Source organism: Vipera ursinii (assembly GCF_947247035.1).
Source record: "Vipera ursinii genome assembly, chromosome: 1".
Taxonomy (NCBI): Eukaryota; Metazoa; Chordata; class Lepidosauria; order Squamata; family Viperidae; genus Vipera; species Vipera ursinii.
Genome location: NC_139512.1, coordinates 339777176 through 340027770, shown reverse-complemented (window position 1 = coordinate 340027770; position 250595 = coordinate 339777176). Strand labels below are relative to the sequence as shown.

The following is a 250595-nucleotide window of genomic DNA, read 5'->3' as shown; positions in this document are numbered from 1 at the left end:
GCGCTACCTGCAGGAAGATTGCCCATTCAGTTAACAATGGAATCTCATTGGGTTGAATCTTGCTGGGTTTGCCTCAGTCTGTTCGTCTGCATCCAAATCTGGAAAGCCTCCAAGCACCTTGACAATACTTTGACAGCATCACTTCTTTCCCAGGGATTAAGATGTACAGTTAAGTATCACCAGTATACTGAAGAAACCTCACCCCATGCTGCTGACAATGCTACACCCAGCAGTTTTGTGTAGTTATTGAATATGAATGGGGAGAACATCAAGCCCTGCACTGCCTCCTTCCCATTAATAGGCCTAGGGTTCAGTGTTCTCCTCCAAAATTTTTCTATCAGGAAGGAGAACCAGTATACAACTGACCTCACTCTAACCCTTGAAGACAGCTCAGAAAGGTACCATGATCAAAGGTATTGAAAATGGCTGAAAGACCAAGGAACAACAAGATTGTCACACTATTCCTATCCTGGTCCCACTAGAGACCACCAATAAGCATCATAATGCTTGAAATGAAAGTCTGAAATGACTCCAGATTGTCTGTTTTCTCCAGGGCCTTCTGCAACTGCAGCCCAACCACTTTCTCCACAACCTTCCCCCAAATATTACTCAGTCAAGTGATGGTTTCACTTCCTCTGCCAAGGACACTTTTACCACCCCACGAACCAGCTCATCCTTCGCTTCCCTGCAGGATTTCACCAACCAGAAGGGGCAGAGGTCCCAACTGCAAGTGACTGAGGTGATATTGCAGAAGATCCTATCCACTTCCTCAGGATTCATGGTATCAAACTCATGAAGCAAGACAGACCACAGCCATCTCCTCTGCATCCTTCCAACTGGCTTCAGGCTTTGAGATCACTCCAAGAAGTCTTGGAATTCTTCCAGAGACCAACTTGGAAGCTACATTTGATGATAATTGATATTTCCAGACCAGGAACATGAAGAGCTTTGTGTGAGTTATTGTCACATACTGCACTCTGTTTTTAAAGCTATTTTCTTCAAGGAAGGGGCATGGTCAACACAACAGATATAGTTGATAAAAGGTGCTTAATTTCAGAACTGAAAGCATCCTCAAACTATGTATTTTATGGGAGAGCATAAAATTTAATTAATCACTCATCATTCAACATATCTATTGCAAGAGACATTCCACAGGCTACATGTAGCCCCCCCACCCCAACCTACAGAGCTAATTGTGGGAACCTGGCAAAATGGCAAAAAGAATGCTCATTGCATGCAACATCGAATCTCATCCATAATTTTCCTGACTCTTTTGTTCTGGCTTGCTAGCATTCATTGCTAAAACCATTTGGGTACAAAACTTTTCCCATTCCTTTCCTACAAATGGGATGTATGTTTGAAACCAAGCAGGTTTTAGATGTTTGCCACCCTTCCAAGTATACCATTGCTTGGAAAATGTCAAGAAAAAAACACTAGATGTCACTTTTAATATTTTTTGCAAACACAATAATGCTGGGTCAGTTGAGGTGTAAATGTGTGCCTGTCCCTTATGAATCAGTCAGAAAGCAAAAATACCTATCAACTGATAAGTCCTTTTACTCATGTTTCCAAGAGTCAGGTTCCCCCTCCTCCCCACATTCATAGAGAATGTTTGTTCCAGCTGAAGCAAAGCGACATTTGATCTATCAGGGTTAACAGGGAGTGTTTTGTAGAGAGCTGCTGTCACCAAGGAGAAGAGAAGAGAACTTCAGAGTGGAAACACAGCAAAACACTCATCAGGGCATGCTAGGAGATTCTTCTTTTTCTGGATCCTGCTTCCAAAATTCTGAAAAGCCCCTCAGGTTTTTAAAATAGAAGAATAGCTGAGACTTCTGGTTTAAGAGGAAAGCAAGGGTTCAGGCATGTATCCTACTTCTAAAGTAGCTGATAGCATGAAGACACCAAAATGCTGAGATAGAGATCATTTTGAGAAGAATCCACCTACTTGGGTCTTTCCTGATTCTGTGAAATCCTGTGGGAGTGGGAGATGGGTATGTAAACCTTGTCTTTAAAAAGATCAATGAGGTGGGTTCTTAATGCTATAAGTGGTTGGACGTATTTCTAATGATGGGTTGAACAAGAAGAAAACAGCTAAAACTCTAAAAACGGCTCAGTGGATTGCAGGCAAAGCTCCATCAGGGATTCTGCCAGGAAAATGTCTGGGATTCAGGATGCCAGTGTGCGAAGCATCCGCCCCTACAAAACAAGCGAACAATACTTGTATGCCATGAAGGAGGATCTGGCAGAATGGCTTAAGGAACTCTATGATGTCGACATTGATGTGAGATCTTTTCTGGATGTCCTGGATACAGGTGTCCTTCTTTGTCATCACGCTAACAACATCACCCAGGTGGCCAGAGACCTCAACCAGGAATATCCAAGTTTGGGCAAAAAACTCCAACTTCCCATATATGGTGTAACCTGTAATGATTTTGCTCAGCCAAGCACCTTCCAAGCTCGAGACAATGTGTCCAACTTTATTCAGTGGTGCCGAAAAGAGATGGATATTAAAGGTACACAGATTTGAATTGATATACTGTGCAATGCTGTAAGAAAAAATTGCTAAAAGCGAATTGTTTGAATGATTAAAATGTGAATACACATTGCTTTCCTTTCTTTCCTTTTTCTTTTGTCTTTTCTATCGATTCATGGGTCATCTGTTCAATTGTTAACCATATCTTTCTAAAGTCCAAACTAAACTTATTTAGAACAGGGCTTTGCATGATACTTTAAAAGACTATATATACAGTATACACTCATGAACGTATCTCACTCTGCTAGAAAAGCAAAGCAGAAGATGACTGAATGCTTCTGTCCTAGTGTTCCTCTGTTCTCAGATTTGTTCTGGAAATTTGGTTACACTCATACTCAAGTTAATGAAAAGAGAAATAATATCCTTACAGTCTAATTCCCTTCCTTGGCCTTTCACCCCCATAATCCACTTCCATTGTCGCTTTCCTATTAAATTGTTTGTTGCCATCAGAAAGAGCAGTGTTTGCAATTCAGGATGACAGTTGTAGATGCTTTTAACCAGAAATTAACTCTCCTTAAATTGGGGGTGTAATGTAAATCTTCAAGAATGGAGATTTAGAAAATCAGTTAACACGTAGTTTAAGTGCAGGTAGAAACTAGAAGACCCGAACAACTAAATTTTAAAGTGAGCAATATTTAAATTGTGTGGAATGTTTATTTGTATTGTGTTTCACCTGTCTCTGCTTCCTCTATTGCATTTCCCCCTGGCAAAACAGAGGGGGTGAAATGTTTGGTATCTTGTTCCTGCATTTTAATAAGATGATATTTTTAAGGTGTATTGTTTTGGTGTGAAACTGCTGATTTTGTTTGTTTCTTAGCTACTTTATACTGTGGTTTTGGTTTGGGTTTTTTTCTAAAGTCATTTTTTTAATGTTTTTCATGCCAAGCAGGTGGACAATTGAGTGAGTTTCAGTCCCAATGGGGAAACATGGGGGTCAAAAAGATCAAGATGTTGGCCACCAGTGACTGAAGCCCTGTTCTTTCTTATTTCTGTCTCATACATTTCCCATTAGGAAGAATAATGAGAAAAAAGGAGCACTCTAAGATTTAAACTTAAAGGCTGAATCCTAAGATATTCACTTTCCATTATATATATCTGAATAGGAAGGCAACTTACCTTTTTTGCAACATTTCTCTCATTTTCTCATTGTTTCGCATGCATTTGGAGTTGCTTTGACTCTTCCACCATTTCCATTGGCTTTCTCTCACTCTTCTGCTGGACTGCTTTGTCCAGCACTTAGAACAATTCATGGAGGACAATACAGGAGCCAAAGCTATAGCAATCATGGTTATGTGGAGCCCCCAAATTCAGAATCTGTGAATAATACTAAATGGTTGAAAACTACCATGAGAAAAGCTTGTTGAGTTGTCAAAAACCTCTTGGCCATCAAAGGAGGCAAATAAATCTCAACTAGAATCATAAGCATTTATCTATCTATCTATCTATCTATCTATCTATCTATCTATCTATCTATCTATCTATCTATCTATCTAGCAATCATCTATCTATCTATCTATCATCTATCTAGCAATCATCTATCTATCTATCTATCTATCTATCTATCTATCTATCTATCTATCTATCTATCTATCTATCTATCATCTATCTAGCAATCATCTATATATCTATGTATCTATATATCATCTATCTAGCAATCATCTATCTGTCTGTCTGTCTGTCTATCTATCTATCTATCTATCTATCTATCTATCTATCTATCTATCTATCTATCTATCTAAATTTATTTATTTATTCAATTTCTATAGCTGCCTATCTCAACCAGACTCTGATCAGCTTATAACCCAAAAAACTATAAAGCAGTTAAATCAATTTAAAAAAAGCAAAACAATTAAAAACATCAAATAATAAATAAATAAATTCATACATAATCTTCGTTGGATTTTGTATCCATCAGATGATCTGGGCAGCAACATCTATGATTCACAAAAGTGGGGAAAACATGCTGGCTGCAAACGATAATGGTAGCTATTATCCAATCAATATAGATAAATAGCTGAAGGGGAAAAGCTACATTAGCACCCAGAACACAACATTTCAAGTGGGCAGGCCATGTATGACCTTCTCTTTGGTTCAGCTCCAGAAGTGCCTGCTTTATCTGCTTGCCATTAGAGTCAGATTTTGTTTTGTTTTAAAAAAGGGGGCTCCATATGCAGAGAAACACCTGCATTCCCCAGCCTGTTAGATGGCAGCCATGATGTGGATTTTGTTAATATTTAATTCGGAAGAATGGCAAAGAGCCACATTCTTCTTCAGTAGAAGAATGGCTTGAAGGCGGACCATTTAAGTTATTAAGTCATTATTTTTTACTTCTGGGCATGCCTCCCTGAGCATTCTTTTGGGTACATCCCATGCATTTTTTTTTTACAATACACTTAGACAATTAATATTTTGCTCCAATTCAGTGAAACCAAATAATTTTAATATGATAAAATAAATAAATAAATAAATACAGAATGCTAAGAATCAGTACATTGGGATTGGATTGTAGAAGTGGTGTTTGGAATGGTAACGTACAGGCAGCCCTTGGCTTATGACCACCAACAGGACCAGATTTCCACTGCTAAGCAAGGCTGTGTTAAGTGAGTTGTGTTTGATTTTACAATCTTATTTTGCCATGATTGTTAAGCAAATCACTGCCATGGTTAAGCAAATTGTAAGATTGTAGTCATTAAGCAAATGCAGCTTTCCCAATTGACTTTGGTTGCTGTAAGTTGGCTGGGAAGGTCACAGATGTTGACCACGTGACCCCGAAGCACTGCAACCAAAGCAAATCCAATTAGTCTTTTGTTTCTTACTCAACTCTTACTGGGTTTTCATCTTTTCTCTGAGAGAATCTTGTAGCGATTCTCCATCTTTCTTCGCCTCACTGCATTCAGCCTCTCTGTTCTCTTTTAGATGTCCTGATGTTTGAGACGGAGGACCTGGTCTTGCGCAAGAACGAGAAGAACTTTGTCTTGTGTCTTCTGGAGGTAGCCCGGCGGGCTTCTCGTTTTGGCATGAGCGCTCCTGTCCTCATCCAAATGGAGGAAGACATTGAGGATGAGATCCGTGAGGACATGAACCTGCCACCGGATGAAACGCTTCTTCCCCGGCCCAAGAGAGAACCTCCTAACTTCAAGAATCTGGACCAGATGGTACAAGTGTCTTTAAGAATGGCTAGACACGAGTTACATGTGAGAGGATCAGGAACAGAAGGTTTATTAGTGCCACTAAAGACTTTCCCCATACTGGCTCCAGTGTCAGTATCCTTTTGGTTCATAGTTTTTTAATCTCTCATCCTCAATCTACGAAACTGGAATTTGTGGAGATGTCTAGCAATAACTCTTAGTTATTCTGATTCTTTTGTTGTTGTTGTTAGCTGCAAAGTCATGTCCAACCCATTGCGACCCCATGGACAATGTTCCTCCAGGCCTTCCTGTCCTCTAGCATCTTTTGGAGTCCATTTAAGCTCACGCCTACTGCTTCAGTGACTCCATCCAGCCACCTCATTCTCTGTTGTCCCTTTCTTCTCTTGCCCTCAATCTTTCCCAGCATTAGGCTCTTCTCCAGTGAGTCCTTCCTTCTCATTAGGTGGCCAAAGTATTTGAGTTTCAACTTCAGGATCTGGCCTTCTAAAGAGCAGTCAGGGTTGATCTCCTCTAGGACTGACCGGTATGAATGCCTTGCAGTCCAAGGGACTCGCAGGAGTCTTCTCCAGCACCATAGTATTGATTCTTTTACTGCCTCCCGTAGAAGGCATGGATCCATCTGACATTTTCAAATGAGGGCTAGTGACAAGCTCCCTATTAAAAAGGCCATGCAACAGGGGAGAACATCTAGATGGCCTTGGCTATTCCTTATGCAGAGTCAGACCTGGTTGGCTGGTGAATGAGAGACCACAGGGAATTACTGGGAGTCAGTTGGCATATAATTGTAATAAATAATTATTAATCAGTTAAAACATTTGGATCAACTGTGAAAGTTTCCATGCAAACCCATTATATTATTTGCTCTATTATTTTAAATATTCTGCAACACATCTGACTTATTTTGGTTTCAATAATATAGACCTAATTGCCCTTTCCTAGTTACACTCTGGCAATCTAACGACACCAAGGCTGTATTTTGTATAGGTAGATGTCAATTTATGACCATAATAAAGCCTGGAATTTCGACTGTATGTCACAACAGTCATAAGTTGAGGATTGTCCATCTCCAGAAGTAACTTCCCATCCAGAAAACTCCCACATGGTTACATGCTTAGGTGATGTTGTCTGATAGGATTTGGATTCAGATTCATTAAATTCATTCATTCATTCGTTCATTCATTCCATTTCTATAATAGCCATTTCAAATAAGTGACTCTTGACTCTGCTTGTCTCCCACTCTGCTTTTGAGATGCATTAAAGACCCATTTTTTCCTTCTGGCATTACATCTGAATGAGCACAAGCTGCTGGATGAGGTTTTTAATCCCGGCACTTAGGCATTTGCAGATGCTTTTTATATTTAGTTTTATAACATAGTTTTATTGATCCTTACTGTTATTTGTCATGTGTACTGCCCTGAGCTGTGTGCTAAGTAAGAAGACTATATACAGGTAGTCTTCATTTAGTCCCTGACTCATTTAGCAATCATTCACCATTACAGCAATGATGAAAAAATAAATGTTGCAACCAGTCCTTGGATGATCCTTGCAGAATTTAAAGCAAAGGAAAGATCCTAAACTCATAATGTTCCACTTAACAATTGAGTTACTGGTCCCAATTATGGTTGCTAAACGAGGACTACCTGTACATTCATAAATTGATTTAACTGAGTAACAGAGTTCAGTGGATAATTATCTAAACAACACAAAAAGTCCTTTTTTTTTCTTTAAAATTAAACTTCTGGTAGGGTTTTTCAACTTCAGGGCAAGTTTACTTGATGCCTTTCATTACTAAGATCTTTATGATTTTTCCTTTGGTTTTCCCTGAAGGTCCAATGCCTTGTTAGCCGATGCACTTGTCCAGTTCAGTTCTCCATGGTCAAAGTCTCAGAGGGAAAGTATCGCATTGGTGATTCCAACACTCTCATTTTTGTTAGGGTGAGTCAAGCTTAAACCTTACCTTTCAGGAAGCAAGAATTCTACGGAACTTCACATGTTGAGCTCCTTGGAGTAAAGATCTGCCAATAGCAACCTCCTTTAATGAACAAACAATTCCTGAGAGTCCGGTCTGTCCATTGTGCTGAGAAAAAACAACTTGCATATACAAAATGAAAGCAACCTAAACGTATCCTTCAATATAGGGGTGTTTGCAGGGTTAGGGTCAAAAAAAGTCAAGATGGCGACCAAGATGATTTTTCAAAAGGCAACTGGACTTTGTATTTCCTTGAAGGTGTTTCGTTTCTCATCCAAGCAGTTTCTTCAGTTCTGACTGAATGGAACTTTCATCTATTCCAGGAACATTCCACACCCATTTGCATTCTGATTCAGGTGACCCTGAAGGCACCAATAAACTCCCAAGTGGCCTCAATGATCTCAGAGAGAGTGCTAATGATCAGATGACTGCAAGGAAAAATAAATCCTTCCACTCCCTCATCCTTCAATCAGAATTAAAGAAGCTTCTTGGATGAGAAGCGAAATGTCCTCAAGGAAAACCCCCAAAGAAAATCCAATTGCCTTTTGGAAAAAGCACCTTGGTGACAATCATGACCTGGATAACTGAGAATCTCTATAGACATTCAAGATGGTGACGTTGATGGTCAAAGCTTTGCCTTCCATCTACGAGATACATTTTAAAAGGTGCAGCTTCAATCATTCTGTCACAATTGCCCTCTTGACTTTTTTGACCAAGGTCTGAGGACAGCCCTGACTCACTTGCTCTCATAGACATCCACATTGAACATATGATTTCTTTTCAAAGCATGCAGCGATTATGTAGATCACTGAAAGAGAATAAAAATTAGTAAGCCAAAGAAAGGAAAGGCACAAAATAAGAAAATGACAAATAGCTAAATCTACTGTATCTCTCCATTCATGCTTTTATTCTCATGAATGTTTTCCTTTTCCCATACACCATCTTAATGCACTCAGGAGTCTTCTTCTGCTGCAAAGCAAATATGTGGGCTGCACAACCTCACTGCAGCATAAAACTCCACTTCCCTTCCTAAATTTTCCTTACTGTCACCTCTCATTACCTGTCCAGCAGAATTATACCAATCGCTTTCCCAACATGCTTAACAAACCATTATTCTGTTGTTTTTACATTCACCCTTTCTACCTTTTTCCAAAGGGGCCCTCTGCTTTCACTCATTCAGCTGGAATCTCCTTATTTAGCCCTCTTCACCCACTTCTAAAGCAGATTTTTTTTAAAATTTCTATAACAATAGTTCTGCATTTCCTCTATCTCTTAACTGTTGGCTTCATTACAACTATCTTTCCCCCCTCTACTTCTATTATATAGTTTGTTCCTCTCATCCTTATTCTTTGCAGCATCACTGAACAAAAAATAGTCTTGAAAGGTAATTATGTTTTAGAAGGGTCTGCCCTTGAAGACCACTCGGAGGCTTCAACTGGTGCAGAATGCGGCCGCGCGGGTTGTAATGGGGGTTTCCCGATACTCCCATGTAACACCTCTACTCCGCGAGCTACATTGGCTTCCGGTTGCCCTCCGGGTGAAATTCAAGGTGCTGGTTATCACCTATAAAGCCCTACATGGCCTGGGTCCGGGATATTTGAGGGAACACCTGCTGCCGGCATCAAACGCCCTTCGCCCAGTGCGCTCCCACAGGGAGGGTCTGCTCAGGGTTCCGCCGGTGAGAGATTGCCGGCGGGTGACACCCAGGGATAGGGCCTTCTCAGTGGGAGCGCCTGCCCTCTGGAACCAGCTGCCGGTGGAGCTGAGGACTGCCCCCGACCTCCGATCATTCCGCCGGGGCCTGAAGACCTGGCTCTTCGAGCTCTCGGGCCCAGGCTGAGGAGAAAATTTTAACTGGGGTTTTTAAGTGTACAGGGTGAATTTAATATTTTTTAACTGGTTTTAACTTTTGTATGTTTTGATTTTTAATTCCCTGTAAACCGCCCTGAGTCCTCAGGGAAAGGGCGGTATATAAATATAATAAAATAAAATAAAATAAAATAAATAAGTTAAACTGTACTACTCTTAATGAGTTAGTAAATATATTAATTCATGTGTCACGCTTCCGACTAACGAACCCAAGCAAGCAAGCAAGCACCATCGAGGCAATCCGATCTCTTAATGCAAAACTTTATTGAGTACCTCATTTCGGCACGAATGAAGCAAAACCAGCTTTGGTTAATTCCCATGCAAACCACTATAATTAAAATATAGAATTCTCCCTCCCCCTATTAGTGCAGATCACATGGTCCAATCAAGTCTCAAATTATTGTTATGAGAAAGTGTCTTTGTGGGTTTGCAAACACCTGCTGAAACGTCCTTGGTTCACACGGGCTGACTTCTTGTTGTCCGGAACTTGCTTTTCATTCCCTTCTCTCCTCCCCCACTAGTGTATTGGCAAACTGAGAAGCAATAATGATGGCAACCTCACGTGCACGCGTCAAGCTTGACATCATGTATAAATCACATTTCCACATAAAAGAGTTCCAGTCATATTAGTAGAGTTCAAAGGATCAACTAGCTCAGCATCCGGTTTTCATAGCACTCAATTAAACATCTTTAGGAAGCAGGGCAGGATCAAGAAAACTTTCCTCTGTTTTCTGGTATTCAGAGATAAATTTACTTCTGAGCCTGAGAGTTTTATTACAAATGTAGCAAGTAGATGAATTTATCCCACTTTTAAAGCCACACTAGACAACCAGTGATTTCTTTACCAGATTTCTCAGTGCCTTCAAAAGTCAAAGAGCTTCTAATGTACTTGAAAAATTATTTAAAATGAGGGTGATATGCAGAGATGTATCAGCCTTGAAAGTAGCAATTTTGAACTGTACAGGCTGTCCTTGTCTTATGACCAAAATTGGAGGTGGAATTTCTAGTCCTATGTTGTTGCAGTCATAAGTTGAGTTGCATTCAATTTTTGAAGTGGTTGTTAAAGAAATCATCATGGTCATTAAATCACCCAATGTGATCTTTAAGCAAATCTAGTTTCCCCAACAATTTTTTTTGCCAGAAATTAGCAAAAAAAGATGCAAATTACAAACATGTGACTGTAGTCAATCATAAATGCAAGCCAGTTGCCAAGTCTCAGAATTGTGATCATGTGACCACCATCACATAAGTATAAATACAGCTTATAAATCATTTTTTCTGAGGCTGTTGTAACTTCAAACAGTTGCTAAATGAACTGTTGTAAGTTGAGGACTACCAGTATAGCACAGTCAAACATCAGGAGATGATCACAGGAAATGTTTTAAGACATTTTTCCAATATGTCATAAAATGCTTTATGATAATTTTTATGTCATAAAATGTTTTATAAAATTTGCCAAATTTCAATTCAACAGGAGTCATGGGTCCCAGATTTTGGATGCATTCTATAAGTTAGCCCATTTGAGATATATTGGTTGAAAAACCTTTGCCCTAGAGTGCACCGTTTCACCATGTTAAAACCTACAGACAGAAGATAGTATGTGGTGCAGCTGACATATATAGAATAGTTCCCACATTTGAACTTCTTTGGAAATTATCCTGCTGTGGATTCAAAGAATGTGACTGGATAGGATATCCACTTGCACACAAGTCTCTGAGCATGCTACTTTGGGTCTGCTCAATGCTACATTCTACCATGGATCAGTATGTGCAGTTAAATGGCAGCAAAGATTATTTGAATTTTCTAACCCACTATGCCATCTAATGATCACCTGGATGTTTGCAGCTCAAATATGGAAGCTCCTTTCCCAATCATGGTGGCCAAACTTCTACCAAGGGATTGTGATGTCAACCTATCCTTTCAATTAATTCATTGGGGGGGGTGGAGTTCAAATCTATTCCCACTCCCTCTAGGAATCCTGTTAAATCAATTATTTCTTGTTATTAATGAAATAATTCAGCTGTTTGCTTAGTTGATTAGCTGGGTAATGGAAAGCAGAAAATCAGGGCTTCCAGGAAGAATGTGCAAAGGCAAGTCCCAATCCAAGGCTGTGAATCTTTGTTTTAAAGAACAATAGTTGGATGCGCACTCTTCAAAAAAGCCAAGGATGGCTAACATGGCGTCTGATATCATGGAAGGGTGATTTTTGCTCACATGTGTTTTTGGTTGGTCTAGATCCTGCGGAATCATGTAATGGTCCGAGTAGGTGGTGGCTGGGACACCCTGGAACACTACCTGGATAAGCACGATCCATGCCGGTGTACTTCACTCTGTGAGTCCATTTCTATTCCTCAAGTGTAAAGTATGACTTTGCCTGCAATTCTAAGTTTAGACTCCAAGAATGACATCTATCAATCATATCTGAGGCATTTTTTGAGCCAAAAATGCACAAGTATCTCTGCTCTGCTAACAAGATAGGATGCCTCCTCTTACAACAATTCTCTATTTTAAAGGTGCATCCATGTACTGCATATATCTCCTAGTTGGAGTGGGGCAAGACAATATCTAGATTTAGAGTTCCTACTTGCATAGAATAATGTGAGCCTGCTTGGTTGCAGTTGTGGCACATAGATAGTCCTTGAGTTACTGCTGTAATGGAGCCCCTCCATTATGGTTGTAACTCCTGACAGTTATAAAACTTGACTGATCCAATTTTATGAATTTATTGAGGCAAATCTGTGGTCATTAAGTGAACTCCACAGTTGTTAAAGGAACCAATGGTTTGCTATGGGCACCGTTTTGCCAAAAACTGGAGTGTTGGCTTTCAGCAGAACTTCATTAAATACAATCACATAAACACAGGATGCTACGAATGGCCATACATGCACCTCAGAATTTTGGAAGTTGAAGTCCACGAGTCATAAAAGAGCCAAGGTTGCCTATCCCTGGCCTAGTTGCTGGGTGCCTGAAGTACACTCATGTGACTGCAGGGGGGCCTAACAGTTGGAACTTAGAATCTGGGTCATAAGAACCCCCCCAAGTAAGATTGTTGGAAATTGAAATGGTCACTAAGCTACCAGTTGTAAGTTGAGGCTGTTAAATATGGCCAAACTGACCAGTGATTTCCTTAACATGAAAAGGGAGTGCTGCATGTGACACAGACGTAGCTAAGGCTGGTGACCTGGTTCATGCCTTTTCAATTATACTGAAAGCATAATGAGGAAGCTTCAATTGACCAACATCATGGTGGGCTTTGGAGGTCGATATTTATGGGCCCATCTGATTTTTGACATACAACGCAACTTGGAATGTAAAAGGAATAAACAGTAAAGAGCCTGAATGAAATGAAAGAATGGCAAAAAGATGTGTTGTGGGTCTATGAAATTAGAAGCCGTTCTGGTCAATGTATGATCTCATGGAGTTGAATATAGGCAGTGACTGAAAATGAGATTTATTGAGAAAGAAAAGGCTAAGTTATATGTCAGAAAGCATACGACCACGATCATTTTGATTGTTGTGCAATTGCATGAAAATAGGAATTTTTAAATTAATATTGTGATGAGTTTGAAGAAAAGCTGTCCAACTTTCTGAATGAATGTAATGTAATTCCAAGGGGGAAAACAATACATTAGTTAACATGAGAGAAAATAATATAGAAAAATTGATTGGGCCTTTGGAAGACCCAAGAATGAATGAGAATCATGACTGGTGAATGCCTGCTTAGAAACAGGGGCTTTCAAATTGGGGATTGAAGCAAAGTCTCTTAGTAAAGGTTGAGGATATGAAGTCATGAGAAATTTTGAATTAGAGTGTCCATTATTTGATTGGTGTCAAAATTGGATCTCAAGAAAAAAAATGATCATGGAAGAAGAGAAAAACAGTTAAAAGACACTTGAATTAAATTAGAAGGTCTGCTGGAAGTATGAAACTATGAGAATGTATTAGAAGGTAGATTAACTTCCCAGGAGAATGAATGGAAAGGGAATGTACAGAAAAAGAAAGCGGAAGCTGTTTTGAACCGAGGGAAAATAACTGAAACAGGAGGAGTTAATTGTATGGAAAAAAGATGCTTGGTGGAATTGGAATGATGAAGTGAAAAAAGGTGCAGATGAGAAAAAAAATACATACAGATAATCCTCAACTTACAGCCATTTATTTAGCAGCTATTCAAAGTTACAATGGCACTGAAAAAATAACTTATGACTGGTCCTTACACTTACAACCATTACAACATCCCCAACAGTCATGTGATCAAAACTTGGGCACTTGGCAATTAGCATCTACAACGGCACCATCCCAGGGTCACACGATCACAATTTGCGACCCTTCCAGACAGCTTCTGACAAGTGAAGACAATGGGGGAAGTTGGATTTGCTTAATGACCTCACGATGCACTTAACAGAAACAATTGCAGTGATTCACTTAATAACTGTGGCAAAAAAAAATTGGATGCCACTCACTTAACCATTTTACTTTGCAATGGAAATTCTGGTTGCAGATGTGGTTGTAAACCGAGGGCTTATAAGGGAATGGATTCTGCAGACAGTGAAGATGAGAGAAAGATATAATGTATTTAGACAAAAATATAATTCTAAAGAATGTATTCAAAAAGAGAAAGAAGTGGATTAAATAACATTAAAACGCAGAGTACTTTTTATGATTTTTTTAAAAAAAACATGTTTTGGAAAGGAGTAAAAATGGAAATTAACATTAGAATTATGTAACAAAATAATATCTTACCAGAAATTGTAGTGCCAAAAGTTCTAGAGGGCTCCAGGCTTATATGCTACAACACTTTGTTGTTACTGCTTTTTCCACAGCTCACAAGCAGATCTTGAAGATGGCCAGTCCTCAGAAGATGCAGGCTACCCAGGTTCAACATGAGATCACAGCCCGTTTAACACCCAGGAAAGACAGCTGTAATAAGCCCCAGCCTGCCTTAATTGTGAGCAGATGCCAAAGTCCACTGCCCCCAGTGGAGTGGAGGTCTTATCTGCCCCACAGTTCAGGCTCTGGGTGGAAGAAGGCTCAAGCACCCTCAGATAATGGTGGCAGCAGTCGCAGCAAGAAAAACGAAGGACCAAAGATGTCCCAGGATCATTCAGAGCCCAGGAAAGCCCCTTCAATAAGGTAAATAGATTTCCACAGAATGTTTTTTTTAAAATTTGGAATGTGTTCTTTCATTGGTTAGCATCATTTGACTCACCTACGATCTAGCAAGCATGCTCAGTATCTTTATATATATCATGTAACATTTCATAGCATCCCATGATATTCTTAGCATGCTTTTCTTAATGCTCATTGTCATATTCAGGAGGTATGTTTCCCACATTTTAATGAGTCATAATGAGTTTGTAAAATTATGGGTCCTAAAATTCAAATCTTTGTGAAGACTTTGTCTCTGGCCGGTTTGAACTGTGTCAAGTGCATGTAACCAGGAGTTCAATTCAAAGCACTGAAAGTTTATTACATGCAACCTATAGACCAGAATCTGATCTACTAGCGGCCAAGCCAAATTGGCGCTAGATAAGGGTCAACAGAATTCACAGGGGAATGGACTTGGATCTCTTGTAGGAGGATAGCGTTTATAAACTGATGATGCCTTTGACCCTGACCTTGGGTTCAGCCTGCTCATCTCCTACAAATCAGTTTTTATCAGAATCCACATTCCACATGGAGAAAGTTCTGTTACTTTAAAGAGCTACAAACATTAATCAAAGACATTCCTACCTACTGAAAACCTTACTCAAAGAGGCCTCCCTCTCCTGCTCCCATCAACATGGTGTATGTAATGTCAGTACACACATGCAATGCTTATTCCCAGTTTCATAGCTGTTGACCTTTTTCTTTTTCCAGGGTGAGGGAGCGACCCGCAACTCCATCCCAGAGATTTCCAGGTCCAGGAGAGAGGCTTGGATCCAAGCAGTCGGTTTCTACTCTGAGTGGGAGAGAGACATTTTATGTCTCATTGTCTTCTCAGCAAAATGGGAGCATGGAGAACAACTCACATGATTTGAGATATTTTTCTGGTCCAAGGTCTAGAAGACAACCTGGTAGTATTGAGACAGTGGCGGAGAATCTGAAAACAGAAATTAAGAAACCAGTACCACTGGGAACAATGAAACAAAGGAATGAGGCATTTCAGTCAGCAGGGAATGTCCAGCGAACAGTGAACAGTTGTTCACAGATATGTTCTACCAGCCCAGATAAGCACTTTAAAACCTCCCACCAACAGACTGTTAAGGTCCCAATGGAAAATTTACAGGGACAACACAAAGGGACTCCTGTGCATAATTGGAAGAAAGATTCAATAGGTCAGCGATCTTCATCCCCAGTGAAGCACACAGGCCAGGTTCAAAGAGAGGATAGTTGCTTAAGGACCTCGGGAAAAGTTGGCACACTTTTCTGCAGGCCTCCAACTCCTAGAAGGAATGAGGTTTATCAAGGATTGTTCAGGAATAGCGATCCTGATCCTGCCTTGGCCAAAGAACAACACCAGTTGAACAGCAAAAAAATACCCAGGAACGAGATGGGTCCTAAAAAAGAACAAAATAAGATGGCCAGCATGGAAGTTTATGATTCATTGTCTTCTAACTTAAGGATTGGAGTCCATCACTTGGACTCAGAAGAGAAAATGAAAGATAGTCAGGCATTGCAGGGCCAAAAGGATACCCTGAGAATTTCTTGTCATTTGAGCCCTGGAGGTACAAAAGAGCCCTCTGTGGAAAAGGAACGTGTCTACACGCCACTACCTATTAACTTGGCTGAAGAACAATCTTTGTATAGAAGTTTGGAGGAGGAGATTTTGTCCAATATCAAGGAGTTGGAAGCAGAGTCAGATGACAACCATCTTCCTGGAGAGAACCAGTTGGAAGAGTTTAAAAAGGACAATGACCCAGAGAGAAACTCCACAATGGTAGGTTGTATACTCCCCAAAGTATCCATTCCTTCTTTGTCCTCTTTGCAGAGAACCAAGAAGATCTTGACTTATGGTGAAGGCATTCCACGGAGTGGCGTATATGTGCCAGACAGAGACACAACGTTGCATCCAGCAGGCCTCCATTATGACAGTGTAATCCAAGAACTTTCCATGGCCCTCCATCTGGAGCACATGGGGACTGACCTTTCTTCTTCCTTTCCAACGAATTCATATATGCTGAATGGAAGCCAGGCCAAAGTAAGGTTTGGGGAAAGAGAAATTCCACATGAAACCCCTTCAGTGCCTGAAGCAAAGGAGGACAAGCCACCCCATGCAAATAATGGAGGACAGATAGAAGTTAGTGAGAATGGTGATACTCCTCAAACATTACTGAATGAAGAAACTCCCAAATCTTCAGAAAGTTCCATCGTTGCAGAGAATGTGCAAAGTAAACCAAGGAGATTTCTGAAAAAACCAGAGCGTGTGCCGTCCTTTTACAAGCTCAAGCTACGCCCCAAGATCCGTCCACGCAAAGACCACAGGCCTGAGAAGAAGCCTTCAAAGATCCCCACACCAGTGGCATACAGATATGCCCGAAAGGCATCTAGCATCCAAGGCCAGGGCAAAACCCACAGGGCCAAATGTAAGACTAAGAATAGCCCAGCTACGGTGAAACAAGACAGCACTGGAAACCCAAAATTGGAGTGCAGCTTGTCCTCCACACAATGTATGGAACTGACTCTGACGGAACAGATAATGGGAGCTTTGGATGACAAGGAAACTTGGCTGTGATTATTCCTGAATATACAGTTGTAATCTTTTGATATGCTCAAATCCATCCCTCTCCAAAGTTTGCAACCAGCAACCTCCATCTCTGTGAGAAGGGTACACTTCAAAGATATATAGGTAGCCCTTGACCTAGGATTGTAATGGAGCCTGCTCATTATAGTCTAAGTCCTAAAGGTTGTAAAATGACTCAGATTTTATGACCCTTTTTGCAGCAAAATGCTGCTGTCATTAAATGAATCTATGGTTCACAATGAGCACGGTTTTGCTGAAAGTTGGAAGTAAGTGCCAGTTGTCAGCAAAACCATAATAAAACATAGTCATGGGATCATGGGATGCTGCAGATGACCATCAATGTGGCCATGTTGCCCAAGCACCTGAGGTTTAGTATGTGGCTGCGGAGGGAGCCTCATCATCAGAACTTTGAATCTGTGTTCTAAGTAGCCCAAAGGTGGTAGGTCCATTGTAACTTCGAGTGGTCACTAAACAACTGGTCATAAGTCAAGGACTACATGTATACCTAGTTGTTAGTCAAGGACTACCTGCAGATCCATATGCTATCTATATATCAGGGGTCCCCAGCCCCCGGTCTGTGGACCAGTACTGGGCCACGACATGCCAGCAAACAGTCTGAACAAACAAGGAAAGCCCCATCGGCAGGATGTAGGCAGCACACAAAACCACGCCCCTTCCGGTACTCAAAAAAACCTACCTCCATGTGACTGGTCCCTGGTGCCCAAAAGGTTGGGGACCTCTGATCTATATGATAGGTTGAATCGCAGGGAAGGATACCTTCGTTTCTTCTTCTTTTGCTTCCTGAACATTTTCTGAAACTTGATTACAGATGTTTCACCTATACTAGTGAGGACTAGAACCCTTTCATATTCTTAGGGTTACACATAGGTGGATATTTGAGCACAAAAAAAAGACTGCTGGAGAAATCTATGTCTGTTGATCATTGCCTTTTCTGCCAGCTGAGTAACTACTATTGCTCTGGTTTGATCTGATCAGATTCATGATGACTCGCAGCACTTGAGGCCATTTTGTCCTTCTTTCCACAACATATTATCAAATCTATTCCTGGTTGTCCCGCTGGATCACCCCTATATTCCTAGTTATCAGCCCTTTGAGGCAGATCAGGTTTGAACACCAACATTATAAACACTAAGACTACTTTTATTATAGGGTTATAGTAATAGAATCTTGCCATTCTGAATGTGCTCTCCTTCCTTTTTTTCAAATTACATTTTTGCTTTGGATTCAGATTTCTCTTATCTGATCACTGATTTGACTGTGGGTCTTCTTCCCCCTTCCTCAAGGTTATTCTCAGAGCACATCACACTGTCCCACTTAAAATAACTTTTGCACGCGTGGATCTTCCAGATAAGTTGGAAAAGGATATATATGTTGGTTTGGAATTCTGGAAGTTGCATTTCTTGCACATCTGGAAGATATCTAGTTAAAATAGGTGACTTGAAGCATAAACTTTTGCTGGACCAAATGCCTTACTTGACCTTTTAATCATGGTATAAAGGGAGTTGCGTTCCAAAGAACAGGGCAAGGCCAGGAAAATATATATTTGATTGTAATTAAAATGATATTAAATATAATCAAGACATTTAATAGAATGCATATATTTCATGATTTCTTCTTTCTGGATTCTCAGCATCCCAAGCACCCCAAAATATCCCAGTCCTTAAAACATCCTTACATTATTTATTTCCAGGTGCTTATCAAGCATACAGATGATCAGCACTAACACATCCTAAAACCACCTAATTGAGAAGTTAGTATAAAGCTTTTGAAAATGGTCATGATATCAGGACTAGAAAATCTTAATGTTTGAAGAACCAGTGGAATACAGCATCGAAAGCATGCTTGAAGATGGAGCTGGAAGATGAGGATGCCATTGTATTTAAAAAGCTGAGGCTCTTGGATATTTTAGAGGTAGCATGTCCCAAAGAACCCCAAGCCAAGATAGCTTGCATGAGAAAGAAGAAATTATTTAAATCTGAAATAATTCTGAGACTGAATTTGACAAAGTTGGTTCTGAAAAATTCCCTACCTTTTGATACATGCATATAGAAAATGCAGATTTTGAATTTAAAATTTTTTTTTTGTCTTGCCTCTTTTTGCATATACAGTTGAAGGCAGCGAATGTATAAATATTCCTTCTTCCTCCAATGTTCCCCATAATAGCAATCCTCTGAGATGAGTTGGGCGGAGAAAGAGTGACTCCCCATTGCCAGTGAAAGAGCTGGGTAACTCCTTGCCCAGAAGGACTTTCATTGTGGTGCTGCCAACTGAGGATTGCATACCAGTTTGTAGCCAATTCAAGAGATCTGTGCTTCCATGATGTTGGCATCAGTGAATGGCTTGCTCAGCGATGGCGAACCTTTTAGAGACCGAGTGCCCAAACTGCAACCCAAAACCCACTTAGGTATCATTGGGTATTGGGTGGGTTTGGCCCACTGGGTGGGTGTGGCCCATTGGGTGGGTGTGGCCCATTGGGTGGGCGTGGCTGCAGTGGTAATGGCAGACTGGGTGGGACTAAACAGTTCAATCAATCAATTCCAACTTTGTGAGATCCTTTTTCCCCCACGAGGTTGAAATTGATTGATTGATTGATTGAACCTTTTTTTTTTGCACACGGCAGTGGAGGCCTAAAGCGAAAAGGTTTTATAAAACCCAGCTGAAAGCCTAGGACTGGGGCGACATTGCACATGCCCACAGAGAGGGCTCTGTGTGCCACCTGTGGCATGTGTGCCATAGGTTCACCACCATGGGGCTAGATGGTTTATTTCTGGCTCATCTGCAAGGAGCTGGGACCTCTCTGAAGCTGGTGGTTGGGTGTTTTGGTACTTAAAAGATTGTGACTTCGGTTCCCCATTGGAAGGAACTGCGGCCTGTAGGTAAATGCTTGCTTAATTAGCACCCTTTCCTGTCCTACAGCAAGTGGGCAAAGCAGCTGAGAGAAATCTGATGACACTTTTGACTCTTTTTCTCTTCAGCACAGGATGGCTGGGTGAACAAAGCTGCAGGCTATTCATTCATGTTTCTTCCCCTTCTTACCTTTCTTGTGTGGAGTGAGCGGGGGGGGGGGGAGCTCTTTTTGACTGATTTATTTAACCGGGTTCTCTTTATCTAGCTTTGACTGCTTGTGTGGAGAATTCAAAACAGTTCACAAATTTTTAAGCCTGACAGTATGATGGCATAAGTAGTGGGAAAGATAACATTTGTATAATCCACTCATTTCATTGATAAGCTTGACAATTGTCTGAAAGCATCTTACATCTCACGGAAATTGAGGGGTAGTTTATGCTAAAGCCAAAATGTATTGAAAAAAAGACATTTGGTTGGGTTCACAGGTAACCCGGGCTTTGCCATGGATTTTCTGTAAGCCTGGGGTGCCCAATCTTGGCAACATTAAGACTTGTGGACTCCCAGATTTTCTCAGCCAGCAGAGTTGAAATCCACAGTTGCCAAGATTGGACACTTGTGCTGTGAGCAAACGATGGTATTTCACTTCTTGTTTGGGCACACAGTGGATAGCATCAAGACAAAAGATACATTTGAATTGATTTGATTTACATTATGTTAACATTAAGCCTAATTATTGTTTACTTACTTTCCAGTCATGTCATCAAAGACTGAGTTCATACAACATGTGTAAGCTAATTATTGAATTAACCATTGTCTGGGTTTGTATCATACCATGAAGCATTAACTAACCCAATTGGCTGGATTTCCCACATCTGATTAGCAAAACAACAACGATGTATAAATAAAGATTGCAACTGTTTTGCACCGACTTTGACTGACTTAGTGCAATAGGTTATTGTGTGAAATCTATCAGCCTCAATCAGGTGGCAAATAATGCTGAAAACCTATGCTTTCAATGGAACCACACATTCAGTTTAACACTTGATTTGTATCAGAATGAAACCAGAAAATCAAATCTACGTATGCAAAATGTTTTCTTAGTTTGCTTCCGGTAGGTCTTCTTTTAGCTACCCTGTTTAAGAGGAGGAGACAAAAATCTTTTTTTTAAATGATTATTAGTATTAAAAGAATGGAGAGCTCAAAGCACTTCCTGTCTACTACAAATTAGTAATGATGATGATGATGATGATGATGATGATGGAAGGGACCTTGGAGATCATCTAGTCCAACCCCCTGCAGAGATCTATCAGGAATCTAACTTTCTACCTCCTCTAACTTTGATGTGGCATCTGTAGAGTTTCAAAAACGTGAAGCAACAAAAGAGAAATGGCACTGTTTTTTTTTACATCCAAGACTAAAGATTTTTGCTCCAGGCAATGACCAGTTTGTCATTTCCACAGTCTGATCTGATTTCTCTGCCGTTTTCTCTATGCTCTGCCAAAATGCATCTCCAAAGGGGTAACCTTAAAACCAGTAATTCTCCTTGATGAGTCATCATTGATCCTCCTCCTGCCCAGCCTCCTTTCCTCTGCTCTTCCTCCTCCCTAAAGCGTAGTTCAACTTCTCTCTGTGGGGTGTGCACAGAAGCAATAATTTAGCGATTGCTCCCAGTAGAAAGGGACGCAGCAGCAAAGTTTAATAGTGGGGATAAGAAGGGAATCACTGGAGGCAGCAAAGGATGAACCCTTGCACTGGGGATCTGCCATTCTAAGCAAGAAGCGAGAATTGAAGTCAGGAAGTAGGATTTTGAGGCTAGTCCTACCGTATGCTAAAATCATAGAACACAAGAATCGTAAGGGTGGATGGTACCTTGGAGGTCTTCTAGTCCAACCCCCTGCCCAAGGCAGGAGAGCTTAGATCCATGGTGGCGAACCTATGGCACGCGTGGCACAGGTGGCACACAGAGCCCTCTCTGTGGGCACGTGCGACGTCGCCCCAGTCCTAGGCTTTCAGCTGGGTTTTATAAACCCTTTTTGCTTTAGGCCTCTGCCACCGTGTGCAAAAAAAAAAAGTTCAATCAATCAATTTCAACTTCCCGCGGGGAAAAAAAAGATCTCGCAACGTTGGAATTGATTGATTGAACTGTTTAATCCCACCCAGTCTGCTATTACCACTGCAGCCATGCCCACTTAAAGGGCCACGCCCACCCCATGGGCCACACCCACCCAATGGGCCACACCCACCCAATGGGCCATACCCACCTGGTACCCAATGATACCTAAGTGGGTTTTGGGTTGCAGTTTGGGCACTCGGTCTCTAAAAGGTTCGCCATCACTGGCTTAGATCATCCCGGACAAATGGTAGTCCAATCTTTTCCTGAAAACATCCAGTGGTGGAACACTCACAACTTTGGGAGACAAGATGTTCCATTGATTAATTGCTCTCACCGTCAGGAAATTTCTCCTTATTTCCAGGTAGGATCTCCCTTTAACAAGCTTCCACCCATTGCTTCTTGTTCTGTGCTCAGGTGCTTTGGAGAATAAGTTGACCTCCTCTCTGTGACAGCCCCTCAAGTGCTGTCATGGTGCCATCAGAAGCACCCCAGTGCTTCTCTTTGTTAGGGCCTAGACCAGGGGTAGGCAACCTTGGCTCTTTTATGACTCATCGTTGAAGTCCATGAGTCATAAAAGAGCTGAGGTTGCCTACCCCTGGCCTAGACATATCTAGTTCTCAAAATGAGCTCATTGCTTCAAGCAATAGACGCATCAGAGGGGCAACTCCCTCAGAGTACAGGTAGTTCTTGATTTATAACTGGTTGCTTAGAGACCAAAGTTAGGACCTACCTGAAAAAAGAGACTTATGACCCAGATCCAACATTCTGATGCTCACTCCCATTCCAGCCCCATGACTGTGCTTCAGGTGCTCAGTAATACAGCCACATTTACAGCCATTTGCAGCATCCTCAGGTCACATGACCACATTTTACTATGGTGTTCATTTAACGACTGCTCCAAAAAAGTCATAAAATCCAAGTCAGTCATTCCTATCATAGGTAGAGTTTGGGACTGTTTCATTACCACCTTGGCCATTCATTTCTCCATTTCTGCATTATTGATAGGCACATCTGTTCTGTTTATCCAGGAGTTAGCTCAATCAATATACCAGAATATAGGGCACAAGGCATCTCAGTAAAAGAAACTTGGTGCAGACTTACACATCTGCCTTGCACACTTAGGCATGGACAATCTAAAGACAAAGAGAGAGTTGTAGGGAAAAGCTCATGTTTCAATTGTGGAATGTTTTAGTCACTTATACCTGAATTGAGGAAGAATTGAACACAAGGCTTGCTGGCTGGAGACTTCTGGGAGTTGAAGTCCACACATCTTCAACTGTTAAGGTTGAGAAACACTGTAATACTTGCAAGTGTGAGAATTTTTTGAGCGGCTGATGCTTACAGGGACAGCTGTGTGCCCAAATGTTGCTCAGTTTTGTATCAACTACCCCAAACTAGCCGTCTCTAGACTACAAATCCAAGAGTTGCAATCTCAATGTATTTGGAAGACTTCTGGATGGGTGGGAGCCTGTAGTGTATCTGAGCCAATATATTGGCTGTGTTCACACAATGACCTTACCTAGATCAGCTACACACCAAGCAGGCCCAGTCATACAACAGGCTCGACTTGGTTAGTCTCAACCTCATTTAGCTACGTATTTTGCAACTCAATTATTGTGCAAACTCAGCCCTTTTCATTATTGGACAGTTCAATGTACTACGTGAATCCAGCAGATGTATTAGTTCAGGAACCATGTCTCACAACAAGCGCATATTTTCATTCTTGGAATTATATGGAGAAATCAAACCTTAACAGCTTTTGTTTGCAAGCTTCCCCTCTTTTCTTATTGCTCTCCAGGCTCCCCCCCCGCCCCTTTATTTTCAAACAGGAAACTCTTTGTTAGAGTGTAAGAAGTCTTTGGAAAGTCAAAGTCAGACACCTGAAAGTACGTTTTGTTTCTCTTTCCAGAGCAGACATGTCAAACACAAAGCCCGGGGCCCAGATCCGGCCCACGAAGCGGTTTCATGCGGCCCGCGAAGCCATCCTGGAAGCAGTGAGGGAACAGCCCCCACTGCCTTGGCCCTGGCCCAGAGACCCTCCTTCTGCCAGAGACCCTCAGATCTGTCCCACTCCTGCCCAGGCCCCCATAGGCACCCTTGATGCGAACGATGTAGAGCTGGCCACGCCCACCCAGTAGGCCATATGCACTTTAGCCACGCCCACCTATTAGGCCACGCCCACCCTGGCCATACCCACCCGGCCCCTTGAGGGGAACCGCAATGCTGATGCGGCCCTCAATGAAATTGAGTTTGACACCCCTGTTCCAGAGCATTGCAACTTTGAGGTAAAACTCAGTTACTTTAAAAAAGTAAGCTGATGCTAAAATTTAACAGGGGAAGTTGTCGCTGCCTGGAGATTAAAAATACCTTTTCCTTGGCCACTTCAGGCCCGAGGTCTCCAAATTTAACGTATTATAAAAAATGCAGTACAGGTAGTCCTCAACTTCTGACCACTACTGAGCCCAACATTTCCATTGCTAAGTGAGGCAGTTGTTAAATGTGTTTTGCCTCATTTTACAACCTTTCCTGACACTGTTGTTAAGCGAACCCCTGCAGTTGTTAAGATAGTAACGGTTGTTAAATGAATCTGGCTTCCCCCATTGACTTCGCTTGTCAGAAGGTCGCAAAAGGGGATCACATGATCCTGGGAAACCGCAACCATCATAAATATGAACCAGTTGCCCAGCATCCAAATTTTGATCATGTGACCACAGGGATGCTGCAATGGTTGTAAGCGTGAAAAACAATCATACATCAATGCCGTTGTAAGTTTGAGCAGTCACTAAACAAATGGTTATATGGCGAGGACTACCTGGATTTTAAGTTACTGTTGAAAGCTATTGTATTCCAGAGACTGAAGCAGGACCCCAGAATGGTTTACATTTTGTTTTGCTCAAGGGAGATTGTAGAAAATAACTTTGAAGACAGGTGCCCTTAGATCAGAATGCAAGCAATAGGGAGCCAATGGCAAAATCAGTCAGCCTCTTTATTTGTAATTATCAGAAAACAAACCATCTATAAATTAGCATGAAGACCAAACAGATCATTCTAAAGTTGATTTCTTTAAAGAGGTATCTGCCGGGAAAGACTGTATTGGTCAAAGCCTATATTGGCAAGCCTGTCAGCCAGGACTGTGCCACATATGACAGAATGATTTGCTGTTGTGGGTGTGTGTTTTAATGCACGTAGAAAGTAGCATCTTGAGGAGGCCTGCCTAGGACTTTTTGTCAACTTGCTTGTTTTCCATGCATGTACAAGAAATCTTCTCTTAGGAGAATATGTCCCGGTGAAGTCTGAAGGAGTCAAGACAGCCAGCCTGAAGATGACACTTCCATACTGGTGGTTCTATAAGGAATTTTCTCCTAAGTCTGCCTCAACTAAGAGTGTGTGTTTGCAGAGAGATCCTTCTTGGCTGTGCTTCAATGTCTGGGATTTTTTTCCACTTCCCTGATGTTTTTCTACTATTTGGAAGATATGTGGGTAATCTCCTTAGCTCTGGGTGCTCATGGACAGGGGAAATGTATAACACGTTGGCATTTAAAAAGAACGAGTTGGAGGATTCTACAGTTAATGGTCATCAAGCAAAATAAATCAATAAGCTAAGAGTAGGGAGAGAGGTTCTTCCTCTCCCCCAAATGAGCAGCCCTTTCCTCAAGTGTTAATTTCTAGCTAAGTCCTTGTATACCATGTCTGTGGAGATTCTCAGCCATCCAGGTCATGGTTGTCCCAAAAATGCTTTTTTCCAAAGGCAACTGGACTTTATTTTTCCTTGAAGATGTTTTGCTTCTCATCCAAGAAGCTTCTTCAGCTTCTTCTTGGATGAGAAGTGAAACATCTTCAAGGAAAAACAAAGCCCAGTTTGCCTTTTGAAAAAGCACCTTTGGGACGTGCACCACAGTTGTATCAAGTGTAACCAAAGTAACAAGGTTGCATCATTTATTATGACAAAGGTTGAAACCTCTGACCATGTGGCTGAATCTTATTGCCCATTAGCCTCTGCCACCACGGCCAATCATAGAGGTCTAAAAAGGGCAGGGAGTTGAACTACATCCTCCAGTCAGCATGGACAATAGTGAGGCATCTGGGAGTTGTAGTTTAGCAACACTAGGGGATCCAGAAGTGTATATTCTGAATTTTAAGTGTACAAAGATGGTTTGTGTGTGCCTGAAAAAAATGTGTAAATATAAGCAAATTATATCTCATGGATTCATGTTCTCACATCATCAGAACTTCTGAAGTTTACTGGCAAACCCAGTTTACTTTATGTCCAGACTGAAATGCTTCCCCTATGTCTATAAACATGTATTGTGAAATACATTAAGTGTATCTACAATCTCAGCATACCTATGACTTGAGAGATCCCATCCTTTCATTTCAGTTGCCCTTACTAATCCCTACCAGTCTCACCTAAACTGGGTTTTCTTGGTTCACTTGTTCAACTCGTTTATTCACTCATAGTGTACTCCACTTTCCTCCTGAAATATCCCACATGGTTCTGAGCCAGGATGCAAGTAATCTTGCATTACAGGAATGCTGACCTGGTATAAGAATGGATACTTTGTGGGCCTCTAGATGTTGCTGAATTAGAACATTCAACATTATGCTCTTGTCACCTTACCAGTTAAGATTGCTAGGTTGCAGTTTAGCAACATCTGGAGGGCCAAAGATTGCCCATCCCTATTGGGCTGGCTATATCATGAGGCCATTTTGTTCCTCTTAATTTGCACTGCATTATTCACAAAATATTAACTAATCCCACATTTGGTAGATTAATAACCTAGCTGCAAGAGAATGAACCAGATGCACCCCCTTCTTCAGGTTGACTTTCTGGATTTTTGCTCCATCCGTAGATTTCAGCACCTCCTGGTCTATGATCCAAACCAGAAGGATTCCTATATATAAAGATGCAAACCTCCTCAACACAGCCATTGCTTCAAGGATCAGCAAGAAAGAAATCAAAAACTAGCTGGCCTCAATGAGGCTAAGGGCTGAGGCTTCCTTTGAGGACAGAGCTGCTTGTTAAGAACTTCTACCCCAGCTGAATCCGGATTAAAAAAAAAGGCTCCCATGCACATGGCAGGTGAGTGGGGAGAAGCTGCCCTCAAGAGATTTTGTGGGGGGTGGGACAGCAGGTCCTTAAGGTCTCACATAATGGTGCATCGGTTCCTCCGCAGGGCCCCCTGGAAGCGGATGGCAGTGTGAACGTGCTTACATCGTGCGCAGCCCACACTCTTCAGAAGTTCACTGAAGAGCAAGAGGATATGCCAGTTGTATTTGGCTGAGCACTCAATGTAACCACACTTCCATGTCTTCTTCACCAGGTTGGAGACATTCCAGCGGGGGATGACCCGGCCTTTCTGGAGGTCCCGCTTGTTTCCAACAATGATGATGGGAGTATCTGAGGTTCCAATGACTCTGGCAACAAAGAAAGGAGAAAGTCTTGTGAAGACTCTGAAAACCCAAGCCCAGGTGGTAGAATAAGGGGAACAATAGGAGGGCTAGGTATCCTTTTTTTAAAAAAAAAATCCCATTTATATCCCGTCCTTCTCCGAAGACTCAGGGCGGCTTACAATCTAAGCACAATCAATGTGCTTAGCAATAGCTTTTGGCCACAAAGTGTGGGAATTATGAAAACTGTAATCCCAACCAATTCCTTCCTGAATCTCTGAAAGACCCAGCTGCAAAACATCACCACCCAACCACCCAACCTTTGTTTTCATGACATTGGCCAAGGTTATTTTTTCCTCAACTACTTTATCCATGAAAGTCAATAACTGGGAATGTGCTGGGAAAAGTAAGATGAAGTCTCTTTTGAGATTATCATTGCAGGGAGGAAACCCTAAAGGATGGCCATCCCTGGAACTATAGGTTACGTGGGCTGAATGAAATGTGGTTCAGTCAGTCATATACCTCGGGCACAGGAAAATAGCTGCAGTTGGGGAGGGTAGAAAGTATTGACTCGACCCAATTTACATTCCCATCAATTAGGTCTTGTTATAAGCAAGGCAAGGGCTCTGCTATTGGAAAAAAGTTAATAAGAGAATAATAACAATAACAGAGTTGAAAGGGACCTTGGAGGTCTTCTAGTCCAACCCCTTGCTCAGGCAGGAAACCCTATACCATTTCAGAAAAATGGTTGTCCGATCTCTTCTTAAAAATGTCCAGTGCTGGACCATTCAAACTACTGGGGGCACGTTGTTGCACTGATTAATTGTTCTAACAGTCAGAAAATTATCCTTAGTTTTAGGTTGCTTCTCTGCTTGATTAGTTTCCATCCATTGCTTCTTGTCCTGCCTTCAGGTGCTTTGGAGAATATGTTGACCTCTGTCTTCTTTGTGGCAGCCCCTTAGATATTGGAAAACTGCTATCATGTCAGCCCTAGTCCTTCTTATTAAACTAGACAAACCCAATTCCTGCAACAGTTCTTTATATGTTTTAGCCTCCAGTCCCCTAATCATCTTTATTGCTCTTCATTGCATGCTTTCTAGAGTCTCAACATCTTGTTTACATCGTGGTGACTAAAACTGGATGCAGAATTCCAGGTGTGATCTTACCAAGGCATTGTAAAGTGGTATTAACACTTCACGTGATCTTGATTCTACCCCTCTGTTAATGCAGCCTAGAACTGTGTTGGCTTTTTTGGCAGCTGAAGCACACTGCTTGACTCATATTTAAGTGATTGTCCAGTAGGACTCCATGATCCCTCTCACAGTTACTACTATTGAGCCAAGTACTACCCTATACTACTATACCTGTACATTTGGTTTTTCTTTCCTAAATATAGAAACTTACTTTTTTAACCATTGAATTTCATTTTGTTAGATAGGGCCCAGTATTCAAGTTCTACAATCCTTTTCCCTCCCCTTGCCCAACCAACAACCAAAGCTGAACCTAAAGAGCTCTTTGAAAGCAGTGGAGAACCATTGACAGCAGCTGGAGGGATTTCAGTGACTTTTTAAAGAGCCCTTGTGTCATACTCCACTTGCTTTCCTTCAATTTGTTAAATGAGGATTCCTGACTTTTGCAGGATGCATATCCTAATACTGTTAACTACCAACCCTGAAGTTACTCCAAGCAGAAAGAGGTTGACCAGGACTGCACATTCTCTATCTGGGGATTTGTGCTGCTTTCTAAAATTCTTGACATTAGCATCTGGGTACCTTCCCTTTTCTGATCTCAAGTCCAGGGTGGGATGAAGCAAAGGCATATTTTTACCTTGTTTCTAGGATCTGCTGCCTAATAGTTTTGACATACTCAAAGCTGTCAAAACAACAGATGTCATAGACCAAGATGTAGGCATGAACACTCCGGAGGCCTCGGCAGCACACGTCCGCCCACTCCTGCAACACAGACACAGAGAGGGACAGATCAGGGAACACACAGCACACAGCTCCACAATGGTACCACCCAGCCCACCCACATACCCACAGCTTGCATCAAGGGGTGGGGAAAGTTTGCTCCCGTTGAGTATCCAAATGCTCTGATCAATTCTTAACTAGCAAGAAATACTGGGGGCGGGACAGTGAGAAAGAATCAGAAAAGGAAGACCTCCAAGTTCAATTCAAAAATGGAACTAAATTTAAATAGAAAGAAGACCAAACTAGTCACAAAAAATAGAGCAACTAGCCTTAGAACTGTCAATGGTGATACTGAAGTGATAGGTAGTGTCTGATTTTTAGAACTGACAGTCAAGAATAAAGGAGTCAATAATCCAGAAATATATCACTGACTAGCACTTGGTAGGATACTTGTGAAGGGCATGGAAAAAGATATTCAGATGCTGGGATGTCTGTATCACTACAAAGATCTGAATTATCTCAGCAATGGTCTTTCTGGTGACACTTCATAAAAGCAAAAAATGAACTTTGAAGTTCATTTTTGGACAGAAAGAGTTTTCATGTATTTTGAAATTCGATAGAATGTTGAAGGTGATTAAGAATACCACAGTCACGAAAAACAAAAACAAAAATGTATTGTAGAACAAATCAGTTCAAAGTTCTAACTTGAGGCAAAATGACCAAGTTTAAATTATCATGAATGAAGGCAAATATATGTGTCCCAGGATAATGTTGCAAGATCCAATCTGGGTCAGTCACCAGGACCAGGGGTTTTAGTTCTCCGAGCTTTTGGACTTGTGCTGGAGCCCTTCCTTAGGGAACTTCTCTTTAGCAGAGCTTTAAATTATCATATTTTGGGCACATCATATGAATTCATATCAGTATAGAGAAGTTCATAATGCTGGGAAAAGTAGAAACAAAGGACAACCAGCAGCAAGGTGGCTGGATTTAATCACAGTAGTGAAGGGTGCACCATTGGAAGAACTGAAAGGCCATGTTGGGAACAGATCTTCTTAACATTCTAGACAAAGAGAAATTGGCACAACAATTGAGAAACACGAAACAAAATTTTTTTGAAAATGCAAATAAACCGGGCCGGTGGCTCGCATACAAATTGGGAAAACAAAAGGGGAAAAACTGGATTCACGAACTACGAGATGAGGAAGGGAGAATATTCCACCAGGAGGAAAAAAAAAAAATTATAGCCCAGGAATTTTATGAACGTTTATATAAAGAAGATAGCCAGGCAAGTGTGGAGAAAATGGAGGAATATTTTCAAAGAGCCAAACTACCTAAGGTCACAGAAGATACCAGAAATATGTTAAACGAGGAAATTCGACTATCTGAGGTGATAAAAGCTATTAATGCACAAAAGAATAATAAAGCATCGGGACCCGACGGTCTTCCATCAGAGATTTATAAAGAATTACAAAATATCCTAGCTCAACCCCTAGTGGAGGTATTTAACGCAGTATTAGAAGGCGCAAGGACGCCTAAATCTTGGCTAGAGGCAAACATAACCCTTATTCCGAAAGATAACACAGACCATACATTAATCCAAAATTACAGACCCATATCACTTCTTAACTCGGACTACAAGATATTTACATCAATTATAGCGGAACGATTGAAACGATTTCTGAATGATTTCATACACGCAGATCAAAATGGTTTTCTCGCTAAGAGACACACTAAGCACAACATTAGAATAATATTAGATACATTGGAGTACTATGAATTACATAGCGAACAACAGATGGCATTACTTTTCTTAGACGCCCAAAAGGCATTTGACAATGTTAAATGGTCTTTTTTGTGCCAACAGCTTAGCTTTATGAATATGGGTGAAAAATTTATAAATATAATTAGGGCAATTTATGACAATCAGGAAGCAAAAATAATTATTAATGGGGAAGCATCTAGCAAGTTTCAAATTCAAAAGGGAACACGGCAAGGCTGCCCCTTATCACCGTTGCTGTTTATATTGACTCTTGAAGTATTAACGAGAACTATAAGAAATGACCCAAAGATAAAAGGATTAACCATTAAAAAGGAAACCTTTAAATTGCAAGCTTTCGCGGACGATCTAGTTTTTATTATGGAGGATCCATGTCAGACGGGACCAAAGCTATTGGAAGAATTATCTAAATATGGTGAGGTTGCCGGACTGCGAATAAATAGAAATAAGACCAAGATGATTGTTAAAAATATGACCAATAAACAAAAAGGTAATCTGGCCGAAATCACGGATATAGAAATAGTCAAAAAAATAAAATATTTAGGGATTAACATTACGGCTAGATGCACTTCACTCAAAAAGGATAATTATGATAGTGTAGTGAATCAAATAAAAGGTGACCTGGAAAGATGGGGAAACCTAAAACTCTCATTATTGGGAAGAATCGCTGTCATTAAGATGAATATTCTGCCTAAAATCCTGTTTCTGTTTCAGAATATCCCAATTCAACTCGACTCTAAATTTTTTCGAAATTTGGATAAATTATCACTAAATTTTATTTGGCAGGGGAAAAAACCAAGAATTAAATTGAAATATTTACAAGACACGAAGGAAAATGGGGGTTTTGGATTGCCAGACTGGGAATTATATTACCACGCCGCGGCCCTGAGCTGGATTAGAGAATGGGTAATCTTGAGAAATAGAAGACTATTAACTTTAGAGGGTCACGATTTGCAATATGGCTGGCATGCTTTCCTATGGACGGAGAAACAAGGTCTTTTCTCGCATTTTCAAAGACACCGGATCAGGCAAGCGCTACTCAATACTTGGAAAAAAATTAGATCTCACAATTACACCAAAATACCGGTCTGGCTATCCACCCTTGAAGCGATAGTTTACCCAAATCTGTTTGATTTGGGTAACATAATCTCATACAAGGATATTCTGAATGAGGAGGGGGAATTGAAACTTAGGAATGAACTAGAATTACAAGGTATAAAACTCGATTGGTGGGCCTACTTACAAATCCAATCGAGATTTAGGAAGGATAAAAATGAATGGGGGATATATACCTCTGAAACAGCATTGGACAAAATATTATTGGGACCGGACTCAAAACAAATAAGGAATTTTTATAAATTACTTTTGGGATATAAGCTGTTTGAAGAGCAAGTGAAAGACCCCATGTTGATCTGGGCTAACAATTTAGGACATAACATCGACCTAGATACTTGGCAAACAATTTGGGATAGGAATAAAAGGATAACACTGGCCTCATCGTATAAAGAAAATTTATTTAAAATGTTTTACCGATGGCATCTTCCCCCAGCCCGCTTAGCAAAAATGTACACAACAGTATCTCCCAAATGTTGGAAGTGTTCTGAAGAGATAGGCACATACTTCCACACGTGGTGGTCTTGCAGTAAAACACAAAAATTTTGGAGAATGATTTGGATTTGGCTGAAAGAAATATTGAAACAAGATCTGGAGTTTAGTCCAGAACTTTTCTTGTTGGGAATCACGAAAGAGAAATATCCTAAAGATGTGCTATACTTAACGATCCATATTATCACAGCAGCTAGAATATCATTTGCGCAAAAATGGAAAAAGAATGAGATCCCAGGACAAAAAGAGGTTATTAGGAAAATTTGGGATTGCGCTGAAATGGACAGATTAACTTTGGAATTAAAGAATAAAGATCAATCAGACTATTATAGAATTTGGAACAAATTGTATCTTTGGATGGATAAAAAGAAAGGTCTCTATTAGGTTTTACAGACTAGCTCACTGTTTTAAATATTGTGGTATTTCACCAATTTGTAATCTAAGTGTATTTAAGTGTATTTTTGATGTACATATATACATGTATATATATATATATTTAAACATTGTAGACAAAAAGGTTTGTCAGCTCGCTGGTACTGTGTCCAATGTTTTTAAATAATAAATTTAATTAAAAAAAAAAAAAGAATACCACAGTCACGAAAAACAAAAACAAAAATGTATTGTAGAACAAATCAGTTCAAAGTTCTAACTTGAGGCAAAATGACCAAGTTTAAATTATCATGAATGAAGGCAAATATATGTGTCCCAGGATAATGTTGCAAGATCCAATCTGGGTCAGTCACCAGGACCAGGGGTTTTAGTTCTCCGAGCTTTTGGACTTGTGCTGGAGCCCTTCCTTAGGGAACTTCTCTTTAGCAGAGCTTTAAATTATCATATTTTGGGCACATCATATGAATTCATATCAGTATAGAGAAGTTCATAATGCTGGGAAAAGTAGAAACAAAGGACAACCAGCAGCAAGGTGGCTGGATTTAATCACAGTAGTGAAGGGTGCACCATTGGAAGAACTGAAAGGCCATGTTGGGAACAGATCTTCTTGGAGAGATCTGTCAACCTATAGCTTGAATATCCAAATAAAAATCCAGGATTATTTTCATGTCTGAAAAGCTTACTGTTTATTGAATACATGGCCTGGAAAAGGCGAGGTAAAACTAACTCTAAAATCCCAAAGCATCAGACCATAGCATATAACAATGACTTTCCCAGCCAAACCCCCCAAGATGTCCACGTAGCTCATGTAAACAAGTTCCCTTTGTTATGGGACCCGTCTGCTATCTTCTTCTCACCTGCTAGAATGTCCTTGAAAGGTTTCCATACTACCCACGCTCAGCAAGCTTCCGTAGAATTGGAGAGGTTTCATTTCTCTAACCATTCAAAAGCAACACCTCCCCCAATCCCTTACTCTAATGGCAAGATGAAAACAGAGAGGCATGTAGCTGCTAAATTTTTACTCTTGACACTACCTATGTGACGACTAAGAATCAAAACTGACCTGATGGCAGATAATTAATCACTTAACAGTACAACTGGCATTGCCTACAAAGATACAATGTCTTCTCTCAAAAATGCTCTGTCCCAGATAATAAAAACAACAGTACAATGGAGATCTCAGTATTAAGTTTAAGACTATAACTAATACTTTGATATTAATTGTAGTATTTCTTTTTAATGCTATACTTAACTTTAGATGAAAAGTCAAGTAATCTCATGTTTGTAATACTGACATCCTGAATTACAATTATTACTGATAGTATTTTTACTCTTTTTATTTTCACTACTTTAAGCATTCTAAATAATGGAATGTTCATAATTTTAATCATAGTACATAAATAGTACTGCATTGAAATCTGCATTGGAATGATACAATGTATCAAGATTTATTACATTACAATAAAAAACAAAAAACAAAAAGAAGGTCATAGAATATAGGACTGACATTGACATTATATTTTTATCACACCCTAGCAAATGTCAGTATATTAATATTCAGGTTAAGAGTTTAATTCTTGTATTGCAATTCACAAATGTGAACCATGTTGCTTCTGTGTTTTATGGTACAGAATATGTTACCTGCTGTTCAAAAATCCAATACACAGACCACTACTTAGATTATTCAGTTTAATGAATCTAAGGTTAAAAAAATACTCTTCCATTTTTTTTATAATTAGTTTGCATTTATTTTATGGGTAAAATTTCTATTCATGTACTGCAGAGCTCATTTGTACTACTAACTGGTGAAAATCTTTTCAACTCTCATTTTTAATGAGGGCCTCTCCTTTTTTCTCCATTATTTCCAATGGTTAAAAACACCAGGATTATTATACTGGGTAGGATGAGATGGATACTTTTAGAGGAGTTTTTTTTCTCCTCCATGCAGGAAATAAGTACATTATATATCCATTAAGATCCATATTTTACAGCTTACTAGACAACCAAAAATGACCAAGGATGGGGTGAAAAAGTAATGGGAATAGGAGCAAATTTCAACTTCCTGACTCTTCCCTATTGAGTTTCCTTATGGAAATCTGGCAAGGAACATGAGAAATCCCTCCCTCCCTCCCTCCCTCCCTCCCTCCCTCCCTCCTTCCTTCCTTCCTTCCTTCCTTCCTTCCTTCCTTCCTTCCTTCCTTCCTTCCTTCCTTCCTTCCTTCCTTCCTTCCCCTCTCCCCTCCCCTTCCATATTGAAAATAAAGTTGACATAACCACAACAGCACTCCAGCAGCATTCAGGAGCTTCTAAGCAGCTACAACTTCCTGAAATATCATTCCCTTGGGAGTCATAGGAAAAACCATAAATGAAAATAAAGATAATAAAGAAAAAACAGTAAATAGTGAAAAGAGAATAGAAAATAAAAATAAAAAGAAGCAGCTTTCAATCTTCTTGAGATTGAGTATAAATGCATTTATGTTTTGTCCTTTCTCTCTCTCTCAAGTTATATCATAATTTCCTTCTTTCCATAAGCTACCCTTTCTAATCACCAAACCCATAACTCATAAGTTCATTTTTTTCTGCTATTCTGTCATCTTCACCAATCATTCCTTCACTCTGCGTATTTTTGAACATGTAATAGTATTGCAGCAATAATCATATATAAAAATAATCTTCAATGGCTCTTTTCTAATTGACTGTCCCTTAATCCCAGCAAGAAAAGTTCTGGTTCTTGATGTTCAAAGTTTTTTTGTACCATTATAGGTATTTGAACCCAGAAATTACAAGTCCACAGACATGATATAATGGCCATTTATGTTGCCCACATTTCCATCATAAATCTGAAGCATCTTTATACATTCTAGAACAGTATTTCTCAACCCTAGACATTTTAATATGTGTGTACTTCAACTCCCAGAATTCCATAGATAGCCATGCTTGCCAAGGAATTCTGAGTGTTGAAGTCAACAAATCTTAAAACTGCTGAGAAACACTCTTCTAGACAATTTTTCTGGAACCTGTGCCAATGGTACAGCATTTTATAAAAATTCTCTTTTAGGTTGCAGGCAGTTCCTCAGTTTATGAACAGTCACTTAACTTTTTGAAGTTATGACGGACTTCCCAAGAGCTACTTATGACCTCTTTTTGAAGTTGTGATAACTGCACGCCACTTCTACCATCACATGATCACATTTTGGGTGCTTGGCGATTGGCTCATCTTTATGGCTGTTTTCTGCATCCCGCAGTCACATGACCAAAATCTATTATGGGTTTTTGCTGATTTCCAGTGCTTATTCCGGTTTCCAGCAAAAACAACACTCATTGGGGAAAATGGATTTGCTTAATGACTATGGCATTCACTTAACAACTCCTCTAAAATTGACAAAAGAATTGGGTCCATTCGTGTGATGCCTCAACTTATGACTGCAATGACTTATAACCGTAATTTTGGACTCGGTTTTCTGTTTTTTAGGCAGCACCTCTTCCCCTCGTCCCTCAAGGTCATCTACCCATTGAATTACAGTTCCATCATTATATTGTGTCCAAAGTTCTTAGACCATTTTATCATACAATATTTCACCTATTCTTCTTCCTACTGAAAAGATACTGTTTTTGTTCCTCAAGAATTATACAATACAGCCACTTGCCTAGTAGCACTCAGCAGCTTGTTCACAAACCCTTCAAGTTCTTAATTATCATTTTATCATTGTTACTGTTGCTATTACAGTATGATTCATCAACCTCTCATACATTTTATCACTGGGTCGTCTGCATTACAGGAGGCAGCTAATAATGATTTGTATTGGCCTATACTTTTACAATGTATTTCTCCTAACAATGTTCCCAATACATTGTAAAGCTGTACATTGTCCTATACCTAATATTACCTTTTTGTGGGCTTCTCTCTTATTAACTCCATTTCATTTTTTTTATTTGCTGAAACATCTGTCAAACAGCTGGGCGTTCCTAATCCAGCTCTCTCTCCATTCCATATATGACAAACAAACGGCTTTTCTTTCTTCCCCAATAGTTTGGCTCATCGGTTTCATAGGCTGCTTATTGTTAGGATTCCTTACATTCAGCCTTATTGGTTGTTAAAGTTATCTATAATCTCCCTTGCTTGCCCCCTCGCCCATCTTTAACATCAGAGAAACAAACTTTTCCTGCAAACTTAAGACTTTGCAAGAAAACAGAAGACCCCTGTGGAATGAAGAAGGATTTTAGGATTGTATTGGCAGCAATTGCTACAGAAGGATGGCGGCCATATAGAATAACACATAACACAGTCACCAAACTGATTCACTGAAACATTTGTAAAAATCATCATGTGCCAGTAGTAAAAAATTGGTGGAAAACACAGAATTGAAAAAAATAGTTGAATGGGATTTTACTCAGATAGTCTTAGCTCATAACACATTAGATTAACTGTGGTTGAAAAGAAGAAAGTGGGTATAATTTATGTAGCAATACCGGGGGATAGTGGAATAGAAGACAAAGAAGTGGAGAAGATCATATGATATCGAGATTTGAAAGTCAAAATTGAAAGATTATGCATAAATAGGCTTTGGTGTTCCAATTTGATTATTGACTCACTGGGTGTCACATCAAAAAACCTGGAGTAGTACTTGGAACATCTGTGTATTGACAAATTTCCATCTGGCAATTATAAAAGGCTACACTATCCATGCAGTATATTATGCCAAAATATTATGATATCCTAGGTTCTTGGGAAAGGGACGCGGTGGCTCAGTGGGTTAGGATGCTGAGCTTGTCGATCAGAAGGTCGGCAGTTTGGCGGGTCGAATCCCGAGTGCTGCGTAACAGAGTGAGTGCCTGTTACTCGTCCCAACTTCTGCCAACCTAGCAGTTTGAAAGCATGTAAAAATGCAAGTAGAAAAATAGGGACCACTACGGTGGGAAGGTAACAGCGTTCCGTGTGCCTTTGGCGTCTAGTCATGCCGGCCACATGACCACGGAGACGTTCTCAGACAAGCGCTGGCTCTTCGGCTTTGAAACGGAGATGAGCACCGGCCCCTAGAGTTGGAAACGACTAGCACGCATGTGCGGGGGGAACCTTTACCTTTACCTTTACCTAGGTTCTTGGGAAGAACTTGATGTGAGTGAAGGCCAACATCAGCTAAAAAAACTGACAGCTGGGATTTCGCTGGAATTTTTGTGCATATCATCATCATCACCATCATCATCATCATCATCATCATCACCACCACCACCACCACCACAACAACAACAACAACATATAGCCAAGGAGAAAAATGCACACATGATTTTTGTAACCCAGGTTCTGAAATTAAATGTAATTTCTCCTTATTTCTAGGTTAAATCTCTCCTTGATCAGTTTCCATCCATTGTTCCTTGTCTGGCCTTCAGGTACTTTGGAAAATAGTTTGACCCCTCCTCTTTATGGCAGCCTCTCAAATATTGGAACACTGCTATCATGTCACCCCTGGTCCTTCTCTTCACTAGATTAGCATGCCCAGTTTTAGTAACCATTCTTCATATTTTTAGCCTCCAGACCCCTAATCAGCTTTGTTGCTCTTCTCTGCACTCTTTCTAAACAGACATGTCAAACACAAGGCCCGGGAGCCAGATCCGGCCCGCGAAGTGGTTTCATGGGGCCTGTGAAGCCATCCTGGAAACAGTGAGGGAAAGGCCCCCGCTGCCTTGGCCCCAGCCCAGGCTGGCGAGAGCCAATGTACAATTTCGTGGTGGCCATCTATGCTGAAACGCATTCAGTCTTAACTCCACAAGGCTGTCTGGAAACAGCAAGGGACCAGCCCCTGCCGTGTCGGCCCCGTCCCCTGAGCACGTGTTGGGGCGGTATCACCTTTGTGAGGAATGAAGAAATGCACCATTGCCTGGAAGTGGCCAGCACATGGCCCTGCCTACTTTGGGCAGGCTAGGGGCTGGGCAGTGTTGCGCTTCTCTTCAGATTCATGCCACCCGACACAGCCTCTCGGCACTGTGAGGAGAGCGCCCCATTGCCTGCCAAAACCAGGCAGGCTGGGGGCTCGGCAGCATTGCTCAGGTAACATCGACTCTCATGCTGCTCATGGCATCCCCTCCCCCAGAGCCCACCAAGCCGGATATGTGAAGTAGGTGAGGGCCATGTGCTGGCCACTTCCAGGCAATGGTGCATTTCTTCATTCCTCACGAAGGATGACACTTCCCCAGCTGTGTTTCGTGCCTGTTTTTCTCCCTCCCTCATCTCAAATATTTTCCCACCACTTGAAGGAAGGAAGGAAGGAAGGAAGGAAGGAAGGAAGGAAGGAAGGAAGGAAGGAAGGAAGGGAAGAAGGGTCTGAGGAAAGTCCTGCCTTAGTCCTTCCCTGCTGCCCTTTCACCATCCTCTTGCCCCCTCCTCCTGGCATATCCTGGGGGGTCTCCCATCCTATTGCTAAAGAAGCTTTGGATACAAAGCCAGGTCTCCTCACATGGAGAGGGAATGGGCCTCCCTCTTAACTTTGCTCTTGTACCCATCATGAGCAACTTGGCTAAGGAGAACAAGCACAGCAGCAGCCTTGAGGGCTGGGCTGGGAATTTGACCTCCATGCCACCGTCCAGCCCCCTCTCCCTGCATGGCCTGAGAGGAACAGTGAGGCTCCTCCAGTGGACCATGCCTTGACACTTGCCCCGGTCCCATCTCCTTCTGCCAGAAACCCTCAGATCTGTCCCACTCCTACCCAGGCCCCTATAGGCACCCTTGATGTAAACGATGTAGAGCTGGCCATGCCCACCCAGTAGGCCATATGCACTCCAGTCATGCCCACCCAGTAGGCCGCACCCACCCTGGCCACACCCACCCTCCCCCCCGAGGGCAACCGCAATGCTGATGTGGCCCTCAATGAAATTGAGTTTGACACCCCTGTTCTAGAGTCTCAACATCTTTTTTATAGTGTGGTGACCAAAACTGGATGCAGTGTTTTAGGTGTGGCCTTACTAAGGCTTTATAGGGCAGTACTAGTACCTCACGTGATCGTGATTCAATCCCTCTGTTAATGCAAATTAAGATTACATTGCTTTTTTGGCTGTTGCCACAGACTGCTGGCTCATATTCAATTGATTGTCCACTAGGACCCCAAGTTCCCTCTCACAGTTACTGCTAGTAAGCCAGGTTTTACCTAGTCTGTACATGTATAGATTTTACTTTTCTCTACACTGAATTTCATTTTGTTAGATAGGGCCCAATGTTCAAGTCTGCCAAGATCCATCTGGATCCTGAGCCTATCATCTAGGGCATTGCTGACTCAGGAGTTCTGGGAGTTGAAGTCCATGAGTCATAAAAGAGCCGAGGTTGCCTACCCCTGATCTAGGGTGTTGGCTATTCCTGCCAGCTTAGTGTCATCTGCAAATTTGATGAGTTTCCCTTCTATTCCCTCACCTAAGTCATTTATGAAGATATTGAAGAGTACTGGGCCTAAGACGGAACCCTTAAAGCCTGTAACCATTATTACTTTCAATAGAAGAAGACACTATAGTCAATTATTCTCCTTCTTGCATATGCACTCACTTCTGGGAGTTGAAGTCCACACCTGTTAAGGTTTCCAAGGTTATACAGCATGTCATTCAAAGGCCAAGGTAACTGAGGCATTTTGGTTTTATCAGCTTGTGAGATTCTAAGCAGAGCTCTCCTCTGAGTTCATTTTCTTGCCCCCCCCCACCAGAGCAGGTGGGTGTCCTTTCTATCTGCTAAAGGCATGGCCAGCTTTTGATGAAATGCAAAGACTTTAAGCTACATCATCCAAAAGAATGCCAGTCAATGCAGTGAATATGAACTGTATCATTTTTATCCATTCATATGACAACTTCACTGTTCCAATTTCAGACACAGAAGCTTACAGTGATCCACCTCCCTTCAGCTCAGATGAGCCCTTGGCTTAAAAGAGGAGCAGGGAGAGACAGAGGTGGCCTTTTGAGAGGAAAAGAAGATGGAAAGACATGGCATCATGGTGACCAGGGGAGATGGAAGAAGGATGAAGGTGGTTACAATGACAAAGCAGATGAACGTTTAACCTAAATGACTTTACAAAAAAAGATGTTGAGACTTTGGAAAAGGTGCAGAGAAGAGCAACTAAGATGATTGAAGGCCTGGAGACTAAAACATATAGGGAACGGTTGCTGGAATTGGGTATGTGTAGTTTAATGAAGAGAAGGGTGAGAGGCGACATGATAGCAGTGTTCCAATATCTGAGGGGCTGCCACAAAGAAGAGGGAGTCAAGCTACTCTCCAAAGCACCTGAGAGCAGGACAAGAAGCAACGGATGGAAACTAGTCAAGGAGAGAAGCAACCTAGAACTAAGGAGAAACTTCCTGACAGTCAGAACAATTAACCAGTGGAACAACCTGCCTCTAGAAGCTGTGAATGCTCCAACACCGGAAGTTTTTAAGAAGAGACTGGACAGCCATTTGCCTGAAATGGTATAAGGTTTCCTGCCTGAGCAGGGGGTTGGACTAGATGACCTCCAAGGTCCCTTCCAACTTTATTCTTATTCTTATTCTTATTCTTATTTGAAGAATGGTTGCAGGAATTGGGTATGGCTAGTCTAGAGAAAAGAAGGACCAAAGTCATGGAACAGGTGACTGATACTATTGTGGTATGCAAGTATGTGCTTATACCCAAAGAACACCCAAACTATACCTGCATTAGATGTAAACTATGTAAACTGGAGGAAAAAGTAAGGGACTTGGAGGCAACTCTAGCCAAACCCCAATGTACAAAAGAAAGCTCTACTCAGACCGAACCAAATAACAAACAAATAACACCCAGAGGATTAGACCCTACTGATAAACCCTTGGAGGAAGACAAATGGAGGTATGTCACACATAGAAAGAAATACAATGCTCAAAGAAAGAAGCAGCATACAACTAACAAACCCCTTCTGCCCAATCCAACCCAACAAGAAGCAGCTCCATTAAAACTGAGCAATCAATTCCTCCCCTTAGATGGAAACAAGCAGACCCACAACCTGCCCCCCCTCAAAGAAAACATGCAGACACCTAGCAAAGAAACAACTTCAAACATCCCTTAAAAAGCCACTTCAAATATCCCTTAAAAAGTCACATCAACAAACACACCTGAGACAAACAGAAAAACACCCCAGACTGCAGCCCCCCCCCCAAAAGGAAGGACAGTATTGGTAATAGGAGATTCTATCCTCAAAGGAATAGAATCATCCATCTACAGACCGGACATACAATCCAGGGAGGTATGTTGTCTCCCTGGAGCAAAAATCAAAGATGTGGCTGAGAACCTAACCAAAATAATTAGGCCTACAGATTACTACCCTTTCCTCCTCCACCACATTGGGACGAATGACACAACAAAGAACCTGAGTACAACAGTGAGAGATTACAAACAACTAGGCAAAAAAGTTAAGAAACTAGGAGCACAAGTAGTGTTCTCATCAGTATTCCCAAAGAAAGGCCAACACCCATTGAGGGGAAAAAGAATTCTAGAAATAAACCATTGGCGAAAGGGTTGGTTTCCTGGATCATGGACTGAATTTCCTATACGAAGGACTCTTGGCAAGGGATGGGCTGCACCTCACAAAAACAGGGAAAAATGTACTCTGGCCCAATGCATCAGGAGGGCTTTAAACTAAAATTGAGGGGAAGGGTGACCAATGTTTAGAATCTCTAGAACCCAAAACCAATCGTAAATACCAAGAAAACAAATCAAACAATGAGGTAGGCAGTGATGAGAAAAAAAGGAAAACTCAAACAACAATCAGGAGATGCAGGAAACATACCCACGGACAGACATAAAAGTCTTAAATGCTTATATACAAATGCTCAAAGCTTGGGGAACAAACAGGGCAAACTAGAAGCAATAGTACATGAGGGTGGATATGATATAGCTGGCATTACAGAAATCTGGTGGGACAAAACCCATGAATGGAATAGACTGATGGATGGATACAAATTGTTCAAAAGAAACAGGTCTACAAAAAGAGGAGGGGGAGTTGTACTATGTGTAAGAGAACACTATATATCTACAGAAATGCACACGATCAAAGATAAAATCTTTCCAGAATGCATATGGGTCAATATAAAAGAGGAAAAAAAGTGACATTGCCATAGATGTATATTCCAGGACACCCAACCAATCAGAAGAAATAGATGAACTCTTTGCCAACCCATTAACAAATATAAGCAGGAAGCATACCACAGTAGGAATGGGAGACTTCAACTAGTCAAATATCAACTGGGAGACAAACTCTGCAGCGAGGAGATCAAACAGATTCCTAACCAACCTAGCCAACAACTTTGTCATCCAAAAGGTGGATGAGGGTACTAGACATAAAGCTATACTGGACTTAATTCTTATTAATAGAGAAGTGATAGAGGGAATTGAAGTTGCTGGAACCTTGGGTGAAAGTGACCACATCGTACTGGAATTTAATATAATGCAAACACTAGCAATAGTAAACAATCCAACCAGTGTCTTAAACTTCAAAAGAGCCGATTTTAACAAACTCAGAGAGAACCTAGGAAAGATTCCATGGATTAAAATCCAAAAGGGAAAAACAACCCAAGAAGCATGGGAAACTCTGAAAAATGCAATCATAAAAGCCCAGACCAGCACAATACCACTGAAAAAGAGAAACAACAAATTCAAGAGGGAACCAGCATGGCTGCACAAAGATCTCTCTGACAAACTGAAAGACAAAAAGAACAAATACAACAAATGGAAAGAAGGGCACATAACTAAGGCTGATTATCAGCAGACAGCCAGAACATGCAAAGATGAAGTCAGGAAAGCAAAGGCTCAGAACGAACAAAGACTTGCAACAGAAATCAAGGACACTAAAAAAAGTTTCTCCCAACATATTAACAACAAGAAAAAAGCTAAGGAAACTGTAGGTCCACTAAAGAGAGAGGATGGCAAGGAAATAACAAACAACAGGAAGAAAGCAGAGCTGCTTAACTCATTCTTTGCATCAGTCTTCACAAAAAAAGAAACTACAGCCCAACATTCCAAAAAAGGTTCCGTCTTAGGCCCAGTACTCTTCAATATCTTCATAAATGACTTAAATGAGGGAACTGAAGGGGAACTCATCAAATTTACAGATGACACTAAACTGACAGGAGTATCCAACACCCCAGAAGACAAACACAGAATCCAAAAAGATCTTGACAAAATTGAACAATGGGCTCTATTCAACAAAATGAGTTTTAATGTGGAAAAAAGCAAAGTTTTATATTTAGGCAGGAAAAATCAAGGGTACAAGTACAGATTAGGTGAGACCTGGCTTAAAAACAGCAACTGTGAGAGGGACCTTGGAGTCCTAGTGGACAATCACTTGACTATGAGCCAGCAGTGTGCAGCAGCATCCAAAAAAGCTAATACAATCCTGGGTTGTATAAACAGAGGCATAGAATCAAGATCATGCCAAGTATTATTACTGCTTTATAAAACTCTAGTAAGACCACACCTGGAATACTGTAGCCAATTTTGGTCATCAAATAAAAAAAAGATGGAAAAAATTCAGAGGAGAGCAACTAAGATGATCAAAGTCCTGGAGACTAAAACGTACGAAGAACGGCTATGGGACTTGGGTTTGGCTAGTCTAAAGAAAAGAAGAAATAGGGGAGACATGATAGCAGTATTCCAGTATTTGAGGGGCTGCCAGAAAGAAGAGGGGATCAAATTATTCTCCAAAGGAAGAGAAGCAACCTGGAATTAAGGAGAAACTTCCTGACAGTGAGGACAATTAACCAGTGAAACACCTTGCCTCCAGAAATTGTGGGCGCTCCATCACTGGAGATTTTTAAGAAAAGACTGGACAGCCATTTGCCTGAAATAGTATAGAAGTTGGACTAGAAGACCTCCAAGGTCCCTTTCAGCTCTGTTCTGAGTGACTAACTTCAGGTGTTGCACCTAAATGTTGGACTAGAATGCAAAGAACATAAGTTGTGCCCTGTTGGATCAGACCCAGGGCCCGTCTAATCCAGCAGTCTGTTCTCAGAATGCCAATCAACTGCAAAGGAAGCTGACTAGTCTCCCAGATGACAAGGCTAATAACCAAGGTTAACCAATGCTAATAGCCATTGATATCCAGAAACACAAGTTGGGTCTATACAATTTTCTAGACTTTGTCACAATAGGATTTGTAGTCCAGCCAACCACTGCCTCTTGTTAAACCACATTGTGGTTTTGGGAGGCCATATCAATGTTATCTGAACACAACCATTGTATTTCCTTGAGCCAGAATTAGGTTTGATCGTGCTATGGAAACCCACCAGGAATTGACATTTATGCCTTTGAGCTGGAAATTGGATTTGCTGCATTCCACTGTTCTCAAGCCCCTGTTGGTTTTCTGTACTTTCCCATGTCTAATTAAAGCACGTTTGGGTTGGAGCCCCTGAAACTCTGTGATTCAATATTCTTGCTTCATATCTGATCTGCTGTCATTTTTCTATTTCTAATTCAGTTCTGAAACTGTGGGATTAAAATACTTTTTTAAAAAAAAATACTGGGTAGGTGTTCAATATTGTGAAGCTACAACTTTATGTTTTAGCATGTGAGGGGGTTGATGTTGAAATGTCAACTGCATTGGATTATATTTTTAAAAATGGGGTCCATGTTTTTAAATTATAGACAAACATAGAGATGGTACAATTTCTGCACTACATCGTTTCCCAGCCTCTCTCCGAAAGCAGAGTATTTGAGTCTGGTATTGAACCCATGATATTGGAAAACCACATGGGTTTTCTGTGCCTAAATTCCTAAAAAGCAGTACAAGAAAAGTTGTACTGATTCTTGCTAAACAGCGTGGTCCTTATCTATTCTGATCATCAGTGACAAGTAGTGGTGGATTGCACCTATGTAAGCACACTGACAAGCTCTCCTTAGATTGATTTTGGCCTCAATGAGTCAGGCAGAGTTGTGCTATAATATTTGCCAAAGAGCTGTAAATTATCATTGACAAAAATGATTGAGAAAGGCAATTTTCAAACAGAACTCAAGAATGTTAAATTTTTATTCATATAAACTCTTGCTGACTGCAGCAACAATCTTGTTAACTCAAGAAGTCCTGGATCAAAATCTTTAAACATCAGCTCAGGTACTGAGTAGATTTAATTATTAATTCTTGAAATATGGTAACATTATATTGGGAATATAATTGCATAAACTAGTATTTCATAAATATTTTGTTCTTAGTATCCCTTCCCATTTTCAAAAATTATAGAAGATTCCCAAAGAGCATTTGTTTGCATGGGTTATATTTGTCAACAGTTACTAAATTAAAAATTGAACTAATGCATTCATTTTCATTTTTGAATCATGTAAAAGGAACAATATTAAGCTGAAAAGATATTAACATAAATAAATAGCACGGGCAGTACCAGGAAGAGATGGGATATATTGTCCATTTTTCTCACTATGTAAGATCTTCACTCTTTCCTGAATAAAATTATTTTTTTCATATTAAAATGTAACACGGTAATATTTGGTGTATGGCACTGCAGAGAATTTACAGACAGATGAACTAGACAGATGGTTTTGCAAAAATTTCCAGGAAAAGCCTAAATTCTTAAATAGTTTCTCAAGGACAGATCTCTTCCTTAATATTGAAAGTAGACCCTTGATTAGAAAGCACATGTGAACACACATTCACACACTAGAAATTCCCTTGACGTGTCTTCCTTTGAGATTTAGCCATGAAACCATGAAGAATGCAGACAGCTGATGAAATCAGTGTCAAAAAATGCACATATAGACATAGGAGATGGGTTCCTTTCAGTTCTTTCAACAAAACCATAAAATTCTGGGGCCAACTAATTGGAACATGAGATAAAAAGTAAGAAATCCTGTAGCCTGTGAAATAGAGCAGTTGGTGTGAGAATGCTTATGCCTTCACACCGTCTAATTTTGCATCATTTCTTCCTGTTCTGGTGAGGCTCACTGCAGATAAGTGGGAGAGCATTTGCACATTAAAGTTTAAAACAAGAGTGGGTGGGATTTTTCCTCCTCCATGGCCAGTGACCATAAATATTTTAAAATTATTATTATTAATCAGCAAGGGCTGCAGTAGATGGAAAGTAACATCTGGGATTCACCAAAGGGATTCGAGACCTGTGCTTTTGGAGTGTGTGTGGATTTTTACAGTTTATTATAAAACTTTTTAGAGAGTCAACTCAGTGTAGTAGTTAAGGCAATGGATAGGAGCAGGGAGACTTGAGTTCTAGTCCTGCTTTAGGTACAAAACTATCTGGGATGGCTTTGGGCTAGTCCCTCTCTTTAAGTCCTAGGAAGAAAAAATAAACCACTCCCAAAAATGTTGCAAGGATTTGGCTGGGTGGAGTTACCAGGAGTGAAGACTGACTTGAAGGCAAAGGAAAAAAGTAGCGGGTTCAGATTTAGATTTTGTTTCATTTCCTAAAAAATGGCATTGCTGTTCAGTGGATTCAAACTGGATGTTGTTGACTTCATATTTGAGAAATCAGGACAATAACGGTCTAGCTGCACAAGCTATGGGTCATTCACCTATCAAAGAAGATTACATAGGCTTCCGGTTCACATGCATGGCGCTTCCGGATGCGCAGGGACAGTCTGCTTCCTGCCATCCGTTTCTTTCTCATTTGAAGGACCCTGAAAAGGGTCAAAAATTGCCCTGGGGGGGCGATTACCGAGAGGAGGACTTCCCTGAAATCATGGAAGGGCGGCAGCCCTCTGCTGGAATCCAAGATCATCTCCTTTGGCCCGAAGAAGAAGAGACCGGCTATTAAGATGGCCGATCATTAAGCCACTCCCTGCTGAAAGCCAAAAGTACTACCTAGCATTAAGAAGCAATCTGGAGGACCTGGGTGAGCTTTTACCTTTCCTTTTTCCTTAATCATCTTCCTGTGGGACTTTCCTGAAAATCTCCTTCCCCTTGTTTTGAGAAAACGGCGAATATCTACTTTGGGAACAAATCTTAAAGCCTCAAAGTTACAAAAGAAATTCAATTAATTCAGCAAAGAATTTAAGCAATTTCATCTGTATCTACTAAAAAGCTTATATTTGTTACTGGGGATTCACTATCCCATTTTCTCTCTAAACTGTGAATTAAAGAAAAAAATTGGACTAATTTTACAAAAGTTCTATATTAATTTGGAAAAAGAAAAAGAAGAAAAATACCTCTTACATTGCATGTTATATCTTATTGATGACATCTTGTGGCGTAACCTGGTACAGCAAGTAAATTTCCTTTTTCTGTTGTGAGAGTTGACTGAATAACAAAGCTGTCCTTGAAGATAAGTGTGGGAACACCTGGCACTGATTACAACTCTTCAGGAGGTGAAAAATCTTTGACTATTATTAAAACAGCCTCCATGGAAGATTTAACTGCAAACAACAATGAAATGGATGAATACATCCCACCACTTGATTATAAACTGATACTGGACACGATCTTGGCAATGACAGAGCAAATTAAAGCCAAACTGCAAGAAAAATCTGACAACTTAAAGCCACCAAATCAAACTCTGAATTTAAATGAGGAAAAGATAACCCAAAACCAAATAGAAGAAGTGGAAACTAACATCAAAATAAGAGATTTTAAAGAACAACAAAAGCAACCTACAGAAAACCTTAAAGTCCAAACTTTAATGGTAACTACAAAACTTACAAGCCAAAAAACAACAGCACCTGAGCAAAGCAACATCAAGAGTAAAGACACTAAAGGCCTCCAAATATACTATATTGAGAATTCAATTAATCAAATGACAACCATAATACCAGCTACTCTACCTAACCCAGATAGAATTGGAAGTTCAAAAAGACTTGACTGATTTAATGACAATTATATTATATCAACCACCAAAAACCGAACTATTAAAGCAAAAATACAATGGTGGTTACAAAGGGGACATCTTCCTTGAAAAACTGACATTTGGATACGCTCCCTGGATTCAAATAAGGGGTATAGGAAGAAAGGAAGATACATTTGAGAATTTAAAGATGCCAAGAGCGAAGCATGATTGGCACAAAAGGAAGCCAAGAGTTAGATTTAAAAAACTGAACTTGTTTCTCTTTTGGGACTCCTAAAGATAGACTATAAAAATATCTTTCTATGGATCAAGGGGAATCTCAAAAAAAAATATCACTGAAGGATAATAAAGGAAATATAACTTTGAATCATATTATAGAATTTGGAATGACATATCAAAAGATAGTATGTTAATAATTGATGTATGGTTAAGATGATTTATAGAATATTCAGTGGCTATTTTTGAACTATAGTATAGAATCTAGAATTTTAAGATGAAAACTAGATTTTAATGGTAAAACATAAGAATGTTTTGTAATGACCAATATAAGTTTTGTAGACAAAAGAACTATTCTTTATTGAAATAGGGAATTGTGGGTTACCCAAAATTAAGCTTTCTTCTATATACTATAGGCTATTCTAGAATATTTTATTGCAATTAGATAAAATTTAAAAACAGGATATTGATATGTATTAGTGAAAATATATCTTGAATTTTATTGATTGACTGGGCTATAACTAGAAATATACTAACTTGTTTATTTTGACTATGTAATCACTAAGGGAATTAGAGAGGGCATCTCTGTTGATGTAACCTGAACTATTTACAACTGGTTATTTTTTATTTTAACTACCCAACCACCATTTTGTTTCACAAATACATCTATATGTAAATATTTTAAAAATCAATAAAACTTGTATATATAGGTAAAGGTAAAGGTTCCCCCACACACGCGTGCTAGTCGTTTCTGACTCTAGGGGCCGGTGCTCATCTCCGTTTCAAAGCCAAAGAGCCAGCGCTTGTCCGAGGACGTCTCCGTGGTCATGTGGCCGGCATGACTAGACGCCAAAGGCGCACAGAACGCTGTTACCTTCCCACCGGAGTGGTCCCTATTTTTCTATTTGCATTTTTACGTGCTTTCGAACTGCTAGGTTGGCAGAAGCTGGGACGAGTAACAGGCGCTCACTCTGTTACGCGGCACTCGGGATTTAATACTATATCTTTGCATAAAGCTGCAAATTAGTCAGATGAGGATAGGCTAAATCAATAGATTGATCAGATGAAGGCAGTTCTGATATCACTTCTCAGCCCCACTCCATATCAACAAAGACATAGGCTGAACAACACAAAATGTGGTTACTGAATTAATCTTGTTTGCAGGGGTTCATAATATACCGAAATGTAAGCTAAGGCAGGGGTCCCCAACCTCCGGTCCATGGACAGGTACCAGGCCATGGCATGCCAGCAACTGGTCCGCACAAGCAAGCAAAGCCCCATCCGTGAGATGCAAGCAGCACACAAAACCACACACTCTCCGGTCCGCAGAAAAACCTCTCTCCACAGAACCAGTCCCTGGTGTCCAAAAGGTTGGGGACCTCCGAGTTAAGGGATCTGGTTGTCTATGAAGATTCTCAGTCATCCAGGTCACAGTTGTCCCAAAGGTGCTTTAAATAAGAAAGTCCAGTTGCCTCCTGAAAAAACCACCTTTGGGACTAGTCTGGGTTTGCCCAACATCAAGCTACAAATATGCTGCAAGTTTCAATCTGGGTCAATCACGGCGACCAGGGGACTTCTACCAGAATGTGTGCACTGGGTTGTTCTATGTGTTTATATGGTGCCTGATTGTGTGTGGCTTTTTAGTTGTTGATTGGGGTATTGATGGCCAGCTATTAAGTTGTTGACTGCTGTTTCCTTGTGCTGCCAAGTCCTGGCTCTTGAGTACCTGATAAGCTGGCGGTAAATCAGCCCTCCCGTTGACTGACAAGGGGCCCATTTCCCAGGCTTCAATCACTGATTCATTCATCCAATCATTGATTGACTGCTGATGTACCAGGCACCACATAAATACTACACATAGAATAGCCCAAAGCAAACATTCTGGTGAGAGAGAAGTTGCCTGAGGATGGGCTCCAGTACGAGTCTGAAAACTCAGAAGACTAAAACTTCTGGTCCTGGTGACTGACCCAGACTGGATCCTGTAACGCTATCCTGGGACATGTATATTTGCCTTCATTTGTACAAAAATGCTAACCAAGATTAATGCTTACTAAGCTTAGTATACTGTGCAAATGAAGTCACTAGACCTTTCATTAATTCAACGAAGTATGTTGTGCAAGTAGCCTTTTCCTACCTGAAATAGCTGCTTATATTGAGGAATACATCTAAAAACAGTTCCCTCTCCTATTAGGTACACATATGAAATACAATAGCAGTATTGGTAGTTTTTTTTTTAATACTATTCCCTATGGACATGAAAGTAAAGAGATTCAATTCTTCTGGTCCTCTTCAGGGCATCTGGGTTCACCACTGTGCAAGCAAAATAGAAATTAAATACAGTTTGAGCTAATTCAGCACAGGTATACTCATAAAAAATTACAAAGAGGCTAAGTAATGTCAAGATATAAACATATTATTTAATTATTGTGTTTGGTTAGCTGATCTTCAGGATGTCCTGGAAGACACTAGAGCCATCTCTTCTTTTCATAGTACTGGAGATGAGAAGAGTTTCCCCAACTTTCAGGCCTGCATTAATCAGGGATAAGCAGGTCATGAGAAAACAGTCTGAGTTTCAAAGGAAGGATAAAAGAAGCATAGATTATTTTGCTCATCTCAATGTCTCTGCTTATGAAGATATTTCCCAATGATCTCAGCATCTCTAGGGAAACTTCTGCCTTTCTCAAGAGCTTTCCATCTGCTCTGCCCTACTTGCATTTTAAAGCAGAGGATCAACTAAAGGTGTCATTCAAGTCTGTCCTTGTTGATCAGTTATCCTCTTATACTTCCATCTACGTCATTCAGTGATCTTCCTTCTGCACATGCAAAGCTTCCCTCTTATCCTCTTCCAAAGTGAGAGACTATACAGCAATCTTTTTTTCCCAGAGCTCTAGGTCAGGGCTTTTCAACCTTTTCACCCATTGTACCACTTTTAGAATATGGCAACATCCGAGTATCACCAGTCGCCTAGCAAGCTGTCAAAAACCTGATGACCAAAAAAAAAAAAAAAAAAGGAAAAAAGTAATGAAGTACAGGTAGTCCTCGACTTACAACAGTTTGCTTAGTGACTGTTCGAAGTTACAATGGCACTGAAAAAAGTGCCTCCCAAGCCACAGCCAAGCAAGACACCTGCCTTCCCGCCTGGCGGCGCTCTTCCTCCTGTCTGAGATTTTCATTGTTGTGAGCATTTCTGTTACGGATTGGCAGTGGGGGTGGGGTGGGGGGGAGTTTGGTTTTTATTTCTCCCCCCCATCTGCTGGGTGGTTGCAGAAGGTTTTCGTCACTTCACATGACCCTGGGACACTGTGACCATCATAACTATGAATCAGTTGCCAAGCATCTGAATGTAAATCACAAGACCCTGGAGATGCTGCAACATTCCAGTTGATCGGCACCTCTTCTGGGCTCAGAAGCACCAGGATCAGCGCTGAGCTCTAGCTGAAGCCTGGCACTGATCCTGGCACTTCCACAGAGCCCTGACAGCCCTGCAGCTACAGCCGTCTCTCGCTCAGGCTTGTGCGGTGCTGCCAGTGGTTCAGCCATTCCCCTCCCCCGTTACCACTTTTGTAGGATGGTCGTGTACCACCTGCCAGGTGCCAATGTACCACAGGTGGTACCCGTACCACTGGTTGAAAAGCCCTGCTCTAGGTGAGCAGGACAAAAAATCCTCTCCTCCTCTTTTTATTCCTTGAACCTCAAAGGGCTAAATTGCAAAGATATCTGATACCCTACCTCTTGACTTTAATCATCATAACAGGACAGTCATTGTTACTCACTTTGTTAATGCTGAATATTTCACTAACAATAAATAATACCAGTAATAATAGGTGCCTAGGATGTAATCCTAAAACAGTTGGAGCACCACTTGAACATCATTGGCACTGACAAAATCACCATCAGTCAATTGCAAAAGGCAGCTTTACTTGGAACAGCTTACATCTTGCAATGACACCCTGAAAGAATCATATCTAACTATCCTAGGTCCTTGGGAAAGACTGGATAGATGGATAAAAATGCTAAATCCAGTCTAAATATCCTGAAGACTATGCAACCAATAATAACAACCAACCATAATAACTGTGGTGATCTCAGTGGTTATTGGCATACTGAGTGCCATACCAAATGACCTTGAACAGCATTTAGAACATCTATGCATTGACAAAATTTCTATCTCTTAATTATAAAAGACCACACATATATACTACGCTGATACATTAGGACTTCCCAGGTTCTTGTAAATCACAATGCAAATGAAGGCTAACACCAGCTAAAAAATTGGCAGTGGCGATTTCACATTTTCGTGATTTCACATTATGATAATATCATATAGCCAAGGAGAAAAATACACAAATGTGATTTTTGTATCCCAGGTTCTGAAATAAACATAACAGATCTTAACAATTATGATTACTTTATATAGGTTGGCTTGATAAGGGGCTATTTTACCTCAAGTGATAATGTACCTTAGGATTTGCTCCCTCACTTAGGCAGGTTATTGGTTAAGCTATGATGTTTTAGTTTATTTTTTAACAAATTAGTTGTAATGCTTATTACCCTTGCCAATTCATACAGTTCAATGTTTTCTTATAGGTCATCCTGACTGCATGAAAACCTCCTAAGGGCAACTCTAGAGAGAGTATAGAGAAGAGCAACAAAGATGATTAGGGGACTGGAAGCTAAAACATATAAGTAACGGTTGCTGGAATTGGGTATGTCTAGTTTAATGAAGAGAAGGATGAGGGGGGACGTGATAGCAGCAGGGCTTTTTTCTCATAGAACGCTCAGAACGGAGTTCCGGCACCTTTTTTGGATGGAACCTTGTAGGGTAGGCAAGGCGGGTTGTATGACGTGTGAGTTCCGGCACCTTTTTCTTTTACAAAAAAAGCACTGGATAGCAGTGTTCCAATATCTCAGGGGCTGCCACAAAGAAGAGGGAGTCAAGCTATTCTCCAAACAGCCTGAAGTCAGGACTAGAAGCAACGGGTGGAAACTAACCAAAGAGAGAAGCAACCTAGAACTAAGGAGAACAGTTAGAACAGTTAACCAGTGGAACAACCTGCCTGCAGAAGCGGTGAATTCTCCAACACTGGAAGTTTTTAAGAAGAGAGTGGACAGCCATTTGTCTGAAATGGTATAGGGTTTCCTGCCTGAGCAGGGGGTTGGACTAGATGACCTCCAAGGTCCCTTCCAACTACCTCCTCCTCCTCCTCCTCCTCCTCCTCCTCCTCCTCTTCTTCTTCTTCTTCTTCTTCTTCTTCTTCTTCTTCTTCTTCTTCTCCTCCTCCTCCTCCTCCTCCTCCTCCTCCTCCTCCTCCTCCTCTTCAAATATAAGAAGGGATGCCATCCAGAAGAAGGACAAGATTGATTTCTCTTTCTCTCAGAGGGCAGGACCAGAAAGATATTCAAAAAGGACATCAGAAGGAACTTTCTGACTGAATAAGCTAAATGCTAGTAGCTGGTGAGTTCTTCTTCACTAGAGGTCTTCAAACAAGGGCTATTAGAGATGCTCCAACGGATCCTGCACTGAGCAAGAGTTTGGATTAGATTACCTTTGCGGTGTCTTCCAGCTCTTATTCAGTGTTCAATTCATATGAATTATGATTCAGCAAAGTGAAAGAAAGGAAGAAAAGCAGTATTCTTTGCCCAATGTGCACTTCCACATGCAGCATTAGTACCAGAGTATATTGGCACCACCCCCCAATTATTTCATGCAGTGCTTGCTAATATGCACCTGCACCAATTCACTTCTGTGGATCAGAACATATGGGAAAATGTCTCTTTTGAAGGTGATGAATTTGAATGATGTGAAAAAATGTATATTTTTCTATTGGTAGCAATTCTTGCCTTCCAGCTCCTTCCATGCCCTAGTGGCACAGAGTCATTAGGAGTCAGATAAGATTCAAATTCAATTAAATAATAATCTCATAATTGGCTTCATAATGACCAGGTTTGTGTTGCTAAAACAAATGCAGTGAGACAAGGATAATGCTATCCCATGGGATAGTTATGGGAAGAAAGTTCTGCTTGGCTCATCCAATTCTCTACCACTGAGTGGGAACACTTACAGGCACTAGAAAAATGATTAATAACAATATTGGTGCAATAGCCAAATATGACTGAGCCCATATATCTGATTGAGCGTTATGATGGTGCCCTTCTGTTGCTTATTCAGTTATTTGTTTGATTTATAGGCTCCCCTAATGTGTTCCACATCTGTGAGAGGGAAGATGTGCAAATCCAACAAATACAAATGTATTTAAATCAGCCACAGAAGGCATTCTACTCATCCCAGATAAAGTCCAGCTTACTGGAGAAAACAACAGTTAGGATGTTTGTGATTCCTTTTTGGTGGGATGAGACTCAAACTTCATGGAATACTTGGAGGTTGAGGAAATGTGCAAGAGACCCAAGGAAAGCTTAAGGAAAGCGGAAAAAAAATCTAAGGCTCTTCCACATAATTGGGATGCTTTCCTCCAGGAAATGGGGCTGAAAAGTATGTCCCCCCCCCTACTTTGCATGGCCTCTACTCAGCCCACTCATAAGACCATGGAACGGCACTGTCCTTACCATGTTAAAATAAAATAATTTAAGGAAGGAACATGACAAACTTAGCAGGCAACTTTGTCTCCCAAAACATAGGGAAGAGAACTAGGGGATTAGCCATATTGGATCTAATTCTCACTAACAGAGATGAAATGATAGAAGGTGTTGAAGCCACAGGAACCTTGGAGGGAAGTGATCACGCAATATTTGAATTCAACATTCTGGAGGCACAAGCAATAGAACACAGTCAAACTAGAGTCCTGGACTTTAAGAGAGCTAATTTCAATAAACTTAGAGAGACCATGGGAAGAATTCCATGGATGAGAATCCTCAAGGGGAAAACAACTCAAGAAGCTTGGGAAATTTTGAAAAGTGAGATAATAAAAGCCCAGTCTAGCACAATACCAACAAAGAAGAAAAATAACAGCTCTCAAAAGAAACCAGCATGGCTGCATAAAGAACTCTCTGATAAATTGAAAGATAAAAAGGACAAGTATAAAAAGTGGAAAGAGGGGAACATAACTAAGGAAGAATATCAGCAAATAAACCAAGCCTGCAAAGATGAATTGAGGAAAGCTAAGGCTCAAAATGAACTAAGGCTTGTGACCAAAGTCAGAAATAACAAAAAAGCTTCTTTCAACATGTAAAAAAAAAGTTAAGGAAATGATTGGTCCATTAGTGGGGGGAAATGGCAAAAAGGTGACAAAGAACAGGGAGAAAGTAGAACTATTTAACTCGGTTTTTGCATTTGTCTTTACACAAAGGGAAAAAAACAGTCTAACCTATCAAAAACAGTGCCATAAAAAACAGAATAGAAACACAAGTTAAGATAGGCAAGAAAATGGTAAGTGAGCACCTGTGCAGCCTAGACAAGTTCAAATCACCAGGACCAGATGGATTACACCCCAAGGTTCTAAAGAAACTGGCAGATGTGATCTCAGAACCACTGAGCTATAGTTTTCAAAGATCCTGGAGTATTGAGGAACTACCAGAGGACTGGACTACAGCTGATGTAGTCCATCTTCAAAAACGGAAAAAATGTATCCAGGAAATTATAGACCTATCAGCCTGACCTCAATACCTGGGAAGATTCTGGAAAAGTTAATCAAACAACGAATCAGTGAACACCTAGAGGCAAACAAAGTCATCACTAAAAGCCAACATGGGTTTGTCAAAAACAGATCATGCCAGACAAATCTTATTGCATTCTTTGACCAAGTGACAAAATTAGTGGACCAGAGAAATGCTGTGGATATAATTTACTTGGATTTCAGTAAGGCATTTGATAAAGTAGATCACAACCTACTACTTGATAAGATAGAAAAATGTGGGTTAGATAGCATCACCACCAGATGGATTTGTAGCTGGCTGACTGGCCGTACTCAGCGTATGGTCCTCAATGGAACTGCATCTACATGGAGGGAAGTGTGCAGTGGGGTGCCCCAGGGCTCTGTTCTAGGCCCAGTGTTCTTCAACATCATCAACTATTTGGACAAGGGGATAGATGGGGAACTCATCAAATTTGCAGACGACACCAAGCGGGCAGAAATAGCCAACACTCCAGAAGATAGGCTTAAGATACAGGAGGATCTGGACAGACTCAAACACTGGATGCTATCTAACAAAATCAAATTCAATGGTGAAAAAAGTAAGGTTCTACATTTAGGCAAAAAAAAACCCAAATGCACAGGTATAGTAGTATCTTGCTCAATAGTAGTAACTGTGAGAGGGATCTCGAAGTCTTAGTTGACAATCACTTAAATATGAGCCAGCAGTGTGCTGCAGCTGTCAAAAAAGCCAACACTACTAGGCTGCATTAACAGAGGGATAGAATCAAGATCATGTGAAGTATTAATGCCACTTTACAATGCCTTGGTAAGGCCACACTTGGAATACTGCATCCAGTTTTGGTCATTACAATGTAAAAAAGATGTTGAGACTCTAGAAAAAGTACAGAAAAGAGCAACAAAGATGATTAGGGGACTGGAGGCTAAAACATATAAGAACGGTTGCTGGAATTAGGTATGTCTAGTTTAATGAAGAAAAGGACGAGGGGGGACGTGATAGCAGTGTTCCAATATCTCGGGGGCTGCCACAAAGAAGAGGGAGCCAAGCTATTCTCCAAAGGGCCCGAAGGCAGGACAAGAAGCAACAGATGGAAACTAATCAAGGAGAGAAGCAACCTAGAACTAAGGAGAAACTTCCTGACAGTTAGAACAATTAACCAGTGGAACAACCTGCCTCCAGAAGTGGTGAATGCTCCAACACTGGAGGTTTTTAAGAAGAGACTGGACAGCCATTTGTCTGAAATGTATAGGGCTTCCTGCCTGAGCAGGGGGTTGGACTAGATGACCTCCAAGGTCCCTTCCAACTTTATGATGATGGCTCACATGGTTAGAATGCTGGATTGGAGGTTAGCAAGCCTGTGTTCAGGACCCGTGTGCAGTCATGGAGCAGGCTGTGTGTGTATTTTTTTCCATACCATGGAAGTAAAAAGCATTTTCCAACGTCATAAATTTTGGTCACGTGATTGTGGGATACCATAAATGACCATAAATGCAGGACAAATACCAAGTCCCCCAAATGCCACATGACTGGGAAGGGCTGCAGATTTTGGAACTTTGAATCCAGGTTGAAAGTCCCTTTTATGGACTTATTAAATCTGCTGTAACTTCATCAGTCAAGGACCACCTGTATTTATAAAGCAGCAGTTGATGGATGTAATTGGGAGTGCAGGTATAATTTTGAAAGAAAGGAAGCATTTATTCAAGATTATTTTTTGTGTAAGTGAATTTAGATTTAATTTAATTAAGTTCCATTAAGTATCTGTTAAGTGACAGACCTCATGATTGCTGATTGCACTAATAAAGGATGACAAAGATTTTGAGACAGAGAGCAATGAGAGTTAAAAAGCCAGGGGTGTAGAGGAGAGTTTCTAAAATTTACATTTTAAACTGAATCAAGCAGTTAACAATTTTATGCAATTTGGCAAACATTTGGGCTGGTCAGAGATGCAAGGAGCTATATATAAAAATCTTCTCGACCAAAAAAAATAAATAAATCCAGTCATTCTTCCTCTTTGCATGTCATAGCACAAGGTTCTGAGATTTTTGAAACATGCCTACAAACTTCCCTCTGAAAATGTGTTTTTATATATATATAGTAAGAACTATACATTTGTTTTCCATTTTAATAAGGAAGACAAAATAAACTAATGTCAATGTAAACTGTGTCCCTGTTTCTTCCGAGACTGCTTTTCCACATTGTAAACTTGCTTCTCACATCTGCATTTTCGCATATTGCTGTATATCCATGTTGAGATATCTCCATCTGTTGCATTTCTAATTATTGTAGCTTGATAAATGCCAGGCACAAAGGGACAAGTTCTCATAAAAAAATTGGGACAACATTTAATGAGGGGTGATGGCAGTGCTAGAAAACAGGTGCATCTCCTTAAAATTATAAAGGCAGGCAACTGCTAGACTGTGAGACTAAAACTTTAAACACTGGCCATTAAGTAATAACCACCAACACAATAATAATAATTTGTATTGTACTGTGGACCCTTCAAGAGCATTCCACCTCTCTGAGCAGGTAGAATAAATGTTAAAATGCAATGGGAAATCTATATTGTTCCTTGTGGCTTCATGAGCTTGGCTTCATGTAATGTGGTCAGTTTGTTTAATGTGCACAATACAATGAAATATCCACTTCCCTCATCATGCAAAGCCACAATAAAACAATAAAAAGTTAGGTAAATCAAACTTAGAATTTTATAATAATGAAGCTGCTACTGGACTTAGTTAAGCCTGTTGCACACAACACTATAAATTATACCAAGAATGTACGAAAAGAGCTTTAGTATAATAGATAGTGCTGCATGCACTTTTTCAAAGAGCTAGAATCACTGAAACTATTAAATAAGCATGCATGAGATTTTGCTAAGAAGACTCAACTGTAACTCACAAAGATGCTAAAATGGTTCATATCCTGCAAAGGATTTAATGAAAATGATCAATATTGATTTTATTGGTTAAATTATGTGATTATGTACCATCAAATCACTTTTGACTCCAAGCAACCACATAGATTTTCGCCATGATGATCTGCCCCTAACCTGGTCTTGCAGATTTTCCAACTGTGCATTCAGAGACATTGTGACTTAGTCCATCCACCTTGCTACTGCTTGTCCTATTCCACCTGCCATATAAAAATCAGTTTTTCTTGAGAGATGATTAACCTAATATTTCCTATCAAATCCATTCAAAGTCCATCAGATTTGTCTATAATCTATAGAAGACCAAGTAGACATACGTAAAAAAGAGACGATTTATCAAAATTTATAGCTCGGGTTGAACTGTGCGGTCCTTGGTGCTCTATGACCTTGGTGGGTTTTTTTTACAGACATTTCATTACCCAACTAGGTAACATGATTAGTGCAATGTAATTAGGCTAACTGATGATGTTACCTAGTGTGGTAATGAAACATCTCCAAGAAAATTACTAAGAGCAGCAAAGTCCCCACAAAGTATGGCTGATTGAAAGAATGTTCCTCAGATACAGTTCCCAGCACCTTTAGCAAAGTTGATCAGTGGTAAATACTGTGAATATAAATCAGGATCATGTGGAGAGCCACAGATGCTCTATCTTTGATGTAAAGCAAAATATGTCAGCTAGAACTGGATACTCCATTACCAATCCCAGATAAATGGACCATGCTGGACAGAGGTAGCTAAGAATATTGGTTTTTGGATCTGGATGAGCCTCACTGAAATCCAGGCTTAATTGTGAACTCACTGCTTCTCTCCACTCTTTCCTACCTCTTCTGATTGCAGAGAATGACCATAATGGTCTTTATTATACAGCTATCAACTGATGGATTATATGCTATCAAGTTGATGTCAATTTTTAGCAAGAAACCTAGACAGATCCTCTTATAGATGAGTACATTTTTATAAGGATTTACTTAATGGCTATGTTCAAATAGCACACTTAACCACAACATTCACACAATTTGCTAAACTTGGATAGTTTTAATATTGGATCAAGCAAGATTGCTATTGAAATTGCAGGTATGATAACATCTGGAGGGCACTAGGCAGACAGAGGACAGCTGAGTGGTCAAATACCTGTTTACTGTATAGAATATCCTGAGTTATTCCCCAGTTTTCAAGTGAAAAGAATTGGGGATTTTTTCGCTGCAGTTTTTCCTGCTATAGAGATTTTCTTCTCGTGAAAAGAAGCAATGGAATTATTGGCACCAATGGGTCTTACTCGGTGGCCTGGTCTTCACAAAATACTAAACTGAACCATTAGTGGGATTAGTGCATTGTAAAAAAATTATAAAAGAGTCTATGATCCAGTTGTTAGATTTAGATGTTAGAATTAACTCAGAACAGGCACAGCACAGATGATATGCAGGGTTAAAGTAACTGCACTCAAGTCAGTTGTGAAAACCTGACTATCCACTTCAGCTTGAGTGTATCGGCCTTAATTTTCCAATTAAAAAAACCCAAAGAAACCCAAAGAATTAATGCAAATATAGAAATCTAATATGTTCCACACATGAATGTTGCCACTGGACAAAGAGAAGATGTGTTCTCTTGAAACCAAGGATTCCAAATTGACTGAACTGTTTTAGAACTCAATCTGCTAAACAGGATTTTGTGCAGCCCTATTTATTTTCTTAGCATGCATGAAGGATATGTTCTAAGAGGAAGTGTAAGAGCGGATGGAGAATTTTCCTCCCTTGGCAGCATATATACCCCATGAACTACTCACTCTAATATTTTCTCCATGGAAATGCAGGGTATCGCCAGAGATATTTCAATCTACTTCTGGAAGACTGGGCATAGTCTTCTTCTGGACTCTCCACTTACAGGAGCAGCCACCTGGAAGACCTCGGATGCTGGCACTGCCACATCAGTCACAGCAACCTCTAGCTGGCAGTGAGAGTATCCTTTTTGAAGTCTGACAGGTGGGATGTACACCTACCTGCAGGGTATTTACAGGGAAAGAGGCGATGGGCGGGAAGTCCATGATCTGTAGGTCGTGAACATGGCCATTCATGACCACGGCAGGTAGGTAGACACGGCGGGCCTTGGTGGGGACACAGACCTCGCTGAACTCGTTGTACAGGAACTGGCGGACAATGGCACTCTTCCCGACCCCTTGAGCACCCAGCACGGCAATCTTGAAAGTTGTCACCATGCCTCCCGGCCACAACCCCCGTGCACAACGTGGTGATCAGCTCCTTGGCGCAGTCCGCTGCCTTTGCACTGCCAGGAAGGCCCCTGGGCTGCATATTCTGGCAGCTGTGGATTCAGCCACAGTCAGCAACCATTTCCTCACTGGCTCGGCCTGTCACTGGAAGAGCAAAAGAAATCTCGTCAACCTAGAGAAACTAAGAGAAGTCCTGCTAGAGCAGAGCAAGGGTCCCTCCAGCCCAGTTTCAGAGCAGCCAATCAGATACCTACACACCATATATGAAGGCAGCATCTCTTCCCTATCATTTCCCCCAGCAATTGTACTCTAGTGGTGGATTGTCCCTAGTTTCAAATTTCTTTGGAACTATTAGCTCATAATGGATATCTTTTTCTCCCTGAGTTGTTAAACCCTTTAATACTAATACTTCAGTGTCAGAAGCAGCGAAGTGCTTCTGTGATGAAAAGATTTGCTGATGACAACAGCATACCCTGGGGGATACCCAGTTGGGGGCTCCTTTCATGTCTCCATGAAGTTGCCCACTGAAGTGGTACCCATTTATCTACTCATGGTCACTGCTTTTGAACCTCTGGGTTGACAGGAGCTGGAGCATGTGATGGGAGCTCACCCCACCCTCCAACAGAAATGGGTCTCAAACATGAGCCTGCTGATTGCCCGTCCAGTGCAGTGAACCAACGAACCCCTTCGTTAAACTTTAAAGCTGAAAATTCACACCGCACGGTGCCATAGACTTGATGTTTCTCCTACATGAATATTTTCAAGCTGCCCACAAATAGCAGCATATCAAGTGTTAAAAGAAAGAAACAGAACATGATTCTGTATTCCTCCTTCCCGATAAACTCAAAAGTCCTTAGCCATTTCAGATGTCTACATGGTTTTTCTAGGTTCTGACCAGCTTCGCATATTGCATGACACTATGGATACCTAACCATGGTTTATGGAATAAAATTCCATTTGGTTAGATTTGCGCAACATATCAATACTTATCCATGCCTAACAGATCCTTGTGGCTGCATTCACACATGTTAATTCATATGCTGTACAGATAGATCATGTGGTTTAGCACAATGGTGGGCAACTGGAGCCTCTGTCCAAAACAGCCCTTGATTTCTGCTTTTGTAATGTCAGAAACTTGATTATAATTAATGAAAAGTGGCAGCAGATTTCCTGGCGAGTTTGAATTGGGACACAGAAGGAAACTGTAGTGTATGCCCTGCAATAGCTGTAATATAGTTAAGAAACAACCCCCTTAAGATTGCAATGCCCATCTGCAAGATTCAAACCTTTTTTTTTCTAGCCTTCACCCCCCCCCCCCACAAAGTTACGGGCAGCCTTTGGTTACTACTAAAATATTGACTATTTCTGTTTCCTTCATAATATGTGAACATTGTGTTGATTCTGATTTGCTATTTTACTTGATGTTTTAATCCAGTTGTGTAAGCCAATTACACTTAGTTTCCAAGTTATGACCATAATGGAGCCTGTCCATCATGGTCATAACTTGTGATGATTGTAAATCAGGTTGCCCATATGATGATGACCTGAATTTATGACTTTTTTGCGGCAGTCATTAAGCAAACGCCATTGACATTAAGCAGACCCATGGTTTGCTATGCGGCAGTTTAGCAAAAAAAAAACCCACAGAAAGGCCAGTTTTCAGCAAAATCGTCATAAAACTCAGTCACATGAGGGCAGGACATTGTAAATGGCTATAAATGTGGCCCAGCAGTCACATGACTACAAGGGAAGGTGACCATCAGAACTTCAAATCTGGGTCATAAGTACCCCGAGGGAGGTTTGTTGTAACTATGAACAGTCACTAAGTGACCCATCGTAAGTCAAGGACTACCTGTAAAGTCATTTTGTCATAGAAATGGCATATAATTTGATAAATAAGCAAATATGTTCAAGAAAGGAAACATGCTGTATTGCAGGGGTGTCAAACTCAATTTCATTGAGGGCTGCATCAGCATTGCGGTTGCCCTCAAGGGGCCGGGTGGGTGTGGCCAGGGTGGGCGTGGCCTACTGGGTGGGTGTGGCTAGAGTGCGTATGGCCTGCTGGGTGGGCATGGCCAGCTCTACATCGTACGCATCAAGGGTGCCTATGGGGGCCTGGGCAGGAATGGGACAGATCTGAGGGTCTCTGGCAGAAGGAGGGTCTCTGGGCCAGGGCCAAGGCAGTGGGGGCCGTTCCCTCACTGTTTCCAGGATGGCTTTGCGGGCCACATGAAACCACTTCGCGGGCCGCATTCGGCCCTCGGGCCTTGTGTTTGACATGTCTGCTCTATTGCATGCAGCCTGAGCAATAGTTGGGGTGTTTACCTTAGGGAAAAAAAGACTGGAGTCAGTCTCTCCCCATTTTTCCCTTAGAAAAATTCTATACCTTTGAAAATCAAAAATCAGGTACAAATCGCACCATTGATACTTCCTTTTCCTGTATTTTGAAGATAAATTTTAGCAGGGGAAGAAACTTTCCCCTTGCTCTTCCTCCTTTATATTTAGCACTGGTGGACATTTCTTCAATAAATACAAGTCAAGATGAAGTTAATTAAACTGTTATGTCATTTCTGTGTCTGTCTAATGTAATCTACTAAAGTAATGTACTAATCATTCCAATATAATTAAGCCACGCTGTGTGTTATTTGAGGAAGCCTCTCTAGAACAGGACCTCTCAACCTTGGTAGCTTAAAGATGTGTGGACTTTGACTCCCAGAATTCCCCAAGACACCATGTAGAATAATTTCTCCCTTCTCCCCATCATTCCAGCATAAATTCAGCATTCTTAATTCCTCAGCAGTCAGACAGAACATAAAGGTAGTCCTCGATTTACAACAGTTTGTTTAGTGACTGTTTGGCGTTACAATGGCAATGAAAAAGTGACTTATGACCATTTTTCACATTTATGACCGTTGCAGCATCCTCAGTCACATGATCAAAATTTGGATGCTTGGCAACTGACTTATATTCATGACGGTTGCAGTGTCATTTGATCCTCTTTTTGTGACCTCCTGACAAGCAATAATAATGGGGAAGCTGGATTCACTTAACAACCGTGTTACTAACTTAACAACTGCAGTGATTCACTTAACAAATGGGGCAAGAAAGGTCATAAAATGGGGCAAAATTCACTGAACAATCATCTCACTTAGCAACAGAAATTTTGGGCTCAATTGTAGTCATAAGTTGATGGACTACCTATATATATATATATTATTTGTGACCCTCCCTCCCTTTAACCAACTCATGGCCATGCAGTGAATTGTTAAAAAATAAATAAATAGTTGAAGTTCCCCTATACTGCCTGTTTGTTGTACATTAGCTTTTCCCTACATCAGACATGTCAAACTCGCGACGTCACATGACGTCGCGTGACATATTGGAGCTTTTCCCCCATTGACGGCAATGGGGTGGGCGCGGTTTCCTGGTGAAAGCGTCCGGCCCATGGGCCGGCAGTTTGACACCCCTGCCCTACATGATGCACACCTGACAAGGTGGAAAGGAATTCCCAGAATTTCCTAGCAGCCTAGTTCTTGGCTATGAACTCTGGGAGCTACAGTCTCAGTGTATCTGTTTGGAAAATTGTCCATCTGCATAGAGAAAAGACAAAGGTCAGCTGAGATGGTAGAGAACATCCTCACCCTAACTGTCTTCTGGTAAATGGCACATGGTGACTTGTTGTGGCTATCATGAAAGCCATTTTGTCAGCATGCTATAGTCAATCTTCAATATTTCTCACTGACTCCAAAAGTAGGGGAAATTCAGCTATCCCCAGCTTCTGGTGACTTCCAGGTATGTAGCCTTTACTGAAAGAAAAATCAGAAATGGCCTACTACAGGGTGAAAAACCTGGGAATTCCTGAATCCTCGCTCTCTGTGTCATCAAACCTACTTTGTGGTAGCGCCTTGCTAGAGGAATGCTCTTTCACATGAGATTTAATAAAAAAACTTGATCATTTCCACAAGTTCCATATTCCATACATATCCCTTGCTGCATTCACACAAAGTACTTGAAGCTGGTTACTAAATTAACCATTTTTCTGGACTCATAAAATACAACAAATCATAAACCAAGCAGATAGACTGAATTCATACATACTAAGCAAGGAGAAAAACCATGATTAACACTAACCAACCTGCCTAGTTAGCTTGTTGTGTAAATGCATCAATTTCATCATTGTACACCACCTTATGCTCTCAAAAAATAATAATCACTCATATATTTTCTTCTTTCCCTTTATCAATGAATCTGAAAATCAAAGGTTTGCAAGTAAAAACTTTAGTTTTTCTCAACACAGAACTATTATTCTTCCTCCTTTCCCACAACTATTAGACGAGTGAGCAGTGTTTCAAAATGTTTGACATTCTGCTCTTCTTTGGTAGCACCCAAGCAAAAATCAGTTGCACAGATTAAATATCTCCTTTTGTGTCCTGAATGACTAGTGCCTTATTTCATTTTTCTTTTTCTGTACTCAACAACCCCAATATTGTCTCCCAAAGGTTTGCTTTTTAATTTTTAATCCCACTTCTTATCCTTTTCTTTTGTTTTTACAGAAAAAGGAATGGTAATAAATAGCACTTTTTAGTATTATTTAGTCTAATTTTAATAGAAAAACTGCATCATAGAACAGAATTTTATGTATTTCCATGTATCCCCATGTATTTTAGCCTATAAATCCCATAATTCCCTGTGGTTGAGTTGTGCTGGTTACAAGTGACCATGTAGACTGCTGAGTCCTATTACCTGGTCAGTGCAGGAATTCGTATTAAAGCATCCTCAACAAATGCCTTTCCATGGAAATTGGGCTCCTCTGATTACTGGGCTATTAGTTCCATTACTGCAGTGCTCTTACAATTGGGAAGTTTTTCCTAACATCCACCCAGGATTTCCTATGGCTTGTGGTAATAATTCATAAGGATGATGTTAAAAAAAAAGTCCTGACTTTTTTCTGCAAATGCCTCTTTATATTTCCTCTCAGTCTACAAGAAGGTTTTTTTTTTAAAAAAAAATCAAGATGGAAAATTCCAGGCCCCATTCTATACAAGCACAGCATGTATCACACACATAAAGAGGGACAGGATTTCAATTACACTGTCATGGCTGCCATCTTGATATTTTAAACAGCCACCCCACCATGCACCAGTTTGGTCCAGTCTAGTTAAGGTACCAGTTCTAGTCTTGCCTTAGGCATCCAACTGGATGACTTTGGGCCAGTCACTCTCTCTTAGGCCAACCCACCTCACAGGGTTGTTGTTGTGGGGAAAATAGGAGAAGGAAGGTATCTTCACTGCCTTGAGTTATGTACAAAAATAGTAAAGGTGGGATAAAAATAATTCAATAAATAATTCAATAAATAATTCAATAATAAAGCCTTTGATTTCAACCATCTTTTCTCAAGGCCAAAAAACTCTGTTCTTCCCATTTCTCCTCTCAGGATGGTTTTCAGTTGCCCCACCAGCTACTCTATCTGTGTCCTAGTTTGATTCAGTCCTTTGTAAACAGTGGCACAAAGAATTGGACCGACACTTAAAATAGGGTTTGATGAAAAAAAAATCACATTTCCAACTGTTATCATTCTTAATTTTCTGAAAGAGATCATACATAATGGCATAACAGACAAGCAAATGGAGTCATTTTATGGAACTTTGCTTTTATACAGAGCATTCCCTCTCCCCCACCTGGGTACATCCGACCATCTTTCACTCCTGTTGTGCCCAAAGTATGTCCCTCTCAGGAAAAGAACTCAGGCAGTCACGAAAAGGGTCAGAACCTGGCCAGTGGGTGCTCTCACTCAGTTGCAGGACTGCTTTGAAACCACTGACTGGAGTGTATTCGAAGATCAAGACCTGAATGCATACACAGATGCCATACTCTCTTATATTAGAACATGCACTGATAGTGTAACAGCAGAAAAGTGCATTAGAGTTTACGGGAACTGCAAACCCTGGATGACTGCAGAGATACGAACACTCCTGAGAGCCCGGGATTCTGCCTTTAAGGCAGGGGACAGGGACAGATACAGAGGCGCCAGGGCAAATCTCAGAAGAGGCATTAGGATGGCGAAACAGCAATACAAACACAAGGTGGAGAACCACTTAGCAGACAATGATTCGAGGCAAGTGTGGCAGGGACTACAGCACTTAACCAACCACAAGGGCAGTACGAGGAGCATGGTTAACACCGATGCCTCGTTGGCTGAGGAGCTGAATATCTTCTTCGCCCGCTACAAGGTAAAAAGACCATACCCCGTAGCCTTTGCAGGCCGGCCTTCTGATTTTCAACAACTCACCCTATTTGAAGACCAAGTGAGAGCTGTATTGAAGGCTGTGAATCCCAGCAAAGCCGCAGGCCCAGATGGGGTGCTGGGGATAGTGGTCAGGAATTGTGCCGATCAATTAGCAGGGGTCCTGACAAGGATTTTTAACATCTCCTTGCAAACGGCATGTGTACCATCGTGCTTGAAAGCTGCTACCATTGTCCCAGTCCCCAAGAAAAGTGCAGTTGAGTGCCTGAATGACTACAGACCTATTGCATTAACGTCTGTAGTCATGAAATGCTCCAAAAGATTGGTTCTCCAACATCTCAGGACATGCCTCCCACTGGATTTCGATAAACATCAATTTGCCTACAGGGGGAACAGGTCGACAGACGATGCCATAGCTACTGCTTTACACTCTGTAGCAAGCCATCTTGAGAAACCTGGAAGCTATGTCAGGATGCTTTTTGTTATAGCTCGGCTTTCAACACCATTTTGCCGAGCACTCTCATCAAGAAGCTGACTGACTTGAAATTTTCCCCCTCCATCTGCAATTGGATTCAAGACTTTCTCAAGGACTGGTTACAAACAGTGAGGGTCGGGTCTGCTTTGTCCACCCCCCTGAATCTTTGCACCAGCTCGCCACAGGGCTGTGTGCTTAGCCCCTATCTGTACTCTTTGTACACATATGACTGTGTATCATTCGACCCATCTACTGCGATAATTAAGTTCGCAGATGATACTACTGTGGTGGCTCTTATGGAGATGAGACAGCATACAGGGCGGAGGTACAAAAACTATCCATATGGTGTTGTAACAACAACTTGCACCTGAACAACGGCCAAGACGAAAGAGATGGTGCTAGACTTCCGGAGGAAAAAGGAGGAACCTGCCCTGTGTGGAGAGAGTTTCCTCCTTTAAATTTCTGGGAGTCTACCTCTGCGAAGATCTTACCTGGAAAGTTAATACAACCCAGATGATAATGATAATGATAACTTTATTGTCACTTTGAATGTACACCAATCGGCATACATCAAAATGAAATTTCGTTGCGTACAGCTCTCAAAGGGTCACCACCTCCGATATATACTCCTTGTTCGGGGCCCGCTCAAATTTCACATTGTCCATTTTAGTCTCTAGGGAGTGAACAGGACAGATGGAAATGAGGCTCCATGTGGATTAGCCCTCAAGTTAGCTTGTATTCTGACAACCTCATCTTCTTTCCTTTTTCTGATCCTGACTCTTCCACCTTTTCCTTAAAGAGGCCTTGCTTCTTTTCGCCCCTGGAGCACGCTGCTGCCGCAGCCACCAACTCCTGGCCAGAAAGGCCCAACAGAGACTTCACTTTCTCAGGGTCTTGCGGAAACACAGGGTAGAACAATGGCTAATGACCCTCTTTTACCGGTCTACTATAGAGAGTGTCCTCTCATACTGTATTGTGGTTTGGTATGCTGGTCTAACAGCCGCGGATAGGAAAGCATTACAGAGGGTGGTGAGGACAGCACAAGACATTGTGGGCTGTCCCCTGACACCACTGGATGACATTGCCAGGGCTCGCTGCCTTGGAAGAGTGAGGAAAATTGTCAGGGATGACTCACACCCTGGACGGTATCTCTTTACTCTCCTACCATCAGGTAGGAGATATAGGAGTATAGCCAGCTGTACCAACAGGCTGAAGAACAGCTTTTATCCATGGGCTGTTAGGTTTTTGAACAGGATATAATTTTATAAACTTTATGCATGATTGACTTGCGAGGCCAGTGTGTTGTGCAATTAGCTCACATGGTGTAATAAGATGGAGGGTTTGTGTCACTGTAAGTTGTGGCTGGTGGCACGAAGGGAGGCTCAGCCAATCTCAATGTACACATGGTTGTACTTTGACAATAAAGGTTCATTCATTCATTTCATTATATACGATAACTGCAGCAAATGTTTTATATGCTCAAAGGTGTTAGGATTTACAAATATCTACAATGGGAAGAATGGAGAGTGAAGTCTGTGGAACTGACAGCCTTGATGAAAGAAAATACTTTGACAAATTTTATTTCTACTTGGAAAACAATTTTGGGTTTTTTGCAAGAAACTGAAAGAAATGAAAAGTTGTTTGGGGGATTTGATGATTAGAATTATGTGGCATTATGGAAACAATGTAGGGAAATGTTAACCTCAGACACATTTTTTTACTTATATCTGTACCAAAAAAAAGTTGTAAGATAAGATAAGATAATCTTTATTGTCATTTTTTACTGTGGGCACGACGACACACATCAAAAATGAAATTTAGTTGCCCACTCTCAAAGTGAAACACATACATGACACACACCTAAAACATACTATATACAACATATGTATAGACCCACATCCCTACATATACATAACAATAAAATATTAAATACTGTCCATCTTGAATATATAACGGGAGGAGGAAGACTGAGAGTTCACAAGGTTAATGCTGTATGGAATGAAATTATGTTTTTTCTATTTTTCTTCTTTTTTGCACTTTCACTTTTTTCTGAGCTTTTTTTGTACCAAATCTTTTTTATGTTTATCTTTAAAACATTGTTTTTTGAAAATCAATAAAGTTATATAAGAAGAAAATAATTTTTAACTAAGGATTGTTTTGTTCAAATTTGATCTCAATTTTTAACTAAACCAGTAAAGTAGTTTCTAATAGATTGTGTCATCTTTCTGAGCAGAAATGCCGAACACAAATATTTACAACTTCACGCCTCATCCAAAGATTTCAAACACATTTCCTTATGCTAAATTGTATTTTTCCCCCACACCTTTTATATGTCATTATTATACTGTTTTGAACACTGTCGCTGGTTGATATGCTGTGAGACTTTTTAAAAATAAAAACAACAGACAAAGCAGAAGAGCCTTCAAATAGGAGATTAATATCGCTTCTAGTAAAGGAACATGAGAGGTCCTATGGATTTGAAGGTAGAAGCTGCCTTCTCTCTTCCCAGGTAGAGTGACCAAGTATGGAAGGACAGTCCTTTACTAGAAGGGATATTAATCAACTCAGCAAAATGCTGAGAATAAGAACAAAACCTTGTTAAAGAAATAAAATGAGGTTCATGGGGGTATGTGATAGAGTGGTCAGAGGGAAGGCCTGTTCCACCAGCAGCCAACCTGCTGCCTTTAGGAAGCCTACAGGTAGGGTCAGAATTCAGGGATTACCTACCCCTGTAAATGCATCAACCTTAGATCCCCTCGGTCCCTATTAGAACACAGAATCATAGGGCTGGAAGGGACCATGGAGGTCTTCTAGTCCAACCCCCTGTTCAAGGCAGGAGAGCTTATATCATCACAAGGGTGCAATGATTTTTCTGATGTGGAGAAGAGATTTACAGTTGAGCCACTTCTATTAAAGCCACTTTTCTACTTAATGTAGCTCAATATTTCTCTCATGTTTTTTTTTCTTTTCCATCCTGCCCTTCCTAAATAGTTCAGGTTAGTTTACATTAATTTTTAAACCATTTAAAAACAAAGTCAGATAGAATAAAACTTGTGTAAACACCATATTAAAAGGACTATAGATGACAAAATTCAGACAAAAGTGCCTGTGGGTCTCTTGAAGGCATCTAAAGAAGACAGACATTTGCTATCTATCAGGCGTGTCTTTTACAAACCAGGGACCGAGAAGTCCTCATCCCAGGTTGATGGGATGACCTGGTCACACCTGAAGAATTTCTTTCGGCAATGTTCCCGCCCATGGGGATCATGTAAACTAGAGCATTTTCTTAGGTAAGCTACGCCTAAGCTCCTAGGGTTTTAAAAGTAATAACTAGCACTTTATTTTTTTTGTCTTCAAATCTCTGGAAAGCCAAGGTAATAGCTGAAGAACAGGAAGTATAATGTAGCTTCCCCAAGTTGCACTAAAAATCTGCAGTGTGTATGGCAAGTTTAAGATGAGTGGACTTCTATTTCCAGAATTCCCCAGCCAGGGGGAATTCTAGGAGTCAAAATCTACACATTTTAAAGTCACCAAGATTGAGAAATGCTCTCTAGATAATTCCTCTTGAAGTTGATTAGCCATTATCTTTCCTAGCACCTTTCCATATATATATAAAACGGTTGTTTCCTTTAAACAAGGAAATATCCAGCTCTCTCTCTCAGGGATGCATTACTGTTCTCTTCTAAGTTAATTCTCACTACTCCTTACAAAACGATGTCACCTTCATTAGGCATGGATCTAAAGAATGGATGGCAAGCTAGTCCACCCCAAGCAATACCATATGCTCAGGAATCATATGTTGAAAATAATCCAATGTATGAGAATCATTGGACCCACTCTTAGCTGACTCTGCAAAAATACCTGTCAACCCACGTGCAAAATATTTTATCAGAAAACAGCTAATTTGAAAATCACAGTAAGACATTGTTTCTGGAGCTTGAATGAAACTGCTAATTTCCTAGCAAGACTCTGCTAGAAACAAATTTGCTGATCAATACGTACATAATAAACTTGGAAGTTCCAGGGCTGCAGGTAGCCTCCTCCTACAGTTGATGTTTGTCCCTCAAGTCTCCTCTAATCATAACTGCTGACAATTGGAGCAGCTCCCACCCCCTCCAAATTGTTAAACAAAGGGTCACCTATCCTTGCAACATGGCTTCCAAATTAATAGAAAGAGTGTGGAGACATTATAGAATCTAGAGAGAGAAAAAATAAAGAATTTTTTTTCTTTCCATCAGGCCAGCCAGGGATGTATTGTTGAAACTGTGCTTTGTTTAAGCACTACTGTTCATTCTTTCCCCCCCTTTTTTTGTGGTGAGTTCCTGAAGTTGCAGTCTGCACATCATGAGAAATCTTTATTGCAGGAACGCAGAGTTTTTCCCAATTCCTCCAAAAATCATGGTTCAGAAGAACATAAATATTTTTGTTTCGTTCACCTTTAGGCTTAATTTTAATTTTGCAGAATTAATATAATCACCTCAAAGGTAAAGGTAAAGGTTCCCCCGCACACGCGTGCTAGTCGTTTCCGACTCTAGGGGCCGGTGCTTATCTCCATTTCAAAGCCGAAGAGCCAGCGCTTGTCCGAGGACGTCTCCGTGGTCATGTGGCCAGCATGACTAGACGCCAAAGGCGCACGGAACGCTGTTACCTTCCCACCGTAGTGGTCCCTATTTTTCTACTTGCATTTTTACATGCTTTCGAACTGCTAGGTTGGCAGAAGCTGGGACGAGTAACAGGTGCTCACTCTGTTATGCGGCACTTGGGATTCGACCCGCCAAACGGCCAACCTTCTGATTGACAAGCTCAGCGTCCTAACCCACTGAGCCACCGCGTCCCTTTATAATCACCTTACAGTTATGTTTTACATGCTCCTACATATTAAAGGTATCTTGGGGGCCAAGGAATTTGGAGGCTGCATATGGCTCTAAGACTTCAATCATACAAATCTGTTTTATGCTACAAATAAGATATAAATGCTCTTGCTTTATCGTCTATACCGTTGTTTCTCAACCTTGGCAACTTTAAGATGTATAGACTTCAACTCCCTGAATGCCCTAGCCAGGATTGTCGAACCAGAATGCCCCACCTAGGCTGGCTGAGGATTTCTGGGAGTTGAAGTCCAAACTTCTTAAAGTTGCCAAGGTTGAGAAACACTAAGCTATATCTTTGGAGATTTTTTTTCTTACATGGCGAAAATGCTCTAATAAAAAAATTCTGTCCCTTTCCATGTTCTGGGATATCTTATCTGGTTAATGGGTTGTTTGTTTGTTTTTAAAAAAAGAGTTAGACCTCATTAGCAATGGACAGGACACCACTAGGAAATACAATGCTGTAGGCCAGACCCAGAACTTGACAAAAATATCCTGAGGGAAGTCAGAGGCAACCACTTTTAAACAGCTGCCAGGAAAACTTCATGAACCTATCCACTAAATTATCAAGAGTTGAGTTTGACTATAAGGATTTGTAACTCTTTTTTACTATGTTAAAATTGTAACTGGGTAACCAATAAAGGTACCTAAAGGTTATCCCCCCAAACTTTTTTGGGCGGAGGGGAGCTGCACATGGCTTCCAAAACTTTAGGTTGTACATATCTGCTCTAAAGCATACTCTTTCCTCCCACCAGACACAGCTTGAGTATTTTTTCCATAGGAAAACAGTACTGTATTCCAGTCCCCTTTCTCTGCCCTGCAAAAGGCCACATGTCTCAAATGCCAGAAACATGTTTAATATTGGGAGAAAGTGTATCCCCCATTTATGTCCTGTCTTTGGAGTGTAGAGGCACTCTGCTTTGCAGCACAGTTCTAGCTAAAACAGATTGGACTCCTGACCTTACTGTGGGACGTGTGAAATAGCCAAAAGTTTTTCACAGTTTGTCTTAGCATGGCAAGAACGTGACATCTGTGGGAAGCGTATGCCAGGATCACAAGGCAAGCACATGCTGAGCAGCCGAGAGCAATGACACATCCATGCACCCAAGAAGCAGATGTGCTCCCACAAATGGAGATAGCAACAGCCATCAGCTGAGCTGAGGCAGCTGTATTATATGCCAGTAGCATGCACAAGCTGCAAATCTGGATGTTAAACTGGAGCACATGGTCATTATGGATGCATGAAGTTGGGCTGTTGCACAGTAGAATTTTGCTTCTAAATGTGCATTTCCATTTTGTCTTAGAAGTATTTTTTCTCTCCCCAAAGGACTGGGGAACTGGAATCGAAAGGTCTGGAAATGGATTTATATAGAAGACTAATTCATCTATCTGACCCAGGCCATAAACCAGAGAGCAAGCACCTCCTAATAACTCCAATAACTGAGTTAAGCTACATGCAGTTGGAAATCTTCCCAATGTTCGTATCCCAAGCATACCTAATGGGATGTTACAATGGTGCCAAATTGACACTCCCACTGCCTGATCTTTGCCCCACAGCTAAATGTTTAACCATTCTCAAAAACGCTCATGAGAAAATGAGGAGGGGTGTAACTGAAAGTGCCCACTACTATTTCTGGAAGGAACTTAGCCACAGCACCTGTGGTGTGAAAAACCAGGGGAAGCAAGTGGGCCTAGTTCAGTATTTCTGAACCTCAAAAACTTTAAGATGTGTGGACTTCAACTTGTCTGGCTGGGGAAATTTGGAGGCTGACATCCACCCATCTTAAAGTTCCTGAGATTGAAAAACATTGGCCTAGTAGTGCAAGAACCTACTCCATTCCCACCAGCAGTCCTGAGTCTGCAGCCAAGCATTTTTTCTAAAGATCCTTAAGGTATGTTTCTCCCCTTGCTTGATTTAATGTACCCTCTTTCTATAGTGACCTGCCGAAGGCTGAATTCCTCCTCGGTTGGCCCAAGTCCGCCGCCGCCGCCGCCCCCCCCCCCGCACCCTCTCTGGCTTCAGCATCTCCTTGATGGCAAAGTATGGTTTTTTTTAACACTACAGCAGAAGCCACAATTTTGCCCTCCCTCCCCCCTCCCCCCCAAAACACACCATTTTGGGAGATGTGGAAGCAGTAGCAGAAGAAAATGACAGCGAGAGTTTCCTTCTGGTGGCATTTCGAGTCACTGTCACGGGATCGTCCACTGCCTTCCTTCCCCCCTCCCGCCTCAATCAGCAATTGCTGAGCCTCGTCCCCTGCCTTTTCTAGGGGGGGGGGGGAAATCAGCTCTTCCCCACGAACCCCCGTGGATGCTGGTGCTGTTAGGAAGAGCTCACGGGACCCCTGCCACCCAGCCCACACCTCATTCTTCCAGGGGTGCAATTGTAACTTGGCCTTTCACTGGCAAGCCAACATCCCCCTTGACCTACAAGCAGGTACCTGGGACACCTGAGCTGCTCCCGCTCTCCTTGCACATCCATCACCCTCACTGTTGCAAGGGGGGGGGAGAGAAAGTCCCCTTCTTTCTCAACATCATTTCTCTCTCTCCTCTCCTCCCGCCACCCGGGACATCCCTTACCTTGCAGTGATGAGCACGCCAAGGACACTCTTCCCCCACGGTGCAATGTCTCTGGTGACGGATCCTAAATCCTTGAAATCCGTGGGGGGGCCGGCTGGCTGTAGAGAAGGGGAAATATTCCATTCAGTAGTCCCACCCTGATCTTGGAAGAAGGGGGAGGCTGGGGGAGACAACTGCGATCGCGGGCGGGGTGGGGGGGGAAAGAGAGAGAGAAGCCTACGGCTACTTGTAGGCAAGAGAGCAGAAGGGACTTGAGGTGGAGGCAGATCGGCTGCTTCTGCAATTCAAGGGGCGGCTTTCTCCCGTCGTTTCGGGATATAAAAATATAAATGGAATGCGCTCTTCTCGCTTCCTTGGGTAATGCAGAGAAGTGTGCTCGGGAAGAGCGCCGTGTGTGTGTGTGTGTGTGTGTATGCGTGTGCATGTAAGGAAGGAAAAGGGGGGGGGAGTAGGAAATCTCCTGCTACTGACTGCTGGAGATCCACTGGGTCACAAAGCCTGACGTTTTTCTAGCCAACTTTGCAAGAGACGAAGCAACGGAACCTCGTCGGGAATTTTGCGAAATCCTTAGGAGGCAGAAACGTGTCACGCGGATTCGGATGGGCAGGGCCTCTCTCGACCCAATTGCCAGAGACTTCATCGTTTCCTCGTTAGATTTAAATCCTGCCTTCTCTCAAGGGGTTCTAGGTAACTTCCCTAACGACTTTTACCTTATTTCCACAACAACCTTGAGAGGTAGGTTGGACCAAGAGAAGAGTTTGTCTTCGTGGTACTTGTGCAATCCCTTAACTGCTACTCCACATTGGCTCTCCATAGCCTCATGTAGTCTCACTGCTAGCTCGTGAGAAAGGGTAGGGTAGGTGGTGAGAAAGGATATGGGCTACACTGGGGAATTGAAAATAGTGCTGAGTTTAGGGGGGTAAAAACATGGTCTCTCTTTTTAAAAGGCACCTGGCTGTATAGGAATGAGAATGCCATAGCAGACTGGCAGCATCTATGCAAATAATAAAACATGGTTTGCTTACTTACCTGTGGTTGGCTAATTAAATCACAACTGATGTAGAGAATCATGGAAATAAAAGGGACGTGTCTGTTACACCCCTCTGTTATGTCCAAGAAAATCAATTAAATAATCTATGAGAGATGACTGACAAGCCTGTACTTAAAAATCTCCAGAGATGAAGAACCCTTCCTTTCAGTTGGTAAGGTACTCTACTGTTGTGTAGATCTTACAGTAAGGAAGTTTTCCCTTATATTAAGTGAACTACAGGTAACTGAAGCTTGTACACATTATTTCTGATCCTATTTCTTTTCCTGTTTCTGACCACCTGTCCCAAGCATTTTATTTACTTGAACAGCTCATCCTAAGTTCCTTCAGTCACGAATGAAGGCGAATATATGTGTCCCAGGATAATGTTGCAGGATCCAATCTGGGTTTGTCACAGAGACCAGAGGCTTAGTCTTCGAAGCTTTCGGATTTGTGCTGGAGCCCATCCTCAGGGAACTTCTCTCTAGCAGTTTGTGCTTTGGGCTATCCTCTGGGTGGTGTTTATATGGTCCCTGTTGTGTGTGGGTTTTTTAGTTGTTTAGCATGAGTCCGAAAGCTGGGAAGACTAAACCTCTGGTCCTGGTGACTGACCCAGATTGGATCCTTCAGCCAATCCTTACAGGAAATACCTGTAAATGAGGATCCCAGAATTATACATATAGGTAGACCTTTACTTACAACCATAATTGGGACCAGAATTTATGTTGCTAAGCAAGGCAGATGTTAGGTGAGTTAAACACAATTCTATGGCCTTTTTTGCCCCGGTCATTAAGTGAGTCACTGCAGTTAAGTAGTTCCAGCTTCCCGCATTGACTTTGCTTGTGATGAGAAGCCAGATGGGAAGGTTGCAAAGGTAGACATATGACCCTGGGATGCTGGAACCATCGTAAATTCATGCTGGCTGCCAAGTAGCCAAATTTTGATCATGTGACTGTAGGGATTCTCCAATGGTGGTAAGATATAAGCCACTTTTTTCAGAGTCAAACTGTGAATGAATGTAAGTTGAGGATTACCTGTAGTACTCTTGTTGTAGTGTCATCAAACTGCAACATAGACAGGAATAAGGACTTTGTGCATCTTTGATCAAGTACTTCTGATGCAGTGTTTCTTAACCTTGGCAACTTTGAGATGTGTGGTCTTCAATATCATGCTGGCTGGGAAATTCTGGAAGTTGAAGTCCATCTTCAACTTGCCATGTTTGAGAAACAGTGTAATAAAGCTAGCATGGACATCCAAAATGGTGCCTCTGGTTCTGCAGGAAGATCTCTTCTGGCTTCCTAAAGATCTTCAATGATGAGGCAGAAGCAAGAAGCTAAGTCCAACGCCTCCTTAAGTAACACCAGCTGCCTGCAATTAGTGCAGGTTCGAGTCCCACCAGGCTCAAGGTTGACTCAGCCTTCCATCCTCCCGAGGTAGGTAAAATGAGGACCCAGATTGTTGGGGGCAATTAAGCTGACTTTGTAATAATGCCGCTTGGGGGTGTGTGTGAAAGCCCTAATAAGATATAGCTTCCCAGTGTGGTCCGAAGTATGTCCCTCAAGAGAAAGTTTCAGACAAATTTTCATCTAGGGTTGAGTGCTCATGGATCTTAGCACTTTTTGTAGATCCATTCATATCCACCCAAACTGCACTATTAACATTCAACATAAAAATGCCAAAAATTGGTGTTTTGTGCTGTCCTCTGCAAAACGCTCTGATACTCTTAAAAAGGCCAGGATGCGTTTAAGTCAGGTTCAACTCCTATGACATGAACATGCAGTTTTCCAGGCTACATTATAGCAGCTCCGGTGGACTGCCAATTATTAATTCTTCATCTGCCTCTCTATTCCCCTTTGGACTGGGACGGACCTGGGTGCAAGCCGCAGTGGGAGAGCGGCTTGCTTTTACATCGGTATACCCATAGAGGTGGGAGCTCTATGGGTTATGCCCCCCCAGGGTGTACATTCTGGACCATCCCCCTGGCTCAGACTCTCGACCTGTTGTGGGAGGACGGGTTGGGGTCTGTCCCCGGGAGCATCCAACCGGGTGGCAGTAGGTTGGTCGATGGCCCGAATGTTTCACTCCCTTCCTGTAGAACCTCCTACTGGACTCTTCCATTATGGGACTGCCTTATCTGGACTTGTTGGACTTATGTACAGATACTCCAGCACGGACTTGCTCGCCCTCAGGGGTTCCCCCCTCTCCTGGGTGCGTCCCGCCTTTTTTGCCGCTCCCAGTCTCAATGAAGGGCCCAATTACTGGGACCCTGAGAGATGGCCGGGTAGGGTCAGGGGCTCTCGATTCAAATTTAATAGGAGGCCCCTGGTTACTTTTTTAGTTAAATTTTTTAGGGGGCTAGGGAGGGGGGTGGGGGGTAATAGTTGTTTGACTATGGGGGGTGGCCATACAACCATGGTGCAGGCCAGGCCTGGGTCCGACTGCGTTCGGGGGGAGCGGGGTGTGGTTACATCTGGGGCTCAGGAGCGGGTCGTGGGATTACCGATTCCCACGACACTGGGGTATGGCAGCAGGCGTATGGACAGAGGGCCGTATCGTTACCGGGAGGGCCGTCCCCGCTGTTTACAAGCGGTGAGGCGCTCCGACCCTCTGGTTCTTCCCCGAGGTGCCGGGAGCGAGGATGTGCAGCCTCCTGAGCTCCGGCTGGTGTACCTGAATGCCAGGTCCGTGGTTAATAAGGCTCCCCTTGTGCGGGATTTGGTGGAGGGTGAGCATGCGGACCTGGCTTGTATTACCGAAACCTGGTTGGGCCCAGAGGGTGGGGTCCCTTTGGTTGATCTTTGCCCACCAGGTTTCCGAGCGTTACACCAGCCTCGGGCTCAAGGTAGGGGCGGGGGAGTGGCGGTAGTTATCAGGGAGACCTTATGTCCGCGGGAGACCACCGTTCCTCAGATAGTCGGGTGTGAGTCTCTCTTTTTGAGGTTTGGTTCGGGGGCGCAGTTGGGCTTGCTGCTGGTGTACATTTCGCCTAGTCACACAGCGGCAGCCCTGCCTGAGCTACTCGATGTCCTCTCCGGTTTGGTGATTGAGTTCCCCAAACTGTTAGTTTTGGGTGACTTCAATCTACCATCCCTGGGAGGGTCATCTGAGTTGGCTCGGGAGTTCATGGCTTCCATGACGGCCATGGACCTGACGCAGGTAATTTCTGAACCGACTCATGAGGGAGGCCACACCCTGGACCTAGTTTTTTTATCTGGACGATGGTTGGATGATCTTGGTGGGGGCTCTCCATTTATCATGCCCCTGTCATGGACCGATCATCACCTCCTGCGGCTGGTCTTCCGTTTTACCACCCCCCGCCGTGGGGATACGGAACCAATTAGATGGTACCGTCCCAGGCGCTTAATGGACCCTGATGGGTTCCAGGCGGCGCTGGGATCCCCACCTGCCTCCGTCGCTCACAACTCGGCGGATGCCTTAGTGGAAGCCTGGGAAAGGGCAGCCACTGGGGCACTGGACCGAGTTGTACCCTTGCGGCCCCTGACCCGGTGCAGATCCCAACGAGCTCCATGGTTCTCCGCGGAGCTCCGGGAGATGAAGCGTCGGAAACGGGGCCTAGAGAGCTGCTGGAGGTCCAGCCGATCCGAATCCGACCGGTTGCGGTTAAGAACCTATATTAGGTCTTATCTCGCTGCGATGAGGGTGGCGAGGTGTAATTACTTCTCCACCCTCATCGCGTCCGCAGATAATCGCCCGGCCGCCCTGTTTAGGGTGACTCGCTCGCTCCTTAATCAGGAGGTGAGGGAGGATCCCTTGCAGGGTCGTGCCGAGGAGTTTGGTCAGCATCTGTTGGATAAAATCGCTCGGATTCGGACCGGTTTGGACTCCAGCTGGGCAGAGTCTGGCGATCAGGACACGGGCGGTCTTGTCAATGTTACCTGGGAGGAGTTTGATTCTGTGACCCCTGATGAAGTGGACAGGATTATGGGGAGGCTGAGCTCCACCACATGTTTATTGGACCCGTGCCCTTCCTGGCTGGTTTATGCAGCTAGGGAGAGGACACGAGGCTGGTTCCAGGCGGTGATATCTGCTTCCTTGAGTGAGGGTAACTTCCCCTCCGTCTTGAAGGAGGCGGTGGTGAGACCCCTCCTCAAGAAGCCTGCCTTGGACCCAGCTGTGTTGAACAACTTTCGTCCAGTCTCCAACCTTCGCTTTCTTGCGAAGGTTGTTGAGAGTGTGGTGGCGCATCAGCTCCCTTTGGCCCTGGATGAAGCGGATTATCTGGATCCGTACCAATCGGGTTTCAGGCCCGGGTACAGCACAGAGACGGCATTGGTCGCGCTGGTGAATGATCTCTGGAGGGCTCGGGATAGGGGATGTTCCTCTGTCCTAGTCCTATTAGACCTCTCAGCGGCTTTCGATACCATCGACCATGGTATCTTGCTGCGGCGTCTCAGGGGATTGGGAGTGGGAGGCACGGTCCTTCGGTGGTTCTCCTCCTATCTCCTGGGACGCTCGCAGTCGGTGTTGGCAGGGGGGCAGAGATCGGCCCCTAGGTCTCTCGTTTGTGGAGTTCCTCAGGGGTCGGTTCTCTCGCCTCTCCTGTTCAACATCTATATGAAACCGCTGGGTGAGATCATTCGTGGTTTTGGAGTTGGGTATCATCAATATGCTGATGATACCCAACTTTTCTTTTCGACCCCAAACCACCCCAGTGATGCCCTCGCTGTGATGTCCCGTTGCCTGGAGGCGGTTCGGGTCTGGATGGGGAGGAACAGACTTCAACTCAACCCTGACAAGACTGAGTGGCTGTACATTCCGGCATCCCGGGACATTCAAAATGTTCCATCTCTTTCTATGGGGGGTGAGTTGTTACCCCCCGTGGATAGGGCTCGCAACTTGGGAGTCCTCCTAGACTCACGACTTACCTTGGAAGAACATGTAGCAGCTGTGACTAGGGGGGCTTTCGCCCAGGTTCGCCTGGTGCGCCAGTTGCGGCCCTATCTGGACCGGGATGCCCTGTGTACGGTCACTCATGCGCTCGTGACCTCTCGCCTTGACTACTGTAATGCTCTCTACATGGGGCTTCCCTTGAAGACCACTCGGAGGCTCCAACTGGTACAGAATGCGGCCGCGAGAGTTGTCTTGGGAGTTTCCCGGTACTCCCATGTTACACCTTTGCTCCGTGAGCTGCATTGGCTACCAGTTGTCTTCCGGGTGAGGTTCAAGGTCTTAGTGATGGTTTTTAAGTCCTTACATGGCATGGGTCCGGAATACCTCGGGGATCACCTGCTGCCGGCGTCAACTCCCCTCCGCCCAGTGCGTTCCCACAGAGAGGGCCTCCTCAGGGTGCCTCCGGTCAGAGAATGTCGGCTGGTGGCCCCCAGGGGGAGGGCCTTCTCTGTGGGCGCCCCGGCTTTGTGGAATCAGCTGCCGGTGGAGCTCCGGATGGCACCGGATCTCCGCTCCTTCCGGCGCGGGTTAAAGACCCACCTATTTGAACAAGCTGGCCTGGCCTGATGGGGAATTAATTTGGGTTTTAAATATTGCTATATTTTATTGTTTTATCGTGGGCATTAATTTAATTCTATTTTAACTTTTGTAGTTTTGTATTTTTATTATATGCCCTGTACACCGCCCTGAGTCCCTTGGGAGAAGGGCGGTATAAAAATTTAATTAAATAAATAAATAAATAAATTTTTATTTGTTTTGCTTGTATGCTGCCCTTCTAACCTAGGTATCTTGTTTGCCATTGCTTTCTCTCAGGATATTTTAGTCTCCAGCTACATACTTATCAGTCCTGAGGCTCCTTAGCTGACTCCTCAGTCAGCCAGGTGCTACTGCACCACTGAGAGGGACCCTTTAGCATCCCCCTCTCTCACCATGAACACCTTTATATGCCACTGTATATATAACTGTACTGCATATACTGTAGAAACACTGGATATAACAGTAGGCGGATTACAACCAAGAAAGCCACAGAGCTCTCAGAAATGGAAAAATGGTGTACAGGTGCGATTGAAAATTCCTATCTGCCTATCATGGCAGAATAGTCAAAAACACGATGTTGCTGGAAGGACATTTTGATTCCCACAATGGATGAATGGCTGCAAAAGTTGATGGAGTTAGCAGAGATGGTTAAATTGACTGCTTTGATTAAAGGAAAAAAAACAACACAGTTTTGTTTCTACTTGGAAACTGCTTCTGGACTTTGTGCTTGAGGTGGAAAAAAATGAAACTTTGATGTTGGGTTTTACCGATTAGATAGGTTTGTTGCTATAGAAATGGCTAGTTTATATTAATATGTAAAAGTAAAAAAAAATTGAGGTTTGATGCTATTCTCTTTTTCTACTGCGCTAAAGGGAGTCGGAAGCCAACACCTTTTCTTTCTTTCTTTTGCAGTACACTTTCCCCTTCCCTCCCCCTCCCCCCACTTTCCCACTATTTTCTTTTGGGTTTTTTTTTGTATTTTATATGATAAAAAACTAATAAAAAAATAAAACTATAAAAAAGACCAGATGTTGAATAAAATCTCAACCATTTTTCTAGAAACATAATGTTGTTGTTTATTTAAAAAAGGGAGCCGAGTTGGTTAGGAAAAACACAAGCCATTTGTAGACTATCAATCACATTGTATATAAGCGTGTATGTGTATGCCTCTGTGAGTGGGAGAGAGAAAGAGATTTCTCCCCGCCCCACACAGTTTTCCCACTGGAACCATAAAGGGAAACGAAGGCTAATTCTTCAGCAACCTTCAGTGACTGCATAGATACAGCTGCTGATTTGAAGTCAACAGCACAAGACAGTAAACCAGAAGGCTGGGATCACAAGATGATCTGAGACAAGGAAGGGAGAGATGTCAGGGTCTTGAATGAAAGCCTTTAGGGGAGCCAGATAAGGATGTGGGAAATCACAAAGCAACTGTTGGAAGCCTGGCTTGCACAAAGCTGGAGAGCAGAGACAGTGCCACAGGAAATCCTTTGTAGCAACAGCTGCTGCTTACATTTTGCTTTCTTCCGGCGAGATCTTCCACCTACCAGGGCAGGAGGTGGCAGAAGCCCGGGGCATCTGACAGGACATTTCCAAAGTATGTTTCACATGAAATCAGTGGCGATACTTCAGGGTGTCAGTAGGACCTAGTCACAGAGACACCACCTTTTTCTGGCCTTGCCTTTCTTTAAAGTATTTGTTGGTTGTTGGCAAAAACTAAAAATACAGAATTAAAAACAAGAAAATGAACTGAAAACAATGCCAAACAACAACATTGGGAATGAATTTGTGCAGATATGTAATCTTCAGCAAAATGTTTTAAACCCTCACAGTCTATATAGCTTTACCATGAATGTTTGTGTAGAAAAAAACAACACTAAGACTTGGTTAACATAGCCAAGAAATGGTGAGTTGATCTGAATAAATGTCTCTTTAATTATAGGATTCTTAGACATAATACAGATGTTCCTGTTCCAGGGTATAGGGGTTTATCATGTTGATTTTTGTTGTGCCCACAGTCTATCCAAAGCACTGTCACTTTTTGTCCAAATTTGGCAGGAAATTGTATTGGGTCCCTGGCTTAAGCAGGAGGTTGGATTAGATGACCTCTAAGACCCCTTCCAACTCTGTTATTCTATATTTCTGTAATTGCACTACTGCTGCATTTTGTGAGTAGGGGAGGCGGGCAGCAGTAGTACAGTGCAGGTAAAGGATATTAAAGGTAAAGGTAAAGGTAAAGGTTCCCCTGCACATGCGTGCTAGTCGTTTCCGACTCTAGGGGCCGGTGCTCATCTCCGTTTCAAAGCCGAAGAGCCAGCGCTTGTCCGAGGACGTCTCCGTGGTCATGTGGCCGGCATGACTAGACGCCAAAGGCGCACGGAACGCTGTTACCTTCCCACCGTAGTGGTCCCTATTTTTCTACTTGCATTTTTACGTGCTTTCGAACTGCTAGGTTGGCAGAAGCTGGGACGAGTAACAGGCGCTCACTCTGTTACGCGGCACTCGGGATTCGACCCGCCAAACTGCCGACCTTCCGATCGACAAGCTCAGCGTCCTTACCCACTGAGCCACCGCGTCCCTTAAAGGATATTGGGGACTGCCAAATAAGAGGTACCAATTTATCCTCTGCTAGGGTATTCTTTTACCTCTTTTTCTTATAATTTGTTTCAAAAAATGATTGTATAGTATTTCACCACTTCTCTCTGGTCTGTAATGCTGGATTTTTACTACAAACTTAGCCATCCCGGGCTAGGTTGGGGAAGTTAGGGAATCTTGATGCAATACAGGTAGTCCTTGACTTCTGACTACAAATGAGCCCAAAATTTCTGTTAAGTAAAACATTTGTTGAATTTTGTCCCATTTTACGACCTTTCTTGCCACAGTTGTTAAGTGAATCACTGCAATCAATAAGTTAGTAACATGGTAAGTGAATCTTGCTTCCCCATTGACTTTGCTTGTCAGAAGGTCACAAAAGGGGATCACATGATCTTGGGAAAACAGCAACAATCATAAATATGAACCAGTTGCCAAGCATCTGAATTTTGATCATGTGAACATGGGGATGATGCAAAGGTTGTAAGTGTGAAAAATGGTCATAAGTCACTTTTTTCATTGCCGTTATAACTTTGAATGGTCACTAAACAAGCTGTTGTAAGTTGAGGACTAGGAGGTGTCTAGGAGCTCCAATTTAATTGGAATTTAAATCCCTGCAAAAAAAAAGTGTTGCTGTTTCTAATTGGCTGATTTGACTCATTCTTAATGCCGATTCCACTGTTGTCTCTACATATGATGACATTTCGCCTGAAAGAACAAGTCGCATGTTTTGGAGGAGGATGAGGTGGAGGTCCTTCTGGTGCAGGTACCACTCAAACAGGTCAAAACTGGTCGACATGCTGAATTTTGGCTAACGTGCCCTTTGTGGAACTCGGGGAATCAGTATGCCCTTGCCATCTCATGGTTAGATGACTGCAGTGGACTTTTTGTAGGGCTGCCCTTGGAGATGATTTGGAAATGCAAACGCCCAACTGCTGCCAGGAAGAACAAGGTTAGTAGCATGCCTACAGTGTGAGGTTACTTCAAGATTTCATGATTACCTACAGATTTCTGGGTCCAATCCAAGGATGGTTTAAAGCTTTTAAATCCTACATGGTTCAGCACCCATGGATTGTTGAGCTGTCTCTCCCAACAAGAATTAGTCTTGATTTACCTTTGGTATGCGTCTCTGTACCACCCATCAGCTTTTCTGATTATTGCCTTCCCTAATCTGATGCTTATCAGCTATGTTGGGCTCAGCATTCAGAATTCCCAGTTGGCTTTCAAATACAAAGCTGTTTTGTTTGCTCTGAACTGAACCTTTTGGATGTAGGAAACTCATTCACATTACAGGCTTAAGCCATTTTTGTTATTCCATGTCCGCAAGGAGAAAAAACAAACAAACAGAAAATCATTCATCAAACTACAATACCAGGATTTATTGGGAGTAGCCATGACCTGTACAAAACCAATTGTAAATTTGTTGTGTGGATATACTTAAGATTTTGTAGAGAACATACACCATCCATTTGTAATAGACTATACCCATGTCCTACCTTTATACAGTGTATTTAATAAATTGGCTACATCGCCACCTGCCTCCTTTAGACCTTACATAATTAGTTAACTAGGGCAGCACATTAATCACATATGTAATTTTCCCAATGTTGTCTCCTGAGATCCAATATTTTGCATAAAATGTTTCTATTGCAGTAATCATATATTAAAGAACTATGCAGTATTTTCTCAAGTTACAGTACTATAAACATCGTTAACACCATAACATCTAAACTCATTGTAACATCTATTTCTGCATAACCAAAGCAAGCCAACACAACAAAGCAAAGCCACCAGAAGCAGTTACCTTCCTATACCATTCCAATGACAAAAATCAAGTACTGAACCTTACTTTGCCTCACCCCCTACCCCTGTCACCAGCCAGTTTGGGGGGAATGAGCATCCCATTGAAACTTTACAGTACAAATATATACTGTATAATGAGCACAACATCGCATCACACATGGAAGAGATTAGCTGTAGAAAGAAGGCCTCTGTGTTAGATGGAACATCCAGTAAAATATGACGATCCCTTCATTAGCCATGGGTTAATATAGAGGGAGAGCAAGCACACCACATAAGTCATGTGAAAAGGAAAGCTGGTCAGAAAAAGTATTATTGATTTAAACTTTCCCCTAAAGAAATACTGCATTGCTCAAGGATTTGTTCAGAAGAGAGGTTGTTACCTTTGAATGGGTTTAAACTTCTGTATTTAACTTTTATAGTCTTTGGTTTTCATCTCACTCTCATTGTTTTGTGTTATATGCAAACCCGTCTCCAGAAGGGGTTTTCAGGTCCTACCCTGAAGGATGGATTGGAAATAAACAAAATAAGAGTCCGATCTCTCCCAGTAACTAAGAAACTCCAGCTGTACTGGAAGACTTAACAGCAGTTTGACTTCTATTACAGCCTAAAAGTAGGAATCACACTAAATGTCTTGCCTCCCACTTCCTTAGTTCTGTCCGTTGCCATTCCTGACAGAAGACAGTATCAGACACGGCCAATTGTGTAAATTACATTTATTGCTGATACAAAGCAAAGCTCAGTTCCATCATCCAATTCCCCTTCCCGCCCCCAAGTCAATTGGTTTTGAATGGATGGAGAAAAATCTTCTACTCCCCTCTGGACACATCTCACAGCATGCAGTCAAAAGAACACAGCACCAGGTCTATCAGGAAAAAAAAAGATACAGAAGCAGTTTCAGGCAGGTCTGGGGCCTTCCCTGCTATTTTTATTTTATTTTGGTTTTTGGACACCAGCTCTGCTGATGTTGGAAATGTGGCTTCACATCACTGATTTGGAGGTGGAAGAACTCCAAAGCATTTATTCTTGTAAAACAGCTTCCACTCATGTAATTGTAAGACGACACATCTTAAAAATGCGATGGTTCTAAGTTTCTAGGTCAATCCTTTTTACTACCTAAATCAGGGGTGTCCAACTGGTGCCCTGCAGCCCGGATGCGTCACACGTAGGCCACGCCCGCCCCAGCTCCGCAAAGGCAAAAATGATACATCACAACACGTCACATGATGCGATCAGGTTTGACACCGTGATCTAAATGTTGACAAAAAGATAATTACTGTATGTGCCTTCTTCCGCCGCACCCCATCAATGGGAATTGGTATTGAGCACTCACAGGAAATCCTTTAAAACTAGGAGAAAAAAGGTCTTCTGTGACTTCACTTAGCACATAAAGAAGTCATTGGTAAGCCAGAGTAAATGCAGCCCTGCCTGTATAGAATCTGACTGGGACAACTTCCTTGAGGTCGAGGCACCAATCTTCGCGACTTGGGGCTCTGCAAGCTTCAGAGTGTCACTGGCCTTTTTGCTATGAAACTAGCTATCTTGAGCTAGCACTGCAACTCCTAATTCCTGAGTTACCCAATGCCATTATGCCTTCTGGACTGTCTAAGCACAGCATATGGCAGTTGTACAATGACAACACAAACATATCTGTGGTTATTTTATTACGGGAATCAGGCTGAGCCCAAAGCAGGATGCTCAAGAACTCCCAATTTTAAGAGACAGATGACAAAGTGGTTATTGAGGTTCTACTGATCTGTCGGCTAGGGGTACTGAATTTGGCTTGCCTATGCAGGTAGTCCATATCACAGCCTTTAGACTTTCCAAAAGAGATTCAAAACACAGGCAAAGAGCCAACGAAGACACTTATGACCCAGCATGACTTCTTGATTAGCCAGTGAACCACAAGATGTTCATGAAGAAATTAGTTTAGAAATGCAGTTTGAGACACCTGACCAAAAAGAGCCAAGGTCTCATGTGGTTATGAAGCAAGCATGATGGAATTATAGGTAGTCCTTGCTATATGACTGTAATTAAGCCCAGAATTATGGTTGTAGGTCATTGCGTCATAAGTCAAGGCACCCATGTGACTGGAAGTAATGTTCTGGCCTTTTCTGCAGTAGCCAATAAGTGAATGTTGTGGTTGGTAATTTGAATTGAAGTTTTTTTGCCAGAAACCAGCAAACAAATGCCAGAAACTGCAAAAACCATCATGAATCATTGCCATTAAGTGAGGATGAGGACTTGCCCAGTGAAAATATATAATTCTGTTTTGACAGGCATAGTTTGATCAACTTAAATAGTAAATTCTAGTGATCTGCCTGCTACCTTCACAGGTGAGTGATTCTTTTAAGTTCCAAATAAGAAGAGGCTTTTCCACCAAGCCCACTGAATATTATCTTGGCCTAGTTCTATAGTTTCTAGTTTCAAAGGCAATGCAACAGCCCACTGGAAAGTTTATATGTGCTCCTTGTGTAGGGGTAGGTGGGTGGAGGAAACTGAAGTCCACTGGGACTTCTGTAATGCAGAATTTGCTCAGAGGATCTCCCAGACACCACATCTCTCAAGTAGGGTGGGAGACAAAACAGCTACAAGAAAGGGGGCAATGGAGATGGGGGCAAAGGAGAAAAAAAGGCAGACAAGCCAGGAGGCAGCTGACATGGAGAAAAAAGACCATCTTATCTTTCCTTAGACAGAACACATTAGGGGGCTAACGGTGAGACCAGATTCCACATAAAGAGCATGTTTCCTCAACCTTGAAGAAGTGGCAGGGCATAGATCCTTGCTAAAAGTTATATCCTGGAGGAGTGTGGATGGTTGGAGCTGAGAGCTCATTTCAGACACACTGGGTGATAGCGTGAGCCTGGCACACTTATGTGGTGGCAGAAACCCCCCCCCACTGTTTTAGGTTTCCAGAGAGATTCCATTGCAGAGATAGCAAAAAAAGGAGACAGTGGGAGTTTGCCCAGTGAGACTGACACCCAAGTCAAGAGGAAATGGTAACTGGATTAAACTGTCCACAGTCAGGATAACCAGAAGATTGTTTCTGTGCCTTTTTTCTTTTCCCAGCCTTGCTTTCTACCATTCTTCTGTACTTCTGAAAGCCACTGTATTGGCTGCCATGTTTTTTTTTAAAAGACACTACACATGCACAAAGCTATCGGACCCGTTGTTCGATCGGCAGCATATGAAGAGTATATGGAGCTGTGATGCACACTGATGCGTGCAGGGGCAGCAGAGGCATTGCCCCTGGATTTTTGTCCCTGGGAGTTCAAACAGTAATAGATTGTCTGTTCAGCTACAAACCCTCCGGTGTCCACAGTATTAAGTTTAGTAAATGATGGAATTTTCAGTCTACAGGGAGGGAAGGCAAGGAGAGGCCTTAAATAATAATAAACAACAGTTCGTACCAAGTAGTTGAATTTCCCAAGGTTAAATCAATAAGCCAGCATTGGTTTCCTTGCAACAGTTGTACAAGTAGTCTTGTTTCAATGCCCCTCCTTTATTCCTGCTTATTGTAGACAGCTGGTTCGTTACAAAAATTAATCAGCAGTACGCAAATACAAAAGAATAATAAAGTGCAGTGTGTGTGTTTTCTCTCAGATGCCTCTGGCTGGGCAGGGTGTGTGTGTGTGCGTGCGTGCGTGTGCATTTATTAAAACGAAGAAGCATATTACAAAATATTAACCAGAGGCCGACGGTGGTTTAGAAAATGCAAAGCATTGGCACGAGATGAAGAAGCCACAGGAACAAACGAGACAGACATGGCACAGGACTGCAAAAACAGCTGATGCGGAGTGGTTACAAAATTCTCACAGATGCTAAAAGTATCAAATGCAACATCCCCTACTGTTACCGGCACGTGGACACTACTTGCTACCTTGGTTTAGCCTCAGCATCTGGAGCTGAGGTCTTGGACACAACACAAGAGCTGCTTTTCCCAGATCAAGGGAAGGAATGTTCTTCGCCTACACCAACACACGGGCAGTGGCAGTAGATGTGGAGTTAGCCCCGCTCCCATTCCCATGTGGTGAGGTGCTGGCAGTGGTGGTTTGAGAGATCAGTTTTTCAAAATGGCATCATAGACTTGGTAGACGTACTGGGACACTTCAGGGGCTCGGCACTTCAGAGACAGCTGTTGGAGAAAAGAGGGAAGGGGAATTATTTCAGGAGTCCCTGAGCAATTTACCAATGGTGGATGGTTGGGAGGCAGAGCTAAAAGCTGCACGAAGATGGCCCCAAGTCCCTTCCCCACTTCAATTTAATACCATGTCTGGCATTATTTATTTTATTTATTTATTAATTTAATTTGTATACCGCCCTTCTCCCGAAGGACTCAGGGCGGTGAACAGGGCAATACATATTAAAAAACAAGATACAAAAATTAAAAGCAATTAAACAACAATGCCCATGAATAAATTAGTACACATTAAAAAGTTAAAACAGATTTATAAAACCCTGCTCCCAGCAAGAGCACTAATCAGAATTTGGTTTTTCTTTAAAAAAAAACAAAACTGGCCAGGTAACCTTGCCCAACATGCTAAACCTCTGTATACTGCATGGTTGATGTACTCTAAATCAGACCATCACATTCAACAATAAAATAGCATATTTATCTGATCACAGCATGTTCTGCCAGCATAACTGCCCTTCATTAACCTGGCTTGAGGGTTGGGGGTGAAACCAGCCAGTCTTTTTCTTAAGTATAAGGGTTCAATCATTTCATGGAATAAATGAGAGGAAAGGGACTTGGTGCCTGCCAGATGGAGTGAATTCCAAGCCTAATCAATTATTGCCAACGTGACCATGCTAACAAAGATGAGTGTTGGAGGCGTACACACTAGACAGGCCCAAAATTTGCCAGTCAGTGGATTAAATAGATGATCCATTAAAGATGATTTTGTTTAATCAGGTGACAGCTTTAGTATTCTCATTTGTCCTCCAAATTTTCTGAAATGCGGTTATGATATTCTTGAAAACCTAGAGCACAGGTAGTCCTCAACGTACAACAGTTCCTTTAGTGATCCTTCAAAGTTACAGTGGTACTGAAAAAAAGTGACATGGCCATTTTTCACATTTATGACCACTGCAACATCCCCATGGTTACATGATTCAGCCACTTGGCAACTGGTTCGTATTTATGACGGTTGCAGTGTCCCAGAATTGTGTAATTTATTTATTTATTTATTTTATTACATTTATATACCGCCCTTTCCCGAAGGACTCACGTTTTGTGACCTTCTGACAACCAAAGTCAATGGGGAAGCCAGATTCACTTAAGAACCGTGTTACTAACTTAACAACTGCAGTGATTCACCTAAACAACTGTGACAAGAAAAAACTGTAAAATGGGACAAAACTCACTTAACAAATGTTTCACTTAGCAATTGAAATTTCGGGCTCAATTGTGGTCGTAAATTGAGGACTACTTGTATTTCTTTTTAAGCTGTGAGCACCAGCTCAGTAACAGTTTCCCCAAGGAAATAACAAAGACAGAAAGAAGAAAGGCGAGATCCTACGGTCCGGGGCAATGTTGCCTCAGCAGCAGGACCTTACCGTATAGTTGGGATTGCCAGGTTGAATGCGTAGTTCGGCCAGTATCCAGATGCCATTGGTAAGCTTCAGGGACTGGTACAGCATGTCCTGGCCTTCCACATTTCTCTTGGCTATGGTATATATGTTGTTGTTCTGGAGCTTACTGGAAACCGTATCTAACAGAAGAAAGAAAGCCAGGTTAGATTTCGGAAACCTTCCAAGCATATCACCTGTCTGAGATCATACCAGGAGACAATCGAGAAAATAGTACAAAATGCTATCACTGGATCATGCTTCCTTGCTTGCTGTGCCAGCTTTCTCTTCTTGTCAATTATTCTGGCCCACCATTCAACATTAAGAGTAAGAATCGACCTGGCAATTTACCTCCATTCTGTTTCTGACCCTCTGTCTCCCTCTGCCTGATCGATGAACTGAACAGTGCCATCATGCAAGCTGGTGGCGATGGTGGGGATTTGGGGCTGGGACAATCTCCTAAGAAGAGACCCGCTCAGGTTATAAAGCTATAAGCCAACAGTTCTGAGGAAACTATCCCAGATTTAGGGCAAAAGATGAGCAGCCATTTTAATATTCATTCCTTTTCTCTCTGTATGCATTCATGGATCCAGGTAGACTAATTCAGCAGTTGAATATTTATCAGCTGTTAGGGGCCAAAAGCAGTGAAGAGAAGGTTGCCAGTGTCTGCTATTTGAAAGCCTCTGTGGGAATCAGGGTACTGAGTAAGTGGGTCTTTGGTTTATCCTCCCACCTCCTTCTAACTTGTACTGTACTGGTTTTGAACCTGTAACTAAGAAAGACAAGTGGAGGAAAGAGACAAGTCCCTGCTTATTAGGAGCTTAGAGTCAAGGCCTTCAGGAGTTAACACTTGTCATCCTCACTTGCCAGGGCTTGCTTTCCATTCATACTTCTTCCTTAATTGCCAGAAGATTCCATACTGCACAGTACCCTCCCCAAATGTTGTATCATTAATGTAGAGCAAAGCTGGGAAATGCAGCAAATGTAGCCATATGCCAACAGATGTCTTTTAACAAACGCTTTCATTTTATGTATTCTCCTAATGTAAAATTCAGAAGAAGCTTTCAAGTGGATCAGATTAGTGCTGGATCCACTTGAGATCCTAGAATGATTGGCTTAAGGGGTCATGACTCACCCCCTCCCCCTCACACATATGGAAACATAAACATTTGGTCTCTTTAACTGCATTCACAATTCAATGGGCTTGTTTTGCCTTTTTCTTGGTTGCTGTGGAAACTGAGACACCCAGGCAACTCATCTTTTCCAGGGATTGTGTCCTATGTCTCTATCCCAACTTTCTTCTCAAGAAATTCACCGTACAGAACAGTCATCCCCTTTCCATGCAGAATTAACAGCTGCTCACCACCATGGAGATTTGAAAACATGACTTCCCCTTGAGACTCCTGGGGCAAAAAAGCCTATTATATTCTATAATTTCGGGGTGTGTGCATTATCTTAAGTCAGTGTGGATTCTTGGCAGTTGCCTGATGAGTCCCTGCACAACTTATCTAGTATAGCAATTAAGGCAGCAAGCTAGACCCTGGGAGACCGAGGGTTCTAGTTCCCTGAGGCTCAAAGTCAGCTAGGTGACCTTAGGCCAGTCACTCTCTCAGCCCTAGGAAAAAGGCAAAGGCAAACCACTTCTGAAATCTTGCCAAGAAAACTGCAACAACAGTCCAGAAAGTCAAAAAGCTGACTTGGAGACACCTCAATCAATCAATCAAATCAATCAATCAATCAATCAATCAATCAATCAATCAATCAGTAATCACTTGCATACTGTCCTTGCAAAAATTAATTCTCCAAACTTTCAGTCACATATTTTATAAACTAAGATCTGGTTTGCATTCTGAAGGGTTCCAAAACAGTCCAATACACTTGGGTTAATTTCCATGCTCACAAACAACTTGGAGCCCAAATACAAATTTTGATTCAGAATCCAAATGTCCGTGCATTCTGCTGACTGTCCCTGGAAATTAATTACAGTCTAAATTCTCTTTGACAGAGCTGGGTGAAAAGTACAGGAAAAGCAGTGCCATATGAGGGGATGAGGAATGCCAAATTTCAAATAAATAGCTTCAGGGACTTTAACATACACACAGACAGACATAAAACAACTTCAACTTTTACATTTATTTTCAGACTTTTTTTTCAGGCTTAGGAATTTCCAGCAAAATAGCTGCCTCTGCAATGATCAAACCTGCTGTTTCAGAGGAGGATATATATATACTGGACGGCTGTCCAAAAAAGGCTTTGATAATTTGAACATAAGTACTTTTTTTGTGGCAATTAATATTAAAGTGACATGGAGATTAGAAGTGGCTCTAGTTAAGAAGCCTGCAAGATTTCAGAAGGAGAGTTAATGAGCTGGATTTTGGGGGAAAATGGATATCGATGTGCAGGGAGAGGATAGTAAATCTTTTTAATAGGAGAACCATGACTGAAGCCAGCCAAGTGGGCTGCACCTTGACCTAAGAGCAGGGCTTTTTTTGTCACAGAATGCTCAGAACAGAGTTCCGGCACCTTTTTTGGATGGAACCTTGTAGGGTAGGCAAGGTGGGTTGTATGACATGTGTGAGTTCCGGCACCTTTTTCTTTTACAAAAAAAGCACTGCCTAAGAGTAACTGTAAGCTCTTTGGGGCAGGGGATGTATCCTCCTTATCCCCACACTGTGCATTTAATACATTAATTAGTTTGATTCTTTTTTTAAAAAACTGGTAAGGGTCTCCTTTGGGGAACAGGATCATTCACTTTCCTTCAAAGGTGTCAATGCCAGTCACCCAGCTTTCCTCTCTTTCCCAGTCCTCCCATGCCAAGGCTGATGTCAGCTTCTCAGGGAATGAGCCAGGTTGCTAGGCAACATTGCCTGGCAGTGCCTGACACGTGAGGTAGACCGGCATGGGCATGTGACGGGCTTGCCTTTATAAATGGGCCCCTATGCAGAGTTGCAGCACCACCTTAGCACCAAATGGGGCAGATTATTTGGCAAAGGTTCCTGGAGAGGCACAGAACTTGAAAGGAACACCCCTCCCCTTTTGATGTTGGTTTATCCCAGGACAGCTCAGTTACTCTTTAAAATACTTTGGATTCCATCAGAGCTTCGCTTTATGATTATCTGTTGGAGGAGGAAACAAACCTGCAGTCAAAAGTTTACCCTGGCAGTGGTAGTCCCTCCAGAAATAACATTCTCCAACCCTTTTTCTTTTTCAAGAAGAGTCAAGCATCTGAACTGATGCCTGAAGACAGAAATTTATCTTGTGTTGAATATATTGAGCATACATTTCAGGGGATTATACTGAACTTAAGTCAACTGCTGTTAGAGCAAAAGACTTGGATAGATGGATCTAACCTAGGCTGACTAACTGGGACAATTGATTTTACAACTTTGAAAACCATTTTTCTGCTACAGGTAATACATTATATCAGGGATGTCCAACCTTGGTAAGACCATGAAAGAGCATTGGGGAAGAGATAGTATGAGAGGGCCCAAAATTTCCCTTAAATTTGATCCCTGAACATGAATTGGTACCGTAATTAAATTTTAACAAGCCTATCCATTATTTCATACTGGCTTTGTGGTGGAATGTAGTCTGGATTCCCATGAGGGAGGGGCTGAATTCCAGTGGACAAAGAGACAGCTAACTTCAGATAGTTTGGCTGGGTGAAAGAGAATTAAGATGGCTCCTCCGTAGCAATTCCCAGAGTATATCTTTAGTGATGCAAGTAGTTAGTTGCCTTAGTTTGGCAAAAATTCTGTTTAATCATGAGGAGCAATAAAGGAAACTGTTCAAAAGTACAGTAATTCTATATGTCTTTCTTGGCTCTTGGGGCCTCGCAGGCATTAATCATATAGTTTAGGACATTATATCTGGAGGCCTAGGTACACTGCAGATATCTGTGTTTGTCCCACTCACAAGGGGTGCTGCCAATCTTTTTCAGGCACTTCCACACAATATAATAAGAACAGCCATAACAAAGCTTTCTCTAAACCCGTCCCATCCCCCTTGCAGCTCTCATTATGATAGCACTTAAACAGAGCCTTGACTACCCTAATTCCTGCTCAGCAGAATTATTCTGACATGTGCAAGGGAACACCCCCACCTTGCTATCATTGGAAAGGCACTGGCTTTGTGATCAGTGTCTTAATTGCTACACTTATGCCTTTCTGACACTCTGAACTTAAGTCACTGCAGGAGGGTGACCTTGCAACTAAGGATGGGGGTGGCAGCAGATTAGGAGACAAGGCAAGCCCCAAGCACACAAGGAATTTAACGTCAAGAATGTGCCTTGGCTTAGTTGGACACAAGCCTGTGATTGTGTGAACCACCTACTTTAGAAACGGCATGCCTGCTTTTCTTTTGTAGTGATAATTGGGTATCGGAACATTTTGAAAAGGGGGCAAGGAAAGTGTTGGTGATGTGTGTTGTGTAGGGGGAGGGGGGCAATGGCTGTTGGAAATAGGCAACGCTGCAATAGCAAGCTGAGAAACAAATGGAGTCTTATTCCTCAGAAACCAGATTCGTCCTTGTAACTGACGCAAACATCAATGCATAGACTTACTTTGATTGAGCACGTCAAACTTTCTGCCATCCTGAAAAGCTTACCATATGTATATAACTATATAAAATTGATTTTTCTTACTCTTAAAAATATTTTTAATTACAAAAGGTTGTACAACTGAGTTGAGGCTATAGTAGACATTCTGTGGAAACACAGCATGTAGTAACTAAACATAGACTCAGCTACTGAGCCTTATGGATAAAATTAGTATTGTTGCTAATTAAATACTTGTCTTCTGCTGAAAATAAGCTCAGCTAACTGAATCATCAACTGAACTAATATCTTTCATCTCTTTTCCTCATCTTCCTAATACTGGTTTCCCAATTCTAAATTTTAGATTACAGCAGCCCATAGCACTCTGTCAAATAGGGCAGGCCAATTTCTGGCAGTATTGCACAATGAGTATGATCAATGCTAAGGAAAGAAGGAATGTTTAGTCCAATAGTTGGATAGATACAGTATTATCACACAAGATATAAAATACCACCCACATTAATGGACAATCTCTGTACTATAGATTTATTTCCTGCCAGGGGATTACTACCTTAATGCTACAGGCAGATTTAGTAGCTTCAGTGACTGATGTAAAATTGGAATACAAGTTCCAGGTAAAGTCATCCTTGCCAACAAAAGCCAAAGGGGAGGGGTGTCCTTAAGAGTAATCTACAGCAGAGGTTGAGGGCAGATGTGCTTTGCAGGTGTGAGTATAAGGAATTAAGAAAATGCAGAGACATGGTTGCAACAATTAAACATGTGTAGGTACAATTCCAAATAATGAGCATCCTATATTGAATGGCATTCCTCTAGTTCAGGGGTCAGCAACCTGAAACAGTGAAAGAGCCACTCAGAACCGGCTCCCTCACAAAAGGAAAAACTGGAAGCCGCAAAAAAAATGTGTGCGCATCCGCGTACATGTGCGCATGTGCAGAACAGGGTTTGACTGAAGAGTGGAGCCAAGGCGAGATATGCACTTACCCTGCATATTTGAATTGATTGCTTGAACTTTTTTAGTCCCACTTCTTTTTTGGGACTGCACATGTTAGAAGACTGGGAGCCGCAGGAGACGGCTGAAAGAGCCGCATGCGGCTCCAGAGCCGCAGGTTGCAGACCTGTGCTCTAGTTACTAGGGGAAAATTAGATATGTCAAATAATGAAGCCCAGGTGTATTAATACTGCAATTTTGTTTTGAATTTTATGTTTACAATTATATGCTTTAATGTGTGATCTTATGCTTCCCTTTTAAATTGTTCTCACCATGCATTTAAAATGAAATAAATAGGACTTCCAGGAGAGGAATGGTGAACTGAAGATACTTCTGCAAAAGCAGCACTGACAACTGTGGCAGAGAACAAGGAACCAGTGAGTACACTGGCCCTGGGAACTTCTCTGCATAAGAAGATGATGGGAGATTGCACACATACACTCCAGATGGCTCTTCCTCAGGAGGAGATAGCAGGACAATGGTTTTCTGTGGGTTTGAACATCTGGAAGCAATGGGAGTAGACATATTGCTCGCTGAAGGACACTTAAGTTTGCAAAGCTTACTTTTTAATCACTTGGAAACTGTCCTTTAAAATAATAATAATAATAATAATAATAATAATAATAATAATAATAATAATAATAATAATAATAAGAAGAAGAAGAAGAAGAAGAAGAAGAAGAAGAAGAAGAAGAAGAAGAAGAAGTTGGAAGGGACCTTGGAGGTCATCTAGTCCAACCCCCTGCTCAGGCAGGAAACCCTATACCATTTCAGGCAAATAGCTGTCCAGTCTCTTCTTAAAAACTTCCAGTGTTGGAGCATTCACCACTTCTGGAGGCAGGTTGTTCCACTGGTTAATTGTTCTAACTGTCAGGAAATTTCTCCTTAGTTCTAGGTTGCTTCTCTCCTGACTAGTTTCCATCCGTTGCTTCTTGTCCTGCTTTCAGGTGCTTTGGAGAATAGCTTGACTCCCTCTTCTTTGTGGCAGCCCCTGAGATATTGGAACACTGCTATCATGTCACCCCTCACCCTTCTCTTCGCTAAACTACACATACCCAATTCCAGCAACCGTTCCCTATATGTTTTAGCCTCCAGTCCCCCAATCATCTTTGTTGCTCTTCTCTGTACCCTTTCTAGAATCTTGATATCTTTTTTACATCGTGGTGACCAAAACTGGATGCAGTATTCCAGGTGTGGCCTTACCAAGGCACTGTAAAGTGGTATTAGTACTTCCAAGTCATCTTGATTCTATCCCTCTGTTAATGCAGCCTAGCACTGCGTTGGCTTTTTTGGCAGCTGCAGCACACTGCTGGCTCATATTGAAGTGATTGTCCACTAGGACTCAGAGATCTCTCTCACAGTTACTACTATTGAGCAAGGTACCACCTACACTATACCTGTGCATTTGATTTTCCCTACTACTTCTAAACTATTAGAGATCTTTGGAACAACAACTCTGAAAGATGGTGAGTCTGCCAATTCTGAATGAAAGAAAACATTAACCATAAGAATTTAAAAATCTGAATTAAACAGCAACAAGCTAAATAAAATGTTGAATTGTACAGCTCATATGTTATATTAAAGGTGAAAAAATTCTGAACTGATTTATCTCGGTCTGATTTTTTTTACGTCTCAAAAGCCTGGCATTTTAACAGGGGTATGCACATTTTTTATATTCACTGTATAATATTACCTCCAGTAACGCTTTAAGGACTTTCTGCTGGTACCAGGACTGAAAACATGTTTTATGGATTTGTTTGAAGATTACAGATAGGAAATGGGATAAAGAGATAAATGGTTGTAACCTTAGAGGGGGTGAAGAGTCACCAAATTTGTTTATACTTGTTGTGAAGGTTGGAAGTCACCTGTTTATATATTTATTCTTTTTTAAATTATGTTCCTACTTTTCTCCTTCTCTCTTTTATCTTGTGCTTTTTAGTCCTTCTTTCTATTCTCTTTTCCTTAAGTTTAGTTTGCATTAGATTTTACTATTATAATCAAAATTCTTAAACATTCACATACAAATAAATGTGGCCAGACTCCGGTTATGATCATACCAGTGTTTGAAGAGAAGATGCTTGTTTTACAAGAATATACAGTTGGGACAGGGGTTGTGAGACATATGAATCATGGAAAACTTGAAATTGCCAAAGTTTCAAATAACTGTTATTTTGTTATGTTCTAAGGTTAAGATACACACACACATATGATCTTATTATAAATCCAATGGTGGAAAATACAGAGGAATTAACAGGAGATGGGAATGGCTATATTACAGAAATGGAGGAGCCATTCTATGAATTTTGAATTCACAGAAACAATCATGAGGACAATAATTAGGGCATAATTTATTGCCAACATCTTCAAGCAACATGAACTGAAATTCTATACTAGACTGAGCACCACTGAATGCATAACTTTGGAATCAAACTGACTACATAACAGGAAACAGAATATGAATAAATGTAGTAATTCAGTCAGTCAGAATTTTTCAGATGCGGGCTGTGCAATAGACCATGAATTACTGATGTCAAATACATGGATTAAACTTCAAAAATTAGTCAATTGAATAAGTGGACAATATTTTACCTTGAAGTCATACAATCAGATACAAAGATCAATGCAAGGAATATATTCAATACATTTTATGTGGGGAAAAACTTGACAAGTTAGATAAGAAAACAAAAATGATACACAAATAGATTGTATATCCCTAGTTAGCTGGGGAATTCTGAGAGTTGACGTCCACATATCTTGAAAGTTGCCACATTTGAAAAACCCTGATCTAGAATCTGTATTTGCACAGTTCCTCATCTGAATCTTGATTTAACTAAATACGTTTTGGTCATTCCAATATTTGTTGCAGAGCAACTTTGGATCCTGTGATTGAAAACTTTCCAGTGTTTCAAAGGCTGTACATAGCCACATTCCCAGATAATGAGCTTTCTCTCTCCTAACAAAAAAGGTGGTGGGAAGTGAAGCTTTTCAAAAGTGAGCTATCATTGGGGAAGTGACAGCGTGTGTGGGAATCTGCCAGTCTCATTCAATTTGTGAAGCACATGAAAAATGGGTCATGTGTAATAAACAAGATTTTATTTCATTAGATTGGCTTCCCCCATCTCCTGAGCTGATGTTTTGCTCTCACAGCAATTAGAGAGGTTTTCTGGGCTGCCTTTTCCTCCTGCTCCCCCACTTGCTGGTGTCTGAAGATTGGGCTGCCAAGATTGCACAAAAAAGACAGAGGCAGCAATATTGCCAGCTTGATGTGTCTCTGTTGGGAGCAATGAGGTTGGCAAGAAAATCTACAGAAGTAGATAGATGTATTCAAGATGGACAGTATTTAATATTTTATTGTTATGTATATGTAGGGGTGTGGTTCTATACATATGTTGTATATAGTATGTTATAGGTGTGTGTCATGTATGTGTTTCACTTTGAGAGCAGGCAACTAAATTTCATTTTTAATGTGTGCCGTTGTGCCCACAATAAAAAATGACAATAAAGATTATCTTATCTTATGATTTCCTAAGAAAACGAACTTGTAATGAAGAGGTGGGCAACAGGAGGCTCCTTGGATGTGTACAGATTCTGAATCCCCTAATATCCTCTCCCCACCAATTGGTGTCATTTTAACGCAAAAAAAAATTGAAAACTACTATTAAAAAAGACTTTTTATAATTAAAAGAACACACCAAAACATTGCACAAAAACCCAGGAAGAAAAAATCAAGATCAAAACCTACTCAGTATTGGACATACTCTCACCTGTTAGCCATCATCAGCACCAAGTGGCTGCAGATGTATGATTATTTTAAAGATTAAAAACGTCTTGACAATACCACCTATTTTCACATAAAACATATGTTGTGCTTTACGAGGGCCAAACCCACTTATTGCTCCAGACTACACTGAATGGCTGGCAAACATTCCTGTCAGCAACAGAACATAATTTAATTACATTTTGTTACACAATACTCTGATAGATAAAATAGAGATGATGTGGGAGGTTGGAAAATAGAGATGATGTGGGAGGTTGGTGCCTTACTTTCAAACGTCCCAATTTTGCACTTTCTTAGAATTAAAATATACACTAGAAGTCAGGTGAGACAGAAAGCCTGTAGGCACCAAGAATCAGTGTGGTATTGACATCCCTGAACCCTTATCTTATCCTCTCACAAGTTGTGTCTCCACTGCATGCCTTTCTCTGCCCTCCCCCTCAAACCCAGGGTGGCTTAGTGGTAGAGAATAGAGATCACAGAGGCTCAGTGTGAACAGAAATCATTCCACAGGGCTGATACTGCACCAATACAACAGCCATTCCTGTCCCCAGCTCCCCTCATTTCATGGAAGTAGGGAACAATTAACAGCTTCTTTGGGAACTTCAGATCAGGTGAGCTAATTCTGGTTGAAAGAGATGGTCCAATAAGCAACTACATGCCAAGAGATATAGATCAAAACCATCAGTTTGAATTGCACATCAAAACCTACATAAAGACAATGTAGGACACTGTAACAGTGATGTTATACATTCTGACACCTACAATGTGTCAGTCATTTTGCACTAATTGCAGTTTCTCAGCTATTTTAGAATGCGTTGCAGTTTAGACAGGTAGCAATGGGGACATGTATTACCGTAGTAAGATCATTATGGCCTAGATAAGAGTGCAGTTGATGAAGAAACGAGGTGAAGGTCCTCCTGGCCACTGCCTTCACTTACTCATTCTACCCCTACCTAGGATATTATCCAAATCTCAGATCTGGTCTCCCAGGGATGGTCTTCCTTTTGAGAGACAAGAGGAATCATGATGGATCAAGAGTGACTCCATCTTGCTAATATTTAACTTCAGTTTATTACTTCCCATCCAGACCCTCTCATTCTCCTGACACCAAGACAAGACCAGCACTGCATCACTGAACCAGCACAGGGTGGTTAATGTACAGTTGAACACATTGATGTTACTGCATCCTGAACAGAAGTATGATCTCTCCCAGATCATAAATAATAGGGGTGAAAATCTGAACTCTGACACATCAGATGTGTGGCCACTGACCTGAAACACAGTTTCCACAGACTGGAACCATTCACTCAGGAAGGAGTTGAGCCATTGCAAAACTACCTTCATCTTCAAACTAAGCAAGTGGTCCAGTAGGATACCATAATCAATAATACTGAAAGCCACTGAGAAGTGTAATAGGACAGGAAAAGATGCTTTCCCCCACCCAGGTTCCAACAACTCATTTACCAGTGTAACCAATGCCATTTCAATCACATGCCCATGGCTGAAACTGGACTGAAATGATTCAGATAATGCATTTTCTCTAGATTCCTTTGCAGCTGACTTTTCAGGGAAAGGCTGACAGGTTTATGGTTGTCCAATATGGCTAAATACAGGGAAGGCCTCTTGAGGAGTAGGAGTATCACAGCCTCTTTCAAGGCTGCAACCCTGACACATTCCCCTGCCTCCTAAAAACAACCAGGAGAGACATGGACTCATAGGACAGGTGGCAAAAGTTATATTAACTCTATCCACCAATTGGAATCCACAGGCCAAAAGGAAACTCAGTTAATGACACAAGATAATATTCTAATCATTACATTAGACCTCAAGGCTCTGACAAATCTGAGGGACTTTATGAAAGTGTTGTGCACAATAATCACAGCCCAGCAGGAGATCTTCCTACTCAACTATCTCCAATAGGAAGTTTTCAATCCTAAATAGGCTGCTGGATTGCATCCCAATAAAGCAATTAAGGGAGAAGAAATATATATACGGTACTCACCTCCCTTACTGATATGATATAGGTTCAAACTTGAGTTTGTATCATTTTTAAAATCATCTTTCTCTACCTGCTCTTTAGGTATAATTTCTAGTGCTGCACCTCTTGAGGAGCTACCCATGATTGAGGAACAAAAAAAGTCTGGTTGAGCATGATCTTGTCAGGAGCTTGGATCACCCCTTGTTGCCAGTGGTCAACCAGAGAACCAAAGGAACTGCCCCCACTCCCAACCAATCACTAGGAAACTCCTTAAACTCCCATTGGAATCCATCCATATCCATGGGGCACAATGTGACATAAAAGTCATGTTGAACATGGGACATAGGAAGTGCTACACCAAACCGAAAGAGCAGCTATTTTCATGCCAAATCATGAGTCACAAATCAAAACTGGCAGTTTTAGGCAAAGCTATAGTGATATTTTTTTTTTTGGGGGGGGGGGGGAATCAACTTACCAGCATTCAGATGACATTCTTTAATTTGGAACTGAAGTTCATTTTCATTTGGGATGTCTTTCCATGTTGCAAGGAAAACTTGGCGTTCTGCAGGATTAGAAACTGTAAAACTGAGTTTTTCATATTTTTACAGTTGAGACTGCATGCACGCGCGCACACACACACAAACACACAGTTACTTTTAGGGCTAAGTGAAGATTTATGCAGCATCCCAAATATTAACAAGAGCACTCTCTTTCAGCATATCTTTTGTAGATCTCCAGAGATTGCATTGGGGAAGGGGAACAGACTGTTCCATCCCTCAGTATCCCTTCAGAAGGCCATTTTTGAAGTGGCCACAATTCATGAGATGGCACCATGCAACTAGGTGCTTCTTTTCTCCAACACAAGCTTTGGAGCTCCAGAGATCTACAAAAGGAAAGTGAATGATTGGTGACAGGGGCGGGGGCTTTGGGAGGAGAGTACAGAGTGGGAAAGGCCTGCGGGGACCTGGTGGGATGTGATATGGCCGGTCATAGGGTGAATCTACCCAAATGTTGTACTTGTGACCACGGGTATGCTGCAGTTCTTTTAGCTTAATGAGAGCCTGTTTGGTCTAGTAGTTAAGGCACCAGACCACAAAGCATGAAATTGAGTTCTAATCCCGCTTTAGACATGAAAGCCAGCTGGACCAGTCACTGTTTTTCAACCCAACTCATCTCACAGGGTTGTTGTTGTGGGGACAGTAGTAGGAGGAAGGTGTGTTGGATATATTTGTCATCTTATTTGTTATGTTTTTTATGGATTCCTAGCCATCAGGAGCCGCAGGTCAATTGAGCAGCCATGTAAGTGTATATAATATAAAGTCCTCTGTGTCTTCCCCTGCTGAATTATAATCTGAAGATGGGACCTGGGAGAAGACATTGCTCTCATCCTAACCAAAATTGTGCAGGAGTGAAAATAAAGTTTTTCAGATCCAAATATCCTGCCTCCACTTAGCCCAATTATTGTAAGAGTAAAAGGGCAGACTGATTTGGAATATGTATTGAAACAACTTTAAAGAGTAATTTAAAAAGTATATGGTGAAATAGCATTCAGAAATCAACATTCTCATTGTGGACAAGTAGTGTAGGACTTCAATGGTCAGTGGCCATATTGATGGGGGAATTTTGGGAGATGGAAGGTCATATTTCCTTGATTGGGGAAAACCAGTTTGGACTCTGTAGGTCCACATAAGCAAATGTTGTATTACTTCATTTCTTCATTTATTCTTCATTTATTATTTAGTCCTTTACCTAGGAGAGTGACTGTCCTTCCATGGTATATATCCCATCCCTCCCTTTAATTCTTTCAGGGCCTATTAGTAACCAGATATACTACTTACCCATTTTGCCATCTTCTACGAAAAGCACATTGAGGGGAATAAGACAGCTGAAGTAAAAAACATCAATGTTGTTCTTTACAGCCACCTGCCCCAAAAGAGAAAAATAAATTTGCTATTTTTTAAAAGAAAAAAGACGATTTCTCCATCCTGATTCCTAAAAAGATTTTAAAAATGTCAGTATGGCATAAATAAATAAAAAAGAATATAAAATCCCTTCCTGGTGGGGAAGGCCAGTCCCTCAAAGAATAGCACTGGTATTATTTTGTTCAAATAATTCAGAGCAATTAAACCCCAAGCTTGCTTGCTGCATAAACCCTTCTATACATATAGGTCTTGTGTGATGATCCATTTCCTCAGATGCTCTCAAGTATATTAAAAAGGGACTTGCATTTTATATTGTTTGTGTGTATGAATATACACACAAACAAACATACATGCTTTAAAATGCCAAAGTTAGGGGAAAAAATGTCTGGAATCTGGGCAAGCATATGGAGCTAAAGAATTTTAAAATGCTAAAAAGAAAAGAAAAGCAGACTTAGCTTTCCCACTTCCCAGTTGTAAGGCAATCAATGTTGCCAGATGACATTTAGGTGACTGTCATAATCTATTACTTGACATTTTCTATGTAACCTGTATCAGAATTAACTTAAGAGTTATTAATTCTGACCTGAGGAAGCCACATTTACACATGAGCACGTTTTAGGAGATCATCCTGAACTGGGCAGAGGTGCTGAAGAGCATCAGCATACTCAGCATTATCACATGTATACAGCAATGGCTGCATAATTAAATCCAAGATCTCCAGCCTGGAAGAGGATTAAGAACAAACATTCAGAATGCCAGCCAGGATTTTGTAAGGATTGAATCTGGAAGCGCTGGGAGAAAGCCCGTCTATATCTTTTCCAACTTTAAGGTCTTTGACAGGATGTCTAAATTGGCACCAGAAGTTTTCTGTTCCTTGCCACTGATGAGTGTTCTGGGCACCCAGCAGGAATAGAAAGAGTAGAACCTGGCATTCAGACATGATTGGAAGACAAGTAGAAGAAAAACAATGTTTATTTTTCAAATAATCCTAAATCAGTATGTCAGGATTTATTTGGAATCACTTAGCACAGCCTGCTAATTAATTCCTTCATGGAGGCTCCAAGTTGGTTCTTTTCTGGCTGCTTCTGAATGCATCCGTTTTTCCTGAGTTTCGGCTAAGAGACAGGGCAAAAATATTCTTCTGCAGACTAAAAGAAATCTGGTAAATCTGAACCTCTTTAAGGTAGGGCCATGCAGGTTTTTCCTTCAAGATGTGTTTTAATTAATTATTTAGGCTTTGGATAGCAACAGAAAGAATGATATGGTGACAACACTGGAATAAAAATAAAATAAAATAAAAATAAAAATAAAATAAATAATAGGGAGACCAAGATTTTCAGCTCAACCCCTTTCAATTTGGTAGTTGTAGTACACAAAATATACAATTACAGTCATTTTGAGCTTTACATCTAGAAACCTGGAAAATTATACTGTCAAAAAAAGTCACTATATCATCAACTTGGTATATACTATGGATTTAATAGCTCTACCAATATCAGTACTGACAAAGATTTCACCATGATTTTAGCGAACCTGCCTCAAATCGGGTTTAAGCTGTTCTGCTTTTGATTGCAACTATGTCATTCTCAATGGAGAGCCAGGCAGTAAGGGGGCTTGAAAATATCTGTAAGTAGTCTAGAGCATGGTTCTTCAATCTCAGCAACTTTAACATGTGGCCGTGGTGGTGCAGTGGTTAGAGTGAAGTATTGCAGGCTAACTCTGCTGACCGCCAATAATTCGATCTTGACTGGGCCAAGGTTGACTTGGTCTTTCATCTTTCCAAGGTCAGTAAAATGTGAGGGGCAATTTATTGGGGGCAATTTGCTGACTCCGGTAAACCACTTAGAGAGGGCTGTGAAGCACTATGAAATGGTATATAAGTCAAAGTGCACTTCATTTCCCAGAATTCCCAAGCCATCCATTGTGTTGAGGGAATTCTGGGAGCTGAAGTGTACACATCTTAAAGTTGCTGAAATTAAGAAACACTAGTCTAGAAAAAGCACTGTGGAATAGGCAGAATTATACATGAAAACAAACCAATGGAAAAGATATACTGAGTCAGGAGGTTTAAAACCCAAGATATTATTATTTCATTCCCCATGCAGCTCTTTGTTAAGTAAATGTAACTAAGTGAGAAGGTAGATTTGCACATCCAGCCTTACATGCTACAATCAGCTCTAAGCCACTCTCCCTAAAAGACTTTTTGTTTCCCCATGAGCTCATGTTCAAACTGCCAAGTGCTTCACAAGAGCTTTCAACAACAGCTTTTTATCCCCTTTGGCTGCTTTAATCAAACACGTTTCAGTAGTTTTCAAAGTGTCTGCTATCCAGAAGCTTTTCCTGCCTAAAGGCAATTGCCAAGGAAATCCTGAACAATCCTGCACAGAAGTCTAGGTTTGCAAGACTTTTATTGTGGCAAGATCTTCAGGATATTATTATTTTGGGCACTGAATCGGAGTATCCTTAGACAACAGATTTGCGAGATGAATTATAAAAGGTGAAGGGTAAAGCATTAGAGACCAACTACTACATCTTTAAAATCAGAATACGATTAGTGTAAATGTTTTTAATATTGAACCTAAGATGTCACTATTAAATGTTTTTCCAACTGTAATTGTTTGGGATCAACATATATGATTTATTTAAGCTTGTCAAATGCATTTTTTAACGTCAGACTTCTAATTACATTATTTTTCTAGATTTTAGTTTCCCTTAATTTTGAGTAAAGAACAACACACCCATTTGTAATGAGTAACAAATCAACTGTCCTTCCTCTGCAAACTGAATTGGAGATGGCATTATTTTCCACTTTTCAATTATTAACAAGTTGGTAAGCCAACTTTCTACTATAGTTTAAAAAACAGAAAGCAAGGAGCCAGGAAATTTCCACAGGGATGGAGTTCAACTATTATGCTGTCATAAACAAGAGTAACTTGTAAGTATTGGATGTACCTTAAGATTGTGTTTTGAGTGGTCCACAGCCATAATACTAGAAAAAGTAAACTTACTAGTTTCCAAGGAATTCTTATATGTTCTGAGAATAGTTTGAATATCCCTCATCTATCTAATAGTTGTTTTGCCAGAGAAAGAAACTAAGACAATAGTTTCTTGTATTTTCTTCCAATGGGATGCCACAGCCAGCTACATCCAAATCTCTCTGTGATGACTACTGCATGAAAACATTGCATTTCCTGCTCCTCTCTCTTAGGCACCAACTGGATGGATTCAGTCAGGGCTTTTCAACATTTTCACCCATTGTACCACTTTTAGGATATGGCAACATCCAAGCACCACCAGTCGCCCAGCAAGGTGTCAAAAACTTGATGACCCCCCCCCACACACACAAAAAGGAAAAAAATGATGAAGTACAGGTAGTCCTCGACTTACAACAGTTCGCTTAGTGACTGTTCGAAGTTACAATGGCACTGAAAAAAGTGCCCCCCAAGCCACAGCTGAGCAAGATACCTGCCTGCCTGCCCAGTGGCGCACTTCTTCCTGTCCGAGGTTTTCATTGTGAGCATTTCTGTTGAGGATTGGCAGCGGGGGTGGGTGGGTGGGGGTGTTTGGTTTTTATTTCCCTCCCTCTGCTGGATGGTTGCAGCAGGTTTTGGTCACTTCACATGACCCTGGGACACTGTGACCGTCATAAATATGAATCAGTTGCCAAGCATCTGAATGTAAATCACAAGACCCTGGAGATGCTGCAACATTCTAGCTTATCGGCGCTTCTGGGCTCAGAAGTGCCAGGATCAGCGCCGAGCTCCAGCTGGAGCCTGGAGCTGATCCTGGTGCTCCCACTGAGCCTTGACAGCCCCGAAGAAGCACTGATCCTGGCGGTTCCACTGAGCCCTGACAGCCCTGCAGCTCCAGCCATCTGTCGCTCAGGCTTGTGTGGTGCTGCCACCGGTTCAGCTCATTCCCCTCCCCCACTACCACTTTTCTAGGACGGTCGCGTACTACCTGCCAGGTGCCAAAGTACCACAGGTGGTACCCGTACCACTGGTTGAAAAGCCCTGGATTCAGTTACACTGGCGATAGGTACATCATTGGAAGACCCAAAAGACTAAGAAAGAATATCTTCCACATTATTGCTAGAATTGAAAATGATTTCATAGCACATTATCTATCTATCTATCTATCTATCTATCTATCTATCTATCTATCTATCTATCTACCTACCTACCTACCTATCTATCCATCCATCTACCTACCTCTCTATCTACCTATCTATCATCTATCTATCTATCATCTATCTATCTATCTATCTATCTATCTATCTATCTATCTATCTATCTATCATCTATCTATCTATCTATCTATCCATCCACCCACCCACCCACCCACCCACCCACCCACCCACCCATCTATCTATCTATCTATCTATCTATCTATCTATCTATCTATCTATCTATCTATCTATCTATCTATCTATCTATCATCTATCCATCCATCCATCCATCCATCTATCTATCTAAAAACATGAAACCTCTGTTCCTGGAGACCAAATGAATGAGCCTTTAAGAAAATTGGAACAACGATTCCATCACCTGCCCCTGCCTGAAAGAGGGGATGGATGGACATTCAAGAAACATAATGTCACATTAATTCAATCCAGCTCTAATGCAGAACATGTGAATGATGCCAAGGACATCATGAAGGGCAACACAAAACTTGTGGTGTTGCTTTCCCATCCCAGATCTGCCCAGTGATAATAAAGAATGGCAAGAAAATGAGGAGGAAGGAAGAGAGTAGAAAAAGGGTGAAAGGGATAAAATACTTAAATATCTATATTCCTTTCCACAGAATTGCTTCTGCACATGTTAATTCTCTTGAAGCTGAATCAGCTACATGCACATGCTGCTTTTTCAGAGGGAATTAAAAAAAAAGACAAACGGGAACAGAAAATTCTTCTATCATTAACAGTTTCTTCAGTAACAATGACATTTCTGAGTTCTTCTGCTTGAAGCAACTAATTCCATCCATAACACAGAATTCCTGAACAAGGACCACCTGGAGAGACACAGTCAGCTAAGCCAGCATGTGGCTTGGTTTTAACTTCTGTATCTGCCTGCCACATCTTCAGATAAATAGCGTAACACCTAAGGAAACAAATCACCATAATGGATATATTTGGGCTCCAACCAAATTCTTTCTGAAAACTTCCCCTGCTTTCATACTAGTCCACTAAGGAAGAGAGCTCTGTTACATTTATTTCTAATTCATTTACTTATATCCTGGGACTGAATGGGGGTGGGGTGGGAGGAACAAAACCTACCAAGTAGAGTTGCTTTTTCTGCAAAAGTAGCTGATCTATCTGGGAACATCTCCCACGTGGGCAATCTCCACGGAGTCATGCTTCCTCTGAAAGCACTGATTTATGAACTGGGGATCTTCGTGGGCAGTGGAAGCTGTAGCCAGAGAAGTCTTTGTGTCTACCTGTGGCTGATGTGCCAGCTGTGGTCATCCTTACATCAGGAAGCCCTGATTGCCATATTATTAGACTGCTTTGTCTTTGAAAATGAACTGCAAGCTGCAACTTGCAGGGAATACTGGTCAGACTTTCAGTTGGAGAAATTGGATACTGTAGAATTACTCCCTATATATATATATATATATAGTCCTTGATTTGTGGCCATTTGTTTAGTGACCTTTCAATGTCACAGTGACATGGAAAAGAATGACATACAACAGGCCCTCACACTTATGACCATTGCAGCGTCCCTGTAGTCATATGATCGCAAGTTGGATGCTTGCCGTATCCAACCTTCCCAACTGGCTTCCAACAAGCAAATGAGAAAAGCTGGATTTGCTTAACGGATGAAGCAAAAAAGGTTGTAAAATTGGATAGGGTCACGTGATTACTCACTTTAACAACCTTATCACTTAGTGATGGAGGTTCTGGTCCCAGTCCCAGTTGTGGTTGTAAGTCAAGGACTTCCTTAATTTGAGGTCACTGCACTGTCAGTAAGATTCCAGCCCCAATTCAACCTACAGGCAATCATCTCTTAGGCCCAATACTGCATAGTAGGGATACATCATGTCTTGCCAAGCATGAATCCAAATATAGTCTCAAAAACTGTGAAGCGCAGGGGGTATGTACTAATAGCCCCACACTTTGGAATACACTCTGCCTGGAAGTCTTCCAGGCTTTGACCAAAGGTCCCAAATATTATTTTATTACAAAGAGTTTTCACCCATAGCATCTTTGAGGGCACCTGCTATGTAAGTGTTTGGTTAAGTTTATAAATATTCAGATTTTATGTGACAAAATAAACACAAATCTAAGAGTTCATTTACGGGCTCAGACTGGAGGCTCTGCAGCTCCTTGTTAGAAGCCATTATTAAATCTACACAGCCTTAAAAAATACCCTCCTGCTATCTTCTTCTCCAACAACAACTGGAGACAGAATCCTTCTGAATATGACGGATATGTAGATAGCATTTAATCTGTCGGGTTTCTAAAAATAAAACCAGAAGAGCACTCATGTTAAATGAGTTAAGTAAAAATATTCACTTGGTCTGAATATACAGAGGTAAACAAGCTGAAACTGGAGGCTGTTTTATGTTTTTATTTTCCCAGTTAAGACGTTTCTGGCTCACAAACTCCCTGCTTCTGTAAAAGCAGCTACACACTGCATCTCTCTTGTTCTCAACCCCAACCGGGAGCTTCCACATCAAGGCAGCACTATTTCTAGCTGCCTATCAGTAGGTTCATTCATAACACACAGGACAGAACTGCTGAAGAAAATGATGCTTTTTATAGTTAATAAGCTTCTCTGTTGGGGATACCATGGAAAGATTATTAGAGGAGTGCTGGGAGGGGGGAAGAGAAGTGAAGGAGACACAGTTTGCCTGTACACTGGAATAGAAACCATTGTGTAGGAGGCTATTATTTATTACAGTACCAGAATCAACTCGGGAGCCTGTTGCTTAGTTAAGGCACAGATGTGGAATGGGCAGAGCAAATTGGAACTTTGTTTGAAATTTCTCTTAAGATCGTTTGCTGCCAAGAGTCACTGAGATGGGCAGCCATACAAACTGAATAATTAATAAATAAATACACAAAAACAAACAAACCCCACCAGTTTTCAGAAATGTTGCACAGGAGAATATGTAATCCCTATCTGCCCATAAAATTTAGTCATCTCAAAAGCTAAGTCGCAACACAATCTGTTTTCAGTTTAGACGATATGCAGACCCAATCTTTATATCATAGCATCATGCGCCACCAACCTGCATATTTTAAGAAAATTCTAATATAAAATTAGGTAAATTATCTAATTTTTAAAAGCCTTTTTATATACTGATCATTGCTATACTGAAGTCCAGAAAGTATTTATATGTAATACACCAAATTCCTTTATTTGTCTGAACTGCATAGTTTGCCTGAAGCTAAATTGTTTTGTACCAACAACAGCTTCTTGTTTTATAAGAAAAAAACCTTCCACCACATCATTTGAAAGTTTCTTGACTCTTCAGCCACTTTTGCTTCCACCCCTAACTCTTAATTTTAATTTGTATTAAAATCACCAGAACCAGATGGACTACACCGCAAGATTCTGAAGAAACTGGCAGATGTGATCTCAGAACCACTGAACTATAGTTTTCAAAGATCTTGGAGTACTGGGGAACTACCAGAGGTCTGGAAAAGAGCTGATGTAGTTCCCATCTTAAAAAAAATGAGGGTGGAATGGATCCAGAAAACTACAGACCTATCAGCCTGACCTCAATACCTGGGAAGATCTTGGAAAATATAATCAAGCAACGAATCAGCGAGCACCTAGAGGCAGACAAAGTCATTATTAAAAGCCAACATGAGTTTGTCAAAAACAGATCATGCCAGACAAATCTTATTGCATTCTTTGATCAAGTGACAAAATTAGTGGACCAGAGGAATGCTGTGGATATAATTTACATGGACTTCAGTAAGGCATTTGATAAAGTAGATCACAACCTACTACTTGATAAGATAGAAAAATGTGGGTTAGACAGCATCACCACCAGATGCATTCATAGCTGGCTGACTGGCCGTACTCAGCATATGGTCCTCAATGGAACTACATCTACATGGAGGGAAGTGTGTAGTGGGGTGCCCCAGGGCTCTGTTCTGGGCCCAGTGCTCTTCAACATCTTCATCAATGATTTGGATGAGGAGATAGATGGGGAACTCATTAAATTTGCAGACGACACTAAACTGGCAGGAATAGCTAACACTCCAGAAGATAGGCTTAAGATAAAGGATCTTCACAGATGTGAACATTGGGCACTATCTAACCAAATGAAATTCAATGGTGAAAAAAGTAAGGTTCTACATTTAGGCAAGAAAAACCAAATACACAGGTATAGTATAGGTGGTACCTTGCTCAATAGTAGCAACTGTGAGAGGGATCTTGGAGTCCTAGTGGACAATCACTTAAATATGAGCCAGCAGTGTGCTGCAACTGCCAAAAAATCCAACACAGTGCTAGGCTGCATTAACAGATCGAATCAAGATCACGTGAAGTATTAATACCACTTTACAATGCCTTGATAAGGCCACACGTGGTATATTGCATCCAGTTTTGGTCACCATGATGAAAAAAAGATGTTGAGACTCTAGAAAGAGTACAGAGAAGAGCAACAAAGATGATTAGGGGACTGGAGGCTAAAACATACAAGGAACGGTTGCTGGAAATGGGTTTGTCTAGTTTAATGAAGAGAAGGACGAGGGGCGACATGATAGCAATGTTCCAATATCTCAGGGGCTGCCACAAAGAAGAGGGAGTCAAGCTATTGTCCAAAGCACCTGAAGGCAGGACAAGAAGCAACAGATGGAAACTAACCAAAGAGAGAAACAACCTAGAATTAAGGAGAAATTTCTTGATAGTTAGAACAATTAATCAATGGAAACAACCTGCCTCCAGAAGCTGTGAATGCTCCAACATTGGAAGTTTTTAAAAAGAGACTGGACAGCTATTTGTCTGAAATGGTATAGGGCATCGGTCGGCAACCCGTGGCTCTGGAGCCACATGCGGCTCTTTCAGGTTTCTCCTGTGGCTCCGTTTGCAGAGAGAGAGACAGACAGACAGACAGAGACTGGCACTTGCACTTCCCTTCTCTCTCTCTCTGTCTCTCTCTCTCTCTCTCTCTGTGTGTAACTCACACTGTCCTCCGAGAAGCTGACGAGCTTATTGGGCAGGGCTCCTGCTCCACAGGAAGCAGGCAGAGAGCCAGCCCAATAAGAATGTGTATCAGCTTGTCCAAGAACAGCGTGAAGCCAGCTTGCCAGGTGAGCAGAAGATCAGAGAGAAGGAGAGGGGGGGAGAGGGAGGGAGGGAGAGAGACACAGAGAAGGGAAGGGCAAGTGCCTCTCTCTGTCTCTCTCACTCCCACACAAACACACTGAGTGGGGGAAGAGGACTGGCAGACCAAGGGCAGAAAGAGAAGGAGGGAGGGAGGGAGAGAGAGAGGGAGAGGAAGAGGGAGGGAGGGGGAGAGAGAGAGAGAGAGAGAGAGAGAGAGAGAGAGAGAGAGAGAGAGAGAGAGAGAGGGAAGGGCAAGTGCCTCTCTCTGTCTCTGCCACTCACACACACACGAAACACACTGAGTGGAGGAAGAGGACTGGTAGACCAAGGACAGAAAGAGAAGGAGGGAGGGAGGGAGAGAGAGAGGGAGAGGAAGAGGGAGGGAGAGAGAAAGAGAGAGAGAGAGAGAAAGAGAAAAGGGAAGGGCAAGTGCCTCTCTCTGTCTCTGTCACTCACACACACACACACGAAACACACTGAGTGGAGGAAGAGGACTGGTAGACCAAGGACAGAAAGAGGGAGGGAGGGGGAGGGGGAGGGGGAGGGAGAGAGAGAGAGAGAGAGGGAGAGGGAGAGAGAGGGGGGGGGGGAGAGGGAAAGAGAGAGAGAGGGGGGGGGAGGGGGAGAGGGAGAGGGAGGGGGAGGGAGAGGGAGAGGGAGAGAGAGAGAGAGAGGGAGAGAGAGAGAGAGAGAGAGAGAATATGAATATATGTGGTTGTCCTTACTGGACTTTTAGTAAAGAACGTTTAATGAAATATTTTTATTTTTTTTAATTAAGTGGTGAGGTAGAGGGATAATTATGCTGTATTTAAAGATGGTAGACACTAAAATTGTTTTTATCTGCTGGAATGAAGGAGAAAGGGTTTTTTTCCCTCTTTCTCCTGTCCTTTCCTCTGCCCCCCCCTTGCAATTTTTTTCTTTTCTATTTTTCTGTTTGTAGTTTTTATAGTTTGCACTGGTTTTTTATTTCATAAATACGACAACTCAAATAAACATTTGAGTATCTTATTTGAAAGTAAACCTCAACCCAGCGTCTTTTTTTTTTTGGAGTTCAAAATGCTTTTGTTGCATGCAGAAATAAAAAATTGTTTTCTTTGTAGCATTGTTTTTTATACATAGCATAAAGGTAAAAAAAACAATATATGCAGTGTTATCTTCATTTTAGAAGATAACATTTTGCGGCTCCCAGTGTTTTCTTTTCGGTGGGAAACGGGTCTAAGTGGCTCTTTGAGTGTTTTAGGTTGCCTACCCCTGGTATAGGGTTTCCTGCCTGAGCAGGGGGTTGGACCAGATGACCTCCAAGGTCCCTTCCAACTGTATTACTACTACTACTACTACTACTACTACTACTACTACTACTACTACTATTTTATTTTATTTTATTTTATTTTATTTTATTTTATTTTATTATTATAAAATGCAAATCTCCTCTATCTCCCCAAACCCAGTGTTCCTACCTGAAGATTGTTCAGAGGTTCCATTTTCATGACTGGGCCCAAAGTGTTGAGAGGAAGCGAAACATCAATGCTTTGATTTGGCATCAGAGGAGTGTGAATGGCCAGTGGGGTGCTGGGGATGACTCCAAAGCTGGATGATTGCGGAGGAGAGAGATGAAAGAAGGTGTAACATTCAACAGAGAAGCCAAGAAAGATAAAGTGTGCAACAAAAAGGTGTGTTTAGTTGACTTCAAGGACTAACCTGTTCTTGTTGAACTGAATGGCAAAGTCACTCATGTGTTGAAGAGCCTTGTTGGTGAAACTCATATCCATGTAGATATGTCCTTGCCGATGGCCGAAAGTTCCAGAAATTTCCAGGCCTTTGGCTTTCACAGCCGGCAACCAGACCTATAAAGTGATGAGGACTGGCAATTAGAGCAAGCAAACGTGGCCTCACAAAGTGTCAGAATAATTTCAGTGAGATTTCTTTATCATGATAGGCAGTAATGTTGAGTGGTCTATTCGGCCTATCCACTTCAAACCTTTTTATTTATCGGTATATAATGATGACTGAATCTCAGATGGTAGTGTAGATTCTTTCCAGCTGATTTAGAAAAGCTGGAAAGGAAATGTCTCAAAGTCCATTACAGCATTTTGAACAGTGTTCCCAATAAATTGGCAGTAAAAGAAGGGGATTTAAAGAGGAAATAGCATGCTGTAATTGGCAAATTGGCAACTTGAAGATGTGTGGACTTCAGCTTCCAGAATTCCCCAGCCAGTATACTGCACACCATAACAAAATAAAGAAACAGAACCACCATCCTGGTTTCACTTAAAACCTTTCACTGCGGTACTAAATGAATTTGATGGAAACTTTTCAAAGATACCCATTATAATATAATATAAGAAAAGTAAGCTAAAGGCTCCTGGGAGGTGATGTGCAGCTGAGTTTTAATTGTGAATTCTTAAAGAAGCAGTGTGTGTGTGTGGGGGGGGGGGTTTGCCCCTCCATCTGCAGTGTTTAACTCCCTCCTCAGGAAGTGTTCACTAGACTCAGTGGAATTGGACAATTTCTATCTACTCTCCAATCTTCTCTTTTAGTGGGCGGTTATGAAGAAGATGGTCACTACAGTTTCAGGGGAGGAAACGGATCCCTTTCAGTCAGGATTAGGGTATGGGACTGAAATGGCATTGATTCATTTAGCAAATACACTCAATTTTATCTCACATTGAACATTTCAATTTGGTAGAGATTTCCAGAGTGGGTTAAGAATCTAGTTAAAGCTTTGGGAAAAGGTAAAGAAAGGTACCAGATCTGGAACTAAATCATTAGAAATTATGGCAGTATAAAATGCTTAATCAATTAATCAGATGAATAAAATAAGATATGCATTCGCTGATAATGGGTGCAGAAGTTTGTCAGGCCAAATAGAGCAAAAGGCACCGTTGTTCATCCAGAAACAAAGTCAGTGTGAAACACAAAAGAGAGGCATGCCAAACAACAAAACAACCAGATGAAGAGATAACCTTGGCAAAAGGAAACAGCTCTCTGGCCATATTTCCTCACACATACCGACTTGGGAGCCACATATCCACCAGGTGCCATGCCGATGCCGGAAGAGAGTTCAAAGAGGTCATTCAGTCCACTGCTGACTGCAGCTGGGGTAGGTGAGGGAGCAAATGTGGCTGGGACTGATGATGGGATGAAGGTTTGCCCCACCTGCAAGCAATCAGAGAAGACATTTAAACAGGTGGTACGTAAGACACCTATGTTAAATAAATCATAAAATCGGACAATATTCTGAACATTTTACAACCTGTTCCTGGCATCTTGCTGAATGATCAAGGGTACTAAATTGACATGCTGGTATGCTCTCTGCTTTAAATACCCACTCCTCTATGCATCACTACATGACTGAAGCAGCCACTAACCACGAACCTCTCTTCTCCAAAGACTTTGAAGAGCGAAGGCAAGGACATCCAACCTCCGCATCAGTTAAAGATGAGGAACTGTAACATACGATGGCGAGTGAACTCTCCATAAGGAATTCTCAGTCATAACCAAGCCCTCAGCAACCATGCAGTGAAATGGGTTCAAACCCAGTGCTTTCAAAGTGGACCCTTTGATCATCCAGAGGTCCCAAGGCCCTCAAGTCCATTTTTAGAGAATTGGAAGAGAAACTCTTTGCTCCAAGGACAATAGTAATCCACAGCTATTTGATGACTTTTGGAAATTAGGAATATGAGTTGACCAGTTCTAGTTCATCCAATGACTTTAAAATTGTCTGGAATTTCTCACCAATGGCTGGGGCTCTGGAAGCCTTATGTTTCCCATTTATAGGTTTATGGAGCTCTGGGACAAACCTGAAAGTAGGTTTTTATAAATGACTCTGGTATCCGGTACAAACCCTGGACATTATTTAGGTTGTTTTCCTTGGTTCTCTATTTTTTTTTCTACAAGCAAGTAGTGATGCATCTACTTCACGTGGAAAAATATACTGTGATCTCAGATCTCCCCAGTAACAGAACTCCAAATTTCATGACTATTCTACAAGTCAAGCTTGCTACCAAATTGTCTTTTATTTTCCTTCCACTATTTCACTGTTTTAGATGGTTCTCTGCTTTAATTCAGAGAACATGTTGAGAATGTCTAACATTGGGGTATTTCAGCTGCACAGAGTTTAGAAGAATGGATGGGAAAAGAAAGCTACAGAGTGAAAGCCTGTTGCATTTTAGAAGTTAAAGTTGCAGGATGGGAGATCCTGTTTTCAAATCCCCAGTTAATTCTGAAATATATTGGCCAACATAAAGCCTGGTTACAAAGTCTTCATAGGTCTGTTGTTAGAATAAAATTGATGGAGAAAATACTACGTGTGCCGATACGAACTCTTCCTGAAGGAAAGATGGGATATAAATTCAACAAATAAATAATAATTTTTCAATCAGAACTGAAAAGGAAAAAAAAAGAATGGAGGGCACTTACTGCTGGGCTGCCTCCAATTCCCCCGCCAAGGTCACTGCCAAGCTGCAAGAAAGAAAAGAATAGAAAAAGGAAGAGAGAGAGAGAGAGAGAGAGAGAGAGAGAGAGAGAGAGAGAGAGAGAGAGAGGCAAAAAAGGAAGAGAAAAGAGGCAGGGGAAAGAGAAAGAGTTCATTATGGCCAAGTTATCAGGTGCCAAGAAATAAAGATCATGTGGTTCCCAAAAAGGCCTGGCACACCACTTGTCCCCCATCTGTTTGCCCAGAGAGATTATTGACCCAGGAAGGACAGATAGATCCAAAGATTTGAAACCCCCAAATTCCACAGGCAGGGAAGTGGGATTTGGTTGAAAATACAAGAATATGCACCAAGCCCTTGCGAGCAGCAGAAGGCAGCAGTTATGACCTAGATATGCGTGAACTTGAAAACTTGCTTTTTAAAAAGCCAAATTGCCCTCAGCCTTGTTCCCGCTGTTCCTAGAGAAGTGAACCTCACAAAGAGCCATGGTTAGGTTACTTTTCTTGGACCTAACATGAACCAGGGCTTTTGTCAGCACTCAAGAAGCAGTATTAGTGGTCCTCTTTCTTTGCCTTTGGAGACATATTCATGCTTGCAAGACACAGGCAATAAGGAGTCAAGGGAATGGGATGGGGAAGAACAGCTCTTCTGAACATGGCATCCTTGCTCACCACCATTCCTGTGTGGATCAGTTTCAGCAGCAGTCTCTTGCCATTCCCTGCCTGCCCACCAATGTTCCTGGCCTCCAACATCAGCAGCCCATTGATGTTCTGAGAGCAAAGAGTCCACAAAAGCAAAAAGCTGGGCCAAAAATAAACTGACATATATGCACAGCACTGTCACCCTAAAGTGGAGGTTGCCTGAATGGGTATCATGTGATTTTCTATTTCTGGCAGCTCTCTGAACAATTACCCAACAGAACAAAACCAAGCACTCAAGATATGGAACATGAATTTAGCTTTGCTCATAGATGCTTACTGAAAGTTACACTCACCCACCCTAATAAACGCTATCTCTCCCACACACACACACAAAGAATAAAACATTAACACCTATTCCTTCCAAAGGGGGGAATGTAACCAAGTAAAAATGAGAACTGCTGTAATGTGAAAAGCAATCTTACAATTCAAGATGATAGTACATCAGATTGTTCAATTCTGAGTTCATGATTTTTATAACAAAATCAAGGAGGCAGCATTTTCACATTTTAGAGAATAAGCAACTTCTGCATTGCTTTTAAATAAACAAGTGGTGATTTCTTTAAGATGTAAGTTGCCAAGGTTAAGAAACACTGATTTAGAAGATTATTAAAAATCCCAAAGATTGATTACATTTGTATTTGGCATATGGGGATGGGCTACTTTTCTGTAGCATTATGACAGACTCATTTTCTAGCCTAATATCAGCTATTTGTGATTTTTTATGCTTAAATCTACAAAATGGAAAAATAGATCGAAAGTAGAAAAATAAGACAATTTACTATAGTTGGCTGTTCTTTTTCAGAGACAATGGCTTCAGAAAACAAAAAGATAAGGAGTCAAAAGTTTGCATGTACTTTCACACAGCCTCGGATGTCCGCTGAAATACAAGCAAACAAGGACCAGTCTAATATGTCATACCGACAGAATATATATTTCCTTTGAACAGGATTTGAATTGCCACATACATGGACAGGAATTGGCAATGTGGCATCTCTGGATGCCATAGCACCCACAGAACAGTAGACTGTGTCCACCTGCACATATTTTTTCAGATAATTTATTTTTAAGTGAACTGACTAAAGCAGACATGTCAAACTTGCGATGTCATGTGACGTCGCGCACTGTATCGGAGCTTTTTCTCTGTTGCCAGCAATGGAGTGGGCACAGTTTTGGGATGACGCGTCTGGCCCGTGGGCTGGCAGTTTGACACCCCTGGACTAAAGTAGATAGGGCTCGCAACTTGGGAGTCCTCCTAGATTCACAGCTTTCTTTGGAAGACCACATAATAGCTGTGACTAAGGGAGCCTTTGCCCAGGTTCGCCTGGTACGCCAATTGCGGCCCTATCTAGACCGGGATGCCCTGCGTACGGTCACTCATGCGCTCGTGACCTCTCGTTTAGACTACTGCAATGCTCTCTACATGGGGCTGCCCTTGAGGACCACTCGGAGGCTCCAACTGGTAAAGAATGCAGCCGCGAGAGTTGTGTTGGGAGTCTCCCGATACTCCCATGTTACACCTCTGCTCCGTGAGCTGCATTGGCTCCCAGTTGTCCTCCGGGTGAGATTCAAGGTGCTGGTAATGGCATGGGTCCAGAGTACCTTAGGAATCACCTGCTGCTGGCGTCAACTTCCCTCCGCCCAGTGCGCTCCCACAGAGAAGGCCTCCTAAGGGTGCCGCCGTTCGGAGAATGCCGTCTGGTGGCTCCCAAGGGGAGGGCGTTCTCTGTGGGCACGCCTGACCTATGGAACCGTTTACCGGTTGAGCTCCGGATGGCTCCAGACCTTCGCTCCTTCCGACACGACCTAAAAACCTATCTGTTTGAGCAATCCGGTCTGGTCTGACAGGTTTTGTTTTAATTATTGTTTTAATATAATTTATCTTCTGCATTTGGGCATTAGGGTTTAATTTGTTTTCAATTTCTGTATTTGTGCATTTTGATATTTATGTCACTGTTCACCGCCCTGAGTCCTTGGGGAGAAGGGCGGTATATAAATCAAATGAATAAATAAATAAATAAATAAATAAATAAATAAATAAATAAATAAATAAATAAATAAATAAAGTATTAAAACACTAGCAAATATTTCAAGATGAGTGTTTTTCCATAAGACCTAATAAAACCTGAGGCATCTTACATTTTTTAATTGATTTTCTAAAATTAAAAAAAATTGTTTTACGATTAGCTCTGGGCACCTACAACAACTTGTAAGATTACATAATGGTGCCCACTGACAGGAAAAGGCTATTGATTCCTGGTGAGAAGCTGCAATGGGGAAGAAAAGGACAGAAACAGAGTTGTGCTCTCAGACCCCATTAAAAAAAATGACAGCAATCTGTACCAGTATCAGACTCATGGAACGACAGCTATGGCTTGATGGAAAACAGATGATCTCTCACTCTTTCAGTCTGAACGCTACAGTTTTGGAGTGGGATAATAGCCTGAATACTCATCCATTATGACTTCCTCTTGCGGAAGTGATCATGGGTGGTTATTATCCCCTTTCAAGTAACAGCTATGTTATAACCAGGAAAAGCAGGGCTTGTCTAGCAAAGGTAAGGAAAGCAAAAGCCCCTGTCAGATTCATTTTGAACACGGCAAGAGGCAGAGAAGTTCTGGTACTCTGGGGAATGTTTCCCAGTCAAGTGGAAGGGGGAGAAGCAGTCTCCCCATCAGCCGGCAAGTGAGCTTCTTACATAAAGCAGCATCAAAACAACTTGTGAATAATTCCACATAATAGAGCCAGATGTTTTTATCTGCTTCCATCAGCTCCTGTGCCAAGTTTATCTCATTAAAAGAGCCACAGGCTGGGAAGCCAACCTTGAAAGATACAAATCAAGGTTTCTTGGCTCTTACAATCCTATAACTTCCTTGCTCCTTCTCTTTTAAACACAAACACACACTGCTCCCCCAGGAATTGCAAAATGATGTAATGGGGAGGAGAGAAATCCAATGACTCCTGTTGGCAAGTCTGGGGTCTAGTACCTAAACCAGAACCTAGATCAGGACTTAATCAAGTAAGAATTTGTGGCTATTTACAATTTATATACATTTTAGGTCAATAAATTAAAAAGTGGGTAATATGAGTGCCTACAATGGAGAGCAGGCAGCAGAAAGACTTTTGGGTGTGCAAGAATCAAATGAAGTGCCCCAACTTATATATATATATATATATATATATATATATATATATATACATATATATACATATATATACATATATATATATATATATATATATATATATATACATATATATATATATATACATATACATATATATATATATATATATATATATATATATATATATGTGTGTGTGTGTGTGTGTGTGTGTGTGTGTGTGTGTGGTGTGTGTGTGTGTGGTGTGTGTGTGTGTGTGTTTTGGTGTCATTTTTGTATAACTTGGTAGTTCTGGATGCTGCTATTGTTATTGTTATCCTTGAGACAGTCAATGGTCAATGATTAATACAGCACCAATGTTTGGCTCCCACTAACCTTAAGAGGCCTTGTGATGTTCACCATATACTCAAAGTCAAAGAACTCCCACTCCCACCATATTTTAAAATATGATTGTCCACCATCCATATCCAGTCTTGATTCTTAAAAGATCCACCTGCCTCTTTTTCTTACTCTCCACAGTGCCCTGCAGTCTATAACATTTATAAAATACTTTAGTTATGCATAGCATCTTTATCAGTACCTCCACTAATTAAAAGGTACTTGTACCCATGGAGGCTTTTATAACTCATGGGTAACCAAATGTGTAAGGGATGAGGACCCTTAAGTAAGGCTCCCAAGTTTTTGGAAGGCCAAAGGAAACGATGTGGTAACATCACTAGAAGAGGCTGGGTTTAATTTTTCAGCCCTTTATGTATGTTTTGTGGGAGGATAGAATGAGAATGGGAGTTGGTCCTCAAAAAAAAACCCTTGAAAAATTGTTTGAAATCACCATTTTAGGCCCAATTTTAAGAGTTTTAACATTGGAAGTCGAAGTTCTTTGAATCCCCAAAGTCTTTTTGCTCCCAATTTCAACCTTAAAGCTCACCTCTGCCCCACAAAATTTAAAAAAAAAAAAAAACAGCACAGGCTGAAATCAGCCCCCCCCCCCCGATGATTAGTGGTGGTAATAGAGATAAGAGGAGAAATGGCTTCCTGCTTAATTCCAAATTAAATTAAAACAATACCCAAATGCTCAAATTTCCAGACTGGGGGCCAGAAATGTGTTACAGGGGCTGCTGCTACTTTTTTATTTGAACATAAAAGGGAAGCAAATCTTCCTCCATCCTCCACATCCAGGTCATCCTCAGCCCTTTGGATCTGAATTCCTGGTTTTAAATTTTAATTATTTCATAGGATTTATTCCTATTTTACTAGGCAAAGAGAAGAGGTGAAATACCAATATTTTCTTTTTAGTGATCTAAGTCAACAGCTTTCCTTTTAGCATGGAGATTTCACCGGCAGCTTTCTGAACAGATCACTGCAGCTGTTTCATATTAAAAACTGACATTTCGACACCTCTAATGTTATTTTCAGTAGTGCATCTCCACAGAACCACAGTATTGTCCCTAAATTACACAAATGACCTCCTACTCCTTGCAGATTGGAATGGCTTCGGACTAAACTGAAGTTATGTAAAATTCCAATACCCAACATAGAAAACAATCCTGAGACAAAGTGAAAGGTGACAAGGAGTAAATTTATTTGAAGTTTGCGAAATATATGGGGAATCCCAGGTGTCTGGTTCCTTTAGCCTATTGTTCTTTGGATGGGAACAATTGGCAAAGTTCAGAGAAGGCTGGATCTTTTATGAGCAAGGTTTTGCTTTGTTCCACTCCACAAGTATCAGGGTGAACTGGATTGCGATCAAAAGGGTACATAGTTGGCAGGTTGGATAAATCAGAAGTCATTAAATATGCAGTCTCCAGGAAGTGCTGGAGTCCCACAACCCTTTTTAGCAGTGCTGACTGAAGCTGCTAGGGGCTTTGAATCTGTCACTTCTAGTGGGCTGCAATTTCTACTTTTGACTCTAACTCTAAGCTCCTTCTTTTGTGAAGTATTCAGATTCTTTTCAGCTTAAACTTGCCTTAAGCTACTTCCAGTTACTCTGACATTCCAAAACCTCCTTCTCACAAAAGCCAGACACGCTGGCCAGCTTTGATTAGAATTTTATCTACTTCAAACTGCAAGTAGAAACCCTTATGACTGGATCTTTCTCCTGAACGAAACCAAATGTAACTCAAATATGAAAGCTACCACCTCAAAAATTCAGGCTGAAATAGAAATGCTGGCCCCGACATACAGAGGCAAACTATAGAAGAACTTTAAATCTGCTATCTGGGGCATTTGAGACTGCGTGCAAATTTAGTTTTTGTCAGTGATGAAAGGACACAGACCTCAAAAATTCTCACAATGGCGGTGGTGGCAGCTTCTGGATATAACACCAGGAAGAAGACTGCAGATACCTTGACAAATGCAAAGTTGCAAACTCTCCCTAGCGTTCCTGTTCTGTTTTGTATTCATTGGTTCTGCTGCCACTCTAGAAGGGGTGAGGTTGAGGATCAGTTACTCTGAGGATTCATTTGACAAGAACAGATTTGTTCCATGTTATAAGGCTTAATTCCAGAAATCTACTAAAACCTTATGGACCTGGTTTCCACTGAAAACCCACATCAAAGTGAGCCAATCTTTCCTATGGTGTTGCCAACATCTTGCAATATTACATGGAGCATATAAGTCCTGTCACTGAGAAGCAAAACCTCAGATATTCCTGAGGTTGTGTTCAAAGTCTTAAGAATCTCAGGAGCACACCACCACCACCCCCAAGCAGTTGGAAGCTTGTTTGAGAAGCCTTAGCTCACTTTCCAAGAAACAGTTAGATTTTATTGGATAGCTAAACGTTACCAAAAATGCCTTGCTGCAGAGGGTGAGACAGCATACGGACAGTGCGCACAAGCAATTCTATACATATGAAGAGGGTATGAGACTGAAACTTGCTTGCTAAATTTGGAGATCCAAGCATCAATGTGAACTGCTACACCTATGCAGGAAGGTCCACATCATAAAACTAGGTGCTAACTATCAGCTTGTTGGAAATCTCATATTGTGCTAAACATGCAAATAAATTCCTAGGTCTCTGTAAAATAAATGTTTGGAGATGCATAGATAATTAACTGTGATTGCCTAATGGTGGTGGAAGAGGGTTGATTATCATTTGTTGCAAGTGGAGAGGAGGGTTGGGAATTGAAAGTCATTAGGTATTTGGTCCAATCCTGAGAAACACCAATCACCTATCTTGTATCCAGGTCACAGCTAACTGATGGAATAGTAGGTTTAACTAAAGAATTGTCCATGTATTAAGCCATTAATTTTATTATTAAGTTGCCATGAGCGATCAGGGTGCTGCCTTGAACTACCCTGAATGTATCTCTTTCCGCTAACCCAACATCTCTGGACAGAATGTGTCATGGGGGCAAACTTTAAAATGGTCCCCAGATCTCACAGATTTACTGTGAAGTGTTTTTTTTTTTTTGAACAGACAAGGTGCAAGTAGAAGACAAGAGGGCACTATATCCTTCAGTTGCCTCTGTAGGACATACTGCAGGAATCCAAACATACCCAAAGTCTTTGTGAGCTAGTTTGAATTACTGACTATGAATCACAATTCATAGATAGACAATGAATTCAAAGTCTAGTCATAAAACATTCTAATGGCTGTAAGTGATTTTCAGACAGCTGGACTTGTGAAAGATTTTATATAAAATAAAAGGTAAAATTTATTTTAAAAAGAGAACCTCTTTCTTTCTTTCTTTCTCTTTCTTTCTTTCTATCTTTTCAGAATGAACATGGTAACTCCATAAAAAAATATATATTTTACATGTCACATCCAGAGTCTGTGGGGTAATGATTTCTAGTGTCATCCAACCATCACTGTCCAATATACCAGGAGCAAGGACAAACCATATTTGCTAAACACAAGGCTGAGTAATGTTACAAAAAGAAAAGGCTGTTATGGTAGGAGTATGAGATTTTTGTTCCAAACTTAAGAGTTACGGGCTAATAGATCAATTTTGGTTCAAAAACCACGGTCTCTTCCTTAAAACTAGTTCACCCATGAATTAATGCACAATAAACAATTCATGTTCTGGTTTCATGTAATGGGTCTATACTGTGCCCTAGTTTTGTTCTTATGCATCCCATGCCTGCTCTTCCCAGCTGTTATGCAAAATAACAGCCTCTGTTACAATTCATTATTATAAGGAACTGACACAATGAACCAAAGCTGCCAAGGGTGATGCTAGACATTGTATGAAACATGTGCCTAATGCTAAAAATTTGAAGCATTTTTTCCTTCTCTTTTCTCTGCTAACATCTAGCAAGAAACACAAACACGACACAGCCATACTCCTTGTTTCTGCTGATGCGCAGGGATCAGACCATGAGCCTCTTAAACATTTTCCACAATGTCGTCTGATCTTCTCTGTGTATTTGTGAAGATAATAAAGGCAGGAAACAAACAAACAAAGCTATACCCCAAATAAGCAAGCAAAGGAGACAGTAAACGTGATAACTTGTGATCTGCAAAGCGGAAAAGAAGCAAAAAGAAGATGAACATTTTCTCCTCCTCTACGCGGTAGTGACTTGGATCCCAATGACATAAAGGGAAAGAAGACTGCCAGCAGCCTTGGGTTTGGGTACTATAGAACTAAACAGTTCATATGGATACATATATCACTAAGAATTTTAGTTCATGCTCAGCAAAAGTCAAGCTTACTCACCAGACTATCAAGTCCACCTCCTAAAAGATCCACAGCACCCATCTGCATGGAAGACACTTGGGGAACATTCACTGGAGGCCCCAGATCAAGGTTCAAGAGGTCACCCAAGAGATCTCCTTGGGACGGAATCACCTGAGTTTGCTCCAGGTTTGTAGCACTCATGGTTCCCACAGGGCTGTCTCCTGCATCAGTACTGAAGGCATTGATGGGGGAGGGGAGAAAGGAAAAAGAGTTCCTTGGTTTCACTTGTCAAAGAAGAGAGCAACACAGAAGACTTTCTCTTGCAAGCTGCTCTAAACAGACTTTGTAGTGCAACTATTCGTGTAAAAATAGCCCTTTGCAAGTGGGGAGGGTGTGAACTGTAAAATAATTTGATGGCAAACTATTGCTATTTATTTAAAATTTGAATTCCATCAATATCTACCCAATATATAAGGCTGTTGAAATACAGAATAAAACATTGGGCAAATAAAATCCAATATTAAATAACGGACTGAAAATTTTGAACAGCATCCTTTGGTCATTATGATAGAAAAAGGGCAGCTGTGCAATTAATATCCTGCCGAATAGCTTGGGAAGAACTTTCACTCAAAATTAGCAAGGGAAACTTGAGGTTTTGCAGGGGTTGCTAAACTACAACTCCCAGGTTTCCTCACCATTATTTAGGCCATTAGGAATTGGAGTGCAACATTATCTTCTGGGTCACAAGTTCCTCAACCCTGATTCAGCCAACATGGCCAGGCAAATTCTCCCATTTTCTAGCAACCTGCCCAGAGCTGCTTTGCAGGGTGAGATGAACGGCATACAAATTCAATAAATAAATTACAGATACTCCTCGACTTACAACCAGTTGCTTAGCAATTGTTTGAAGTTTCTAATGGTCCCATCTGGGGGTCCTTGCAACCTGGATTCAAAGTTCTGACAGTCCCCTTTCCCCCAGGTCACGTGACTGCATTTTGGATGCTCTGCATTTGCTGTTTGTGGCATCCTGCAGTCACATGACCCTGCTTTACAACAGTTTTGCCAAAAATCAGCATTTATGTTTGGTTTTGGGCAAAACTGCACCCACAGTAAACCATCAGTTTGCTTAACAATCAGTGCAAAAAAATATAGGCTCCATTATGGTCATTATGGTCTCCATTATGGATGTGATTGCTTATGACCTACCCTGATTCAGGCAATGTTTTCTGTATGGCTCACATTTTCTGGCAAGATATTATGTGACTGCTTATGAACTTTCTTCCCATGTGTTCTTGACTTACAACCATTCATTTAGTGACCATTCAAAGTTACAATGGCACCGGAAAAAAGTGACCAGTTTTTCACACTTATAAATGTTGCAGCATCCCCATGATCACATGATCAAATTCAGACGCTTGGCAACTGACATGTATTTATGAAGGCTGCAGTGTCCCAAAGTCCCGGGATCATCTTTTGCAACCTTCTGACGAGCAAAGTCAGCGGGGAAGCCAGATTCACTACCAGACTAATAACTTAACAACTGCAGTGATTCACTTAACAACTGTGGCAAAGAATGGGGCAAAAATTCACCTAACAACTGTCTCATTTCAGAATGGATACTTTTGCGGTCATGCGTTGAGGACTACCTGCATTGTTTCCATGTCCATGTGAATTTTGAGTCTGTTTTTAAATTCACAAGCCGGCCACATAAAATTGTAAGGGCATCAGGACAGGGTAACATTTCTATGTATGGACTTTTTAAAAAGCAAATAACCGAGAAAGTCATTCTGCAATCTCTCACCTTCCGTGATGGATGGGCAGGTGTTTGCGGTGGATTCCATGGCTGCCTTCCACAAAGGCATTGGGTGGTTTGTGATACACTGATGCCAACGAGCCAATGTGGCAAATGAGCTCATCCAGCAGAGTGGGCTCAATCAAGTCTGTCTCTTCAGAGATCAGGGGCTTCTCTGACAAAACCACCTCTTTGGCAGTGACAGGGTCTGTGGAGAGGAGTCGCCAGTAAATGTAGCCACGATCACGTAGATCTGGGTTGTCAGAATCCTAAGGCAGAAAAAGGTTTTCTGTTAATGGATATGGATTTGGAACAAACTTTGACAGAGGAATACTGAGGTTGAAGGAGAAAATAATGCACAGGAATCTAATGTCAAAAATAGGTCTTTTTAAAATACCGTATATACTTGAGTATAAGCCGAATTTTTCAGCCCACTTTTTGGGCTGAAAAATTCCACTTCGGCTTATACTCCAGTCAACAAAAAAACTTACCGAGGACTTGTGCGCGGCCCAGGCTTTGGTGCTTCCGGGATCGCGCGCACCTCTCCCAAGCCACCGCCGTCCGAGACCTGCCGAAGTTTGGGGAGGTTTGGGGAGGTGCGCGCGCACCTCCCCAAACCTCCCCAAACGTCGGCAGGTCTCCGTTCCTCCGCGCCCTGCCTGCCTGCTTCTTTCCGCAGCGGAAAGAAGCAGGCAGGCAGGGCGCGGAGGAACGGAGACCTGCCGACGTTTGGGGAGGTTTGGGCGCCTCCCCAAACCTCCCCAAACGTCGGCAGGTCTCCGTTCCTCCTGCCGACGTTTGGGGAGGTTTGGGCGCCTCCCCAAACCTCCCCAGGTCTCCGTTCCTCCGCGCAGACCTGCCGACGTTTGGGGAGGTTTGGGCGCCTCCCCAAACCTCCCCAAACGTCGGCAGGTCTGCGCGGAGGAACGGAGACCTGGGGAGGTTTGGGGAGGCGCCCAAACCTCCCCAAACGTCGGCAGGTCTGTGCGGAGGAACGGAGACCTGGGGAGGTTTGGGGAGGCGCCCAAACCTCCCCAAACGTCGGCAGGAGGAACGGAGACCTGGGGAGGTTTGGGGAGGTGCCCAAACCTCCCCAAACGTCGGCAGGTCTGTGCGGAGGAACGGAGACCTGGGGAGGTTTGGGGAGGCGCCCAAACCTCCCCAAACGTCGGCAGGAGGAACGGAGACCTGCCGACGTTTGGGGAGGTTTGGGGAGGCACCCAAACCTCCCCAAACGTCGGCAGGTCTGCGCGGAGGCGTTTGGGGAGGTTTGGGGAGGTGCGCGCGCACCTCCCCAAACCTCCCCAAACTTCGGCAGGTCTCTGGACAGCGGCGGCTTGGGAGAGGTACGCGCGATCCTGGAAGCACCGAAGCCTCGGCCACGCGCAAGCCCTCGGTAAGCTCCGGGCGGTCACTTGCTTCTCGTCTCCTGAGGGAAGGGGGGGGCGACTGGAACGGGCGTGTTTCCTCGCCTGCTGGGTGCCGCGATTTGCCCGGGGAACGCGCGGGCCCCGAATGGCAGCGTGGAGCGAGGAAGCGGACAGCCAGGGCTTCCCCGAGAGCCGCGGCCACACAGGGTATTCCTGTGTATTCAGGCTTGCAAAATGGCGGATCGAGCCTCTGCTGGCGGCAGAGGCTTGCAGAGCGCGGATCCAGCCTCCGCCGGCGGCGGAGGCTTGCAGAACGGCGGATCGGCTTATACTCGAGTCAACAACTTTTCCCAGTTTTTGGGGGTGAAATTGGGGGTCTCGGCTTATACTCGAGTCGGCTTATACTCAAGTATATACGGTATTCTCTACAGAAAAATCACCAGCATTCCTCACATATCTGAAGCTCATTAAGATTAGCCAAGATTGGGCACCCCAGAATAGGACTTTTTAGTGATAAAAAGTCCTTTCTGTAAAACTTTAAATCTGTGTTCCATGGGACACAAGAGTCCATGAGAAACCAAAGGAAAAAAACTAAAAAAAAATTTGCAGCCATTTTTTTTAAAGCTTGACCAAGGATTCTGGATTTTTTTTTTAAAAAAAAAAACACTTGCAAGTTCTTTATCCTGAAAACTATTTGAAACCCTTGGTTTTAAGTAAAAGAATTTGTAAGCCTGTTTTCACTTCTAAATAAATATTTAAAAGTTGCTTTTTAGCAGTCTGAGAGTTCTTTAAAAACGTAGTGTTTTACAAATTTCAACAATGGTGTCAGAATGAATTCAGTGCCCCTCAGGTTGGCTCTCTTTGCACAATTGTGCTTAAATCGATTAAGTGTAGGCAGCATGGTTAGTGTGCAATGTTAACAGTTAAAATGAGTTAGCACAAGAATGGAGGTCTAGAAGTGGTGGAAAGGGAGTCAGTTCCAGTCCTCTCCCCATCCCTCTGTTGTATGATTCAAATAGGGACGAGAAATTGACAGATTCCTGCTCCAGACTGAGGAAGCACTGGACCTGTAGGTTTTATTTAATGTTCTGGGAAGGAAAACTCAAGACTTCTTTACAGACTCTGGCTACTCCCTGTTTGATGGGGCACTGGACAGAGTCTTCTTGGACGGAAGTGGTACAGTTATTAAAGAAACAAACAAAGAGAGCTGCTGGAACACAAAGTTAAGTTTTGTTCTCTGGGTGTAGACTGACTCATCTGTCGAGCTATGCCAACTCATGTAAACTTAATTGCAAAATGTTGGTTTGGGTCATCATGTTCTGTTCGGGTCATTGCTTATTTCTGGAGATCTGTTTTCTCTGATGGAGTTTTAAAACCATGCTATTCATCATATGAATGCACAACAACAGAAAAGCACAGCGAATCCCTTGGGATTGTGATTTTAGGAGTGAGAAGCTACCAGGATGTCAATATTTAGAAGTGTATTTTATATTATCAAGGAAGATATGGCTCTTGAAACTTGTGGAGGCATACTCTATTTTCCGTTTTGGATTCTTCACATATAAATTAGGTCTCCCTGATAAGTTCTGGAGCAGTGTTTTTTTTTTAATTCTCAGTTTCTATAATATGGTTTAACAGTCATAGGAGATTTTTTGTTCCTTTGGATGTCATTAAATTATGACTCACAGCACTTCTTACCATTAGCTGGGCTACTGAAAACTATTGTTCGGCAGTATATGAAGGGACACAGGTTCTCTCTTCCATAAACCTATCACCATAACTATCCCATGACTCTTGCCTCATATTCCAATCCTCGTGCCCAATGACACAGGAACATTTTCAAGGCCAACTGGGTCAGGCTATTATAATCTCTGGAGAGATGATGTTCCAAGGAACAGATGGCATAATAGAAAAGGTTCTCCTCCTAAATCCTGCCAGATGGCACTTTTTAATGGGACATGTAGCATACCTCTCCTGCTGGATTTAATAGAATTGGGAGAGGCAGTCCCTCAAATAACTGGCCCCACGCCATGAAGGAAGGGCTTTATAGGAAACTACCAGCACCTTGAATTGACTGTCGTTGTGGTTCTAAGTTGCGAAGTCGTGTCCGACCCATCATGACCCCATGGACAACGTTCCTCCAGGGCTTCCTGTCCTCTACCATCTTCTGGAATCCATTTAGGGTCATGCCTACTGCTTCAGTGACTCCATCCAGCCACCTTTCTCTGTCATCCCCTTCTTCTATTGCCCTCAATCTTTCCCAGCATTAGGCTCTTCTCCAGTGAGTCCTTCCTTCTCATTAGGTGGCCAAAGTATTTGAGTTTCAACTTCTGGATCTGGCCTTCTAAAGAACAGTCAGGGTTGATCTCCTCTTGGACTGACCAGTTTGATCGCCTTGCAGTCCAAGGGACTCGCAGGAGTCTTCTCCAGCACCAGAGTTCAAAGGCCTCAATTCTTTGGCGCTCAGCCTTTCTTATGGTCCAACTTTGACTGCCATACATTGCAACTGGGAAGACCATAGCCTTGACTATACGCACTTTTGTTGGCAGGGTGATGTCTCTGCTTTTTAGTGTGCTGTCTAGATTTGCCCTGGCTTTCCTCCCCAGGAGCAAGCATCTTTTAATTTCTTGGCTGCAGTCCCCATCTGCGGTGATCTTGGAGCCCAGGAAAATAAAATCTGTCACTACCTCCATTTCTTCCCCATCTATTTGCCAGGAATTGAGAGGGCCGGATGCCATGGTCTTGGTTTACTTAATGTTTAGTTTCAACCCAACCTTTGCACTCTCTTTCTTCACTTGCAACAAGAGGCTCTGTAGTTCCTCTTCACTTTCTGCCATTAGAGTGGTATTATCTGCATATCTTAGATTGTTGATATTTCCCCGGCAATCTTAATTCCAACTTTTGATTCATCTAGCCCTGCCTTTCTCATGATGTGCTCTGCATATAAGTTAAACAGGCAGGGTGACAGTGTACAGCCTTGCCGGATTCCTTTCCCAATTTTGAACCAGTCAGTGGTTCTGTGTCCAGTTCTCACTGTTGCTTCTTGACCCACATATAGGTTTCTCAAGAGAGAAATAAGATGGTCTGGTACTCCCATCTCTTTAAGAACTTGCCACAGATTGTTGTGATCCACACAATAAAATGCTTTAGCATAGTCAATGAAGCTTAAATTGACTATCTACTGTAAATAGCCTTCCTTGTTTGAAAAGTGTTTCTTGGATAAAGCCATGCGACTCGCAAGAGGGCATCCCTGCACTAAGACTGGTGATCTGTTTTCCCTACATTTAATGTGTAGTACCTTTGCTACTACACAAGCAACAATAGAACAACTTATGGAATCCTTGCTATTGCAGAGTATGTCAGCTAGTTTGTTTAGTGACCATTTGAAGTTACAACATCGGTGAAAACAGTGATTTATGACCATTTTTCACACTTACGACCATTGCAGCATCCCCAAGATCACATGATCAAAATTCAGACACTTGGCAATTGACTCAAACTTATGACGGTTGCAGTGTCCCAGGATCACGTGACCACCTTTTGTGACCTTCTGACAAGCAAACTCAGTGGGGAAGCCAGATTCACTTAACAACCACGTTATTAACTTAACTGCAGTGACTCACTTAATAACTGTGGCAAGAAAGGTCATAAAATGGGGCAAAGCTCACTTAACAAATGTTTCACTTTAATGATGGGCTCAATAGAGGTTCTAAATAGAGGACTACCTGTATGTGACAGACTTCTTTCCTCCAAGGAAAGAACTAGATACAGCATTGCTAACTGTGAGAACTGCAAATGAAACCCCTCTGGAGATGGAGTTTGATTACCAAAAGCTGATTACCAAAAGCTAGCTATTCCATGGTTTTCTGTGGTCAACAGAAAGACAGTCAACCATCTCTGCTGTTGTCGAATAATAATCAGAGATGCACTGCTTGCCCATTAAAAAAATGTAGAGGCTGCAATCAGACATCCCAATCTATACTGACTCACAGACATCCTTCCAACTTTAATTTATTTAATCCCCTTTTAAAACAATCAACACCAGCATCCATTATCCCTAGCACTGCTTTTCTTTTTTTTAAAAAAAAATATGATCTCTTTAATGTGCAGGACAGACACTGGCATGGAAAGTAGTCACGCATTGCTGACCATTCCATGTCGATGTTATTCAAATGTTACCAGCAACCAGATGGAAAGGGTTCCAAAGTCACTGCAGACAATATAACTAACCAAGAATTGGGAGGACCTTTTGATAGCATAACCGTGATGCTAACACTCTTTTCGGCATAGGAAGTGTAGGTGAAGAGGGTCTGTGCCTTACCTGTGTAGCAAGACTCAGCACCTGCTGGACCAATTCCTGTGTTTCGGATGGCTTCTTCAAAAATAGCTTTACAATGGCAGTCAACAAAGTGAGCTGCACCTGGAGGAAAACCAAGAAGAAAGAAATGAGGAAGGTTTCTGATGGACAAATTACATTTCCAGTAACAGCTGATCTCAGGAAATATTGCCTTCAGTGGGATATAAGGTTTAAACGAAGACAGAAAGGTTAAGCAACTGTGTGATGCAGCTCTTCCTGCAATTAACAAAGAAAAGAAGCCTTATGGGATCAGCTTTAAATTTAATCTAGCGTCCTGCTTCCCCCAATTGCCAATTAATCTAATGTCTCCAGGTAGCAGTAAGCAAGCCTGGGAGGAAAAACAGGTCTTCCATATTTACCCCTGAGCAGCTGGTGTTTAGGCCATATTACTCTAAACATGGAGGTTCCATTATCTATATCAGGGGTCTTCAAACTTGGCCCATTTATGACTTGTGGACTTCAGCTCCCAGAATTCCTCAGCTAGTTTTGCCTGGCTGAGGAATTCTGGGTGTTGTAGTCCACAAGTCGCAAAAGGGCCAAGTTTGAAGACCCCTGATCTATATATTACTGAGGCTTCTGCCTAAGCTGTCAGAACTATACCAATGACACAAAAGTAAGAGAGATGGGCAGATCCAGAGGAACCTGAGTTATAGACTAATGCAAAAAAACTTTGCAGGGAGAAGCTAATACTGAAACATGAAAAAAGGGAAGATGTTCTGATCAGTTGCCGAGAAGCAAGAACAAAGCTGAGTCAGTAAAAGATGACAGACAAATACAATTAACCAAGACAAACCGTTCTCTGTTGAGATAATATCCTGATTACATTGCAAAGCTATTTTTAAATACCTTCCGGGATGACGTGACAGCTGTCTGCCAAAGTCAAAGATATGAATGTACTTGGAATTTGGCAGATATGTGGTGACCAAGATGAAAATCCCAGTTCTGTCTTAAAACAGTTAATGAAAAGCAAACTCTTCCCCAGCTGCTGGGAATTAGGAATGGTTGGACATATCCAGAGGGCAAATAGGGAAAAAGTTGCACCAGCAGGGGTTTAGCAGCACATGGTAGAGAAGCAGCACAGTGGAGAAACCACAGCTTGTGGAAAGAGAAACGTGGGCAAGCTTTTCAAGCTGCTGAAATCAAGGATCCAGTTTCTTCTTTCCAAGAACTGAGACAGGAATATGGAGGTGTCAGTATTACCTGAGTGCTTTCATCATGGAAGCCTTCCAGGAAGCTCTCCAAGAGCTCGTCTGCATTGTCAATTCTCTCTGCATATTCGCCTACAATCCAGATCATAGCTGCTCGGGCATCTGGCTCATCCAGAGAATCAAGGTTTTCACAAAGTGTGGCAATGATACTCTCATACCTAATTTAACCAAGGCAGAGTTGGATAGGGTTATTATCAAAACTCCTTCTGCTCTAACTTTTTTCTCTCCCAAAAAACAAACCTTGCCTTCATCCTCCTTTTGCTCCAAGGTCTTCAGATCCTGGTTTTAACTATTGTTACATCCGCTTTAATAATCCCCTATCCTCTTGTTTAGCAAGTAGCTTCCCTTGTCTACTTCAAGTCTCTGCAAAGCACCCCATCCCATGGTCCCATACCTGCTTTCCACTTCTTGAATAATTATTGGTATTTCAGATCATTAATCACTAGTATTGATGAAGGGATGTAGGTTTTAGCAGTGGTACGTATCAAAGGAGGTTGTTATCTTTGTTGACCACAAGTTCAATATGAACCAGTATTGTGATTCAAATGCTAAAAAGGCAAATGAATTTTTTCCCCCAATCTATTTTGCCCTGGTCAGACATAATGTTGTAGTGTTGTGTCCAATTCCGGACACTCTAGTCTAAAAAGAATATTGACCAATTGGAACAAGTTCAGAAAAGAGCTATCAAAATGGTGAGAGGTCTCGGTATACCAAGCTCTTTGAAGAACATTTAATGTATCCATGTACATTTTGTATACAGAAGAGATGAATGAGGGGAAATATGATGAAAACTCTAAAAGGCTATCAAATGGAAGTGAAATTATTCTCTACTGCCCCAGAGGGAAAGAAGAACCAATGGGTTAAAACCATAAAGTAGGAGGTTCAGCCTAGACACCATGAGGAACTTTCTGAGTGTACAAGCTGTCAATTTGTAGTACAGGTTGTCACATGAAGTGGTGAATTCTTTTTCAGAGAATGCATGGATTCTTATCTGTCAGAAATGCATATCTGTTATCTGTCAGAAATGCTCCAATGGAAGAGGAGTTGGACTAAACGGATTCTAAATTCCCTTCCCACTTTGTGATTCTAAATCTATGGACAGTAATGCATTCACTGTATTTAATCAGGGCCACCTGATTTTTCTCAAATTGAGTTGCCCTGTCTCTACTCATTCAGGTGTTCCTCCACTAGGTCACTAAAGCCATACAAATTGGCATCCCTTTATGTAAGCCCCAATTAATATTGGCAAGGTCGCTTCTGCACACTTCATTTGGTATTTGTACTTACTTGTTGGGATACTTCCGGAAGATGTCTCGGATGACCACGATGGCTTCCTGCACTACATAGTTGACCTTGGTCTGGATGAGATCCAGAAGTGTGCTCACGCAGCGCTCAGCAGATTGCTGTCAAAAAGGACACAACAGAGCAGAAATCTTCAAGTAGAAAGTCAGCTGGAGTATAAAGGCTAACCTGGATATGCCTCTCGATTCGATAACTTCACCTACATATATCACATCCACTTCCTTTTTAGATTTATTTATTTATTTTAGTGGATGGCAAAAGTGTTAAAAAGTACTTCTCAATGAGCAAATATGGAACTATTTACTATATTCACAAATTCAAAAGTAGACTGTTTGTACAGTCAGTACATGTGGAACTGCATAGAGTCTCTGGGGTTTCCCTGATATGCGCTCAGAGGGCGTCCCTTGGGCAACTAAACAGATTCTTCCACAATGGTAGCCAGACAGTCCTTGTGATCTCCTGGCTTAAAACACATCACTATGAGAAGACCTCCCTTTTTAGAAATCAGAAAGCAGTGATCATGTTCCACCCATTCAGAAGAAACTGTCCTTGCATGGCAAACATCCCTAAATGGCATATTTGATAAATGGAGATTGTACACTATACTCGAAACACATTTGCTGCTAACACCATTAATATTTTTTTAAAGTTATGGAAACTGTCTTAGGCGCATTTATCAGTTTATTAATGAATGAATGACTGTACATCTTTGTGTGATGGCTCTTTCTAATCATATAGACCAGACATGTCAAACACAAGGCCCGGGGGCCGGATCCGGCCCACGAAGTGGTTTCATGTGGCCCGTGAAGCCATCCTGGAAACAGTGAGGGAATGGCCCCCGCTGCCTTGGCCCTGGCCCAGAGACCCTCCTTCTGCCAGAGACCCTCAGCTCTGTCCCACTCCTGCCCAGGCCCCCATAGGCACCCTTGATGCGGACGATGTAGAGCTGGCCATGCCCACCCAGTAGGCCATACGCACTCTAGCCACGCCCACCCAGTAGGCCACGCCCACCCTGGACATACCCACCTGGCCCCCTGATGCGGCCCTCAGTGAAATTGAGTTTGACACCCCTGATATAGACAAAAAGGACCACCTTTCCTCAAGTGTCAGTATACCGTACATTTCAGGGCCTTACTTAATCAGCCTCCCTTGAAGACAGGTATTTTCCCCAAGGTTTTCATAGATTTGAATATTTCTGGTTTAGTAGAAACCATTGTTGATACAAGAGTCTGTCCAACATGAATCACTGTCCTAGGAAATGCAGTGGGAATTAGTCTCCAACCTCCCTGATAAAGAGACCACGGAGAAGCTCCGCCTGTCTCAACCAATCATCTAATCTTAAACTACAGCCTAATGGCAAATACAGTAGCTTCCTTTATGTCTAATGCTACAATGTTTAGGTGGGCTTCCATGTCTAAGGAAAAAACAACAACCTACAGCTAGTCCTCAACTTACAACCATTAATTTAGTGACTGTTCAAAGTTACAAGGGCACCGAAAAAGTGGATTATGAATGTTTTTCACACTTATGACTGTTGTGGCATCCCCACGGTCACATGATCAAAACCTAGGCACTTGGCAACTGGCTAGCTCCTGACAAGCAAAGTCAATGGAGGAAGCCAGATTTATTTTTATTTATTTTATTTATTTTAATTCCATTTATATCCCGCCCTTCTCCGAAGACTCAGGGCGGCTTACAAGCTTAGCAGTAGCTAAGCAGTAGATTTACTTAATGACTGTATGATTCACTTAACAAATGCAGTGATTCGCTTAATAACTGTGGCAAAAAAAGGTCATAACAGGGGACAAAAGTCACTTAACCACCACCTCATTTACCAATAGAAATATTGGGCTCAATTGTGGTCATGAGTCAAAAACTACCTGCATAGCCTAACAGCAGAGCACTATATCCCATGGAAAAGCCAGGCATTCCTCCATTTGTCCTAGAAACTCGAAATGTATCTAAATAGTAATCCTTTTGAAATTGCTATCTGCTGAACCGAACATGAAATCTTGCCGATTCATCCTCAAATATTTGCCCTTTTTTTAAAAGAAAAGGCATTTCCCAGTGTTGGCTCCTATGTTGGTTAAGCTTAATAAATAACAAATCATGTTTATTGTTAGAAAAGCTGCTAGGGAGTTTGGCGGGGCTGGCAATGGTAGAGGAGGTCAGTCTGTTCCAGAGATAAATGCATTTTAAATTATAACAGTTCCCCGCTGACTGAATGGTGCTGTCTAAATCAAGGGCTCTGAAAGCAGAGAGAACAATAAAAGACAGGATTTCCCAAAGGACTGAAAGCTGACATATATGTTTTTGTAGTGTGAAGTGAAGATCAAAATGCTGAAAATGTTCTCTTTTAGGATGAGTAAGAAAAAAGAATTTACTATGCTCAGATACTCTATTCCCCAACCATATTTTTGTGCAGTGGTGCCCCCCCAAGGAGGTGTGTCAAAGAAAAAAACACCCCAACACTCTCAAAGCATGTAAAAAGAGCAGAGATTTGATCACACAGTTGCAGCCACCTCATTTCCTTTTTTTGACCTCATCTTCCAGCACTGACATCATGAATCCACCAGAATTGACTGTGGTGCTTGTGTGTTACACCAAGTGATCTGGACAGACTCGAACACTGGTTGCTATCTAACAAAATGAAATTCAATTGTGAAAAAAGTAAGGTTCTACATTTAGGCAGGAAAAATCAAATGCACAGGTATAGTATAGGTGGTACCTTGCTCAATAGTAGTAACTGTGAGAGGGATCTCGGAGTCCTAGTGGACAATCACTTAAATATGAGCCAGCCGTGTGCTGCAGCTGCCAAAAAAGCCAACACAGTGCTAGGCTGCATTAACAGAGGGATAGAATCAAGATCATGTGAAGTACTACTACCACTTTACAATGCTTTGGTAAGGCCACACCTGGAATACTGCATCCAGTTTTGGTCACCACGGTGTAAAAAAGATGTTGAGACTCTAGAAAGAGTACAGAGAAGAGCAACAAAGATGATTGGGGGACTGGAGGCTAAAACTTATAGGGAACGGTTGCTAGAATTGGGTATCTGTAGTTTAACGAAGAGAAGGGTGAGGGGTGACATGATAGCAGTGTTCCAATATCTCAGGGGCTGCCACAAAGAAGAGGGAGCCAAGCTATTCTCCAAAGCGCCCGAAGGCAGGACAAGAAGCAACGGATGGAAACTAGTCAAGGAGAGAAGCAACCTAGAACTAAGGAGAAACTTCCTGACAGTTAGAACAATTAACCAGTGGAACAACCTGCCTCCAGAAGTGGTGAATGCCCCAACACTGGAAGTTTTTAAGAAGAGACTGGACAGCCATTTGCCTGAAATGGTATAGGGTTTCCTGCCTGAGCAGGGGGTTGGACTAGATGACCTCCAAGTCCCTTCCAACTACTTCTTCTTCTTCTTCTTCTTCTTCTTCTTCTTCTTCTTCTTCTTCTTCTTCTTCTTCTTCTTATTATTATTATTATTATTATTATTATTATTATTATTATTATTATTATTATTATTATTATTATTATTCTTATTCTTATTCTTATTCTTATTATTATATCTGGGCCACATATGATGTCAACTTTGTTTTTAAAGCTATTTGTTTTCAAAGCATAACCCTTACAGTTCATCTCCTGAACTGACGTTCAGTCAGCTACAGCAATTACAACATACAAAAAGCAAAATCAGGGAAGAAAAGCTTCTCACTTCAACTTTGATGGCACATCGTCCAATGGCACGGACAGCTTTGCGGACAAAGTCCACATCTACTTCTGTGGCGTACTCCTTCAGTTCTGCTAAAACCTGTTGGAAATAAGTAAAAAAACAAAACAACAAACAAACTCAGATTAAATCTGAGTGTGGCACTATTTCTATGTTGCCCTTGTCCCCTATTGGCTTGCTACCACTGATATGATCCAATAAAATGGAAACAAGTTTACAAGTTTCTAGACCACCTGTTACAAAGAAATACAAACACATTGGAAATGTATTACAGCAGGAGATGGTAATCATTTTAAGCCAGTGGGAAGATTTGGAATACTGGGACCATGTTCTGGGCATTCACATCAAAGAATTCCCAGGGTAGGAATGGCCATACCCATAGATCCATTTATCAGAAGGCCAACCAAGCAGAGGGCTGTAGCCACACCCTTATTATTGTCTAAGAATGTTTAGGTTGGGTTCAAGTCATGCAGCATACAGACTTGTCAGAGAAAAGAACTAAAAGAAGGCAGGGAGCTGGACACAGTCAAGAAATGTGTTATTTGTCACAATGTCACCCCAAGGCACCAAGCTGAGGGGTGGGGTGGTCAGGGATTACAAGTAATGGCAAAGCTAATGGCAAACTATTTATTGGAAGACATTTTCTAGACAAATATGAAATGAGACCCATTGGCTCCCAGACTGACCTGAGCAATGTTGGCCTGGGATGCTAAGCGAATCATGATATCGAGTTTCTCCAGCTTCACGTAGATGGGGTCATTGTATTTCACAAAAAACACCTTGATCTCTTGCTTTAAGATTTCAGGCCTGGGAAAGGAATGAGCGCGCACACACACTAAAATTATCACTGAGCTGCACTCTTGTTCATTCCTTACAAAAGGCAGATTTGCATTTGTTTTCCAGTTATAGAACTGCCATGCATACTAACAGGAGATATGAAAGCAACTCTAGTCAGCTTCCTATCACCTACTTGTACCTCTGAATATGATGGATTATATTATCCTAGTTAGCACAGACACTGTACTGGCTGGGAATAATGGGAGATATAATCCAACCTACCAGGAAATCTGGCAGGTGAGGAAAAGCTGTATTAAATCGCTGGCAAATAGAACGATAACAGTAGTCCAAATTTCTCTATTTGCCCCCGTTAATGGCATTTCAAACTATTTACCAGGAGTGCACTTTTTGTGAGCCAATGCTATTAAATAATTCTGTTTTAACACATCCCTGAAGCTGCAGAATACCAGGATCAGCCCAAGTTGAACAAACAAAGCTGTCTCATATGCAGTTATTCAATCAGAATCTTTGAAACAACATCCTTCCTTGTGCCTGACCTTTTCTGCACAATCAAGTTGATGTTCCTCAAAGCCACGTATTGGACCTCAGGCTCGCCGGACAGCAAGGTGACCAGTGGAGGGGCCAATTTCTTCAGCAACATGTTGTAATAGTCAGAATCCTTGGGAAGGAGCTCTAGGAATTTCATTAGGACTTTGACAGCCGAAAGCACAACAGCGGAGTTGGCATGAGAGAGGCGAGGCGTCACCCGTTCGCATATGCTGCCAAAGAAGAGAAATAAGAATAGAGGCTAAGGCTGTTCTTTTCTCCTGGAAAACCCTGGCTATGCTGGAGAAACACATTTTGATAACCCAAAATTAGCAAGCAACACAGTGGGTTTTTGTTTTTTAAAGGGTTTTGCTGTGCAGAATCAGATATCCCATTAAGTAAATCCTTGAGGGTCTTGACTACAATAATTTCTGTTGATAGTTATAGGTGCTAATAGAGAAGCAGACAAGCAGTGCATATTGGAGATAGCTAATCTACTGCTGTTGGTTCCCAACATCTGGAAATAAAACTGGTTCAGATGCAATCTGAAATACCTGGATTAATCAATCTCAGACTGATTTCCTATGTTTGCTGATTCTCAGCCACTAAACAATAGCTCAAAAAGAGAAATTTTACTGTTGTCCTAAAGTGCACTGAGAATCAGCACTAAAGCAGGAAGGAAGTTTCACTAAAGGCAACCAACAAGTGTCACAATAGCTGTCATTTATCTGGCCTATGGAAAATAAGCTCAGACACCAAAATTAAGCCTCCTTCAAGTCAAACGTGACTCCTCATGGCACGGAGATACCTGAACAATTTTTCCACCACAGTACGTAAGTAGCCCCCTGCTATTTCCAAGATGTTTTTCAACTTCACAATCTCTGTTGCTATGCTCCTGGGATTCTCTGGTAGCCTCAGATCAAGGTAGTAATTTGGCGTGATACTGTTTAGCTTTGGATGTTAGATCAGAGGGCCCAGGTAGTGCTACCTATTGGGATAATACGGTTGGGAAGCAGTTCTCAGTTCACGGGATGGCAAAAAGAAGACTGCATCATCTGATTTCTGCTTCATACCACAGCTTCCTACACCCCTTCAAAATCTGCTCTGTAAGATCTGAGAAGTCTGCAGAGCAGATTTTTAGAGTGGGAAGTGGGAAGGGGAAATCACACCCCTCCGATTCCACTTACAGAAACCTACCTTTGGATAATACCCAAAGAAACTTTTGAAGTTCTGCATGCCAACTCTGTTAGTGGTTTAATATTAACACGGTTTTTTCAATATCTGGTTTTAATAAGAACGTATCCCTAACCACAGAAGCTTCCTGGACAACTTGAGGCCAGTTGCTTTGTCCCAACACAACCCATTTCACAGTGTTGATGTTCCGGGGGGGGGGAAATAGGGAGTTCCATAATGCTATAAATCTAATGTATACAATACATAAAGAATAATGCAAGTCTGCTTCTTGAACATGCCACTATCCTTATGTTGTGTGTACCTCAAAGAGGTAGATAGGGCTCGCAACTTGGGAGTCCTCCTAGATTCACGGCTCACCCTGGAAGACCATATAGGAGCTGTGACTAGGGGGGCCTTCGCCCAGGTTCGCCTGGTGCGCCAGTTGCGGCCCTATCTTAGCCGGGATGATTTGTGCACGGTCACTCATGCGCTCGTGTCCTCTCGTCTAGACTACTGCAACGCTCTCTACATGGGGCTGCCCTTGAGGACCACCCGGAAGCTCCAACTGGTACAGAATGCAGCCGCGAGAGTTGTGTTGGGAGTCTCCCGATACTCCCATGTTACACCGCTGCTCCGTGAGCTGCATTGGTTGCCAGTTGTCTTCCGGGTGAGATTCAAGGTACTGCTAACAGTGTTTAAAGCCCTTCATGGCATGGGGCCGGAGTACCTTAGGGAACATCTGCTGCCGGCATCAAGCTCCCTGCGCCCTGTGCGTTCCCACAGAGAGGGCCTCCTCAGGGTGCCACCGGTCAGAGAATGTCGACTGGTGGCCCCCAGGGGGAGATCCTTCTCTGTGGGCGCTCCGGAGCTGTGGAACCAGCTACCGGTAGAGCTCCGGATGGCGCCCGATCTTCGCTCCTTTCGTCGCGATCTCAAGACGTTTCTGTTTGTTCAAGCCGGCCTAGCCTGATGGGGATTGGTGGGGTTTTTATTCTTGTGTTTTAATTTTAACTTGGTGTTTTAGAACTTGATTCCAACTGTTTTAATATGGGCAATTATTTAATCTTGTTTTAACGTTTGTATTTAGTATTTTATTCTGCCCTGTGAACCGCCCTGAGTCCTCAGGGAGAAGGGCGGTATATAAATATTATTAAATTAAATTAAATTAAATTAAAGAGTTACTGAAGAATAACCAAAGTTAACAACTGTCTACCTAGGATTTAATTCTACTCTAAGCAATTTTTATACTGACAAGAGATAAAGAAGGTCTGAGAAGATGGAAATCAGCAATTATCCTGATCTGAGAATTCACTGTCAAAAAGAGCTAATAATAAGCCTCTCTCTAACTCCCAAGGTTGTGTAGGGTGACTGACGATGTGGTAGGTTCTAAACTGCAGGCAATTCTGGAGGCTGTAGAATAGCCCATTTCAAAATGGGTACGCGATTGAGACTGCATCAGTTCTATTTATATAAAAATCAAGAGAAGAGAAGATGACTTATTCTTGATTTTTCAGTGACTTTAAATAACATTAAACATAATATCCCTCTGGATCATCAAACAGATTTGAGAACAGGACTCATGGCTTTGCAATGGTTCTACAGCTAGTCCTCGCATCACGACCACAATGGAGCATGGCCTTTAGGCTGTAAGTTATTGCAGTCATAAGTTGAGGTATCACATGGCTCAACTTAATTTTATGACCATTTTACAACAGTCATAAAGTAAGCCAATGAGGCTCTAAAGCAGACATGTCAAACACAAGGCCCGGGGGCCGGATCCGGCCCGCGAAGTGGTTTCATGTGGCCCGCGAAGCCATCCTGGGAACAGTGAGGGAACGGCCCCCACTGCCTTGGCCCTGGCCCAGAGACCCTCCTTCTGCCAGAGACCCTCAGATCTGTCCCACTCCTGCCCAGGCCCCCATAGGCACCCTTGATGCGAACGATGTAGAGCTGGCCACGCCCACCCAGTAGGCCACACGCACTCTAGCCACGCCCACCCAGTAGGCCACGCCCACCCTGGCCATACCCACCTGGCCCCCTGAGGGCAACCGCAATGCTGATGCGGCCCTCAATGAAATTGAGTTTGACACCCCTGCTCTAAAGTGAATCATGAGGCCATTAAGCAAATCCAGCATATCCAATGGGTGGTTTTCTTCCTGGAAAATGGCAAAAATGGCACAAATCACGATCCCAGGGCTGTGGAATGCTGCAACCGGTCATAAACTGATTTTAACTGCTGATTTAATCTTTCATTATACTTGTTCATTTTATTTGCTTTTTCACTTGCTCTGAATGTCATTACTCTGAATGTCTTCATTTTACATTTGTTCTTTATCATTGGTGACCAAGAGAGTTTGGCAGATGGTTGTATAACCAAGTTAAATAAATATAAGTAAGCCAGGGTTAGCTTAGTGTGATCTGTGAACCGAGCCAGAACTGGATAATAGAAGACCTATGGGCAGGGTTTTCCACTGTATCCCCTGCCACAGTGAAGCGGTCACAAAACTTTATCAAAGTTTCAGTAAAAGGAAAGGAGAATTCCCATTCAAACAGAGCAGTCATAGATCAGCCAACCTTTGGGCTTCACGATCATCCTTTGGGTTGTAGTTGGAAAGGCAGTCTAGGATGAATATCTGTCCCCACTCCGTGCATTCATTTAAAGCAGTGAGTAGCTTGTTGATGTTCTGAGGGTTCAGATCTAGCAGATTGCTATTTGGATGAGATTCGCTGATTTCAGACAAGGCAGCAACAGCATTGGCCACAACCTAGCAAAAAGAGAAAGCAAAAGGCTTGATACTCAGCAGTGGAGCAGAAACTTCGGAATGCTGCTTACTTTGCATGAACTTCTGAAGTCAAGTCTGCAGGATGGATGGAGATTTTTTTGAAATGATTAAGTTGTGCTACAGCTCATTTCCTTTTTAAAAAAATCATATTAACTGATGTAAATAGAACTTCTGAACAATGGATCAATTCAGCCACATTTTTCTAATATTCATAGATTAGTTTTTCACATGGGCTGGCAGGGGTTCACAAAATCCGTTTTGTGTTCAACCAATTAAAAAAAAATACATAATACAGCTAGTCCTCAATTTATGACCATTAATTGAGCCCAAAATTTATGTTGCTAAGTGAAAAATTTGTTAAGTGAGTTCTGTCCCATTTCACAACTTTTCTTGCCACATTTGTTAAGTAAATTACTGCAATTGTTAAGCTACTAACACGGTTGTTAAATGAATCTAGTTTCCCCGGTGACTTTTCTTGTCAGAAGGTTGCAAAAGGTGATCCCATGGCCCCGGGACACTGCAATATCATAAATGTGAGTCGGTTGTCAAGCATCTGAATGTAAATCATGTGATCATGGGGATGCTGCAATAGTCATAACTGTGAAAAATGGTCACAAGTCACTTTTTTTCAGTGCCGTTGTAACTTCGGACAGTCACTAAGTGAACTGTTGTAAGTCAAGGACCATCTCTACACATATTTATATACTATGTCTCCACACGGGCTGACAAGAGTTTACAAAATCCCTTCAACCAATAAAAATAAATACATAAAACACTGTAATATAAAATTGGTATTTATCCATAATACACATGAATTAACCAAGAAGGAACTTTCTGCAAGATATTCCCTTTTCTCTATTACATGCTCAGAGTCAATGGTTCCTCTGAGATTAGACATGCCACTGTGTCTACATTTGGCTTTTTGAACCATGATGACTAAAGAATATATAGCTAGCGAGATTTGCACACTGCCTTGTCATAAGTCGTGGCCTATAAACTACAATCAGTAGCCAGATTCACATAACATACTAAATCAAAATATCATTATTTATTATTATTTATTGGATTTCTGTGCTGCCCATCTCACTCATACAGTGACTCTGGGCAATTTACAATATAATAAAAGTTTAAATGTGCAAAAAATCAATTATAATAGAATAAAAAGATAATTATCATTAAAGTTATACAGCTAAATCTCTTATCCATTTATGGAAACTGTCAGCTGCTTAGGGTATTCAAGGACTAGACTCTGGATGCATGGAAAGGCTCCAGAGTTAAGTTTCTGGTTCAGAGTTTCTCTCTCTCTCTCTCTCTCTCTCTCTCTCTCTCCCTCTCCCTCTCCCTCTCCCCCTCCCTCCCTCCCTCCCTCCCTCTCTCTCTCTCTCTCTCTCTCTCTCCCCCTCCCCCTCTCCCCCCCTCCCTCCCTCCCTCCCCCCGCCTCCCCCCCCCCTCTCTCTCTCTCTCTGGGTAGCTGGGGGATTCTGGGAGTTCAAATCCACAGTTTCAAGTGGCTATGGATGAGAAACACTACTCTGAAAAGTTGCCACCTATCTGATCACAGCAGATTCTTACCTATCATGCTCTGAATATGCTGACCAACAATTCTCCTACCCCGGCTCAAAATTCACAGCAATACATTTTAAAAGAGGAAAGGAAAAACAAGGAATGTCTTTCCAGAAAAATGGCATCATATGTGTATCTATGAAACAGGAGATATGATCAAACATTTAAAAACACTGACCCTGGGGTGCAGTAGTTTATTATTAGGACTCAAAAGCCGGGCATTATAATTAATATAATTAATTCCTGTCCCTATCCTATACAGTCCAATATACAAAGAATTTCTAAAATTCTTTTTAAAAAATCAGCCTGCTTTTCTTTTACAACAGAAGAAAAGAGGGAAAAAATGGATTTCAACACTTTATATCCAGCAGCCTATGAAGAATGCCAGCTATTGGAGAAAAGCTTCTGAGAATGGAAAATCACAGCTGGCCTTCACAGTGGCTGGGAAGATGAAAGAGCCAGAACCACAGGGGTCTTTCCAAAGCTGCCCCCATTGCACGTTCGGAATAAAAGCATATTGGGAGGTGTGGAACATGAGGGATGTGCTGCTTGAGTGAAAAGGAATATGCCATTATGTCCAAATCTGCCTGCTGGGAAAGAATCAGGCAGGTTCAACTCTTTGGGCCTGCCTAAACTCTCCCTCAATGCGAAAAGATGGTGATCTACAATCCTTGGCCACACAGTGAAGGGATACATTCGCCATTTCTAGATTTCTGACACTGAGTAGGCAAAGATCAACAATGCAAGAACTACAAACCAACAAAGAACTTATGTAAACAAGGGCTTACCAAAGCAGGAATAACTATACTCCACTGAGATCCTCCTTAACCCCATACAAAGATCCCAGATCCCTGTCACCAGCTAAGACAGTCTCGGCACAGTATTATGCTACATGGATACTAGTCCCTGTAGTTTTCTTGGCAACATTTTGGTCTACTGTAGGGTAAGCAACCTCGGCTCTTTTATGACTCGTGGACTTCAACTCCCAGAATTCCTGAGCCAGCATGGCTGGCTCAGGAATTCTGGGAGTTGAAGTCCACGAGTCATAAAAGAGCCAAGGTTGCCTACCCCTGGTCTAGTGGTTAAAGCACCACCTATTGGCTAGAAACCAGAAGACTGAATTCTACTCCTGCCTTGGGCATGGAAGCTGGCTGGTGGCTTTGGGCCAGTCTCTCTCAGCCCAATTTACCCCACAGGGTGGTTGTTGTTGTGGGGAGAATAGGAAGAGAAAGGTGTTATCCATTTTGAGTTATTTATAAAAATAATAAAGCGGGGTTAAAAAACTGGTTTGCCATTGTCTCTTCCTAGGGCTGAGAGTGACAGGCCCAAAGTCACCCAAATGTTTTTGTGCTTAAAGCAGAACTAGAATTCATGGTCTCTCAATTTCCAGCCTAATGCCTTAATCGCTACAGCAAAGTGTAGTGGTTAAGGCTCTCTTATATAAAATAGCCAACTGTATTTTGTTATCTTGGATTTAGGGTTTGTCACAGGGTATAACCTAGACACTGACTGAAGCACAAGAAGACACTACCTTGGTTTTCTGCCTGAAGGGTTTAAAGCAGTATTTCCCAAACCTTGTCCTTCCTTATCGAAAGAACTTTTTACCCAATGTTAAGTAAAATATTTTAAGTCAATTTAAATGTCCTTGTGGTGATTGGGTATTGGGTGCATGTGTAATTATCCAAGGAAAAATCACTTTTACCTAACCTATCCAGTTTTGGGAAGCACTGTTTTAAAGCAGACTATACTGCCCTCAATGTCCACACCAACTCAACTATTTGGTCTACAGTCTCCACAATCCTTAACTATTCACCATGCTAACTGGCCTGATGGGAGTTGTAGTTGAAAGCATCCAGGTTGTTTAAAGGAGAAATTACTGGGGGATAGGGAGAGAGACACTTTTGCGCAAGTCAGTCTCTGAGAAAATTTTTTTTATTTATTATTCTTTTAAGCCAAAAAAAGCTAAGGTTGCATGGGGACAGATTAAAATGTTAAAATTCCTGAAAATACTTAAAAGGTAACACATAGAGCAAGGCAGTGTAAAATAAAAACATAACACAAGGAAAAAATTAAAAAGAAATATTATAGATCAACCTCTAACTTTCTTGGAAGTTGAGTACAATATTTTCCTTATAACTTGGGGAATCAATGACCATAAAAGAATTGCATGCTGCCCTCTAATGGCTTGTTGTTAATTACAACAGAATTGGTCCAAAGTGCTTCAGATTTCCTAAAACTGAGGACTCATGGAATCAAATTCTAATCCAGCCCTGCCCTGCAGCCAGTTCCTCTGTCAGGTCCAGCACTGCGGGCTGGGGAACAGCATCATTGGACATTTACAGAGGGCCAAAACTATAGCAGAAGGCTATTATGTATAAGCCTCCTTTTGCCTTTGCTGCTTAGTCACCGGTCTAAGTGTCTGATGTGGAGCAGCGACCTCCAATTCAAAAACCAAGAAAGATATGTGTGATTCCTCCAAGTAGATTTCTTTATGGTTCCTCCCCATAGACAGAATCTTGCCAAACTAAAGTATGCTATCACCACCGTAAAGCATATACCTAGGAACTATTAGGAACGTCTGAAACACTAAAAATCCAACAACTATTCAAAATGGTTTCTCTACTAAATAATAATCTAACTGGGCCGGGAAAAAGAGTTCTAAATTAGCATCCTGGGCAGATGTTCTCCAGCTATTCCATTCACATTATTTTTCCTATCAGCAGCATCTCGCCTTTCTTCTCTCAGCATTTTGCCTCCACCTGGTGTCCTTTCCTTTCACTTGGGATGCTGCTTCCTCAGATTCTCTTTTGTTCTTACCCCCATTACTGTTACGATATGCTCCTAGCAATCTCCCTGTCTTTCTCAATCATCCAAAAGATGTTTGATAGCACAGTGGTATGACAATGGACATAACTTGCTCAGCAATTCATGAGTTCAACAGTCCATCTGCACTTTAATCTTTTTGTGGATTGTTTCATTGGACAAAATCGTTCATTTCTTTTAAAAGGAATGTATCCCTTTGTTCTTTCTCTCTTCTGTTCCTTCTTTCTAAAGAGCCGTCCACCTGGAGTCTGAATGATGGGCAAAATAAAGAAATTAAGTTGGCTTTCGGCTCACCCACAAAGCTTCTTGCTGTGGTGAGAAGATAATGTTGCTGAGAAGTCATCAATATTCATGCAAGCAAATCTGAATAGAAGGATCTTAAACAGATGCTTTCTGAAAGCCAGAAGGGTGTATGATTTTCTATAGGGGGCGGGGGGGGAGGGGGGAAGCACTCAGGGAAGAACCGGCAAAAACCAGACTTCAGCGCTACCATCTCAGGAAAACCACAAGGTAATCAATAACTATTGTTGTTGTTTTCCTGCAAATCATAGTCTGGGGGATTTTGTGGCATCTTGCCAACACTTACATCACTATTGAGAAGGTTTGAGCTACAGAGCCAGTATTCTGGTCAGCTTGATCTGCTCCAGAACTGAAAAGGAAAAGGCAGCCAGAGCTTCAGATTTAACAGTGAGCAATCCATGCCTTAAAAGCTGCATGCTGCTTCAACACCCATGGGAGGCTCTTAGTATCTTACCCCTGAGAATGGATGGAGTGAAATGGGTGCTACAAGCCTCGTGGAGATTGAAGGTGCACTGCCTGCCAAATTCCTCCAACCGTCCCCCCCTGCAAAAACTCCCTTTGTGGAGGTATCCCAAGATCAAAACAGATGTCTTAGGTCTCTGCAGCACCTAAGGTAGGGGTAGACAACCTTGTCTCTTTTATGACCCGTGGACTTCAACCCCCAGAATTCCTGAGCCAGCACGGCTGGCTCAGGAATTCTGGGAGTTGAAGTCCACGGGTCATAAAAGAGCCAAGGTTGCCTACCCCTGACTTAAGGCATCCATTTTTAAACCCTCTCAAAATGGAAAAACTGGAAGGCTTGAAGTCTCCTATGCAATTCGCAGCAAAAACAGAGAGAAAATGCTGTTCCCAGGTAAAAGTTTGCCAATTTATCCTCAAACTCCACGGTCCTCTCACTTTTCCATCAGCTACTCTTCTTCCATAAATCTTTTTACCACCAAATTCAATTTTTGTTACTCTCAAACACCTTCAAAATGGCAATTACCCCAACTCCTAGAAACTGGAAATGTGTGAAATTGTGAAAGCCCTTAAGTTGGCATAAACCAGCATTTAAAACAAAAACTAAAGATCCCAAATACAGAAAAGAGAGAACATTCTAGCCCTACCCACACATAGCATGATTCTGACAATCATCTCCTTTGCCCCGTGCAAATGTTACCTGCAGCCCAGACAGAAAAGTTGCTGGGCATAGCTTGCCCAGAACTGTGATCTTGGACACATATGAATAAAGTACCCTAATGTTTCAAGGTGTCTTAAATATGAAGCTGGGGGACATGTCTACTCAGAAAGCAGCAGATGGCACAAAGCAAACAGGGACGAGAGTAATGAAGTTTAATAAAACAAAAACAAACATTTCTCAGAAAGCTAAATTTGTTAGTGCCACATTCCATTCAGAATGACCAACTCATAACTCACATAGCTAGCCCATTTTTTCCAAAGTGTCTCGTCCAAGATGAATTAAAAGCTTCTTTTAAAATAATCCTTAATCACTTACATCTTTCACTTCTAATAAACTGATCGATTTAAGTGGGCTCACCTTTGCCATAATAGCAACAGCAATAGCACTTAATACTTATATACCGCTTCATAATCCTTTACAGCTCTCTCTAAGTCAGACATGTCAAACACAAGGCCCGGGGGCTAGATCAGGCCCACAAAGTGGTTTCATGCGGCCCGCGAAGCCATCCTGGAAACAGTGAGGGAACGGCCCCCACTGCCTTGGCCCTGGCCCTGAGACCCTCCTTCTGCCAGAGACCCTCAGATCTGTCCCACTCCTGCCCAGGCCCCCATAGGCACCCTTGATGCGAACGATGTAGAGCTGGCCATGCCCACCCAGTAGGTCATACGCACCTTAGCCACGCCCACCCAGTAGGCCACGCCCACCCGGCCCCCTGAGGGCAACCGCAATGCTGATGTGGCCCTCAATGAAACTGAGTTTGACACCCCTGCTCTAAGTGGTTTACAAAGTCCACATATTGCCCCCAACAATCTAGGTCCTCATTTTACCAACCCTGGAAGGATGGAAGGCTAAGTCAGCCTTGAGCCGGTCAGGATCAAACTCCTGGCTGTGGCAGAGTCAGTCTGAAATATTGCATTCTAATCACTGCGCCACCATGGTTCCTTAAACGTTTGGTCTAAATTTATTTTTCAAAACTGTATGCCACCCATCTTGCCAAGGTGACTCTAGGCAGCTTATAGACATAAATAAAATGCTGTATAAAATAATTAAAACAATAAATACAGATCTTAAATTTAAATAAAACTGAGCAGGATAAAGAAAGAGGGTGGAAAGTGCACACAGGTAGGAGGTGCAGTGCTCTGTACTCCATCAGCCACCTCCAAAATGTACATCCCCATTAGGGCCCTAGACTAGTTGGCGTAGCCATGTCTTCAAGGCTTTTTGGAAGGCCAGAAAATTGGGAGCAGAACTGACCTCTGGGGGCAAGACGTTCGTTGGCTGATGGGGACTGCAGCATGCCCCTTCTGCCAGCATGGGTGAAGCAGACTAATCCCATTGGGGCGAGCCAGTTTCTCAGATAGTCTGGACCCATGCCATGCTGTATTTCAATCTGGAAGATCAACAAAGCAGGGGCAAGTAGCAAGTGAGGGTAAAAAGCAAAATACGTGTAACTTCCTTTTGGTATAAGAAAGGGATTAAAACTGTTTGCTCAGATTGAAAGGTCCCAAGCTAAATATATCCTTCACAGTCAGCAACTCAATGTTCCTTCTTTGCAAAAACTGGAAAAGACTACAACTAATCTAGGGTCTCCTGTCTACAAAGCATGGCATCTACCACTAAGCGCCAGTTTTTCCCAGAACCAAGCAGTATCACCTGTTATTTGAAGCAGGGCAATTTCAAAGGAGATTAATACTTTACCATGGGATTAGAGTCTGCGATGAGATCACGCAACGAATCCAGAAAGCCCTGATCCTCCACCATTTGGGCATTGATGTCATGCAGTTTGGCCACACAGACAGCAGCGGTCTTGCGCACATACGGATCTTCATCCTTCAGACACTTCCTGAGAGGTTCACACAGGTATTCAGTGATCTTGTCCACACGGATACATCCCATGGTGCGCACGGCTAGAGCACGGATGAGAGGGTTGGGATCCTCACAGTCCTGGGATGAGGAAATTAATAAACAGTGCTATACAGATTGGCTCTGTGCAACAAACATTAGAAATTTTATCCAGCACAAGAGGGCTTTTTTCTGTTCTGGGTCAAACTATACCTGGAACATCACAAGCCACTTCATGTTCTGGAGGATTTATATTTGGAAAGCTGCAGATTTCTCTTAGAACAGGTGGACTGTCAGGATCCCGAGAAACAATCTAACAAACAATGTAACAGCAGATCTCTGGAATATTGTGCACATATCTTATTAATAGCAGCAGTTCCAAAAAAGCACTTGTCCTATCTGCCTCTAAAAGGACAAAATAATTTTGCCCCTTTAAAGTGTCAATGAGTTCCTACTTACCCAACTTACTGTGACATTACAAAAGGACCAGACAAATGTTACTACTATGCAGGGAAAGGATAACCATTAATGCAGATAAGTGGAAAGTTGAAGGAGAACTCCACACATCTATGTTCTGGGGTACGTCAGGGAGAGAAGAAAAATGATCTTGATCAGGAGCAAGGACTGAATTAGATATATTAATCAGAAATGCATTCGGCCCTTAAACAGAATCCTTAAGATTTTGTGATTATTTTTAAGTTTTCTAGTTCCTGGAAAAAAAATAACAGATTTCCAAATGGAACAGAGTCCCTTTTCCTCCAAAGTGGTTTTTTTCCCACCCCATGTCTGAAAGCAAAGAGAGGAATCTCTCAATGTAATTTCTGCTGTCAAGTAAAATTACATCAGCAGCTGGGAAATCAATGGCTTGGCAATTAACAACACTGGGCTCAATCAGTATCAGACAGAAAAGAAGCTGAAAAAGTCAGCTAGGACAGAGCAACACCACTGCAAGATTGCAGATTGGAAGCTTGGTGGGGGCGGGAAGGAGAAGGAAATGAGGTAAGAAAATGTAATGAGTTAGGATGTTGTGCAAAGCCCATCACACACACACACACACAAAACTGATTTACTTAAAAATGAGCTTGGAGCCTGTGTGAGCTGAGCCACTGTAGTACCAATCAAAAGTGTTATATTTCAACTATAAGACTTGGATTCAAATCTTTACAGAGCATACTAGTTTTTTTCAAACTGATTTATTTCAAAACTTGATATGTTTATACATTACATTAAACCTGGTTTGCTCAACTGTTTACTGAATTGTGTGGGCTCATACAACACACTAAGGAAGGAATAGGTAATTTTAATTTTTTTTTAGCTATAGAGGCCACACTTGTTTTGAAGACCTCTAAGAGCAATAGAAGAGATAGCAGGGATATCTTAGAGAAAGCAGGTGTCCCATTATTGGCCCATATTTTGGGATGAAGTCAAAACATGTGTTAAATTTAGTAGAAACATCATGTGCTTTTTTGCTTATTTCAATCATGAAAGCCTTCAACATTTAAAGTTGAGTTGTGGCATTTTGCCACTGAATGTAGGCAGTGTGATCTACCCAAATTATGTTTACCACCATAAGCCAGACCAAAGCAACAATGATGGTTTAGCACAATATGTAAACTTAGTCATTCACTTTTTTCTGCCTTACTTGATATGTATTCTAATAAAATAAAATAACATAAAAATCATACTGAAAGCCAGTTTGGCGTATTGGTTAAAGTGCTGGCTTGGAATCCAGGAGGCTGAAAGTTGTAGTCCCATCTTAGGCATGAAAGCCAGCTGGGTTACTTTGGGCCAGTCACTTTCTCTCAGCCCAGCTGCCTCACAGGGTTGTTGTTGTGGGGGAAATAGAAGTATTAAGTATGTTCCCCGCCTTGAGTTTATAAAAATAAAGAATACATACATACATACATACATACATACATACATACATACAACAAATAAATAATGACTCTAAAGTCCTCGACTTACATCAGTTCGCTTAGTGACTGTTCGAAGTTACAATGGCACTGAAAAAAGTGCCCCCCAAGCCACAGCCAAGCAAGACACCTGCCTGCCCACCCGGCAGCGCTCTTCCTCCTGTCCGAGGTTTTCATTGTTTTGAGCATTTCTGTTGAGGATTGGCAGCAGGGGTGGGGTGGGGGGTGTTTGGTTTTTACTCCCCCCATTTGCTGGGTGGTTGCAGCAGGTTTTGGTCTCTTCACATGACCCTGGAACACTGTGACCGTCATAAATATGAATCAGTTGCCAAGCATCTGAATGTAAATCACAAGACCCTGGAGATGCTGCAACATTCCAGCTGATCGGCGCTTCTTCTGGGCTCAGCAGAAGCACCAGGATCAGGCCGAGCTCCACCTGGAGCCTGGCGCTGATCCTGGCACTTCCACTGAGCCCTGACAGCCCTGTAGCTCCAGCCATCTCTCGGCTCAGGCTTGTGTGGTACAGCCATTCCCCTCCCCCACTACCACTTTTCTAGGATGGTCGCGTACCACCTGCCAGTTGCCAATGTACTACAGGTGATACCCGTACCACTGGTTGAAAAGCCCTGATTTACAGTATTAATATATGCAGAAATTTCCCACCAAATTATTATTTTGCTATTGAAATAAAGCAAAGACGCATAAATATTGCAACTTACTTTCACAAAACTGTTCACAGCCATGATGGCCATATCTGGCTGACTTTTGGCATAGTTCATCAAGTAGAGATACACCAGCTTCTTTAGCTCCAAGTTATCTGTCTGCATGCAATTCACTACATCAGGGAAAAGGGAACTGGACAAGAAGGACAGCCAGGTTAAAGCAGTAATTTCTAGACTGGTGGCAGTGATTAATATGCTGGAGTTAACTAGAGAGATCCAAATTTAAGACCCCATTTTGTTAAAGAACTCCTGGTGACTTTGGGTTTAAGACTCTCTCAGCCCAACCTAATGGACAGCATGGCTGGCTGAGCAATTCTGGGAGGTGAAGTCCACATAATTTAAAGATGCTGAGTTTGAGGTACACTGCTAGAGAGATAAAATAAGAGGAAATTGCCCATGTATACTGAATCTCACTAAGAAAACTCATCATTATCTGACAGCATCTAAGTTTTCAGATAAAATCATGTTTCATTTGCAGAACACATACTGTATTATAGGCCTTAGAATCTAAAGCAACATTTTGGGGGCCGTATTTGGTCTTTGTAGGTGGCCCATGGCATGCCATTTAATCACTGGGCAAAGCAAACACAAAGACATTTCATAGGAGTTTATTCATTTTTTCTCTTCTGCCTCATTAAAACGTACACTTGGGTGGAGAAGTGGGAAAGACAGCACACGAGAGCCATTAGAGAGATGTTACCTGACATCCTTCCCCACCGTCATGGCAGCAATGACCTTTTTCACTGCTTCCTTCCTCTTCTCCTTTTTTTCATTGTTGAGTTCAGCTTTCAGTTCAAAAATTTCCCCTGCAAACATGCGAGGACCACAGTCAAAAAAGTTCAGCAAGAGCAATTTAGTCTGCCCCCTCCAACTAAGAATTCTGTTTTCATCAGTGGATAACAGAGGCATCCGGGAAATCCTTGCCCTTAGAATCTGGAACTCTCTCTGATGTGGTCCTCAGAACCTCCTGAGACCCAAATATTTAATTATTATCACAGATACAGGCAGTTCCTATTCAGCAACCACAACTTGGATCGACCGCTTGGCTGTTGTCGCTAAATGAAAACATCAAGGTTTTTATGCTTTTCCTTCAGTTTGACTATGCTTTACGGCCTTGCAAGGATTGTAAAAGGAAGGATTAGTCATGAAGTTATTTTTCATCACCGTTACAAATGCAAAGTCACTAAATGAATCAATCACTAAAGAAGGATTACCTCTATAGCAAGTGCATTGCTTTTAAAGTGAACTAGGTTACCTTAACCATGGGCTGCAAGAATGACCTTCACATGTTAATTGCATAGTGTGAAGGAGCCCTTTCTCTTCAGCCTTATGGTTACAGGTTAACAACAGGTTAAAAGGTAAAGGTTCCCCCGCACATGCGTGCTAGTCGTTTCCAACTCTAGGGGCCGGTGCTCATCTCCGTTTCAAAGCTGAAGAGCCAGCGCTTGTCCGAGGACGTCTCCGTGGTCATGTGGCCGGCATGACTAGACACCAAAGGCGCACGGAATGCTGTTACCTTCCCACCATAGTTGTCCCTATTTTTCTACTTGCATTTTTACGTGCTTTCGAACTGCTAGGTTGGCAGAAGCTGGGACGAGTAACAGGTGCTCACTCTGTTACGCTGCACTCGGGATTCGACCCGCCAAACTGCCGACCTTCTGATCGACAAGCTCAGCGTCCTAACCCACTGAGCCACCGCGTCCCTAACAACAGGTTAACTGCTGTTAAAAGAATGAATTCCTCTTTGACAGGAACAGAGGGTGGGGAAAAAGCCCAAGAAGCACAGGGCTCAGTTTCTTTCAGAAGCTGCTTGGTGCAATCATTCCAGTTTCTCTTTGGGTAAATGGCTCTGCAATTAGGCACATTCACCAGTCAGTCGTTCTGTGAACATACAGGTCCCCCATGGCAGCAATTGTTTGTGAGAGTTCTCACTAAATGCTCTCACATTTTAAGTATATAGAACAGTGAAAAAGACAACGCTCAACAATTGCACAACTTGAAAAATAGCAGCAGGGTTCAAGACATCAAGGAATTGCTTTGGCAACCTAGAGACAGCACCTACGATTTTGCACTGAAGTATTTGCTCATTTTAAAAATATCTTTGCCACTGCATGCTATCAGGACTCAGTGGGCGCTACGCAAACTTCTGATACCGTCTGAGAGCAAAGATAAGCCAAAATTCAGAATTTCTGAAAGGGGAGCAAATCCTTTTTCACAGAACAGGCTGTTCCAGGAATGGTTCGGAGGCCATCTGTGCTGTTTTGGCTGTCTGCAATAGTCTGATTTGGGAACACAACATTTAATTTCTGATTTGATTAATTTCACACATCTTTGCTACAAACCTGTATTCAGTTTGAACCAGAGAGGAGAAAACACAAATGTCAAAGGAGCTTCTGACCTATTGGTAACCTACATAAGCATCTCGTGTTATCTCACTTCTCAAAAAGCAAAGAGACCAACTGATTTGAGTGTAAACACACACACAAACTTGACTGAAGCATGCAGTGTTTCTCAATTTAGGGACTTAAGGTGCGTGGATTTCAATTCCTGAATTCTGGGAGCTAAAATCCACATATCTTAATGTCACTGAAGTTGAAAGCAAGGATGATTTCTGCACATATTTTTGGAGGATACTTTATTACAACAGGCACGGTTGAATTATTCTAGCATTTATAAATTATGAAATTACGACACCCTTTTAAGCAAAAGGGCGGAATTAGTAATGGCCCTGCAAATCAGGGGAGCAGAAGAGGGTGGGGGAACGGGAGGAATTATCAGCTTATTTAATAATTGCATGGCTCCCAGGAGTTGACAGCTATGAAGATCAATAGTTTAGCTGGAAGCCAGGAATCTCCATTACTTAAGAGGGGGGAGAAAGAGAAGTGGCAATGCAAAAATAGGCTGGGTCTGCAAACCTTTGATAGTCAGGGATGATCAGAACAGCAGGTGTATAAATGGTTTTATCCAATCTCACAACCTCAGCAGGAGATCTACTTGCTGAGGGGCAAGACGTAATCCCAACCTCAGCAATCAATTGGTAAGTCAAAAAGTCCCTTAAAGATAACACACAGCCTATCATATTAATTGCCAGAAGAGTTCCATATGTAGCGGGCATCAAAAATCTGCCCTTTTTTGTGTAACAAGAAAATTCAGCAGAGCCTTTTCCCATTACTTTGAAGTTGAAAAACTGAAATTCACACTTATTTTTTTTAAAAGAAAACCCCAACCAGCCCGCAAAAATAAAAAGTGGGAAAAGAAAAAACCCAGCCCAACCATATACAATAGGATTAAACCTATTTTGTATCTCCATTTCAACTGACGGATGGGCTTTGGTTCTATGGTTTTACGGTTGTGGGATTTTACTGTTCTTGTGAGCTGCCCAATTCTGTGTTTTAGATAGGCAGCCATATAATTCTTATACGTAAACGGCTTTGATGTTGGCTTTGCGTATTTTGAGAGTCCAGTTGCCGTGATTTGTAAATTACACGTCAACATGTTGTATGAACTCAACCGATCCTTATTCCAAAACATTCGGTTCAATAAAAGCATAGCTTGATTGTGTTACTGCCGCCACATCAAAGAATCTGGCTGGAAGAACTGGGATCCATGTAGTATTGTTTCTTCCGGTTTACAGCCTACGCCAGATTAATTTTCTTTCCACTGTTCTTTATGCATTGAGGTTAGTAGCTCAAAAACTATGAGTGTGGGGAAAAGCTGAAATTGTGGAAATAACTTTTCATTGTATTTCAACTGATTAAAAAACAACTACCCTTTCAAAAAAAATCCTCACGCCTAAGCTTAATTTGATTGGCTTGGCTAGACTGTTTATTTATTTATTTATTAAACTTATATACCGCCCTTCTCCCGTAGGACTCAGGGCGGTTCACAAGTTGTTGTTTTTTTAAAAAAAAAAACCAATACAACAATTACAAAAATTAAAAACAATTAAAATGATTACATTAACCTTGAACCTTGAACGATGAACTATGCCATCACATCTTATTAATAAAGCTGTTTTAAAAATGGCTTAGTAACTTGTGTGAACCAAACCAGTCTCTTCATCCATTTGATCTACAGCAGGGATGAAGAATGCTTTTATCTTAATTCTCATATCACCTTGCCCTCTCATGTAACCCAGCAAGAGGTACAGGGAGGCAGACTGTATCCAGTGTAGAGAGTTAAAAGGCAACATCACATTGCAGATGAACTCTGACCTTTTTTATTGGTGGTGAAGTATTTGGAGTCTGTCATGATTTTGGATTCCTACTGCACCTAGGGGGAAAAAAAACCCACTTAGTTTAAGAAATCTGCACCTCTTTTCATAGCAAATGCATTTGTGACTGCTTCGAAATAAGAGTTTTGTTATCTGCTTGAAACTGTAAATCGATTAGTTCCAACGTACCACAGAATAGTAAATAGTATTCAATATATTAAAAAAAACAAAATTTTAAAATAACCTTCAATATGACAATCATTCCAAAGAAAATTAACAGATCAAATAATACTAATAATCAACTTTGTAGTTTTTACTGTGAAGCTTCAGGCTGAGTTAAACTAATGACCTTTCCTAAAATCTGATGGGCAAATGTTGCAAATTGACAGGTGATAATTTTTATGGTAATAAAAGGTCTTCAGTGTCCTGCTACATCTTATCTATAATATTAGGTAATTATTAATATCAGTATGTACCAGGAAAAACAATGTAAAAAGAGAAAAATTACTCTCTAAAGATATGAAGCAGTTTTTATGCTCCGAATTATATATAAAAATACATTTCACTTCTTTAAGTACAGATGCTGATAAGAGTCAAACATTGACCTGTCTCAAGTAATTGAGGTGCCAATACATACAAAGAGAATCGGCTGGGTAGCACGTCTGAGGCCTTGGTTGCAACCTGGCATTGGCAATTAACTGAGGCTTTTGCCTGGATTATTCCTATGAAGCCTCTCTGTGCACTGATTCTGAAATGCACCTCAATTCTCTGAGTCACTCCGACAGGTGAAGTGCAGGAAGACAAAGTATACCTTAGGCAAGAAAGGCTTGGAACATCTCCAGGACCATAGCGAAGGGTATTCAAGCTATCTGGCGGATAAAAATTTCTTGGATTTGCAGGACTTTTTCTGGGCAGGACCAAGTGAGCTGCCTGGGGCATCATTGCATTTTGAACCAGCTGTAGCTCCTGGATGGTCTTCAACAGTATGCCCAATATTCAATTGTGAAGTGACCAAAGCATGGGTGGCCTCTGAGTTGTCAAGGAAAGGGTGCAACTGGGGCACAAGGTGACTCTGTGAAAAGGCCCTCTCGGTTATAACTACCACCTGTTCTAGGCACATTATAGTAGCTGCAAGTCTAGGAAGACCCCCATCAGTCTTGAATGAAAAAGTGAAACGTATCAATATTTTCTCTGTTCCAAGAGAATAGCTCCTCCAAAGGGAATAGGGAATACATATGTAGGATATAGTATCTTTTGCCCTTGTGTTATTGCTGCTTTATGAGCTGCATTGGTCACCAATAAAGCCCTTCATAGAATAGGGCAGTGGTGGTGAACCTATGGTACATGTGCCAGAGGGGGCACTCGGAGCCCTCTCTGTGGGCACACGTGCCTCGCTCTTTGGCTAAGTTTTCGCAGGAAAAAGCCATTTCTCAAGCCCCTTCCTAGCCTCCAGAGCGAGCGCACCATTTTCAGCTTTGAATTATATCAAATCTGACACCAGAAACAAACTAACAGATGACCTGAGGGCTGCATGTGTTGCTCTCAAACTTACAAAGTATAAGCCAAGGTTAGACAAATTATCAGCATGCATACAACAGCAAAAATCACATTAATTGTTCAAAAGCATGCCAAAGGCAAACTTTTACCTTTCAATAAAAAGTTGTTTGTATCATTGAAAGCTCTGTTATTGTGTTTTTTTTAAGACAAAAGATGTTAATGTACGAGTTTTTCTAAACTAAAGCCTCAGTATTCAGATTAAATTACCGTGTTGGCACTTTGCAATAAAGAAGTGGGTTTTGGGTTGCAGTTTGGGCACTCATTCTCTAAAAGGTTCACCATCACTGGAATAGTGACTGGTTATTTAAGCGACTGCCTTTCTCCAATTATTTCTGCCAATCTGGTATGATCGAACAAAGTGGATGCGTTCCTGGTCCCTTAAATTAAACACTGTCATCTAACAGGACCGAGGAAGCGTGCCATCTCTGTTCGATCCCTACTCTCTGGAACATCCTGAGGTCAGAATGTTTGTGGAAGTCCTGTCAATTTATTTCCCTGAATTTTGTTTCTGTAATTTTATCTGGGTATCCTATTTCTTTTAAATTATGTATTCCTTGAAATATGGTAAGCATGTTTTTGGAGTCAGAAAGCTTTGAAACCCAATCAATAAATAATGACAATCATAAAAAGAGTTTTTCTCTAAAGCTAGACCACCCATCCTCGATCTAATTCAAGAAGCCAGGAAGGAATAAATGAACACACAGAAGATGCTTCTTTCAGCTAAGCAGCACTCGTGACTGAAGGCTGTTTCATCACAGCAGCCCCTGCCTCCCCCCCCCCCGCCACTACACAACCTCAGAGGGAAGAAGACACAAACTATATTGTTTCCAATCTGAGAATCATTTCTCCCTAACAGCTTTAACAGTATTTCACGGATGCCAGCAAGAGCCAGCATTTCAAAGCAATGTGTCTTTCTTTGCACAGGAAACTGGTAGAGCAGCCCACCCTCATATTGTGGCAGAGAATTAACCCCAACTTAATGACAGGGCAGAAACATATTTGTGCCTGAGTGGCAGAAGGGAGAATATATTAAACTCTATCAGATTAAAGGAAGGGAAAACCTATCCTATTCAGTTCAAAGGAATCGAATTTCATACTGGCTTACAGTAATCAAAAACTATCTCTATTGCTAACCCTAGTGCTGGGAGCCAAAATGGTATTGTCTTCCCTTCCAGCATCCTCAAAGCATAATTGTACTTACATTGGAACAAAATCTCAATCTGTTATCCACATATCCAGTTTTATACAGATCTTGTTTTAAAGTAGCATTATTTTCCATTTCTTTTACTTTGAAAAAGATGTATTTATTAAATTAATTCATATAACCATTCAACTGACATGTGACTTCGGGTGATGTACACATACAAAAATATTAAAATAATAACATGTTGCACCCAGGTAAACTTTACACTACCAAAAACAATCCAAGAATAATCAGGTTGGATACAAATTAATTCACCCACTACCAGGTTAAACAACAGGTCAAAAGACTTCTAAATAAGGCGATCTAAATAAATAGGGTGATCCAAATCTCTCTGGTCCATAGGGCGGATCTCATGACAAAGAAGCTCATCTTCTGGGTCCTATCATCTGCTTGAGTGATGGGACTAAGAGAACGTCCACCCCATCAGATCTTATTGGAAGACAGAAGTAATCAGGAACAGCTTGTGCTGCAAATAACTAGGCCCTTATGCTACAAAGTTTTAATTAACTGTGTCTTAGGATTTCAAGATTCAACTGTTTATTTGCCATTCCCTGTGAAAGACATATCATTTTTTCTAGAGGAAAAAATGTCTAAACTTTGCATTTATTCTACAATGAGAAGAAATACACGTTTCTCTAGTGGGAAAATGGCTTTGCATTTTTAATTCCATCTGATTCTTCCTCTAGGATTTTTCTTTGACACGTCACTTGTCAACCCTGAGTGTAACTGGAAGGAAGTGGTGCTCTCCATTCTAAAAATTGTAGCAATTCTTCTATTTCTGCTTCCCAGAGAAAGTGGGAAGAATAACTCAGTTTTCATCCACCAATCACTAGAAAAAAAAGAATCTTCACACATGCAATGGTCTACTTAAACCACTTTAAATGCGATAGATTCAATTCCTCCATCCCATGAGATCTATTTCTGCCCCAAACATGTCCAGCAATAGGCCGCAGAGCCAGAGACAAATGCAAACAGAGAATTCCTAGGGGGACCAGACTGCCAAACCTGCTCAGAGAGATTACGTGATCACGCCCTGGTCAGAATCAAAACCAAAGTTCTGACAATACCAGTTCAGACTATACTTCACTCATCATTGTACACCTTGCAGAAACCTCTTTGTCAGGCCAGGTGCTTCAATACTGTCTCTGCAAAGAACCAAATGCCTCCACCAAGCTTTTAGTACATTCTTCTCTTCTGTGCAATCTGACTGTGATCAGAGTGCAGTAACTCATGGTTAACTATGGGTTTTTTTTGCGGGGGGAGCCCTCAATTTTCAGGATTGGAATTCCACAAGAAACAAACTAACCAGATAGATTAGTTCATACACAGTAGGAAAAATGTGGCTAACCAGATTCCAATTTAGTGTGTTGTGGGAACCAAGACTAACACAAGACTCCTCTTTGCCTGTTTAGATCAGAAACATTTCCTACCTTGAATTTAAAATATTCCAGGGCATGCCAATAGCCCAGATGCTGCATGGGGCTGAAATCTGGAGATGGGATAAGGAGATTATTTTTCAACTGGAGGCAGTCTAAAACATCTTAATAAGGAAGATCTTGGGGCTCCCCAAATCACCTCCATAGCTAATCTAGAATAGATGTTGGGTTACTTTCCTTTGCTGTCAGAATACATCATGCATTGCTGGGGCACTATAAGAAACCAGAAAGTCTTCAAGAATCTACCTTGCCAAACTTTGCTTTCTCCATCAATGGACTGCACTTTTGTCACCGATCCCAATTCAACTCTTAGAAAGCAGAAAACATTATTTTTTTTATATGTGGTGTAGGGTGTTGGCCTAGAAACCATAGACTGTGTGAGTTCTAGTCCCACCTCATGCATGAAAGCCAGTTGAGTGACTTTGGGCCAGTCACTCTCTCTCAGCCCAACACACCTCACAGGGGTTGTTTTGTGGGGAAAAGAGGAGGGGGAAGGAGTAGTAGGCATATATGTATGCCACCTTTATTTACTTATAAAGTCACCTTTAGTTCTGCCACGTTCAGTTACTTATAAAGCAATAAAAGCAGGATAAAAATAGAATAAACATGCTACTGCAACACAGATTTTAATCATTATAAAAACATAGAAGCCTCTCCTAGTACTCAGTTAATATTACCAACATCTCAATCAGAAAGTATTTTATATCCATTTGCAGACTATGCCTACAAATATCTTGAGGGGAGATTTTGTAAACACTTTGTTGAACAGTGACTCTGTCCCCTTGGTGTCTAAGTGAAGGGTACTATTTCACTTTGTCTTCCATTGTCCCATTTACAATGAGATTTTGACATTATTAATGGTAAACGAATTGAAGAGCTTGGACTCAAATGGCTAAATTATGTTGCAGATATGTTTAACTTTAGTAGCCAGATTGCTACTTTTGCTCTGTTGTCATTTAAACTCAAGTTCTTAATCATAACCCTGGTTGTATCCTGTTTTGGCCTCTTTGTATCTAACAATCTTTATTTTATTTTGTTCTATTGTATTTTATGCCATGTTACAATGTTATGACCTATAGTTACAACAAGAAATCTTAGTCATTTTACTTGACTCCCAACCATGAACTACTAGGAAATTCCACCAGATATCTATTTGAAATCCTGGCTTGATACCATTTTTCATTTGCAACAATAACTCCCGCCACTTCTGCTCTATCAAATTCTTTAATAAGACATCGCTTTACAGAGACAGCCAATGTAAAATATTCTCAGCACCTTGTGGATAGTTACACTCTCCCTGTCCAACACTGCCTCACAGGTCTCTTATTCTAGGGAAACATAAGGGGAGGGGGCACTATATACCTGCCTCAAACTCCTGTATGAATGGTAAGCAGTAACTCTAATAAATACAAAATGTTCATTTTGTTTTATTACTGGTTTTATTTTATAAGTGGTGACTGACTATATCCACCCTATTAAACTGGCTCACAGTGAAGACAACTCTTAACTTTTTTCACACAGAACCTCCATATTTCTCTCCCAAGGACAGCAAATTCCTTTTCCAGCTATTCCCATCTATGCTTTCAAACAGAGACCTTCTCCTCCCTCCCCAACCAGAGAAATATCTTGTGTGTTTTTGCACACGCTCACCTCACATCCCCTTCCTGTTCCTAAAATTCCCTCCAACTCTTCCACCTGACCCCAAATTCCCTTAAAAGATATTTATGGAAAGAAGTCCAGCCTCTCTACCTCCCCACCACCACCAACCATACCTGCCATCTAACCAGTCCCAAACTTTCTCCTCCCGTATTTTTGCTCACTTTCCTCATTTTCCCCCAACACTTCCAATTGCAAACTGTAAATTCCTCGATGGCAGGGGGACTTGCCCACCTTGTGATCTTTTGATTGCGGCTTATAAAACAGGAGCTATTAAGGCCTGCAGAATAGGCGAGGGGCAACTAGGACCATCTCCCCAAGATAGATAATTATTCCTCTTCTCTCCCCCCCCCCTTCCAATCACCTTTCTACTTCCCTCCCCAAGCAACGATATCACACTTTTCTTCCCGAGAACAGGAACCTGCAAGCTCCACCCGGGAAGGGAGCCATTCTGACTGGGGAGAAATTATGCTATTATGCTATTCGCCTTTCCCACCTCGCCAGTAAGGAACCCCCACCGGAATGCCAAGGGGGGAAAAAGCCGACCCCCGCCCTCATATCAAGCCCTTGGTCGGCAACCTCGGCTCTTTTATGACTCGTGGACTTCAACTCCCAGAATTCCTGAGCCAGCTATGCTGGCTCAGGAATTCTGGGAGTTGAAGTCCACGAGTCATAAAAGAGCCGAGGTTGCCGACCCTACCCAAGGGAGGAGCAACTCATCCTCTCCCCCACCGCCGCCAATTCCTCAATGGGCGGAACCACAGCCCATCCCCAACTAACCTACCACGAAGAGGGGAGTCTTCGAACAGACCTGATACTGAAGGAAGGACGACGACGACGGAGGAGGAGGAGGAGGAGGACGAAGTAGTAACGGTCAGAAGCAACCGTAAAACCGCCTGGCTTGGGAGGAGACCGGAAACCGGGCTGTCTGGGAAGACCGACCAACGATATGCGCCACGCCTTCCTGCTTAGAGCGTCCGCAGCCACAGAGTTTCGGTGGCCTAGATCGGCACGCCCGTTTTCTTCCGGTCCTATTCCTGCAACGGAGGAACGTCGTGCCATAAGGTTAGATGCGACTGCTCGTAAACTGCATTGCATTTTTTAGCTTTCCAGACCGAAGTTTTGAGCGTAAAGAGGGTTTCCTCATATAAACGTATGGGGCATTTTTTTTCCCAACATCAAGAGCGACTGTTCTCCCGCGGGAGAGTCCTCCCAACGGAATCACGCCTGTTTTGCCCTCTTGTAACTCTATGGTAAAAGGGACGCGGTGGCTCAGTGGGTTAGGATGCTGAGCTTGTCGATCAGAAGGTCGGCAGTTTGGCGGGTCGAATCCCGAGTGCTGCCTAACAGAGTGAGTGCCTGTTACTCGTCCCAGCTTCTGCCAACCTAGCAGTTCGAAAGCACGTAAAAATGCAAATAGAAAAATAGGGACCACTACAGTGGGAAGGTAACGGCATTCCGTGTGCTTTTGGTGTCTAGTCATGCCAGCCACATGACCACGGAGACGTCCTCGGACAAGCGCTGGCTCTTCGGCTTTGAAACGGAGATGAGCACCGGCCCCTAGAGTCGGAAACGACTAGCACGTATGTGCGGGGGAACCTTTACCTTTTTAACTCTTATGGTGTGGTAGAAGCAAAACTAAAGGAAAGTCTAGCGCGGCCTGGATTTCTACGGCGCTGAACGGCAAGCGGTAGCAGCAGCACCGGGGAAGCGGCCGTGCACGGAGGGCGATTGAAGTGGGGGGAATCCTGACCTGTCCCTCTCCAGCACATAGGGCGCAGAAGTGTAAGAGCATCCTTGTAATGGCTTTTTTCTGCCAGAATGTGGGCTCTAGCCCTTGCCGTGATCACAAAGCAATTTAATGGCCATAGTCATTCATGGCATCAGGCGGCTTCCCTTGTGGATTCATTTGGTCTTAAGAGTTTTATTTATTTTTATTTATTTTTTTTATTGAATTTATATACCGCCCTTTCCCGAAGGACTCAGGGCGGTTTACAGGGTATAATTTTTAAAACATTAATACAAAAATTAAGACCAATTTGAAAAAGGTTAAACTACCGTAAGTCCCTGCAACAGGTAAAACCCCAGTTAAAACCCAATTAAAACTCAGCCTGAGCTGGAAAGCTCGAAGAGCCAGGTCTTCAGGTCTCGGCGGAATGATTGAAGGTCGGGGGGCAGTCCTAAGCTCCGCAGGCAGCTGGTTCCAAAGGGCAGGCGCCCCCACAGAGAAGGCCCTCCCCCTGGGTGTCATCCGCCAGCATTCTTTGACCGGCGGCACCCTGAGAAGACCCTCCCTGTGGGAGCGCACAGGACAAAGGGAGCTTGATGCTGGCAGCAGGTGTTCCCTCAAATATCCTGGACCCAAGGATATTTGATTGCAGCGTCCTCGGGGTTTGCATCACGCTCGCCTAGTTCACCAAGTTGATTTGTTTACAGATAGTCCTCGATTTGCAACAGCTCGTTTAGTGACCAGAGTTGCAACAGCACTGGAAAAAAAGTGACTTATGACCATTTTTCACACTTATGACCATTGAAGCACCCCACGGTCACGTGATTTACATTCGGATGCTTGACAACTGGTTGCAGTGACCCGGGGTCATATGATCACCTTTTGCGACCTTCTGACAAGCAAAGTCTATGGGGAAACCAGATTCACTTAACCACCCTGTTACTAATTTAACAGCTGCAGTGATTCAGTTAACAAATGTAGCAGGAAAAGATGTAAAATGAGCAAAACTCATTTAACAAATTTCTCACTTAACAACCTAAATTTGGGGCTCAATTGTGGTCATAAGTGGAGGACTACATGTATTTCAGCAAGGATTTGAATCCAGCTCTCTTTCTGACCCTACCTGCAACACACCTTTCAGAGAAATGCAGCGGCCTTGAATTCCCTCAGATTTCTTGCAGGCTCTTTTCCTGGAGAGAAAGGCTTGGGTGGGGGATTGACAGGATGGAGGATGGCTGTTGGTGAGGAAAACGTATGAAGCAGCAGGCAAGATTTGGAGTAGAAGATTTGGAGACTGGGAGCTCTAGGCCTCCCTAAGGCATAAAAGATGGCTGGGCAACTTTGGGCCATTCATTCTGCCTCAGCCCAACCTACTTCACACAACTGTTGTGGGGAAAATAGGAGGCAGAAGTATTAAATATGATTGCCACCTTAAATTATATATTGAAAAGACAGAGGGAAAAATCTGAAGAAAATGATAGATATAAGGTACATTTGTGCAAAGTACTTACTCATGGTTAAACTTGGTTGACTCGGTATCACCTCCTTTGCATGGCAAGGTGGACTATGTGCTAATCATGGGTTTTGTGTTCACACAGCATATTAGGCTAAACTGTATATGATATGTGGCTTGGTGCATCCAGCAACTACGAAGAGCCATGCCAGTCTTATATACATCTTCATTGTCCTTGAGGGAAATAGCATACTGTATTAAATAAACTTGAAACAACATTAAAAAAAACCAAGATCATGGCATCTGGCCCTCTCAATTCCTGGCAAATAGATGGGGAAGAAATGGAGGAAGTGACAGGCTCCAAGATCACCACAGACGGGGACTACAACCAAGAAATAAAAAGACGCTATGACACATTCGGCAGTTTGACACCCCTGTTCTAACAGAAGAGAATATTTATAGCTCAGAGTTGAATTGTGGAGTCCTTGATGCTCTCTGAGCTTGGTGGTGATCTTGCAGATATTTCATTACCCTTGCACTGATGGTATTACCCAGTTGGGTAATGAGACGTCTGCAAGTAAACCACCAAGCTCAGAGAGCAGCAAGGCATCCACAATTAGCACCATGAATGCACTCAGGAGCCTATTTTCAATCACCACAGTTCACAGTGACACATTTTATTTTCCTGGGCTCCAAGATCACTGCAGGTGGGGACTGCAGCCGAGAAATTAAAAGACGCTTGCTCCTGGGGAGGAAAGCCATGGCAAATCTAGACAGCACACTAAAAAGCAGACACATCACCCTGCCAACAAAAGTGTGCATAGTCAAGGCTATGGTCTTCCCAGTTGCAATGTATAGCTGTGAAAGTTGGACCATAAGAAAGGCTGAGCGCCAAAGAATTGAGGCCTTTGAACTATGGTGCTGGAGAAGACTCCTGCAAGTCTCTTGGACTGCAAGGCGATCAAACCAGTCAGTCCTAGAGGAGATCAACCCTGACTGCTATTTAGAAGGCCAGATCCTGAAGTTGAAACTCAAATGCTTTGGCCACCTAATAAGGAAGGAAGGACTGACTGGAGAAGAGCCTAATGCTGGGAAAGATTGAGGGCAAGAGAAGAAGGGGACGACAGAGAATGAGGTGGCTGGATGGAGTCACTGAAGCAGTAGGCGTGAGCTTAAATGGACTCCAGAAGATGGTAGAGGACAGGAAGGCCTGGAGGAACATTGTCCATGGGGTCGTGATGGGTCGGACACGACTTTGCAGCTAACATTAACTTGCCATTTTTCAATCAAATTAGAAATGAAAAGATCAATAATTTAAATATATCCATATATCATTCTAGACAGAAAGTTTGAGGGCTTTTGTAATAATGTCTTCTAAAACCCATTTCTGTTTTGAATTATTTTGGAAGGTTTGTTTGTTTTTATTCCAGAAGAGACCATGGCAGAACATGGAGCTCATGTCACTGCCATCTACCCATATGTGGACAGGCCTTCTATATTTGAAGTTGTTGCCCAAGACAGTTTGATGACTGCTGTGAGACCAGCATTTCAGCATGTGATCAAGGTGAGAAGAATGGTTGGTAAGTGAGTATTGAGGGAAGGATAACCATTAGTTTTCTGGGCTTATCTAAGGTTGAATAATGGTCAGAATAATGAAGGAAATATGAAAGCATGGAAGGACTGGAAAAAAATTGCATGCATATGTGATGTCCCATCTTTTTTACAGTTAGATTTATTTCAGGTATCAAATAAAGAAAATCCTGCCTCAGACCTTGCAGTTAAACCAGGATAATTGGATCAGTGAGTTTCCACTAAACTTAAAATGGAAGTCTAGATTATATAATCTGTAAATTAAAATTTGTGGCTTAGAATTTTTTTCATTTTTCTGCTGAAAATAATTAAAGCAAATTTCTATTTACACATCAATGTGGATTCCAATTTATAAATATGGCCATAAAACTTTCCAAAGATTATGAAATTTGAATTTGAGAGAAGAGTAAATTATGAAATATTGTAATAGTATTATGTTATTACTGTATTTTAAATCTGTTTTTGTGTTTGTGTGTATGCTAGCTATATCGTGTTTTTAGATCCTGGTCCTGATCCAGTAATGGAACACAACTTCTAACTCCACATAGCCCTCATCTTGAAAAAGGCTGTGTTATCTTGCAACAATCGCAAAGCAAAAAATCCACAAAGTAGCCAAAACAAAATGTTTCAAACATCAATAAAAATCTCTTGACACATTCAGGTTTATTACTCTTACCCTTGATTGTCTTTTGTACTAGGTATTGGCTGAATCCAATCCTTCATATTATGGTTTCCTATGGCGCTGGTTTGATGAAGTCTACACCATCCTGGATCTTCTACTCCAGCAGCATTACCTCTTCCGGTGCAGTGCTTCATTTTCTGAAAATTTCTATGGCTTGAAGAGAGTTGCACTGAAAAGCAAAAGGAATCAGCAGAGATCTTTGGCCACTGCTGGACTATCCCAAAAGCATCATTGGAAATCTCTCTGCTTGTTGGTCCTTGTTCCATACCTGAGAACTAAACTGGAAAAGTTGATCTCCCGTCTCCAGGAAGAAGACGATTATTCTATCCATCCTCCGTCATCCTGCTGGAAACGATTTTACAAGGGCTTCCTGGCTGCCTACCCCTTTGTGAACATGGCTTGGGAGGGCTGGTTTCTGGTGCAGCAACTATGTTACATTCTGGGGAAGGCTCAACACCACTCCCCACTGCTGAGACTGGCTGGTGTGTATTTGGTCAGGCTGACAGCAGACGATCTGCGGGCTTTGGAAAATGTACATGTAGCCGTTGGTGGTGTCCTGCAGTCATCAAACAGGTGAATAGAAATGAAAACCCTAAAACAGCCACCCCTTGCTGTTTTTGCTTGCTTCTTTCAATGGTTGGGTATATTTATATATTCACAATGTTTGTATATCAACTAAAAACTAATACTCGCCAGGCAGTTGATGATAAAAGTGTAGACCATAAAGATGAAAATTTAAGAAAAAGATCTTATGATTACTACACCTGGGAAAATTTAAGAAAGAAACGCATCTTCAACTAGCACCAGAAAGATTGAAATAGGTCAAGACTCTCTAAAATCTTTTATGCAGGCAGTCCTTGACTTACAACCATGATTGGGATCAAAATTTCCATTGCTAAGCAAGGTGGTTTTAAGTGAGTCACACCTAATATTATCTTTTTTGCCATGGTTGTTAAGCAAATCACTGCAGTTGTTGAGTGAATCATGTGACTGTTAAGCAAATCCAGTTTTACCCATTAACTTTGCTTCCTGGAAGCTAGCTGGGAAGATCGCAAATGGCGATCACGTGACCCTTGGAAACTGCAACTATTGTAAATACCTGCCGGTTGCCAAATGCCCAAATTTTGATCATGTGACTCTGGATGCTGTATTAGTCATAAGTGTAAGAACTGTTCATTCATATTTTTTCAGTGCTGTTGTAACTGAGCAGTCGCTAAATGAATGGCTATAAATCAAGGATTACATATACCTCATTTAGCAAGTACACCTGGAGAGTAAAGTCATGGCTAAGATTTTTTTCGTTTTTGAGGATCACTTTCTCTAACAGTCATTTGAGAGCCCTCTATTGAGTTGGAGGGCCAATTTTCTGCTTACAACTTTTTTATACTGTTTTTCCCCCCTCAAACTAATCTTACAAAAATTTGGGTGTGCGTGTTATACCTCTAGTTGTTAAATGCTGGAAACCAGGTATTTGGATGAATAGCTAATCATAGTTGCATCTCAGGGATTTATGGCTTTTCTCAGATTGCCTTTTGTACTGTAACCCTGGATTTGCGTCTTAAATGTTTTCCACGTTTCTTAATAATAGCATGAATTCGGTTAATTTCTTTTTTTATATCTTGCCCCTTTCTGCAGCATGAAAGAGCAAATGAAGTCAGCTGGGAAAAAAATCCTAGGGGCCCTGGCTTTCTCCCTGTCCACTGGCCTCTCTGTGGGCATCTTCTTCCTCCAGTTCTTGGAGTGGTGGTATTCGGCTGAGAATCAGGAGACCATCAAATCACTGACTGCTATGCCAGTCCCACCACCACCTGTGCACCTGGACTACGAGACTGATTCACCTCTTCTGCCAAAGCTCAAGACAATGTGTCCATTGTGTCGTAAAATTCGTGTCAACGATACAGCCCTCTCCACTTCTGGCTTTGTTTTCTGCTATCGCTGTGTCTACTCTTATGTGAAGCATCACCAGCGGTGCCCCATCACTGGCTATGCCACTGAACTTCAGCACCTTGTCAAACTATACACCCCTGAAAACTGAGAGGTCCATCCTTTGATCTTTATATAAAAACTGGAATGGTACATTGCAGAATTGGGTGTTTTTTTCTGATTATAAAAAGGTAAAGGTTCCCCCGCACATGTGTGCTAGTCGTTTCCGACTCTAGGGGGCGGTGCTCATCTCCGTTTCCAAGCCGAAGAGCCAGCGCTTGTCCGAGGACGTCTCCGTGGTCATGTGGCCGGCATGACTAGATGCCAAAGGCACACGGAACGCTGTTACCTTCCCACCGTAGTGGTCCCTATTTTTCTAATTGCATTTTTACGTGCTTTCGAACTGCTAGGTTGGCAGAAGCTGGGACGAGTAACAGGCGCTCACTCTGCTACGCGGCACTCGGGATTCGACCCGCCAAACTGCCGACCTTCCGATCGACAAGTTCAGCGTCCTAACCCACTGAGCCACCGCGTCCCTTCATTTCTGATTATACTAAGCGTGTTTTTTTTGTAATAGAGGGGTTAACTTTTAAGGGTGTGGTTACAGGTTATACTTACTGTCAACTGTTGTCTTTGAGCTCTCTCTCCTAATTGATCCCCCCCCTAGTATCTATAAAGTGAAAACAGGTTAGCTGAGAAAGATTATTAGATAGAAAAAGGCCCAACCTGCTTCTTATCTGTATGACTTGAGGCACATTTCTAGGGGTAAATAACTTTTCATAGAACCATTTGGTCATTGACTGGCCAGCTCAGAGTTGCAGGCCAAGTTGCAAACAGGGTTTAGAAAAAAAATAGCTTTGCTTTAATTTGCTTTACATGTAAGCATAAAGTCATGCATTTAATAATGACTATTACATCATAAATTATTACAACATTTGAATTGGAAGAACCATCAAGGCACTTCCAGGTTGAAAGGATTAGTCAGTGATATCACCGTTGCCCATGGGGCGGCCAAGGAAGCTCCTTTTGTGTGTCTGGTATTTTCCCACCAAAGTGGTACCTATTTATCTACTTGCATTTGTCTGCTTTCGAACTGCTAGGTGGGCAAGAGCTGGGACAAATTGACAGGAGCTCATTCCATCAGGCAGCTGGCTCTTGGGTGTTGAACTGCTGAGCCATCGACCTCTCAACAGTCTTCTGACTCGGCATTCTAATCACATGAACTATTGTGGCCTCCATAATAAATTGTATGTTGATAACTTTCAGCTGCACACTGCTGTAAGTGATCATAAAAAGATAGTAAAGCTTCTGAGAGCAACCTGAGCAGCTAGTATTTAAACTTTTGGCAGCAGCAAGGTAGCAGTTGCCATCTATAAAGCGTTCACAGCAAGGGGCTGGGTTATTTACAAGACCTTGCCTTCCTTGTTTCAGTCCATCCCACCAGGTCCAACTGGAAGAGCCCACTCAGGGTCCTCTCAATTGAAGAAGTGGGCCTACGTCCACTGTGACCTAGGAAGAGTGCCTTTTCTGCCATAGCACCTGCCCTCTGGAAATCCATATTCCTCAATATATTATATTAGCCAATATATTATATTAGCCCTGATGCTGCTGGTCTTTTGCAAAGCACTGAGATCTGGATGTTCTCCAGAATATTGGGGTTGGAAAGGGTAGCCTATGAAATGAGATGAGATTGTATTGTTCAGTTTATTGGGTTTTTAGCAACCACTGTAGGTTCTTCATATTTTCTTGATAATTGTTTTGGGCATTGTTTTAATGTTAGCCACCCAAAATCACAGCTGTAAGCCATATAAGTCAAATGATACATTCCTCAAAATAAGACGCACAAGAAACTGTTTAACAGAGATTATATTTAGATATCACGATAAACATTGACATTTTATTACAAAAGCTTTTATGTTGCTTCAACCAGTTTTTACTTTAAGAGGCTCTATGGGAAGAACAAGCCTAGATCATCCTGGGGTTTGGGTTCTTCTAATTCTTCTGAAACAAGCACAAGATGATAAGCTTCTCTTTGATTAAATGAAAGATGGGTTTGGTAAATAAACATAAAACAAGATTACGAATCCAAATCCAACATACCACTTTGGGAACTCAACGGGATGCTTGAATCGTTAAATCCTGGGTCATTTGAGCCAGATGTTTGGCATCTTGTCTTGCCCACAAGTTCATTCAGATCCGAGGTTAAATTCTGAGCTGTGGAAACTCTCAGGATAGAGTGGAGCTGTGTATCAGTGAGAAGACTTCTGTGTACACTTTTGTTCACCTTCATCGCAGAGAAAAGTTGCTCACACAGGTATGTACTGCCAAACATGCAGAGCGTTCGAGCAGCTTGTAGGCGAAGTTGGGGCATCATTTCAGGAATGAACCTGGTGAACCATGCGGGCCCTACAGAGTCATACTTTGCCTTAAATGTGCTGTTACATTGGAGTTCTATCAGCTCCAACTGGATGTTTACGGGTGCTTTCGCCACTTCAACTGCAAATGGATTACTGAGCAATTCAAAATTGAATTTCTGTGCTTCAAAGTCAAAGCGACGTGTAAACTCCATTTGAAGTTTACGCAGCTTATCAGCAAAACGAGCATATGAGAACACAGCGGTGAAGACCTGGTTTGTGATTATTTGGCAACAGGGAAAGTGACTCAAGTTTCCATGCTGTATTTGAGTCTCCCATAGTCGCAGCTTAAATTGAAAGGCTTTCACTGCACCATACATGTCCATGATCACATGGTCCCGTCCCTGAAGCTGAAGGTTTAGGGCAGCGAGATGCTTGGTTATGTCACACAGAAAAGCTAAATCACATAGCCACCTTTCATCCCGCAGTACTGTGGAGCATTTTCCTTTACTTTCCATGAACTGACAGATTTCCTCACGCAACTCAAAAAATCTACTGAGCACTTTTTCTTGATTTAGCCATTGCATCTCTGTGTGACAGGGAAGATCACCAAGTTCAGAATGTATTTCCTCCAAAAAAGATTTGAATTGATAGTGATTTAAGCCTTTGGCTCTTATAAAGTTAACTGTTTGTGTTACAGTGCTCATTACATGTTCCATCTTCAGGGTTTTGTCACATAGTGTTTCCAGGTGTATGATGCAGTGATAAGCTGTCAGCTCACCTGTGCAATTCTCTCCCTTCATCTTCTCTCTTATCCTTCCCACTAATCCACTCTTTTCCCCGCACATTGAAGGTGCTCCATCTGTTGCCAGACCTATAAGTTTGTCCCAGGGCAGTTTCATGTCATTTACACATTTAGATACTGCTTCAAATATGTCTTTTCCTGTGCTAGTGCCATGCATAGATTTAATATCCAAAAGTTCCTCTGTAACGCATAACCTTGAGTCCACTCCACGGATGAAGATTGCCAGCTGTGCCGTGCCAGTGATGTCAGTGCTCTCAACCACAGCAAGGGAATAAGCAATGAAATCTTTTCCTTTTTCAGTCAACTGTCCTTGTAAATCAGTGGCAAGCTCAGATATCCGATCAGCAACAGTATTTCCGCTTAGGTTTACATTCAAAAATGCTTGCTTTTGGTCTGGACACAAGACTTCGCACACTTTAATCATGCAGTTCTTCAAAAACTCCCCCTCTGTAAATGGCCGGGCTGATTTAGCTATCTCTTCTGCGACTATAAAACTAGCTTTCACAGCAGCTTCATTTTGTGATTTTCTGAACATATGCTGCTGTGACATCAGTCTCTTTTTAAACTCTTCCACCTTCTTTAGCTTCTCCTGTATGTTCAAGTTTTTGAAATTGTCCTGATGTTTCGCCTCGTAGTGCCGTCTCATGTTATATTCTTTAAGTACAGCCACATTAGCTCCGCAAACAAGGCACATGGCCTTGTTTTCAACGTTAACAAACAGGTACTCTGCTTCCCACCTTTTCTGAAAGCACCTGTTTTCAAAATCCACTTTCCGTTTGGCCATTTTGGGGATGGTGGTTAAATATCAGTATAGGCACGCAGGTCTTCTTCACTGTAGATGTTGTATATATGGAGTATGAGACTGCACAGAAAGCTCAAAGTCCCAGGTGCTGTGTGAGGCGAGCAGTTGTGAGCGCTCTAGGTATCCACTCTGGAGGCTCAATAGGATGCCGTGAGTCTGAATCTTCTGGGGTATAAGAAGGTTGCACTCTTCGCGGCACTCTTAAGGTCCCAATAACCTGAGACCAGAGAATCTGAGCAGTAGAGAGACCGAGACACAGATCTCTCGCTCGGAGGGGCAGCAGCAATTCGAAGGAAGCCTGTACACTTCAGCAGTGCACGGCTTGTGTTTCCTGGCGTCTTTGGGGAAAAGTTTGCAAAGGGAGCGGCTACTCGTGGGAAAGTTCAGCACAGATGAAGGAAGAGGACGGAAAGGCGGTGAGGCAGGGAGGGGTGAGAACTGAAGAAACACAAGATCCAAGCACCTTCCGTCCTTTCTTTACTTCCCTCGCCAGCCACTTGCTTTCAAGCAGAGGGCGCTTTAGCCATGCCCGCCTGTGATTACTGCTGCTGAACAGCTCCACACGTTGGAGGCTTCAGCTGCCTGTCCTCTGCTAGTGTTGCTGCCGCTGACAAGACACCTGAAGAAGTGAGGAGGTAACCATTCAATCACTCCTACTAGTTTGCTTGTGGGCTAGATCTAAACACATCACAGGCCGGATCTGGGCCTTGAGTTTGACACGTCTGACTTACAGTGTTTATATAGCTGTTGTTCGTTGTATGCAAATCTTGCAACTCTGTCCTCTGCTACTCGAGTCCTTTTTAGATAGAATAGAGTGTTGCTAGGAAGAATCCTTTTGACTGCCTCTGGTCATGTCAACAGTAAGCCATCACCTGTAGAAAAGAAAATCCAGTTGTTACAGTCTTTAGAGAATAAATCTTGGGCCTGATTCACCTGTGCAAGAATCCAAATCAAAGCATCACCTCCCCTCTACTACATCTAGGGAAGGGAAGTCAACAACCTCCTATTATGCTGCTTTTATTGTTACAAGATTTTTCAAACTAGCATCAGCAAAAGTTTATAACATAATGGAAACAGTGCCCAAATAACCACATCACAGAATCAAGAGTTGGAGTGACCAGCATGGTCTTCCCTTCCAACATGCTCAAGCACAATTGTACTTACATTGGAACAAAATCTCAATCTGTTATCCACATATCCAGTTTTAAAGTAGCATTGTTTTCCATTTCTTTTAGTTTGAAAAAGATGTATTTATTAAATTAATTCATATAACCATTCAATTGACATGTGACTTCGGGTGATGTACACACACAAAAATATTAAAATAATAACGTGTTGCACCCAGGTAAACTTTACACTACCAAAAACAATCCAAGAATAATCAAGTTGGATACAAATTAATTCACCCACTACCAGGTGAAACAACAGGTCAAAAGACTTCTAAATAAGGCAATCCAAATAAATAGGGTGATCCAAATCTCTTTGGTCCATAGGGCGGGTCTCATGACAAAGAAGCTCATCTTCTGGGTCCTATCATCTGCTTGAGTGATGGGACTAAGAGAATGTCCACCCTATCAGATCTTATTAGAGGACAGAACTAATCAGAAACAGCTTGTGCTGCAAATAACCAGGCCCTATGCTACAAAGTTTTAATTAACTGTGTCAGGATTTCAAGATTCAACTGTTTATTTGCCATTCCCTGTGAAAGGCATATGTTTGCATTTATCCTAATGCTCCTTTTCTACAATGAGAAGAAATACACATCTTTCTCTGGTTGGAAAATGGCTTTGCTGTGAGAAAGAACTAGTTTCCTTTGCATTTTTAATTCCATCTGATTTTCCCTCTAGAATTTTTCTTTAATACATCACTTGTTAACCCTGTAACTGGAAGGAAGTGGTGCTCTCCATTCTAAAAATTGTAGCAATTCTTCTATTTCTGCTTCCCAGAGAAAGTGGGAAGAATAACTCAGTTTTCATCCACCAATCACTGAAAAAAAAGAATCTTCACACATGCAACGGTTTACTTAAACCACTTTAAATGCGATAGATTCAACTCCTCCATTCCATAAGATCTATTTCTGCCCCAAACATGTCCACCAATAGGCCGCAGAGCCAGAGACAAATGCAAACAGAGAATTCCCAGGGGAACCAGACTGCCAAACCTGCTCAGAGAGAAGATTACATGATCACGCCCTGGTCAGAATCAAAACCAAAGTTCTGACAATACCAGTTCAGACTATACTTCACTCATCATTGCATTTAGCACATCTTGCAGGGACCTCTTTGTCAGGCCAGGTGCTTCAATATGGCCATTCACTGCTGGCAATTATTTTTGCAATTCAATATCACAAAATAATATTTCTAGGAAAATAAAGTCAATGTTACTAATTTTAAATTGGGGGCATAAAAAGCCAGGGCACCACTAATCTCCTAATCAGCCACTTTCATCCAGCTTTCTTTGTTCCTTGGTGGTAAACAACCACTGGTCCACCCAACCGGGTGGATTGCCGGCGGGTGACACCCAGGGATAGGGCCTTCTCAGTGGGGGCGCCTGCCCTCTGGAACCAGCTGCCAGTGGAGCTGAGGACTGCCCCCGACCTCTGATCATTCCGCCGGGGCCTGAAGACCTGGCTCTTTGAGCTCTCGGGCCCAGGCTGAGGAGAATTTTTTTTTAATTGGGGTTTTAATTGTACAGGGTTGGTTTAATCTTTTTAAATTGGTTTTTTAACTTTTGTATGATTGATTTTTAACTCCCTGTAAACCGCCCTGAGTCCTCAGGGAAAGAGCGGTATATAAATGCAGTAAAATAAATAAATAAATAAACCTCTGGGACCCGCCTTTACTGTCCTTGTCACGTGACTCTTATTTTGTGTTCCTACAATCCGCTAAACCAGCATTTCTCACTCTTGACATTTAAGATGTGTGGACTTCAATTCCCAGATTTCTGGCTGGGGAATTCTGGGAGTCGAAGTCCACAAATCTCAAAATTGCCCAGGTTGAGGACCACGGCTTTCTTAACTATAGTTTTCTTGAAAATACTCTAAATACTAAGTTCAGTTTACCGCATAAGAAACTATAAAGCTTAAATATAAGCCACACTGGTATACCTACCACACATTCATCAGATCCCGCGTTGCTCCGACATTTTAAAGTCTCTCACCAAGGAAGGGAAGAACTTCTGAACGAGGCTGCTGGCCCCACCTAAAGCAGTATGAATCATACTTCCTGTTTCCGGTCACTCACCGTCTCTAATCCTTTTTAACTTCAACTCCCAACAATCATTGCGGTGAGGGAAATATCACATTTTCTCACGAGAGTTTTTATACCCCGGATCAAGGGTTCAGTTTGGTGGGCACGTGTTCTGTTTCAGCTGGTTTCTCCTCCCCGCCAATAAATTCTGTAATCACCAAAATACCTTTGAAAACATTCTGTTTGATATATTTGTGCAACGTTCACGTAACGGAGTGATTGTTTAATAAAAATTGGCAGAATTTGCCTGCACATTTATCAGCCAGCCAAACTAAGAATGAGATTCTTAGACTGTTTGGCAAAACGAGTCTAGGTTTTTATAGCTTTGAACATATGTATTGCAATATTATTTAGCTTATCTATAAAGCCACATGCTACTAACTAAGACTTTAAAATCAATAAATTGGTGTTTTGAATTTAGTAAAATATTTAAAATATTTTTTAAAAAATCAGGTAGCAAAGACGTTCTAAGGCACGCTGGCTGAGGAATTCTGGGAGTTGAAGTCCACAAGTCATAAAAGGGCGAAGTTTGAAGACCCCTGTCCTAAAGCAAACATTCGAAAAATCCAAAATGGAGAAAATAAAGTCTTTTGCAGACTTGTGCAGCTGAGGAAAGATTTAAGCCACATTTAATAAAGTGGACTGGTTTACCAAACTATTTTCATGATAAATCTATAGTCTTTAAGATACTGCAGGTGTTTTATGGTTGGGAAGGACACGATGATTTGCTTGATAAATGAAGAATGACTAGGCTGGGGCTAAAACAGTAAAGAATACAACCTCTAAAAAAATGGGGAGGGGATTTCCCTTATTTGGTGTCCTACCAGTGGATTCCATGATCAATGCAGTAGAGGTCTAATATCATCATCAAATTTTTTTCTCCTTAGCCAGAAATGTAGGGGAGACAAACAGGAAAATGCCTTCCCCTTTAAGTTTGATTGAATGTCATTGCCAGGTGGGATGGGAAGGTTATTTCTTTTTTATTGTTTTTATATTGGATTTTTATCTTTGTAAGCCACCTGAAGTCACTGAGTTGGGTGGCTACATAAAACTTTCTTAAATAAATAAATAAATTAATAATTTGGAAAGAAAAGCCCAGTACAGGTAGTTCTCGACTTACAACAATTTGTTTAGTGACTGTTCAAAATCACAACAGCACTGTTTTTCACACTTACAACCGTTGCAGCATCCCCATGGTCACAGGATCAAAATTCAGACGCTTGGCAACTGACTCATTTATGACGGTTACAGTCTCCTGGGGTCATGTGATTCCCTTTTGCAACCTTCTGTCAAGCAAAGTCATTGGGAAAGCCAGATTCACTTAACAACTTTGTTACTTGCTTAACAACTGCAGCGATTCACTTAACAACTCTGGTAAGAAAGGACGTCAAATGGGGCAAACCTCAGTTAATAACTCTTGCTTAGCAAAAGAAATCTTGGGCTCAGTTGTGGTTGTAAGTTGAGGACTTGTAACTGGAAGCCAATTTGTAAAAACGTAGGTCATCTGATCCACATTACCCAACTACAAACCTTGGATGCAAGTGGCATCAGAAATGTCTGCTTAAAAATAGTGTTTATTTTATTGAAGAAAACACAGAAAAGAGAAACACAGAAGAGGGTTAGGCTTAGCAAAAAAAAAAAAGATTGGATTGAGAGAGCAAGGTTAATCAAAGGAACAAAAGATAAGCTTAATTAAAATGGAAAGAGAGCCTTATTGGAAAACTGTTGTAAAAGGAACTGGTGAGGCTTTAAGCAGACATGAAATATAAACGACTACATTAATACAATCCTGATTCCGTGTGTGTGTGTTTTCCTGTGTCTTGGAAAAGTCTGTTCATTCTACTAAGTAGCCTCTTGAACCTTTCTGTTTGAGCACTCTTTCCCCCATCCCAATCTCCAGGAATTTCTTCTCAGTTTTTCTCTTTTCTGGTTTTCCTCAAACAAAATACTGGGGGCTGCCACTCCTTATCATTTGTATTTTCTAAGAAGACCCTTAGAACCTGCGAGAGGTTCAGGACGTTGTTAGAAATAAATATAGTTACTTGAGATAGATATTTACTTTTTCACTGTAGATTCAGTCAGACCAGGAAGAGTGGTATCCACCAATTGGGATGTTACCAAGTACATTGCATATCTGACTGACATACCAGGTCCTCTGATTTTAGGAGTTTCCTGTTGTCAAAGAATTTGGCTAGGCAGGCACTTCAAAGATTAATTTTCTTAGCCAGGACAAAATTTTGGGACCCCCCCCCCCAAGCTATTAATTAGGAAATATTTTGGTGATTATTTCTGAAGGCAAAAGCAGAATAAGTGACACCTTTGAAGACAATGCTTTAATTTTCTGATCATTTTCCCATACACGTTCCAATTTCTCCTTCATCTCTAATTTGTGTCATTTTATTTTTCCTTGCTTCTTCATGGCTGAGTCAGGGGTTTGATCAACCGATAGTCCATGAACTTCACGAGGCATTCTCGAGCCACATTGATAATGTGTTGTCTTTTAGGATCATCCACTTCTTTACCAATGATGGTCAGGATTTCCAACATCTCGCTCTCCACCAATTTCTTTGCCAATTCTTGGTCTGCGTGGATTAAATTGTAAACAATCACCACCCCACGGTGCTGGACCTCCTGCTTTTCATGAAGACAGAGTCTCTGCAAAATCTCCAGCCACTGGGTTGTCTAAACAAATCAGAGTTATTATTAGTCTGAAGAAATTAGAATGATTAGCACATATGCCATGCAGTTTTGTTCATGGGGCCCTATTACAAAAGTAGGAAAAGGATAATAATTTAGGATATTAGTCATATTAAAAAGATTGTGAGTGTGGCAAACATTGCTTTTCAGAAAACTAAGTAAAATAGTATTGCAATAGCCACCAATGGCATTTTCTGTAGTCATAGTCCATCCAGAATATTTGCTGGGGGGGGGACAAATAAAATATGCAATTTTAATTAAAATATTTTAATTGAAATGGATAGTGTCTGATTCTAAATGTATTCAGGTCAGGGTAACTTCATGATGAATTATTGATTAATTACTGTGACCTTATTCTCCATTTGTGGGAGAGAGGAAAAAAGCTTACTAATTTATTTTTCCTTTTTTTAATTGGCCTTGTAATGCAGTTTTATCATTAAAAGGTGAAAAAATGAAAACCCCATCCCACCCTCTTTTTGTGAGGAAAAAGGAACTAATGAAGGATAGATTCATATCACCAAATAGAACAGGAATTCATAAGAGATAAACAAGACCCAGTTTGGTGTAGTTAAACCAGGAGACTGTGAATTCTAGTTCTACTTTAGGCATGGAAACCATCTGGGTAACTTTGAGCCATTTGTTCTCTCTCAGCCCAACCCACTTGTTGTCGTGGGGAAAATAAGAAGTGTAATATATGTTTGCTGCCTTGAGTTACTTATAAAGTAATACAGATGGGACAAAAATCTAATAAAATAAGGGATGAAATATTAATGTTGTAATAGTCCTAAAAAATTTGATTCCTGGATTGCCTTGGACCATTCCAGCAAAGCAATAGCATTTTTTTTTATTAAAGAGTTTTTCAAAAACAAAATTTTACAATATATCCCCAAATCCCTCCCACCCCAAACCCACCCACTTCCCCCCCCCCCACTTCCCAGAGCTAAATACAGGATTATAGTTACAATAATCATATTCTAAATAAAAATTATGCATAATATACAATTACCGTAACCAAATTCATAATGTGCTTTAACTCCCCTTTAACATAACTACAAACAAAGTACCAATAACAATATCTCACTAAAATCTACTCATAAGCTAAATGGAACTTTTTAGTCCCATATTTGTTCTGAATATAATTTATCCATCTCCTCCAAACTGAAATATATCTTTCCTGTGAATGATCTTTCAAATAAGCAGAAATCTTAGACATTTCTGCAAGATTCGAAACTTTAAACACCCATTCTTCTATAGTGGGCAAACTATCCTTCTTCCAATATTGTCCCACCAGTAACCGTGCTGCTGTTATCATATTCAACATCAAATTAGTTTCTTTAACATCACAATCTACAACAATACCCAATAAAAATAATTGTGGAGAAAACTTTATCTTTCTCTTAAAAATCTTTTGAATGTTCCACCAAATTTTAATCCAAAAAGCTTTTATGTTTCTACAAGTCCACCACATGTGAAAATAGGTAGCTTCTGAACTACCACATCTCCAACATTTAGACTGTAAATTAGGATACATGTTGGACAACTTCTTGGGATCCAGATGCCATCTATAAAACATTTTATAAAAATTTTCTCTTAAGTTTTGAGCCTGAGTAAATTTAACATTTCTGACCCAAATTATCTCCCAGGTGTCCAACGAGATTGGTTCCTGAATATTTTGTGCCCACTTTATCATACAGTCTTTAACCAATTCCGTTTCCAAATCCAATTCAATTAAAGCATTATATATCCTCTTTATATGTGCACAATTTAAATCTCTAATTTGTTTTACTAAATTTTGATCTGTAATTCTGATGCCAACCTTTTGATCTAACTTCCACCTAGCTTTCAATTGGGTATATTGAAACCAAGAGTAACTTATACTTAAAATGCAATAGCATTTTAAGCAGGGGACAATTTGCAGATGTTGTGAGGTGATGGATAAGAGTGAAAAAATGAGAGAACAGCAGAATGATGCCTTCTCTCCTTCAAGGGGCACAGGTATTCCATTGTGTTCATATATCTTCTTGAAACCCTACTACCGGTACATGAAAAAGTAACTAGCAAAGAGTGAAGAATTACACAAAGCAAATCAGAATTTTGAAAACAACTTTAACCTCCCATCTTTAACTGGATAGTGAGGATGAAAAGCAAGAAGAGACTTACCACTTGGGTTAATTTATGACAGAGTGTCTTATGGGCTGCAGTGAGCATTGCGAGGGCTCCTGCAGCTGCATTCTGGACTTTGTCATCATCCTCTCCACATAACAGGACAACCAACTTGAGTCTGTCATTTCCTTCAGCAATGAATCTCTCTTGAACCTGGGAAAGTTGGGGAGGGAAATCAGTGAAATGGTTGCTCCATAAAATACAGTAATATTGAATATTCCTAGATGAAGAAGCTGTAAACTGGCGATCCCTTCACCAGAATTTTCAGGAGATGGAAATGCATACCTCTTTATTGACTACAAGGTTGCACATACATTCTGTGGCTGCTTGTCGGAGCTGATCGTGGTTTTCAAACATGTAGTTTTCAATGTCTGGTAGAGCTTTCTCTTTGATGATCTTTTGTCTGAAAGAAGCATGTGGATTTTAATTACTGCACCAGGATGCTGAAAATGAAAAGTATGAAACTGATAGGGACTCTGAGAATAGGCCAATCTCCACTTTGCAAAACTGGCTCAAAGACAAGTCTTTTTTTTAATCATAGTTTACTGCAGTGCTTTTTTTGTAAAAGAAAAAGGTGCCGGAACTCACACATGTTATACAACCCGCCTTGCCTACCCTACAAGGTTCCATCCAAAAAAGGTGCCGGAACTCCGTTCTGAGCGTTCAATGAGAAAAAAAGCCCTGGTTTACTGCAATTAAAAGATCTTTTGGCATCACCAATACTGTATTACCTCCTCTAATGCTGCAGCTGTTGTTATAGTGATGCAAAGTTTTTTTAATAAGTCCATCTGTTAGAAACCTGGTTCTTGTACAACCAATGTAACTTGAATTTATTTATTTCACCTGCTTCCTTGGAACTGAGGAAGGATTCATACAGGGCATTGGCATCCAACTCTGTCCTTCATCCATTCATTCTAGTTTTCTCTGATTATGTTAAATATTTCTTAAATATTTCAAGGAAATATTTAAGTCAGAAATAATGAAAAATCTTAATTTTCCAGGGTCTGAATATTGAATTAGTTTCTCTGCTGCTATAATGGAATCAGGAAGGTTTAAGAGCTCTAATTCATAATCATGTTACTGCTGAATAATAATAATAATAATAATAATAATAATAATAATAATAATAATAATAATAATAATAATAATAATAGAGTTAGAAGGGACCTTGGAGGTCTTCTAGTACAACCCCCTGCTCAGGCAGGAAACCCTATACAATTTCACACAAATGGTTGTCCAATCTTTTCTTAAAAATTTCCAGTGTTGGAGCATTCATTAGATCATTTGTTATTAAGTGACTAAAAATACAGTGACATACACCATATAAGAGTTAACAATAAAACTTATGTGGAGTTTTATAATCTACAGTAAATCAGTGTTTCTCTTTTAGAAGTGTGGGCTTCAAGTCCTAAATTGCCCAACCCACTGCTGGGGAATTCTGGGAATTTAAATCTTTACGTCTTAAGGTTGCCAAGGCTGAGAAACACTGATCTAAGTAAAAGAACATCATCGCATCAGATCTTAAATTAGCCCCGCCCTCCTGGCCTTTAGTAAGGCCTTGAAGACATGGCTTTCTGACCATGTTTTGGGGGGACGGGGTCCATCAATGGTGGAAAGTTTTTACAGTGGCTGTGTTGAGTTTGACACAATGAACTTATCATGTTTATTTTTATCTAAGTGTTATTGATCATTTTTGGTATATTGCTTTTTAACCATTTTTATTGGATTGTTGTTTTTAACTGTTGTGAGTTGGGCTGCCCTAAAGAGCAAATAAATAAATAAATGGAAGTAGAAATGGTATAATAAAATATAGCGTAGGAAAAAAAGATCACAAAAAGTTTGGTTAATAGGAAAAATTGTGAAGATATGGATTGACATGGTAATAATTTTCTTAATCAATAGGAACGGCCTGTTAAAAATAACCTAAACACAATTAGTTGTCTCACCTGAGTTTGTCACTTCTTCCAGAAAAATTGGTGAGTCCTAACAATGCCTCATAATTTTGTAGCCCATCACGCTCAGTATTCAACAAACTGACCAGTGGCCGCACAACTTCATACACCTAGGATGAAAACAATAGTGTAGAATCTAAATGGTAAGGGGCTTGGCACAAGGAGAAGAAGGAATAACGTTGAGAAACAGAATGAAGAGTTGCAACCAAAACAACTTTTGGAAAAAGTAAATAGGAGTTTGGGCTAAAATTGTAACCATAGACAAGATCTTCCTTAGTTCTTACACAGATAATGAGAAAGAGGGGGAAAACACATTCAGACCTGCAAGATTCTATGGATTTATAATAAAAATACTGTTAGTGTTCACAACTTTGCTTTTCTGTTTAGCTTGAAGGGTTGACACTAGAAGGAAAAATGGTTAGAAATGTTGAATACATTTTCCCTGAGAGAAGAAGACTGTCGATCAGGAGTCCCCAACTCCCAGTCCATGGACCGGCAGCGGGCCACGGCATGCCAGCAACTGGTCCGCGCAAACAAGCAAAGTCCCATCAGTGGGATGCAGGCAGTACATGAAACCACATCCCCTCCAGTCCGCAGAAAAACCTCTCTCCATGTTCGAAAGGTTGGGGACCTCTGCTGTAGAGGACATGATAGTTGTCTTCAAATACTCAAAAGACTGTCATATAGGAGATGGAGAATTATTCAGAGATGTTTCAGAACACAGGACAAGAAAAAAACAAACGGATTCAAATAACAAGAAAGAAGATTTTGTTTGGGTATCACAGACAACTTCCTAACAGGAAAAGCTTTTAGGAAGTGAAACAATGTGAGGCAGCTTCATATATTTATATCCCCGAAATGCAGCTTGTTTCTGTTTTATAAAGATGCTGCAGGACACATGAATTTACTCACCCTCTCGCCGGGGAATGCTATGTCAGGGTTGGAAATGGCAGCAATCTTAGCCAGAGCATGGGATGCTTTTATTTTGCCAACATCTGTGCCTTCCAAGGCCAGTGGTATAAGGGCCTAAAGATGAAGAGAAAGAAATAAGATAAGCACTTAATGTATTGATATAATTTATATCTAGTCTACAGTATCAGCTCTTGCAAAAAGACATAGCACAAAAGGAAAACAAATGCACAGGAAAAAGGAATTTTTTCCCTGTGATAGCATCACAGAAATAAGGGCTGAGGGAGGGAAGGAAAGGAAGGAATAACTAGTACATTTTAAGTCTTTTATAATTAATATACCAATTACGATCAAATTATATCTATGAGGGAGACACAAGTTGCTTTTAGGGATTTGATTCAATCCTTGATAGTATAGGTAGTCTTCACTTAATGACCATTCATTTAGTGACTGGTTTGGGGGGAAAAAAGATTTATGACCAGTTCTGCACTTGCAATCATCACAGCATCTCCACATTCACGTGATCATGCTTTGAGTGATTAGCAAGTGTGCAAGTCAGTCACAGCATTGGGATTGCCATTTGCGACATTCCCTGCTGGATTACAAGCAAAGCCAACAGCAAAGCTTGCAAGTCAATGATAGAAAGTCATGGTCACAATGTAATGTGATTCACTTAACAACCATCTGAGATTGCTGGAACTGCCATTGTTAAGCAGGACTGTCACTTAATGTTTCACTTAATGACTGCTTCCCTTCGAGGTAGAATTCCTATTCCCAATTAGGGCTGTGTATATTGATAAAAATGTACATTTTGGTATAGTATATACTGGGCCACTAGCTATATTCAAATTAAAGGACATCAAATGAGTTAATCACAAATATAAATCCCAAAATTGGACCACTACTACCAAGGTAAAGGATCAGGCTAAATTAGAGTCTAAGACTACTCAGACCCAGGCTCAGATGGAGCTGGGATGCTGTTCAAGAAGAGGGGGCAAAAACAATAGTTTAAATTTAAAAAAAAGGGATATGGGCTGGACATCAGGAAAAAAAATGTTCTACTGCAATGGTAAGAGCTGGGCATAGGAACTTGGCTATTGTCTTTGCACTTTGTGTGAACCAGGCCACAATGGCAAGCAATAATGTGGTAGCCACTAAATCCTTGACCTGGTTACATGGACATGTTAACCTACTCAAGGTTCAAGGTCTTAGTGACGGTTTTTAAGTCCCTACATGGCATGGGTCCGGAATACCTTGGGGACCACCTGCTGCCGGCGTCAACCCCCCTCCGCCCTGTGCGTTCCCACAGAGAGGGCCTCCTCAGGGTGCCTCCAGTCAGAGAATGCCGGCTGGTGGCCCCCAGGGGGAGGGCCTTCTCTGTGGGCGCCCCGGCCTTATGGAATGAACTGCCGGTGGAGCTCCGGATGGCACCGGATCTCCGCTCCTTCCGGCGCGGGTTAAAGACCCACCTGTTTGAACAAGCTGGCCTGGCCTGATGGGGAGTTAATTTGGGTTTTTAAATATTTGTATATTTTACTGTTTTATCTTGGGCATTAATTTAATTCTATTTTAACTTTTGTAGTTTTGTACTTTTATTATCTGCCCTGTTCACCGCCCTGAGTCCCTAGGGAGAAGGGCGGTATAAAAATTTAATAAAACTAAAAACTAAACTAAACTACTCCATCTGTTGAAGGTGAAGAAACTGTAGGAATGAGTTACCTTTCCACCCCCTTGAGCAACAATGGTACCACGGTCCTTGGTGTCTTCACACAAAGCGAGAAAAACTCTGCCAGGAAGGAACAGAGATGAAAGAACCATTTTTCATTACAATTCTTGCTCATATTTCTGGTTTGTCTTTCAGTGTATACTGTTTTTATAGAATATTGTAATAAACAAGGTGACACAGCAGTTGGGCTTACAATTCAAGCAAGAAGGATCATATTATAGAGTGAGAGAATAACAGAAGAGCAGAATTGGAAGGGAACCTGGAGGTCTTCTAGTCCAACCCTCTGCTCAAGCAGGAAACCCTATGCCATTCTGGACGAGTGGCTGTCCAATCTCTTCTTTAAAACCTCCAGTATTGGAGCACCTGCAACTTCTGGAGGCAAGTTGGCCCACTGATTAATTGTTTTAACTATCACGAAATTTCTCCTTAGTTCTAGGTTTGTTCTCTCCTTGATTAATTTCCATCCATTGCTTCTTGTCCTGCCTTCAGATGCTTTGGAGGACAAGTTGATCCTCTTCTTTGTGGCAGCCCCTTAGACAGAATTACCTAGCTAAAAGTTCTTTGGTCTGATCTGTCAAAATAGCAGTGTCTGCCTTCACCATGCAGACCAAGGTAGAGGTGACTCCAGCTTTGATCAGACGCTTCACTCGATTTGTAATGAAGTCTTTTTTGTCCTACAGGGAGAAAAGAAAAATGAGATTTGCCTGTTAATGATGGAGTCATCTTGAGTATCAAGACAAATTGGTGATCCTTAGAAGAATGATAATGCCTACCTTGGGATGTTCCTCAGGTACATGTTGCTTAGAAAACTTGGCCAGCTGTACAAGTTCAGGGACAAGTTCTTTGACATCATAGCTGTTGGTGCAGTTCACCAAGACGCTGGCCACCGAGTACAAAATAGTTTTGTCGCTTGTCTGCATACAGCCAAATGAAGAAATTTCAAGTTACTATATACCACCAGGCATTTCAAATGTTAGTGCTCTCTCCATGTGGCAACCCTGATGTATGAGAATAGCCTCCCCAGGGTTTAAGGAACAGGGATTTATAGCAAACCAGGCTCTAGATTTCTTACCTTGGCTAATTCGAACATGGCTTGCATGGCTGGCTCGTCTTGTACGAAATCATCCTTCACGTCAGCATCCAAAGTCAAGTAAGCAAGACCTTCCACTGCCCACTTTCGAGTACGGTTGTCAATGGTGGGATTACATAGCCATCTGAATGAACAAGACAGTTATAACGCCTCTTGTAGTACAGATGTTTTGGTGAGAAAGAAACTGCTTGCCCAAGAATTGGGGATTTCCTTCCAGTCTGTCTGCCCCTTCAGTATAAAAATTTAAGAAGAGTCCTGTGGATCAGCACAATGCTTATTTAATGTAACATTATATGAAGTGGCTGGAAAAGGACTGGAAGGGTGAGGAGGGATAAATAATCAAGAGACTGCTTCTCCCTATGGACATTTGCCTGTCCTATCAGATCAGACAAGGTGGTCCCTTCCCTTAAATGTTGCCATCTTATGGGTCTTAGGAAGCATGCCTTTTCAATGGCAGCTCCTGCCCTATGGAACATCTTTCCCCTTAAAGTTTGGCCCATCCTTATCCTTTTAACTTTCTGAAGAGCACTCTGAACCTGGTTTCCCCCCAAGTGCTGGGATAGGGTAAGTTAGGTTTTAGTCACGGTGCTAGTTTTTGGTTTTAATATTTTATGATACATGTGGTATGGTTTTATGTCTTCGTTGTAGCTGCCCAGAGTTTGGTACAGGATTGGAACGAACAAACAAATGAGAGGGAGGGAGGGAGGAGTCTCTTGGCACCATATGTCATAAACAATAATTCAGGCTAGATGGGAAAAACTAAAGAAAAAGTGTTTTAAATCATTCAGAGGCACTCTACCATAAGGAGCACTGTAAACAAGAATGGAAAACTCTTAAAATTTCCAAGATTCTGTATCTACCCCGCAGTAGGGCTAAATATATTTTATTGAAATCTGTACACAGTTAGTCCTCGATTTATTACCACAATTAAGCCCAAACGTTCCATTGTTAAACAGGACAGTTGTTAAGTGAAAACTTTTGACCCATTTTACAACCTTTCTTGCTACAGTTCTTAAGTGAATCACTGCAGTTAGGTTAGTAACACGGTTGTTAAGTGAGTCTGGTTTCTCCATTGACTTTACTTGTCAGAAGGTTGCAGAAGGTGATCACGTGACATCAGGACCCTGCAACCATCATAAATATAATTGCCAAGCATCTGAATTTTGATCATGTAATCATGAGGATGCTCCAATGGATGTAAGCATGAAAAATGGCCATAATTCACTTTTTTCAGTGCTGTTGTAACTTGGTTACTAAATAAATGATTGTTTCTTTCATTTTGCCCATTCTGGACCAATCAAGTGCATTCCGGAAGCTCTGAAGTATGGACAGAAGTATGGACAGATACCAGTATGGACATTCCTTTACAGTTGCTCCCTAAGAGGTAGGTATTAAATCATGCTGCTTGTAGATAAGGAGTGAAAAATTGTCACCAAGATTAGTCAGTCTAGCTTTATGGCTACAGTATTTCCTCTCTTTTTAAATAGCAAGCTGATAGTTGCTGCAAGATGAATGAGATGTTTCCCTACCAGACCTTATAAGGCAGGAGGCTGTGGCTGAAAAGATAAGGAAGAAAGAGAGGCATGGGAGTCACCTATTCAGCTATCTCCCTAGCTCCCAAAATAGACCTCGCACTCACTTGCGGCATTGTTTTGCTAGCTTTTCAGTGGATCCCTCTGCAAATTGTCTCAGGCCATAGTCAGTTCCTCCAGCAGAACCCAGCTTGCAAAGCCCCTGGCAAAAAAAAAGAAAAGAAAGATGGAATATCCATTTATCAGACTCCAGTGAGAAATTTATTTTAATCACAGGGTTGTAGACTAGTCTGGGAAGTTGGAAAAAAAAAATCCTGGCACAAGGCAATGGCAATTCATTTTCTTGCTAATAAGAAAAATGTCACAGATATGTCCACTGTAATCAGTTTAACTGAAGAGCATCTCTGTTTTTTGAATGATAGAAGGGCACCAACAAGTTTAGAGCCTCTTGGGCTGAAAGATTTAGGCCTGTATGTAAGTCTTTAGCTGAGATAATCTTTTAAGTCCCCAAATAGATTTGTGCTGCTTCTGCACCACCTCTGGGTGACTTCCATTACAATTCTTGCTTATCTAGGAGATTAAAAGGATCCATGTGCTAAAAGATCAAGAGCAATTCTAAAACTCTGAAAGAAGAAAAACTAAGGAGATACTGTTAGGGGAGACCCTAAAAGTCTCTTTTATTTAACGTCATTCTTCTGCAAGCAAACAACCAAGAAATGTCTGAAGGCAAGCAACCAAGCTCAGACAACATCAGGAACTCTGCAGTCTCAGTAAAGGCAATGCAAATACCGAATCTCTGAGGTAATAAGTCTGAGAAATATTTCTCCCTAACAGGAATTTGGGAAGCTACTATCACCCAATGCAGTTGATTCGAGACTACAGTTCTGTCTAGTCCAGATTAACTAATAAATTAATCTGGTCTTATCTTAAGGATGAGAGCTGTGATGGGGCCAATTTTTGTTTGGGACTTACAACAATTGCTCCCTGCTTGTCATTAGTGTCACAAGTTAGAAGCATAGATTTTTACCTTAACTATAACTTCATTATGAAGTTTCCATAAATAAATAAGCAGAGTTCTTTGCCTGATTCAAAAGACTATCATCAAACAGATTAGGATAAAGATCTGAGAGAACTAACCACTAAAGCTCTGATCTTGATCTTCTCATTCAGAGTCTTTTTGTAAATTTCCTTCAGCAGGGTGATTCCGTTGGTGATGATGAACGTGGCCCGACTAAGTTTGGTTGAAGCATGGATCAGAGCTTCCACAGCTATTAGCTGATCAACCTCCCTCTCTGAGCCACAAATCGCCACCATCATCTCCATGACACCGTTCATGCTCAACAGTTGGTTCCCCAAATCAAAAGGTCCTTGTAGAACTCCAGACACTGTCTGGATGGCATGTAAAGTCTTGTCCATATCCTTGGGGTCAATTTTACTCCTGGAGGCATGGAAAAACACATGAAAAAAAGAGAATAGTTAAGGTTAGCTGATGGCAGGCATAATATTTAGTTCAGCAGAGTAGAAGATGTGATACCACATTGATATCAAGCATATTCCTTTTCTTTTCTCAGAATTACACCAAGCACTATCTATTCACTGTTCCTCTACTGTAAACTATAGTAAAGTAAGGTTTTGTATGTTTTCCTTTACTTTCCAGGGATCTAGAGAAGGTCCTTTCTAAGATACTTTCCCTATCCCCATTCCTTCTGTGATAAGAGACTGAGATGTCTCTTGTCCGACAGTTGCACCAGCTGCAGCTTTCTCCTCTTGTCTCCTCAGGATACTCCAGAGATCATTAGAACTCTCCAGAAAAAACCCCCACAACATTTCTTTCTGAGGTAAAAAAGAAAAAAAGACTTAACGATTAAGGGAATCCAATACAGGTAGTCCTCACTTAGTGACTGGTCGCTTAACGACTGTTCACAGTTCTGACAGACCTCTCCAGAGCTACTTATGACCAGTTTCAAAGTTCCAATGGCCACTCTCCTGTGTTTACATAATTGCATTTTGGGCCCTTGGCAACTGGCTCGCATTTACAGCCATTTGCAGCATCCCACGGCCACGTGAGTGCAATTTTTGTTAATTTTTGTCAGTTTTCATCATTTATTACCAATTTCTGTCAAAAACACCCATTGAGGAAAATAGCTTTGTTTAACAACTGCTGCAAAAAAGGTCATAAAATTGGGAATGATCATGAGGTGAGTAGTGCCTCAGATGTAAAGTGAAAATGCATTGATTCCTGATCAGAGATTGAAATTATGAACTGATTACATTTATTATTGGAGCCTGGTGGCGCAGTGGTTAGAATGGAGTACTGCAAGCATACTTTGTCCACAGCTGGGAGTTTGATCCTGACAGGTCTCAAGCTTGACTCAACCTTTCATCCTTCCAAGGTCGGTAAAACAAGGACCCAAATTTTGGGGGGCAATATGCTGACATTGTAAACTGCCCAGAGAGCGCCATAAAGCACCATGGGTTAATATGAATGTCAAAGTGCTATTGCTATTTATTAAATTTCTCATCAGAAATGGCTCTGGATGACTTACAACTTGTGTTGGGAGTCTCCCGATACTCCCATGTTACACCTCTGCTCCGCGAGCTGCATTGGCTGCCAGTTGTCTTCCGAGTGAGATTCAAGGTTTTGGTAATGGTTTTCAAGGCCCTACATGGCATGGGTCCGGAGTACCTTGGGGATCACCTGCTGCCAGCGTCAACTTCCCTCTGCCCTGTGCGTTCCCACAGAGAGGGCCTCCTCAGGGTGCCACCGGTCAGAGAATGTCGTCTGGTGGCCCCCAGGGGGAGGGCCTTCTCTGTGGGTGCCCTGGACTTATGGAATCAGTTGCCGGTTGAGCTCCAGACGGCGCCTGACCTTCGCTCCTTCCGACGCAATCTGAAGACCTATTTATTTGAACAAGCCGGCCTGGCCTGATGGGGGATGTGTTGGGGTTTTTTATTGTGGTTTTACATTATTATTTATTGTTTTAGCTTGGGCTTTGTATTTAATTCTCTTTTTAACTTTTGTACTTTGTATTTTATATGTGCCCTGTTCACCGCCCTGAGTCCTTCGGGAGAAGGGCGGTATACAAATATAATAAACTATAAACTATAATCTACCCAGTGACAATATAAGAGAAGCTGAGTTGAGATATGAAAAAGAGTCTTTTAAAACACCATGTAGGAGATGACCAGGCTGAGCCATGACCAGGGAGGGATAAAACATGTCATCAGTTGCAAATCTCTTTCAACCTACAAGAGATCTAAGCCAGGCCCTCCTTGAATTCCGTTGACTTGTATCTACCACCAATTTGTTTTAGTCGTTAGTAGTTCAGATTCTTGTAGAGAAAATTAGCATACAATAAACCTATATTTATTTGAATTGCCTGGGCTCCTGGTTTCCTGTGTTTGACACACCAATAGCAAAAAGCAGATGGGTTTATTTTGGAAAGAGACAATTAGCCCTTTAGTTCCGTGCAATCTGGGAAAAAGAGTTTCAAACAACTCATAGAGATGAAATTAGGTTTCACTGAGACCAATCAACAGGACATATCCCACTACTAGTCTACCTCCATGAAGTTTTGGATACTTCCATTGGATTGCTGAATTCTCTTTCTCTTGCTTTTTGTAAACATTTCAAGGACCATGATCTGTTGGACTCACCTAATGTACTCTTCACAGATCAGTCTGAAGTTTTCTCTTTCTGGGTCACATCTCAGGTCATCATACAATTTGTTCAGAAGAACTGAAGCTGTAAGCTGCGTATTTTCTGTTAGAGGGAGACAGTCGGACATCTCTGGAATCTGGCCAGCAACTTTCAAAATCTTTTTCAAACCTGGGGAAATGAAACGGTGGTAGGGAAGTAGAAGAAGATAGAAAGGGCAAAGAATCAGTTTAAGTTAAAATTGCAAAAAGTCAATCTGCTAGATTTGTAGTCTGAAATTAATTGGGGCAAATTGAAAGCTAGGTTCACACTGTATATAAAATTGAAGGTTGCACCTTTCTTCTAAGGATGCATCTGCAAGACAACAAAACGTCTTATGGATGAATCATTTCGGAGAAAAGTATTCTGAAATATGGATTTTCTTATAAAAAGTGAGTCATAAAACTACTTAGACAGCCATTAAGCTCTATGTGGATGGAAAATCTATAATGACTGATAGTAGAGCTTCCATTTTCAGAGGTAATATACTATTTGTGGAGGAACAATAATGGAAAAAGGATTTTGCCTTTCTGCCCTGTTTATTATCTTTTCATAAACATCCATTTTGTTCTCTGTCTAAAACAGGATGATAGAGTAGAAACTATTCCAAGAGCCCTTGTCTTACATGATATCTCATAAATCTTAGTGTTTCATTTTTAAATTTATTTTATTTTAAAATTTATTTCACCTATACATGTTAGAGCACTGGAGATCCCAGTCCAATACAGAATTGCATCACGTTCAGAAAATATCTAACTCAACCTTTTTCAGTGTTGAATCTCCAGTAGTGTTGACCAGTTATTCTCACTGTTCTTGATGACTGGCCTGGTTGATGGAAGATTGTGAGAGTTACTCTCCATCATTGAAAGTTGAAAGACGTTAACAGGGGGAATTACTTGATTTGCTAGGATCCTAATATTTGTAAAATTCTGGATTTAGGATTATACATAGAAAGCTTATAGAAAGCCAGCTGGGTGACCTTGGGCCAGTGACTTAGACTAACTCACCTCACAGGATTGTTTGGGAGAGGGAAAGAATATTAAGTAAATTCACTGCCTTGAGTTGTTTACAAAAAATAACAGGCGGATAATACATAAATAAAATAAAGTAAGTTATAGACAGAAAATCTTTTCATGCCTTTGTTTCTGATCTGTGAATAGCATCAGAAGGATTGGCAGAACCTTTTGCCTTTACTGCAATAGCAATAGTAATTAGGCTTATATACTGCTTCATAGTGCTTTACAGCCCTCTCTAAGCAGTTTACAGAGTCAGTATATTGCCCCCCACAATCTGGGTCTGCATTTTACCAACTTTGGAAGGATGGAAGGCTGTGTCAACCTTGAGCCTCTCAGGATTGAACTCCTGTCAAGAAGCATTCTAACCACTACAGCATGATGGCTCATGGAATGCTGAGTTTTGGGCAATTGGCAAATGAAATTAGACAGCTAAGGGGTATAATGCAAAGTGACCTCCTCTGAGCCACAAATGGCTCTATCTTCAGCCAAGTGCAGGGAAAATCAAGCAAAATGAACTTCAGGTTTCACTTAGGCCAGGGGTGTCAAACTCAATTTCATTGAGGGCCACATCAGCATTGCGGTTGCCCTCAGGGGGCTGGGTGGGTGTGGCCTGGGTGGGTGTGGCCTACTGGGTGGGTGTGGCTAGAGTGAGTATGGCCTACTGGGTGGGCGTGGCCAGCTCTACATCGTTCGCATCAAGGGTGCCTATGGGGGCCTGGGCAGGAGTGGGACAGATCTGGGGGTCTCTGGCAGAAGGAGGGTCTCTGGGCCAGGGCCAAGGCAGTGGGGGCTGTTCCCTCACTGTTTACAGGATTGCTTCGTGGGCCGCATGAAACCACTTCATGGGCCGCATCCGGCCCCCGGGCCTTGTGTTTGACATGTCTGACTTAGGCTAAGGATACACAACCTCTTCTGGGCTGAAAGCCACACTGGATCTTTGGGAGCAGGTGGGACCAGGACAAAAGCTTAATCTGATTTCATTTCATTTTCATTTAAAATGAATCAATATGGAGTAGTGTAACTACAGTAAATTTCCAGTTGTGCATTTAATAATGTTCTTTTTTATATTAAAAATTAGCTTGGCAAAAAATTTGAAGGTCTGTGGGCTTCAAGAGTCATATCAACTGAAATTAAAATTGACTGAAGTAGCTGATAGTACAGAGATTCTGTCTGGTGTCTTTCAAGTCTTGATTCAGAGGATAAAGCCATAACTCTACACAAGAGAGAAGTTGCATCTAGGCATTGCTTACCATTATCAATTACAAATATAGTGCGACTATTGTCATGGATTCTCAGATCCTGTCTTGGCACATTTTTGTTGAGTAAATTGAGAGCCCTGTCCCGGCCATGACCAGATACCTTTTTACTGGGAAGCATATCTAGAAGATGGGCAATGATTGCCTTTATATCTTTTTTTGTGTCTGTAACAAAGAAGAAATCAGCATCAGTCAAAATTATTTAAATTAGAATTTCTACGGTGGTAACCATCTACAAGTGCCAGCTTGCTTATTTTAGATAAATGATTTTCCCTGGTTTTCAAATAGCCATTTGCATAACCATTAATGGTGAATCAGAGCAGTTTCCACGTGCAATAATAAAAAACAGTTAATTTTTCATTTACTTTACACTTGAGATAACTGGAGCCACAAATTGTTCCTACAGCCATTTTGCGAAGGGGCAGCGAAGGAGCAATTAAGAATTATATAGAAAGGAAATTGTTGCAATACAGTTAGAAAACATGTTATAAAATAAGGAGACTAATACTTGATAAATACCCTAGTCCAGGGGTGTCAAACTCAATTTCACTGAGGGCCGCATCAGCATTGCGGTTGCCCTCAAGGGGCCGGGTGGGCGTGGCCAGGGTGGGCGTGGCCTACTGGGTGGGCATGGCTAGAGTGCGTATGGCCTACTGGGTGGGCGTGGCCAGCTCTACATCGTTCGCATCAAGGGGGCCTGTGGGGGCCTGGGCAGGAGTGGGACAGATCTGAGGGTCTCTGGCAGGAGGAGGGTCTCTGGGCCAGGGCCAAGGCAGTGGGGGCCGTTCCCTCACTGTTTCCAGGATGGTTTCGCAGGCCACATGAAACCACTTTGCGGGCTGGATCCGGCCCCCGGGCCTTGTGTTTGACATGTCTGCCCTAGTCTCTTTGTGCCAACTTGTGAGAAGAAGAAAAGAAAGAAGAAAAGGAGAAAACCAGAGGAAGAAGACTTCTCAGTGAGCTTGTGATTTTCATATGTCCACTAGTAAAACTATTCAAGTGCACAACATTTATTTTAGAAGAAACTGGAAAATCGTGAAGAAAACTGTAATAACTCTGAGGGTAATAAATGGCCTCCAATGACTATGAACTACATTCACAAGACTACAGTTTTTAGAATTTTTGGGAGAAACTATGATAGTCGTAGTATCATAATACCATTAGGCATAGAAAGATGCTCTGCCCCTGTGACATACTAGTTTGGCTACTGCTAGCATTTTTTAGAGCTAAATTTACATTGGACATTGTTTCTGAACAGAGTCTAGCATTCTTGAGAGGGCTAAATCTATGTCTAGTACAGACTGACAGTTGCAGACATGGAGGGTCTATCTATCTATCTATCTATCAATCATCTATCTATCTATCTATCTATCTATCTATCTATCTATCTATCTATCTATCTATCCTATTCCATAGCAACTCTGGAGCATCCAACATTGCAGGGTGATAGGAGGGAGCAGTTAAGAATTTGGTCCTTGATTAGTGCAGCAGAGCAACAAAGCAATGTTGGTAGCAAGTCCCTTTCTATCTTCATGGTGGCAACAGCCAGATATGGCCTCTGGAGCCAGAATAGAGCAAGCAAAATGCTGCGACCTCCACTCAAGCAATAAAATAAGTAAGGAGGAGGTCCAGACAAAATCCTTTCTGCCAATGCTAGGGATGAGGGAAAAAGCGGGTATTTAGCAACTGGAAGATGTTCCCCCCATCTTTTAACTTGTAATTTATACTGTATTTTTACCTGGGTCTCATTTTACTGATGTATTGAATTTTAATATGGTTTTTATGCTCTTACCTGCAAAGTGCCCAGAGTCACTCTGAGAGTGAGATGGGCAATATCTAAATTAGATAGATAGATAGATAGATAGATAGATAGATAGATAGATAGATAGATAGATAGATAGACAGACAGACAGACAAAGAGACAGACAGACAGAAAGACAGACAGAGACAGACAGACGGCTAAAACATATAAGGAACAGTTGCTGGAATTGGGTATGTCTAGTTTAATGAAGAGAAGAACAAGGGGTGACATGATAGCAGTCTTCCGATATCTCGGGCTGCCACAAAGAAGAGGAAGTCAAGGTAGCCTCCAAAACAGCTGAAGACAGAACAAGAAGCAATGGATGGAACCTAATCAAGGAGAGAAGCAACCTAGAATTAAGGAGAAATTTCCTGACAGAACAATTAATCAGTGGAACAACTTGCCTCCAAAAGCTGTGAATGCTCCAACACTGGAGCAGAGACTGGACAGCCATTTGTCTGAAATGGTATAGGGTTTCCTGCCTGAGCAGGGGGTTGGTCTAGAATGACCTCCAAGGTACCTTCCAACTTTATTATTATTATTATAAAACTTTTATTCATACAATATGAAACTCAGTCAACTGAACACTCAAATTGACTGGCACTAATGATTGACATAGGCTGCTGCCAGCATCCTAGGTATCAACCAGGTATCTCCTTAAAATGTAAGATGTTCCGAGTAGCGCGGTTTTTTGTAGCTTTGCTGGAGTTATTGCAGGAAGCTGCAATTTCTTGATGTATTTTGCAAATTTTTTGAACATAGTTTCCAGTGCCCCGATGATAATGGGTGTCATGTTACATGTTTCATCCATAATCGCGCAGTTTTGATGTCCAGGTCGCAGTATTTTGTAATTTTTTCCAGTTCTTTTTCTTCGATTCTGGCATCTCTTGATACAGCGATATCAATCAGCTGTACGTTTCGGTTCTCTACAACTGTGATATCTGGCGTGTTGTGTTCGAAATGGCAATCTGTCTGTATTTGGAAGTCCCACAATCTTCACCCTCTCATTCTCAACAACTTTTTCCACCCTATGTTCCCACGACTTTTCGAACACAGGCAAGTCGTATTTTTTACACAATGCCCAGTGGATTAGTTTAGGAACTCAGTCATGTCTAGCTCTGTAATCAGTTTGCACGATTTTGCTGCACTCACATATTAAATGTGAAACAGTTTCAACTTTGTTGTTGCAAAGTCAGTAATTTGGATTGTCAGTAGTAGTAGTAGTAGTTGTAGTAGTAGTAGTTGTTGTTGTTGTTGTTGTTGTTATTATTATTATTATTATTATTATTATTATTATTATTATTATTATTATTATTATTACAGACAGACAGACAGACAGATCAGTATAGATCATTTTTATCCTGCCCCTGAACACATCAGGCTTTAGCTCCCAAGTTTGCTTCCAAGAGTATACAACTCACAGCTCCCCTACATTTTTCCATGCTAAACTAGGGATTTTAAAATCACCTATGAAGGACCACAATTCTTAGCATAGCTGGTAGGCTTCTCCAATGATAGTTACCCAGCACCAGGGCATCCTCCTTCCCATGTTCTTCCTTCTTGCCTTCTCCAGTTAAAGAGTCAATTATGTTCTGCAACAGGTTGGAGACCGCCAATGAGATCTCTTCATGATCTATGGACATCCATAAGCAGATTTTGTTGATCCCCAGCATGTGCAATATTGCAGTGGCCTATCCAAGTAAGGAACACAACATAGTTGTCTGATTATCTCTCCTTCGGTTATCATGCACATGCCACATTGAACTGGATGAGTTTTGCAACACACAGATATACATACACACCCGTTATGGAATCTCTCCTACAATGTGTTAGTTTATGGTGGCAAAATAATCAGAAGGACCATGGTAGATAATAACACATATCAATAAAAGGCAAATCATGAAAGCTGATGCCTATTAATTAAATTTGCTAGTTAGAAAAGGTGGTATCAGACCTGATTCTTTGGTCATATGTTATGCAGAGGGAGCAAGTTTTATTTTGTGGATACATTCTTTATAATGTTACTGGGAGATGTGGGGACATCTATAAGGGTTAAAAAAGTCAAGATGGTGTGCATAACACCATAGGTGCTCTGCACCATTTTTTTTCTTTGTCTTCTTCCTGCTGACCTGAAGCTATTCATGCAACAAACAGATTTCAAGACATGTGTCTCTCTTACCCGCGCCATGTGTCTTGTGCACATTCCTGAAAGGGTCCTTGTTGCTGCCAGGATCAGCTCAGGATTTTTAGTTTCTATTAACTTCAAAAGCAAATTCAAGCCATTGTTTTGGAATATCCTCTCTGCTCCTGCTTCTTCTCGGCCAAGAACAATGAGGTTGTTTGCAGCCTGATTTTAAAACGACAGCCAAAAGAACGGAAGGGCCATAAATTCAGATACCCATCACTGTTTCAAATTATAGAATGAATGCTTAGATTGGAGCTCAAGTGGGTATAACACTTCCTTCAATTTGAAATGCATAATAATGATATAAAATGGGGTGGGTGGATTTGAAAAAGACTCATATGCCCAAGTCATCCAATGGCTTTCATGTTTCTGCATGAATTGAATTTCTCTGCTTCCATTCCTCAATTTCTGTAAACTGTTTTGAAGCTGGCTACAACTAATGTAGACAAGATTAAGAAATCAGCTTTACCACAAAATTAAAATACTTTTATTAAGATTTGCTATAGTAACAGAATCTTGTAAGTCTAACACTACTGTAGCTCCTCCTCCTCTTATACTTCTGTGAATTAGAGAGGTGTCCATCTGAATGTTTTCGCGTGCTCTTCTGACTTGGGCTAAGCCACGGGTCGGCAACCCACGGCTCCGGAGCCGCATGCGGCTCTTTGAGCCGTCTCCTGCGGCTCCCAGCCGCCCGGTGCGCGCGCACCTCTTCGAACGGGCAGTGGTGCACACGCACCTCTCCAAATGGAGAGTGGCACCGCCCGTTTGGAGAGGTGCGCGTGCACCTCTCCGAATGGTTGGAGGTGCGCGCGCACCTCCCCAAACCTTTGGAGAGGTGCACGCGCACCTCCGCAGGAACGGGCAGCAGCGCCGCTGTTTGAGAAAGCTGCCGCGGCACGTTTGCAGGCTGCCGAAAGCGGCAGCTTTGCAGACGGGCTGCGGCAGCTTTCCCAACAACCGGCGCCACTGCCCATTCTGAGAGGTGCGCGTGCACCTCTCCAAATGAGCATAGGTGCGTGCGCACCTCCCCAAACCTTTGGAGAGGTGCGCGCGCACCTCCGCACGAACGGGCAGCGGTGCTGCTCTTTGGGAAAGCTGTCGCGGCACGTTTGCAGGCTGCCGAAGGCGGTAGCTCTGCAAACGGGCCGTCGCCGTCGCACAACCGGGAACCGGTTCCATCACACATAAAAAAAATGGCAACCGCGCGCATCCATGCATGTGCAAGAAAAAAACATTTTGCGCATGCGCAAAATGTTTTTTGCCCATGCGCGTGCATGGACGCACACACACGGCTCCCACTTTTTTTTATGTGTGATGGAACCGGTTCCCAGTGGCTCTTTTCCTTTTTCAGGTTGCCGACCCCTGGGCTAAGCCATGTTTTTTGCCTTGCTGGTTTGGTAGTGGATCTGAACTATTTATGTCAAGGTCATCCTCTTTACTGTGTACACTATGTGATTTTGTTCACTCTTGTTGCCTTAGATTGCTGAGTAGAGGCAGAGAGCAATATAGGCCAACCAGGGCTTTCCCACCAGCCAATTAGCAGGAGAATGGAAAATGGCATTTTCTTAGCCAAATGAAGAACAAGAAACAGTTCGCATTAAGGAATCTCACCTTCTCTCGCTTCTCTTTCTCACTCTTTTCATCCAGGAGGATTTCAAACATTTGCTGCACTCTGGCGTCAGTGGAGAACTGAAAATGTAACTATGTCAAAGATGAAGAAAAGAACAGAGATTATTATTTAATTTTTGCTGGGTTCTTAGTGATCTCTGCAGTTGCTTTTTCTCTTGCAGATTTTTCATCCCTGGGCTAGGTAACATCACCAGTGGATGGGAGAAGGAAGTTGCTAACTGTTTATTTATGATAGTTTACCCTATTAACCCAGACTGGGATATAGGTGGTCTTTGTTTAACGAACACTTGTTCAGCAACCATTCCCACTTGGAATAGTGCTGAATGAGTGGTCCTTACAACTTGAATTTCCAGCCATCACAGTCGTTTGCAATCCTATAATCATGATCCAGGTGCTCACATGCACATATAGAACACATCCACCTCCAACACAAGAGAGAAATATTTATTTATTTATTTATTTATTCGGTTTATATACCGCCCTATTCCCAAAGGACTCAGGGTGGTTTACAAGGCAAAATTTAAAAACAATCCAATATAAAATTAAAATAAATTAAAATAAATTAAATTAAGTCTAGCCACAAAAATTAAATCACAATTTAAATACATTAAACCCCTCAGTCCAGACCAGATAGCTCAAAGAGCCAGGTTTTTAGAAATTTTAGAAATGGTCTGACTAGTTGGTTGGTCAGTGTGTCAAGCCTGCCAATCATTTACCTTCTCCTGGATGTTAGTGCCCAGACGTCGAAGGGCCTCCTGAAAACTTTGGTTCCGAGGTTCAATGGTGGCACATCTCTGGACATCTTTGAACGCCTGATCCAACTTTCCCAGCTTCTCCAGAGCCTGGCTACGTCGGTATAAAGCCTTAATATCAGAAGGGTTGATGTCAATAGCTAGAACGAAAATAATGACAAAATTGATACCTGACAGCAGCCACATTGACCAAGAGAAGAGTTGCCTGTCTTCTCTTCTTGTTCCATCTATTTCTATCTCATTTGCTACATTTTTTTCTATCTAAGTACAGTACAATATTTCTATAGGGTGCAGAAATATATGTAACATATGGGAAGAACAGAACCAACTGGTTTTCTTTTCCTACTTTAAGATAAGTATCAGCAAATCTTGATTATTAAGTTTATAGCAAGACAGGTGGTCTCTTAGATCAAGGGGACACAAGCCCGAAGCCTACATGTGACACAAATAAAGGCAAATATATGTGTCCCAGCATAATGTTGCAGGATCCAATCTGGGTCAGTCACCAGGACTAGAGGCTTAGTCTTCTGAGCTTTTGGACTTGTGATGGAGCCCCCACCCTCAGGGATCTTCTCTCTAGCAGGCATAAGTCTGAAAGCTTGGAAGACAAAACCACTGGTCCTGGTGAGCGACCCAGATTGGATCTGCTACATGTGACTCTCAAGGCTTTGGGTGTGTTCCTAGGAGTCCTTCCAAAATTGCTACCAAACTGTAGTCTTACGGTGACAGTAAATTATGAAATAAACGGAGAGCAACTGTATTAATTGTACTTAAAGGTATGTAAGGTCAGAGGCATAGAATCAAGATCATGTGAAATATTAGTACTGCTTTATAAAACCCTAGTGAGACCACACCTGGAATATTGCAGCTAATTTTGTATCACCATATTACAAAAAAGATGTTGAGACCTTGGAAAAAGTTCAGAGAAGAGCAACTAAGATGATCCAAGGCCTGGAGACTAAAACACATGAAGAACAGTTGCAGGATTTGGGTTTGGCTAGTCTAAAGAAAAGAAATAAGGGTGACATGATAGCAGCATTCCAGTATTTGAGATGCTGCCACAAAGAAGAGGGGGTCAAATTATTCTCCAAAGCACCAGAAGGCAGGACAAGAAACAATAGTTGGAAACTGATCAAAGAGAGAAGCAACCTGGAATTAAGGAGAAAGTTCCTAACAGTGAGGACAATTAACCAGTGGAATGGCTTGCTTCCAGAAATCATGGGTGCTCCATCACTGGAGGTTTTTAAGAAGAGACTGGACAATCAGTTGTCTGAGATGGTATAGGATATAGGTTCTCTTGCTTGAGCTGGGGGCTGGACACTCCAAGGTTGTTTCCAGCCCTATTCTATTCTATTCTATTCTATTCTATTCTATTCTATTCTATTCTATTCTATTCTATTCTATTCTATTCTATTCTATTCTATTCTATTATGAATTTTATTTCCTTGCTTAGCTTCCAAGCCCATGTGTTGCCAGCGTTTGAGACAAATATACTGTAAAACAAATTAAAATTATATTTTATCCAAGGTATTATTTCTTTATCCTGGCCCCCATTTTGGGCATGATAGGCAAAAGCCTAGTGCAAGCAAAACAAAGCATTTGGGTATGAAACAGTTTACCTCTGGTGGACATTACGTTTATGTATTTATTTATATTTCATATTTCTAAACCACCCATCTGCCTGAAAGAGGGGCCCTGGGTGGTGTACAATCCAATCCAATCCATCAGTAAAACAACATATAAAATTAACATTAAAATTAAAATTAGGATTAAACATTTTAAAATTGTAGACTAATGACAATTAAACGTCAAAAGAGTAAAAATCTTAAGATGGCCATTTAATGTTGGTTATTATAAGGTGTGGGGGGCTCTCTCTCAAGTTGCACCATAAATTATTTTATTGTGCAGTGTAGAAACTTATCTTTTCTCCTGGGTTCAAGAAATACAGCAGGAGCTTCAGAAGATTGATTAAAACTGAACTATTGGATATATCCAAATCCTAATGAAGCATCTAAAATATTTTAGCCATAGTTTAACCTACCTTTAGTTGCATCTGACGTCACTTGGGCATATTTCTCCTATTTTTTTCGAAGAAAAAGGAATTTTTATTAGTGATTAAGAAGGTTGCTCATGGGATGTTCATTCTAGTTTGACATGAACCAAATTCTCTCCTTCTCCAGTCTTTTTATTTCTTCACCTCTGCTGCCACAGAGAAGACCCATCTACTTCTGGACCCCTTTAAGAGAGGGGATCTGTAACATTCCTTGCCTGCCCGCTGTGAAGGGGTGGGTAGATATAACCAGGATAAGATGGTTTTCCAAATAACCCTGTTTACCTTGAAGGGCTGACATAAAAATATTATATAATAGGACACGGTCTAGATGGCATCTAAGATACCTTACAGTTTTATGGTTCTGTTTTTCAAATATATTGCCAAATAACTGTCACAACCCTAACCCTCTAGATGTGTTGGATTTCAATTGTCTGAATCCCTAGTGAACACTGCTATTTTGTATATAATTATGTGGATTGTGTGTATATGTTTACTTTTCTTCTGTCATGTTCTCATCATATGCTAAATAATAAACTGCCATTTCCAACGTCAAGTGGAAAAAGTTGAATCTCATGAATTTTCATGAGACGTCAAAAATCTCATGAGATCTTGCCAAACCACTAAAAGTTTGTGGAACTTTTGGATTCTCTTGGGAGATAATGGCCTTTGGGGGATAGATGTACCATTTTGATATCATATTGCTTGTCTCCTAGAGGCGTTACATTGTGGATTGTTGATTTTTCTGACACTCTTTATATGTATTTGAAGAATCTTCCCACACTTCCCTTTAACATTTCCTTACCTTTTTCAGAAAACATGCTGCACGGTTTCGATATAACACAGCCTGGAGTGATGGATCTTTAGCAAGTTTAAGTGCTCCGGAATAGCTTTCAATAGCATTGTCATAATCATTGCCTTGAAAGAACTTATTCCCTTCTTCCTTCAGTTGCACAGGGTCCTCCATCTAGAAACAAAATAAATAGGCCTTTTTAGGAATGTCTCTAGTCACATGGCCCTGTCACTACTAAGGAAGAGACTAAGGAAATCAGCTGTTCTATCTTTTATTTCTTAAGATTTTCTGCACGGTGGGGGAAGGGAAAACATGCAAGAATAGCTAGAAAGCACAGTGAGTCTGTGGAAGGACAGCAACCCTAACCCTAACCCCCGTGAAAGAAATATTTGGGGAAATGTTAAAAAGGCAGGATATTATATCTCCCGAAAGGAATAAGGGGAGAAAATCTAAGACAAAACTAGCCCCCAGAAACCAACCCCCTCTCGCTGTTCCAAGCAGGAACCAGCTCTGTAGAAATGCAGATTTGGTGATTCATTCAGGAAGACTAGGGCCAGGAAGCTTGGAGCTGATGAGATTAGAAAGACAAAGACCGCTAAAATCTACATACCCCACCCAAACTCTAAAGACATGACCTTTAGGACATAATAGGATTTAACCCACCACCATCAGAATACCAAAAGGATATGCTCAAAAGCTCAGGTTAAAGTTCATGCCACAGAAACAAGAAAGAACCTCAAACACAAAAGCCCAAGAAAGTGTGAAAACCCACCACTCCCAAATACATGTGGTCAGCTTTCCCATAGCCACATTTCTGTCTGGCTCTGCTCTTCAATAAACTACAACCTTCTTTCTAAAGCAGTCTCCATTTTGTTTATTCCTGGCTTGGACTGGACTCTGAAGATTCTTCTTTCAACAAGTCCAAGTAGAAGACCAAAACCTCCTGTAAAAATAGGTGGAATGCGTCTTCCCTGGAACGCCAGTAGAACTTTTAGAAAAAATCAGACCAGGTTTCTCAGTTCTAGGTGATCTCCAGATAAAATACAAGTAATAGAAATGCATATAAAGAAGCAGAAGTTTAATATAAAGAAGTTTAATGAAGAGAAGGAAGAGCAACAAAGATGATCAGGGGACTGGTGGCTAAAACATAAAAGGAATGGTTGCTGGAATTGGGTTTGTCTAGTTTAATGAAGAGAAGGACAAGGGGGGACATGACAGCAGTGTTCCAATATCTCAGGGGCTGCCAGAAAGAAGAGGAAGTCAAGCTATTCTCCAAAGCACCTGAAGGCAGGACAAGAAGCAATGGGTGGAAACTAACCAAAGAGAGAAGCAACCTAGAACTAAGGAGAAATTTTCTGTCAGTTAGAACAATTAATCAGTGGAACAACCTGCCTCCAGAAGCGGTGAATGCTCCAACACTGGAAGTTTTAAAGAAGAGACTGGACAGCCATTTGTCTGAAATGTATAGGGTTTCTTGCCGGAGCATGGGATTGGACTAGATGACCTCCAAGGTCTATTATTATTATTATTATTATTATTATTATTATTATTATTATTATTATTATTATTATTATTATTATTATTATTATTGACTGGAATCTATCAGATATAAAATACAAAAGAAAAGCAAAATAATAGGCAAAGGGAAGGGAAAGAAAAGGAAAAGAGAGGTGTAGGATAAAGGGGGAAAGAAAAAAACACATTGAATTCCAACTTTTTTTCAGCAAAGTCTGAAGCACAAAATCCAAAAGAAATAAAAATGAATCTGTTCTTTTATATAATTAAAACAGTCTATTTTGCCATCTCTGCTAGTTCCATCACTTTTTCCATCCATTCTTCTGTTCTGGGGATTGAGAGAAGGCTGCCCCATGATTTGCGTGGAATATTCTTCGAAATGGACAAAGCCAAAATTCATGGTGGGAGAATTTTGAGGGTCTCTGATCGATGACTGTTGCTCCATAATTGAATTACTTGATCTGGACTGCACTAACCCAGATGACTACTAGATGGCAGCAGAAAGATGTAAAACCCTCTGTTGCCACCTTGTGGTGGTCTGGATTTTGTTTTAGTAGTCTCACCTTAATTCCTCAATTTCAAACAAATTGCAGAAAAAGAGCCAAAATTGCCCAACATCTCAATTTCCCATACAGTTCATATCAGAATATCTTGGATTAATTTGGTTTTACCAGATTCATAGCCTTGGTAGCCTTTCTTACTCTTGGCCAGGGGTAGGCAACCTTGGCTCTTTTATGCTGGCTCAGGAATTCTGGGAGTTGAAATCCCTAGTCATAAAAGAGCCAAGGTTACCTACCCCTGCTCTTGGCTGAGGAAGACAGAGGCTGTAATTTGAAACATCTGGGAAGTCCCAGTTGTGAAGCAACCAATATACCCTTTTATTTGCTTTGTTATACTGTGGGCGACACTCACTAGTAGGCTTTCATTCTAAGAATTCCTAATAACATCATTGTTCATCACAACATTCAAGGATATTTGGCATTTTTTGTTACAGTTAGTCCTTGATTTACAACTATTCATTTAGTGACTGAAGTTATAAAGCACTGAAAAAAAAGTTACTTAGAACATTTTTCACACTTACGACCATTGCAGCATCCCCATGGTCACGTGATCAAAATTTGGATGCTTGGCAACTGGCTCATATTTATGACGGTTGCAGTGTTTGGAGTCATGTGATCACCTTTTGCGACCTTCTGACCAACAAAATCAATAGGGAAGCCAGATTCACTTAACAACCGTGTTACTAATTTAACAACTCTAGTGATACACTTAACAATTGTTGCAAGAAAGGTCATTAAAATGAGATAAAACCCACTTAACAACTGCCTCACTTAGCAGCAGAAATTTTGGGCACATTTGTGGTCGTAAGTCAAAGACTACCTGTACTTTACCCATATCACTTTGTAAAATATACCTAATTTTGTTTGCATCTCTTTCATGGTTCTCATCCATCTTCATCAATAATTTCTTAATTATCTTTGGACATCATTTATATATAAGTATACATAATGCATGTATCCAAAAGTAGACTTTAGTTTGAAGACAGCCTATTATATACCTTCATACATTTATATCATAAAAACATATGATATAAATCCTATCAATCAATATTTTTTCATTCTTGACATCTAGTCCCTGAAGTATTTTGGCAACATTTTCCAGAAGTTGTTCATCTTTGCCTTTTTTTTCTTTTTAGGGATGAAAGAGAGGGACTGAACCAAAGTCATCCAGCTGACTTTGTGCTTAAGTAGGAATAGGTCTTATAGTCTCCTGGTTGCTAACCCAGTACCTTTAGCTGCTATATCAGGCTGGCTCTCATTAAATAAACAGTAAGTGCAGAAATGGGTTATCATATTCATGTAGTCTTCTTTTATCTTATGTTCACCAGAATCCTGTGAAGTCACTGTGAAACAGTGTTTGGCTCAAAGAATCAAATTTGTTAAACTGTATTTCTCTGATCCCATTCCAGTACCAACAAATCCACTGCTTTATTGATTTCAATCTTCATATTACTGACCCCACACTGAGAATCTTTATTGCATTAGCTGCAAACAAAAAAAATATCTACACTCTCTATACTTGGACATTTTTCAGATGCCTTTGGGAATTGTCCCAATCATCTGATGATAAGGGGAGAAAAAATCCAACCACAGTGCACACATGCACACACACGCACACATATATACATACACTTGTAATAATCCTTGGCACTCAAGCAAAATGTTCTCTTGGGATTTGCTATTGGATATTTTGCCAATCTATTTGCTATTAAATCCCTATTTATGCTTTCCTTTCCTTACCTTGCACAGTTTCCCAGTTCTTGAGATTGTCACCAACTTGGATTTTTTTCTTGTGGATCACTCAGTCGTGGGCACTCTCTTTCTTGGAATGAGTTGATAAGTATGGCTGTCTGGAGTTAAATAGAGGTGTGTGTGTATATATATATAGCTCAATGAGATAGTCAAGAGCCAAGGACGAAAGCACAGTGAGCAAGACCTTAGGGGTGAGAGGCTAATTTTCAGATTAACCACATGGTTTTCAATATGGCACAAACAATACAATTAAAAAATTCACAAAACCCCACATCCAAATTTTGCACCAGCCTTCAGCTAAGTTCAGTGGTGGAGTTTTTGAAGGCAATAATGCAATGACTGTGGTGCTTTGCCCACCCTGCCAAAATGTACAAGCCCCTCTTCCCTTTCTATTTAAGGAAGAATGAGACATTTGAAACTCTGGAGCAAATGGCTTCTCTCCAGAATCCTTGAAGAGATCCGGCAGCAGCTGTGACAGACAGGCGGTCTCTAGTAACTTCCAGAACTCACCACCCCATCAGAAATTATATTCAGAAAGGACATTTCCAAAAACAAAACAAACAACCCCCCCAAACCCCACCCCCTGAAAAATACATCCTTTTGTCTTAAATTCAAGCTATACTATGAAAAAGTAAAGGAAGAGGTTACCGGTAGTCTGCCTGATGGGAAATTGATCAGTTTTTATTAACAGGTTTAATAGCCATTGTATGAAGATATGGCCAATATATGAAGATATCCATCCAGCCACATCCACACACCTGCAAACACATGATATTTAAATATTGTAAAATATTAAATCATCAACATCATCAAATTTGCAGACAACACTAAGTTGGCAGGAATAGCCAACAATCCAGAAGGTAGGCTTAAGATACAGAAAGATCTTGACAGACTTGAACATTGAACGAAATGAAATTCAATAGTGAAAAAAGTAAGGTTCTACATTTAGGCAAGAAAAAACAAATGCACAGGTATAGTATAGGTCAGGTGTAGACAACCGTGGCTCTTTTATGACTTGTGGACTTCAACTCCCAGAATTCCTGAGCCAGCATGCCTCAGCATGGAAACCTCTCCCTTTCCTGTCAGCATGGCTAGCTCAGGAATTCTGGGAGTTGAAGTCCATGAGTCATAAAAGAGTTAAGGTTGCCTACCACTGGTATAGGTGGTACCTTGCTCAATAGTAGTAACTGTGAGAGGGATCTCGAAGTCTTAGTTGACAATCACTTAAATATGAGCCAGCAGTGTGCTACAGCTGCCAAAAAGCCAACACAGTGCTAGGCTGCATTAACAGAGGGATACAATCAAGATCATGTGAAGTGTTAATACCACTTTACAATGCCTTGGTAAGTCCACATTTGGAATACTGGATCCAGTTTTGGTCACCATGATGTAAAAAAGATGTTGAGACTCTAGAAAGAGTACAGAGAAGAGCAACAAAGATGATCGGGGCAGTGGTGGGATTCAAATATGTGAACAATCGGTTCTCTGTGTGGATGCCGCTTCTGGACATCCATTCTGGGCCTGGGCAACAAAAAGTTAGCTACCAGTTCTACCGAACTGGTGCGAACTGGCTGAATCCCACCACTGATCATGGGACTTGAGGCTAAAACATAAGGAACAGTTGCTGGAATTGGGTATGTCTAGTCTAATGAAGAGAAGGACAAGGGGTGACATGATAGCAGTGTTCCACTATCTCAGGGGCTGCCACAAAGAAGAGGGAGTCAAGCTATCCTCCAAAGCACCTGAAGGCAGGACAAGAAGCAATGGATGGAAAATAACCAAAGAGAGAAGCAACCTAGAACTAAGGAGAAATTTCCTGACAATTAGAACAATTAATCAATGGAACAACCTGCCTCCAGAAGCTGTGAATGATCCAACACTGGAAGTTTTAAAGAAGAGACTGGACAGCCATTTGTCTGAAATGTATAGGGTTTCTTGCCGGAGCATGGGATTGGACTAGATGACCTCCAAGGTCTATTATTATTATTATTATTATTATTATTATTATTATTATTATTATTATTATTATTATTATTATTATTATTATTATTGACTGGAATCTATCAGATATAAAATACAAAAGAAAAGCAAAATAATAGGCAAAGGGAAGGGAAAGAAAAGGAAAAGAGAGGTGTAGGATAAAGGGGGAAAGAAAAAAACACATTGAATTCCAACTTTTTTTCAGTCTTTCAGAAGAGATTGGACAGCCATTTGTCTGAAATGGTATAGAACAGGGAGTTCGACTAGATGACCTCCAAGGTCCTGTCCAACTTTATCATCATCATCATCATCATCATCATCATCATCATCATCTAGCCATTATTTATTTATTTATTTATTTAGCATATGGCTGGTCACACACAGAATTAAAAGCAGTTCAGATTTAAAAGTTAGAACAGTTAAAACATTTTTTTAAAAAGAAGCAATTATAAAACCTAAAAGGAAAACAGAAATAACATTTCAGAGTTTAATTTCGAGTTTGGAGATCCAGTCAGTAGCTGCTGTTGTTACGCAGAGGAAGTCCTTAAAATCTCCTGGGTATCTTCTATTAGTGCATTCCCTCACTATATGTTGGATAGTCTGTTGGGGAGCCCCGCAATCACATTGTGCTGAAGGTGTCTTTCCCCATTTATACAGAGAATCGGCACACACCCCATGAGTCGTTCTAATTCTAGTGTATGTCACCCATATGTGTCGGGGTAGATTAAATCCTGGAGGTATACTATTAGGATTAATATGCTCAGAAATATCTTGGGAGGTATAGCTACTCCGTGCTTCCATCCACTTTTCTATAGTGCTCTGATGTTCGGCCAGCAGCTTAAGCGCTGTGAGGAGTGGTGGATTTCTTGACTTTAATTGACATCTTAAGAGTTCAGAGGTATAGGCATGAATGGGTAGAGAGGAGTTTAGCAGGATCTTACTATACTCCCGGATGAGAGCTTCTTGTCGTCGTAAGTGCGGGGGAAGTATGTGGCTAAGAACTGGTAGCCAGTGAATAGGTGTAGATTTTATGCACCCAGTAATTAATCTCATCGTATGGTTGAGTTGAACATCAACAAGTCTTGTATGTGAGCTGTTTATCCATACAGGTGCGCAGTATTCCACTACAGAGTAGCAAAGCCCAAGGGCTGCGCATCGAAGAGTTGAAGCTGAAGCTCCCCAAGTTGTTCCGCATAGTTTTTGCAGAATGTTGTTTCTGCTGTTAACCTTGGCAGCCATATTCTGAATATGTTTTTTAAAAGACAGGGTCCTGTCTAATTTAATTTAATTTAATTTATTGAATTTATATACCGCCCTTTCCCAAAGGACTCAGGGCGGTTTACAGGGTATAATTTTTAAAACATTAATACAAAAATTAAGACCAATTTAAAAAAGATTAAACTAAGACCCTGCAACATGTAAAACCCCAGTTAAAACCCCAATTAAAACTCAGCCTGAGCCGGAAAGCTCGAAGAGCCAGGTCTTCAGGTCTCGGCGGAATGATCGAAGGTGACCCCCAGATATTTTGGAGTTGCCTCATATGGGAGCAATTTGTTATTTAGGTATACATTGAGTTCTCTTTTTGCCAGTTTATTATTAAGGTGGAAACATGATGTGACTGTCTTACTTACGCTTGGGATTAACCTCCATTGGTGGAAGTATGTGCTCAGAGTTGTAAGATCGGCTGTAAGTACACCTTCTGTAACTTCGATGTCCTTGTGGCTATATGCTAATGCCAAGTCATCAGCGTAAGAGAACTTTGTTGATAGCGTGGGTGGTATATCGGAAATATATAAGTTGAATAAGGATGGGGCCAATACAGAGCCCTGAGGGAGTCCATTATTCAGATGTCCTTGCTTACTAATTTTATCGCCCATGATGACTTGAAAGGTCCTTGCTGAGAGCATGTTATTTATTAGGTGGCCCATGGTCCTACAAGGGACAGCGTGGAGGAATTTGCTTAATAGACCATCCCTCCACACTGTATCATATGCTGCTGTGAGATCCACAAATACAACAGATGTTTTCAATTTATTCAGATAGCTGCTTTCAAGGTGGCTAGTAAGACTAAGGATTTGATCGGCACAGCTCCGATAAGATCTAAACCCAGCCTGTTCAATCAGTATTTGTTCGTTAATTTTCTGTCCAATTCTGTTAAGTATCAACCTTTCAAGTAGTTTATAACAAACACTTAACAGAGCAATGGGGCGATATTTTTCTGGCTTGTTGCTTTCTTTTCCAGGTTTTAATATGCCAATAGCCATTGCCTATCTACTGCAGGATGAAGGCCTCTTCTGTATGTTTCCAACTAGTCCTGAGCTTTCTTTTGCCAATTGGGCCCGCAATACTTGCTGATGTCATTGATCCGTCTTGTTTTAGGTCTCTTTTGTGGACGCTTTTTTATCAAGTGGGATTCATTCTATGACTGCCTTGGTCCACCTGCCATCAGTTCTTCTTGCTATGTGACCAGCCCATTTCCATTTCAATTCTTTTACTCTCTTGATGATATCATATACTTTCGTTTGTTCTCTAATCCATGTGCAGGTCTTCCTATCTTGTCTTGTAATGCCGAGCATGTATCTTTCCATGGCTCTTTACGCCACTCGTAGCTTTAGTATTGTGATCAGGGCCTTGATGAGGTGAAGGGGCTTGTGTGGGTAAATGTAATTGTGGGCTATATCATCGGACATGTATTTTATTTTTTTATTTTATTAATATTTCTATACCGCCCTTCTCCCGAAGGACTCAGGGCGGTTCACAGGGCAAGAATAAAATACAAAGTTACAAATATTAAAAGGAGATTAAATAGTTGCCCGTTAAAACAATTAATATACTACATTTATAAAAACCCCAAAAATACAGCAATAAAAATACAAGAATAAAAACCCCACCAATCCCCCATCAGGCCAGGCCGGCTTGTGCAAACAAAAACGTCTTCAGATCGCAGCGAAAGGAGCGAAGATCGGGCGCCATCCGGAGCTCAACCGGCAACTGATTCCATAAGTCCGGGGCGCCCACAGAGAAGGCCCTCCCCCTGGGGGCCACCAGCCGACATTCTCTGACTGGTGGCACCCTGAGGAGGTCCTCTCTGTGGGAATGCACAGGGTGCAGGGAGGTTGATGCCGGCAGCAGGTGTTCCCTGAGGTACTCCGGACCCCTGCCATGTAGGGCTTTAAACACCATTACTAGTACCTTGAATAGTATATATCCAGAAGGGTCTCCCCAGGCAAACAGGCCATGATAGGTACCTTAGACTAACACCAATCACATCTGCCAACCTGCATTGGACCAACATGGCACATTATAGTCTGTTCTATCATGAATTCCTTTTCCAAGAAAAAAGCTAGCAGAAAATTGACATGGAAGAGTCTTTCTGGGTAAACTAGCAAAAGTGACTACATCATATCAACTGATAAAAACCATATTCTGCAATTTATTTTTTATTTATTTATTTATTTATTTATTTATTTATTTATTTATTTATTTTATTAAATGTATATGCCACCCTTCTCCCTAAGGACTCAGGGCAGCGCACAACAATAAAAATTAAAAACATAAAATAGAAAATTTAAAAAAGAATTAAACAATAAATACAATAATTATATGACAATAAAGCTAATTAAAACCGTAGTCAGTCCAGGCCTTCTTGTTGGAACAACCATGTCTTCAGGTCACGGCAGAAGGACCGAAGGTCAGGGGTCGTCCGCAGACCGGGGGCAATTCATTCCAGAGGGTCGGCGCACCCACAGAGAAGGGGGTCACCAGCCGGCATTGCCTGGCCGACGGCACCCTGAGGAGGCCGACTCTGTGGGAGCGAACCGGGCGATGGGAGGTTGACAATGGCAGCAAGTGGTCTCGCAATTGTACTGTGATCAATCGTTTTAATGTTGGAAGTGACCATAGAATAGTAGAAGCTAAAGTAAAGATAGACTGTAAAAAAGAGCATATGAAAATGATAAAGATGTCACAAAAAATAATAAAAATAAAAATAAAGAGATGTTAGAGAAGAACAGCAATTTTGAGTTTAATCCCTGAATCTGCTACATCTATAGCACCACTGGCAAATCACTTTGTACAGTCAAAAATCTCTGATGAAACTATTAGTTTAATGAAAAAATGATGGACAATGAAGAATACTGGAAGTTTCACTAATAAACTGGAGTACATTGAACTTTGCAAGACCATAAGAAAACGTATCCAAGAAGAAACACGTCAGTTTAACGTGAAGCTTGTGAAAAAGACAATTGAAGTAAACAAAGGAATTAATAGAGCAAAATGCAAGGATATAAATACAAAAAGACGGTTTTTGCACTAAAACGTGAAGATGGCTCTGTGTGTAGAACAAAGTATTAAATGTCATTATATATCACACACAAACACACTGCTAAGGAAATATATAGATCTAAATGAGTTTGTTGTAGAGTAAGTATATTCATGGAACTGGAAACAAAAAATAAGTAAAAGATAATACTTGTGCATATGTTTGAATCAGTCTGACTCCTGCCAACTGCTTGGATTAGTCTTTATGGTTTTCTTGGCAACATTTTTCTGAAGTATCTTTGTTGCTAGGGCTGAGACAATGACTGGCCAAAGGTCACTCAGTGGGCTTCTGTGCCTAAGGGAAGACTAGAATTCTCCCTGTTTCTAGCCTGGTGTCTTCATCACTACATTAAACTAGCTTTCACTACATCAATACATACATTATTCACTTTTATCCTCTGTCTAAGGAAGCTCATGCTATCCACCAGGGCAGTAACGAGGTGCTATAAAGTGTTGAAGAAAAAGTCTTCATTGTGGTTCAGTCCAAGCTGGGAATAAACAACATGGCGACTGCTTTAGAAAGAAGGTTGCAGTTTATTGAAGAGGAGAGCCAGACAGAAAGATGGCTCTGGAACAAAAGAGAGAGAGAGCACATGTAGGGAGTGGGTTTTTATACCCTCTGGGGCTCTTGAAATTGTTTCGTGTTCCTGTTTGAGGCTTTGTATTTCCTGTGTCATGTATTTTGACCCGAGTCTGAGTGTGCCCCTTTGGCATCTGTGGGTTAATCCTATTATATCCTGTCTTAGATTTTGAGTGGGGTATGTAGTTTTTAGGTTTCTTTGTCTTCCTAAGCTTCTAGCTGGGGGCCTCATCTGCATTTCTACAGAGCTGGTTTCTGCTTGGGAGAGGGAAACTTGGGGCTATTAAGAAAAAACTGGTTATGCTTTTCTGCCTCTTTAAGATCCTTTGAGGAAATATAATATTCTGCCCTTTTAATATTTCCTTCTGGGGGGGCTGACTTCCCACAAAAGTAACTTTTTGCTTCTCCCTAGTGATTCTAGATCTTTGCAGCTGTGACTGGTGGTCTATTTTATAAAGCATAAAAGTGATGGATACCTGCAGCATAATGTTTTATTTGAACACATGCTTACCTGCCCAGAAAATGAATAATGATAATAGGGACTATCCCAATGGCATTGTCTGGGCTAAAAGGGGACAGATAATAATTCTGGTAATCCAGTGCTTTGTAAATGCTCCCAGGCCATCCATTGGCGAATGGGCAGTCCAGCAGCTAGTTTGCAAAAATTATCATTGTATGTTTTCAAATTTCCAAATCAGTCCACCAACACAAAACAGTCAAAAATCCTTACGTGCAATCATATATTTCATTTTAAGTGTTTCCATGACTAGTTTCTTAAACATTCGTAATCAAATAGAAAGAACAATTCCAATTTTTGCTAAATTTGCATGACTGCTTACTCATAGTTGCATTATCTCAGGGCTAATGAAATTAATTCAGTTTTCTGAACATGCACCAAATATGATGATCAAGTTTATAGCACAGTGCGTTGTGCAAACACAAACTACCACTGGCTTAGCACATCACATTAAACAAACTTTACTTGCCAAACACTGCTCAGAAGAAGCGTACTTACAGTATACCTGCAGTGTAACAATTTTCTATCAAACTACTGGAAAGATTACTAATGTGTACTGTATGGTAATAGGTTCAGGGTCCAGCCAGTAGGTGGAGCTAAACAGGATGTGGAGCAGCGATCGCTCTAGGAAGGAATCAGAATAGAGAAAACGGCGGGGAAAGTGAAGGGTTTACAGATGAGTTGGAAGCTGCGGGGGGGTGGGGGGGAAGGGGTTGGGGGTTATTTGCCTCTGAAGTCAAGTTAGGTAAATATTTCCTTTGACTTAGTGTTGCTGCGTGCTTTTTCTCTTTGCAACTTTTGCAAAAAGTGGTAATTGTGGGGGAGATCAGTTATCAAACTTTCGTGCTGCATTTATGCTTTGCTGCAATTGTGCTAGCAAATGGTTCAAAGGAATTAGGAAGGGAGACCATGCCTGAAGCAGCCTCCCGGGAAACACAACTAATATAAGTAATTTTAACCAAGCCAATTATATTCTGCTTTAATGTGATGATCTGATTCACATCTTCTGCTAGGGAAATGACTGAGTTCCCACAACAAGCTATTTTAGTTAAGGCTGGTCCATTCTGTGAACCCAGCTACATCTTAAGACTTATGTTGTGGGTTGGCTTTGTCCACCTGTTTTGGACTTTACTCCACTGAGTCTAATTCACTGGTAAATTGTCTGCATGCAGTTTTATACAGTAGGGCATTGTTGAGTAAAGTGCTGTTTCTGTGCTGTATCAAAGCAAAGCCTTTATGTCATTCCTACATGACAAGGGATATGATTCTGGGGACACAGGTGAAATATACTAGCAGGTCTCACTTATGGTGCTAAAAAACGATTCAATTGTCTGCCTTTTCTATCTAGTCTCATTCCAGGTATGATCCTTCGTGCGGGGCTGTGTCCTGGCCTCTCGGATGAAATGGTGCAGGTACTGAAAGCCAATGGCATCAAAACAGGTAGTTGATTGGGTGGCTGAGAATAAGGAGCAAGTTGTCCCACAATTTAGGGGTTACATTGGCTATGCGAGCAGAGCAGATTCTTCAGAGAATCCAGAGATCTCTTCCAATTTTAATTTTTGTGTAGCTAGAAAGTGTAATGTGGTTGGAAGAATTATCAGGGTGAGGTTAAGGGAAGAGATAAGGATTCAGAGCAGTGGTGGGATAGGTTGATCGAGGAAGGAACAAAAATGACTTTTATAAATGGAATATATGGATGACCTTGGGGAAAGAGAGGAGGAGATGCAGCCTAGGAAACAACCAGCTGAGAGGCAGGAGTCCACAGTCACTTCAAGGTCAGAGGGGAAAAAACCAGGAAAGACCTGCTCTAATGAATCAAGTAGTTAAAAGTGGAGATTAGACATTGGTGCCTTCAGATTTGCATGATTCTGTTAATGTAGCCTTACAATAAAGTAGAATTAGTTCATCTTATCATGTCTCCTGTCTAGTGTATCCAGGAGGACTGACAATAAAAGACTGCAATCACTTTATGGAGTTTTTGCTAAAAATAGATAAAAATGAATTGGGGATTTATTGATTCAAAAGCTTTAAAGAAGGAAGAAGGAAACTACAATATGTAATTTGGATGTTGAAGATTGCAATTACATGTTTCTAACTTTTGCAAAGAAGATCAGAAGTTGCTTTTATTGCTCACATTTTCTTTCATTATTTTATATTTACTTTTTTCTATTTTTGTTTCTCAAGTTATTAAAACTTATGTAAAATATTTTAATAAAATTAAAAAGTTGTGAATGGGATAAACCAGAGATATATATTTTTCAGGGCCCCCCTCTTTCTCATTTGTTTTAGGTAGAGGTATTGTAGTAGCTTTCACCAAATGGGGGTCTTTCACATGTTTTGTGATGGCATTTCCCGGGAATCCATAGCAGTATTGCAAAGCAGCATTAAAATCCACAATAGACTCTGCATTGACGCATTGTGCTAAGCCAGTGGTTCTAACTGTTGATCCAGTTTCCCCTTTTCTTGGTCTCGAATAATGTTATGACCTCCCAAAAAACCCCCAGACTTGGCAATGGTGATCCCACACTGGATCGTTGACTACAAAGAAGGAATTAAAAGTTTTCCACTATTCCCAAGATATGCCCAAATTACCCACTAGATAATTATTAACTCCCGTTAAAAATAGTATTTATTTTAACCATGATTTGTTGAGTCAAAATGGCTGAATTTACATTCAGTTTGAAGCCAGGATGAAACAACCCAGATCCTTGGGCTAATACAGGTAGTCCTTGACTTACAACATTTCATTTAGTGACTGTTCAAAGTTACAACTGTACTGAAAAAAGTGACTTATGACCATTTTTCACATGACTGTTGCAGCCTCCCCATGGTCACATAATAAAAAATCTGATGCTTGGCAACTGACTCATATTTATGATAATTTCAGTGTCCTGGGACCATGAGATCAACTTTTGCAACCTTCTGACAAGCAAAGTCAATGGGGGAAGCCAGATTTATTTAACAACCATGTTACTAACTTAACAACTGCAGTGATTCACTTAACAATGGCAGCAAAAAACGTAAAATAGGGCAAAACTCACTTAAGAACTGTCTTCTTTAGCAACAGAAATTTTGGGCTCAATTATGGTCGTAAATCAAGCACTACCTGTAATATATGATCCAATGATGAGAGAGCCAGTGGTAGGTCATAGATAGAGTCTTGGTAAATTGGGTGTATAGTCTGATGGAAGATATTTTTTGTAAGGGTTGGGTAGTTGGGTAGGTTGGGTAGTTTGTAAGGGTTTTTTTCCCCCCAGATGAAGCTTTTTCCTATTTTTCAACTCCTTTTTCTCTATCTTCCCAAATGTTTTATAGTGGTTGATCTTGTCTCATCGGATCTGGAGGAAATTGCCCAGACATATTCTTTATCATACAAAGTGAGTACAAGGAGTCTCTACAGATGATTATTACATATTTCACCACACAAAATGTTGCATAGTTCTGACTGATCAAGTCCTAATAAAACAAATAAATATCCCCTGAGATTTCATTGTGATTGGAGGAACATTTATATTTGTTTTGTAGAACTTGGGAAAAAAAGAGAAACTCTTGAAATGGTTTCTGTGATTGGTTTTATAAAGACTGATCTGTGAGGTGCTATTTAAGGGGTGCCCATCTTTAGGGCCATGAACATAGTAGAGATTCAAAAGAGTAACCTGGGTTTATAAATACTATTAATAACATTTATACTGTGTAGCTGTCCACTTTATAACTAACTCTCTCAGAACTAAGCTTCATGAGGGGTTTAAGAGGGCTAACGATGATGCAATCAGCAAGGGTGGTCAACTGTGGCATATAAATGTCATTGTTCACATGCTGTCTTTTGGTGTCATTACACTTTGCAGCTAATGCTCCTTGGCTAACCAGAAATTACTTGTGTGTGGGGGTTTCTCTTTTCCCCTTCTGTATAATTTTACATGCATAGGGATGTTTTTTTTCCTTTTCTTCCTTATACTCCAGTGGTCCTTAACCTTTGTGGCTTGGCGGGCCGGCTGGGGGCAGGAGAGGAGAACTGGGCTGCAGCGGGCCAGAGCACATGCACATGCATGTCACCATGCGAGTCAAGCTGCGTATGTGTGCGCTGGCTCGCTGCTCACGCGTGTCAAAGTGCCCGCATGTGCGTGTGCACTGGCCCACCACTTGCGCAGTCTGGTTGCGAATAGGCCATGGCTTGGTAGTGAGCCATGGCCTGGGGGTGGGGACCCCTGCTCTAGTTGATGTTCTGTCACCCCTTTGACTCATTTCCTCCCTTCTCCCCTGTTGACCTTTCTAGCCCCCTGGCCTCATCCCCTAAGCTGCCCCCTAAATTCTGGGTTGTTGTTTTTTTCCTTCAGTAACAGCTGGCTGTTGAGCAGTACAAAGCTGACTTGTAGCTGCGGTGTTCTAGGTCTGAGGTCTACTTTATCTAGAGCAGGGGTAGGCAACCTCGGCTCTTCTATGACTCATGGACTTCAACTCCCAGAATTCCTGAGCCAGCATAGCTGGCTCAGGAATTCTGGGAGTTGAAGTCCATGAGTCATAAAAGAGCCGAGGTTGCCTACCCCTGATCTAGAGTAAATGGGAAAAAATAATTAATTAAAATGTTTGCTTTAATTAGGAAGGTAAGGGGTTTTGGTGGGCACAATGGAGAACAGTATAACTAATGCTAATTGGTATACTAATTTATTGGCCTGCATATTGACCTTGAAGGCCTTTTGTTCATCAAGCTGAGGGTTTCCCAATTGTGGCAACTTTCAGATGTGTGGGCTCCCAGAATGTTCAATCATGGCCATGGTGGCTGGAGAATTCTGGATACTGACAACCATACCTCAGGAAGTTGCCACAGTTGACAAACCCCGCTCCAGCTGCTGGTTGTTTTGTCCCTTGTTGCTAATGCTAAAGCTGCAGGTGGTAAGGGATTGATAATCTTCTGTTACAGACCTTAGTTGCAGTACGACGGGTGTTGCTGGCACAGTTCTCCTCCTTCCCAGTCAATGGGGCAGATCTCTATGAAGAGTTGAAGCACACCACAGCAATCTTGTCTACTGGAATCGAAAGGCAAGGGGTGATTAATCAGAACACTGTGTTTTGCTGAGGGGAACAAACTGTCTAAAACAGACCTGCTCCAATAATTTTTAAGCTCACATATAGAAGGGCTACACCACAGAGATGCAGGGGGCATTGTTCCACATCCTTGCAGAGCTAAGTAAAAGAGCAGTTTTCCATTGGTTTTTTTTGAAAAGCAGAATATAGCTGGTGGCTGTACCATATATTTAATTACAGTTAACTACTAGACCACACTTTTACTTCACTCCATTTTTTTTTACAAATCATACTAGGTTCAAATGAAGTTCACTAACTTGTGGCTCATTCTGTGTATGGACCCCAGAAGTCCTTACATCTTCCGTATGGCTTCAGTTAGGCTTATTCAATTAGGATTCAGTTGACTGGATAAGCAGTTCATGCTGTCTCAGTCACCGTGTCAACTGTTAAGATAGCACTGCTGTTAACTGAGGAGGGGGATAGGAATGGGCTGAGACTTGAGCCACGTTCCTTAGGCTTCTTTCTCATAGTGTATTGTGAGAGCAAAAGCAGGGAAAGATCACCACATATACTGATGAAAGATTAATGGGGAAGGAAAATGTATTGAATTTTAACTGAAGGTTACCTGTGTGATCTTTATTCTTTTATATGGTATTTTTATTGAATGACTAAGCTGCCTACTAGAATTGTCTTGGCGAGATGGGTGGTATAGAAGTTTAATAAATAAATACAAGTGCAATAGCAATAGCACTTAGATTTATATATTGCTTCACCGTGCTTTATAATCCCCGTAGAGTCAACATATTGCCCCCAACAATCTGGGTCCTCATTTTACTGACCTCAGAAAGAGGGAAGGCTGAGTCAACCTTGAGCCTTGAACTCTGAGAATTGGCAGAAATAGCTTGAAGTACTGCATTCTAACCACTGCGCCACCATGGCTCTTTGAAATAAAGTGTAAGAATAAAAGTAATCATTTACTGTTTTATAGCTGTCTATTCAATGATAGGTGTTTGAAAAATAATAATTTATTAAATTTATATGCCACCTGAGTCCCTGGAAGTCTGGGCATGTTGTGTTTAACCTATTTAATTAGACACAGCAGCTCAATTTAGATCTATAGTGAGCAGAAGATGAGAATTAACAATCCCATGAATATAAGCATGAGCTTTAACTGGCAATACTTGGTTTTTCTGTTAGATGCATATCTCACCTTTCCTCCAGAAATTCAAGGTGATTCCAGGAAAGGCAGGTTATAAATCTAATAAATAAATAAATAGCCATATAAGAGCCTTGGTGGAGCAGTGGGCTAATGCCTCCTTAAGTAACACCAGCTGCCTGCAATTAGTGCAGGTTCGCATCCCACCAGGCTCAAGGTTGACTCAGCCTTCCATCCTTCCGAGGTAGGTAAAATGAGGACCCAGATTGTTGGGGGCAATAAGCTGAGTTTGTAATAATGCCGCTTGGGGTATGTGTGAAAGCCCTAACAAGCAGGCATATACATAGAATGGAGGCTACTGCTAAGCTTGTAAGCCGCCCTGAGTCTTCGGAGAAGGGCGGGATATAAATGTAATAAAAATAAAATAAATAAATAAATAAACAACCAGGTGAGGGAAGTGAACTAAGAGATAATGACTGCCCTTAAATAGCCCAATTAATTTTCTGTGCTTGAGGAGTCTTTGAATCTGGATCCAAGTACATTAAACAGTATCCTGCCTGTTATGGATCAGTTCTTTGCCCAGAGCAACCATCCATTCAGCCCTAGTTGGCTGTAAGTTCTTTCCCTCCCCTCTTAATATGGGAAAGGACAGTCTTCCCCTTCCCAACTGCTTGTAGAAAGATTGGCCTACAATGAATATAATCATTGTGGTTGGGAATGACAAGGGCTGTAGTCTGACACGTTTGAAAGCTTCTGGATTGAGCAGGGTTGGTGGGCAGATGAGCTGCTGTGAAAACGGTAACTTGCCAGGGATGAAACTGGCAGGGTAGTCACTCTTTGCTTTGCTTTGTCTTCTTTATTTTGGGCAAGCAGCAAAATTGAATTTCTGATCCTAAATAGAGACCCTATTCCGGCTGCTCTTTTGTCCTTCAGGAGAGAAGACCCTGAGAGGGAGACATATGTGAAAAAGTACAAGATGAAAACTGGGGTGCACATGTCCTGAAATTCTCATTTCTCCCCTCCCCCTCCTTTTGCTGTTTTAGCTTGGACAAACTTCTTGACTCTGGTATATACACAGGGGAACTGACAGAACTTGTTGGAGCACCCAGTGCTGGAAAAACTCAGGTTGGCTGTTCTTGACATATTTGACTATCAAACAATTTGTCTCTTACCTTCTCATTGGGCTTTTGATAGAATACAATCTTATAAAGGTGCAATATGTATACTAACATGAGGAAAATTATGTTTTACTCAACCACTGTCAACTGTGGTAGACTCGCCTTTTCAAAGGCCCAACAAGAAACGACTTTTCTGGTTTTGACATTTGTTTCGCTTTATGCTAGCAAAATGCTTTTTGTAACACAGGTGTATATATTTAGGGAGCGCTGGTACATTGCAACAAGCAAGATTATCTGGGAGATGGATCCAACATTGCTAACAAGTTGTCAAAGATATACTGGGTTCTCCCTGTAGGAGTTTTGTCAATGGATATTGGTTTACCTTATATGAAAGCAGGAGGGCAGGATTTGAATCAATGAGTCCTATTCTTTTAAGGCTGGGGTCTTCAAACTTGACCCTTTTATGACTTGTGGACTTCAACTCCCAGAATTCCTCAGCCAGCGTGCCTGGCTGAGGAATTCTGGGAGTTGAAGTCCACAAGTCATAAAAGGGCCAAGTTTGAAGAACCCTGCTTTAAGGAGCTGAAATCCAGCTTTTCTTGCAGAGACGGGATCGTCAGAAGATTGGCCTGCATGGTATTTTGAGCCTCAGGACAAGATTTCCACATAGGGAACTTGATCAGACTGCCAGTGGCATTTTTATTAGTACCAGGGAAATTTTCTCTACTGCACTTAAGGGCATTAAGTCCTCTATCAAACTGGAGAATGTGCTGCAGTGGAAGCCAGCTAAAGAAGGAGCTTAGTATATTTTAAAAGTTGATGGTTGTGTCTGGCTAGTTTCTCCCTCCTGAGACATAGATCAAAGAATTTTTCTGTGTGCCTGATTATTTAGCCACGTTTTTCTGCAAGCGGCCTAAAACTTTGATGTGTTGGGTGTAGGTATAGGTGTTTGTGGGTCATTGCACCCTCAGCTTGGTACATTCCCAAACTGAGCTTTCCTACAAACATAACTTCATTGTAACGATCCATTCCTGCCTCTTTAAAATGTGTCTGTTTTTTGGAGCCTTCTGAATGCAGAAGCATGGCCTTGTAGCAAAATCCTTGGTTTTAGCAGACATTTTGGCACAGTTCCCAAAGCCGTAGCAACTTGTTTTCTCCTCTCCCTCACCCCCTAATATAAATGCATTAGAACACCTTTTTTTTAATCACAAGGTCTCTCGGAGTAGTCTTTATGAGTTTTATCACAAGGGACAAGTCTCTACCTCTGAGCTTAATAATATCAGCCATCCCTGACCTGCTGTCTGTAGGTATATTGGATTTGGATTCCTGGAACTCTGTGCAGTGAATCTTCAGACATCAGATATAGAGGGTGAAGGTGAAACACAAAAGAATGGGGAAGAAAGAGAGGAAAGCAGCAAAACAAGGTGGCTGCCTTTTGAAATTAGACCTTGCTCACATACCATGCTAAGCTATCCATAGTTTGATGGGTTCCTATGTCATCATAAGCCAAAACCAAAGCAAACCACATTATGATGTTCCTATAATTACTGGCTTCAGTGGGGTATATTCAGAGAAAAGCACAATGATTGCTTTTGCTTTGTGGAGTGGTGTCAGTGTAGTGAAACATTTTCCTATCCATGTGTAAATTGTCTGAGGAGTAACTTCCAACCCAAAGTTTTTTTTCTCCTTGACTCTAAGCAGCCTGTCCAAGTATTAGTCCAAGAGTAGTAAAAAATTAACTGTGTGGTTTCACTTGTAAGGATGAGAACAATTGTTTCCTTTTAAGAAATCAAATTGCTTACGAAGGAAAGTAGCATACTTCAAAAAAAACCACCCATTATGTCTTTATTTAATGATGCGTATATGTATGTGTGCTAGCAAGTATTGCCTTAGAAAAACTTTCTGCTTGAAAGTTTGGAGAAAGAGGGTATTTTCTAAGCAGGTGCTCACCCCTGGGGAATTTTTACCATTTAGCTAAACATATTGGATAATATATTCAATAAATATATTCGTCCATCTTTCTCCTCTTCCTCCTCCTCCTCCTCCTGCTTGGATGCAGACTCATTTTGCTTCCATTTGTATGCAGCTCTGTATTCTAGCTTTGTGGCTTGTCATGCTATCTGAACTCCAAATAACGGCCATTTCATGCTCCCCAAAGTCAAGATTCATCATCCGTGACAAATCTTGAGAGTCGAAGTCCCAGTTTGCGATTGGCTGGCTTTTCCCAAACCTTTGGAAGGCAGGCTACAAAAGGCTGCCTTTGTGCGTCCTAATTTCAGAAATCACACGAGAGTCTTAAGCTCTGCCTCTTGTTGTGTCTCTAGGTGTGCCTCATTGTAGCTGCGAATGTATCCCATAGTCTCAAGCAGACTGTCCTGTACATTGACTCAACTGGGGGCTTCACCAGTGCCCGTCTCCTGGAGCTACTGAATTGCTTAACTGAGGATGAGGAGGAGCAGGTCAGCTGAGCAGGAAGTACTTGTTGTGGGGTGGTGGTACCTAGAAGAATATCTTCAGTCTCTTAAGTTCACTGGCCAAACAAAAAAGCCCTGAAATAAAGAAACATTCTCTCGGCTGGGATGTATAATACAAGTAATTCTCAACTTACAACAGTTGATTTAGTGACTGTTCAAAGTTACTATGGCACTGAAAAAAAAGTGACTTATGACCATTTTTCACATGGACGACCATTGCAGCATCCCTGTGATCGCATGATCAAAATTCAAATGCTTGGCAACTGACACATGACCATTGCTGTGTCCCAAGGTCACGTGATCACCTTTTACAATCTTCTGACAAGCAAAGTCCCTCCCTCCTCCCTTCCCCCCCCGGTCTTTTAACAATATTTAATCCTGATTGGGATTTCTATTTTTATTCTTTTAAAGATATTTATGTGTTAGGATTTTGATGCTTTAAAGCTGGAAGCTGCCCAAAGTCGTTCGCTGTGAGACGGGCGGCAAATAAATTCAATAAATAAATAAATAAATAATAAATAAAGTCAGTGGGGAACCCAGATTCATTTAACAACCTTGTTACTAACTCAACAGCTATAGTGATTCCCTTAACAACTGTAGGTAATAAAATGGGGCAGGATTCACTGAACAATTGTCTCGCTTAGCAACGGACATTTTGGGCTCAATTGTGGTCGTATGTCGAGGACCACTATTTAAGATATGGGCACTTCCTCCCAGAATTCCCAAGCAGCATGCCCACAGTTCTTAAAGTTGCTGAGCTTAAAGAACACTGTTCTAAGCTGTAATAGGTTGCTAACTACTAAATACTGGGTGAGCAGGTCATTATCTGGAATAAAAGATAAGAATAAAAGAGACCCAGTTCAGCTGCAACCGTTTGAAATTGTGATGGTGTTGAACGAAGAGACTTGCAACCTGGGCCTGAAGTTATAGCCGTTGCAGTGCCACTGTGGTTACTTGATCAAAATTTGGATGCTTGGAAATCCGCTGACAGTTACAACCACAGGGGCACGCCATCTAGGCCCAGCTGCCTATCTCTTCCCCCATCTCAGCCACTCATTTCCCCCACTTGTGTATGAAAAGTTGCTGCAGCCCAGAGGCCTCTGTCTGCTCCACATCCCACCAGGCCCGGGAGGCCTCGACCAATTACAGGGCCCACCGGTGTGTGCAGTACACCCTACTTATCTTTGTGGGTATTTTGTAGCTGCTGACAGGCCTGCCCAGGCTATTCATGGTTGTTGTTGTTGTTAGCTGCAAAGTCGTGTCCGACCCATCGCGACCCCATGGACAACCTTCCTCCAGGCCTTCCTGTCCTCTGCCATCTTCTGGAGTCCATTTAAGCTCACGCCTACTGCTTCAGTGACTCCATCCAGCCACCTCATTCTCTGTCGTCCCCTTCTTCTCTTGCCCTCAATATTCATGGTATGGCCTTCCTAATGAGGTTGCCTTGTGCCATTCTGCAAACAAGCACCATTCTTGTGATCATTCGGAAGCTTTGCTCTCAAAAATCATATGATTTGGTGAAAGGCTTCCAAACTATTACCAGAATGGAGCTTATATCACAGTGCTTCGAAGCCTCCTTCTGCCAGCACTGAAAGGCTGAGTGTTGGAATGGCATAATTGTTAAAGGACTTTGTCATGAAGCAAATACTACAGTTCTGAGTTTGAATTTCATCTCTGCCAAGGTGGAGCCTTTCCCAATCCGGTGCTCTTTGAACGCCTTGAACTGCAATTCTGTACAACAAAAATGTATTGATTTGGTGGAGATTATGAGAATTGTAATTCAGTCAGTTTAAAAGGGACAATATTGGAGAGCAAAGTCGTAGGTTAATCAATACCCCATAGGCTTCAAAGTCCTCCCCCACCCCTAAACCATGCTGGATTTTTAATTTTTAATCCCAATAGAGTTCTAGATGGGCAGGTCTAACCTAAATATTTACTGATACTGGGTACTTAATAGGTATTTGACTTTGAGTCCTCAAAAGCAACGTTAAATTAATGTATAGCATTAAGATGGTTCCACCGAAGAATGTTGAGCCTCTGGGTATCTCCAGAAGGATATAAGAAAAGTCAAAATAGTGGGGTGAGGCTTTGATCACATGATTGTGGCTACTCTCATGATTTTTTTGACCCTTATCCTGGTGAGTGTGCAAACTTGACAGGGACATCTGTGATGTGTTACCTTACCCTGTTCCTTACCCCATTACCCTGTAGGCTGAGGCATTGCGGAGGATCCAGGTTTTCCGTGCATTTGATGCCTACAAAATGCTTGATGTGCTACAGGAAGTCCGCAGTTACATGGCCCAGCAGGTGGGTGCTAAATGACCAGTGCTTGCTGTTTGTGGATTTATCAGAATACAGGGGTGCCAGAAGAGTGAGGAGGGCAGGGTAGATAACATTTGTTTAGACCAAGAGCCAGCCTGGCTTTTGAGTGGTATGATGGGGGATTGATTGTACACCAATAATAAGTATGGTAGGGCTAAAATAAGATTTAAAGTTACTCAGGTTTCTGTTTTGCTTTGATTTAACATTAAACTAAATCAGTGAAATACAGTTCGCACCTATACTTCTACCTACTTAATATTTTTCCTTTTGTGAGATGGGCAACTATATAAATTGGATTAATAAATTCTGCCTTTTTTTTACCTTAAAATGAAACTTTTGGAGGATACGGCAAGTTGTGTTCCCTGTTTTAAAAAGGCTGGATTGTCATGCTGGCCATTATCCCCAATATTTGCCAGCATGAGTGGCCCACTGCTTAATTTTTGATCAGGGAAATCTGAAGGGAAGGGGAATGGACCATGTGACCGTGGTCTTATTTTATCGCACTTTGCGACTGCACAATGAGGGTCACCAGCAGGTGAGCTGGTCTTTAGATCTGCCTGGACAGGCAAGAGATTTGAAGGTGAAGGAAGGGGATAAAGATAATACACAAAAGAGCAAAGCTAGTATTGTATGGTTCCCTGATTGACTTAATCCCTTTTACTGGGACTCAAACCTCTATTTTTCCTTTTCTATTCAGAATATTGCTTTTCACCATTAAAGTAACTGGGAAGACTAGAGTCACTCAGTTTGGTCTAACTTTTTCAGTTGCAACACACATGCAGGATGGAGTCAACAATTAAATGGCTAGAGACGGCAACAGAAATTGTTAACTTTAGCCATTTAATATTTGACTCCATCTTTTCCAACTTGATGTGAACTTTCCAGTGATTCTCTGCACCACTTTTATTAGGCAGTGGAATAAATCCTGCACAGTGTTCTGCATTCAACCAATGTTCATGCTTTTTCTAAATTCCTTCTCCTTGGGTTGAGAGGTCATTTCTCAGATGAATGGACTGGAATTCTGCTATCTAGCACATTCATAACCGCCTTTCTCGTTCCCAGCAACTAGAACCAAAAACTGCATATATGCTCGGTTGTTCTTTGTTCTTAGAAAGAAACCTCATATTTCTTTCTTAGTATTTTGTAAATCAAAATAGAAATTGTACATACCTGTCAATAAAAAATCAATCTTATTTATTGGACTCTGCATTGTCCTCCAGTGTTTATAACTTGACTGGTACTACCACATACTAAGTTGAATCTTCAGTCAGAGGTCCTTTCTCATCCCTTCTTTGGCTTCCTGTCAGTCTTAACCTTTTCCTAGCCAACCTAAAGATGCTCTCCTGGTGTAAACAGATCTTTTACCTTTGCTGGGTATATGGCTATCACTTAACAGTTAGCATAAGAGGAGGGAGAAATGGGAGTTTTCTATCACATTTGAAATAATGTGGAGAAAATTGATGGTGGACTGAAGTATCTAGCATTGAATATGCCTTGCAGGAAAGTGTTCCAAATGGATTTTTAAGAGGACAGCTGTGCAGGCAGAACAGTCTTGGAACATCCAGGACCTAAAACAATAATGATCTAATAGTGACTACCTAATCATTCCCTTCTCCGTCCTACTAGCCAGTCCCACTTTCTCCTTTCCTTTCCTAGCCCACAATGGTGAATCCCCACCACAACCTCACCATTCCATTTAGCTTTTTTCTGCTCTCCCAAATTCCTGAAGAGGGCTATGATTACAGATCTATTCAATATAATTAAAATAGGCAAACTCCCAGCCTATTCAGATGCCTTTGATCTAAGACTCGTATTTCCTGGTGCAGAATTTAGGCATAGATAACATATAGGACATGTGAACCCATGCCTTTAAGCTATAAGCAAAGTTGAGTTTTTGAATGTTTCATCTTTCCCACCTACTCTCCTGTTCCAAGGAAAGGTACCCATTGTTTTTTTGTAATTTCTGATTTGTATTTGTAATTTTATTTCATTTGCCTTTTGCTTTTATTATTGTTTTTTAAGATACTCAGCACCTCTGGACCAGTAAAGCTACTTATTGTGGATTCCATTTCTGCTGTAATTTGCCCTTTCTTGGGACTTCGGCAGCCCGATGGTCAGTTGTGTACATCTATCATCACGGAGAATGTTTCTTAATATGCTTCATTAATGGTCCTATTGTTTTGCAGTATCATATCCTAGATGGGTCCATAGCTTAAAGCAGGCGTGTCTAACCTTGGCAACTTTAAGACCTGTGGACTTCAACACCCAGAATTCCCTTCTGGAACCTGAAGTCCACAAGTCCTAAAGTTGCCAAAGTTGGAAACCCTGGCTTAAAGAGTTAAAAATATAACATTTTGAAACATGGAGGACAATAGAGAGATTAGCGAGGCTAAGAGAAGTAAGATCGCACACTGATGACATTCAGTGTGACAATCTGTTTTCTGCACATTCAAAGTTCTGTAGCAATAAAGTTTCATATGAATGAAGTAGAGAAGTATGAACGTAAAGGTATAGTACACAAAGATCACAAAAGACCACACTACAATATTTAAGTTTCCTTGTTGAGGTTTGTTGTTGTTCAGTTGCTAAGTCATGTCCGACTCTTTGCAACCCCATGGACCATAGCATACTAGGCTCCCTCCTGTACTTCATATCTCCTGAAGCCTGCTCATATTCGTGTTCATTACATTGATGACACAATCTAACCATCTTATGCTCTGCTCTTCTCCTTTTGCCTTCAGTCTTTCCCAACGTCTTTTCCAGTGAATCTTCTCTTATTTGGTGGCCAAAGTATTTGAACTTCAGCTTCAGTATCTGTTCTTTCAAAGAATAAGATTAATTTTCTTTAGAAAAGATTCCTTATGGCAGGGGTCCCCAAGCCTATGGTCCATGGCTCGAGACTGGGCTGCAGTCTCTTGGCCAGCTGGTGCGTGCATGTGTGGGTGCGCATTTTCCTCACACTCATGCTAGTGCCTGTGGCTCTGCGCATGCGCGTGTGCACAAATGGGAATGCTAGCACATAGGGGTGTCTGCAGCACATTTGCGCATGCACCGCTAGTCCGGGTGGTTTGCATGGCCCGTTTGCATATGCACGAATGGGTTGCTAGCCGCTGTGGGGGTGTGCGGCTGTTCAGACATGAGTATGGCATCAGCGCATGCCTCGTGTGAACGGGGCCCCAGTGCCACGCCAGTGTGCGTGGCCTTGTGCGTGCGTATGCACACACACCAATTTTGAAGTTGCTCTCCTTTCCAGTCCTCGAGCCCGGAAAGGTTGGAGGCCTCTGCCTTATGGCATATCAATAGTTGTAAAGAAACATAATATGTTAATCTTCACTATCACTAATCTTTCAGTCTCTGTGGTTGGAAATTACAAGAGATGAACCAGAAAACTTTTCTTACGTGTCCAGCACAGTAAAAGTTGTAACAGAATGACATTAGACCTTTCATTCATGCTAGTAATAAACATACTTCTTTGTTATTTTTATAAATTTATTCTGTAAACAAATTAAGATGGTGAACATATCCAACACCTTCTACTTCCTATTTTCCCCACAACAACAACCCTGTGAAGTGGGTTGGGCTGAGAGAAAGTGACTGTCCCAAAGTCACCCAACTGGCTTTCATGGCTAAGGCAGGACCAGAACTCACAGTCTCCTTGTTACTAGGCTGCTGCCTTAATAATTAGACCAAATTGACACTCTTCATTATATGGTGGCGCAGTGGTTAGAATGCAGTACTTCAGGCTAACTCACTGGTCACTCCAGGAGTTCAATTCTGAGCTGCTCAAGGTTGACTCAGCCTTCCATCCTTCCGCGGTCAGTAAAATGAGGACCCAGATTGTTGGCAATATGCTGACTCTAAACCACTTAGAGAGTACTGTAAAGCACTATAAAGCGGTATATAAGTCTAAGTGCAATTGCTATTTGATTCTCAGGTTTACACAACTAAATCCTAAACCTGTATTAATATAATTGCTATGTTTGCTAGCCATGCTGTTCCAAAAAAATAATGTTATAAACTTGGTTCACAAATGTGCTACCTACCCACCCCCAAGACAAGGTACAAAATATTTCCATTGTCGACTCAAGCAGAAGCTTACAAGAACTCAGAAAAGCAATTATTGACAGATGCTCCATCTATCAAATGATGGCCTTCAGGTTGTGGGGGAAAAAAGTCACCCAAGATCTAAGGCATCATTTCCCCATTTGGTGTCTTGAAGGTGTGTTGCATCACAACTGTATTCTAAATAAGCATTTGTAGGTTCACATTTCTTCCAGCTGGTTAAAAAACTGATTGGTTTTTTTTAAAAAAAATTGAAATCAGAGCGCTCGCTGTTCCTAGCTCATACCATTTTGAAAGGCTTCTCCAGCCATGGATGTGATGCAGAAAGATTTTCTTGTTTCTGTCCTGCTAGATGGGTGTATATTTTGGGGCAACCCCCAGGGTCTAGGGCAGGGGTAGGCAACCTCGGCTCTTTTATGACTCATGGACTTCAACTCCCAGAATTCCTGAGTCAACTGACTCAGGAATTCTGGGAGTTGAAGTCCATGAGTCATAAAAGAGCCGAGGTTGCCTACCCCTGGTCTAGGGAAAATACAATGAATAAAGAGAATTGTATAGCTTTAAGCATGATGATCTCTCGTTCTCCCTTTGTAGGCATGGCCCTCATGATGCATTTGGCTAGGGAGATGAAAACCCTTGCCAAAGAATTCGGGATTGCCATATTGGTAAGTATCTGGACCAGGCTTTTACTTATGCTTGCTTTTGGCTTTATGTGTGCATGAGTGCTGTAATTCTGCTCTTCTAGTGGGAGCTAGATCAGCTAACACGCTAAGTCTGCTGCCATTGCCTTGCCTTTTATCCTAAAATAAGTTTAATCTAAAAATGGGAGGAGGTATCACTTGGATTTAGTAAAGCAAAGCATCAGCTGCCAGCATTACTTTTTACTTTTAAGATGGTTTAAAAAAAAAAGTGGGCCCCGTAAACCTTTTAGAATACAGCTGGTCCTCACCTGATGACTGTAGTGATGGTTAAACTAACTGTCTGTTGTCTTTTAGTTGACAAATCATGTGACCAGAGATGCTGGCGGTGGTTTTAAACCAGCACTGGGTCGCTCGTGGAGTTTCATACCTAACACTAGGCTGCTGCTGGAGAAGAGAAAAGACAATTGTGAGAAAGCAGGTCGAGTCGCATCTTTGATGAAATCTTCTCGACAGGTGAAAACATGAAACAGTTGTCTATACTGTGGCCTCCATATATCAAAGTTCTCTAACTTAGTGATGTTCAGTTGTGTTGGAAATACATCTTTCAGAATTCCTTGCCAATATAGCCAAAGGCAGTCATTTATCAACAATATAACCTAATAGTTAGGAAGTAGGATAGAAAACATTATTGCACAGAAATAAATATGAGACCTGGGCTCATTTATAATAGCTATCTTACATATTAAACACATTCAAGTCCCATTCCCAGGAAAAATAGCTTTTCCCAAATTTGTCACCTCTGAAAGAGCTGGATTATAATAATAGTCCAACTCATCCAAATATAATGGACTGCATGATTCTTAGCCATCATGTTTACTAACAACTCCCCTCAGTCTCAACCTGCATGGCCAAGTCACATGCTTGCTGAGCGTAATGAATATTGTAGTCCATAATTCTTTGGACCCGGCTGTTTTAAACAACTACCGTCCAGTCTCCAACCTTCGCTTTCTGGCGAAGGTTGTTGAGAGTGTGGTGGCGCATCAGCTCCCTCTGTTCCTGGAGGAAACTGATTATCTGGACCCGTACCAATCGGGCTTCAGGCCCGGACACAGCATGGAGACGGCATTGGTCGCGCTGGTGAATGATCTCTGGAGGGCTAGGGACAGGGGTTGCTCCTCTGTCCTGGTCCTATTAGATCTCTCAGCGGCGTTCGATACCATCGACCATGGTATCTTACTGCGGCGTCTCAGGGGGCTGGGAGTGGGGGGCACCGTTTTACGGTGGTTCTCCTCCTACCTCCAGGGCCGCTTGCAGTCGGTGTTGACAGGAGGGCAGAGATCTGCCCCGAGGTCTCTCATTTGTGGAGTCCCTCAGGGGTCAGTTCTCTCGCCTCTCCTGTTCAACATCTATATGAAGCCGCTGGGCGAGATCATTCGTGGTTTTGGGGTGGGGTATCATCAGTACGCTGATGATACCCAACTTTTTCTTTCCACCCCGAACCAACCCAGTGATGCCCTCTCCGTGATGTCCCGGTGCCTGGAGGCGGTTCAGGTCTGGATGGGGAGAAACAGGCTTCGTCTCAATCCCGCCAAGACTGAGTGGCTGTGCATATCGGCATCTCGGGTTAACCAAGTTATTCCATCCTTAATGATGGGGGGTGAGGTGTTACCCCCCGTCGATAGGGCTCGCAACTTGGGCGTCCTCCTGGATTCACGGCTCAATTTCGAAGACCATATAGGAGCCGTGACCAGGGGGGCTTTTGCCCAGGTTCGCCTGGTGCGCCAGTTGCATCCCTATCTGGACCGAGACGCCCTACGCACAGTTACTCATGCGCTTGTGACCTCCCGTTTGGACTACTGTAACGCTCTCTACATGGGGCTGCCCTTGAAGACCACTCGGAGGCTTCAACTGGTGCAGAATGCAGCCGCGCAAGTTGTAATGGGGGTTTCCCGATACTCCCATGTAACACCTCTACTCTGTGAGCTGCATTGGCTTCCGGTTGCCCTCCGGGTGAAATTCAAGGTGCTGGTTATCACCTATAAAGCCCTACATGGCCTGGGTCCGGGATATCTGAGGGAACACCTGCTGCCGGCATCAAATACCCTTCGCCCAGTGCGCTCCCACAGGGAGGGTCTGCTCAGGGTCCCGCCGGTAAGAGACTGCCGGCGGGTGACACCCAGGGATAGGGCCTTCTCGGTGGGAGCGCCTGCCCTCTGGAACCAGCTGCCGGTGGAGCTGAGAACTGCCCCCGACCTTCGATCATTCCGCCGGGGCCTGAAGACCTGGCTCTTCGAGCTCTCGGGCCCAGACTGAGGAGGAATTTTTAATTTGGGGTTATTTTTAACTGACTACAGGGTTAATTTAATATTTTTTAATTTGGTTCTTAATTTTTGTATTTTGGATTTTTAATTCCCTGTAAACCGCCCTGAGTCCTCAGGGAATAGGGCGGTATATAAATATAACTAAATAAATAAAATAAATAAATAATTCTAAGAAGGCACCAAAATTAAAGAAAGGTTAGTAGAGTTTTAGAGGTAGTGACAGATTTTATTTTCCTGGGGTCCAAGATCACTGCAGATGGGGACTGTAGCCAAGAAATTAAAAGACGCTTGCTCCTGGGGAGGAAAGCCATGGCAAATCTAGACAGCACACTAAAAAGCAGAGACATCACCCTGTCAACAAAAGTGTGTATAGTCAAGGCTATGGTCTTCCCAGCTGCAATGTATGGCAGTGAAAGCTGGACCATAAAAAAGGCTGAGTGCCAAAGAATTGAGGCCTTTGAACTATGGTGCTGGAGAAGACTCCTGCGAGTCCCTTGGACTGCAAGGCGATCAAACCGGTCAGTCCTAGAGGAGATCAACCCTGACTGTTCTTTAGAAGGCCAGATCCTGAAGTTGGAACTCAAATACTTTGGCCACCTGAGAAGGAAGGACTCACTGGAGAAGAGCCTAATGCTGGGAAAGGTTGAGGGCAGGAGAAGAACGGGACGACAGAGAATGAGGTGGCTGGATGGAGTCACTGAAGCAGTAGGCGTGAGCTTAAATGGACTCCAGAAGATGGTAGAGGACAGGAAGGCCTGGAGGAACGTGGTCCATAAAGTCACGATGGATCGGACACGACTTCGCAGCTAACAACAACAGAGATGCAGAAGGGCTGTGGAGACTTATTATGTGGGCACACTCTAATGCAGTAGTAGACATGGCAGCATTCATTGCTATTGTATGAATGTGATATTTGTCAGTTGCTGATGCTGGCTGGAGCTGATGGGAGACACTCTAGAAATAGAACACTAAGGAAGGCTAATTATTAGTACTATTAAGAAATCGGACAATGTTAAGAACTGTATTAAGAAGCACAGATGAAAAGACAGGAACAACTGCAATTTGTCAGGGACTTTGACTTTGCTCTAACAGCTACAGCTAATTTGTGGTTTTGGATTCTGAGCAAAAAACATATCCTGCCTGTCCTTCATATTGATAGGCCTGTAATTTTAATTAATTTTCAAGCATAACTGAGGGACAGGAAACATGGAAAAGTTAATTGTCTTAGAGTAATGGGCATATTTGGAGTTTTGCTCCACATGGGCATTTTCACAAAAACAGCTCCTGTTTTACTAAAAACAAAACTAAAAAAAACCCACTACATTTTCTAGTTTCTTTGTTTACAGTACTTGGGTGGGAGGGGACTTATCTAAACAAAGCTCTAGACTAACAGCCCAATATTTTATTTTATAAGAATGGATATATGGCCCTTATTTACAGAGGCAGTCCTGTAAATAGATAACACGTGAGTTCAAAATTTTGCTTTTCAGGTTGTAGGAGTCTCATTTAAAGTTTAACTGAATGATTAATAAAGTGTGATGAGGCATAGAATTGGAGCTATTCCATGGGAAGTATATGTGAGAATATGGGTGCCTAGTGAACAAATTCAGAAGGCATGTCTCTGACTGAAAAACGTGGAGATAAAGTTGGCCTTCCCTTGAGTAAGTTTAGAGGGATAGACAGAATCTTTCCATCCCAGGATGGGCAATTTCAGTGACCCAAATGTGGTTGCAGGTATTGCTCGTTTGGATTTGGAGTGTTCCAAGATATGATTGCCTTTAGAACACATTTAATGGCTTGTTCTGGGAAGAGAATTTTTGTCATAAAACATGTTAACTGTCTCTATCAGATACTGTAGTACAAATCCTAAGAAGGATTAGCCTGCATGACTGTTTTTCCCCCCCTAAATTTAGGCCATACATCTGCAGCCTGAACAGTATTCTGGTAACACACTGATCTGAAAACTTCCAAAGTGTGCTTCTCTCAAACCACTGTTGAACACTTAGCTCATTGCTTGTCAGAGAAAAGCAGTATAGAAATTAATTAATGGATATTCTTGTAACTTCTACTACTACAGACTTGTAGTTACAGGTAGTCCTTGACTTACAACCACAAAAAGCACCTGAATTTCAATCTCAGGACTGCAAGGACACTGTAATGGTCATAAGTGTGAGGTCATGTCACTTTTCCCAGTGCTGTTATAACTTCAAACAGTTGCTGAATGAATGGTTGTAAATCACAACTGCTTTGATAGGCTTTCCTGCTACCGTGTTTCCCTGAAAATAAGACCAAATCTTATTTTTTGCGGGGGGGGGGGGGATGTCTTTTATACTCACCTCTAGCACCGACAGCTGCCAGTCCACCTCTTCTGCGGCCAAAGGAGCAGCTTCATTCTGTAGCTGCATTCTGGCCTGCATTTCGCAATTAGGCCTCTTCAGCTGAGTACCGAGTTATGGATTCAATCGGTTCTCAGCAGAAGGGCCGTTGAGAAGAGGCCTGGCTGCAAGGTAAGTGGATGTGGGGTGTCTGGAGCAGCTCCACCCCCCTACCCCCGCCCTAGTTTGGTTTTTAGGTGTGTGCCTCACCCCAAAACTGGGGCTTATTTTGGGGGTTGGGTTTATATTAGGTCCACCCCTGAAAATCAAGCTAGGGCTTATTTTCAGGGTAGGTCTTACTTAGAAACATGGTATGTACTTGTATTGGGATTCTCACAGTGTCCTTCTCTTTTACAGCCTTTTGGAGTTCAGGCGGAATTAGACCTGAGGAACTGGGAAATGAAAAAAGGAAGTCCAGTCACATCAGGCAAGGGACTAAATGATGGCATGGGCATGGCTTCCTGATCCACAATTGGCTTTCCTGAACATTGCAGAAGGTCTGAAAATGGAAAGAACACTTCAGTTTTTAGAGGAATGGAAAATAAAAACCAGTATCAGCCTTCTCCAAACAGAATCTGCCTCCCTGATTTATCGGATTTCAGCTCCCAAAATCCCGAAAGAACATGATCTACAATCGGAGATGATCTGAAGTCAAAAACCTTTGGAGGACTCAGATCCTTTGGTTGGGACACTCGTATAGTGTTGGTTAATGGAGGAAATGTGCATTGGATTAACTAAAGTCAGAGGTCACTTGCAATTTTTGTAGATAAATGTACAGTTTGTCAATAATAAAGGGATATTGAATTGAATTGTTTATCCAAAGGAGCTTCCATGTTCTTTGTATTGCTACAATGCATTGACATCCTGATCTTTGCTATGTGAAATGGACATGAAACAGCACTGTATTTATTTTGCTCAACAAGTCGAAGTAGCAAGTTTGTCATTCTATAAACCATTAAAAAGGTAGAAATATACATCAAATTATTTCTCGGGGCTCTTGTAGATGCTTTGTATAACAGGTTATTTGATGAACCAGAACTCTACCAGTAGTGATGAGCACATTGCCTTTTAGATATTTGAGTCTTCAGTTGGTATTGGCCCCAATCCACCTTATTCTTGGTTTATACAATGGAATGATTTTTCATATAAAAATATTAAGAACACGTAGGGGGGTATGGCTAGCCACTGGTGAGAATGCCATGTTCAGTTCTCTGTTCTTCCCTCCATCTAGCTATTTTTATTAATATATAATCAGTTTATCTTTTTAAATGTCTTATCAAAAGAAAGAAAATTTAAACAGTATGTTAAGGAAGAAGACTGCGCAAAAGGAAGGGGATCAAAACTTATTTGGAAGACCCGAAGACGGTTGAGGAAATAACTCTTCCCAGCAGTGAAGAAGCTGAATTTCTTGATACGTTTTAGCCTCCAGCTCCTTAATCATATTTGTTGCTCTTCTCTCCACTCTCAACATCTTTTTTATATTGTGGCAACCAAAACTGGATGTAGTATTCCAAGTGTGATTTTACAGGGCATTATAAAGCTGTACTAACAGTTCACATGATCTTGATTCTGTCCCTCTGTTAATGCAGTCTTTTTGGTTGCTGCAGCACCCTGCTGGCTCATATTTAAGTGATTGTCCACTAGGATTTCAAGATTCTCCTTGCAGTTACTGATATTGAGCCAGGTTTCACCTAATCTGTACCTCTACATTTGGTTTTTCTTGCCTAAGTGTAAAACCTTAATTTTCTCTACATTGAATTTAATTTTGTTAGGGTCAAGTCTTCTGGGGTCTTGGCTATTCTTGCCAGCTTGGTGTCATCTGCAAATTTGATGAGTTCCCCTTCTATTCCTTCATCATTTATGAAGATATTGAAGATATTCTGTGCCTAACACAGAATTTGGGGTACCTCACTACTTACTTCCCTCCATGTAGATATAGTTAGATGTAGTTCCATTAAGGACTACACATTGTATGCAATTACGAATTCATCTAGTGGTGCTATCTATCCCACATTTTTGTAACTTACCAAGAAGCAGTTTGTGGTCTACTTTGTCAAATGCCTTACTGAAATTCAAATTATACTATGTCCACAGCATTTTGCTGGTACACCAATTTAGTCACTTTGTCAAAATAATATTTGTTTGGCGTGATTGTTTCTGACAAACCCATGTTGGCTTCTGGTTATAACTTTCTTGCTTCTAGGTCAGGAGTCAGCAACCTGAAACAGTGAAAGAGCCACTCGGAACCGGTTCCCTCACAAAAGGAAAAACTGGGAGCTGCAAAAAATGTGTGCGCATGTGCGCGCATGCACAGAACAAGGTTTGACTGAAGAGTGGAGCCAAGGTGAGAAATGCACCTACCCTGCATATTTGAATTGATTGGTTGAACTTTTTTAGTCTCACTTTTTTTTTTTTGGACTGCACATGGCAGAGGACTGGGAGCCACAGGAGACAGCTGAAAGAGCCGCATGCGGCTCCGGAGCCGCAGGTTGCAGACCTGTGTTCTAGGTGTTCACAGATCTAGTGCTTGATTATGTTTTCCAGGATCTTCCCAGATATTGATGCTAGGCTGATTGGTCTGTAGTTTCCTGGATCCATTTCCCCCCTTTTATGAAGATGGGTACCATGTCAGCTCTTTTCCAGTCCTCTGGTGGTTCCCCGGTTATCTGTTATCTATTATCTGTTAATTTAAAGAATTGCCATGATATGTAGTAGATATTACTCAGGTTGCCATCAAAGTCTATAACATGGATATAAATAATATCTCAGAGACAGACAAGGCTCAAAAGACTACCTCTAAAATAAAGGTTGAATTGGCAGATTTACAGGATTGCAATAAGAGAAATAACTTATTAAAAGAGCATCATAGAAAATGAGCAGCTAATCTGACTACATGTATTGTCTCTAAAATGAAAGACCTGAGCATCAACCTGAACTTAACAAATAATTATGCTGAATGTGCTCACCAGGGTTACTCTCCTAGAAACACAGAAACCTAGAGACATTTTGGTTTTATTTGTAAACTCAAATATAAAACATTAAATTATAAGAAAATCATTTGGGCTGGTGGAGAGAAAATGGAACAGTGAAAGAATATTCTTCCTAGATGGCAGCGTAGCTACATTGCAGGAAGAAAAGAATTCAGACCAGTGACAGATAAACATGCAGGATGAAATTCAATACAAGTGGGGATTCCCTTCCAAATTAATTATTTTTAATGCCCCAAGGACAAAAAGTTATTTCTACAGAACTCTAGCAAGGACTGAATGAAGCAATCTGATTTGTCCTTGGAATTCTGGAAAGCTGGCTCAACCTTAAGGTGAAGATTAGATAAGCACATTGCACTGAGCACAGAGTGAAAGAGATTTTACTGACTATAACTCTTTTTGAATTTTTAGTTGTAGAGGTAGAAGAAAAAGAGTTAAGTAAGAGTAAAAAATTAAAGTCAAAAATAATACAGGTAGTCCTCGACTTAATGACCATTATTATCTAGACCCGTACCAATCGGGTTTCAGGCCCGGGTACAGCATGGAGACGGCATTGGTCGCACTGGTGAATGATCTCTGGCGGGCTTGGGACAGGGGTTGCTCCTCTGTCCTAGTCCTTTTAGACCTCTCAGCAGCTTTTGATACCATCGACCATGGTATCCTGCTGCGATGTCTCAGGGAGTTAGGAGTGGGAGGCACAGTTCTTCAGTGGTTCTCCTCCTACCTTCTGGGACGTTCGCAGTCGGTGTTGGCAGGGGGGCAGAGATCGACCTTGAGACCTCTCATTTGTGGAGTTCCTCAGGGATCGGTTCTCTCGCCTCTCCTGTTCAACATCTACATGAAGCCGCTGGGTGAGATCATTCGTGGTTTTCGTGGTTTTGGAGTTGGGTATCATCAATATGCTGATGATACCCAGCTTTTTATTTCGACCCCAAACCACCCCAGTGATGCCCTCAACGTGATGTCCCGCTGCCTGGAGGCGGTCTGGGTCTGGATGGGGAGGAACAGGCTTCGACTCAACCCTGACAAGACTGAGTGGCTGTTCGTGCCGGCATCCCGGGAAATTCTGATTATTCCATCTCTGGCCATGGGGGGTGAGCTATTACCCCCCGTAGATAGGGCGCGCAACATGGGGGTCCTTCTAGATTCACAGCTCTCTTTAGAAGAGCATATTGGAGCTGTGACTAGGGGGGCCTTTGCCCAGGTTCGCCTGGTGCGCCAGTTGCGACCCTATCTAGACCGGGATGCCCTGCGTACAGTCACTCATGCGCTCGTGACTTCTCGTCTAGACTACTGTAATGCTCTCTACATGGGGCTGCCCTTGAAGTCCACTCGGAGACTTCAACTGGTGCAGAATGCAGCCGCGCGAGTTGTGCTGGGGGCTTCCCGATACTCCCATGCTACACCTTTGCTCCGCGAGCTGCATTGGCTGCCGGTTGCTCTCCGGGTGAGGTTCAAGGTGTTAGTGATGACTTACAAAGCCCTACATGGCATGGGTCCGGATTACCTACGGCAACACCTGCAGCCGGCGTCAACTTCCCTCCGTCCAGTGCGCTCCCACAGAGAGGGCCTCCTCAGGGTGCCTCCGATCAAGGAATGTCGATTGGTGGCCTCCAGGGGGAGAGCGTTCTCTGTGGGCGCGCCAGACCTATGGAACCGCTTGCCAGTTGGGCTCCGGACGGCCCTCGACCTTCGCTCCTTCCGGCGCGATCTCAAAACCTTTCTTTTTGAACAAGCAGGCCTGGTCTGATGGGTTGGGGTTGGGTTTTATAATTGGTTTTAACTTTAATATGTATTAATTTATTACGGGCATTGTTATTTAATTACTTTTTAATTTTTGTATCTGGTTTTTTATTATGTATTGCCCTGTTCACCGCCCTGAGTCCTTCGGGAGAAGGGCGGTATACAAATTAAATTATTATTATTATTATTGAGAAAAATTGTTGCTAAGGAAGTTAAGTGAGTTGCGCCTCATTTTATGACTTTTTTGCCATGGTTGTTAAGAGAATCACTACAATTGTTAAGTGAATCATGTGGTTGTTAAGCGAATCTGGCTTCCCCCATTGACTCTGCTTTCCATAAGCTCCCTAGGAAGGTTGCAAATGACAATCCCAGGACCTTGGGACACTGCAACCATTGTGAATACCTGCCAATTGACCAAGTTTGATCATGTGTCTGTGGGGTTGCTGCAACAGATGTAAGTGTGAAAACTGGTCACAAGTCACTTTGTTTAGTGCTGTTGTAACTTTGAATGGTCATTAAACAAATTGTAAATTGAGGACTACTTGCAAACAGATAACGCTCAATTTACAGTTGTTCACTTAGCAACCATTCAAAGACACTATGGACCTATTTGGGAAGGTACTTAGCTCAGGATTTAAAGTTCTGGCAATCGCCCTGCCAAGTCACATGACAGCACTTTGGGCAGTGACCAACCAGGCCACATTTACAGCCATTTTCATTATCACATGGTCACATGATTGCACAATGCTTTTGCCCAAAAAATGCATTTACTTCAACTTTTCAGCAAAACTGGCTTGTTGCAAGCCCATTGTTTAAATATCACCACAAAAAAGATCATAAAACTGGATCTGTCGTGTGGGTGACCTGATTTATGACCATCAGGACTTATGACCATGATGGGCAGGCTCCATTGCAGTCATAAGTTGTGGAATACCTATGGGTAAAACTACGTTAAAGAACTGTGGTAATTAAATGTGGGAGTTCATTGACTAGTGAAAGATTCTTAGTTGGGCACCTCCACGTAGACCGTGAAGAAGATCCCTTATGGATCCTCCGCGATTTTTTTTTGCCATCGTTTTAAATGGGATCAAGGTTGGATGCGGGGGTATGGCATAGTGTACAGGATGGGATGGAGAGAGGGATAAGGATGAAGAGTCATTTACCATGAGGAGAGAAAGAAGGGGAAGATGGTATGAATGCAGAGGAAAAAATACTAATAGGAATACACTTTCTATAATATCAAACAACTTTTTGATGTCGTGAGATGATCTGTTTCCTTTTTCTGATGTTCAGGGTTGCTGCAGTGTATTTGTTTTCGCCTAAATAGAGTTCTTGCACAGCTTCTCTTGTGGGAGGTTGGGTTATTTGGTAGTTGAGCACTTGAACGGTGTGGGTAGAGGTGTTTTTTTGGTACACTTGTGTTTCTAGTTTGCCTTCATAGTTTCTGCTGATCAGGATAGCCAGGAAGAGTAGTGAGTTGTTTTCTTCTTCCCTGGTGAATCAGATTCCTTTGAAGATGTTGATGGTTTTGTGGGTGTTCTCTAATGTTGGGCACCAGGGACTGGTTCTGTGGAAGGCGGTTTTTCCGTGAACCGGTGGTTGTGGTTTTGCACACTGCCTAGATTCTGCACATGTGCGGATGAAGTTTCACTCGCTTGCGTGGCCCAGTTCCTGCTGGTCTGCAGCCAGGGGATTGAGGACCTCTGCTCCTTTAAAAATTGTCAATATTTAAATTAAAATCTATACAAATGAATAAAATTAATAAATGTTAAGGTAAAGGTAAAGGTTCCCCCGTACATGCGTGCTAGTCGTTTCCAACTCTAGGGGCCGGTGTTCATCTCCGTTTCAAAGCCGAAGAGCCAGCGCTTGTCCAAGGACATCTCTGTGGTCATGTGGCCGGCATGACTAGATGCCAAAGGTGCCCGGAACGCTTTTACCTTCCCACTGTAGTGGTCCCTATTTTTCTACTTGCATTTTTACGTGCTTTTGAACTGCTAGGTTGGCAGAAGCTGGGATGAGTAATAGGCGCTCACTCTGCTACGTGGCACTCGGGATTCGACCCGCCAAACTGCCGACCTTCTGATCGACAAGCTCAGCGTCCTAACCCACTGAGCCACCGAGTCCCTATTAATGTTAGCCATATGTTTTTTAGAATATTTACAACTTTTGACTTACTCAAACTACATTTTTAAAACACAGGAGGCCCTGTGCGTTCCCACAGAGAGGGCCTCCTCAGGGTGCCTCCAGTCAGAGAATGTCGGCTGGTGGCCCCCAGGGGGAGGGCCTTCTCTGTGGGCACTCCGGCTTTATGGAACCAGCTGTCGGTCGAGCTCCGGATGGCACCGGACCTTCGCTCCTTCCGACGCGGTCTGAAGACCCATTTAATTGAACAAGCTGGCCTGGCCTGATGGGGGATGTTAGGTTTTTTAATAGGTTTTTTACATTGTTATTGTTTTTATCTGGGCTATTATTTAATCCTTTTTAATTTTTGTATTCTCTATTTATATGTGCCCTGTTCACCGCCCTGAGTCCTTCGGGAGAAGGGCGGTATATAAATTTAATTAAAAAAAATATTAACTTAAATTTGGTGCTGGGTAAAATGATTGAATATATCAACAGACCAACCAAAGCCCCATAAAATTTAATAGTTTTGATTCAGATTCCCATTACAATTTTAAGAGGTACTAAGGAAGGTTGTCTTTTTTCACTATTTTCACTATTCAACCTAACTATAAAAGTCCTGGCAATTGCATTTAGATCTAATAATCAGATTAATGGGATAAAAATAAGAGAGAAGATGTATCTTTTAAATCTATTTCCAGATTACATGATCTTGACTCTCTCAAATATTTCTCCTTCCATATTAAGAAGGAGTTAGAGGAATTTGCAGAGGTGTTTGAACTATCAATTAATTTTCATAAATTGCATTTTATTTTCTTTCATATACCCCCAAAACCCCAAAAGGAAACTTACAGAGTTTTAGGGTTTTCCAATAATACATAAATCTTTCAAATAGGCATCACTATAACTAAAATATTAACGAAACTTTTACAAATAATTATGTACCAATGTGGAAAAAGAATTCAATATTTAGAGCAAATTGCAATGATTGAAATCAAAATTTTTGCACAGCTTAACTTTTTATTTCAATGCCTCCCACTGCTAATTGCAGAATAGGCTGAAAGACAATGGCAAAGTAAAAGAGAAAGCTTTTGTTTCCATGCACAAAAACTAAGAGTAAATAAAAGGAGTCTATATATAGGTCTCAGAAACAGGAAGACTGTCATGCCCAATTTGCTACTATATGACCAAGCAGCACAGTTAGGGTAATTGATTCCATTTATTAAGTTTCTGAACCGTGGATTCATTTTCAGTACTCTGAACTGGGGAATTGATGTAACTCCCACTCTCCAAAAATGATTTCATTGGATTTGGGCAAAACCCACCCCCCAAATATACAACTTATTAGAAGATAATGTCCATCATGCTTTCTTAATGTAGGCTCCTTTTATCAGAATTATTAGTAGGTCGGTCAATGTTTGTTTTTCTATTACCCAAGCAATGTTTTCATTTTAAAAGGAATGGATAAAGATTGTGGGAAGTCAGCCCCATCCCGAGAAGGAAATATTAAAAAGGCAGAATGTTATATTTCCCCAAAGGCAGTGGTGGGATTCAGCTGGTTCACACCACTTTGGCAGAACCGGTACCTAATTTTTTGTTACCCAGGCCCAGAATGAACTTCCGGAAGCGGCATTCACCAAGAAAACTGGTTGTTCACATATTTGAATCCTACCACTGCCCAAAGGATATTAAAGGCAGAAAAGCAGGCAGTTTTTCTTAATAGCCCCAAGCA

General features: G+C 41.6%; 7 protein-coding genes across 13 annotated transcripts; 3 read left to right on the top strand and 4 right to left on the bottom strand.

Annotated features, from left to right (window-relative positions):
• The first annotated feature begins 1980 nt into the window (after positions 1-1980).
• Positions 1981-17942, top strand: GAS2L2 (growth arrest specific 2 like 2). The gene is made up of 6 exons (XM_083359702.1): positions 1981-2513; positions 5450-5688; positions 7510-7617; positions 11756-11852; positions 14341-14650; positions 15377-17942. Exons 1-6 carry the CDS (start codon positions 2156-2158, stop codon positions 17229-17231), a joined length of 2967 nt encoding a protein of 988 aa, XP_083215828.1. The 5' UTR covers positions 1981-2155; the 3' UTR covers positions 17232-17942.
• A 9423-nt stretch (positions 17943-27365) lies between these two features.
• Positions 27366-76294, bottom strand: RASL10B (RAS like family 10 member B; the record flags this gene model as incomplete). Its single annotated transcript, XM_083351667.1, has 4 exons — positions 76211-76294; positions 61816-62187; positions 29437-29561; positions 27366-27636 (listed from the first exon to the last, which is right to left on the bottom strand). The coding sequence occupies exons 2-4, from the start codon at positions 62029-62031 to the stop codon at positions 27366-27368; spliced, it is 612 nt and encodes a 203-aa protein (XP_083207793.1). The 5' UTR covers positions 62032-62187; positions 76211-76294.
• Positions 76295-86635: 10341 nt separating this feature from the next.
• On the bottom strand, positions 86636-168382 carry AP2B1 (adaptor related protein complex 2 subunit beta 1). 3 transcript variants are annotated; one of them, XM_083351528.1, is made up of 22 exons: positions 168275-168382; positions 161612-161669; positions 158098-158203; positions 157395-157530; positions 154619-154864; positions 146846-147036; positions 143110-143331; positions 142462-142582; positions 141761-141856; positions 138037-138152; positions 136742-136907; positions 135506-135604; positions 129824-130083; positions 128062-128254; positions 119570-119611; positions 118160-118306; positions 116849-116994; positions 116608-116737; positions 105783-105867; positions 104420-104506; positions 92634-92788; positions 86636-91212 (listed from the first exon to the last, which is right to left on the bottom strand). In XM_083351528.1, the coding sequence occupies exons 2-22, from the start codon at positions 161646-161648 to the stop codon at positions 91138-91140; spliced, it is 2856 nt and encodes a 951-aa protein (XP_083207654.1). In that variant the 5' UTR covers positions 161649-161669; positions 168275-168382; the 3' UTR covers positions 86636-91137. The 3 variants fall into 3 exon arrangements, with proteins under 3 accessions (XP_083207654.1, XP_083207656.1, XP_083207655.1); XM_083351530.1 differs by lacking the exon at positions 119570-119611; XM_083351529.1 differs by lacking the exon at positions 168275-168382 and having other exon boundaries at positions 161612-161849.
• Positions 168383-169080: 698 nt separating this feature from the next.
• PEX12 (peroxisomal biogenesis factor 12) lies at positions 169081-175003 on the top strand. The gene is made up of 4 exons (XM_083358829.1): positions 169081-169248; positions 172076-172209; positions 172934-173490; positions 174553-175003. The coding sequence occupies exons 2-4, from the start codon at positions 172084-172086 to the stop codon at positions 174950-174952; spliced, it is 1083 nt and encodes a 360-aa protein (XP_083214955.1). The 5' UTR covers positions 169081-169248; positions 172076-172083; the 3' UTR covers positions 174953-175003.
• Positions 175004-175477: 474 nt separating this feature from the next.
• On the bottom strand, positions 175478-181973 carry LOC310632221 (general transcription factor II-I repeat domain-containing protein 2-like). Of its 3 annotated transcripts, none has more exons than XM_083349278.1 (3): positions 181912-181973; positions 176941-179673; positions 175478-176116 (listed from the first exon to the last, which is right to left on the bottom strand). In XM_083349278.1, the coding sequence occupies exons 2-3, from the start codon at positions 178781-178783 to the stop codon at positions 176103-176105; spliced, it is 1857 nt and encodes a 618-aa protein (XP_083205404.1). In that variant the 5' UTR covers positions 178784-179673; positions 181912-181973; the 3' UTR covers positions 175478-176102. The 3 variants fall into 3 exon arrangements, with proteins under 3 accessions (XP_083205404.1, XP_083205403.1, XP_083205402.1); XM_083349277.1 differs by lacking the exon at positions 175478-176116 and having other exon boundaries at positions 176140-179420; positions 179533-179673; XM_083349276.1 differs by lacking the exon at positions 175478-176116 and having other exon boundaries at positions 176140-179673.
• A 2396-nt stretch (positions 181974-184369) lies between these two features.
• On the bottom strand, positions 184370-213220 carry UNC45B (unc-45 myosin chaperone B). Its single transcript, XM_083351554.1, has 20 exons — positions 213113-213220; positions 209310-209471; positions 208496-208532; positions 206419-206594; positions 205685-205774; positions 204068-204235; positions 203411-203579; positions 200082-200252; positions 197776-197947; positions 195256-195556; positions 194226-194320; positions 192569-192710; positions 192270-192410; positions 192043-192170; positions 191490-191556; positions 189774-189887; positions 188856-188971; positions 187195-187312; positions 186907-187062; positions 184370-184731 (listed from the first exon to the last, which is right to left on the bottom strand). The coding sequence occupies exons 2-20, from the start codon at positions 209469-209471 to the stop codon at positions 184465-184467; spliced, it is 2790 nt and encodes a 929-aa protein (XP_083207680.1). The 5' UTR covers positions 213113-213220; the 3' UTR covers positions 184370-184464.
• A 7962-nt stretch (positions 213221-221182) lies between these two features.
• Positions 221183-242986, top strand: RAD51D (RAD51 paralog D). 3 transcript variants are annotated; one of them, XM_083351645.1, is made up of 11 exons: positions 221183-221266; positions 221881-221961; positions 223837-223898; positions 225440-225558; positions 227743-227824; positions 230142-230276; positions 232503-232598; positions 234636-234726; positions 237270-237340; positions 237671-237829; positions 242370-242986. In XM_083351645.1, exons 2-11 carry the CDS (start codon positions 221883-221885, stop codon positions 242475-242477), a joined length of 1002 nt encoding a protein of 333 aa, XP_083207771.1. In that variant the 5' UTR covers positions 221183-221266; positions 221881-221882; the 3' UTR covers positions 242478-242986. The 3 variants fall into 3 exon arrangements, with proteins under 3 accessions (XP_083207771.1, XP_083207773.1, XP_083207772.1); XM_083351647.1 differs by lacking the exon at positions 230142-230276; XM_083351646.1 differs by lacking the exon at positions 221183-221266 and having other exon boundaries at positions 221850-221961.
• Positions 242987-250595: the final 7609 nt, after the last annotated feature.

Excerpts from the sequence above, each read along its gene's own strand:
- GAS2L2 (XM_083359702.1), top strand. The coding sequence starts at position 2,156 with ATGTCTGGGATTCAGGATGCCAGTGTGCGAAGCATCCGCCCCTACAAA. Across the intron at positions 5,689-7,509 it reads TCAAGAATCTGGACCAGATG|GTCCAATGCCTTGTTAGCCG; the intron begins GTACAAGTGTCT and ends TTTTCCCTGAAG. Across the intron at positions 14,651-15,376 it reads AGGAAAGCCCCTTCAATAAG|GGTGAGGGAGCGACCCGCAA; the intron begins GTAAATAGATTT and ends TTCTTTTTCCAG.
- AP2B1 (XM_083351528.1), bottom strand. The coding sequence starts at position 161,648 with ATGACAGACTCCAAATACTTCACCACCAATAAAAAAG. Across the intron at positions 154,865-157,394 it reads CTGTGAACAGTTTTGTGAAA|GACTGTGAGGATCCCAACCC; the intron begins GTAAGTTGCAAT and ends TCCTCATCCCAG. Across the intron at positions 116,738-116,848 it reads ATTCAGTTCAACAAGAACAG|CTTTGGAGTCATCCCCAGCA; the intron begins GTTAGTCCTTGA and ends GCAATCATCCAG.
- PEX12 (XM_083358829.1), top strand. The coding sequence starts at position 172,084 with ATGGCAGAACATGGAGCTCATGTCACTGCCATCTACCCATATGTGGAC. Across the intron at positions 172,210-172,933 it reads CATTTCAGCATGTGATCAAG|GTATTGGCTGAATCCAATCC; the intron begins GTGAGAAGAATG and ends CTTTTGTACTAG. Across the intron at positions 173,491-174,552 it reads GTCCTGCAGTCATCAAACAG|CATGAAAGAGCAAATGAAGT; the intron begins GTGAATAGAAAT and ends CCCTTTCTGCAG.
- LOC310632221 (XM_083349276.1), bottom strand. The coding sequence starts at position 178,783 with ATGGCCAAACGGAAAGTGGATTTTGAAAACAGGTGCTTTCAGAAAAGG.
- UNC45B (XM_083351554.1), bottom strand. The coding sequence starts at position 209,471 with ATGGAGGACCCTGTGCAACTGAAGGAAGAAGGGAATAAGTTCTTTCAA. Across the intron at positions 200,253-203,410 it reads GGAGGATGCCCTGGTGCTGG|ACACAAAAAAAGATATAAAG; the intron begins GTAACTATCATT and ends TCTTTGTTACAG. Across the intron at positions 187,063-187,194 it reads ACCTTGTAGTCAATAAAGAG|GTTCAAGAGAGATTCATTGC; the intron begins GTATGCATTTCC and ends CAACTTTCCCAG.
- RAD51D (XM_083351645.1), top strand. The coding sequence starts at position 221,883 with ATGATCCTTCGTGCGGGGCTGTGTCCTGGCCTCTCGGATGAAATGGTG. Across the intron at positions 230,277-232,502 it reads CTGAGGATGAGGAGGAGCAG|GCTGAGGCATTGCGGAGGAT; the intron begins GTCAGCTGAGCA and ends ATTACCCTGTAG. Across the intron at positions 237,341-237,670 it reads AATTCGGGATTGCCATATTG|TTGACAAATCATGTGACCAG; the intron begins GTAAGTATCTGG and ends GTTGTCTTTTAG.